The sequence below is a fragment of the Aethalodelphis obliquidens genome, unplaced genomic scaffold, assembly GCF_003676395.1.
Source record: "Aethalodelphis obliquidens isolate GAN/ISIS:26980383/991018 unplaced genomic scaffold, ASM367639v1 scaffold64, whole genome shotgun sequence".
NCBI lineage: Eukaryota > Metazoa > Chordata > Mammalia > Artiodactyla > Delphinidae > Aethalodelphis > Aethalodelphis obliquidens.
In genome coordinates this window covers 783629-1071906 of record NW_020838008.1, presented here as the reverse complement: position 1 = coordinate 1071906, position 288278 = coordinate 783629, and the positions used below count along the sequence as shown (strand labels likewise).

Here is a 288278-nt window from a genome sequence, read left to right as displayed (position 1 = left end):
CGAGGAAATGCTCACAAGGTGCCCCCCTTCAGCAGGAAAGCAGCTCTGAAATGACCATGTTAGCCTGCGGGAAGGTGCGATTTGACTTACAGCTTTCCAGGAACACAGTGATTGCCCAGGGGGCTGTTCAGAGGTCTGTGTGGGCAGGGACTTGGGCCCAGGCACCCACAGGCATTGAGCCCAGGAAGGCTTGGTGGAACACAGGGGCCCAAGGCGAGATGGGGCCTTCCCAGTTCCCGGGCCTCTCCCAGTATCAATGGAGGTTCCTCTCACGCCCAGGCTGGTCCCCTGCAGTACCAGCTGAGCCAGATTGGACTGAGCAGGTAGACACAGTCTCTTCTGCTCTCGGTATAGCCGAAGGTCCAGCGTGAGTCAAGCCCAGGTGTCCTGGCTCCTAGCCCGGCCTGAGGATGCCCTAATGCATCTCTGCATGGGAGAGACAAGGATGGAGCGTACAGCGAGGAGGACCACCCCAGCAGTGTTGTTCCCCATGGTGCAGAATTAGCAGCAGTGACTGCAGAAGGGGTGGTTTAATATGACGGTGGTTGACATTGTAATTGGATGGAATTGCAGGAAGGAAATGAGGACATGTTGCTGAGTGAATTTAGAAGAGTCAGCAGAGGTTGGGGGAGAGACCCTCCCGAGACAGAGTACAACTTGTTCAGCTCTGGTGATGGTCTAGGTGCCTCCATTGCCCTGTCCCACACCAAGGAGGGTATCCAGAGAGCTGGTCTTGTCTTCTGGGCTTCCCATCTCGTCTGGCTGGGGGCACTAGATCGGCCCTCATCTCCCCCGCCCCACCGTCCGTAACAGGGCCAGAGGCCTTCCTCTGCCTACAGCTCTGAGCTCTCCTCTTGATGTCCCTCAGCCCAAAGACTGGGCATCTTTGGTCATGTTTCCATGGCAGGAGAGACAAGGATGGAGGGCAGGAAGGCTTGACTGATTACAGAGTGAGTGGAGTTGGAAGAAGGGCTGCCTATGTCTGCCTAGGCTGACCCAGAGAGCCTGCCCCGTCTTGGGGACAATGCGCTATGTTTCAGTTCCAAACAAGGATTCCCACCAGCTACGTGGATGTCAGAGGAGCTGAGATGGAGGCGGTGGACTGGACAGAGATGAGTTCCCAGCAGTCAGGCCAGCTCAGATGCCCAAGCCTAACGCCTGGAAGCAGGCTCCATACCCCTTTACAGCATTTTTAAATGAAAATTTCTAACATGCACCAAAGTAGTGTATGAACCTCCACATAACCTTCACCCAATAAAGTCATCAACCTTTTGGCACTCTGGTGTCACAGATGTTTTGGGGTTTTTTTTCTTTTATGAAGTATTTTGAAACAAATTCCAGCTATTATGGCATTTCACTCCTGCATTCTTCAGTATTCATCTCTAAAATCTATGAACATTTACTTACATAATGACTATCCCATGCCTAACAAAATGAACAATTCCATGGACTTACCAAGTACTCACATTGTTTCCAAATATCTTAATTTGTTGGTTTGTTCCAGTCAGGATCCAAACACATTGCACTGGGTTAAATGTTTTCTTAAACATGACCCGTTCCCCTTTCTGTTCTGTTCACATTCTGTTCCTGTCACTGTCACTATTGAGTACATATGGTTCCATAGGAAGTCACAGTTCTGGGTTTGTGTTTGCTTCCTTGTGGTATCATTTAACTTTTCCTCCATCCCCTGTATTTCTTAGAATATATAGGAAGTTAGCTCTAATCATGTAATTTTATTTAGGATCAATTTGGGGGGTAGGAATCCTTTGTGGACAGTCCTGTGTGCTTCCTACTGTACTTCATCCAGAGACACATAATGTCTAGTTGCCCCAAGCTTAGTGATGCTGACCCGTCAGTGGGTTCAGAGGGTGGCAGCCTGATCCCACCACTGTCCAGTTCCCCATCAGCCATTCACCTTCTGGTTTCATCCTTTGATTTCTGCCTAAATCAATATCAAAAATCCTTCTACAGTAAAACATTTTAAAGGAGAAGCTCTGAGCAGCAATTTCTTAACCCACAAGTAAACAAGAGTCAGGGCTTCCCTGGTGGCGCAGTGGTTAAGAATCCACCTGCCAATGCAGGGGACACGGGTTCGAGCCCTTGTCTGGGAAGATCCCACATGCCGCGGAGCAAGTAAGCCCGTGCGCCACAACTACTGAGCCTGCGCTCTAGAGCACATGAGCCACAAGTACTGAGCCCGTATGCCACAACTACTGAAGCCTGCACACCTACAGCCCGTGCTCCACAACAAGAGAAGCCACCGCAACGAGAAGCCCGCGCATTGCAACGAAGAGTAGCCCCCGCTCGCCACAACTGTAGAAAGCCCGCGTGCAGCAACGAAGACCCAACATCGCCAAAAATAAATAAAATAAATAAATTTATTTTAAAAAAAAGAGTCTAATAATGGTGGCATCTCAGGTACTGAGTTAATCAGAGCAAAGAGGGAGTCCAGATCAGGGATGCTTCATGAGAAGAAGAAAGAGTGCGGTGGTAGCAGAAAGGAGCAGTGAAAACCTCAGGGACCTCCTGGCTGGGAGCCTGAGTGTGGGGCTGTTTTGGGGTTTGGCTGTTCAGGGGTGGTTCCCCCCATCCAGGTAGTGAGCTGTGGTTCCTAACTCAGACTTTATAGACAGCAGACCTGAGCTTGAATCCAGTTTGGCTTCTTAATTGGTGCTGGGTGCCTTTGAGCAAGATATTCAATTGGGTGTCTTCATCTGTATGATGGAAATACTAATCCTCACCTCGCAGTGTTTTGGGAGAATGAGTTGGTGGGGAGTAAACACTCTGTGGTGGAGAGGACGCCTCTTTTTCTTTTTTCTTATTCGTTATCCATTTGATACATATTAGTGTATATATGTCAGTCCAATCTCCCAAGAAGATGCCTCTTCGAGGAAAGAAACCCTGCACCCCGTCCCTTCTGCCCTGATTGACTCTTGCCTGACTCCAGGACCAAAGCTAGAAGGGCTGCGGGGCCTGGGGATGGGGTAGGAAAGGATACCATGCTCATTCCACAGGCAGACAGCAAAACCAAAGCCCACGGACTTCCGCCCAGATCTCAAGATGCTCCAGCCAGCTGGGTGCATCTGGTCTCCAGCGCTTCCCATTACAGCTCAGCCGCTCAGCTCTTGGACTTGACTTCCCGGTTGCCGCCCCCCAACCCAGGGTCTGGGGGTGGGGCTTGCCCCAGGCACCGGACAATCGCCAGCTCAGTCAACAGGCAGTCAGGTCCAGGGGTGACAGGGCCTTGAGCAGGCAGCCTCCTGGGGATGCCCCAGCCTGCACAGGATGTTGTGCAGAGCAGGTGCACAATAAATGTATGTTAAGAGAACTGAGCTCCGCCTGCCCCGAGTGGGAGAGAAATAGGCTGTCAGGGAGGGCAACTAGGCCTATGGGTGGGGTGGGGTGAGGGGAAGTCTTGGGCATCCCCAGGAATTCATGGCTCGGAGACCCTGAGCCCTGGGGCGAACAGCCGGGAAGGGAGTACAGCCGGGAGGTCCTCACTCCGGCTCTAGTTCCAGGCTGTTCCTTTCCTGCTCTACCGGCAGCCCTGGCCCCCAGTTAGCCTCTCAACTGCTTTCCACAGCAGCTGAGGCAACTTAGCCCAGGCTTCAGGGGGGCGGTTGAAGGAGAGGGGATGTTGAACCCCATCCCCCTCCCAATCACACCCTTTTTGCAAGACTCATGAGACAGCGCTAGCGACCGCTGATGGCGGCCTAAGCTGACGCCTTCGGCCAGAGTCCATAGGAGGCACCCCCCAGGAGCCCCCTCCTGCCCCGCCCCACGAGGGACTGGCTGGGCCAGCCTTAGTCCCAGGGTCCTGCTCTTAGGAGGGACGCACGGCTCCATCCAGCTCAACCCAAACACCTTCGCTGTGGCCTCCAAGTTTTCTGTTCCACGTCACATGTGCTGCTTCCTTTCTTGTTTTGTTGACTTTTTGCTGTCTGTTTGCTCTGGCTAAGCCAACAGCCCCAGGATGAGAAGTCTGAACTCAGGGCATTTGAGCCTGAAAGACAGCAAGCTGGGAGTGGGGCGGGAGGGAATGAGAGAGGGAGAGCTGTGTGCTGGTTCCCAACCTCGGTCTGGGGGAATCTGCTGTTCAACCCCTACAGGCAAGCCGGGTTGGGAGGGGCCAGGATGGGTGGACAGACTTTCCCAGGCTCACTGCAGGCAGGTCTTGGCTTGTAACGTCAAGTTGTTTTGAAGTTCAGCCCCAGAACTCTAAACACCTCATTTCTCCAGGAGGTTTGAACACCCCTTGTAGAGAAGAGGGCAGGTTCTCTGGAAGTTGTTCCCTGCTTTCAACCCCTCGCCCTTCAACCAAACATTCCCCTTGTGAAGCCCCCAGAACCAAGCCTTCCTGACTTTTCAACACCTCCATGAGACTCTGTTACCCAACAGCCTGTAAGGTGGCACCACAGGGATTGCTGCCCCTCCACATTTTACAAAGGGAAACTGGAGCCTCAGAGAGGGTAAAGGGACCTCTCCAAAGTCAATAAAAGAGCTTGGGGTAGAACTCAGGCTTCCTGGCTCCCAGCCCAAGCTCTTTGCCCCACTTCAAGCATCTCTCAGATCATGGAGCACGATGGGAAGGCGGCACCAAGCCCCGGGTGCTGCGTCAGGGGCCAGCACACCCAGACGCGGCTACACACGCACACTGCATGCCAGCACACATACCAGGGGCATAGACAACCTGGGGATGCCATGCTCTCCCCATATCCCAGCAGACCAGACACCACTCGGACCCTTATGTCCTTCCCACCCACAGAGGGAGTGAGAGGAAGCTCTGGCTGGATGCCCACACTCACTGCTCCTGGCCTGCCTGTGGTCTGTGGAGCATGCCTGCCCTCTCAGGGTTAGGATGGGGGAGCCATCCTGGCCTGTAGCCAGGGGCTTAAGGGATAAGCTCAGGGAAGCTGCTGCCATCAGCACGGGCTTAGAGTGCCTGGCATTGTCAGCTGGTCCAGCCAAGCCTTCCTTGGGGAGAATGAGCATCATCAGGGAGATTCCTCACCTGTCTCCCACCCAGGCTTCCTTCTCTGACGGCTCACCACGCTCCAAAGCCGCATCCCTCTTTCAGGGAGACACCTGAACCCGTGCACATGTGCCCTCAGAAGAGCTATGTGTTCACCACCCCCCCAGTCTCCGTGGGACACCCTCCACACCTGTGGCCCACATCTTTGGACATCCCACATGGCCTGTAGGCACAGTGAGACATGAGCACACATCTCAGACTCAGGCATGTAACACAGCGTGTACCCCCATATGGAAGAATACACAGTTCCATTCTACATACACCTGCTGCCCCAACCTGGACCATGGTCACGTGAAGGTGAGGGGTGAGTCACCTGCCAACCCGTGGGACCTGCTGAGCCAGCAGGATGGGAAGCCCTAAGCTGAAGGCTGTGGCCTTGAGGGACCAACACCCCATGTGGGGCCCGCCCTGCCACCAGCCCACAGTACCCCAGTAACACTCCACTTCCACCCTTATTATCTCCTGCCCACACCCTCAGCCAGAACTCATGCTAGAAAGGCACCTCTAGTCCTTTCAAATATGTATATATATATATATATATATCTGCAGCTGAGCTAGCTGTCTGTCACTGTGTTGCCTCAAGGGCTCCCACCAAACTTCTGCTGTTAAATAGAGATGCCCAAGGAGAAAAACCATGAATCCAGCAGGACCCATCCTCTTTCCTCTCCCCATCCAAACCCAAGCCTCCTATCTATGCCTCCTCCATGGAAGCCCTTCCTATTGATGATAATTCATCTATTTCTCCTCTTAACTTGCATACACTTGAGTCAAGAGCCCCACTCTGGGCCCAGACAGGCTCTGTCCCACCTGTATATGCCTGTTCAGGAGGCTGTCCCTGAGACGGGGAGCTCGCTGAGGGCAGAGGGAGAACCAGGTGGCCAGAGTAGCCCAGGTGAGTGTACTGTCCACCAGATGAAGGAAGCTGGTAAAGTTCCTCATACAGCATTATCAGCAAGTCGAGTCTTGCTGAAGAATGTCCTCAAGCTCCTACCATCTGCCAAGCATATCTGTAAACATTGATCCACTTTGTACATGCATTAATATTAAGAAACATCACTCCAAGTCTCGTTATCTTTCACGTCTGAAAATATGTCGTGGTTAAGAGTGTTGCCTCTGAAGCCAGACTCCTGGGTTCAAATCCCAACTCTGCCGCTTACTAGTTATTTAATCTCTCTGGGCCTCAGTTTCCTCATCAGTAAAAGGGAGGCAATAACACATATGAAGTGCTTGGGAGAGGGCCTGGCCTAGGGAAAGTGCTGAGTTTGCTGCGACTGTTCTCCCTCCCTCCACTGATCTAGTGCCTCATAAGGTGTCCCTAGCAATCCAGTCTTCGCACAACTTGCCAACATGATCTAAACACAGATCCAGTGGGGTCTCTCCTGTACTCAAAATCCTTTTGTGGCTCCTCATAGCCCTCAGGATGGTATCTGGCTCCTGAGCCCTGCTCCCAAGGCCCTTCACACCTGTTCCAGTGCTCCAGCCTCACCACCTCCCCTCTCACTCTGCCCTGAATACCTGGACTCCCCTGGACCCTCTCTGCCTGAACCCTCTGTTCCACGGTGTGCTGGTGAATGCTTAACACCTGGCTTTCTAGAAATAATGTGTACTTCTATATATGTACACAAATTTATCGTAAGTTTTATTGGTACAAAGCTGTGAAATAGCACACAATTTACAAATACTACTAAAATATACAGGGTTCTTTATTGTAAATCCTACAGCATCAATTGCTCTGTAGAATTCTCTCTTCGATTTTTGCCAACCCTTAACATCTGTAGCCAATCTGTGGGTGCAGTTCATCCAAGATCTGACAAAATCAGATCGTGAACAAATGCTTGATTACTATTCAATTCTGCAAAAAGTCATTCACATCATTGACTAACGAGCATAGTCCTGACCTTAATGTTGGCTGATATTTTCATTTACATTAAAGAGTAAGACAAAAGTAAAAGAACAAAGACACGTATTTGAAACATCAGTCATTCACCAAAGATACGTGACCTTTTTTGCTGAATTGGATGCCGGTCTTCAAATATTGGAAGAATGTTTCCTCAAGGTTTTGTGCTATTCACAACGTAATGGCCGTAGACATGACAAACTTTTATGTTTCATCTGTGTTAATGTTTTCTCCATCGCTTTCTTAAGTCTAGACCAGAGGTCAATAAACATTTTTGTTAAGGGTCAAATGGTAAGTATTTTAGGTTTCGTAGGGCATACAATCCCTGTTCAACTACTCAGCTCTGCCGTGGCCGCATGAAAGCAGCCACAGACAGTACGTAAACAAATGCACGAGACTGTGTTCCAATACAACTTCATTTGCGATAGCTGAATTTTGAATTCCCTCCTGTCACAAAATATCTTAACTATTAAATAATATAAAAACCATTATTAGCTCACAGGCTGGATTTGACCTGCAAGCTGTAGTTTGTTAACCCCTGGTCCATGCAATCAACAAAACCATAAATTAAGCCCTGATGTGTAGTGTTAGTTTATTTCAATGATGCAGGGAATGCCCTGGCGGTCCAGTGGTTAGGACTCTGTACTCTCACTACCGAGGGCCCAGGTTCAGTCCCTGGTCGGGGAACTAAGATCCCGCAAGCTGCGTGGTGCGGCCAGGAAAAAAAAAAAAATTTTTTTTTCAATGATGCAAATACTACCACCATGACTGTTTATAAACTACCAACGTAGAGCTAAGCAGCCATACACCGTTAGGTAGTTCCTCCACCCAAAGATTCAGTAGATATAAATAACTTCAAGAGCATAAAATGTAATAACAATTAGGAAGGAATGTTTCATTAATTATTACCTTTGTTTTAAAAATAATGTCTGTGATTATACATTTATACAATTTAATTTTTCATAATGTCTGTGTTTAACAAGTGGTTTGCCAAATTCCTGAAAATGTAACAATTGGCCCTTGTAAGCTTATTGGAGTGGCTTCAGAACCTCTGCCTCTGTCTCTGAACCAGGCTGTCCCCCATGGCCTCCCTGGCAAACTCCCACTGACCCTTCCAGGCTCAGGGTCTACGTTACCTTGGCCCTGACCTCCCCTGGGCTTCTCTGAGCTCCCACAGCCATGTGGCCCTCTCACGTAGCCAGTAAAGGCAAAGCTACCTCACTTATTTTCCTGCCTGTTTTCCCCTGAGGGGGGACTGAGCACAAGGACCAACAATCTTGTTCACCTCTGAATCCCTAGAGCTTAGAAAATACCTGGCAAATAACAGGTGCTGGACAAATATTTATGGAATGAAGCAAGGAAGGGCCGAAGAGTCTTGAGGAAGGACCCTGCAGCAAAGAAACAGGATTAGGGAAGTGGGCTGATGAGAGAGGCTTAATCCAGGAGTTCAGAATGTCTGGGAAGGCAGGGTCAGAATGTTGCCTAGTTGCTGTGGGCACCTTTGGGTGGGGATATCTGGTCAGGCGACTTATATCCTAAAGCATCACTCTGCCCCCAACAGGTCCAGGCTCTCCACTCTCCACCTCACTCAGCCCAAATTTCAACAGAGTTTTCTCTTAGCTCCCCAACACTTCAGAAGGAATTTATAAGGGAGACTCCCTGGTCTTTGGTGACCAGATCAGGAAACACTTTGTCTTTGGTAGACGAGGGCCAAGGAGATTCTCCCCATTTCACAGAGAAGCAACCACAGTCCAGGGCTGGCAGGTGCCTGAACCAAGGCTTAGATATCCCAGGGCTTCCTCTTCAACTGTGAATCTCCTAAACCCTGGCTCAGAGCTACAGGCTACTTTGTTCCCTGGGTCATCCTATCTCCCTTGCCTTCGAACAAAACAGCTCTCTCCCACTGGGGCTGGGTGGAATGACTTTTCTCCACCCTCCTGGGAAGCAGTCCAAGAAGAGGCACCTCATCCTCCCTGATCCACCATCATCTGCCCCCGCTGCAGTCTCACCTAAATCCTTCCTTCTTTCATGACACCGCCTTTCCTTCCCAGAAAGGAACCTTGGCTCCCACCTTAGAAGTGACCTCACCAAGGGGTAGCTCTCCACCCCCGGCCCTTCCCCAACCCCACGGCAGAGCCAGGACCTAGCCCAACCCAGCCTTATCTCTGCATTTCCTGAGGGCCGTAACCAGGCCAGGTCAGCTGACCTGCTGGAACCACCTCTCCCATCCTTGACCTTTGCCTGGGATCCACCCTCGCCTACCCCCTCTCCACGACACATACACACACACCCCATCCTGGGGCCCAGGCTCCACTGTCCACCTGTCCAGACTCGCCTTCTGTCCTGCTGGTTGACACACCCAACCTAGCTAGTGCCCTGTGGTATAGACTGTCTCACTCAGGTCAGTGAGAGGAGAGGTCACCAAAAGCCCCAGTGTTATGAGTGGGCAAAATGAGGCCCCCAGAGGGCCTTGAGAGTGTGGACCCTGAGAGCCGGCCCAAGGCCTCAGGGTGGGTTAGTGGTAGGGACAAGATTAGATCCAGGGCTGGGTCCTATGCATAGTCTCCCATCCCTGCACAGGATGGTCTCCTTGCCATGGACAGCCACTAGCCAGGAGACTCAGAGGGTTCCCCGGAGGAAGCTGGGGGTACCCGAGGAGTCAGGGGCCAGCGTCAATTCTAGCAGAGGACAACCTTGCCCTGCAGAATTTTGAGAAGTTGGATACCTTTGATATTACTCCCAGCTCAGTGCTGAGGGGAAGAAAACAGACCAGCTCACCCAGTAATCAGTGTTCCTTACCAGTGGCATACTACACGGGGGTGGGGTGGGAGCAGTCCTCCCTGGGGACAAGCAACAGGGGGTGTGTGACCTGCAGAGAACTGAAAAACAACCGAACTGACTAAAAGTCAGTCTGCTTATTATCAGCAGCAGCAGCAATTCTAAACTATGTCAATAATAAAATACTTCTTTCAGAAAGAGTGGATCACTCACGTTACCCCTCACTTAGTACACCACTGTTCCTAACTACACATTCACTCCCAAATTCTTGCCTATCAAATTCACATTATTTCTTAGATCATAAGACGATTTCATCCCCTTTGGAGAATTTATGGATCCTTCAAGGGCATCTTTTTTCTGAATGTCTACTTCTGAGCATCTTAAGAAGTATTAATCAGTTCCTACAAGGGTACTTGATTCATTAATTACTCATTCATTCATTCATTCACTCATTCAACAGTCTTGGAAGACCTACCAAGTGCTGGTTGCCGGACGTGCCATGAAGAACAAGTCATAGGCCCAGCACTGGAGAGCTTACAAGGCCTGTAGGGAAGCTGGTGAGCAAATAAGAAGTCACAATGCAGAGATCAGAGATAAAAAGCACAAGGGCCTGTAGGAGTTGAGAGGAGGGGCACCTAACCAAGCTGGGCAGAGGGGGACACCAGGGAAGCTTTCCTGGAGGAAGGGACATTCACTTTATAATTTTTCTTTTGTCTTGCGGTAGGCGGGCCTCTCACTGTTGTGGCCTCTCCCGTTGCGGAGCACAGACTCCGGACGCACAGGCTCAGCGGCCATGGCTCAAGGGCCCAGCCACTCCGCGGCACGTGGGATCTTCCCGGACCGGGGCATGAACCCGTGTCCCCTGCATCGGCAGGCAGACTCTCAACCACTGCACCACCAGGAAGCCTGAATGGTGGCTTTTGAATGGCTCTGTACAATCCTGCAATTAGAACTATTCTGTGATTAAAATTTAAAAAGAAAGATTAGAGTGAGGATTTGTTGCTTTACTGGCTGAGATGGCTGTCCCAGGCACTCTAGCCGCTATGCCAAGATATCCACTCCTTCCACAGCCTCCCATTCCTATACCCAATTCCTAACACTGGGGCTCAGGAAGTGGTCAGACTGACTCACCATCCTTATAGGCATCAATTAGAAAATCCTACGGGGGAACTTCCCTGGTGATGCAGTGGTTAAGAATCCGCCTGCTAATGCGGGGGACATGGGTTCGAGCCCTGGTCCGGGAAGATCCCACATGCCGCGGAGCAACTAAGCCCTTGCTCCACAACTACTGATCCTGTGCTCTAGAGCCCTTGGGCCACAACTACTGAGCCCGTGCGCCACAACTGCTGAGGCCCACGTGCCACAACTACTGAGGCCCATGATCCACAATAAGAGAAGCCACCACAATGAGAAGCCCGTGCACCACAACAAAGAGTAACCCCCGCTTGCCACAACTAGAGAAAGCCCGTGGGCAGCAATGAAGACCCAACACAGGCAAAAATAAATAAATAAAATTAAATTTAAGAAAAGAAAGAATAGGGACTTCCCCGGTGGTGCAGTGGTTAAGAATCCGCCTGCCAACGCAGGGGACACGGGTTTGATCCCTGGTCGGGGAAGATACCACATGCTGCGGAGCAACTGAGCCCGTGCGCCACAACTACTGAAGCCTGCATGCCTAGAGCCCGTGCTCCGCAACAAGAGAAGCCACCACAATGAGAAGCCCGCACACCGCAACAAAGACCCAACACAGCCAATAAATTAATTAATTAATTAAAAAACAAAACAAAACAAAACAAAAAAAACAGAAAGAAAGAATATCCTGTGAGGACTTCCCTGGCGGTCCAGTGGTTAAGGCTCTGTGCTTCCAGTGCAGGGGGCCTGGGTTTGATCTTTGGTCAGGGAACTAGATCCTGCATGCCACAACTAAAGATCTCGTGTGCCACAACTAAAACTTGACACAGCCAAATAAATAAATAATAAATAAATAAATATTTGAAAAAAAAAAGAAAAAGAAAGAGAAAATCTTGTGTTTGTTCCTGAGGCACATGGACCTGGTCTGGTATTGTCCATCTAAACCTGACAGGGCACCCAGTTAGGGCCAGGAGCCACTCCCGGGGCAGGGCAATTTCCCTTACGCAGTTATCCTGTAGGAAGTCTAAATGCAAATGGCCAGCTGGCTGGGTTTCTCCACCTCAGACTTGTTTAATGAGAAAGATCACAACCTTCCTTATAGGGAGGATCCTCACTTCTATTTTTGCTACCTACCACCCTTCATGGGCAGACATGCACATTCTTCTCAATATAATGTTTACAGGAGATGAAAGGAGAATGGTCATTGATAAGGCCAGGGAAGAAGCGTACTAGCTCCACCTAACAGACCCAAATGGTACACCTGAAGCGCTTGACAGTACCCACAGCTGAACCAGACTGGGACCCCACTGAGGGAGGAATGCCCTCATTAGAGCACTGCTGTAAGTGCATCTTGGCAGAGCTTCCCTTCAAAAAGTAGTACCAGGGCTTCCCTGGTGGCACAGTGGTTGAGAGTCCGCCTGCTGATGCAGGGGACACGGGTTCGTGCCCCGGTCCGGGAAGATCCCACATGCCGGTCTGGGAAGATCCCACATGCCGCGGAGCGGCTGGGCCGTGAGCCATGGCCGCTGAGCTTGCGTGTCCGGAGCCTGTGCTCCGCAACAGGAGAGGCCACAACAGTGAGAGGCCTGCGTACCGCCGCAAAAAAAAAAAAAAAAAAAGTAGTACCAAAGCAAAAGAATTTGAACAAAATTCAAGAAATTCAGCAATAACTGGAAATTTTAGGTCTCGCCTGGGTGGAAGAACTGCCAGATGTCATAGGTATAGGCAGAGAAGATTCAGGGCTTCCTGGTAAGGCCTCTACCTAGTACTCTTTCAATACTCTGGGAATAAGTGCATGGCCCCAGGGTCCAGACAACATGGTGAAATGAAGCACCCCTGGCCAGAGCAGAGAGCAAAGGTAAAGAGCTTGGCGATTCCAGATACAGAAACCCAGAGGAGGCCAGAGGCTGGAAAGGCAGGAGCAAAGGCTCAGAGGTGGGCCCATGCTGAGAATGTCTACCCCAGAGGGGAAAGCCCATTTCGAGACCTAGTTGAGGGGCTGGAGACAGGAAGATGTTGATGACTGTGATGGGGGTGGCGGAGATGGGCGGTGCTGGTGAACTAACTGGGGAAAGGTGGTGATGGTGCAGAGGACTTAGAGGTGATAGAGACTGGAACAGGTGGTAAGGGCTGTAGTGGCTAGGATGACGAGGATGACAGGCACAGGTGGTAACAGTGAAAGTGACAGGGAGACGGGAATGGAACTAGCCAGTGGCGGGGTTGGGTAAAGGCCTTTAATAAAGAAGACAGTGTGGGTTCAGATAGCAACAGCCTTGGGCATGGGGCTGGGACAGGGATGGTGGCAATCTGGAGGCGGTAACACGGTGATGGAAACTGGGTCGAGTGACAGCATGGTTAAGAAAGTGGCAGTGGTTGTGATGCAGGGATGCTGATGAGGGTGGAAATGAGTGACAGGATGGGAGATGAGTGATGACAATAAAGGTGACCCGGGGTTGACACGAAATGTGGGAGGTGAAGATGTCTGTGCTGTAGAGACACCCACCCTGCCCCCTCCCCTGGGCCTGTTTCAACATCAGAACTGTTTTCTAGGCTGCAGGTCCCATGACTCAGGACCATCCATCAGCTGCCCCAAGATAAGATCTCTGGGTGCAGCCACAGCCAGAGGGGCTGGCTGGGTGCCTTTCTTGGCTACGTCCAGGCTCATCAAGAAACCTTAGTGTTCCAGAACCTGTGCTCCGCAATGGGAGAGGCCACAACAGTGAGAGGTCCACGTACCACACACACAAAAAAAGAAACCTTAGTGTTGCCTCTGCCTCCTCTGTCCTGGGCACACATCCACCCCAATCTGAGGTCCACGAAGAACCCCTAAACTCCCTCTCCTTGGAGACTACAGCTTCCACAGCTGTCCTAGCCGGGGATTTGTCTATTCCACCAGCTTCTTCCACAGCTGATTCTTCTAATGCTTTGTCATAACCATTCCCTGGAAGGAGAGAGAAAAAACGTGGGCTTCGAGGGGAGATCTGAATAATCCCATCCATTTATTCGGCAAATCTTTACTGAACCCCTTGCATCATATGAGGCGCTAGCTTTTACAATCAGACCTGTGTTTCCCTGTCTCCATGAAGCTCAGTCTCGGGGACAGACAGGTAAATGGCAGTCACCATGGAGAGAGAGTTCTATTCCCTTGTAAAGGAGGAGGGCAGACTGCTTTTTAAAACCTGAGGAGAGTGGGTCCCATTAAAGAAAATCTCAGGGCCTGTGTTAGTGACCCTTTGCTCAGCTGAATACTTTACCAAAAACGTTTAGAGTATAGTGAGCAATCCAGGGGGAGAAAGTGAGGAGGGAAAGTAAGAAGAGAAAAAAAACCTGTGATGTGGCCAGAGGCTAGGATGCTAAGTAGGATAAAGGGCCAGTGAGAAATCACCACCAGCCTGATTTCCAAGAACAGGAGTGCCTGATACTCAACTTGAATGTGTTAGGTTTGTGCAAAGTAAACTCCCTCCATCTCCCCAAGCCTTCAGCAGTTTGTTACTAACGTAAGACCTGCTATAAAAAGGGAATTTCTTTCTTTTTCTTTCTCTCCTCCCTTCCCTCCCTCCTTCCTTCCCTCCTTCCTCCTTCCTTCCCTCCCTCCTCTCTCCCTCCCTCCTTTCCTTCTTTCCTTCCTTCCTTCCATCATCTGAATCTAAGACTGTTAGGAACCCCAGAAGAGAATCATAGAACTTCTGTGCTGGAACTTGCTTTGGGTCTCAGAGCAGCCTGGTGCTCTTGACACCCAGGCCTCTCATCATACTCCACTTACTTCCCTGATCATCTGATCTCCTTCCAAGGCAGGGTCTGGCCCCCAGCTGGCTCCTCCCTGCCCGTTAGCTTGGTGATGGATGGGCTCACGGGGCCACTAAACAGGAGACTTAGGAAGCTTCAGTTTCCCAGATACTCCATGACCGGTATCCTACCCGACATGGCCACACCCACTTTCCAGTCTCATCTAGTACTCTAAGCTCCAGCCGCAACTGAATTCCCTCCAGCTTTTCCAGGGAACCTGATCTCCTGCCACCAGGCTTTTTCACAAACTGTTACTGCTACCTGGAGTACCTCATCTGGCTGATTCCTTCTCCTTCTTCAGGTCTCAATGAAGAGGTACAGGGCTGGCTTTATGGACAGGTGACCTGGGCCTTAAAAGGGCCCTACACTTGATTTAATACTGTTGCTGTCTTGAAATTCTAAATAATTTTTGAATAAAGGGCATTTTCATTTTACACTAGGCCCCACAAATTATGTATCCAGTCCTGTAGAAATGTTTTGTTCTGGTAAAATGTCCCAATTCCCAATTTCACCTGTTTGATTGTATTTGTAGTCTCCTCCACTAATTCATCTTTAAGTTCCATGAAGACAGGAACTATCTGGTAGGCTCTGGTTTCCCTTTTCCTAACAGTCCTCATTTCCATTTGGTAATCCATTTTGTTTGGGTGCAGCTGACATCTCTCTTGGGGCCAGAGATGGAACATGTGACTTAAGCTAATCCAATTAATTGGGCCATGCTTGTGACACAGGGCTGGGCATGAAGCCAAACTGGTCCAATCAGAGTGTGCCTCTGGGTATTTTCCGGAACTGTGGTGACAATGATGCTCCCTCTTCCCTGCTGGACATTAACAAGAAGCATGTAGCCTGGAGTCAGGTGTCTTGGAACCATAAGAGAATCCAGGTTTAGGATGAGGCTGACGCCTCATGGAAGGAGGAGAGGAAAAACAGAATGGAAATGAGTGCTGGATCAAGCCTCACCTGAAGTTTTCCTCTGATTTTTCAGTTTTCTGAGCCAATGAATTACCACTGCTGCCCAAATCAGATCGAGTCAGATTTTTGTGCACCCGGATGCACCCTATATGATCTTGTATATATCTTGCTCATTATAGTAATCCTGGTATCTACCACAACCTGGCATGAAAAAGATCCTCAATAAATATTTGATGAAATAATAAGGAAACAAATGAATTAAACCCAAGCCCTCTGGCAGAAAGACCAGAGGTACAAATTTATATATGAGACTTTTCCAGGAGTTTTTCTGCAGAGTTTCTGCTGGTCTTCTTGATCCTGTATACCTTAAGGGACCCCAACAGGTCCCCATCTTTCCTGGATAGGGCCCAAATCCCTGGGACAGGCCAGAGCTTAGTCACTTTCTGTTCATCCCCAAGCAGCTAGGCCTGCTGTGGCTTCTGTCTCCACTCAAGTGTCACTGGGCTTAGAAGCTTCCCCTGAGACTGGGACCTAGGTCTGGACTGGCACTGCCTGACCTAGTAGCTTCATGTAAGTCACCTGTATTTATTTATTTATTTATTCATTTACTTATTGGCTTAAACAATAAACATTTATTTCTCACAGTTCTGAAGGCTGGGGAATACAAGATTTTTAAAAAATTCTTTTCCATATGGTTTATCATAAGATACTGAATATGGTTCCCTGTGCTATACAGTAGGATCTTGTTGTTTATCCATCCTATAAATAATAGTTTGCATCTGTTAATCCCAAACTCCCACTCCATCCCTTCCCCACCTCCCTCCCCCTTGGAAACCAGAAGTCTGTTCTCTATGTCTGAAGTCACCTGCATCTGAGACTCAGCCTCCTGCTCTGGGGGATGGCAGTGAGGATGGAGAGCCGTTGACTTCAGAGGGTGAGATGGCCCTGACTCTTTGGTTGCCTAGGAGTCTAAACTTCTGTGACACAGACAGGCAGCTCTACCAACTGGAAATGGGGAGTTTTAGTCAATCCTGCTGTTCTCTTATTCAGCAAGTATTTGTCAACAGTTACTATGTGTCCTGCCCAGGCACTGGGACTCTCATCCACATTCTCTAAACCTCCTGCTTCCTGAACCCTTGCCCTGAAAATCTGGGTTGTGACCTCAACACCTAAAGGCTTCCCAAGCCCACATCCTGACCCCTGTGATGCCCACCTCTTTACCTCCTGTCTCTGCACTCACCCACACACACACATCAGACTCATTGCACAGATGTGTGGCTTCTGGCGACCTGCAAGGAGGAGTGCCTTCGAGCTGGGTAAGTGTGTATTCAACTGTGAGTGGGTGTGTTGACGTGTACTTAAGCGTGCATGGCTGTAAAAGTATGTGTGTGTGAGGCCATGGAGTGGAGGTGCGCGTCAGAGTTTGAACGTGGAAGTACTGGGTGTACAGGAATGTATCTAAGTGTGTTTGAGCACCAGAGTGTGGGTGAGTGTGAGTCACTGTCAGAGTATGAGTGTGCATGTATGAATATAGGTGGGTTGAATGTGAAGTGAGTGTGCCTGGGTGTGTTGGTGAGTGAGTGAGTGAGCGTGTAAATGCACTTGTGTGAATAGGCACACACACACCCAGCCCCCAGAATTCCCTCGTGGTCCAGTGGTTAGAACTCCGAGCTTTCACTGCTGAAGGTGCCGGTTCAATCCTTGGTTGGGGAACTAAGAAAAAATGCACAACCCCTCCAGTCCTTCACCAGTTACAGCAGACACACCCTCACATGTATGTGGGCATACTCGCTCCTCTTAGGGCCAAAGGTGGCTCAAGCTATAAACCTTCAGTCCAATAAAGGGGAGACTTTGTCCACAGGCCGGGATCAGTTTCCCTTCTCCACCCCTGACTTGGAACTGGGGAGCTGACTTCCCTGGGTAGCTAAAGGCTACCTCTCCTAGGAAGGAGCTCCCTCAGACCAGAGCCTGCAGCCTGCCTCCCCGCTTAAGCCAGTCCCCTCCCTACTCCCCCCATCTCATCTGTTTCCGGCCAGGCCCTGGCAGTGACCCTGAGCAGAGAGGCAAAGGATGAGGGTGGGAGGCAGGACATTCCAGGTACTTCCTTGGCTATGGGGTGGGGGTGGGGTGTCTCCATGGAGATGAGCGGTGGACCATGTCCAGGTGGTTATCAGAATTCCCAGAGTCCTCCCTTCCCTCACCCAGTCAGGCCTCCTTGGCTCTGAGCACAGTGAGGAAGCCTGGCAAAAGTCCATCATTCCTCAAAGGGGCTTCCAGAGAAGAGACAGGGGCTAGAGGTTCCTGGGAGTGGGCCAAGAAGACTTCCTAGAGCAAGGATCAGAGAAGCTGGTTGAGATGACTGCATCTGGTTTAAGCCTTTATCCCCAAAGAGCTCTGGAGACAGAGAAGAGTAACACCCACCCCTTCTCCACACCACATCACATCTGACTTGAAGGTATGACCAAGGCAATCCAGGGAGGTGTCAGATTATTAGTCAGTTTTCAGCCTCTTCATAACCTCACCCCACTGGCAACCTCAGCTGTCCATAAGACCCCCCCCCATTAGTGACCCCCAGACCTCCTCTCCTTGGGTCATATGCAGGATTGGGTAGGGGCACACAGACCCTCTTTCTCCTCCCAAAGCTACTGGAACTCCCAGTGCATTGGTGAGAGCTGGAAAAGACCCCCGGTGTCATGGTAATTGTCCTGGGAGCTGAAGCAGGATGGCAGTGAACCCTGAGGAAGGATTTCCTGAGTAGCAAAGAAACAAGGTTTGGAAACACAGACTGGGATTTTTGCTTCTGTCTTCAGCCACCCTGGGATCAACCCTCTCCCTCTAAACCCCTAATGCATCACTGCAACCATTCTCCACCTCTACCAGATCCCCAGAGCCCCACAAAATGGTGGGGTGCCTACCTCTCCATCACTCAGGAACCTGAGTTTTCTGGAGAAGAACCAGGATGGGAAAGGGGCTCTGGTTTCATCTCCCCTGACTCCAGTCTTCCTAGGGAAAGTTGGTTCCACTTGAGTTGGAGGGATTGGGGCTAAACAACCAGGCTGAAGCCCTTTATTTTTTTAATTGAAGTACAGTTGATGTACATTATATAAGTTACAGGTGTACAGTATAGTAATTCACAATTTTTAAAGGTTATACTCCATTTATAGTTACTATAAAATATTGGCTATAGGGCTTCCCTGGTGGCGCAGTGGTTGAGAGTCTGCCTGCCAATACACGGACGCGGGTTCGTGCCCCAGTCCGGGAGGATCCCACATGCCGCGGAGCGGCTGGGCCCGTGAGCCATGGCCGCTGAGCCTGCGCATCCGGAGCCTGTGCTCCGCAGCGGGAGAGGCCACAACAGTGAGAGGCCCGCGTACCGCAAAATAATAATAATAATATTGGCTATATTCCCTGTGCTCTTTTTGTGTGTTTTTTTTTTTTTTTTCTGGCCACACCATGCAGCAGGTGGGATCTTAGTTCCCCGACCAGGGATCAAACCTGTGCCCCCTGCATTGGGAGCGTGAAGTCTTAACTACTGGACCACCAGGGAAGTCCCTCCTTGGTTTGTACAGTATATCCTTGTAGCTTATTTTATATATAGTAGTTTGTACCTCTTAATCCCCTACCCCTATATTACCCCTCCCCCACCTTCCATATCCCATCTGATAACCACCAGTTTGTTCTCTGTATCTATGAGTCAGTTTCTTTTTTGTTATATTCACTAGTTTGTTATATTTTTTAGATTCCACATATAAATGATATCATACAGGCTTCTGCCATCTTTCCAGCCCTCAGTCAGACAGGCGTGGAGACGCTTCTAGAAGTAACATCACGATGGCTGCCCAATGAGAACCCCAAGTTCAGTTCAAACTTGTATTGGTTGGTGATGGTGGTACTGGAAAAACTACATTTGTGAAACGTCATCTGGTGAATTTGAGAAGTATGTAGCTACCTTGGGTGTTGAGGTCCATCGCCTTGTGTTCCATACCAACAGAGGACCTATTAAGTTCAATGTATGGGATACAGCTGGTCAGGAGAAATTTGGTGGACTGAGAGATGGCTATTATATCCAAGCTCAGTGTGCCATTTGATGTAACATTGAGAGTTACTTACAAGAACGTGCCTAACTGGCATAGAGATCTTGTACAAGTGTGTGAGAACATCCCCATCGTGTTGTGTGGCAACAAAGTGGGTATTAAGGACAGAAAGGTTAAGGCACAGTCAATTGTCTTCCACCGAAAGAAGAATCTTCAGTACTATGACACTTCTGTACAAAAGTAACTACAACTTTCTAGCAAGCCCTTCCTCTGGCTTGCTAGAAAACTGATGGGAGACCCTAACTTGGAGTTCATCTCCATGCCTGCTCTCGCCCCGCCAGAGGTGGTCATGGATTCAGCGTTGGCAGCGCAGTACAGGCAGGATCTAGAGGTTCCTCAGACAACTGCCCTCCCAGATGAAGAGAAAGTGAAGCTGGACCCCAACGTCAGAAGTCTAGTTTTATAGGCAACTGTCCTGTGATGTCAGTGGTGCAGCGTGTTTGCCACTTTACTATATAGCTAAGCAGAACATGTGCTTAATCTTTGGGATGCTGAAGGAGATGAATGGGCTTCGGAGTGAATGTGGCAGTTAAAAAAAAATGCCTTCAGTTTTTGGACCTGCTTATTTAGGTGTTTTGGAACACAGTTGTTTCCTCCTTGAGTTTCAAATATAAGACTGCTACAGTCACACACACACACACACACACACACACACAAAGTGATATCATACAGTATTTTTCTCTGTCTGACTTATTTCACTTAGCATAATACCCTCCAAGTCTATCCATTTTGTTGCAAAGGACAAATTTTCATTCTTTTTTATGGCTGAATAGTATTCCATTGTATATATATTTATATATATATATACATGTATGTAGTATACATATAGTATAAGTAGTATTCCATTATATGTATATAATGGAATATTATTCAGCAGATGAATGAATTAAGATTAACAGATGAATGGATAATATATATACCACATCTTAATCCATTCATCTGTTGATGGACATTTAGGTTGTTTCCGTATCATTTTCCATATCAATTGTAAACAATGCTACTATGAACATTGGAGTGCATGTATCTTTTAGAATGAGTGTTTTTGGTTTTTTCAGATATATATCCAGGAGTGGTATTTCTGGGTCATATAATAGTTCTATTTTTAGTTTTTTGAGAAACCTCCATACTGTTTCCACAGTGGCTGCACCAATTTATATTCCCACCAACAGTGTATGAGGGTTCCCTTTCTTTTTGGAAAAAACATATTTATTTATTTATTTAGGCTGTGCTGGGCCTCAGTTGCAGCATGCGGGATATTTAGTTGCAGCGTGCGAACTCTTAGTTGCAGCATGCACGTGGGATCTAGTTCCCTGACCAGGGATTGAACCTGGCCCGCCCCCTGCATTGGGAGCTCGGAGTCTTAGCCACTGGACCACCAGTCCCAAGGGTTCCCTTTTCTCCACATCCTCACCAATGTTTGTTACTTGTGTTATTTTTGATGATAGCCATTCTGACAGGTATGAGGTGATAGCTCATTGTGGTTTTGATTTGCATTTCCCTGATGATTAGTGATGTTGAGCATCTTTTCACGTGCTGCTTGGCCATCTGCATGTTCTCTTTGGAGAAATGTCTATCCAAGTCTTCTGACCATTTTTTAATCGGGTTGTTTATTTTTTGATGTTGAGTTTTATGAGCTGTTTATATATGTTGGGTATTAACTCCTTATCAGTCATATCATTTGCAAATATTTTCTCCCATTCAGTAGGTGTCTTTTCGTTTTGTCAGTGGTTTCCTTTGCTGTGCAAAAGCTCTTAAGTTTAATTAGATCCCATTTGCTCATTTTTGTTTTATTTCCTTTGCTTTAGGAGACTGATCCAAAAAAAAATATTGCTACTATTTATGTCAAAGAGTGTTCTGCCTGTATTCCTCTAGTTTTACTGTCTCTGGACTTTTTTTTTTTTTTGGCTGTGTTGGGTCTTCGTTGCTTCGTTGCTTTGTTGCTGGGCTTTCTCTAGTTGTGGCGAGCGGGGGCTACTCTTCATTGCGGTGCTCAGGCTTCTCATTGCAGTGGCTTCTCTTATTGCGGAGCATGGGCTCTAGGTGCATGGGCTTCAGTAGTTGTGGCATGTGGGCTCAGTAGTTGTGGCTCGCGGACTTAGCTGCTCTGCGGCATGTGGGATCTTCCCGGATCAGGGCTTGAACCCGTGTCCCCTGCATTGGCAGGTGGATTGTTAGCCACTGTGCCACCAGGGAAGCCCATGGTCTCTGGTCTTACATTTAGGTCTTTAATCCATTTTTAGTTTATTTTTGTATATAGTGTTAGAGAGTGTTCTAATTTCATTAGTTTACATGTAGTTGTCCAGTTTTCCCAGCACCACTTATTGAAGAGACTATCTTTTCTCCATTGTATATTCTTGCCTCCTTTGTCATAGATTAATTGACAAAAAGTGCATGAGTTTATTTCTGGGCTCTCTATTCTGTTCCATCGATCTATGTGTCTCTTTCTGTGCCAGTACCATAGTGTTCTGATTACTGTAGTATAGTCTGAAAGTCAGGTGGGACGTGATTCCTCCAGCTCTGTTCTTCTTTCTCAAGATTGTTTTGCCTACTTAGGGTCCATACAAAATTTAAGATTATTTGTTCTAGTTCTGTGAAAAATATCCTTGCTATTTTGATAAGGATTGCATTGAATCTGTAGATGGCCTCAGGTAGTATAGCCATTTTAACAATATTAATTCTTCCAGTCCAAGAACACAGTATATCTTTCTATCTGTTTGTGCTGTCTCCAATTTCTTTCAACCGTGTCTTATAGTTTTCCAAGTACAGGTCTTTTCCCTCCTTAGGTATGCTTTTTCCTAGGTATCTTATTCTTTTTGATGCGATGGTAAATAGGATTGTTCCCTTAGTTTCTCTTTCTGTTAGTTCATTGTTAGTCTATAGAAATGCAACAGATTTCTGTATATTAATTTTGTATCCTGCAGCTTTATCAAATTCATTGATGAATGAATTGATGAATTTGGTAAAGTTGCAGGTGAAGGAGGCTCCCCACCTGACTTTCTCCTTCCTTTGCACTGCCAGCATTCCCAGGTGCACAACTCAGTGTCCCCACCTCAGGACAGGCTCCCTCCTCCCAATGAGGAGGCCAGTACCTGCACAGACCCTCCTGTGGGGGACCAAGGGCATCTCTGGCCTCTGGGGTCTCTGTTCAGGGTGGAGTAGTCCCTCCTCTCCCCTTCCCACCCCACCCAATTCTACCCCACCCATGCTTCCCCAAGCCTGGGGTGGCCACACCCAGGCTTTTAGACAAACAAAATCAAGGGGAAAGAGTTAGCAAGAAGGAGGGAGCTCATTACTAGGAATTAAGGAGGAGATATGCCCTGAGGTAAGATGAGCGGGACTGGTCACTCAGACTCTCTTAGGTACATGACATGTTCACTTAGAAGTACACATAGAAAGACCCAGACACAAAGAGTCAGGCAGGGACAGAGACACAGAAAGAGACAGAGGCATGGTCAGCCAGGGGCACAGACCCAGAGCCATACCAGACAGACTGAGAGAAAGATAGGTACACCCAGCAGCACTGAGAGATGCAAAGCTGCGTGTGCGCACACACGAGCAGGCACACAAGGAAACGGAAACCCAGCTCAGGTTTCAGGGAGGTGGATTTCAATGCCAGCAAGTCAGAGCTTTAAGGAACAATGAGCTCCTCCAAAGATGGCTGTGGAGAGGACTAGCTCAGGAAGAAGGGACAGAGATGAGACGTGGGATCTTGTTCTCTCTCAAGTCCACCCTGGCAAACGGATTAAATTACTTTTCTGAAAGAGATGAAGAGGTTTATTTCTAGAACTTGCTATCAGACAGAACTGCTGGTAGGAGGCATATCTTAGAAGGGAGTGGGGAGGTGGGAAGCTTCGCTCCTGCCCCCAGGGGTCATGCTGCTACTTGGCTTCTGTCACTGGGCGGCCAGGCCTTCCTCTTCCTCACTCGGTCTGACCTTCCATCCAGCGTGTTCCCTAGGCTGCATGCTCCTCTGCTCTCTACACCCGTGGTGGCCCCCTCTTGTGTCTCCCTTCTATTCCTCCCAAAACCCTCCTCAAGTTAGGGCACGGCAAGCCATCACCCTGTTCTCCCTCCCCCCTCTCAGGAACTTCAGATTCGTGGAAGGAATCTGAGGCGGAAGAGGATATTAAATTCAATGACCTTTAAAAAACAGCCTTCAGATCTCTCCACCAACCACCATCCCCCCTCCCCTGTTCTGCAGGAAAAAATCATTTTTTTGACATTTATTGACTATTATCTTCCATTACCTCCTCCTCTCAATGTCTCCCAATTCACAGATGAGGAAACTGAGGTTCAGGGAAAGAAAATGACCACCCCAGTATCACACAGCTAGAGAGAGGCCAAGCTGGGCTTGGAATCCAGGTCTGACTACTTGTTCACCACTGGTCCAGAAGCCCTCCCACCACCCCCTGGTCAGGGTCAACTGCAGGAGTTGAGAGTAAGAGAAGACAAAGGGTATGGGGCATGCTGGGGAGGATAGCAGAGTGAGGGTACCCAAAGCGGGACAGGTGTGGCTGCAGTGAAACTCTGAAGCACACATTCTCCTCCCTTGGTTTGCCCTTTCTCCCCCCAGGGCCTGAGAAGGGGACACTCCCTCTGGCTCAGGTCCCTTCAACATTCCAGACACGCCTCCTGGGAGCTGGGGACGAGTGGGTGGAGACCTGAGATGGAACTGCCTTCCCCCAGCCCCACCTGCCCAGAGTCCAGGCTGTGCGACCCACCCACTCTGGGCCATGGTCTCCTTATCTGTGAAGTGGCTGGGGAGCAAGAGTTGGCTTATCCTCTAAAAACCACAGTTCTCCTCCAGACCCAGGCATCCCAACGTGGTTAACTCTGCAGGAGAGCTTGGGTTGGGGCCGCCTTCCCTTTTTATTCCCAGTGAAAGTTGAGGAGGATTCGGTAAGGAAGGAGCAGGAGGTGGGAAAGGGCATGTGATCTCCCAGCAGAGCTTCCCAGGCTTCAGTCAGGGCACCAGAGTTAGTCCAATCCCAGATCCCAGCCTTACAGGACACAGGGGTGCCTCAGACTGAAGAACTGAAGCACAGGAGGCACGAATGAATGCAGCTGTGGTCTCTGGGTTCAGACAACTGACTGTAGAGATGGTGAAAGAATGGGTAAGGCAGGGATGACTTCCTGGAGGAGGTGATGGAGAAGATCAGGAGGATTTTAGTGAGTGGGCAGTGAGGTCAGAAGGCACAGGAGCACACAAAGTAGTCTGGGGTGGATGGAGCATCGTGAGGGAAGGTGTAGGGACCAGGGCCAGGTCCTGGAGGGCCTGACTGCAGGATGGAGGGATTTGAATGGTCGCTGGGTAGCGGTAGAAAGAGGCCCACTTTCAGCGGGGGTTTTCAGAAAGATCCCTCTGGTTGCTGTGTGGACTGACTGGGGCAAACTGGAGTCAGAGAGGCTGCTCAGGGGGCTGTGGCCAAGGTCTAGTTGAAGGTGATAGAGCCCAAACAGCTGCGAGGTGTAGAAGGCAATAACAGGTTCCCGGTCTGATTGGTCTCTTCCAACAACAGGGAGCTCACTATTTCTTGGGTAGCAGTCCTCTCCTTTGGGCAGCTCTGCCTGGGAGAAAGTTCTTCCCTAAGCCAGGCTTCAGCCTGCCTTCCTGGGGTAGTAGGTGGGTGCAGGGGTTGGGAAGATGTGATTCATTGTACTGGGGGATCCCAGGAAGACGGAAACTTGGGGGAGAGTGTGGGACTCTTGTGTTCAAGCTGAGCTGAAGGAGCTCTCTGACCTGTCTGTGTGACTGACCCCTGCCCCTAGGGCAGGTTTGAGTATTACCCTGAGGGTGCCCTGGCTATCTGTGGCCAAACTCACCGAAGCTCTTTAGCTGGTGCCATGAAAACAGCAGAGCGAGCAGAGAGATATTTACACAATTGGCATATATTTTATTATTTTTTTATAAAAGGCAAAAGAGTACATGAGTTGAGGATTAAAGGAGTGAAGGAAAAAAAAAAAGGAATGAAGAGCCTATTAGAGTCTCCCAACCCCATCCCTAAAACTGTAATATTTTTACATACACACACACACACACACACACACACACACAGACACACACACAAATATATATATATACTTTTTTTTTCTTTTTTTAAAGAGCAAACGTGAAACTTATGACCTGGACTTCACCCCACCCACCTCATGCCTCCATCGTGACAGAAACACATCACTCCACTCTTACTTATGTATGAATAGCTAGAGCTCCTCATCTGGGCTGTGGTCCCCTCCTCCTAGCCCTACTCATATTCCCACCCTACCTCCCCCAAAGCCTATAGAAGCCCCCTGTGTAGAAAAAACAGCAGACACACACATACTAAGAAACACATGTACCTGGACCCTCCTCCACACGGAGCCCCTGAAACATGCAGATCCCTGGTGCTTTCCTCACTCATAGACAGACACAACACCCTCCCTCCCTCCGGGCCTCCCCTACACGCCCACAGATAGAATCCTTTCCACTTGGTCCTTTGCCCTGAACATCTGGAAAACCACACACACGCACACGCACACATCTGCTGCCCATTCTCTCTCTTTGAGAGACAAAGGACTAGATTGGCCCTACTCCCTGTGCCACCAGCTTACAGGCAGTGGCCAGCGGTCCTATTGGATCCTATTTCCTTCAGGATGGAAAATCCTGAAGGGGGCTTTCTAGAGGGGCGGTGGTAGACAAGGAGCTTCTTAGCCTGGGAGGGGTGTCGTGAAGAGGGTTTCTAGGAAGCAGCCCCTGCACAGTCAAAGGATGCTCATGAGAGGGGTTGAGGGGGAGGCCCCTGCCCATTCACATCTGCCCCTTGTGCTTCACGTGGGACAGCTTCACATTCTCCTCATCGGTGGAGGGTGGAGGTGGTTCCAGGTGCCAGCCGATCATGAGCTGATACACGAGGACACCCGCGATGGAACCCAGGAGTGGGGAGATGATGGGCACCCACCACCAGTGGCGGCCGGTCCTGGGGGCAGACAGATGTGGTCAGGGACGCGTGGGGCAGGGCAGAGGGGAGACGGGCTGGCGCACGCTGGCGGGGACTGCACTCACGTGAAGACTTCCGGGCCCCAGCCGGCAATGGCTGTGAAAAGGCGAGGGCCGAAGTCCCGGGCGGGGTTGACGGCGTAGCCAGAGTTGAAGCCCATGGACGTGCCGATGACCAGGACCACCAGGCCCACAGTGAAGGCCTCCAGGCCAGGCGGGACAGGGTTATTGTAGGGGTCCACAATGGCCAGCACACACACGATGAGGGAGGCTGTGCCAATTAACTGGGGAGTGGGGAGAACAGGGTGAGAAGAGCCCCCGTCCACCTTCCGGCCCCTCCTTCCACCTTCCAGCCTCCCTCCACTCTCAGACTCTTGGCATCTCCCGTGCTCTGCTCTCCAGAGCAGTGGTACTAAGACTTTTGCTGGTTAACTTTGCAGATTCCTAGGAATCTGCTCTAGACGAGGAGTCCTCTCCCCCAGCCAGCCCATGAGCAACCCAAGGCAGCCTGGTCCTCCTCCCCGAGTTCCCCTCACTCACCCCCAGCCCGTACCTGGTCGAAGAAGCCATTGACCATGTCCAAATGTCCAGAGGGGTAGGTGGCAAAGATGCCGGCTGTGCCATTGGGGCCCGAAACTATAAGCTCGTTGTTGGCGAAGCCCCAGATTGCATCTGGTCACAGATTAGATATCAAGTGGGTGAGGGCAGAGGCCTGAGCCCCATCTCCCCTCTCAGGCTAGGCCCACCCTCCCAGGGGTCACAGGTGAGTGTGATCGCTGCTTTATTACCCTGGAGTCGGGGGTGGGAAGGTGGAGGGGTGGAGGGCCTGACTCCATTGTTGCCCGACTCATTTCTTTCCCCTCATGACCCCCACCTGGGGCCTGTGCGTGAATGAGTCATAAGCCCGGGGCCTGGGCAGGCCCCAGCCATCTGTCATCGAAAGGCCTGGTGCCAGCAGGTCCCAAGCAGAGGGAGGGGGTAGTGGAGGAAGGCAGGGTAGGAAGCCTCACCATAATACAGCCCAAAAACGATCCCGGCACCCAGGAAGGCTCCCAGAGTCTGAGCCATGGCGTAGATGGGCAGCTTGATCCAGGGCTCACGCGCCAGCAAGCACATAGCAAAGGTCACGGCAGGGTTCATGTGGGCCCCTGGGCAGAGGGGAGATGGAACCTATTAACCCCTGCCTGCCACAGTGGGGAGGCCAGGATTCCCCCGCCCCATACTCCCCCTCTCTGGCCTGGTGACCAGGGATGCAGAGAAGGGTTTCTTGTACAGAATGGTGTGTTGGACTATGTAACAGACCAACTCGACTAATCTCTGATTCCAAGGTCAGAGTCAAAATTTCCAAGTATCAAGTTCCTTCACCACTCTTCTTTTCCAAGGACCCAAAGCTAAGCCCTGGCTATGCCCTGTTCTGAGATGACTTCCACTCCCACCCTATTCTCCAGCGGGACACCTTGTGGGAATGCTGTGGAGGGGTGATGGCTGAGGGTGGGGTAAGGCCTTACCAGAGACCTGGCCAGCGATAAGGATGCCTAGGGTGACGGCGAAGCCAAAGGCCAGGTTGATGGTGAGGAAACCACCGTGGGTGCCCCGGCTGAGCACGACCTGGGCCACAGAGCCACAGCCAAACAGCTGTGTCAGGAAACAGAACAAAGCAGGGAGGGTGAGGACCAGTGAGTCTCACTCCAGAGGGCAGGGATGAAGCCAACAACCTCCCCCTGCCTTCATGGGGAGGACGGGAGGGCGAGAAGCCCTTTCCTGGAATCGAACCCCTCCTCGTCCTGCTGCAGTTATAACCCGTAGAAGAAGCAGACATGGCCTCTTAGCCCCAATGTCCCAATGTCTTACCCAATGTTCCAACTCTACTAATAACAGGGTCCTATGGAAGGGACTGGAAGCAAAGTTTGCAACCTCGAGCCCAGAAGATGGCTGAACCATCTCCACTGATTTTTCTTGACTCTCAGTAGGAGTGGGTGGAAGGGGACACTCTCACCTGAGCAGTTCCTCCTCCAGCCCTTCAGGCCTGGCCCATAGGGGTGGGAAGGCTCTCACTCATCCCCTACCTGCAATTGCCTCCCTCCCTGCCCCAAAGAAGAGCTGAGGGGGAGAGGGCACAACGAAAGGGAGGAAGGCAGAAGTCCTCCTGAATCTGGGGTGTCAGAGCTCCTGCCTCTCCCTGCTCTCCCTCTCAGGATCTTCAGCCTCCTTGACCTGTTCCTGACCCAGAGCCTCCTCTCTCCACTTGCCCTGACCTCCCTGCCCTCAGAGGTCCAGGTTCCCCACTCAGATTTGGAGGTCCCAAAGACAGCGATCTGTCTAGTCTCACTAGCCATAGTCCAGGACCCCCAGAGCAGTGGAAGTGGGGAGACTAGTTCTAAGCTTTCTGCTGGAAATAGGGGGGGTGGTGCGTATTCAAGAGGACTAAAATCCCTGATGTCCTGCAAGTACAGAATGTGCTATTTGTCCGTTCCCCTTGTTCAAATGTAAAAATGTTTCTGTACTAGCTCCTCTGCAAAGAGCCATTGCCCTGAGCCCCCAAAGTGTCCCCCGAAGCTGCTCCAGCCCTGCCCCAGGTCTCCTCTCCCACCTCTCCATAACTAAAGTCTTTATGCCTATCCAGCAGAAATTTTCCGAAACCTGTGCTAAGGGCCCTCGTCACTTCTAAAGGGTCAGTGTCCTGCTGTACTGGGTGGTTAAGCATTTTGATTATCATCCTTCACGAAGACCAAGAGATAGTGGGGAAGCCAGCAGCCGTGATGCAGGGCAAAGGTGTGCGGGCAAGTGAGAGCAAAGGTCAGAGAGTGTAAGTATGCATGTGTGTTGGAACAGGCATGTGAGGGTCTGGGGCACCCTGCCCAGCTTGGCTGGCCCTGGCCTCAGCTCCTTGCCTGCCTGAGGCCCAAACCTGGCTCCATCCCAGGGGGCCTTGGAGGGAGAAGCTGTCAGAGCCAGTTCCACCACCTTGAGACTCTTCTTCCTCTTCCTCCGGGCTCACTCTCCCTCTCCTCACCTTACTAGGAGCCTCAGAGAAAGGGGCTTCCCTCGCCCGAAAGCCAGCCTTGCTTCTGCCACTGCAGGCTCTCGGTCCCCAACCCACAGAGGTATGCAGGTAAGCCTTCACCGACCACTTGGGCGTCTCCCGGGCCTAGCCTCTCCTCTCCAGGCACTGACACAAAATGCCCCTCAGCCACCTGAGCCTGAACGCCTTCACAGACATAACACCCTCCTTCTGTGGTCAGGGAGAAGCCAGATGATCCTGGGGCTCAGCGGGAGGCCTGACTGCTCCTTTGGGGGAAGGCAAACTGAGACTAGGGAGGAGATAGGAAGACCCCTCTGTGAAGGGAAGACAACTTGCTCTGTCCTGGCTGCTCTCAAACAGGGGGCTGGACTAAAAATCAGACAGGGACGGGGGGACACACGGCTCGGGGGCAGGAGGAAAACAAGCGTCTGCCCCTATTCCCTTCTTGGCACTTGGCACTGGGAGAGAAGAGAGGCAGATGACTGGGAGGTCTACTAGTCTGCGGAGGGGGTATGGATAAAGTGCCCCACCTGGCTTCCCCCCTTCTTGTTCCTGGAAGCCAGAGGTGAGTCCAGCTTTCCTCTCCCTATAGAATCTGCTCCACCACCACCACCCATTTAGGGTGGGCCATCCAGCCCTACTTGCCCCTAGTTAATCTTGCTAGTTCACAGGGGGCCGCCTGGTCTATGTCACCTAGGGTTGGAAGTGGGACACGGAGTACCCCATCCCCTGCAACAGAGCAAATGAACCCAGACGTAACCCAGAGGGAAACAGGTGTAACCACAAGAGTGGCCGAAAATCTGAGAGTAACTGGGACAGGAAATGGAGCCCATAACTGGTGTGTCTGTCAGACCCAAAAGTGCAGAGTCACCCAGGAACAACCCAGACCCAAACTGGCATAACCAGGGCATAACTGGGACTGGGGAGTAACCCAGGCAGGGAAGCGTCCCCCTCAGAGAACCTGTACAGTAACTCAGGCCCCGGGAAGTAAGTCAGAGTGCTTCTGCATGGAAGCTGACAGCATCTGTCTGGGAGTTGCTCAGCACTAGGGGAGGAAGTTTAGTGACACCGCGTCCTTTGTGCCTGGGGCACAGCTGCCTTCCACAGACTCCTCTCTTCAGGATCCTCCCTCCTTCCCACTTGCTGTTTGCTGTGTAGCCCCCACCCTCTGCCCCCACCTGTGGCAAACTGTCCTTATGGCAGGGCAACTTTTGGACTTTCTTCTGAGGCTTAATTATTCATTAGGGGCCAGGCATCCAAGACCCAGATAACCCAAGAGGGACCCATTTGCCACTGCCTCCACTGCCTCCCAGGGCTGGGACTCTAGGAACCTGGGGAGCTGTGGAAGCCAGAAAGGGCTGGAGGTCCCAGACTGCAGAGGTGACTGCTGTCCCCAGCCTGTGGGCTGGGTCACTGGTGAGAGGGTAAAGGATCAGAGCTGTCACTGGGGCATAACAGCTGTCATTCTGGCAAGAGTCGAAACTGTCAGTGACTGAGGGGGTTAACGCTATGGGCGAAGAGTGCTCCGGAAGGGGTCAAGTTGGGGGCGAGGGATCAGAGCTGGGAGAGGGGTCAAGGCTGTCTTAAAAAACACAGACCCTCCGGTGAACAGAGGGACTGGGGAGTGTGGGGCTGGAGAGAGGCTTCTCCCGCCACTCACCACGAGGATGAGGGTCCCCAGGCACTCAGCCAGCGCCTGGCGAAGCAGCTGGTAGCGGATGTGGAGCATCTCCCCGCAGCGGGACACCAGCTCCTTCTGTCGACCCATGGCTGGGGCAGGCGGCGGTGCTGTCGGGCGGGCGGGCGGGCGGGCGGCGGACGCAGCAGCAGTGGCCGTCAGCGCCGAGTGGCGCCTTTTATAGAAGCCAGAGGCAGCGCCCCGCCCGCCGGCACCGCCGCCTGCCGAGCCGGGTGCCGGTCTCAGGAGTGGGCGGCCACCCCGCACTGCTCGCCTAGGGAGGCTGGAGGGGACGCTGGGTTGGGGGGACGCTGATAAGGAAGGTAGGGGTGTGTGGTGTGAGGAGGCTTTAGGGCTGGTGTTGGCCCGGGGAGGAGGTGTGTGGGGGCTGAGACCAGACTGCGGGATTGTGGAGTCTGAGAGCCGATGGTGGGGTGTAGGCACGTGCAGGACGGGGGCTCACGGGGGGAAAAGGAGCCGCCAAAAACACCTCCTTGGGCCACTCTCAGTGAGCCTCGCTGCCATCCTCACCACGGTAGAGGGGAGAGGAGACATGTAAGAAAGGAAAGGAACTCTGCTTAATTCACTGTGGTGTCCTACGTGGGAGGGAAACCCAAAAGGGAGGGGATATATGTATAAGTATGGCTGATTCATTTTGCTGTGCAGTAGAAGCTAATACAGCATTGTAAAGCAGCTGTACTCCAGTAAAAATCAGCTAATACAAAAAGAATTTTTTTTTTTTTTTTTAAAGAGAGAAAGGAAAGGAACTAGCCCCAGCTCTACACGATGGCTGGACCTGGCGTGTCCTCAGTCAGGGGCCTGGAGGGAGGAGGCTGTGGGCCCCAAGGGAGAAGAGACCCTCTCAGAGTCCAGACCCAGGTGGACTCAGGAACACAGGTGCTGAGTTCCAGCCAGAGTACACCGGCCTTTGCTTCTTGCACAGTTAGTACATGTCACATGTTGCATGTCTTGACCTGCTCCGTTCTCAGCTGTGTCCACACGTGACATCTGTCCTATGTGCCTGATCACACTTTCTGGGCATTTTTTTTTTTTTTTTTTTTTTTTTTTGGCGGTTCGTGGGCCTCTCACTGCTGTGGCCTCTCCCGCCGCGGAGCACAGGCTCCGGACGCACAGGCCCAGCGGCCATGGCTCACGGGCCCAGCTGCTCCGCGGCATGTGGGATCCTCCCAGACCGGGGCACGAACCTGCGTCCCCTGCATCAGCAGGTGGACTCTCAACCACTGCGCCACCAGGGAAGCCCGCCTTTCTGGGCATTTTTCATGGCTTTGCTCATGCCTGTTGAACATGGCTGGGTTAACAGAGCTGTCACACGTGTACCTGCGTGCATCTTGCACATGGCTCCAGAGGCTGAGCTGCAGTTGTCCTGACATGCCATAGGCCACATGCTTGCTGGCAAGGTGAGTTCCAGCTGGTTTGTTTTTTGGTTTTTAATATTTATTTATTTGGCTGCACACTCAGATCTAGTTCCCTGACCAGGGATCAAACCCCGGTCCCCCTGCATTGGGAGGGCAGAGTCTTAACCCCTGGACCACCGGGGAAGTCCCGAGTTCCAGCTGCTTTTAACCCTCGCCTCTCCCACTCTGGCTGATCCCTGGCCAGGGGCAAGTCTGTCCCTTTAAGAGATTAAGCTGGCTGAACTGAGGGTGTGTCAGTCCCATCTCAGGGGAGGCATGGGGCAACCCTCTTCCCTATGCTGCATCTGATAATTGGGAAACGGAGGTCTGGTAGCCTGGGCCTTACTCCCACAGGACTGGGAGCAAATATGCCCTCACCCCAGTCTCTAAAGGCAGCTTTACCAGGGAAGAGCACATTTTCCAAAGGGACTTAATCCAGGTGGGCTAAGGGCCCAGGGGACTTGTCCCTTGAGGAATGTCTGTCAAAAATGAGGGCTCCAGGGCTTCCCTGGTGGCACAGTGGTTGAGAGTCCGCCTGCCGATGCAGGGGACACGGGTTCGTGCCCCGGTCTGGGAAGATCCCACATGCCGCGGAGCAGCTGGGCCTGTGAGCCATGGCCGCTGGGCCTGCGCGTCCGGAGCCTGTGCTCCGCAACCGGAGAGGCCACAACAGTGAGAGGCCCGCGTACCGCAAAAAAAAAAAAAAAAAATGAGGGCTCCAGAGGCGACTCATGCCCAAATAGATAGGGTTTGGCAACACACATAGATAGATTCACAGGTGCACATGCAGGTGTGCAGCACACACACTACCCCCAAGGCTGGCAGCCATACTTGCCTATAGACCCTGAGCTTTGTTCACATGCTCCCAGGATCCCATTGCCCATGAGAGTCTAGCCATGGGCTCACATACATATGTAATCCCCACACAAGAGGTCCCCCATGACCCTTGGCCCAGGAAGAAGCACCGTACCCCCTGAACCCCACGGGCTGGGAGGGCCTAGAGTGAATCAGGGAGCCATTACTGAATGCCTGTCGGAGGCCCCACTGCCCATCTGTGACTCAGGACAAAACCCTAGACGCCTGGTGCTGGAGCCCAGACTGTGGGAAGGGGGGGAAGCTCCCCACAAGGCTTCACTCTCTTCTCCCCACTCCCTGGTATGCTTCTCAGCCCCTCACAGCCCCAGGTGGGGCTGCACAGGGCAGGAAGTGGCAAAGTGGTTCCTCAACACTGAAAGAAAGTAGGGAGCCCCAGCCCACAGAACCCCATCCTCACTCCTGCTGGTCCTGGGCCTGCCAGCAGCCGAGCCTGGCCTGGAAACCAGAGAAAAACAGGGGCAGCTCCACCATCAGCAGGCAGAGCACACACCTCCCCCCGGCCCCATATACACATGTGTTTGCACTCAGTTCACATAGGTGTTCACATGGGCTGCACCCTGAGGGAGCAGGTCACACACATAACTGTGGATCTGTGTATCTTGCGAGTAGCATCTATTTACACATGTGCACTTACATGTACTCACACATGTGCACATGCGTGTACATGCTCACCTATAATCCTGGGGCTGCAGCTCACCATAGAGCATCTTTGCAACCTCCCACTTCCCAAGTGGATGCAGCGCCATGCCGAAGCACATGGCTTGGCAAGTGGAACGAGAGCTAGTTCCCGATGCCCCCTCACTCCAAATCAAGGTCCAACCTTCAAGACCATGACCCCATATACTCCCACCAAACTGGTTCTTTTCTGTAACTAGGGTGTACACACATGTTCATACATGTACACACCATGCATATTGGGATGCTTTAGGGTTGGAGCTGAGGAGGTATGGGTAGGGCTTCATGCTTCTTAGTGGGCCTGAGAGGACCCTGCCTGGAGGAGGGGGAAGGATGCAATGCTTTCCAAGGGTCCCTTATTCCTGTCAGCCCGTCTCGGGTCATCTGGGAATAAGAGGGGTCAGGGCCTGAGGATGCTTGTCCAGAAGCACTGGGCTGGCTGGCCAGAGTCTGGGGGGCTGAAGCAAGACCTCATTGCACAACTGGATGCAGGTGTTGGGGTGAGGAGGCTCATTCTCATTGTAGTCAGTGTGAATGGCGCCCCCAGGAGCAAAAGATAGAAGGAAGCTCAGCTTCACAGGAAGAGCCTGAGCTTGGTGAGGCAGACCCTGACCCTGAGTCACGCGGCTTACCCAGAGCCATCTGGGCTCCCTCCTGTGCTTAGGGAAGGAAAGCCTGAGTACGGGCTGGAAGCCAGCCTGCCTGCCTGGGAGCTCCAGGACGAGGCACATGTCGAGGCCCTATCTCCTCCCAACACATCTTGAGCAAGATCTGTGTCTCACCTGTGCAGGAGGGCTGAGGGCAGGAGGGCTGTGCCCAGGAAGGCGACTGACAGCCGATCCACCCCATGGGATGCCGTGACTCCTTGAGGTCAGAAGCTGGGGGAGTGGGTTCCCAGGCAAGGGAAGGGCTGAAGACTCAAGTGCCAGCCTGTTGGACCAGAGGGACTGGCTGGGGCCCTGTAAGGGGTAGGGGTGACACACCCTTCATTTCCTGTCCCCCAAACTCTTTTTGCCTGTATGAGAGCAGCTTGAACCAGCATAGGAGGAGACATGGGCCTTGCTGTCAGCAAGTGGAGTGGAGAAGAGTGTAGACATAGAAAACAAGTCATACTACAGACCCCCGGCCTCCCTGAACCCCTAACTTCTTCCCGAGCATTGGAGTGGGATGGGGGAGGGGCTGACCGAAACAGACATACATACATTTTTCAAGTTTAGAAAGTACTTCCTGGGGCTTCCCTGGTGGCACAGTGGTTAAGAATCTGCCTGCCAATGCAGGGCACACGGGTTCGAGCCCTGGTCCGGGAAGATCCCACATGCCGCGGAGCAGCTAAGCCTGTGCGCCACAACTACTGAGCCTGCACTCTAGAGTTTGCAAGCCACAGCTACTGAGCCCGTGCTCCACAACTACCGAAGCCTGCGTGCCTAGAGCCTGTGCTCCGTAGCAAGAGAAGCCACCACGATGAGAAGGAGCCTGCGCACCACAACAAAGAGTAGCCCCCGCTCGCTGCAAGTGGAAAAAGCCCATGCACAGCAACAAAGACCCAAGGCAGCCAAAAAAAAAATAATAAATTTATACAAAAAAATAAGTAAATAAAATAAAAATAAATAAATTTATTTTTTTAAAAAGTACTTCCTCCCATTTGTGAAACAACCCCCAGAAGTGGGTGTATACTTTACCCTTTCACAAATGATAAAACTAACAGTTGGAGAGAAGTCACTTGCCGTTAAGTGCTTTTTTTTTTAATAAATTTATTTATTTTAGTTATTTATTATTTTTGGCTGCATTGGGTCTTTGCTGCTGTGTGCGGGCCTTCTCTAGTTGCGGCGAGCGGGGCTACTCTTCCCTACAGTACGTGGGCTTCTCACTGCAGTGGCTTCTCTTTTTGTGGAGCACGGGCTCTAGGCGCACAGATTTCCGTAGCTGTGGCGCACAGGCTTCAGTAGTTATGGTGCACGGGCTTAGTTGCTCCGTGGCATGTGGGATGTTCCCAGACCAGGGCTCGAACCCATGTCCCCTGCATTGGCAGGTGGATTCTTAACCACTGCGCCACCAGGGAAGCCCCCCCATTAAGTGTTGAGCTGGATTCAAACGCCATGCGGATATGGAGGAGACGTGAAGAGGGCAGGGAGGCCAGGGAGCCACAGGTCCCTCCATGCTTCAGCACCCTGTCTAGAGGGTGCCCCACTCTTAGGCCACTGCTGGATGCTATTCCTATTTCTGGGCCTTGAGAGTCGGGGGCTGGCTCTGGACAGGAACTGGGAGTGGAGGGCAGAGATGAATCACCCTCTTATGAGCGTCCCCAGACTTGGGAGTGGGCAAGCAGTTCCTCCTGCTGCACCAACAGTCACCCACTGTCTCCAGGCAGACGAGATGGAGGAGAGCCTGTGAACACAAACCACACCCCGGGGCACCTCCGGCCAGATGTCCAGATGGAACTTGAGAAAATCTGCCTTTTGACCCATATCCTGGGGACTCTGTGTTCACCTTCTGGTGTCACCCTGAGCTGCCCTCGGCACCCTTTGAGGACAGCAGAGGGTCACAGAGAGGAGGCAGAGGAATGGGACGGGAGGCCTAGGCCCTGTGCTGAGGAAGAGCCCAGAGCCACAGGGGCTGGGCTGATGGGGGCAGAGCCCTCCTGTAGACCCAGAAGCTCAGCTCCAAGCCTCACTTGGCCACTGACCAGTCAGGTGGCCGAGCCAGCTCCCTTTCCCGGCCCCTCAGTTTCAGTTTCCTCATCAGTCACCTGCAGGTTTCAGGTGGAGTTCCCCCCAACACACACACACCCAGGGCCACTGTAAGAATCAGACAAGATTATGGATGTTTCAGGCTTTGAAAACTGTATTACAGTCAACGTAGAAGGAAAGGTTCATTCCAGAAGCTGCCTCGTTAGAGTCACGTTTCCTCCTGTATGAATGTCGTGCGTATCCATGTGCATTCTTGGCTCTGTGTATGCGTGTACCCATGGAGGTCTGTGTGTACATGTGGGTGACCCTGGGGTTCTGTGTGCCTATCTGTGTGTATCCCTGTCTGGGCTTGGCTGTGGGTCTGGGTTCAGTGTTTATAAAAGTCAGAGATAGGAGGTGGGGAATCTGTTGAGGAGTCTGGAGACAAAGTGACCTGGTACAACATGATGAGAGGGTTTGGATTTGGGATTTAGGAGGCAGAATGGGCAGGGCAGGTCGGCAAGAAGCTGAGGTTGAAGGTAGGCAGAATTGCGTAGACAGGAACCTGAATCTGGGTGGGGCCCAGGACAACTGCTCTCTGAGAGGCCTGCGGTCTGAAGGTGGCCGTAGGAGGACAGGTGGTGGAAGGCTCTGCATCTGGTGTTCCAGAAAGGTGATGGGTATGTATGAGCCCCAGTATACTCTCCCCTCATCCAAGCCCAGTCTGGGTGCTAATTACAGGGCAGCCACCCACTGCTGGCCCCAAGGGAGAGAAGTCTCAGGGGAAAGATCAAGAGGAGAGGACAGCCCGCAGCAGGAGATTCTGCAGTCAGACTTCAGGAATGACTTCCTGAGCGTCTCTAGACCTTGGGGCAGTGGAGAGGGAGACTGGGGAAAGGCCAGGATATCATATCTATCTTTTTCATCCAAACCATTTGGTCATCAGGTGGAACAGGAGATGGGTCTCAATGCCCGTCAATGACCCCTCAGTCAGGGTCCAACCTTGGCCTTGGCAGTCTCTAGGAGACCGCAGCTCTGTTCTGTGGAGGTTTCTAGTCTGGGAGAACAGAGGAGAGCTCCCAGACAGGGAAACAGAGACATAGGTTTGCGGTAGACCAGAATGCTCATGCTCCCACCCGCTACCCCTATCCTTGACCTTGCTCCCCTGGGTCTAATAACAGCTTCATTCTGCTGCCTTGTGCAGAAGGGAAGGGGCAAGACTGGCAGTCAGCCCAGGACAGGGGAGGGGCCCGGCTTTTCACTCCTCGCCGCCTCACTGGAGAGATCCAGAGCTCCGGCCTCTCTACTCTTTTATTCCTCATCACCCAACCCCTTAGCCCCAGGAAAGCCCAGGCTCAGAAGCAAGGCCTGCAGCCAGGATACATAGATTCTCTGTAACTCCCTGTGTGACCCTAGACAAGTTCCAACACCTCTCTGGGCCTGTTGCAAACCAGAAAACTTATCCTCTCCATCCCTCTTCCAGAAACTGAAGTGGGAGAGGGAAGTGAGTCTCCCTCTGGGTTTGGAACACTCTTGTCCCCCTTAGTTCCCCAGGGCAGCCCAAGATGCCACCTTCTCTCTGCAGCAGAGAGATGGGCAGGCTGGCCTTTCCTGAGGAAGGTGGGGGTGACTCACGTGCCCCAGACTTCTCCTCCCCTTTATCTTTATCGCTCACCTAGATTAATCTGTGACTCGCAAAACGAGTACCAGATGTTGAGGGGGTTAGGTGCATATTTATTGGGGTGGAAGTGGTGGGCCTCAGACTAGCCCAATCTGACTTACTAGGTCAGGGATGCAGCAGCCCTCAGGATTTCACTGAATGTAACCTGCTGCAGGGACCCCTGGGCTTTGGGGTCTTGCTTTTTTTCTCCAAAGTAAGGAGCTGGGCAGAGGAAAACAGGGTCTTCAGCTAAAAGGATTCTGGTTTAGAGGAGGTTGTCAGATAGCACAGCCCGAAGAGAGGACCCTTTGAGAATTCACTGAATGTGACTACATAGAGAGGCTTGGGAGGTCTGACAGAACTGGGGAAACTGAAGCCCCAAGAAGGGGAAGCCTTTATTTACAGCCATTTAGATTTACAGGAAGGAATCCAGAGTTCCTGCCTCCTGAGAGCTTTTCCTCCTGACTTGCTCTTTAAAAACAGAGCAGATTTTGCCTTTTACAGCAACCCAGAGCTGGAGGCAAAAACCTGCACAAGCACACTAGTATATACAGATGTGCACACACCCGAGTCCAACACACACAGAGCAGACAGATCACACCATACGTCACACACAGCCTCCCGCCCCATCCATGTCTACCTGCAAACGCAGAGGCCCACAGGGGCAGACGCACGTGTGGCGGCGCTGTAACACACATCCTCCTGCACACCCTCGCTCCAGCAGGAGTTCCTCCTAGGCTCCTGTCCTCTTCCCCTGAGGTTCTAGCTCCTCATGTCCCCTCTCCCCCAAGGTCATGTTAGACCACACCAGCCTCCTCACCTACTTCCCAGAGAAAATCCAAGGAAAACAGGTTGGAGCAAGCATTGAAATTGGAGCCTGGACTTCGTGCTCCCCTCACCCCGCACCCCAAGCTGGAGCAGGGAGTGCAGAAAGCATGGTGGATGTACCTCCTTGGGCTTCTGAGTCATCTGCCCTCTTCCCTTGCCACACTTGGCACCTGACAAAGCCATTATCATGGCTTCTTTCTTTTTTCTTTTTTTTTTTTTTTGGCCACACTGCATGGCTTGAGGGATCTTAGCTCCCTGACCAGGGATCAAACCCATGCTCCTTGCAGTGGAAGCACAGAGTCCTAAGCACTGGACTGCCAAGGAAGTCCCTATCATGCCCATTTTAAAGATGGGGAGGTTGAGCCCAGCAAGGGAAAGTGACTGCCCAGGACCACATGGGGAGGTAGCAGGGCCAAGGCTCATTTCCCCTGATTGGGACTGGTATCTGCACTTCCTGGAGCCACGAGCTTACCTGGAGGCAGATCCCACGCGTTGCCTGCACTGGAGTTGTGAAGGAAGCTACGAGCCTGAAGCTGACCCTGGGATGAAACGGGATGGTTTGAAACCAGCCTGTACCCCCTGCCCCTCCCCAGAGTCCACGGAGGGACTGCCACATGTGAGGGACTAAGAAAAAGGAAAGCTGAGAAGCCAGGGACGACCACAGGGCTGGGACTGCATCTCTTGTATCTCACTGAAAATACAGCCTGGCACACTGAGATCTGGAGTACATGAATGAATGGCACAGGGAGAGAGATGGACACAGACCTCAGTTCACACAGCCAATCAGTGTATTCCCTATACTAATTTCAACCCCAGGCCAAGCTGTCCCATGACAGTGACAGGCAGGGACTGGCATAGGTTCACAAAGACTAACAGAATTGGGACAAAATTGGAAACCAGAGTTCCCATGTGTGGCTAAGCATCTTGAGGATAAAGCCAGATAGCCAGACCTCCAAGTCCCTCTACAAACAAGCCCCCACCTGCAGCTGAACTTGACCTCATTCAGAAAATGATAATGAGGAAAAGCAGGTACTTCATAGGGCTGGTATATAATCAATTTCCTTATGTAAGATATGGAAAATAACAAAGGGTATCTTATTAGGCAGGCACTCAATAAACCTTTTTTTTTTTTTTGGCTGCATTGCATGGCTTGAGTGATTTTAGTTCCTCAACCAGGGATTGAACCTGGGCCCTCAGCTGTGAGAGTGTGGAATCCTAACCATTGGACTGCCAAGCAATTCCCAACATCAACTTTTTAATTCTCAGGCCTTTCACCATCAAAACCCTACCCATTCTAGGCAGAGATCACAAATCATGATTCTCTTTTCCTTGAAGTCTTCTGGTGGCCTGCCCTGTCCTCCATCTGCCTGGGCCAGGTGCCCCTTCTGCACACACCTGTATCCTACTTGGGCAGAGCACTGTACTAGGTGCCATGAAATCTGTTCAAATATGTTTCCTGCCCTCAAAGAGCTGACATGTAGGAGACAAGGTCAAAACCATGCAGAAAAGGCAGACAAGCCAATAACATAGGGAAATTAGATGATTTAATTTTAAATCACAGTTTAAAACAAGGGAGTTCACGCCACTGTACGTGACTGCAAAGAGAAATGAACAGGCAGTAATTGCTCTAATGTTTCAGAGGAGAGAAAGCGCACCTTAGGCTGAGGGCGAGGAAGCGCTTAAGGAGGAGTCACTGTTTGAGCTGAGTCTGGAAAAAGCCAGGATTAGGGAGAGGCTGCTGCAAAGGGGGTGTGGACCAGACTGAAAGGAATCAGCACCCGCTCCCCCAGGGCACTGGGAGCTCCTGGAGAGCAGGTCTTGGGTCCCATTCACCTCTGCACCACCACTGCAGGAGCACAGAGCCTGAGGGGGTCAGACACCAGAGGCCAGGGCAGCAATCAGTGCTTTCTGCATCTCTCCTGGATGGGGGACCACCAGTCCCCCTCACCCCTTCACCCACCCAGCCCCCTCCTGTCCTCTGTGCTTTTCCATGTCCCCACCCCGGGATGCAGTGGAACCAACCCAGGAGGGCATTGTGCCCCTTCAATGCGGTATATTCATCCCACGTAGCCCCCTCTCCACTGCTCAGTGCTGGTGCTCTGTGACTCTCAGGCAGTGCCACACCTTCTCTGAGCCCCATTTAAAAGGCCTGACGATGCACCGAAGGGCATACTGAGGTTGAGGCACACATCCTGGCAGAGGGGTGGGGACAGAGCCTCAGCCCTGGGCACACAGCCTCTTCTCCGGGCTTCTGGGAGCAGCCTGGGAAGGAAAAAATAAAAAAGGCCCAGGCCAGGCTGACAAGTAGATGGATCTCCTGGGTTCATTCAGGGGGCTCCACAGTACACCATGGCCCCTGCCCCAATGCTGGGGCATCAGACAGGAAACTGGGACAGGGCTTTGTTGGGGATGATTCAGCATGCTCGGGCCAGCAAGCCCTCCTTGGACGGTCCACATGCAGCAAGGGTGGTCACAGCATTGACATCTTGCTCCAGAGGTCTGCAGTCCTGTTGTCCATCTACAGCTTGCTCCTGGGCTGGAGGTCACACGGTCCACCTCTCACTTCGGGCCTCCACAGCCTGGACTAGGCCTTCGCCCAGGATGGCAAAGTCCTCCAGGATGGCTTCTACATTGGGCACCATCACCAACTCCCCACCTTGAGACACCACCATGCGCCCCTTTGTGTTGGAGGCCTGAGAGAATCAGAGAAATGTAGATGGAGGTGTCACGAGAGGCACACGCAGAGACACCAAAACACGTTTCACACCCGCCACCAGGTCACTCGTGGAACCACACACAGACACACATGCCCATGTGGAACACATGTACACACTCAGGAACAGACAACTGTCCCCAGCCAGCTCACCTTTAACGGCTGGGGCTGGAAGCTGCTGGGCTTCCAGAGGACACCAATCACCTTTCCGCCATGCTGGTCATAGAAGAAAAGGGCCAGGTCCCCAAAGGCCTCCTAGGAAAAGGCAGGACAGAGACAAGATTACAGGTAGACACCTGAGAGCCACCCCCACGGCCCCAGCTCCACCTGGATGTCCCCTCCCCAGGGTCAGTCAGCCCTTGAGGACCTACCCTGAGCTGCGCCAGGTAGAGCTGAGGAGGATCGTAGCCCAGCACGGGCATCAAGGAGGAAGGCCCCGGCTCACTAAGCAGGCCCCGGCAGAAGGAGGCAGCTGGCGAGTCCACAGCCTGGCGGTGCCGGGGGATGTGGCGGGGAGACAGGTGGATCAGCACGTCGTACATGTCCAACGGTGGCCGGAACACTGTCTGAGGAGGGGTAGTGCCCACTTGGGAGCTGGGAACTGGACCACAAACCCCTCCACATGCCCACTCTGGCTCCCCCCTCCCCTTTTGTCTGACCCGCCCACTATGGGCCCAAATGCTCATTTGAAGGCAGGAACAACAAGACCCAGTTGGTGGCAGCTTGGGTCCCCAGGAGGAGAGCAGGGTAGAAGTGTGAAGCCAGGGCCCCGATTCTCCTGCAGGCTCCCCCACTGCCAGGCGCCGTGGGCAGCTGCAACGCCTTCTCTGGATTCAGTCTCACCAGACAGGGGCCCCTAGAGCTCCAGACTTCCATGGTTCAAAGGCAGAGTCCCCAGAGCCCCTGGAGTCAGTCTGGGCCCGGGGCTTACCCTGATGTCCCCAGGACCCTGGGGATCCATTAGCTGCTTCTCTAGGACAGGCAAGGCCTTGGCTGCCAGGACCATGAGCTGGTGTAGGATCTGGGGGACACACATACATCAGAAAGGTCACACCTGACCACAGGTCTCTCATAGCTCAGGCTGGGCCTGCTTTTTCCTTGGGGGAGAAAACCACACATTTGGGAGCAGGAATGAAATTAAACCTGGGGCGAGGGTCCATCCTGTGTCCATACAGAGCTTTTGCGATCCTGGGGGGTAATGATGACCATGACGGGAAGTTTTGTCCGGGTTGCCAGGAAGACACTGCGGATCTCCACCTGCTCCTCCGCTGCGGAGGAGAGGGGGTCTTGGGTCAGCCTACTCCTCCCCCCAGACACCCTCTACTGCCCTGGGTCCTCCTACTGTACACTTAGCAGCTGCCCATCACAGGGACGTTCCAACATCCCCCAAATGGCAAAAGCGATGAAAGGGACACCGCATCTGCCTCAACTGGGCAGGGTGTTAAACTCCCAGCCTGGGACCAGAAGCAGAATTTTCCACTGCCTGGCACCCTAGTCTGCTTTCTGGGCCTGCACAAGCTGAGGCCTGCCCCTGGCCCCTTCCTACCCTGGGCTCCCACACACCTGGGGAATTAGAAAGCTGATACCTTCCTCTCTGCTGGGACCAGAAGCTCCTCATATTACAACCAGAAATCATCACTCACCACCGCCCCCTGCCACCGACCCCGGACCCAAGAGGTCTGGGCATGTATTCTAGCCTGAACCGTTCCCTGCTCCCCACCGTAAGACTTCTCACCTGGTGTTCAGAGCCCCTCTTCCTCTCTCCTCTTCCCTTCACAGCCCCCCAGGTAGCCTGCTTACCATCCCCAGTCCGCTGTGTTTCTGATCATCACGTGGGCAAACCATATCTCTACAGTCTTGGAGCTCCCTAAAGGCTTGATTTGGTCCTCTTCCTCCTTAATAATTCCCTACCCCCAGGCAGTCAGGGTCAGGAGTGGATATCCGGGATAGGGGAGGCAGACAGAAAACCTAACAGACTGACAGGGAAAACCCTTGCCTGCCCTATTCTACAATCCACAAAGGGTAGTTCTTGCACTAGTCCGACCCTGATCCTACCACTTACCAGTGAGCTCATTATTGAGGTTGACAATTAGGGGGTTGTTCTTCCAATCAAAGGTTGATATCAGGAAAAGGAACCGAAGGAAGCCCACCTGGGGGGAGCTGAGAAGAAGGGGTAAGCAAAGCATCTGAGCCAGTCACACATGCCCAGGCCCCCCGTGGCCCAGAGAGCCTAGGCCCCCCTGGTGGATTGCAGGGGTTAGAACCCCTTCTGTCCCTTGGTTCAGCCACCTCTCCCATGTGGACTGAAGCACAGGGGATGAAAGCTGGCCCCAGTGGAACTTCCTGGCTAGGGGAAAGGTGGAGGGAATCACCTGGGAGGGGTGAAGGGCTCAGGGTGCAGGAAAAGGGCAGCAGCCACCAGGTCCAGGCTCTCATCCGTGAGCTCCTCACCTAGGAGCTGGGCGCGCACCCACCGCTTGGCCAGCCGAGCCACACCCGAGAAGGCTGGGTGCTGCTGCTGGAGTCTGCGGGGAGAGGAGGGTAGTGACCATGACAGTGAGGCCCTCAGGGCCCAAGAACAGTGTTTCAGCCCTGCTGCTGCTACTTACTCAACTTTACCCAACACTGGCTTCTGTGCTAATGCATTACACGTATCATCTCACATCTTCCTAATTAGTTCCCCAAGAGGTTGGTCCTAGCATGATTCCCATTTTACAGGTGAGAAAGATAAGGTTGAGGGGAGGGGGAATCCTGCCCGAGGGACACAGCCAGTGAAGTGGCAGGGCCAGGGTTCTGGCACTTGCCTGACTCCAGAACTCATCTCTCCAACCGGCCTTCCAGCGAGACAGATGGCCAGGAGAGCAGAATGGGGCCAGGAAAGGGTCTACGGACATAAGAGCCTGTGGGGGTGGTCATACCCATGCAAGGTGCTGGTGAGCAGGGGCAACTGCCTAGTGTCCCTCTCAAGGCGGAGAGAGGCGGGAGTGTCCCTCAAGGAGATGATCCCCTCGGGGCTCCGCGTCTCCCTCAGGATCTGGGGCTCCCGCTGATAGGCCACACGAATCCGGAACACAAACCCATCCTGTTGGAAGAGGGGATGGCATGGGAGGCGGGCCACCCTGACACCCCTGTCCCCTCCCTCCCTGGGTATCCCTGCCCTGCACCAGCCGAACCTTGAGGACATCGGTGTGCGTGGCTGTGGCGCGGCACTGCAGCCCATGCTGCTGCGTCAGCAGCTCTGCCAGGCGCAGCTGGAAGGCAGCCCGGACCCTCCGTATGGCCTCAGCATCCTGCGGCCACTGCCCACTGCCCTCCAGGTGACATACCACTGTGGAGAAGAATGAGAGGCCTCAGCCTGCGGCCTGGGGTGAGAACAGTCCCTCTCACCCCCTCGCAAGAGCTCCCTCACCAGTCATGGGCTCCACGTAGGCTGGACAGGGCTTGTCAAGCCGGGGCAACAGTGAGGCCCGCTCTTGCAGCTGTTCATAGAAGGAGTAGGCTGGCCGGACTGCGGTTGGTGGGAACACCTATGGAAGAAGGGGGGCTGAGGAAGAGGCCTGGGACTGGGAGGGAGTGCCCAGAGTCAAGAAGCTGGAAGGGAGAATACCGGGTGAGTGGAGCAGAGGTGGGTGTCACGAAGCAGAAAGAGCTCCCTGCCCCTTGCGCCTCACCTCAGTGTAGCGCAGCACTGGGTGAGCTCCCTGCACGGCAGACACGGTCAGCGGCAGACCTTCCAGTCCCCACAGCAAGCGACTGAGGTCATCGTAGCAACGCACCGCAGCTGCCAGGGCCTCCTCACCTGTGCTGGAGGTCTGAGAGGGAAAAGAAAGACAGGAGGGCACGACCTTTCAGAAGAGCCCCACCACCTGGGATACAGCCATGGCTCAGGCTGCTGCTGCAGAGCCAGGGAGTCCCCTGCTGGACGCTCTGGGAAGTGCAGCCTGGCTAAGATGGGGCTCTCCACCCCCATCCCCACCCCCAAATCCAGCCACACAGGCTGCTTACTCTACAGTCCCTAGCCTTAACCCAAGCCCTGAAGCAGGGCCCTTACCTCTTTCAGGCTTTGAATCAGTGCATCCAGGAGGCCCCCCGTATAGTGGACACAGGTATCTGGGATGTCAGCATGGCTGGAAAAGGGGCACAGGCACAGTGTGGGCACTGGGGGCCATGCCGAGAGCTACTGGATGTGGGCTGCTCACCCCAAAAGCTTGGGCCAGACCCTCCTAAAAGGCTCCCCAGCCCATGGCTGCCTCCTGGCATTCAGATGCTAACACTCACAGCGTTAAGAGATGAGTGACCACCTGGTGGGGAATAAGGCGCTTCTGGGCCATAGAGGCTGCCTCCCAGACCACAGCCTCCCGAATGGCTCCATCCTGGAAACGCCGAAGCTCGGAGCGAGATCCCCAGAACTGGCGGAAGTCAGCAGCCTGGGAAGAGGAAAGGGGTAGTGGTAGAGATCAATAAAGAAGGGCTCTGTCAGAAATCTCCCAACAGGGGACTTCCCCGCTGGTCCAGCGATAAAGAATCCGCTGTACAAGGCAGGGGATGTGGGTTCAGTCCCTGGTCGGGGAAATAAGATGCCACATGCCGCGGGGCAACTAAGCCCGCGTGCCACAACTACAGAGCTCGCGTACCTCAACGAGAGAGCCTGCGTGCCGCAAACTACAGAGCCCATGCACCCTGGAGCCTGAACGCCACAACTAGGGAGAAAAATCCCACACGCCACAACTAGAGAGAAGCCCGTGAACCAAAATGAAAGATCCTGCATGCCTCAACAAAGATCCCGCGTGCCGCAACTAAGAACCAATGCGGCCAAAAATAAACTAACTAAATAGATAATAAATAAATCTTGCAAAAAAAAAAAAAAGAAAGAAGTCTCCTGACAGGCCTCAATCCAGGTGGCATGAGGACAGTCCACTCCACTCCTTCCAATGCAAGACAGGACCAAATCACCCCTCAGACTCCAGGGCTCCTCACCTCAGGCTGGTCAGCCTCTGGACCCAGCTCAAGAACACTGGTCAGCCCCTCAGGCCGGAGGAGCAATCCCAGGGTCAGGACCCCGGAGTCTCTGTGTTTCGGTGGATCCTGGCTGATGTCCCACTGTAGGATGTAGAAAGGCTGAGCTCAATCCAAGCATCCCACAGCTTGGTCTGGAAACCCACTTTCTAGTGAGAGGGATGGTGTGTCTTTTGTATCTCTTGGGACCCTGGGTCCACCCGCCTCGGTCCCACAAACTCCCCAACCAACACCATCTCACCTCTGAGACTGGGGGCCGAGAGTGGGCCAGCAGGTGCAGCCGGGACCCCAGGCCCTGCTCCAGAAGGGTGGTTAGTGGGCCCAAAGCAGCTGAGACATAGTCCCCACCATGATCCTGCAGCTCTGGCCACAGCTTTAGTCGGTGACACGCTGCCTGCAGGCGACTCAGTGGACGGAGACTGGGGGGGCAGAGAGGGACAATGAGGGGGAATCAGGTACTGCTGGTCCCAAGTATCACCACCCCCACCCCCAGGATGATCTATCTGAGCACTTGCCTGAGGACCTTTGCCCCATCACTAGCCCCAGGGATACAGGACTCACTGGCATATCCTGGCACCCCGAAACTTACTGCAGTATGTGGTCAAAAGCCCGGACCATAGGTTTGGGAGTCATCAACAGCAGCTGGAACCCATCGTCAGCTTTGCTGTCCAGCAACACCATAGACAGCCGTGCCTCGTGCTGCACCTGGGGCCACAGAGTAAGGAGGGAACTCCCGCGTGAGACCACCAGCACTGCACCCCTCCCCTTACGGAACACAGGGCCCAGACCCAGAGACGTGCCTGACCAAAGGTCTCTGGAGAGGAGTTTCTGGGGTTCTGGTGCTGGCAGAAGGGACAGGGTCTGGGCTGGGACATCTGGGGAAGCCAGGAGTGGGCGACACCTGTACCTGGTGGCAAGTGGAGGCAGTGACATCAGCACAGAGGTTGAGACGGCCTGAGGAGTCCAGGAAGACAACAGGGAAGGCCTGGTGGAAGTCAGCCAGGGCCGGCTGGGAGGGGGAGAGAGAAGCCAGTCAGGGCTGGGCCTTGACTTCAGGATGCCTTGCCCAGACTCAGCACTGCCCTACTCACCAGGGAGGGATCTGAGCTGAAGCACAAACTGATCCCGTTGACCGTCAGATCTGTACTGGCTGAAATGAGCCAGAGAAGGTGGGTGTGTCAGAAGGTATCCCCCTCCCTAGGGACCCAGCCCTCGTGACACCCACCCTCCGGACAGGTGGCTGCAACTGCCTGCCTCTGGGATTCGGTTTGCTCCTCTGTCTGAGGACCAGAGACCGAATGATCCCTGAGGGTATGAGTGGGGCCCTTGGCCTTTCCGAGTCCAGCCGCCTCACCCAGAAACTGCAAGGTGCTTCTCAGGACCTGGTAGCCGCTCATGGTGGTATGGATCTTGTGTGTAGACACCAGGAAGGCAACCAGCATGGAGACAAGGAACCCACTGAATCCTCCCAGGCCCTGAGGGGGACACGGAGGGAAAGGCCGGAGCTCAGAGCCAACCCACCACTCAGTGAGGCAGGGAAGCTGGGCCAGTCCCCACTCACCTTGTCCAGTTCCCGCTGCCGCAGCCAGACCTTCAGAAGTGCCACACCATCCTTCAGCCCCGAGGCTGAGCCCAGCACGGTTGATAGCAGCTGCGCATGGGACTCAAGGGCTGTGTCCTGCAGGACCCATGTGTTATAGTGGGGGGTGGGGGGCTCTGGGCTACCTGTGGGAGGAAAGGGGAAGTCGTGAGAGGAGAAGTCCCCGCAAGACCCTTCTCTCCAACTCCACCTTGATACTCACCATCCCCTGAAGGACTCTGCCCTTGGTACCAGGCAGTCCGCACATTGTTCTTGGACGGCAGCAGGCGGCACGGGCGGAAGAAGTCAGGTGGAGGGCATGGATGCAGACGGACAGTGACCAGACGCTCATCCTTCCCTGGGGGTAGATGGGAGATGCTGAGACCCTGCAGCCCCCTGGAGCCAGAGGAGCCCCTGTACCACCCACACCACCCCCACTCCCCATTTGAGGGCCTTACACCTTTCCCGTCCAACTTGAGGCCCAAGCTTCTCACCGTGGACTTGAGGCCCTAGTTCCTCCCCCACTGGATTTGTCACCCCATGCGGTGCCCTCCACCCGGTATATGCCTCCCACCATGCGGCCGCAGCAGCAGCGAGGGTTTCAGGTGGCAGCCATTGGTGTAGGAAAAGCGAACACTGCCAAAGAGTGGGTCTTGGGACAGGTGGTGAGCCAAGTGGGCCAGGTAGAGGGCACGCTTGCGGAAGTAGCGCTGGTTCAGCCCATCCTTGTCCTGTAGGATCTCCTGGAGGGGGTCAGGAGAAGAGAGAGATGGCCAGTCACTTAAGTCCTTGTTGTTGGAGAACTTGGGGGCCGAGGTGAAGCCAAGGTCAAAGTTTGGCAACCCCATCTGCTGGCCAGGATGCTTAAGCCACGGCTAGCAATACCACAACTCAGATGAGGAAGACAAAGTTCCAAATGGCAAATCTAAGCTCCCTCAGGACAACTGCAGTGGTCTGTTCTTTGGATTTAGAATTCAGATTTCAATGCCCCGGCAAGCGAGAGGTGGGAAAAAGAGAGGGATCGAGGGATTTGTAGGTGGTGAAATGGCAGACCTCTCCATTCCCCAGACTCTGAACCTCACCCTGGGCATGGTCAATGCCACATCCACATTGATGTCTGGCCGGATGCAGGTGCCCAGAAGGTAACTGCCCACAACAGTGACCTGGGCTGGGGGCAGGAAGCGGAAACAGCCCTTCACAGTATAGGGCACTTGGTGGAGGGGGACTCGAACCCCATCACGGAGCCATGCCTGGTTGGTCAGCTGTGGGGACAGAGACAGTGAAACGTATTAATTTGACTGCCTTCCTAACATGTCCCCTTGATGTCTAGTAGACATCTCAAATTCAACATGTCAAAATGTTTGAAACCAAACTTCTGATCTTCCTATAAACATGTCTTCCCCATTAAGACAACTCCATACTAGCTGCTCAAGCTAAAAACATTTAAATCATCTTGACTCATCTCTGTTAAGAACACCCATTTCACTTTCAAAAGGTATCCAGACACTGACCACTTCTCTACTCTACCCTAGTCTGAGCCATTTTTCAGTGGATCATTGTACAATAGGTTTCTAACTAGTCTCCTTGATTTCACCTTTGTCCCCCTCCATTCTACTTTTTTTTTTTTTTGCGGTACGCGGGCCTCTCACTGTTGTGGCCTCTCCCGTTGCAGAGCACAGGCTCTGGACGCGCAGGCTCAGCGGCCGTGGCTCACGGCCCAGCCGCTCTGCGGCATGTGGGATCTTCCCAGACCGGCATGTGGGATCTTCCCGGACCGGGGCACGAACCCGTGTCCCCTGCATCGGCAGGCGGACTCTCAATCACTGCGCTACCAGGGAAGCCCCCTCCATTCTACTTTTAACGCAAAAACCTGGGTGAACTTTTTAATACTGAAGTTAGATCACAAACAAAATGCCTGCAGTTATTCCCCATCTTATCCAGAGCAACAGCCAAAGTCCTTGTTTTGGTGCACAAGGCCCTACATGATATGCCCCGCTCCTCCATAACCTTTCTGAACTTACCTCCTTCTATCTTCCCCTCATTCTTTCCAAGGAATGTACCAGACCTATTCTTTTTTTAAAATTTTTTAGTTTAACTTTATTTTTTTATACAGCAGTTTCTTTTTAGTTATCCATCTTATGTATATTAGTGTATATATGTCAATCCCAATCTCCCAACTCATCATACCAGACCTATTCTTGCCTTTGAACCTTTGTGTTGGCTATTTTCCCTTCCTGGAATCCCTTCCCTTCCCTTCCCTTCCTTAGATATCTATATCCCTGACTCACTTCCTTCACACAAATGTCACTTCAATAAGGCCTACCTCAACCACGCTACTTAAAGTTGCCAAACACTCTCACCCTCTGATATTCCCATAATCCCCTTACCTTGTTCTTCTTCCTTTTTCCATAGTACTTACCACCATCTAACACTGCCATACAGTTTACTTGTCGTGTTCATTATCTATCGTCCATAAGTCTAATACTAGAACATAGGCTGCTTTGTTCACTGATGTACCCTAAGAACACAACTACTGCAAGGCACGTAAGTGTTTGCTAAATGAATGAACACATAATTGACTGCACTCCTAGCTGAGACTCCTGGCGGTGAGAATGAGCTCCCTAGCACCCCATCCCCTTCAGAGAATAACAAGGCCCCTAAGGACCTCTTCTGGGCTTTCCAGTTCCCTCCACTACCTGCCTTACCTCTGTCTCAGGGGTTGAGGGCACCCTCATGATCCGCTGGTTGACCTTCTGTAGGAAAGCATCAATCCGCTCTTTCTTCTTCTCTGAGAGCCTCACTTCCTTCAGTAGCTCCTCTACCTGTAAGAAGCGGCAGGGGTGAGTAGTACTTCAGCCTCAGTGTCTCAGGTCCACCTCTCTAACCCAATTCCCAACCACCCAATGGTACCTGTAAACGAAGCAAGCTGGAATGGAACAGACTCTCAGTCTCCCGAAGGTGATTCAGCTCCTCATTGGTAGGCTCCTTGTACAGTTCTGCCCGGCTGAGCTTCACGGGCTGCAGGAGGCCCTCCACTGGAGAACCAGAACGCTTCTTTGAGGATTCCTTCTTCCCCTCCTTGCCTATGCCTTCCAGAGCTGACGCCATCACCTGTGGCCAATGAGAGGGAGAACCCAGGGTGACATCACAGATATCTAGCGTCCACTGCCTGACGTGCCACCATGACAGGATGTGGGTAAAGGCTTTACCTGCTCCTGGGCTCTCTTGAATAGGAGTCAGACTGTGTAAAACTCAGAATAACTTTTACTTAAAAGAACATTACTGAGCTCTATGCTGAAATCTCCCTGAGTTGAGGGTTCCCCATCTACCTGATAGCACAAGTTGCTAGGGGTGGTAGCTGACTGGGCCATGCACCAAGCAATGCCTCAGGTCCTTGTAAGTACCAGGAGCTTCCTCTTCTGCTGGGTTAATCCTGGGACTTTGCAAATGCCATCTCCACTCTTGCTCTATCCAAATCCTGCCAGGTTACACACACACACACACACCCCCTGCCCCAGCAAGCCCTGACTATAAACTATATAAGTACACATTAAGTGCTCAATGATGGAAGAGCCTACTGACTCTGAAGGACACACTCAGTGAAATCATCCAATCCTCACAATAATCCTAGCAGAAAACGGACACCCGAACGAAGCCCAGTGAGCTAGAGGTTCCAGTTGGTATGCCTAAACTGTGAGCAGGCTTCGAACCCTGGGCTGCAGGATCCCAAACCTTCTCCCCTACAGCCCTGGGCCCCGCCCCCCTCCACGATCCCACACCCTGGAGAGCCTTACTGTAGCGCTCCAGGAGCGCCACCACGTGGAGAGCACAAAACTAGACACAAGAGGAAAGAAGATCCCGTCCAACCTCCAGGAGGACTTCGTCAAGAAAAAGACCCAAGCCGCAGAAGGGGGTGGGGTTTTTTTCAGTTTCAAGGTGTAGAGCTAGCAAACAGAGAGAAGCTCAATTGTCTTTACTATTTCCATCCGGATAATGCCAAGTTCCATCTCCTTTAGCAAGCTCTGATTGTCTCGGTACCCTGGGCTGGAAGCATCAGGGGAAATGGTGCTCTTCCAGAAGGGACCGTTCTCGTGCCCTCGCTAGAGAACTGTTAGGTTCTGCCATCTCCGACACGTTGCGCATTCCTTCCTCCCAGATGGCTCACCCACCTCCGGCTCCCCGGCAGTTCCGCGATGCTGCGCTCCCTTATGTGCGGGGCCCATCCCTCCCGTACTGCTCCCGCACTCCGGGTTTAAAGTCCACTTGCTCTGCACAACTTCTTCCCACGTTGACAGAAATGCCCAAACCGCGTCAGATATGCAGCCCAGAGCGGCAGCTTTGCTGCGGAGAGCGGAAGCTAGCCTCGTGGCACAGGACTCCACCCAGTTCAAGAGCCATAGGGTGAGTGCCCGACGAGTCGCTTGTCATTGGTTTCTGTCACTCTCCGGGGCCGCCCATTATGGGGGAGGGGCCAAATAGGGTTTTCCGATTTACGGCCTCCTTGCGACGCCAGGCCTGAAGCATGCTCGTAACTTGGCGGTCGCTTCCTTTTCCTCACTTCCTCCGTTTGGGTCGAAAGGGGAAGGGCGGGGCTAGATTGGGCCCTCTGGGGAGGGTTTGCTTACTTAACGCCAGTGAGTCCTTTTCTTTTCTCATCTTATCAATTAACCAATCTCGTCAGTTCCACTTCCAAAGTATATCTTGAGTTTATTCACTGTACTCTGTATTTACTGCCGAGTTTGGTGCGCATCACATCATCTTGTGCCTAGAATAATGTAACAGCTTTTTTCCAGTTTATTACATTTTCCAAGTCTACTGAAGCGTTGCTATAATATTATGATGAACGCCCATATACCCTTCACCTACCCACCATAACTTAGTGTTGATGTTTTACCAAATTTGTTTCCTCTTTATGGTTTTTTTTAGACGCCTGAGATTTATTTGTTTAATATTTATTTATTTATTTGGCTGCATCGGGTCTTAGTTGTGGCAGGCGGGATCTTCCTTGCGGCATGTGGGATCTTTGTGGCGCGCAGGCTATCTAGTTGTGGCGTGCAGGCTCTAGAGCACACGGGCTCAGTAGCTGCGTGGCACGTGGGCTTAGTTGCCCCATGGCATGTGGGATCTTAGTTCCCTGACCAGGGGTCGAACCCACGTCCCCTGCATTGGAAGGCAGATTCTTAACTACTGGACCACTGGGGAAGTCCCTGTGTATTTATGTTTTATTATTTATCATAACCATTTGAGAATCAATGGTTCTTAAAAACCATGCCTAAGTACTTTGGCCTGTGTCTACCAAGAATAAGGACTATCTCTTATGTAGTCATAATTCAATTATAAAATTCAGTAAATTTAACCTTGATTCAATGCCATTATATAAAGTCCATAGTCAAATTTTGCAATTATCCCAATAACCTTACATAGCAGCGTTTTATTTCGCAGTGCAAGATCAGGCATCTATTTAGTCATCATGTTTCTTTTCTCTCTCTTAATCTGGAACATTTTCTTAGCTCTCCCTTTTTTGTTTTTTGTGAGGTTTTTTTGTTGTTGTGGGGTTTTTTTTTGTTTTTGTTTTTGTTGTTGTTTTTGTGGTACACAAGCCTCTCACTGTTGTGGCCTCTCCCGTTGCGGAGCACAGGCTCTGGACGCACAGGCTCATGGCTCATGGACCCAGCCGCTCCGCAGCATGTGGGATCTTCCCGGACCGGGGCACGAACCTGCAGCCCCTGCATTGGCAGGCAGACTCTCAACCACTGCGCCACCAGGGAAGCCCTGTTGTTTTTTTGACAACAGTTTTGAGGAATATAGGACAGTTTCATTTAATAACTTTTTCTTTTAATCTTTTTTATTGAAGTACAATACACATATAGAAAAATTCACATATCTCAAGGATACAGCTTGGATATTCACAAACCAAACATACACATGTAATCAGCTTCCAGAAAAAAAAAAAAAAAAGCAGAACATTTCCTGCACCTTGCCAATTTCCCTTCATTCTGCCGTCTAGTCACTGCCCCCCAACAGTAACCACTATCCCAACTTCTAATAGCATAGGATATTTTATGCAATGGCTTTTAAAGGAATTTTCACAAAAGTGGTCTTGTCCTTCTTCAATCCATTCCACACGGTTACCAGAATGAGTATTCTGCAACTAAAATCCTATCATGCCACTCTCCTTTTAAAAACTCATCAGTGGGGCTTTAAATGTCACAAATGGTAGGATTTCCTTCTTTATACCTGAAGAGTATTTTGATATTTAAGGAAGGTTTCCTGGAGGAGATGGGGCTGGTGCTAAGTCTTAAAGCATGATTTGACTTTGAATTGATTGAGAGGAGAAAGCACCACTGTGGCAGTCGGAGGAAGACCAAAGGGGCCAGAGATTGGTCAACCATTCATTCCACACTGGATGATACTTAAGAAATGTCAGCCCTGTGCTGTGTCAAGGATAAAGATAAATAAGACATGATGATCACAAGCCAGAAATCTGGAATAATGCTCTTGCCTTCACATTTCACAGGCTAGTCCCTGCTCTTACATTTAAAAGTAACCTCAGCGAGGTTTCTTCTGACCCTGCCTCCATTTATTTATTTAATTTTTTAATTTTTAATTTTTAATTTTTTTGCGGTACACAGGCCTCTCACTGTTGTGGCCTCTCCCGTTGCGGAGCACAGGCTCCAGACGCGCAGGCTCTGTGGCCACGGCTCACGGGCCCAGCCGCTCTGCGGCATGTGGGATCTTCCTGGACCAGGGCACGAACCCATGTCCCCTGCTTCAGCAGGCGGACTCTCAACCACTGCGCCACCAGGGAAGCCCCTGCCTCCTTTTAACATTGCATCCACCCCAACAGTTTCCATCTTAGCCCCCCCAATCACCTTCATTAGTACTCACCAAAACTTGCAATGTTATTTGTCTACTAATTTCTTGTTTTTGTCTGTTTCTGTCTCAATCACTAGAATGTCAGCTCCATGAGGGCAGGACCCAGTCATTTGTGTCTCATTCACTACTGTATCCTTGGCATTTAGCACAGGGCCTGTCACATAGCAGGCCCTCAATAAATATTTGTTGAATGAATGAATGGCTCTTTCTCTTTTTTTTGCGGTATGCGGGCCTCTCCCTGTTGTGGCCTCTCCCATTGCGGAGCACAGGTTCCGGACGCGCAGACTCAGTGGCCATGGCTCACGGGCCCAGCCGCTCTGCGGCATGTGGGATCTTCCCGGACCGGGTGTCCCCTGCATCGGCAGGTGGACTCTCAACCACTGCGCCACCAGGGAAGCCCAAATGGCTCTTTCTTAAGAGCAACTCACAGGCTGGGAGAAAAATGTAAACAAATAGTTGCAGTAGAGCACGGGGGTGATATGATATGTACAGATTGCTGTGGGCACATTAGACTAGGAACATTACAGCATGGTGGTTAAAAGCAGTCACACTAACATTACAGCATGGTGGTTAAAAGCAGTCACACAAAAGTGGGATGGCCAAGGTTCAACTTCAGGTTCTGCCATTCACTCACTGGGTGACCTTGAGTAACTTTCTTAACCTCCCTAAGATTTAGATATTCTAGTAATGACCATGTCGAGGATTTTTGTGAGAATTAAATGAGGTTTACTGCATGTGCAGAGCCTGTCACATACTGATGCATAACAAATGTTAGCTGTTGTTATCAAAGGAAGACTGGGGCTCCTTAAGAGCACTATTCAAAACTTACATGTATTAACATATGCAGAATGAAAAACAAAAACAAAAACGGTGGACTCTTTTAAAAAAGTCATTCTAGGGAGTTCCCTGGAGCCCTACTGGTTAGGATTCTGGGCTTTTACTGCATGGCCCGGGTTCAATCCCGGTTGGGGAACTGAGATCCTGCAAGCCAAGCAGCATGGCCAAAAAAAAAAAGTCATTCTATAAGGTCAGAATTAACCTTTATAAAGCAAATAACCCTCTCTCTCAGTTATTTCACCAAGATTTCCACATCTTTTCTTTTTGGAAGAAAGGTAATAGATTCTTTATAGGAGCCCTGGTTGGAGAATACTAGGTGATGCCGTACAGATTAGGGGGTGAAGGTCCTGTTTTCTTTGCCACTAGAGGGCACCAGTCAGTCAAGTCAATCTCTACCTGTCGTGAAACTATAAGAAAGCTCTAGGAAGCTATCTCTGCCATTCATTCTTTGTGTTGTAAGTACCCACTATGCACCAAACATTATAGTAGCTTGTATATGGTTATGAGAAAGATCTGTTGTCCTTCTGGAATTTATAACCTTGAGCATGTGTCTGAGAGACCCTATTAGACACGGGGGGAGGGGTGGAGGGTGGGGTTCAATTTGTGATTTGTTGTTGTTACTGATTATCTTCCTGCCCTTGGCCGTGAGCCCATGAGAACAATTACTTAGTGTTTATTTTGTGTCAGACAGTGTGCTGGTTGCTGAGGATCCAGGGATGAATAAGACACAGTTGTAACCTACAAATAAACGTCTTACCCGCTGAGATAAAAAGCCATGAGACAAGTTCCATGGAATTTGAGTTCCTCTGATGTGAGTATGGAGTCTTAAGTACGCAACTCATTAACACACTAGGCTGTGAGCTTCCTAGATAGGTATATGTTTATTAGTCACCCATCTTAGGGTCATGGCATTGTGAATATTTAGTATGAGTTTGTGAGTTGATCTGAGTCCAGAGACAGGCTTCTGGTCTGGGTGCCAGGTGTATGTTCCAGTGACTTAGGCTAGGGATCTGCCATCTTCTGGGTCAGGGTGGGGCTATGATGAGTCTATGTGGGTGAAATGCTTTGAAGATGAACTTTCTGCCTATTTGTCTACTCACAGCCTTGCTATTAAAAGTGTCAACATCATCTCCCACGTTTCCAGGTCAGCAATCTCCCTAAATTGAATGGTGGAAGAGGGGAAGTCAGAACCAGTCAAACACCATCCTTTGGGGAGGAGGGGCTGAATTGACTAAAATACGCTCTAATTCCAGTGGAGTTTAGTCTCAAAACTGAGGGAATAGAGTTGGGAGGCTAAGGAATGATTCTTTAAAATACTGAGGCCTCATCTCTGAGAAAAAATAACAACAACAACAAAATGAAGGGGCTCTTTCATTGTGGATTGTGCAGAGTGACTTCCTTCTAAAGAGTACAGTATACAAAGGAGGTAAAAGGAGTAACTTTACAGTGGAGAAGAGTGGCTGACATATTCTGTCAGCCAGGTGACTGAGGTCAATATCAACACTACGTCGTGTTGATATTATGTGCTCTTGATATGATGTGATGAAAATATCATTTTACTCCTGTGATCTCCCCTTCAAAACCCCAAAACTCCAGTTTAATCATGAGAAAAACATCACAAATTCTAACTGAGGGACATTCTACAGTATCCTTGACTAGTACTCTTCAAAACTTTTAAGGTCATCAAAAACAAGGAAAGTCTGAGAAACTGTCACAGTCAAGAGGAGTCTAATAAAACATGAAAACTAAATATGGTATCTAGGATAGGATCCTGGAATAGAAAAGCGACTTTAGGTAAGAACTAAGGAAATGTGAGTAAAGACTTTAGTCATTAATAATATATCAGGGCTTCCCTGGTGGCACAGTGGTTAAGAATCCACCTGCCAATGCAGGGGAGACGGGTTTGAGCCCTGGTCTGGGAAGATCCCACATGCCACGGACCAGCTAAGCCCGTGTGCCACAACTACTGAGCGTGAGCTCTAGAGCCCGCAAGCCACAACTACTGAGCCCGTGTGCCACAACTACTGAAACCCGTGCACCTAGAGCCCATGCTCTGCAACAAGAGAAGCCACCGCAACGAGAAGCCCGTGCACTGCAATGAAGAGTAGCCCCCCGCTCGCCGCAACTAGGGAGAAGCCCTCGTGCAGCAACGAAGACCCAATGCAGCCAAAAATAAATAAATTTATTTAAAAAATGATATATCAATATTGGTTCATTAATTGTAATAAATGTACTACACTAATGTAAGATGTTAATAATAGGGAAAATTGGGTACCAGGTATATGGGAACTATCTGTACTATCTTCTCCATTTTTCTATAAATCTAAAACTGTTTAAAAAAAAAGTCTATTTAAAAAATGGAGGGGGTGGTATCCAGAAAATAACTTTGCCATAAATTTTTTTTTTTTTCTTGCGGTACGCGGGCCTCTCACTGTTGTGGCCTCTCCCGTTGCGGAGCACAGGCTCTGGACGCGCAGGCTCAGCGGCCATGGCTCACGGGCCCAGCCGCTCCGCGGCATGTGGGATCTTCCCGGACCGGGGCACGAACCCGTGTCCCCTGCATCGGCAGGCGGACTCTCAACCACTGCGCCACCAGGGAAGCCCTGCCTTAAATTTTTTTAAAAATAAAATTTCCTATTTATGGATCATTTACCATATGCCAGTGATAAACTCTGTACATGGATGATCTCATTTAAATATTTACAATTGTTTATTTATTAGGCACAATTAACCCTCTTTTACAGAAGCTGATGAAAAAGTAAGAGGTCTTATAAAGTAAATGGTGGAGCAGGGGTTGGTACCAAGGATCTTTCTGATCCCCAAATTCTAAGTGTACGGAACTCTCACAGTATCCTGGCTTTTCTAGGAAACGTTCATGGAGTTATCATAGGACATGCCTTCCAAAGAGAAAGGGGTATTCTAAATCATGGGGATTGAAGACCTCTACATCTCACTTCTGCCAGGATTATCTTAAAAGTCCCCCAGGTCTAAGTTGGACTTTCAAGCCGGAAAAGATCTGTAGGGGGTCAAAGTTCAACCAAATATGCCATTTGACAAATGGGTAAACTGGGGGATAGCTAGAGCATTTGCCCCAAATCACACAGAAAAGGGCCAAGAACCCAGGTTCAGTCTGTATTATTATTTCTCTCCTTATTTCCTACAACTTCCTCTTTGTAGTTAAGAAGGGAAGTATTAACTGACCTATCTGCCTTCCCCATTTCTCGGATGGGAAACTGCCCCCCAGCCCCCTAAGTTGGTGACACACTGCTCTCCAAGGACACAATGGCATGAGGACTGGACCTGCAGAAGAGATGTCAGGAAGCTTGTTTGCACCGACAAAACCCACATTGTCAGCACATCCTTGTCAAGCACCTACTGAGTGCGGGGACGACGGACTGTGTGTCATGGCGCGGGGGGCGGGGGGTTAGGCCTGCAGAGGATCTGGGGCTCGTAGGATGACTGCGGGAGGCCAGTGGATACAAGTAGTGGGGAGGAGGGCGATGACAGCTCTAGGACAGAGGTCCCTTCCGGGGCGCGCGTTTGGAACCGCGGCGTCAAGCCGCACAGCCGTCATTTTGGGGCCAAGGGCATCCCCTGCGGCCACCCTCGACCCCCACTGCCACCCTCGACCCCCCCACTGTCGCTTGGCCCTTTAAGGGCGGGGGACACTCGCCAGGCGTCACAAAGCTCCGCCACTGCGCGGGGCGGTGGAGAGGAGGCAGGGAAGTGGGAGGAGTGGGAGGAGTGGGAGGGGGAGAGGGAGGAGGGGGAGGGAGGAGGGAGGAGGAGGAGGAGGAGGAGGAGGAGGAGGAGGAGGGAGAGGAGGGCGGGGGAGGGAGGGGCGCGCGCACGCGCGTCGCGTCGGGCCGCCCGCCGCCGAGAGCCGCCCTCCCTCCCGACGTGCGCCCCTCCTCCCACTCTCCCTCCCTCCTTCTTCTCGGCTCCGTCGCTCCCGCGGCGCGAGGCGCTCTTGCTCTTCTCCTCCTCCTCCGCCGTCGCCCCTCCCCCCGCGCAGCCGCCGCCGCCGCCGCGAGCCCCCCGCGTCCCGGGCCCCCCCCCCCCCGCCCTTCGGCCCCGCGCGCCCTTCGGCCCCGGCGGCCCCGGAGGAAACGAGAGGGCGAGCGAGCGCGGCGCTCCCGGGCCGGCTCGGCCCCGTCCGCTCACCATCGCCGGCCCTCCGCCGCCTTCCTCCGCTTCCACCTCCTCTCCCCCCCCCCGCCAAGTTGAGGCCCCCTCCGGGGGGGGGAGGCCCGGGACCCGGAGCGAATTTCTCTAACTCTCTCCACCTTGCCCCCACCCGGCCCGAGTGTGAGGAGAAGGGCCCGGCCCGGCCCGCGTCGTGTGTGAGGAGGAACCGGGCCGGCCCACGGGCCGTCTGGGGCCTGGTCCGGGCCGCCGGGCGTGTGAAGACAGGGGCCCGGTGCGGGCCGCCCGAGGGCGAGCGGAGCGGAGGGGAGGGGCCTGGTCCGGCCCGGCCGGTGCGTGAGGACTGGGGCCCCGGCCCGGCGCCGCCGTCGCCGCGATGGCCCAGCAGCAGATGACCAGTTCGCAGAAGGCCCTGATGCTCGAGCTGAAATCCCTTCAGGAGGAGCCGGTGGAGGGCTTCCGGATCACCCTGGTGGATGAATCCGACCTCTACAACTGGGAGGTTGCCATCTTCGGACCCCCTAACACCCTCTACGAAGGCGGCTACTTCAAGGTACCTCCGACCCCATCTCAGACCAGGCTTCCCCAGGTGGAGGCTGCCGCTTTCGGTTGTTTTCCCGGCCGAGAGTGGGAGCGCGGGTGAGCGGAGGGGGCTGCTCACCTCGGCAGCTCCCTCCCCCCATCGGTGGAGGCAGGAAGGCCTCGCTCGCTCACCAAGTCCCTTTTCTTTGTCATGGGGGCGGGGGCGGGAGGCCAGACTGCACCGGGAAATAGGAAAGCCTCTTTGGCTAGGGTAGTGGCTACCGGAGGAGGAGGGCGGTCTTTGTTTTGTTTCACCAGCCGAGGGTGTACGGAAAGAGAGGTGGTCTGGCTTTCCCCTCTCGTCTTCCCATCTCTGCGCCGGCTGGAACTACCCCAGAGGGCAGAGTGACCTGCACTTATGGGATTGGACCTTTTTTGGGGTGGGGTGGGGGAGGGGTACCGGCCTGTCATTCCGGAGGCTGCCTAGTGGCCTGACATTTGGGGGGTTTGATGGGCTTCTTGCATACTGGTGGTTCCAGCTTCGCATTCCAGCGGGCGTTAATGGAGAATAGGAACCCTAGGGGTGCTAAACAAGGGTGCCTGCATTTTCTTGCCATTAGCCACTTGAGAGAACTGTAATTTAGCCCTCTTTCTGTCCTCGTTTTGTATTTACTTCAGTGGTGTTTCAAAATGCCCTTTGTCCTCACCCTGCCACCAACTTTACTGCCCCCGCTCCCCTCACCCCCCGCCTCCCATGTAGAAATATCCACAGAGGGCGGTACATGTTATGTAGAGAGAGTTTCCCACTTTAGGGACACAAAATTGAAACCTTTCGCTCAGATGGTTAACTCTAGCAAATGGGGGGGGGTGGTCTTACGGATGAAAAGTATCATCTGAGGTGGGATGGTTTCGCAGAGTAGGACCGCTCCTTAACGACCATAGACATTGTTTCTGTTGTTTTCCAGGATGTTAGAACAGTGGTTATTATCATTCCTGAATCCAGTAGTTTCTTTATTCCAAGACAGATAACTTGGAGATACTGAGGGGTTTTTCTTTTTGTTTTTGTTTTTATTTTACCATTTTTTAAGGGGCAAATCACAGGTTGAAGGTCGAATGCTTTAAATGGTGGGGGAACAGAGAGAGGAAAAGAGTGCTTAGGAATTCATTTAATTTAATTTTTTGTTTCCAAAATTAAGTAAAATAGGGCTGTGAGTCAGTCTTGGTTTGTTTTGAAGGGAGGGGCTATCTTGGCAAAAGTTTTAAATGAGTATCTTAGTCATGTAGTTACGTGTATTTTTAAGGAGTACCCAATTACTTTAGTTTCTACTCCTCTAAAGGTAGAAGCCTCAGTTTCAGGCTTGAAATTGGGTCTATTTTGTAGAAAATGTCAGGAATTGATAGGGGAATGTTTAATATTCATGTCTCTGATAGTCACTAAATACCTAGTTAAAAACATGTATTCAGTGTTTAGAATATCGTGTATACCAACTGTATGCTTCATGTTTTGTGGTCACCATACGCTGTACTCAGATGCAGATACTTGCAAAATCTACTGGCTAACTTTAGTGAAATGAAGTTTAATTTCCAAAAAGTATCATTGTTTGGGACAATCAGTAGTCAAGATAAATGGATACTAGCTAGAATGATCTTATTCCTATGCAGTTTGTTAAAACAACAACAAACTGTACATGGAAGGAAATAATGGGTTAAAAATTGTAATATTTTTGCTTAAGTAATTGGGAAGGGAGTGTGGTGATCCCTCTCAGTTTGGAATAGGTAGTTTGGAAGGAGGATTCCCTGTAGTATACACTGATTTAAACTAACTGCTTTTTAATTTGTCTTATTTAAAAAGAATGGTTTGATCTCCAATTTTGTTGCGTTAGATATCTTAATCTTTTTTTTACCTTTAATTGTGACATGTAAAAAAATATATGAAAATTCTTAAACAGGTTTAATGTTTTAGTCTTGTGTAAGAATTTTGGTCAGTTTTGTTTCTTCTGCTTTTGGCAAAGGACTTTGGCTTTTTATACCAAAGTTCTTCGTTGGAAAAAGGCAAATTTATGGTCATGAGCAGTTGACACTGGTGATAAGTTTAAAACCATTGTTTTTTATTTCACTGCTTTTGTGAAACAAGGCTTTTAGTGTGTTTCACTACAGCTGCAGTTAAAAGTTGGCACAGACTTTTCTGTACTACTGTTCTCCCTTATCAAATGGGGGTCCTTGAACATTTAATATAATTTATCAATATTTTCAAGTTAAACTCTTTTTTCTATTTTGCATTACAGTTTCCGAAGGCAGTGGGCTGCCAGTCATTCTTTAAATTTTTCATAACGTAACTCCTTTACTTTTTACATATTAATAGGCTTCTAACTGATCTTTTTCATCATGAAATAGTTGGTTCCAGTCTGTTTTAACTGTGGCATCTGTTGTAGTAGAGATTTGTGAGACCTGTATTTCACAAATTTGTTTTTTCATCCTATTTTTCTTTTTTAAATATCTTGAATCTGTATGATTCTTAGCTTGGGTGGGCAGGGGGAATCTAGATATATGATGGGCAAAGGTAGTTTCTTGTGTCTGATTTTCTGCATGTTATAAACTCTTCTTTGGCTTCACTATCTTTTTGTCTAATTTCTTGATCTCATTATTCACCCAGTGAATTTCTTCGCTGCTTCGAATTTTTCCTCTGGGGTCAGCCATTATAGAACATAAAGTAGGAGATGACTTAGAACACCCAGAACACGTCTGAACTTAATTTTGCTAATGTGGAGCAAGTTGGAATTTTATTATGTTACTGGAAGAATAACTTGTCGATCAAGTGAGCAGTTAGTGATGACTTTTAACACGTTCACCTCCGTTCCTTTAAAAAGAACTGTCTTTTCAAGTAAGTCCTGATAATGATCATAACTTAGTGTGGCTGCTTTAGTATAGAACCTCCTTGGAACGCCTGCATTATTTATCTAAATGCACAATAGCAGTGAGTCTAGATACCAGAAAATGAGAGTGACTCTTTCATGACAGGAATAACGTTGAAGTTTAAGTGATGCAGAATGTTTAAAGTATTGCAGTTTTTGTAGTTTTGGTTTTATTCAGTAATGTAAGGGAATGAAATATAGGCGTGTTTCTTTTTTGGATAACTCCCAACTAATAAAATTTAGGAAGTATTTGTGATATACTCAAAGTTTTCCTTAATAGGATCTTCTTCATCAGACTTACCGCTTTGTTTTGTATTAAAGAAACTCTTCAATAGTTGTTTTTTAAAATAAAGGACATGCATTATTTTCATTTGTTCTAGAGTAAATGAATGTATTCTTTGCATGCCACCCCCCCCAAAAAAAAAAAAAAAACACACCAAACTACCAAACTTAACCTCTGTGCCTGGCAATGGTCTTCAGATTATATATAGCATTCTATTTTATGACTTTAAAATTCTTAACATACAGTTGAAACAATTTTTCTAAGCAACTGTTAGTCTTTTTGGTGTAGGGATCCTTTTGAGAACTTGATAAATTTTCTTCAAAAGACAATGAGGACACAGAAAGTAGTTTGTATGCATTTTCAGATGGTTAACTGACCTGTTAAGAATCCCTCTTTTGGGACTTCCCTGGTGGTCCAGTGGTTAAGACTCCGCCTTCCAATGCAGGGGACAAGGGTCTGGGAACTAAGACCCGACACAGCCAAATAAATAAATAAATATTTTTTAAAAAAAACAACAAAAAAGAATCTCTGTTTTAAGGGATTGGATTGGCAACTTTAAAAACAAAATTAAACAAACACCTTTGACATTATAAAAGTATTGCTATTTTTTTAGAAAACAATTTTATGATGAATCAGTCAGTTAAAATTTTCTTAGTTTTAAGTTTTTCCTCAGTTGCTTTAAGAACACCTCTTGGGCTTTTAGCTGTTACCTTTTCTGGAAGCTGAACTTGTCTTGAGTGCTGGGTGAACTAAAGCAACATTGTAAATGGAAACGTGGTTAATGTCCAATGGTTTGGGGCACTAAATGCAATTTTAGTCCCCTATCCCCAGCCCCCACCTCTGGCAAATATAACACCTCAGTATTTCATAGAGTATGCTTTTACTGTATTAAGTTGATTCCAAGATGCATATTTTTCTAGTTTCACTTCTCAAATTTGGAATGAGTCCATGAAGTCTTAGAATTGCCATCGGCCAGCTGACACTAGTGACCTAGGTGTAAGAGACCCTTCCATTGAAATCTTCTGATAAAATTTTTTTAAATGCCAGCATCAGTGTCTTAAATTTGATAAAATAAGGATTATTTCTTTTTGAACCAAGGATTTGTGTTCTCAGTACTTTTTGCTGCTTATTGATTCCCCTTTTTCAGAGGTTTGTGTTCGTAAACAATATTTATCGAACACACATCAAAGGCAAGCACTGTAGGAAGTGTTACTACCTTTTAGTTAGTAAGGAAAAGAATTCGGACATTGATAACCTTAGAGCTTTTATGAATGATCTTCATAAAAATCTTTGTGCGGACTTTGAAATACAGAAATGTGAGGTGTAGATGTTACTGACAGAATTGTAATGGTAATTAAAATCAGAGTTTTAAGGCCAGTTAGCACATTGGTCAACATAACCACAGTTTGTCATGATGAAATGTTCTGTTCCATCTTTGCAACTTAGTATTAGTGGTCCTAGTCTAAGGTTCCAGAAGAATCTGTTGGAGACAGGTGAAATAAAGGAGATCACCTAAGAAATTGGCCTACTTCTGCTAATCTAGTTATGGGAAAATAACAGGAAGAGTTACAAATTCAGGGTTTACGACTATAGAACTCCATCTTGCTGAAAGGTCCTATTTAAAAGTTTTAATTCTTTTATGTTCCTGAAATTCTTTTGGACTGTTTCGTGTACAGCTACATAGATATCCAAATAAGACTGAGCTGAGCCTCTTTGAAAGTGTTTTGTCAACACAGAATTAATTCATTTCAGCTTTATTCAGAGAGAAATTGTTATTCAGAGTTGTATGCTTAATGTTTCTTTAAACTAATTGATTCTGAAGTGAATGGAATGATAGATACTAAATTGAAGAGATAATTTTAGTTTGGATTGCCAAGGTTTGATTTTACATAAATATTCTTCCATATGAGAATTGGAATATTCAGATTTGGGAATATGTATTTAAGATAGAAAATGAATATCCACTTTAAGCACCTTTACTTGATTTGTTTTAATAACAAATATAAAAATGTTTTTGTTACAATCCAATAAATTAAATTTCTGTTGTAAACCTATTGGTAAGGTAAGTAGAATGAGCACTTAGAACATGCTAAAACTCTGAAGGTCATATCTAATTGCAGATACACGCTACTATCCTTATTACAGTAATATAGATATTAGTAGCTAACATTTATTGAGTGCTTACTGTGTGCCACATACGTTAAATAGAATATCTCATATAATTCTCCTGTGAGGTGTGGCTGCTATTATATATATATATGGAAACAATCATAGAGTTTGTTTAACTTGCTCGGGTTCCTCAGCTAGAAAGTTGTAATACCAAGCTGGACTACCAGACTGCTTGACTCTAAAGCCTGTGTTATTCTCTTGGTGAGATCTTTTATCTCTCAGGATGTTGTTTGAAGGTATAAAAGTGGAGCTTTAAGAAAATAAAATTTATGGATGAGACTTCCCTGGTGGTCCAGTGGTTAAGACTCTGTGCTTCCACTGCAGGGGACACAGGTTCGATCCCTAGTCAGGTGACTAAGATCCCATATGCTGCATGGTGCGGTTCAAAAAAAAAAAGGAAAAGAAACTTTATGGAGCATTTGAAAAGGAACTATTTTTATTTTAAATTTTATAAGTTTAAAGGTCACAAGGTAATTGTCCCTTCAAATTATGGGGAGAGATTGTTATGACTTCAGCTTATAACTGTTAAATTCACTGGAAAAATTGGATTTGTTGTTGTTCTTGGACTACTTGGATTAGAGAGTAACAAATCATATTGCAGAAGGATTTTTTTTTATTGGCAAATTGATTCCTTTAATAGCAACTTTCTCATTTTTAAGGGGAGAGTGGGAAGGTGCTAGAGTTGAGAAATATGTCTAAAAAAACTAATCTTGAGGTTAGAAATGATGATAAAACACCTCTGAAGTGATGGTGGGAGATCATAGCGGGAGTTAAATTTCTTAATACAATATTGGTTTATGCTTTTTTTTTAATAGATCTTTATTGGAGTATATAATTGTTTCACAATACCGTGTTAGTTCCTGTTGCACAACAAAGCGAATCAGCCATATGCATACACATGTTACCATATCCCCTCCCTCTTGAGCCTCCCTCCCATCCTCCCTATCCCACCCCTCTAGGTCATTGCAGAGCACCAAGCCGATCTCCCTGTGCTATGCTGCTGCTTCCCACCAGCCAACTATTTTACATTCCGTAGTATATATATGTCGATGCTACTCTCCCTTTGCCCCAGCTTCGCCCTCCCACCCCATGTCCTCAAGTCCATTCTCTGTGTCTACCTCTTTATTCCTGCCCTGAAACTAGGTTCATCAGTACCATTTTTTTTTTCTTTTTAGATTCCATATATATGCGTTAGCATACGGTATTTGTTTTTCTCTTTCTGACTTACTTCACTCTGTATGACAGACTCTAGGTCCATCCACCTCACTACAGATAACTCAATTTCGTTTCTTTTTATGGCTGAGTAATATTCTATTGTATATATGTGCCACATCTTTATCCATTCATCTGTCAATGGACATTTATGCTTTTAAAATAATAGTCTTAATGCTTTTCCAAGTATATTTAAGCACCATAGGAAACTTAATCAGTGTAAGATTAAAACTTACTTTGTTGTTCTTTCAGTTGAGTCTGTTAACTGGTATTCCTTTTTTTTTTTTTTTTAAAGGGAACGCTGTTTATTTATTTATTTATTTTGGCTGTGTTGGGTCTTCGTTTCTGTGCGAGGGCTTTTCTCTAGTTGCGGCGAGCAGGGGCCACTCTTCATCGCGGTGTGCGGGCCTCTCACTATGGCGGCCTCCCTTGTTGCGGAGCACAAGCTCCAGACGCGCAGACTCAGTAGTTGTGGCTTACGGGCCTAGTTGCTCCGTGGCATGTGGGATCTTCCGAGACCAAGGCTCAAACCCGTGTCCCCTGCATTGGCAGGCAGATTCTCAACCACTGCGCCACCAGGGAAGCCCTGGTGTTCCTTATCTCTGTTGACAGCATCTTTATTTACTTTTGGAACTATTGATACATGTAATAATTTGGATGAGCATTACACTGAGTGAAAAAAAGTCAATCTCAAAAGGTTACATATTGTATGGTCCCATTTATATAACATTCTTTTTTTTTCTTTTTTAATAAATTTATTTTATTTATTTATTTTTGGCTGCGTTGGGTCCTCGCCGCTGTGTGCAGGCCTTCTCCAGTAGCGGCGAGCAGGGGCTACTCCTCACTGTGGTGCGCGGGCCTCTCATTGCGGTGGCCTCTCCCATTGCCGAGCATGGGCCCCAGGCGTGTGCGCTTCAGTAGTTGTGGCACATGGGCTTCAATAGTTGTGGCTTGTGAGCTCTAGGACGCAGGCTCAGCAGCTGTGGTGCACAGGCTCGGTTGCTCCGCGGCATGTGGGATCCTCCTGGACCAGGGCTTGAATCTGTGTCCCCTACGCCGGTAGGCGGATTCCCAACCACTGTACCACCAGGGAAGCCCTATATAACATTCTTGAAATGTCAGAAGTATAAACAAAAACAAGTCAGTGGTTGCTAGGGGGTTAGAGATGTTGGGGTGGGGGGAAGGAGGTGGATGTGATTATGAAGGAGGAGCATAGGGGAGATCTTTGTGGATGGAGTAGTTCTGTAACTTAATTGTGTTGGTAGTTACACAGATCTACACAGACCATAAAATGACACAGAACTACACTCACATATTGTACCAGTGTCAAATTCCTAGTTCTAATATGAGACTATAATTATGTAAGATGCAACCATTGGGGGAAGTTTAGTGAAAGGTACAGATCTCTCATTACTATCTTTGCAAATATATGTTGTGAATCTATAACTATTCTAAAATAAGATGTTAAAAAATTTAATCATCAGAGGAAGCCATATATTCATGCGTTAATTACAGCATCTTAAGATCATTGCCATAGTTTCAGTCTGTTGTGTATTTGGATTTTCAAATTTCACAGTTATCTGCTTTTCTGTATTTGCTGCATGGGCAGCTGATGCTTAATTTGAGGGATAAATCCCTTGAAATAATTTGGATTATGTGGCTCATTTAGTAGCATACATAGAAATTCAGATTGTAAACATTGAATGTTTGCTACCTCATTGAAAATAACCATGGTCCCATTTATAAGATAATATTAAGAATTGGCAAAGTCACAAAACCTTGGACAATATGTAGTAATTCTTTATAGAAACAGAGTGATTTAAAGCTTAGAAAACAGATTTTTAAGTTTACTTGAAACCATACCTGATATATATAAGGCAAAATAAAAAAGTGTCATTATTCAAAGGAATATTCTTATGATTTGAAACTTTACTTTTGAAATTGTTGGTAGAGGCACAGGTAAAATTAGTCTAATACTTCATGTTCACATTTCATTTTTGACTAAAATATACTATTACTCAGATTATTTCCCTCATTTACCAAGTTGAATCTGGATCACCTTTGGATGTTTTAAAAAAAAGTCCACACTGAAGAAGTAAAGATTTGCCACTAATAAGAACATTAAGAAGCGTGTAATAGGTTCTGAGGCAGTTCTCAAAAAAAGAAGTCTTGAATTGTTTTGAGTAGTGGCAGTCTGGCATTGTTGGAGTGGGTGTATAGCCAGCCTTCTGAGGTGTTTGCTCTGAAGGGGGCAAAGCTCATTTGAGTTCTGGTAGTTGGGTTTAAAACAAACAAACAAAAAAACCTTATTACTTAAGAAGGCTCGTCTTGGTCTTGTCACATAACTGCTGTTTCTCCCATTGGCTAAATAGGGGTAGGAGTAATATATTTAAGTGATTAAGGGCTAACCCCTGTGGGAAAACTTCAGCCCTAAAGGTAAAAAAAGAAAAAAACCACAACAACAACAAGGTCCTACTGGATAACATAGGGAACTATAGCCAATATCCTGTGATAAACCATAATGGAAAAGAATATGAAAAAGAATATATATGTGTATAACTGCGTCCTTTGCTGTACAGCAGAAATTAACACAACATTATGAATCTACTGTACTTCAATAAAACTTAAAAAGAAAAAAATTATAGTAACTGTGTCCTCAGGGTTTCTACTCTGAGTTCTTTGGACTTTGTTAATCATATTTCAACATTTACTCTAAATAAGAATGAGGGAAAAATTACTAGACAAAAAAAGAGAAGTCTTACTGAAGATATGGAAATTCTGTAGAATTTAGATTAAGATCTAAGGAATCTAATATTGAAAGGGTTTTAAGGGGAGAGCACTTACTGAGTTTTGAATTGATGAGTTGCCCCTTTTCTTATATAACCATTTTTTTCTGAAGTTATTATTTTTTTTAATTGGTAAATTGTAGAATAAGTTATCTTTTGAGGGAGGTCACATCCTTTGAGAATGATAGTTGTGCCCCCGAATTCTGCATGCAGTTTCAAGAAATTACTGATACCTGAATTTCTTCCTTAGATCTTAGGTGATTCAGTCCCTCGTCTAGAACATAGTGGTAAGACTAGTGGCTCAATATTTGGATTGCTTAGTTCTTCTAGTTGTGCTTTCCCTTTCTGGAAGAAATTGGATTTTATTTGGGTTTTTCCATCAGTGACATTTTTCTATAGTTGCCAGGTTGCCTCAATTAAATCTAATGTTCTTGGTGACTGAAGGTTTAGCTAAAAATTAAGATTGAGTTCTTGGTTATATAGTAATATAGCAAATTAGGATCTCTGTAAAGGGCTTCTCTTATAGTTTAAGTATTATAAAACATTTAGGAGAGGTTAAGAATTTTGGAGCAGTGATAATGAGAGGCATTAGCAAAACCTGCTAGATATAGCAACCTTGACTTCTGTAGTCCCATGAAGATCAAGATTGCTTAACCTCATTTTGGAAAATCTAATGAATAAAACAAAACAATTAAACCCAGTTTTGTTTTAGCCTTACTTTTTAGAATATCAGAAGACATTAGATCTTTTAAAAGCAGACTAGAAGTGCATTTCAGAAGTGCAGAATTTCTTATAAAGTGGAGGATTTTGAAATAAATTATGAATATTTTAATGGTTCTTGATACATTAAAGGAATCAGAATAATTAGAAAAGTATATTTTTATCACTGTACTTATGCTTTGATAATACTCTGCATGCATGCAGTTTGTTAAAGAATAATTTTGGTGACTTTTAGCCAAATATATATATATATATTTTTTTCTCCCCTCTCCAATATATATAAAGTCTCCTAAATATAAGATTAACTACATCTTGATCATTCTGTTTACATATACACCTTGAATGAAATAATTCTTAACAAGGTAGAGTAGGGAGGGAACTTTTAAAATAGGTTACATTTCTGTGGCTTGTGAACTGTAACAAACAAGCTCTCCTGGGTTATTGTTCCAGCTACCAGATATGTCCCAAAGACTTACATGTCTGCATCTCTAATTAGACCTCTCTTGAGTTTTTGCCTGCCTAGTACACATTTACACCAGTGTGTCCTACTTACACTAAACACTAAACTGAACTCTACCTTTCCCATAAGCCTCTTCTATATTAATTCTCCTGGATATTGGACATTGTCTACCTAGCTAGTCACACAAGCCTAGAAGCTGGAAATCAGTTCAGATGATTTCTGCTTCCTCTTTCCACATATCCAGTTATTTTTAGTATCTCATGTCTCTGGTATTTAGCCCCTAATCTGTATTCCTACTCTCACCATGTAAATTCCCATTCAGTTGTCACTCACTTGGACTTCGACAGCAGTGTTTTGTGCCCCTTCAGTCTATAATGCCACCAGAGTAACCTATCTAAAGCTCTAATCTGTCCTGTCCCCACCAAAAAAACAAAAACAAAAACAACTTATCAGTCCATCTTCCACAAAATTAAATAAAAATTCCTTTGTGTGACATATAAGGCCCTTCATGATCTGGTTGTTGCTTACTTTTCCAACTGTATTTTCTGTTCTTGCCCCATAGGTGGTCTTTGACAGTGCCATTGCCTAAGCCGTTACCTGTCTGGAATGCCTTTTTCATTTTTCAATGTTTTTCGCATCCTCTTTAGTCCGTGAACTCCAGCTTGTATCTTAAGACCCAGTTCACTGTGAATGACCTCTTGGATTCTCTCCTGTTAATCCCCACTCTCCCTAATTAGATTGTTTTAAAATAAACCCCAGATATCATATCCTTTCATCCCTAAATATTGGAGTCCGTAAAAGATAAAGAATCTTTCTAAAAACATAATTGTATTATCCTTACACTTATTAAATAAACAATTCCTTAATATTATCTAATATCCAGTCAGTGTTCAGATTTTCCCAATTGTCTCACAGACATAATTTTAAGTTAGTTTGAGTCAAAATCCACAGTAAGGTCCACGATTGCATTTGGTGATGTGCCTCTTAAGACTGTAATAGATTTCCCTTCTTCCTTTTAAAAAAAATAGCAGCTTTATTGAGATATAATATACATACAATTCACCCATTTAAATGTACAATTCAGTGACTTTTAGTATATTCACAGAGTTGTACAACCATCACCACAATTTTAGAATATTTTCATCACTCCAAAAAGAAACCCCATACCCTTTAGCAGTCACTCCCCATTTCTCCCCATGCTCTAGGCAACCTGTCTGCTTCCTGGGACTATAGGTTTGCCTACTCTGTAAACATATAGATTTGTATTTCATATAAATGTAATCATATAATATGTGGCCTTTCATTTAGCATATTGTTTACAAGATTCATATATGTTGTGGCATGTATCAATACTTCATTCCTTTTCATTGTTAAATAATGTTCCATTGTATGGACATTTTATTTATCCATTCATCAGTTCATGAACATTTGGGTTGTTTTCCACTGTTTGGCCGTTATAAATAATGCTGATACAAACATTTGTGTACAAGTGTTTTCATTTCTCTTGAGTATTTACCTAGGAATAGAATTACTGGGTCATATGATAACTCTATGTGTAACTATTTGAGGAACTGCCAGACTGTTTTCCAATTTTACATTCCCACTGGTAGTATGGTGGTTCTAATTTCTCTACATCTTCAGCAACACTTGTTCTCTCTCTCTTTAAAAAAGAAAAATTGTTTGTTGGCAACTGAATATATTTAATTACTGAACTGCTGTCTTCAGTTTTAAGACATTAAAACTAGACTGATGATAATTATATTTTATTCCAAACTGAAGATATTATTATAGTACCAAAAGTAAAGTTACAATGTTTCTAGCCCTGGAGGTCACCAGACATTTGTTATAAAGTAATTATGGTAAGTTTTGGCCCCAAATCTGGTTAGCTACCTATTTTTTCCACATTATTTCTTCTCTGCTTTAACTCAGACATCTTTGTGCAGGACTTAGTCTTATCTCAGCTTCAACATGGAGCCACTTAAATTTAGTTTAGTAGATTTGGTGGGATTTGGTGGGGAAAAATACTAAGTTCATGATGGATTAATCTTATCATGTAGCTATTATATAGGAATATATTTTTTCCTAAGAAAGATGTAATGAGGAACATTTATTAAGGGTGTTCATTTATTATTTTTCTTAAAATTAGTCTAGGAAAACAATTCAAGCAGTATGAAAGTCTTTCTCTCCCCCAAAAATCACTTAACTGTTTGAATGTAATCCTCCAGAAATATTCTATGTATCTACAAACATATCTATGCATTTTAAAACTATGAATGTGGTTATACTATAAGTATTTTTCTGCGTCTTGCTTTTTTTTTTTTAAATTTATTTATTTACTTATTTTTGGCCGCATTGGGTCTGTGTTGCTGTGCGCGGGCTTTTCTCTAGTTGCTTCGAGCGGAGGCTGCTCTTCGTTGTGATGCGCGGGCTTCTCATTGCAGTGGCTTCTCGTTGTGGAGCACTGGCTCTAGGCGCACAGGCTTCAGTAGTTGTGGCACGCAGGCTCAGTAGTTGTGGCTCGCAGGCTGTAGAGCACAGGCTCAGTAGTTGTGGCGCATAGGCTTAGTTGCTCCGCGACATGTGGAGTCTTCCTGGATCAGGGTTGGAACCTATGTTCCCTGCATTAGCAGGCAGATTCTTAACCACTGCACCACCAGGGAAGTCCATGCATCTTGCTACTTAAAAAACAGTTTATTTTGGAGATCTTTCCATTATTAATATTTATGGGTTATCTCATCATTTGTAACTGTTGCACAATATTCAAGTCGTTAAGGAAGTACTTTATTTATTCCCCTATTCATGAAAAATTGTTTTCAGCTCTTTACTCTGACAAGCAAGGCTGAACAGGAAATTTTTACATACCTCTATACTTTTGTGAGTGGATTTGTTGGATTAAAGGGTATGTGTATTTAATTTTACTAGATAGTCAAATTACCCTTCAAAAATGTTAATATATATTCTGTGATGAAACATGAGTATTGTCAAAGTATAAAATTTGCAGTCCTGATAAATCAGCCTTTATGATGGTTGTTTCTTTTCTTTTTTATTTATTTGTTTATTTTTGGCTGTGTTGGGTCTTCGTTGCTGCGTGAGGGCTTTCTTTAGTTGCGGTGAGCAGGGGCTACTCTTCGTTGCGGTGCGTGGACTTTTCGTTGTGGTGGCTTCTCTTGTTGTGGAGCACAGCCTCTAGGCATGCAGGCTTCAGTAGTTATGACTTGCGGGCTCTAGAGCACAGGCTCAGTAGTTGTGGCGCACGGGCTTAGTTGCTCCATGGCATGTGGGATCTTCCTGAACCAGGGATTGAACCCGTGTTTCAGCATTGGCAGGCAGATTCTTAATGACTGCACCACCAGGGAAGTCTGGTTGTTTGTTTGTTTATTTCTTATTTATTTATGGCTGCGTTGGGTCTTAGTTGCTGTATGCGGGCTTTCTTTAGTTGCGTTGAGCAGGGGCTACTCTTGGTTGTGGTTTGTGGGCTTTTCATTGTGGTGTCTTCTCTTGTTGCGGAGCACGGGCTCTAGGCACATGGGCTCAAGTAGTTGTGGCACAGGGGCTCTAGAGCGCAGGCTCGGCAGTTGTGGCTCACGGGCTTAGTTGCTCCCCAGCATGTGGGATCTTCCTGGACCAGGGCTCGAACCCGTGTCCCCTGCATTGGCAGGCGGATTCTTAACCACTCTGCCACCAGGGAAGCCCCAGTTGTTTCTTTTAATTGTGAATGAAATTTAGCTTACTTTCATGTCATTGGCCATTTGTAACATTTATGCAAGTTAACTATCCTTGTTCTTTGCCCATTTTTCTTTAGGTTTTTTTTTTTTAATAGAATAAAGGCTGCTTGCATAAAGGAAGTTAGTCATTGGTCAGATGTATTGCATGTTGCAAATATCTTTTCTTTGTGTGTCATTTATTAATGATGTAATTTAAAATATTGTGCCTAGAATTCTGTCCAATGTTAAACATGAAGACAAGTGTAGAGAAAATTGTGTTGTAACTGTTGTAACAGCTGAGAAGAAGAATTTGTAGGGTTTAGAATAAGTTCTCTTAACATTGTCATGTGGGTTACTCATATCTTTTTTTTTTTTCTCATATCTTAATGAACAAGCTTGATACTAATAATGTACAAGCTGATACGGAGGTACCTGCATTTTTCTGTGTACGTGGCAGTAACACTTTTTTTTTTTTTTTAAACTCAAAATACGGGCTTCTCTGGTGGCGCAGTGGTTAAGAATCCACCTGCCAATGCAGGAGACACGGGTTCGAGCCCTGGTCCGGGAAGATCCCACATGCTGCGGAGCAACTAAGCCCGTGCGCCACAACTGCCGAGCCTGTGCTCTATAGCCCGCGAGCCACAACTACTGAGCCCGCGTGAGCCTAGAGCCTGTGCTCTGCAACAAGAGAAGCCACTGCAATGAGAAGCCCGTGCACTGCAAGGAAGAGTAGCCCCCGCTTGCTGCCACCAGAGAAAGCCCGCCCATAGCAACAAAGACCCAACGCAGCCAAAAATAAATTGAACATAAATAAATTTTTAAAAAACACCTCAAAATATTTATACCCAGTTATAAGTGAACACATGTTTATGGTAGAAAGTTTTTAAAGTTCTTGAAACTACGAAGAAAAAAGTCACTTGTGGGCTTCCCTGTTGGTGCAGTGGTTAAGAATCTGCCTGCCAATGCAGGGGACATGGGTTTGAGCCCTGGTCCGGGAAGATCCCACATGCTGCGGAGCAACTAAGCCCGTGCGCCACAACTACTGAGCCTGCATTTTAAAGCCCATGAGCCACAACTACTGAAGCCCGCGTTCCTAGAGCCTGTGCTCCGCAGCAAGAGAAGCCACTGCAATGAGAAGCCCGCGCATCGCAATGAAGAGTACACACAACTGCAGAAAGCTCACATGCAGCAACGAAGACCCAACAGAGCCAAAAATAAATAAATGAAATAAATTAATTTTAAAAAATCTTTTAAAAAGTCACTTGTAATGATGCTATCCAGAAATAATACTTTAAAGTATATTTCTTCTGAAATACACTGTATTTCATCTAAAAAGTTGGATACCGTGTATCCATTTTAAAAAAACTTAACATATTTTGAACATTTTCCCAACTAGTCATTATTTAACCTTTCCCCTTTTGTTGGATCTGGAGATTTATTTTGCTTTCTAAAGAATACTATGTTGAACACATTTTTATATCTATATTTGTGTTTTTCACATAAGTTTCTGGTACTGGATATATTGGGTCAAAAGTTATGAGTGCCTACATATTATATTTAGAGAACATATTTTGAACTGGTTTTGACAAGATAAAATGCAACAGTAAAAATGACAGTTTTCTTGAGGTCAAGGAAACCACTAAAGAGAGATGACTATTATGGCTTTAGTTTCAAATCATTATGTATCGAAAAGTTAAAGGAACTAGAATAATCAAAACAATTTTGAAAAAGAACGAAGTTGGAAGACTCACAATGTCCAATTTTAAGATGTACTGTAAAGCTACACTAATCAAGACAGTGTGGTGTATTGGCCAAAGGCATGGAATAGGGGGCCCAGAAATAGACTTATTCAGATATAGTCAACCGATTTTTTGACAAAGGTGCAAACATACTTCAATGGAGAAAGGACAGTCTTTTCAAATATACGATGTTGGAAAACTGGGGATCCACATGTAAAGTGAGCCTCAACCTATGTAACATATATCTTATACACAAATTAACTCGAATCATAAACCTAAATGTAAAACATAAAGCAGTAAAACCTTTAGAAGAAAGCATTGGGAAAAGTCTTCTTGACCTAGGGTTTGGCAAAGAGCTCTTAGATACAGTACCAAAAGCATGATCTGTGAAAGAAAAAATTGGTGAAGTGAACTTCATCAGAATTTAAAACTTTTTCCTGGGCTTCCCTGGTGGCGCAGTGGTTGAGAGTCCACCTGCCGATGCAGGGGACACGGGTTCGTGCCCTGGTCCGGGAAGATCCCACATGCCGCGGAATGGCTGGGCCCGTGAGCCATGGCCGCTGAGCCTGTGCGTCCGGAGCCTGTGCTCTGCAACGGGAGAGGCCACAACAGTGAGAGGCCCGCGTACCGCAAAAAAAACCCAAAAACAAAACACTTTTTCCTGTGAAGGACACAGTTAAAGAGAATGAAAAGATATGCCATGAATTGGGAGAATATATTTGCAAAGCACATATCTTAGAAAGGACTTATATCCAGAATTTATGAAGAGCTTTCAAAACTCAACATAGGGGGAAAAACCCCTAAAAAATCAACAACCCAGTTTCAAAAATGGGTGAAAGATTTGAACAGATATTTCAATAAAGATGTTTGGATGGCTTATAAGCACATGTAAAGATGCTCATCTTTAGTCATTAGGGAAATGCAAATTAAAACCACAATGAAGTGCCATTTACGTATCTTTTAGCATGGCTAAAATAAAATAATAAAATATTGCACTGACAGTACTGAGTATTGGTGAGGATGAGGATTAGCTGAAACTAATACTTCTGGTGAGAATGCAGACTCTGGAAAAGTCTGTCAGTTTATTACAAAGTATACAATTACCATCTGTCTCAACAAGCCCATTTCTAGGAATTTGTCTTAGGGCAATATAAACTTACTGTTTACACAAAAATGTGTATGTGAATGTTTGTAGCAGCACTATTCATAATTGCCCCAAACTGGAAACAACCCAAATGTCCTTCAGTGGGTGAATGGATAAGTAAACTGCTATATCTATATTATGGAATGCTATTCAGCAATAAAAAGGAATCAAGTATTGACATACTAGTAATATGGATAAGTATCAAAGCATTATGGCAGTCACATAAGATTACATTCTGAATGGGTCTAACATGATATTCTCGAAAAGACAAAACCGTAGGCACAGAGAACAACAGATCAGTGGTTGCCAGGGTTTGGGGGTGGAGGAAGGGTTTGACTACAAAGGGATAGCGTGAGGGAATTCTTTGTGGATATTGGAATTGTTTTGTATTCTATTTATGGTGGTGCTTACAAGAATCTATGTACATGCTAAAACTTATAAAAGTGTATGCCGAGGAAGTGAATACTGCTAGATGTAAATTTAAAAAGTAAAAAACTTACAGATTTAATTATCTTATAATTTTATTTGTCGATTATACCTCAGTAAGGCTGAAAAAATAAGACACAGTAAAAATTTTAAAGAATAAAAGAAAATGTCCTTGTTTTAGAAAAAGATGCAGAAATGACTTTTTATAAATAACAGAGTACCACAGACTGAGTGGCTTATAAACAACAGAAATTTATTTCTCACAGTTCTGAAGGCTTGAAGTCTGAGATCAGGTTGCCATCATGGTCAGGTTCTAGTGAGGGCTCTCTTCCAGGTTGTAGACTTATTGTATCCTTACGTGGTAAGAAAGAGGGCAAGAGAGCTCTCTGGGTTCCCTTGTTTTAAGGGTGCTGATTCCATTAACGAGCATTCTACCCTTAAGACCTAATTGCAGCCCAAAGGTCCTTCTTCTAATATCACATTTGGGGTTAGGATTTCAGCATGAGTTTTGGGGGACATAAATTTGGTCCATTGCAAACAACATCCAGCTTTGGCATAAAATATTACAATTTAGTTGTATCTTTAGGATAAATTCCTAGGAATAGATTTTATGGTTCAAATATGTTTACATCTAAAGACATTTGTTACAAATTTAATATGATTTTCATAAAAATTAGATTGAAGCAAGTTCCTGAAGGATATTTAGATTTTCATTTTCTTTCCTGAGTGATATCCAATGCCTGAGTAGTATTGGTATTGAATACTAACAACTTTTAAGTTTAATAACCAGTTACGTAGAAGCTAGAGGAGGAGAAAAAGTAAAGGAAGACAGATATCAATCCATTTCAACATAAGTAAGGATTCCCAAAATTTAGTGCTTTCCATTAGAATTAAAGTATTTTGGGAAGTAGTGAATTTTTTGTCCCTGGGGATAGTCAAATGCATGTTGGATGACACCTAGGGATAGTGTTCTAAGAGGATATTAATCATCTGCATGAGTGATTAAACTGCTTTAGAATCATGTTGGAAACTTTTAGAAATAAAAGATTCCTGGCTCTATTCTCACACACTATTTTATAGATTCACCCTTTTTTTGTTTGTTTGTTTGGTTGCGCCTTGTGGCATGTGGGATCTTAGTTCCCCGACCAGGAATCGAACCCATGCCCCATGTAGTAGAACCACTGGGTCTTAACCACTGGACCTCCAGGGAAGTCTCTAGAATCAGAATCTTTTGAGACTCTGGTGGGCATCTCCAGGTGGTTCTGATGTAAAGCAAGGTTCCTATTGCTGAGATTCAGTATGATTCTATGTTTTGCTTTATTTTTTGGGTAGAGTGCATTTATGTTCCAAAGGTAACGTATCTATAAGTTCTTTATTAGCCAAAAAAGGATACTTTAAAATTCATTGTTATGTAGCTTCTCTCTACCACCAAATACTTATCTTCCCCTCCTACAGGTGAAACACACACCCGTGAAATTATAAACAAATTTTTTTAAGCTTTTGAATTGTTGTTAATAGCTTGCCTAATTTTATTCAAAGGATTTTTGTGCATGATTTTTAAAAATTGAAGTATAGTTAATTCACAGTGTTGTGTATGTATGATTTTTTTTTTTTTTTTTTTTTTTTTGCGGTACGCGGGCCTCTCACTGTTGTGGCCTCTCCTGTTGCGGAGCACAGGCTCCGGACGCGCAGGCTAAGGGTTCACATACCACAACTGAGGAGCTGGCAAGCCGCAACTAAAGGAGCCCTGGAGCTGCAACTGAGGAGCCCACGTGCTGCAACTAAGACCTGGTGCAACCAAATAAATAAATAATTTAAAAAAAAAGAATATTGTTCTTTTTGCCCTCCTGGGTTAATCAAGTAGAAGGCAGTGAGTAAAAGTTGAATTGTTTTCTGTTGTAAAAAGGCTTGTGGTTAGATTTTTTTTTTAAAGTGCTGTTTAGTTTTAACTAAGTTATTGGGCTTTTATGGGCTATGATTTGAGTCTATAAGCAGATTTAGAGATTATAGCCTCAAGGTTGTCACTTAAAACTATTGATGATATTTATTTCTCAGTGGAGTTGGAGAGTAGGCGTTAAGTATTTTAGTGATCCTTTGAATTTTACTGTGCTAAATCTTGTTCTCAATGTTAAAGAACAGAGAGGCAGTATAGTATAGTGGTTAAAAATATTAACTCTAGAGTTGGACAGCTAGGTTCCAGTTCAGGGTCTATAGCGGTGATGTTGGGCAGATTATTTAACCTCTGTATGTCTTAATTTCTTTTGTAAAATGGGGGAAAGTATGGCATCTACTCTGTTAGGGATACTGTGAGAATTAAATACAGTATGTTAGTACATGTAGAAGTACTTAGAATGTGCCTGCTATAGAAAAAGCACTCGATTAGTGTTAGTTGCTACTAGTGTTAGCTATACTGTTTTTTTTTTTTTGCGGTACGCGGGCCTCTCACTGTTGTGGCCTCTCCTGCTGCGGAGCACAGGCTCTGGACGCGCAGGCTCAGCGGTCACGGCTCACGGGCCCAGCCGCTCCGTGGCACGTGGGATCCTCCTGGACCGGGGCACGAACCCGTGTCTCCTGCATCGGCAGGCGGACTCTCAACCACTGCGCCACCAGGGAAGCCCAGCTATACTGTTTTGAATGGTACTTTTCACTTTATAAGTTAATACATGTGCAAGTTAAAAATAGTATAAAGTGATATTAGGTGATGAGTTTTATATGCATACTACATTAACACCCCTCCCCATATCCCTGGTCTTACCTCCTAGCGGTTTTTTAATTTAAAAAATAATTTATTTAAAAAGTTGTGGTGAAGTGTACATAACATAAAAATTCCCATTTTTGACCTTTTAAAAGTGTGTATTCAGTACTTAATGCCATTGATTTTTAAATTTTATTTATTTATTTGGCCATGCTGCGCAGCCTGCAGGATCTTAGTTCCCCGATCCAGTCTTTTGGCAGTGAAAATGTGGAGTCCTAAGTGCTGGACTGCCAGGGAATTCCCTGATTTTTGTATTTTAAAAGCTATCTAGTTTTTTTGCTATGGGAGAAAAACACATAATATATCATCTACTTCCCCTCTGTTGTATAGCCTCCCAATTTTGTAATAGTTTCTTAAAACTTTAAAATTTCTTGTTTTGAGTTAAAGCATTTTTAAAAAGTAGAAGTTATGAATGCCCCTAATTTAAAGAATCAAATGAGTTCGACAAAGTTATTACATAAAATAACTGTCCTCCAAACACCCCTCTTCCCCATTTCTACCACTCTACATGAAACAACTTCTAATTCTTTCAGCTTATTATTTTGGCATTTACCTACTTGTAAATAGTCTGCTTCTGTTGCTACTTTTTTTTTTTTTTGGCCACACCCTGCATGGCTTGAGGGATCTTATTCCCCCCAGCAGGGATCAAACCCCGGCCCTCAGCAGTGAAAGTGTGGAGTCTTAACCGCTGGACCTAAAGGGAAGTCCCACTACTTTTCGATTTCTAAATTTTATTCATCATATATGATAGCTCCCCACGGCAGATAAGGATTTCATTCTTTTCCCTCAACCTCCTCCTCTCTCCCTGCAGCATACATGTACATACATTCACATATACATGCACGTAGATTTCTCCAGTCTCCCAGTAAAGTTATATCATAATTATAGATCTTCACTGCTTACAATCTTAAGATGTAATTAAATATTTTTCATTTCCCACATATTTTGTTTTCCATGTAATTATCCTTTTTTCTTAGTTTTCTATATATTTACCACTAATTCTAAGAATTTTTACTAACAGCTTTGTTGCAGTATAATTCACATTATCATATAATTCACCAATTTAAAGTATATAATTCAGTGGTTTTAATATATTTAGAGTTGTGCAGCCATTATTATAATCATTTTTAGAAGATATTTTCATCACCCCCCAAGACAACCTTTTGTCCATTAGCAGTCACACCCCATTTCCCCTCATCCTCTTCAAACTTAGGCAACCACCAGTCTACTTTCTATCTGTATAGATGTGCCTATTCTGAACATTTCATATAAATGGAATTATACAATACATAATATGTGATCTTTTGTGACTGACTTCTTTTACTTAGCGTAATGGTTTCAAGATTCATCCATGTTTTAGCACGTATCAGTGCTTCATTCCTTTTTATTGCTGAATAATACTCCATTGTATGGACATACCACATTTTGTTTATCCATTCATCTGTTGATGGACATTTGGGTTATTTATACTTTTTTGCTGTTATGAATAATGCTTCTGTGACTATTTATGTACAAGTTTTGTGTGAACATACATTCATTTCTCTTGGATGTATACCTAGGAGTCAGATTGCTAGATCATGTGGTAACTGTGTTTATTAGCCTTTTGGGGAATTGCCAGACTGTCTTTCAAAGTGGCTGCATCATCTTACCTTCCCACTTGGTCTCCTGGAGTATTCTGAACTTCATTCTGTATGGTTGCTTTTTCTGTATCTAGTTCACAGCTGTTATCTGAGTTCACACCCTTCACCATAGTCCTGGGTATTTCATGAAAGCTCCTTCTACCTGTGTTGGAGTGGCTGTTTCCTATATCTTCTCTGTCCTCTTTGATTGATTCTTTTGTTTTGGTTTATCACATCCTTGAGTAGATTTTTGAGGAAGTATGCATAGCAGGTAAATTTTTTGAATTCTTCATCTAACTTTATACTTGAATTGCTTGGCAGGGTATAGAATTCTAGGTTGGGAATCACGCTTTAGAATTTTGAGGCTATTGCTTTTTGTCTTCTTGGTTCTAGAAGTGCTGTTTGAAATTCAAAGCCATTCTAAGTCCTGTCCGTTGTATGTGAACTGTTTTCTTCTGGAAGTTTGCAGGATCTTCTTTGTGTTCCCAAGTGTTCTGAAATTTCACATTACTATAGGTACTTTCAGTCTGGAAACTCATGTTCTTCAACATTGGGAAATTTTCTTGAATTATTTAAATGATATTTTCTCCTATTCATTTTTGCTGTTTTCTTTTGGAAGCACCGATTATCAGGATATTGGATTGCCTAGATTAATCCTCTAATTTAAAAAGTCTTTTTCTCTGATCTGATTTTCAGTTTCTTTGTGTTTTTACTACTTTTTATCTCACCTTTATCTTCTGTCCTTTCAATGGAGCTTTTTGTTTGTGTTTTGTCTGGCGTTTTTTTTGGAGTATAATTTACATACAATAAAATGTGCCAGTTTCAAGTGTGTGATTTGATTAGTTTTGAGAAATGCATACACCCCATTTAGCCACCACCACAGTAAAATTATGGAATATTTCCATTATTCCAGAAAGTTCCCTCCCTTTCTAGTCATTTCTCCCACACCATTCTAGACAACCACTGTGGTTTTCTATCACCATAGCTCTTAGTTTTTCCTGTTCCAGGAAATCATACAGTATGTATTCTTGGGTTTAGCTTCTTTTGCTCAACACAGTGTTTTTGAGATTCACATATGTTACATGTATGGTAGTTTGTTCCTTTTGATGAGTAGTATTCCACTGTATCAGTATACCTTAATTTGTTTATCCATTTCTCTATTGATAGATACTTGAATTGCTTCCGATTTTTGGCTATTCTGAATAAAGCAATTATTATGAACATTCATGTTAAGGTCTTCTAGTGGGCATTTACTTATTTCTCTTGGGTAAATACCTAGGAGTGGAATTTGTTGTATGTTTATTTCTGCTGTTTAATTTCTAAGAGCTCTCTTTTGATATACGATTTTAAAAACTAACATTCTAAAATAAATTAAAAAAACAACATTCTGTTTTTGAGTCATGGTTGAAGTGTCTCCTCTTAATTCTCTGAACACACTATATATAAATACATACGTATAATGTAATGTATAATATGTATATTTTAAACGTTTACTTTCCCTTGTAGGCTGTTTCCTCTAGATTCATATTTGTTTTTGATAGGTGTGTTTCATGTTAAATACTTTCCCCAGATGTCTTATAATCTTTGGTTATCTGCTTAATGGTTTTTAGTTGAGGTATAACATATGTACAGGAAAGGGTATATATCTTAAGTGTGCAGCTTAATGAACTTTTACTGTATACTCTCTCATATATTCACTGCCTAGAACAAGAGAGAGAACATTTTTAGTTCCCCAGAAGGCACCATTGTACCACTTCCAAGTCAGTACCTTCATTCATTCTATAACCATTAATTATTCTGATGACTTATATCACCACGATTTAGTCTTGCCTATTTTTCAACTTCATATAAGTGAAATTGTTCCATTTTTTTTTTCTTCTCTACTTGTTTGTTATACATTCTTTAATTGGTTTCAGTGGTTACCCTGGATCAGAGTTTTTCAACCTTAGCACTCTTGACATTTGGGGCCAGATAGTTTTTTGTTTGGGGGTGGAAGGGGCTGTCCTGTGTGTTGTAGGATCTTTAACAGTATCCCTGGTCACTACCCACTAGATATCAGTAGCAACCCCCATTTCCCAGTTTTGACAACCAAAAATGTCTTCAGACATTACTGAATGTCCCCTCGGGGGCAGAATACCCCCTGGTTAAGAACCATTGCCCTACATATTTCAGTATGCATTGTTAATTTATTACAGTTTAAGTTAATGCTTTTCAAAGACTGCAAGAACCGTACAACAGTTTAACTCCATCCCATCCCCCTTGCCCTTTGTGCTATCGATGTTGTATATTTCAGTTCCACCTGTCTTATAAACCTCTAAGGCAATAGCATTGTAGTTTTATATAGTTATCATTTTTAATCTTTGTATTGTAAAATAAGCAGAAAATCTCACACACAAACTTTTTTTTTTTTTTTTTTTTTTTTAATAAATAAGGCAAACATCCTTGTAACCACGCCACCTAGGTCAAGAAGTAGAACTTTTCAGCCATCGCGGAATCCCTCTACGTGTCCCATTTCAGTTATAAACCTGTGCCTCCCCCCTCCCATAACTACTGTTCTGACTTTTATAGTAATTCATTTCCTTATTCTTCTTGTTTTATCACCAAGTGTGCATTCTTAGACACTGTAGTTTAGTGTTATTGAGTTTTTTAAGTTTGGTATCTTTTTAAATATCTTTTAATCTACAGTTTACCTCTCGGTCCCTTTCTTTTACTTACAGTTTTTCTGTTGAAGAATGCTTGCCAAAATGTGAATTTTACTGATTGCACACTCATGTTGCAGTTCAGCATGTTCCTTCATCCTCTGTATTTGTTGCAAATTGGTAGTTGGATTCAGAGTCTTGGTCAGACTCTGGTTCAGTCTCTGATATTATTATAGGCAGTGTTGTGTTCTTTCATCAGGAGGCACATTACGGGCTTTCTCTCTTTTTATGATGACAGCAGTTGGGCTCAATGCCCAGATCTGTTAAATTATTTGTAGTTGCAGAATAGTGACCGTTCTGCTATTTCTTTTTCATTTATTAGTTGGAATACTTTTATTAAGAGGTGCTTCTGCTTGTCTACTACAGTTGACCCTTGAATGACGTGGATTTGAACATAAAGACAAGGATTTGAACTGTGTGGGTTCACTTATATGTGGACTTTTTTCAATAAATATGTACTACAGTACTACACAATCTGCTGTTGGTTGAGTCCGTGGATGCAGAATCACATATATGGAGGACTAACTGTATAGTTATGTGCAGATTTTCAGCTGCATGGAGGGTCGGCACCCCTAACCCGTGTATTGTTCAAGGGTCAAGTGTATTTATATATTTATTTATAAAAATTTAATTAATTAATTAATTTGGCTGCATTGGGTCTTTGTTGCAGTGCACGGGCTTTCTCTAGTTGTGACGAGCGGGGCCTACTCTTTGTTGCAGTGCGTGCGCTTCTCATTGTGGTGGCTTCTCTTGTTGTGGAGCACAGGCTCTAGGCGCGCAGGCTTCATTAGTTGTGGCTTGTGGGCTCTAGAGCACAGGCTCAGTAGTTGTGGCCCACGGGCCTAGTTGCTCCTCGGTGTGTGGGATTTTCCCGGAGCAGGGCTCGAACCTGTGTCCCCTGCACTGGCAGGCAGATTCTTAACCATTGCGCCACCAGGGAAGTCCCTCAACTGTATATAGTTATTCAGGAGTACAAGTTGTATAGGAAAGGTAGGATAGATGCTTGATTCTTTGCTTTTATCACTTTTCAAGATAGCAGGTTAGTTCCTTATTATCCCCTAAGAGAAACAGCTTTTTTTTCCCGCCATGCTGCGCAGCTTGTGGGATCTTAGTTACCTGACCAGGGATTGAACCCAGGCCCTTGGCAGTGAAAGGGTGGAGTCCTAACCACTGGACCACCAGGGAATTCCCAAGAAACAGCTATTTTTAAAAATACCATTGTGAATTCAGGGATTCAAACATATTTGCTGGTTTTTAATCAATGGCAGTTATTATTTACGCTCAAATTGTCCTGTCTTTGACAAGTTGGAGCCTCCTCAAGTTGGCTGCTAGATAACTTGATCCACTCCAGGTAGTCTTTGTAGCATCCTTGTTATCTGGTATGACCAAGTGTTCCAGGCTTATCTTTTACATTTCCTGCTCCAGAGTTGTAACCAGCTGTTTTCTCCAATCTGGGCATTGAGGGTGCTCATTGCTGTGAGTTATTGTGTCTAGGACAGTTAAGGGTGATATATGTACATCTGTATATATCTGTATATCTATCTGTACATATACGCACACACATAAAGATTTTAAAAATTTACTCTCTAATATATTACATCTATACTTCCTTTTTTCTATACCAAAAATGCTGGTTCTCAAGGATACAGGGGATAATGAATTAGAATATCCTCATTATTAATTACTCATTTGTTTTATTCCACATTATACAATAGTCTCACAATAGCAATACTAGTATTACCATTTCCAATATGATTACTGAGAGCAGTTGCATAAAATGTCTTGCATATGTTATCCTCATTCCCTTCTCACTTTGTATCTGTACTATACTATATCATCAGATTATATTGCCATTACATATTATATAGTAGTCACCCCTTATCCGTGGGGGGATACGTTCCAAGACCCTCAGTGGATGCTTGAAAATGCGGATAGTACTGAACCCTATATATACTATGTTTTTTCTGTATGCACATACATATGATAAAGTTTAATTTATAAATTAGGCACAGTAAGAGAACATCTGAATTGCCACTACTCTTGTGCTTTGGGGCCATTATTTAGTAAAATAAGGATTACTTGAATACAACCACTGCGGTACTGCGACAGTTGATCCCCATAACCCAGACAGCTACTAAGTGAGTAACAGATGGGTAGCATGTACAGCATGGATACACTGGACAAAGGGATGATTCACATCCAGGGCAGGATGGAGAGGATGGTGCAAGATTTCATTGCTGTTCATTGAGTTGCTGTTCACTCAGAACAGCAACTCAATTTAAAAGTTATGAATTGCTTATTTCTGGAATTTTCCATATAATGTTTTTGGACCCCTTGCCTGCAGGAAGCTGAAAGTGTGGAAAGCAAATCCGTGGATAAGGGGGCAATACTGTACTCTTTTTTCTTTTTTAAAAAATAAATTTATTTATGGCTGCATTGGGTCTTTGTTGCTGTGTTCAGGCTTTCTCTAGTTGTGGTGAACGGGGACTACTCTTTGTTGCAGTGCGCAGGCTTCTCCTTGCGGTGGCTTCTGTTGCAGAGCACGGGCTCTAGGTGCATGAGCTTCAGTAGTTGTGGCTCGCAGGCTCTGGAGCGCAGCCTCAGTAGTTGTGGCACACGGGCTTAGTTGCTCCCTGGCGTAGATTTCTCCTCTTGATATTTGTCTTTTAGCACATCATTACAATGCAGATTAATCACTTCCAATTGAAGTTTAGGTGGAAGCTCTTCAACTGCACAAGTAGATTTAAGAATATGTAAATTTCTCTCATACTTTTGCTCAAGGTTTGGAAAACACTGCTGAAACTATCCTTTGAGCTCAGAAAATATATCTGTTGCAAATTTGTATGGGAATGGAGATCTCACTCCTTGTTTTAAATTTTGACTGAATAGGAAGTGAATAAAGCAGTTTAACATTACCTGTGATTCCAACAGGCTTTAGTTGTCATCAGAATATTTTAAGTTTTACTACAATATAAATTTTACATATAAGCAGTATTTTGCCTTATAATTTTATTTAAAATTCATTAAGGAACATTATCAAGTTTGTAGCAAAAGCTGATTTCCGAAGCCATTTGGTGTTTTGTAATAATGGTTCAGGCTAGTTTTTTCCTTTAGAAAAAATTTGAGCTCATTCCTGAGCTCAAAAAATCACAATAAAACATTAATCAACTGCCAAGCCATTGATCTAGTGTGTGGTGGCAAGCCAGGATATTTGGCTTCTGTTTTGGAACGGAAGATGGCTAAATCCACGAAAGCAAATGAAATATATCTTTTGGCAATAAGACATGGTCAATAAGACATGATAGATTCAGATGTTTTCCACAAAGTACCTGCTGATGAATAACCATAGGTTTGCAATACCATATACATTTTACATTCCCACAGGTTTTGTTAATTTGTCCAACTAAGCCTTTTTCTGTTACACACATATTTTTGCCACCATCACTTGTAACATTCTTTAGCAGATTCCACTTCAGGTTGTACTGACTTCGTGTTTTCTCAAGTTTGAAAATACTGTTTCCTTTTGTAGTTTCACAGATACTCTTAGAGGTTAATTCCTTAGTCACTTCAAATTCTGTACTGACTGCTCAAATAAACAACTGAATAGTAATCAGTAACATCTGTTGACTCCTCTAAAGCCAAGGAAACCCACTGGAAACCATTTGTCTTTTTTTTTTTTTAAATAAATTTATTTATTTTTGGCTGCGTTGGGTCTTTGTTGCTGTGCGCGGGCTTGCTCTGGTTGCGGCGAGCAGGGGCTACTCTTCGTTGCAGTGAGCGGGCTTCTCACTGCGGTGGCTTCTCTTTGTTGCCAAGCATGGGCTCTAGGCATGTGGGCTTCAGTAGTTGTGGCTCGCGGGCTCTAGAGTGCAGGCTCAGTAGTTGTGGTGCGAGGGCTTAGTTGCTCCGTGGCATGTGGGATCCTCCCAGACCAGGGCTCAAACCCGTGTCCCCTGCATTGGCATGCGGATTCTTAATCACTGCACCACCAGGGAAGCAAGCCCCCATTTGTCTTATTTTTTAACTGACTATTTTTTTTTAATTAAAAAAGGTTTTTTTGGCCATGCCGAGAGGCATGTGGGATCTTAGTTCCCCGACCAGGGATCAAACCCATGCCCCCTGCATTGGAAGTGCAGAGTCTTAATCACTGGACCTCCAGGCTAGTCCCCTTAATTGACTATTGATCTTGCTACCATTATCCTCAACTTGCTTGAACAACTGTTCTCGCTGAAAAGCTGACAATCTCAAACAAGTTTATTTTCTCTGGACGCATTTCTTTGACTACTGTAATCAAACACGATTTAATTAACTTGCCAACAGTAAATGGCTTTCCTTGCTAGGCTGACAAATGACCACTCATGCACTGAGTTTATTTGCAGTTTCATTTTTTGTTTTATGAAAAAATTCTACAATATGATATTCAATTTAAAATTTTCTAATTTTTCTGACTATTGCTTTCCTGTGAGTTGGGGATTGTTGTGATGAGTGCAGTCTAGTAATGTCTAGGTATATTGTATTCTTTAGCATAGTTATAGTGTTATTGCATAATAAAGACCAGGCTTTGCCATTTAATTTGGTGACAAAACACACTCCACTGTGCCTTAATGTGTGGCATTTGAAGTGCACTTTTCTTGTTTTTACGTGATGGGTTATGCACTCGTAAATAAAATTAAAATGTCATGGTGCAGCAGCATGTGTGACACCCAAAATGCTGTTGGATATAACTATATCACTGCAGTTTTTAGTGTGCCATGATGCAGGAGTTTGAAGCCATAAGCACTGCATATGGGCACCGCATATGGGCTCTATTGCAACTACTCATTTTGCCATTGCAGTGTCAAAGCAGCCACAGACAAGTCATAAATAAATGACCATGACTGTGTTCCAATAAAACTTTATTTTATAGATAGTGAAATTTGAATTTTATATATATATTTTCATGTGGCACAAATGTTCTTTTGTATTTATGTTCCCTTTCCAGTGTTTTTCATTACTTCCTGCAGTGGTATTTTTATCTAAGATACTTTCCTTCAGTCTACAGACCTTTTAATAAATTTTGTGTGCAAATCTGCTAGCAGCAACCTCTCTCAGATTTTGCCTGAAAGCATCTTTATTTTTTGTTTTGTTTTTTAATATTTATTTATTTTGGCTGCACCGGGTCTTAGTTGCAGCATGCAAGACTCGTAGTTGTGGCACGTGGACTTCTTAGTTGTGGCATGCATGGGGGATTTAGTTCCAAGACCAGGGATCAAACCTGGGCCTCCTGCATTGGGAGCACAGATTCTTATCCACTGGACCACCAAGGGAGTCCCAAGCATCTTTATTTTTTTGAAACCTTTTTTGACTGGGTGTAGATTTCTAAGTTGGCTTTTTCTTTTAAAATCATCTCCTTTCAGCACGTCTACGTTGTCATTTCAGTGTTTTCTGACTTCCTTAATTTCTCTTTTCTAGCTTTATTAAGCTATAATTGACATGCAACCTTGTGTAAGTTTAAGGTGTACAATAGGATAATTTTGATATTTGTATTGCAAAAAGATAACCACAACAAAGTTAGTTAACACATCCTTCATCTCACATAATTACCATGTTGTGGTGGTGGTGGTAACATTTAAGATTTACTCTCTTCCCAGCTTTCAAGTATACAATACATTCTTGTTAACTGTAAATCACCATGCTGTACATTAGATCCCTAGAACTTATTCCTTTTATAACTGGAAGTTCATACCCTTTGACCAACATCTCCTCATGTCTCCCATCCCACCTCCCCTCACTGCCAGCCCCTGGCAACCACCAGTCTACTCTCTGTTTCTATGACTTTGGCTCTTTTAGATTACACACATAAGTGAGATCATACAGCATTTGTATTTCTCTAACTTATTTCGCTTAGCATAATGGTCTCAGTGTTCATCCATGTTGTCCCAAATGGTAGGATTCCCCCTTTTAATGGCTGAATAATATTCCACTGTGTGTGTGTGTGTGTGTGTGTGTGTGTGTGTGTGTACGCACACACACACTTATTTTCTTTTGACAAGTCAGCCATTGATACTGTTATTGCTACTTTAAGGTAATATCTTTTTCTTCTGGTTACTTTTAAGATTTTCTTTGTCTTTGTTTTCAACAGTTTATGGCTTGCCTGGACTTTTTATTTTTTAAATCCTGTTCTGATTCACTGAGCTTCTTAAATCTGTGTGTAGATATATTTCATCAGTTTTGGAAGAAGTTCTTGGCTATTATCTCTTCAGATATTCCTTCTTCCCTGTTCCTTCCTTCCTTCCCTCCCTCCCTCTCTTCCCCTCCCACCTCTATTTACATATGTATTGGACCTTTTATAACTAGGTTCCACCTACCTACTACACTCTGTTCTGTCCTGTCCTCCCCCTTTTTTATTTTTATTTCTATTTTATTTATTTATTTTTTTTGCAGTACGCGGGCCTCTCACTGTTGTGGCCTCTGCCGCTGTGGAGCACAGGCTCCGGACGCGCAGGCTCAGCGGCCATGGCTCACGGGCCCAGCCACTCCGCGGCATGTGGGTTCCTCCCGGACCGGGGCACGAACCCGCGTCCCCTGCATCGGCAGGCAGACTCTCAACCGCTGTGCCACCAGAGGAGCCTTCTCCCCCTTTTTTTTTTTAAAAAAAAACTTTATTTTCTTTTTTTGGCTGGGTCGGGTCTTAGTTGCGGCACTCAGGATCTTCAGTGCAGTGCGTGGGCTTCTCTTTAGTTGGGGTGTGCGGGTTTCCTCTCTCTACTTGTGGCGTGTGGGCTCTGTAGTTTTGTGGCCCACAAGCTCCGTAGTTGTGGCACGCGGGGCTTAGTCGCCCTGCGGCATGTGGAATCTTAGTTCCTGACCAGGGATAGAACGTGCGTCCCTTGCATTATAAGGCAGATTCTTTACCACTGGACCACCAGGGAAGTCCTGAATTTTATTTTTTAAATTAAATCTTTTCCTCTATTTTCCTTTAACATACTGAATCATTGTTATTTATTGGTTTATTTATTTTAAAGATTTTTTTTTTTTTTTTTTTTTTGGCAGTACACGGGCCTCTCACCATTGTGGCCTCTCCCGTTGCAGAGCACAGGCTCCGGATGCACAGGCTCAGCGGCCATGGCTCACGGGCCCAGCTGCTCCGCGGCATGTGGGATCCTCCTGGACGGGGTCACGAACCCACGTCTCCTGCATTGGCAGGCGGACTCTCAACCACTGTGCCACCAGGGAAGCCCCGAATTTTTGTTTTTTTGATGTGGACCATTTTTAAAGTCTTTATTGAGGGATATCCCTGGTGGTGCAGTGGTTAAGAATCTGCCTGCCAGTGCAGGGGACATGGGTTCGATCCCTGGTCCGGGAAGATCCCACATTGCTGCAGAGCAAGTAAGCCCGAGAGCAGACCCAATGCAACCAAAAATAAATAAATTTATTAAAAAAATAAATTCTTTATTGAATTTGTTGCAATATTGCTTCTGTTTTATGTTTTGATTTTTTTGGCCCCGAGGCATGTGGGATCTAAGCTCCCTGATCAGGGATTGAACCTGCACCCCCTGCATTGGAAAGGGGGAGTGTTAACCATTGAGCGTCAGGGAAGTCCCTCATTTTTATTTAAAAGTCCTGTTTGCTAACTCTAATACCTGGGTCATCTTTGAATTTGTTTCTATACTTTTTTCTTCTCTTGATTATCAGTCGTTATTCTGCCTTTCTGCAGAGCAGTTTGTTTGTTTGTTTGTTTGTTTTGCGGTACGCGGGCCTCTCACTGTTGTGGCCTCTCCTGTTGCGGAGCACAGGCTCCGGGCGCGCAGGCTTAGCGGGCATGGCTCACGGGCCTAGCCGATCCGCGGCATGTGGGATCTTCCCGGACCGGGTCACGAACCCGTGTCCCCTGCATCGGCAGGCGGACTCTCAACCACTGCGCCACCAGGGAAGCCCAGAACAGTTTTTTTTTTTTCTTTTTTTTTTTTTCAGTCGTATGCCAGGGCTTCCCTGGTGGCGCAGTGGGTAAGAATCCGCCTGCCAGTGCAGGGGACACAGGTACGAGCCCTGGTCCAGGAAGATCCCACATGCTGTGGAGCAACTAAGCCCGCGTGCCACAACTACAGAGCCTGCGCTCTAGAGCCTGCAAGCCACAACTGCTGAGCCCACGTGCCACAAATACTGAAGCCCGGGTGCCTAGAGCCCATGCTCCGCAACAAGAGAAACAACTGCACTGAGAAGCCCGCGCGCTGCAACAAAGAGTAGCCCCCACTCGTTGCAACTAGAGAAAGCGGGCGCGCAGCAATGAAGACCCAGCGTAGCCATAAATAAACAAATAAATAGATAGATAGATTGATTGATTGTATGCCAGATGTTGCATATAAAAGAATAGAGAGGCTAAGATATTTTTCTCCAAAGATGCTTTCCCCTTGCTTCAGTTAGGTAAATAGGTTGTGGGGTTGTTCTCTTCAAACCAGTTCAAGGATTAATTTAGGTTGGAGCTTGGGTTACAGTTTTAGTAAGACTCAGTCTATCTCTGTCCTTGTGCTTCTGGTGTGCCACTATGGGCTTTTGATTGAGAGAGGTAAATCTTGGTTTCCTCAGCTTTGAATGACTGTAGGAGATTGAATTTTGGCCTTCGGAGGTTCTGAGTTTATTTTTTTACCCTCCAACACATTGCAGCTGTAAAATCTGAAAGGAGATTATGTTTTTCTGTCAGTGCCCTAACGCCATCAAAATCCTTTAGGCAGGACTTCCTGGTGATCCAGTGGTGAAGACTCCACGCTTCCACTGCAGGGGCTATGGGTTCGAACCCTGGTTAGGGAACTAAAATCCCATATGCTGTGCGGCATGGCAAATAGATAGATAGATAGATAGATAGACAGACAGACCATCCCTCCCTCCCTCCCTCCCTTGGGGAAAATTGATCATGTGTTTTTATGCGCTTCCTGTCCTTCATTTCAGCTCTGTGTGACCACCAAAAATTGAGCTGATTTCTTTCTTTTAGTAGTGTCCTTCTGCCTGTGCCCAGTCTGGTTTTTTAGCCTACCTCCAAAATTGGCAAATGCCCCCCAGAAAAAGAAAATGAAGAAAATGGCCAACAACTTCTGGCTCACCAAAAAAGGGCTCTCCCCTTCTGAAATTTTAGTTCCTACAGTTATTACTTTTGTAGGTTTACGAAATCTTTTTAAAAATACCATTTTTGCAAAACTACTCCCCCAGATTATTGCAGTGGGAGCATTGGAAGCAGAACTGTCTTTTTTAGTGTCTGAGTGAGTGACTGAAAGCTGACAGAGTTCTCAGTGCATGGATTGGGGGGACTGGCAACTTTTAACTTCTTTATAGAGTGATCTGGCTGGCCTTTTCCTAATGGAACCTCCCAATGTCACTATTGTTGGGCCTTTCTCTTGGGTCTGTGAGTTTTCCCAGTGAAGGCTCTTCCATTTTTCTGTTTCTGGAGGGTAAGGGACTAACTGCCATCATCCTGTGAGTCACCTGGGGAAGAGGACTAGGGTTGTCAATGTTTAGCATATTAACTTTTCCTTCATCCCCCCCTATTTGCAGCATGGGGCTCTTGCACCAGTCTGAGCCTGATGTTGCCCAGCTCAAAGACCTTCCCCAGAGAATAAGGTGTCCATCTTCTGGCATGAGTACCCAGCTACATAAAGTAAGGGAGGGGATCTGAAAAATCTATATGCTTCATAAATAAACTTTCAGGCAGTCTTCCTCCTCTTAGCCTCTTCATACTCCCACTTCTAGAGTGATTTGATACTTCTAATTCTCAAGATTTTGGGGGATTGTTTGTGTAAATTATGTTGGTTTTCTACTTTTCCCACCACCAGTTTAAGATTTGGCTTTCTCTGGTCATTTGGAATAATTTCTTTCTTTTCCATCTGTTTTCTACTGTCCAAAATTTAATTGCTGTTGTCTCTTTGCCAATTGTGTTTGTCCTTGTGTGTGCTTTTTTTTTTTTAAATCCCTATATTTTAACTTTTAGTGGATTTTGAGAGTGGGCAAAAATAGAACTGTTGTCTGTTCAGTCTATAGCACTAAAAAAAGGTAATATGGTTTCAAATTCATAAGGTATAAAAGGAGACATACAGCAAAAAGTTAGTCTGAATAATCTATTTTTTCTCTATTGATTTGAAATGCTACCTTTTTCATAATCCAAATTCCCCTGTTTACTTGAGTCTATTTCTGTTATTTGTTAACATTAATCTCTACCTAGTTCTACTTATTTTGGCTTAGAATATATTTTTAATAATCTCTACCTAGTTCTACTTATTTTGGCTTAGAATATATTTTTAATGTCTGTTAGGGTTATTGCCCTCTCATTACTTTTGTTTTTCCCTGAGAAATTTCTTGGCTGTTCTTCCTTATTTTTTTTTGTATGAATCTTTGAATCAAATTAGCTAGCCGCCCCCCCCACCCCAATCCTTTGAGTGTATATGTTTTTTGTCGTTGCATTTTTTGTCGTTTACATTTATAAATTAGTTTGAAGAGAGTTGACATCTTGACATATTAAAATCTTTCTCTGACCTTCCATTTATTCAAAGCTTCTTTTTCGTTTCTTTCAGACTTTAGACATTTTAAATAAAGACTATTTTCTTAGAGCAGTTTTAGGTTTCCAGCAAAATTGAGAGGAAGGTACAGAGGTTTCCCATATATCCCCTGCCCTCATGCATGTATAGCTTTCCTCATTGTCAGCATCCCCCAGCAGGGAGGTACATTTGTTACAATTGATGAACCTACATTGACACATCACAGTCAGCTATAGGTTGTAGTTTACATTAAGGTTCACTCTTGGTCCTATACATTCACAAATGCAGGACAACATGTATCCATCATTATAGTATAATACAGAGTATTTTCACTGTCCTAAAAATCCTCTGTGCTCTGCCTGTTCACCCTGCCACTCCCCAACCACTGGCAACTACTGATCTTTTTTCTGTCGTCATAGTTTTATCTTTTTCAGAATGTCCTATATTTGGAATCATATAGTATGTTGCCTTTTCAGATTGGCTTTTACTTAGAAATATGCATTGAGGATGTCCATGTCTTTTAGTAGCTTGATAGCTCGTTTCTTTTTTATCACTGAATAATATTCCATTGTCTGGATGCATCACGATTTGCTTATGTATTTACCTATTGAAGGACATCTTGGTTGCTTCCAGGTTTTGGCAATTATGAATAAGGCTGCTGTAAACATTCATGTACAGGTTTTTATGTAGACATAAGTTTTCAACTGATTCGGGTTTTAAATACCAAGGAGCACAATTGCTGGATTGTATGATAAGAGTATGTTTAATTTTGTAAGAGACTGCCAACTGTCTTTCAAAGTGGCTGTATCACTTTGTATTCCCACCAGCAATAAATGAGAGTTCTGTTAGTTCCTAATCCTCACCAGCATTTGGTGTTTGTCAGTGTTTTGGATTTTTATATGTATATATATAAATTAAATTAATTAATCAATTTATTTATTTATGGCTGCATTGGGTCTTTGTTGCTGCGTGCGGGCTTTCTCTAGTTGCGGTGAGCAGGAGCTACTCTTCGTTGCAGTGTGCGGGCTTCTTGTTGCAGTGGCTTCTCTTGTTGTGGAGCATGGGCTCTAACCACGCGGGCTTCAATATTTGTGGTGCGTGGGCTTCAGTAGTTGTGGCACACGGGCCCTAGAGCACAGACGCGGTAGTTGTGGCACACGGGCTTAGTTGCTCCGTGGCATGGGGGAGATCTTCCTGGACCAGGGCTCGAACCTGTGTCCCCTGCATTGGCAGGCGGATTCTTAACCACTGTGCCACTGGGGAAGCCCAGTGTTTTGAATTTTAACCAGTCTAATAGGTATGTAGTGGAATCTCATTGTTTTAACTTGCAATTCCTATGATGTGTAATGTTGAGAATATTTTCATATGCTTATTTGCCATCTGTATATCTTCCTTAGTGAGATATCTGTTCAAATATTTTGCCCATTTTTAAGTCAGGTTGTTCATTTTCCTACTGTTGAGCTTTAAGAGGTCTTTGTATATTTTGGATAAGTCTTTTATCAGATGTGTCTTATGCAAATATTTTCTCCTAGTGTGTGGCTTGTCTTTTCATTCTCTTGGCAGTGTCTTCCACAGAGCGTGTTTTTAATTTTAATGAAGTTCAACTGATCAATTCTTTTGTGCCTTTGGCATTATATCTGAAAAGTTATTACCAAATCCAAGGTCATTTAAATTTTTTTCCTATGTTACGTTCTAGCAGTTTTATGGTTTATGTTTTACTTTAGGTCTGTGATCCATTTTGAGTTAATTTTTGTGAGGGGTGTAAGGTCTGTGTCTAGATACCTATTTTTACACAAATCGCACACTTAATTTGCAGCACCCTTCTTTTTTTCCCTTAATATATACTTTCCGTATTAAAGAGTATCTTCATCCTTTTTCTTTAGTTATTAATTTTGCACATTTAAGTTTATTGCTAAGTAATTAATCTTTATTGTTGTTATTTCAAACAGGATATTTGCTTCTACTTTCTAAATAGATTTTTGTATGTGGGAGTACTGTTGAATTTATTGGTGTTAAATTTGTACCAGCACCCAAATGGATTCTGTTAACCGTTTGAAATAATTTTCCAGTTGATTCTTTTTAGATTTCTAAATAAATCATATAACTGAAAATCATGATAGTTTTCTTATTTTTGCACTTTTCTTTTTCCTGTTAATTACATTGACTGGTATATGCAGAATAATGTTAAAAACTATAATGATAAAGAATATCCTTATCTTCTTTCTGACTTGACTGAGAGTGCTTGGGGCACCTATCAAAGATTATATTGGGTTTTGGGTTAGACATATATGCTTTACTATGTTATTGAAGTATCTGGCTTTTTAAAAAATAGTCAAGAATGGATGTTGAATTCTGTTGCATGAGTTTTCAGTATCTTTGGAGATGATCATCTGGTTTTTCACTCCCAATTCTATTAATCATTGAACCATTTGATAAATAAATAAACCTGGTGGTGTATGGTTATTATTTAGAACCAGTTAAGGAAGGTGGAGAAGGTCAAGACTTGCCCACTTGTTTGAAATAAGACTGCCTGGAACTGGACCAGCCTCACACATGTAGAAAAACGGTCCAGTCTAATGGGCTGGGCAATTTTCAGGCCAGGATGAGTCTAATCTGAGATGAGAATATTGTCTTAACAGAGATTTACAGAGTTAATAATAGGCACTGTTTATTTTTATTTGTTTTTTTGATGTGGACTATTTTTAAAGTCTTTATTGAATTTGTTACAATATTGCTTCTGTTTTATGTTTTTGGTTTTTTTGGCCACAAGGCACTTGGGATCTTAGCTCCTCAACCAGCGATCAAACCTGCACCCCCTGCATTGGAAGGCAAAGTCTTAACCACTGGACTGCCAGGGAAGTCCCAGGCACTGTTTGAGTGATTAACATGTGCCTTGCCCTGTGCTAAGGGGAATTAAATATATATATATATATATATATATATATATATATATATATAGATAGAGAGAGAGAGAGAGACAGACAGACAGACAGAGACAGAGACAGAAATATCCAGACTCCATTAGTTACTAGATGTGTGACCTTGTGCAAATTTCTAAAATTCTTTTTATTTATCTTCCTCTTTGTAATAAGGGTTTGATGATAATACCTACCTCATAGGTGGTTTTAAGAATTAAATGAGTTAAGGGAATTCCCTGGTAGTCCAGTGGTTAGGACTCCTTGCTTTCACTGCCAAAGGCCCGGGTTCAATCCCTGGTCAGGGAACAAAGATTCTGCAAGCCACATGGCACAGCCAAAAAAAATTAAATGAGTTAATATATGTAAAAAATGTAGAGCAGTGCCTGGCACATGTTGAATTCTGTGGCTCAGTAGTTGTGGCTCGCGGGCTCTAGAGCACAGGCTCAGTAGTTGTGGCACATGGGCTTAGGTGCTCCGCGGCATGTGGGATCCTCCCAGACCAGGGATCGAGTCCCCTGCACTGGCAGGCGGATTCCCAACCACTGCGCCACCAGGGAAGTCCTGGTTGACGGTTTTAAATAGTAAGTCAGAATTGTCCCTGGGAGTTAGAGATGTACTGATTCTGTGGATGTTGAATGTGGCGATAGGTACGATTATGGGAGAAACTGGGAAGAGTAAATCACCTGTATTTACTCTTCTTCTTATGATACTAGACCAGATGTTCCCCTGATAACAGCTGGACTCATGAGCTGCTGAACTCATGGTTTAGATGCCCTTTGCAATAACCTGCATCCTGATGGCTGATAACTGACCTGCCTATCTGGATTCCTGACTACCGGTTTACTCTTTTTCCTCCAAATCCTGCTAATTTAGATTCCTTACTGCCTTCCCATTACTGATTTGACACTTGCTTCTTTCTTTTAATTAAATTTATTTTTCATTTATAAAAATAATTCATATATATATAGTTTTAAAAGTCAAATATACTATAAAGTTTATAAGGAACAGTAGTTCCTTACCACTCCCCACTACTCAGAAAGCAACCTCTTCAGACAGGGAGGTTTGTCCCGAAGTTGTCTGGTAAGAGGACCAGATACCTCTTGTAGCTGTTTTAGAAATGGAGAGAAAGTGAGTCTTCGGTTACTCCTATGGTTATGTCTAGCATAAAGCCACACCTGAAGTGAGCCTTACCCCCAGACTCAGTCACATATATTTTTAAACCAGTTTTTTGTTATTGTTCCTAGGATTGAATTAATAATCATACTTATCAATTCATGGCTCTTTATCATTATTTTGCCTATACCAGACCTTTTCTTTTGTTGGTTGGTATGTATATATGTATTCATTTCTTTTTATTCCCATTCCATTTCTCGCCTTCTATCCCTTGGGCAACCATTCAAATTTATGAATATCCTTTGGTAGGTACTCCTTTTAAAATGATTTATCTATTTATTTATTTTTGGCTGATTGGGACTTCGTTGCTGCACATGGACTTTCTCTAGTTGTGGTGAGCGGGGGCTACTCTTATTTATTTATTTATTTATTTATGGCTGTGTTGGGTCTTCATTTCTGTGTGAGGGCTTTCTCTAGTTGCGGCAAGTGGGGGCCACTCTTCATTGCGGTGCGCGGGCCTCTCACCATCGCGGCCTCTCTTGTTGCGGAGCACAGGCTCCAGACGCACAGGCTCAGTAGTTGTGGCTCATGGGCCTAGTTGCTCCGCGGCATGTGGGATCTTCCGAGACCAGGGCTCGAACCCGTGTCCCCTGCATTGGCAGGCAGATTCTCAACCACTGCACCACCAGGGAAGCTCGTGGGCTACTCTTTGTTGTGGTGCGTGGGCTTCTCATTGCAGTGGCTTCTCCTGTTGCGGAGCACCGGCTCTAGGGCGGGCGGGCTTCAGTATTTGTGGCTCACGGGCTCTAGAGCGCAGGCTCAGTAGTTGTGGCGCATGGGCTTAGTTGCTCCGAGGCATGTGGGATCTTCCAGGACCAGGGCTCCAACTCATGTCCCCTGCATTGGCCAGGAGGATCCTTAACCACTGTGCCGCCAGGGAAGTTTCAAGATTAATTTTTAACAGAGAAAAAGGCAAGTGGGTAGGTCATTTATGTAGAAACTGTTTTCCAGGACTGCAAAAAAATTTTCAAGTAGTACTTATTTAAGGCCTACCCTTAGGACTTGTTCTGGCTGTGTAAAAGAATTCTCTCTTCCAAAGCAAGTCTTAGTGTCTTTAACTTTTCTATTTTAATTCTATTATGTATTATCACCATTCTTGAATTATTTTCAAATTTTTGCTGATTATCCACCCACAACATTTTCTTTTTGGATCTTAGGTGCAGAGGGTTAAATTAATCATAATCCTCAGTTTGTAGCACATTGTTGTGTTGTCATTGGTCTGTGCAAATTATACCTCTCATCATTTCCTTCCTTTTATGCCCAAACTCCACTTTCATTTCTCTCCTCCTGCCACAGGCAACCATTCTACTTTACTTGTTCTTGTTCCTATACAATGTGTTTTGTTCATGTACATGTACTTTATGTTATTTAGGTATTGTTTTTCTTATTTCTTTCTATTAAGTTTTTTCCTCCTAAGCAGTATATTTTAAAGATCCATCCATGTTGCTATGTATACACCTAATTGCTCCTGACTGTTACTTAATATTGTAGTATGAGTCCATCACAATTTAGCTGTTGATTTTCAATGATGACCACCCAGGTTGACTCCATCTTTACTTTGTGATTGTCTCTGCTATATATAGTGAACATCCAGGTATGGATCTTATTATGTACCTTTATAAGAATTTCTTTGGAATATAGAGCCAGGAGCAGAATTGCTGGATTATAGGGGATACATACTTAATTTGACTGAAGAGTGTAGAATTGTTCTCTAGTATAGGGAATAGAATAGGGAAGAAATGAATCTGTACTCTTAACTAACAGTGCATGATATTTCTTTTATCTTTGCCAGCACTTAACAATATGCAACTTTCTTACTTTGGCCAATCTGTAAATGTACGTACTGTCCTTCTTTGTCTGTTAAAGACATTTTTTGGTCTTGAATTGCATTTTATCAGATTGCTTCTCCAGCTTCTTTTAGCTTATTTTTTCTTAGTACATTTTTCTATCCTTTTATTTTTTCCAAATTTTTTTAATCTTATAGATAACAAATTGTTGGGTTTTGGAACAGATGGATTGAGAACTAAAATAAGCATGGTATAGTATATTTAAGGAAATAAAGAATTGAAATGGTATTTGTTGTCTGGTTCTATCTGTCTCTTATTATAGTTGTATGTATCTTCAGTTGATTATTTTGGTTCATTAGCTGCTTTTTCCTGAGGTTTTCAGCTCCTGTGTTTGGTTTTCAGCTACTATTTTGGGGAAATAATTAAAGTCCAGGTTGAAATCTGTGTACATTTGTAGGGGAAGAATGAGCCCCAGGCACCATAAAATCAGTGTCGGTCATTCCTGTGCTGCACCATACAACAACACTGGCCAGGGTTTTACTTTGAAACTCATGGGAAAAAGTAGTGGAAGGAGGCCTTAGATTATAATCTATCTTCCCTGGGGATCTGGAGGAGGAAAGGAAGAAAGTCTTGGAAGAGTGAATGCCGAGGGTAAACTAATCACCTTGCACCCGTTTTCCTCAGTGCCTTACAGTAGCAAGGCTTTTTTTTTTTTAACATCTTTATTGGAGTATAATTGCTTTACAATGGTGTGTTAGTTTCTGCTGTATAACAAAGTGAATCAGCTATATGTATACATATATCCCTATATCCTCTCCCTCTTGTGTCTCCCTCCCACCCTCCCTCTCCCACCCCTCTAGGTGGTCACAAAGCACCGAGCTCATCCCCCTGTAGTAGCAAGGCTTTTGCACTGTCCTGACTTTATACTGCAAAGTGTGATTAGACTGTTGATTTATTTGGAGAAAGGGACAGGCAGTCATTATCCCAAAGCATAAACAGGGGAGAACTAAGGACAAAATGTAAAAACTTCTCACCACCCTGTTCTTTCACCACCCTCCCCGCGGGCAGTCTTTATTTTGTTTTACTTTTATCAAAGTAATATGTGTATATAGTTGTGGGTTTTTTGGGGGTTTTGGGGGGTTGTTTTTTTTGGTAACTTTGTACCCTTTGAACATCAACTTCCTCATTTCCCCTCCCCGCCATTCCCTGGCAACCACCATTCTGTTCTCTGCTTCTGTGAGTTTGACTATACCTCATATAAGTGGAATCATGCAATATTTGTCCTTCTGTAACTGACTGACTTCACTTAGCACAGTGCCATCCATGTTATTGCAAATGGTGGGGTTTCCTTCTTTTTTAAGGATGAATTATATCCTGTTGTACGTATATACCACATTTCCTTTTGTCTGTTAGTCTGTTGATGGACATTTGAATTCTTGGGATATTTTGGCTATTGTGAATAATGTGTACATAGTTATTAAAAAATACTTCTAGATTTATGATGTTAAATAGAAGTACCCTGTTTTACCTATTCCCTCCTGTCTTTCCTCTTTTCAGTCTTCTTTTCTGGTAACAGTTTTTACCTCCAGATTTCTAAATGGTATGCTGATATGTAAATGATTTTTCAATTTTTAACATTTTCTTTTGAATTGCTGTAATGGAACCTAACAATTTAGTCATCTTATACAAGTAATCTAGAGATAATTTAAAGTATATGGGAGGATGTGTGTAGGTTAATGCAAATACTGTGCTATTTTATATAAGGGACTTGGAGCATCCTCAGATTTTGGTATCCATGGGGGTCCTGAAACCATGGATACCGAGGGTCGACTATATATGTAAGTATTATGTTGACTCCGTCCCCAGCTGTACAGTGTGATTATATTTCCTTTCTTGGAAAATCTTTTATTTTTCCTGGAGTTAATAGTTGTCTTGTTTTCCCGTTTTCCTTGGTTTCCTTTGTCACTCTCATTTATGATTCTAAATTCTCTAATAGAATTGTAAAACCCCTTTGAATACTGTTTTCCATATGGTCAAATAGATTATTCTTGATTTTGTTTTAGGTCTTTTATCATTTATTATACTTACCTTACTTTGGAGGCTTCTCTTGAAACTCCAGTCCTTTAGTTCTGGGAAATTTTATTAAATTCTTTAATTCTCTTTCTGACATTTTCTTTTCTCTCTTTCTGGAACTCCTATTACTTAGATGATGAGTTAGATTGATTCTCTAATTTTCATGTTCTCTTGTATTTTCTACATTTTTGTCTTTTTGTTCTACTCAATAATTTTCTCAACTTTTATATTCACAATCTTTTGAAATGTGTTTTAAAATTTTTGGTCATTTTGGGCTTCCCTGGTGGCACAGTGGTTGAGAGTCCACCTGCCGATGCAGGGGACACAGGTTCGTGCCCCGATCAGGGAGGATCCCACATGCTGCGGAGCAGCTGGGCCCGTGAGCCATGGCCACTGAGCCGGCGCGTCTGGAGCCTGTGCTCCGCAACGGGAGAGGCGACGACAGTGAGAGGCTCATGTACTGAGAAAAAAAAAAAAATTTTTGGTCATTTAAAAAACTTTATTACTGAAAATGTAAACATAAACAAAAGTGGGGAGAGAATCTTAAAATGAACTATGATCTACCTATCACCCAGTTTAGTGATTAACATTTTGCCAATGTTTCATCTCTCTAGTTTCTGAGAGCAGGTTTAGACATCATGCCATTTTACCCATAAATAATTCAATATGCTTCTCTTACTATGGTTATCTTATTATTAACTGGAAGGCTTTCTTTTTCCACGTTTACCCTTTTCATAACTTAATGTTACTGTTTTGTGAAACAGAAATTACCAGAAGATATTAATTATAGTGTTGGTTTTCATTCTTTTCATTTGTCTCTGTCTGTGTGCTTTTTACTTTTTTTTTCTTCTAATTTTGCCTCTCATTCTGGAGGTTTTCCTAAAATTTCTAGTTTTCTTTAGCCCTTGATTTATATTTAAGAGTGAATCACTAAGAAGCTGCAAGTGGGAAACTGTGTGAGTGCACATGTTGATTAGTGGGTCTCAACGAGTTTAGATTAGGGCATCAATCTTTTTATGGGAAACCCACGAGTATCAGTATCTATAGGCCTTTTCTCCTGAGTGAGTAGTTTCTCTGGATAGGAATCCTCTAATGTTCCACCTGAGAGAGAAAAGACTGGTGTCTGGATTGGTACATGAATGGGACAAGCCTGTGGTTTTAGCATTTAGTTACAGAATTTTATTTAATCTCCTTGTTTTTCAATAAATCTTACTTCTGCTCTCAGCTAGTGGTTCTCTTGTTTAACCTTCCCAGAGTACAAACCTTCTGCCATATAGGGGTAGTCACCTGACTGAAGAGCCAGAGGAAGAGATTTATGTGTTTAACTGCTTATAACTTTATACACCTTTTATCCTTTTATTTTCAGCCCCGTCTCACACCTTGACTTACTTTAAAAAATATTTATTTATGGCTGTGTTGGGTCTTCGTTTCTATGCGAGGGCTTTCTCTAGTTGTGGCAAGCGGGGGCCACTCTTCATCAAGGTGCGCGGGCCTCTCACTATCATGGCCTGTCTTGTTGCGGAGCAGAAGCTCCAGACGCGCAGGCTCAGTAATTGTGGCTTACGGGCCCAGTTGCTCCGCGGCATGTGGGATCTTCCCAGACCAGGGCTCAGAACCCGTGTCGCCTGCATTGGCAGGCAGATTCTCAACCACTGCGCCACCAGGGAAGCCCACACCTTGACTTTCAAACTGTTTCGATCCTAAGCCTTTTCAGGTTTATCTATACACAAGAGCTTGTTTCAACCCCTCATTCTCTCCCATTCTCTCCCCCCATCCTGTTAGGTTTCAGCCTTCTACCAGTCTGCTAAATTCATCTTTTTTCATATTGCAATATTCTCCCAATATCTGGTCCACTGTCCTCTTCTATTTTCTTTATCCTTTTGATTTTATATATATCTTTATTCTTCTTATGGTCTTTTTGTTAGGGTTTCAGAAGAGAGTAGAAGTGAATACTTAAGTTTCTTCTTTTGTGTTCAAACCACAATTAGTATTGACTTTTAAATAATTTTAGGTTAGAAAGTGTTATTTCCTGTACTTGAAAGTCATATTAGGTATTATTTAATTTATAAGCCAGTATTTAGTCTTGTGTATGTGCGTGTGTGAGGGAAATAACTCAGCTAGCTGATTAGACTGGTGAGATTGTTAACCTTTTATGATTTAACTATGCAAAAAATTGACTAATTGTTGAAAGGCATGCAAGCTGTTTTGCTTATAGTAGTATACAGTGACTTAAGAATTTTTTGTCTTTCAGAGTTCCTTAATAAGGGCTAAATCCTTAGAGGGGTAGCTTTTTCCATATTTTTACATATAAGTTAGGAAGTCTTGGGTCATATTCTGTTTTATACTATTCTGAGGCTAAGACACTAACTTTTTTAGGCATTAATACTGCTCATTTAGAATTTTTTTTTTTTTTGGAACTCATGGAATAATCGCATATAATAAAAGCTAACCTATTTATTCATTGCAGATAAAATACTTATGCACTTTCACATATCTACCTGTAGTACGTTACTGAGTGATGTAAATAACAGTTTTGATGTAGTATCCTGATGTATCTTCAGAATCCTCTCAGGAAGGCTAAGTTAGATTTAGAAAGATGGCTTTCCATTATTGTGAGGTAGTGCTCTTTATTCTCTTATAAAATGTCTTCTTACTGTTATATTCTAATCAGAGATTAAAGAAAATATGAAGACAGTTACCAGAGGAACAGGTGAAGGCAATAATTATACTTTGTTAAGCTTAGGTTTTTGGAAATTGATGATCTATAATAATACGGTATAAATGTTAAATTTCTAATTATAGTTATTACTAAACTGTTGTATTCCACTCCAGGACTATGCCATGTAATAGTCTATTTTCTTTACGTTTCAGTTTATAGAAGAGTTCATTTTAATGCCTTTTAAAAATACACTATGAGTTATGGTTCCTGTATTTGGGAGCAGAAATGCAAATACTTTGAAAACCATTTAGCCTTTATAAATTCTTACTTTGAAAATGTTCATTATCTCATCAGTTTATGTAATTGCTACTATAGTGTCGCTTTGTGTATTTTATCTCTTGGTAGATTAATACCTGCCCTAAGCTGACACACTTCGATCCTCATGAAAACAGCTGAACTAGGAAGGACAATTTATATTTAAATTTGTTTAGGCTCATTGCCCAAGTTTAGTTTAGAATTCCTGCCCTACCTTGACAGTTTTAGACCCTTGAGAATATCCCTGTTTTAACACGGAAGGTCATCATAAAATCTTAAGACTGGGATGGTCTTGTAGATACTGTTTTTCTTTTTATGTCTTTATTTTGGAAAACTTATTAGAACTAGGATTTTTCCCCCTATGTTTTTTTGTGACATAGAAGACCTTATTTAAGCTTTTTTTTGTTTTACAGAATGATTTTTGTATTCAATAAAACAAATTTGATTATTTAAAAATAAATTTAATGTTTAGCATATAATCCTTGTGGGTGTTCAAGCTATTTTATTTTAATATAATTGCATTTTAGGAATGCACATTTTCCAAGTAATTTTGCCAAAGGAAATTCTTTTAATTGGGAATAACACTTTCACGACATGCCAAATATTGATACATAAGCCTCTTTTTCTCCTGACATCTTAGCCTTTGGTATAAGTTTGTATTTTATTGCCTCTGATTCCTAATGGCTTTTCCCTAACATTTTTCTATCATTAGTTAGGTCTCAAACAGCAAGTACCATTTTGAGAGAGTGAGGATGCAACGTCTTGTTATGTTGGCATGGCATAATATTCCATAGCACTCTTTGGCTAAGTAAAAACATTGCTGCCAATACCTTTTCTAAATGAGTTCTTGTATGTCACATGTGTTCATTGTTGAATTCATACGTATTTGATATCAGAATTTTCACAGATCCGTGGTTGTATAACATCAGATACCCATTTTTTACTTGTTTGTCATGTCTGACACCTACTTTTTTTCTTTCTGGGGGTGGTGTGGTAAAAGAGAATATGAGTTAACTCAGTGTTAAGTTTTAACAAGCTATTCTTCAGTAATTAGATAATGCAAGATAAGATCTAGCTTCCTCTGCAATTTTAGTGAGGATCTATTTTCTGTACTTGAGAAATTTTTGATTTTGAAAAAAGGTGACAAGTAATTATATTAAGCTTTATTATTATTTGACAGAGTAAAATATGGTTTAGTGAAGAAAGGGGTTTTAAATCTTTTCATTCTGTTGTTTCTTCTCCAGATGATTGTCACTGGAGGTATCGTTTGTTGATCTGCTTTCATCTTTGGTAATAAAATGTTATTGCTTGTCATTTGATATGAGAAACAGAGCCAAGAGTTAGCGATTTGTTCCTTTTTCTCTTTTGCCATTGCCACTATCAAAATCTAGACTTTCCCCCCTTCATATCTGGTGAGTTAATTTAAACCCCTTCAGCTGTCATGCATACCCTTATCAAATACCTCCTTGCTCATTATGCCAGTCTCCTGCTGGAGAAACTGTAGTGTCTTTCCCTGGTGTTTAGTTAGGTAGGAATGCAGAAGATAGTATATATAGGCAGAATACTATTAGATTCCTTTTCTTCTTTTGATAAACTTGATGCTTCGCGTATTTCTCTCTGCTTGGCTGAATTATATGCTGTATACTCTGATTTCCCACTGGTATATACAAAAAAATTCACAAATATTTATATTTGTAAAAGTTGCCGACTCATTTTGCATATATAGGAGTGGTTTTCTATCTAAATTTCTCAGAGTCCTGGAGAGTCCATGAAAAGGCTGCTAAGTAGTAGAATGTATTTCTCTGTTTTGGGCTTGTTTGCATCCTTTACCTGTTTTACTATAGACAGGTTTGTCTTTATGCTTTGATTTAGAAGCATTCTTTATGTAAATATATTAACCTTTTGTCAGAAGTTATATACATCTTTCCTAGTTTGTGGTTTTGCCTTTAACCATATTTATGGTGTATTTTGCTGTGTCATTGTTTAATTTTCATGTTATAAAATTCATCAATCATTTCCTTTAGGGTTTTTTTTTTTTTTGCGGTACGCGGGCCTCTCACTGTTGTGGCCTCTCCCGTTGCAGAGCACAGGCTCCGGACGCGCAGGCTTAGCGGCCATGGCTCACGGGCCTAGCTGCTCCATGTGGGATCTTCCTGGACCGGGGCACGAACTCGTGTCCCCTGCATCGGCAGGCAGACTCTCAACCACTGTGCCACCAGGGAAGCCCCTCCTTTAGGGTTTTTAACCTTTGCTGTCATGCCTAAAGAAAGTGCATGATGGAATTAATAAAGTTTTTCATGAAAAACGTAGAGAGAAAATAATTCATCTTTTTTTTTTTTGGCTGTGCTTTATGGCTTGCGGGATTTATGTTCCCCTGACCAGGGATCGAACTCGGGCTCCGGCAGTGAGAGTGCTGAGTTCTAACCACTGAACCACCAGGGAATTCCCTATAATTGATCTTTATTTTTTATCTTACTGTACCATTTTACAATTGCTTATGCATAATCATTTTTAACTTGTCTTAGGTACACTCTCCCAGTATAGCATCAAAACTGGTTAGTAATTTTATCTGCCATTGTTCCACATATGTGAACATATGAGGTGCTAAAGATGCCTTGTTAATAAAGGCAGAAGAGGCTGAGAGGAAAAATTCCTTAGCACTAGAATGCCTTTTCTTGTGACTGAAAGCATACTAGCTTTTTTTTAAAAAAAAAATAAAATATGTATTTATTTATTTAGGCTGCGCCTGGTCTTAGTTGGGGCATGTGGGCTTCTTAGTTGTGGCATGCAGACTTATTAGTTGTGGCATGTGGACTCTTTACTTGCAGCATGCATGCAGTATCTAGTTCCCCGACCAGGGAGCGAACCCAGGCCCTCTGCATTGAGAGCATGGAGACTACCCACTGGACCACCAGGGAAGTGTCCCACTTTTTAGCTTTGAGCTCATATGTTCAGAAGATCAGGAATCCAGGATGTCTTACCCTGGCTGCCAACGGTCTCATCATTCTTAGGTTATCCATAACAAATCATTCATGGATTACCTGTAACACAGTTATGTAGTAGTAGGAACTCTGTGAGAGGCCAAAATGCTACATAATTGTTAATAGCAATTAACTATATTTTTCAAAAGTTGTTGTCAAATTAATATATGTAAATGGTTTGAAGAGTCTGATAATCCTATGAGATTTATAATCACTTGCACTGTCCTCTTCCTACCCCTGAACACTTCTCCCCAAAGACAACTACTTTGAAACTTTTCAACCTTGTGTTCTGGTATTTGCCCCCATATTTCTAAATGTTTCCATTGCTGTTTCTAGATTTATTTTTTATTTTGTTATTAACTATTGAATTTTTACTATGGAAGATAAGGATTTTGTGCATTATGATAACACCCTAGCCCACAAACTCATTGGCCCTCCCATCCTTCCAGTTTAGTCATAATTTTGGTTTAGATTTATTTTCAGTGTTATAATATGAAATAGTCCCAGTTGAATCATGTCATATACCATAATTACTTTTTCTTTTACATATGGTGTTTTGTTTTCTGGTGGAGTTGATTGACCTCCCCACCTCCTATTTACTTAGTTTTCTAATGTATTTATCAGTAAATACATTAGTATTTAGTAAATGAACTCTGCCAGAAGTGTAAGTCTCTCCTCAAAATGTTCAAATATAAAAGGTTATTGTATTTTAACTCTAATGAAAATATTACATTTTAATTTTATCAAATTATATGAAGGCAGAAAAGTATATATGTCATAAGTATGTAGCTTAATGAATTTTCATAAACTGGGTCATCCATGTAGCCAGTACCCAGATCAAGAAAAAAAATATTACCAGGGCTTCCCTGGTGGCGCAGTGGTTGAGAGTCCGCCTGCCGATGCAGGGGACATGGGTTCCTGCCCCGGTCCGGGAAGATCCCACATGCCGCGGAGCAGCTGGGCCCGTGAGCCATGGCCGCTGATCCTGCGCGTCCGGAGCCTGTGCTCCGCAATGGGAGAGGCCACAGCAATGAGAGGCCCACGTACCGCAAAAAAAAAAAAAAAAAATATATATATATATATATATATATATATATTACCAGCACTCCAAGAGCCCTTTTTCGTGCTTCCTTACAGAACTGTCCTCCCACTACCTGGGATAATCCTAATTTCTAAAAGCATAAATTAGTCTTGCCTGTTCTTGAATTTTATTATGAATAGATTTATACAGTATCAGTCTATTTTGTGTCTGGCTTCTTTCTCTCAAAGTTACATTTCTGTGATTTAACCAAATCATTATTGTGTAGTTGTAGATCACTCCTTCTCATTGCTATATAGTATTCTATTACATGACTATTTCACTTTACCCATTCTCCTGTTGATGGCCACTTGGGTAGTTTCAGATTTTTGTCTATATGAATATTCCTACTATGAACCTTCCAGTGCATGTATTTTGGTAAAAATATATATCTTTCTGTTGGGTATATATATTTAGGAATGGAATTTCTGAGTCATAGGGTATACATATGAACAGCTGTAGTAGATACCAACAGTTTTCTAAAGTGGTTTATATTCCCACAAGGACTGTGTGAGAGTTATTGTTTTTCTGCATCATTGCCTTGCCAGTCTGTTTCATTTTAAGTATTGTGTTTTACATTTGCACTTCTCTAATGACTAATGGAGTTGAATATCTATCTTTATTTTTTATTTTACTCTTGGCATTTCGATATTCTCTTTTATGGTGTGCCTGTTTAAGTCTTTTGCCCATTTTTATTCTTTTGTCTTTTTCTTATTAATTTGCAGGAGTTCTTCATATACTCTGGGTACAGATCATTTGTTGGATATATGTATTGTGAATTATCTTCTTCTACTTGTGCTTGTTCCCTGTCTTAATGATGTCTTTTTGTTTTTTTTTTTTTTTTGTTTGTTTGTTTGTGGTATGCGGGCCTCTCACTGTTGTGGCCTCTCCCATTGCGGAGCACAGGCTCTGAACATGCGCAGGCTCAGAGGCCATGGCTCATGTGGGATCTTCCCGGACTGGGGCACGAACCCGTGTCCCCTGCATTGGCAGGCGGACTCTCAACCACTGCGCCACCAGGGAAGCCCAATGATGTCTTTTGATGAACCAGAAGTTCTTAGTTTTAATGGAGTCAGATTTATCAATGTTTTCTTTTGTGGTTAGTGCCTTTTGTGTCTTATTTAAGAACATTTGTCTTCTGCAGTGTCATGAAGATATTCTCTGTGTGTGTGTGTGTGTGTGTGATAAAATATATCGAAGTGTACAGTTCAGTGGAATTGTAAGTACATTCATGTTGTTGTGTAACCATCACCACCATCCTTCTCCAGAACTTCTGACATCTTTTCAAACTGAACCATTAAATAATAACTCTTTACCCCCTGCCCCTCTTCCAGCTCTATGTCCTTTTATGACTGGCTTAACTTAGCATAATACCTTCCAGGGTTCTCCATGTTCGTAGCATGTGTCAGAATTTCCTTCCTTTTAGAGGCTAAATATTCCATTCTGTGTATATATCACATTTTGTTTATCCATTTTTCCATTGGTGGATTCCTGGGTTGCTTTCACCATTTGCTGTTATGAATAAGCTGCTATGACTACAGGTGTGCAAATATCTGTTTGAGACTCTGCTTTTGATTCTTTTGGGTGTATACCTAGAAGTGGAATTGCTGAATCATATGGTAATTCTATTTTTAATTTTTTAAGGAACCACCCTATTGTTTTCCATAGTGGCTGCACCATTTTACATTTCTACCAGCACTGCATGAAAAGTGTTTCCAGTTTCTCCACATCCTCACCAACATTTATTTTGTTTTGATTTGTTAATAGTCATCCTAATGGCTGTAAAGTGGTATCTCATTGTGGTTTTGTGGTTTAGTCATTATGTTTCCTTAATGACTGTTGCTGTTGAGCATCTTTTCGTGTGCTTATTGGCCATTTGTAAATTTTCTTTGGAGAAATGTCTACTTGTCTTTTGTCTGATTTTTAATCCTGTTGTTGTTGAGTTGTATGTAGTTCACTATATATATTTTGGATATTAATCCCTCATCAGATATATGATTTGCAGATATTTTCTCCTGTGGGTTGCCTTTTCACTCTGTTGATAGTGTCATTTGATGAAACATTTATTTATTTATTTATTTTTATTTGGCTGCGTTGGGTCTTAGTTGTGGCATGTGGGATCTTTGTTATGGCATGTGGGATCTTTCATGGCGCACAGGCTTTTCTCTAGTTGTGACGCGCAGGCTCAGTAGTTGCGGTGTGCGGGCTTAGTTGCCCTGTGGCATGTGGGATCTTATTTCCCCAACCAGGGATAGAACCCATGTCCCCTGTATTGGAAGGTGGGTTCTTAACCACTGGACCACCAGGAAAGTCCCTCGATAGTGTCATTTGATACATAAACATTTTTAATTTTGATATAGGCCAATTTACATTTTTTTCTTTTGTTGCTGTGCTTTTGATGTCATGTCCTAGAAATCATTGCCAAACTGAGTGTCATGAAGCTCTTCCCATTTTCTTCTAAGAGTTTTATAAATTTACGTGTTATATTTAGGTCTATGGTCCATTTTGAGTTAATATTCATATATGGTGTAAGGTAAGGGTCCAATTTCATTCTTTTCCATATAGATACCCAGTTTTTCTATCATTTGTTGAAAAGATTGTACCTTCCCCATTGAATGGTCTTGGCACCCTTGTAAAAAATTATTCGATCATATAAGTGAGAGTTTATTTTTGGGCTTTCTATTGTGTTCCATCAATGTATATGTCTTTATGCAAGTATCGCATTGTCTTGATTACTGTAGCTTTATATTAAGTTTTGATATCAGGAAGTATGAGACCTCCAAACTTTGTTCTTCTTTTGCAACATTGTTTTAGCTGTTTGGAGTCCCTTGAGGTTCCATATGAATTTTAGGATGACTTTTTCTATTTCTGCAAAAATCATAATTGGGATTTTGATAAGGATTGTATCGAATCTGTAGATCGCTTTCGGTAGTATTGACAGCTTAACAGTATTAAGTCTTCCAACCCCATGAACATGGGTTGTCTTTCCATTTGTTTGTGTCATCTTTAATTTCTTTCAACAGTGTTTTGTAGTTGTCAGTGTATAAGTCTTTCACCTTTGGTTAACGTAATGCCTAAGTATTTTATTCTCTTTTTTTATATAAATACTTTATTACAAAAATACATGTGAGAGGGGCTTCCCTGGTGGCGCAGTGGTTGAGAGTCTGCCTGCCGATGCAGGGGACACGGGTTCGTGCCCCGGTCTGGGAGGATCCCACATGCCGCGGAGTGGCTGGGCCCGTGAGCCATGGCCGCTGAGCCCGCGCGTCCAGAGCCTGTGCTCCGCAACGGGAGAGGCTACAACAGTGAGAGGCCCGCGTACCGCAAAAAACAAACAAACAGACAAACAAAAAACAACATGTGAGAATAGAGCATCGTACAGCATACATTTTATTTCTTCCTTTTATTTATTTATTTTTTTGGCTGTGCTGTGGGGCATGCGAGATCTTAATTCCCCAAACGGGGATTGAACCCGTGCCCCCTTACAGTGGAAGCGCAGAGCCCTAACTAGTGGATCGCCAGGGAATTCCCTATACCTAAATATTTTATTCTTGCTGATATTATTGTAAACAGAATTATTTGCTTAATTTCCTCTTTGAATTCATTGCTATTGTATACTTTTTTTGTGTGTGTGTGGTACGTGGGCCTCTCACTGTTGTGGCCTCTCCCATCGCGGAGCACAGGCTCCGGACGCGCAGGCTCAGCGGCCATGGCTTACGGGCCCAGCCGCTCCGTGGCATGTGGGATCCTCCCGGACCGGGGCACGAACTCATGTCCCCTGCATCGGCAGGCGGACTCTCAACCACTGCGCCACCAGGGAAGCCCTGTAATACTTTTTTTTTTGCATGTGATTTTTACATCTTGCAATATTGCTAAATTTGTTTATTAGTTGTAACGGTTTTTGTTTTGTGTGGAATCTTCAGGGTTTTCTATTTATAAGATCATGTCTGCAAACATAATTTTTTCTAATTTGGAAATTTGGGTGCCTTTTATTTCTTTTTTCTTGTCTAATTGCTCTGGTTAGGAATTCCAGCGTGAAGATATTCTTTTATGTTTTCATTTAGAAACCTTTATAGTTCTAGTTTTGCAGTTAGATCTGTGATCTATCTGTAAATGATGTGAGACAAGGGTCAAGGTTAATTTTTCTTTGTGGATATCCAGTTGCTGTAGTACCATTTATTGAAAACACTATCCTGTCACCCACTGAACTGTAGTGTTGTTTTCATTGTAAACTAGGTGACTCTATATATATCTGTTTTTGGATCCTCTTTTCTGTACCATTTGTCTGTTTGTCTAGCCTTGTACCAATAACAGTCAGTAACTATAGCGTATGGTACGTCTTGTAACCTAGTAGTGTATCTTGGGAACAAAAAGGCTTTACTTTCTAAGCTGAAAGAAACATTTTTATATTATTCTGTTAAAAAAATAGAGGACTATGAGTATTTATTAATACTGAGAGTTACTTCTCCTTAATTGTCAGAAGTTTAAGAGTCCAGGGGACTTCCCTGGTGGTCCAGTGGTTAGGACTCCGTGCTTCCACTGCAAGGGACACCAATTTGAACCCTGGTCAGGGAACTAGGATCCCACATGCCCCATGGTGCAGCCAAAAAAAGAGTCCAGTAGGAGCATCAGGGATTTCCTGTTATTTATATTTCATCTTAACTTTAGAATAATTATATTAAGTATTATAGTAATTCTAAATTAACTTTTTATATTGAGATTTGTAATCCATAAAGACATAATTTCTTGACTTTAAAGCCTGTGGCACATATTATAGCATCACTAGGTATAGCTATTCAGTATATTAATTACATATTGTTAATGAACTATTTGAGTTTGTACTGGTGGTTGGCAGACTTTTGAAACTTGCAGCAAGTTAATAAGAAAACATGTTTTGATTGCTTTTGCTGTCATGTTGGAAACATATCCAATAGCAGATGTGAGCTGATGACATAGCAGAAAAACTCAGCAGTGGGAGTATCCTCATTTCACACTATCTTCAGGCACTAATCCAAATGCAACAGCAACTCTACATTTGTTGTCAGCTGACCTATTACCAAATATAGTTGTGTTTAGGACTGGGAAGCTTTTTCTTAACTTACTCATATTAATAGTCAGGTAGCAGGAATAATTAGAATATATTTCTCTATTCATATTTGTTTTCTGTTATGTTATAGCTGAAATTCCATATGAAAATACTTAGTGGGATAACAAAATTACTTTAATGTTGCACACTGGGTTAGCAAAATTTTGTCCTAAGCTGATGTATACTTCATTTCCATATATTAATGTTATCTAAATTAGTTTTTGGTGTTATGCATTTTAGTGTTTCTTTTTCTTTGCCCAGAAGTTTTTGGTTTTTGTAATGTGTCACATCTGGGGAGAAGATTCTTCAAAGAAGAAAAGTATTCTTTAAAGAAACAGGGAAAAGTTATAATGAGAGCACATTAAGTTAAAAAGAAGATGAGAGGAGCTAAGGAGTATAAGAAAGAATGGACAGAAAAGCTAGAGCATGAGGAGACAGTGGAATTGGTGAAGCCCAGTAAATACATGGTTAGACAAAATGATAAACATTGCGGAGATGCTTCTTGGTAGTCAGCAATATGGACTGGAAGATAATCTCTTCCTAAGTTAAAAGTCATCTGCAATTTGTGGCTGTACATGCATCTCACCTTTTAATTTTACAACTGAGTGATGAAATGAAATGATGCATATGAAGCATTTAACCCAGTGCCTGCCATTTAGTACATACTTTGTTTTATTTATTTATTTATTTATTTATGGCTGCATTGTGTCTTTGTTGCTGTGCGTGGGCTTCCTCTAGTTGTGGAGAGCGGGGGCTACTCTTTGTTGCGGTACGCGGGCTTCTCATTGCTGCGGCTTCTCTTTGTTGCCCAACACGGCCTCTAGGCGCGAGGGCTTCAGTAGTTGTGGCTTGCGGGCTCAGTAGTTGTGGCTCACGGTTTCAGTAGTTGTGGCTCGCAGGCTCTAGAGTGCAGGCTCAGTAGCGGCACACAGGCTTAGTTGCTCCACGGCAGGTGGGATTTTCCCGGACCAGGGCTCAAACCCATGTCCCCTGCATTGGCAGGTGGATTCTTAGCCACTGTGCCACCAGGGAAGTCCCAGTATCATTGGTTTTCAACAGTGATATGTTGAATGATTGAATAAATGAGAACATTAACATAAATGCTCAGTGTGTGAATAACTAAACATAGATGTCTGGTGAGTTCAGTGATTTCATTAAGGGTACACTTAGGAGTAACCTGAGCATTTTAGAGAAAGCATATGTGGTAATGGTACAGAAAATATTTTGGAGATACTTCTTAGGCGTTTGCAGGTTAGTCAAGAAAGATATAAGGAGCTGCCTTAAAAAAGAGTCAGAGTCTAAATTACTTGTTAAACAATTTGTATGTTTTAAGGTGTGACTTTTCAGATTTATTTCCCATATTTCTTGGTACAGTCATATATGAAATTTAAAACTGTACTTCATGAATAAATTTGTAAAAGGTGTAAAAGACCACTCTTCAGTACTTAAACCAAAAATCACAAAGCTGAGTTTATTGCTTACTTAAGAGAGTTTTGCTGGTCAAATCACAGTCTCTACACATAGAGCAGACTGCTGATCTTATTATAGGGTTTTTGAGAAGTGTGAAGTTTAAGGATTGGTGGATTTTTCACAGTCTTTGTGGGGTTGGCATCAGCTGTGGAAGCATGGGTACTTGGCTGAGACCATTACTGATTGGTTGGTATTCAGAAGTGTGTTCATTGGCAGGAGTGTGTTCCCAGTTGGCTGGCTTTCAGAAACAAGGGACCGTTACTGATAGGTTGGCTGGCCAAAACATACTCACCAAAAAAGTTGTTTAAATGGGTTTAAAGTTGGTTCTTGTTCCATGCCTACAGAACTGTCAGGTATTGTTTAAGCAATTTAAAACTGATTCTGATTATATATAGAATGGATAAAAACAAGGTCCTACTGTATGTATAGCACAGGGAACTATATTCAGTGTCCTGTGATAAACCATAATGGAAAAGAATATAAAAAAAGAATGTATGTGTATATACATATATGTAACTGAATCACTTTGTTGTACAGCAGAAATTAACAAAACATTATAAATCAACTATACTTCATTTTAAAAAACTCATTCTGGTGGCTCTTTGTTACTGTGGCAACAGAACAATCTATCTTTTGCTACTAGCATATGAACTCCTTTTTACTCTTGGAGATCAAGGATTGTCCAGTTCTTCACCACTGTTGTTGATTCTTCTTGAAGATGAGGTTTGATCTTTTTCTCCTTGAAAGTAAAATCTGATTTTCTTTTCAAGTGTCTATAAGCATCTTTACCCCTTTATCCAAAGGAAGAGTCATTTCCCCCAACATTTGAATCTTTCTCTTACTTATTTGAAATGTTGCCTTTATTGTTTTCTGAATAACTTATTCTATATCATTGATCTGTGTGTAGTCTCCTCCTTTAATAGTATCTCTGTAGGATGTTTTTCTATCTGCTAGTGTGAACCCCTCCCTGTTACTGGTTTTTATCAAAAACAGTATTATTTTCAAGTATTTTCTCTTTCACATGAACTTTATTATCACCTTGCCAAGTTCCATCATGTTCACGTGGTTAATAGTGGCATCTGGGCTTCCCTGGTGGCGCAGTGGTTGAGAGTCCACCTGCCGATGCAGGGGACACGGGTTTGTGCCCCGGTCCGGGAGGATCCCACATGCCGCGGAGCGGCTGGGCCCGTGAGCCATGGCCGCTGAGCCTGCGTGTCCGGAGCCTGTGCTCCGCAACGGGAGAGGCCACAACAGTGAGATGCCCGCGTACCGCAAAAAAAATAAAAATAAAAAAAAAAATAATGGCATCTATTGCTATCATAATGGTATGATTATGCTAGTTATGCAAAGCACTGTAATGCTTTAAAAAAATAATTGTAGGGCTTTCCTGGTGGCGCAGTGGTTGAGAGTCCGCCTGCCGATGCAGGGGACGCGGGTTCGTGCCCCGGTCTGGGAGGATCCCGCATGCCGCGGAGCGGCTGTGCCCGTGGGCCACGGCCACTGGGCCTGCGCGTCCGGAGCCTGTGCTCCGCAACGGGAGAGGCCACAGCAGTGAGAGGCCCGCGTACCACAAAAAAAAAAAAAAAAAGAATAATTGTATATTAGTCATCTCATTTCTTAAGCTTTTTGTATGTTTGAAATTTTCCATAATATGAAATTAGAAATAGGAGTACAGTAAACTCTTTGTGTACCCATCACTCAGCATCCATGATTAACTCATAGCAAATATGTTTAATCTATACCTTATCTACTCCTCTTCACATTATTTTGTAACTGATTTCAGACAACATATCATTTCACTTGTGAATATTTCAGAATGTATTTCTAAAATATAAGGGCCTCCTTTAAAAAAGTAACCACAATGCTATTATTACAGCTGAAAAAGTTAATTCCTTAATATCCAGTCAGTGTTCACATTTCCCTTGTTTCTTGTTATAAACTTATAAATAAGTTTATAGTTTGTTCAAATCACATCCTAAGATTTACGGATTGGAAATGGATAAGAGCAAGTTTTATACTTAATTAAACTTAAAAAATTTTCACCGATATGATTATGGGTGAACATAAATATGATATAATATGTTTAAATTATTAATAAGATTCTGAAAAAAAGTAATAGTGGTAAAACTGAATAATCTCAGGGAAGCACTGTAGCAGAATATTCCCCTTGATTTTAACTTCAGCTAAATTCTTTAGGATTGTAAATTCCATTGAAGGAGTTCTTATAACAATTTTAAGTAGCCTTACAGGGGTACACCACCCAATGTTACCTTTTTCAGTTGTAACATAAGCATAATTCAGGCATGATACATCTTTTTTTTTTTCCCCCAGCTGCGCCACGTGGCTTAACTCCCCGACCAGGGATTGAACCTGGGCCACGGCAGTGAAAGCGCTGAGTCCTAACCATTGGACCGCCAGGGAACTCCCAGGCATGATACTTTTAAAAATCAAAAATAGTTTTTGACTTTATTCTGGAGATGCTACTTTTAAAAATTTTGTGGCAATAAGTAGGGTTCAAGGTACAGAGATACAGATAAAAGCTCAAAATATTATTAGATGCTTACAGAAAATATAGAAACCCAATTAACAATAGTAAGTAATTAATGTTTATTAATTATATTTAAGTAAAAAGTAATTAAGATTTGTAAAGCTCTTAGAAAACTGGTTCCGTAAGATTCAAGTTCTTAGGTTGGGAAGAATCTCTCTAGTTGTCTTTTCTAAAGCTGGTAGTGTTATAATCAAAAGGCAGGTAAGTAAAAGCAATAAAACAAAGCGAAAATGAGCAGTCTATAAAAGACGCTTTTTATTAAAGAAGGTTTTCTGACATAACCTCTGCCAGTTTAATTTGCAGTTTTTAAACAAAACTCTTACATATCTTTTATTATATGTTAAACACTGTTCTAATGCATTTTACACAAGCATTGACTCATTTAATTCTCATACCAAGCTGTTTAATAAGTACTATAAGCCTTATTTTACTGATGAGGAAACTGGAGACACAAATAACTTCAAAAAACAGCTAATGAATGGCAGAGCCAGGATTCAAACCCAGGCAGTCTAGCTTCTTGAGTGGATGTTCTTTTTTTTCTTTTTTTTTTTTTTTGCGGTATGCGGGCCTCTCGCTGTTGTGGCCTCTCCCGTTGCGGAGCACAGGCTCCGGAGGCGCCGGCTCAGCGGCCACGGCTCACGGGCCCAGCTGCTCCGCGGCATGTGGGATCCTCCCAGACCGGGGCACGAACCCGTGTCCCCTGCATCGGCAGGCGGACTCTCAACCACTGCGCCACCAGGGAAGCCCGAGTGGATGTTCTTTTACTACTCTTTCATATTGGTGCATGTTCTTTATAAATTTTCGTGCAACCATTCCTAGTTACTCTGTAAAGATTTCTTTTAATATAGTTAGTAGTCTAGGAGGACGTTTTTTGGGGACCTAAAGATTTGACTAACAATACTAAATTTTATTGATTATTTTTAGAAAGGATAATCTAATTTCCCATAGAAATATGTTAAAGGAGGTTACATTTTCAACGATCAGAGTTCCAATTTTGTATGGAAATTTTTACAATCCTGTTTTATTCAGATATGCATTATATAACTATGTCATCATTACTGAAGCTTTCTAAAGTATATGCATATTCTGGAGATGAGGCTGATTAAATGAAAAAGATAGGAAACCACTCCTAACTTCTGTCTTTTATCCCATTCAATCCATCTTTTACAGTGCTGTCATAGAGTCATTTATTCTAAAATAGACGTCTTGCCTTTGATTTTCATTTCTTTTTTTTTTAAATTAATTTATTTATTTATGGTTGTGTAGGGTCTTCATTGCTGTGCGCGGGTTTTCTGCAGTCGTGGCAAGCAGGGACTACTCTTTCGGTTCACGTGCTTCTCATTGCAGTGGCTTCTCTTGTTGCGGAGCATGGACTCTAGGCGCACGGGCTCAGTAGTTGTGACCTACGGGCTTAGTTGCTCTGCGGCATGTGGGATCTTCCTGGACCAGGGCTTGAACCTGTGTCCCCTGAATTGGCAGGCGGATTCTTAACCACTGCGCCACCAGGGAAGTCCCTGATTTTCTGACTTTATGTAGTTTCCCACTAAAACACCTAAACAAGGCTTCAGTCTACCTTCATCCAGTCTTCTATCTCCTGTAGTTACCACCAGGCATCCCACTAGCCATACCTGACCACTCCACATTCTTTGCACCTGGTGCCTTGCTATTTCCTTTGCTTTTATCCACCCAGGGACCTACTCAGACAACACCTAACCATGGTACCAATACTTTGTAGGCTTTCAAAGTGTACAATTCAGTGGTTTTTTATTCACCAGGTCATACAGCCATCACCACCATCTAACTCCAGTTTATTTCATCACCTCCAAAAGAAACCTCATATCTATTAGCAGTCATGCTCAGTTCTCCCCTACCACCCCTAATGTCCTTTTATTATTCCTGTATACAATTCAGAATACTGATTGCATTTAGTTGTGATGTCTCCTTAGTTTCCTTCAATATTTGATGGTTTCCCCATCTTTCTTTGTTTTTCATGACCTTCATAGTTTTGAAAAGAAGTGGTTGGGTATTGTGTAGAATGTCCCTCCATTTGGGTTTGTCTGATGTTTGTCTCATGATCAGACTGGGTTATGGGTTTTGGGGTAAGAGCACCACAGAGATGAGCTGCGTTTCTCAGCACATCTTATGAGGGAGGTCATGATTTCAGCGACTTAACACCACTGATGTTAACCTTGATCACTTGGTTAAGGTGTTGTCTGCCAGCTTTCTCTATTATAAAGTTAGTATGTCTTCCTTTCCATATTCTTAGGAAGTGAGTCATTCAGCCCTGCCCACACTTGTGGGGAGGGGAATTAAACTCCACCTCCTTAATGGGATATATCTACATATATTATCTGGAGGAAGATAATATATGCTGTGAGGAAGATTTGTCCCTTCCCCAGTATTTTTTCATTCAATAATTTATACCAAAATGCACTCATTTATATTTATTTTATACCTTGGGTTATCATCCAGTACTATGAATTGCTTTACTTTTGGCCAGCAGGGGCTCTTTCAGGTTGGCTCCTATGGCTTTTTGTTGTTGTTTGCTTTTTTTTGTTTGTTTTTGACATGCCTCCATATTTTTTCTTTAGCATTTCCTTACTTTCAGGCACTATAAGATGCTCCATGCTCATCTTGTATTTTCCTTGCCCCACATGTAGAATCAAGTATTTCTCCAAAGAGCCTTGTTTCTTTTTATTAGAAAATGGTATTTTGAAACCAAGATCTGAGGAACTGAGTATTCTTGTTGCTATTGGGGTGTGACTGCTTTTGGACTCCAGTTTTTTGTTTGCTTTAATTTTTATTTATTTTTAAAGATTTATTTATTATTTATTTTTGGCTGCATCGGGTCTTAGTTGCAGCATGTGGGCTCTTCGTTGCAGTGCACAGGCTGCTCTCTAGTTGTGGCATGCAGATTTTCTCTTCTCTAGTTGTGGCGCTTGGGCTTCTCTAGTTGTGGTGTGTGGGTTCTCTCTTCTCTAGTTGTGCGCAGGCTCCAGGGCACGTGGGCTCTGTAGTTTGCGGCGCACAGGCTCTCTAGTTGAGGCGCATGAGCTCAGTAGTTGTGGTTCACAGGCTTAGTTGCCCTGGGGCATATGGGATCTTAGTTCCCTGACCAGGGATGGAACCCGCGTCCCCTGCGTTGTAAGCATTGTAAAGCGGATTGTTTACCACTGGACCACCAGGGAAGTCCAGTACTTCATTCCTTTTAACTGCCACATAATATTCTAGTGTATGGATATATACCACCTTTTGTTCATTTCCTCAGGTGATGGACATTTGGGGTGATTCTACATTTTGTCTGTTATGCTGCTGTGAACATTTCTGTACAAGTTCTCATGTGGATGTAATGTTTTCATTTCTCTTGGACATATACCTGGTAGTGGACTTGCGTGGTACATGGTTAACTATGTTTATTCTTTCAAGGAAATGCTAGACTGTTTTTCAAAGTGGCTATACCATTTTGATCCCTTCCAGCCATGTATAAAGCATTCTAATTTCATGACATCCTGGCCAAACATTTTGTTTGTTTGTTTAATTAATTAATTAATTTACTTTTGGCTCCGTTGGGTCTTCGTTGCTGCGCTCAGGCTGTCTCTAGTTGAGGCAAGCGGGGGCTACTCTTTGTTGCAGTGTGCGGGCTTCTCACTGCTGTGGCTTCTCTTCTTGCAGAGCAAGGGCTCTAGGTGTGTGGGCTTCAGTAGTTGTGGCTTGTGGGCTCTAGAGCGCAGGCTCAGTAGTTGTGGCACACGGGCTTAGTTGCTCCGTGGCATGTGGGATCTTCCCGGAGCAGGGCTCGAACCCGTGTCCCCTGCATTGGCAGGCAGATTCTTAACCACTGCGCCAGCAGGGAAGCCCTGGGCTCATTTTTAAATTGAGTTATTTCTCTTTATTACTGAGTTATAAGCATTCTTTACGTATTCTGGGTACATGTCCCTTATCAGATAAATGATTTGCAAGTATTTTCTCCCATCCTGTGGGTTGTCTTTTCATTTTCGTTATGGTGTCTTTTATTCTTTCAGGTATTCCTATTACATGTATCTTACACTTCTTGTAGTTGTCCCACACTCCTTGGATATTCTGTTCTGTTTTTCCCCCCCAGTCTTTGTTCTCTTTGCTTTTCTGCTTTCGAGGATTCTATTGATAATATCCTCTAGTGCAGAGGTTTTTTCCCTCAGCTGTGTCAGTCTTACTCAGCCCATCAAAGGCATTCTTCAGTGTTTTTATCTCTAGCATTTGTCTTTGGTTCTTTCTTAAGATTTCCATCTCTCTGCTTACATTGCCTATCTCTTTTTGCATGCTGTTTACTTTGTCCACTATTAATTATCCTTCAATATTTGATGTCCACTATTAATTATTAATCATCGTTGTTTTAAATTCCCAGTCTAATAATTCCAACATCTTTCCCATGTCTGGTTGTGATAATTGCTCTCTCTTCATTTGTGATTTTTCCTTTAGGTATGCCTTATCATTTTTTCATGTTAGTTAGCTGTGATGTACTGGGTAAAAGGAACTGCTATAAATGCCTTAGTAATATGGTGGTGAAGTGTGAGGGGAAGGGGAAGAGTTCTGTTCTCCTATGATTAGTTTTCAGTCTTTTTAATGAGGCTTTGACTCTGGACTGTGAACTTTTCAAGAGTTTCTGTTTTTCCTCACCCCCTATGTGGGATATTAGGGCTGGAGTATTTTCCGTAAGATGTTATGGAGAAACCCTAACGAACTTTCGGCTAGCCCAATATTTCTCTTTCCCTAGGTCAGTTAGGCTCTGACAATATCCTAGCAAGTTAGGCTGTAACTGGTTTCTCCTGAAGGCAGGCCTTGTTAAATACAGAGTCCTTTGGTGTATTTCAAAGGATTTGACTCCATTCTTTTGCATGTGAATATCCAGTTGTCTCAGCACAATTTGTTGAAAAGGCCTTTCCCCCCATTGAATTGGCCTTATATTAGTACCAAACTGTCTTGATCACTATAGATTTGTAGTGTTTTGAAACTGGAAAGTGTGAGTTGTCTAACTTTGTTTTTATTTTTCAAGATTGTTTTGGCTATTCTGGGTCCCATGAGTACCAGCTTTTCCATTTCTGTAAAGAAGGCAATAGGGGTTTCCATACAGTGATGCTGAATCTGTAGATAAGCTTGAGGAGGATTACCATCTTAACAGTATTGAGTCTTGCAATCTATGAACATATAATATCATGGATATTTAACATTTATTTAAGTCTTTAATTTCTTTTAAAAATGTTTTGTACTTCTCAGAGTGTAAGTTTTGTATTTCTTTCATTATACTTATTCCTAAGTATTTTATTCTTTTTGATGCTATTATACAGGTTTTTGTTTTGTTTTGTTTTGTTTTTTGCGGTACGCGGGCCTCTCACTGTTGTGGCCTCTCCCGTTGCGGAGCACAGGCTCCGGACGTGCAGGCTCAGCGGCCATGGCTCACGGGCCCAGCCGCTCCGCGGCATGTGGGATCTTCCCGGACCGGGGCACAAACCCGTGTCCCCTGCATCGGCAGGCGGACTCTCAACCACTGCGCCACCAGGGAAGCCCCTTGATGCTATTATAAATGGAATTTTCTTAATTTCATTTTCAGTTTGTTCAGTGCTGCAGTGTAGAAATATAATTGATGCTGGTATATTGATCTTTTATCTTTCAATTCTGCTGAATTTGTTATTCTAATATATTTAGTGGGTTCCTTTTGAAAATCTATATACAGGATTATCTAATTTGCAAATAGAAATAACTTTGCTTCTTACCTTCCAACCAAGATGCGTTTTATTTCATTTCCTTGCCAGCTGGCCTGACTATCATCTCCAGTATAGTGTTGAATAGAAGTGGTGAGAGTGGACATCCCTGTCTTATTTCTGAAATTACTTCACCACTAAGTATAATGTTAGTTATAGTTTTGTTTACTACATTCCCTTTTTCAAGTTGAGGAGTTTACCTTGTATTCCTAGTTTGTTGGATGTTTTCAGTCATGAAGGGGTATTGAATTTTTGAGTTATTTCTTAGTGGTTACCCTCGGGATTACAATCAACATCATATAACTGTATCTAAGTTCAGTTAATAACCATCTTAATTTCAGTGGTGTACAGAATCTTTGCTCTTATGTAACTCTGATCCCTCCCCTTTACTTTGTTTTTTATTGGTAAACAAATTCCTTCTTTGTGTATTTTTTGCCTTTCAATAGATTTATAATTATTATACTATGTAATTATCTTTTAAATTAGGAGGAAAAAAGTTATAAACAAAAAGTACATTTATTGTTTCTTTCATATTTATCCTATACTTATCCTATGTTTTGATTTGTGCTCTTCCTTCATGTTGTTTCATGTACTGGCTAGTGTCCTTTCATTTCAGCCTGAAGGACTCCTTTAGTGTTTCTTTTTGTTTTTTTTTTAATTTATTTATTTTTGGCTGGGTTGGGTCTTTGTTGTTGCACATGGGCTTTCTCTAGTTGCGGTGACCAGGGGCTACTCTTCATTGAGGTGCATGGGCTTCTCATCGCGGTGGCTTCTCGTTGCAGAGCACGGGCTCTAGGTGTGTGGGCTTCAGTAGTTGTGGCATGCAGGTTCAGTGGTTGTGGCTTGCTGGCTCTAGAGCACAGGCTCAGTAGCTGTGGCGCATGGGCTTAGTTGCTCTGCAGCATGTGAGACCTTCCTGGACCAGGGCTCGAACCTGTGTCCCCTGCATCGGCAGGCGGATTCCCAAACATTTCCCGCGCCACCGGGGAAGTCCTGAAGACAGAATTTTTGAGGTTACTGGCTCTGCCATTTTCACTGCTGTCCTTAGCTTATTTATTCTTACCTTGTTCTTTCATTCCCTTCTTCACTCCCTTTTACTAGTACTGTTAGATGAGAATTTGTCTGGATTTTTTCATATGTGAAATGTGGGACACTGCCAAGGACATTCACTGTAGCAGTATTTACAATAGCAATAGAGTGAAAAACAACCCAGCTGTTCCAAAATAAGGAAGTAGTTTTTTTTCTTTTAATGGTTCATCTATATATCTGTATGATGGAACATTATGCACATACTAACAATCATATATACAAAGGAAAATGTTTATGATATGATACAGATTGAAAAAACAGTATAAAATAAAATATATTCAAGTTTTCGAAAATAAGTTTTGAAAACTTGAAATACATTCAAGTTTTTGAAAATAAGTTTTGTAAAGAGATAAGCATATATTAGCATCAAAAACTCTTGGAGGAGCCATATCAAAATGGTAGCATTTGTTACTTCTGGTTGGTAAACGGTGTTAAGTAAAACAAATTATCTTTGTTCTGTATTATGTACCATAAGGTTGTATTAATTATTTTTTGTTATTAAAATAAAATATACCCATTAATGTGACACACATATTAAACTGTTTTTCATTCGTGTGTTCAATTATATAACTGTTGAACTTTGGCAATTTAACATTAATTTTTATAAATATTTAAAGAGATAGTTAGAACACATGCTAATAATAACCCTGGCATTGGGGCTAACAAAATATATATGAGCTATTTTAATCTCCATAGTCTACTGTGTAGAAAGGAGTTTTGTTGCGCTGGAGTATATCAGGGTGAATTGTTAGTTAGATGAATAACCTGTAATCTTACTAGCATTTCATTCTTTTTCTTTTCAGGCGCATATTAAATTTCCTATTGACTACCCATATTCACCACCTACCTTCAGATTCTTGACCAAAATGTGGCACCCCAACATTTATGAGGTAAGAGAAGTCTATCATGAATTTCTCTGAAGTTTTATTTAAGATAATATCCTTTAAAATAGCCTCCATAGCTCAGTATGCTGTGGTAGTTATGCTGTAGCCACAGAGAAGTATTCATGGTTTCCCATTTTTGGTTAGCAGTCTGTAGTTGAATTGCTCAAAAATTGGGGTTTTTTAATACCAGTGTATATTATGGTTAATTTAAGGTTGAGGCTTTAAACCTTTGCTGCTCATCGCTAAGATTATAATTCATATTTGTTAACATTTGCATTTTTTTAATTTAGTAGATAAAGTCATACAAATTTATTTGTGTACCTATCCTCTAGCTTCACAGCAAGGGTTTGTTTGTTGCTTTGATCAGAGATTCAGCTTTGGGACAGGAAGGGGTGGGAATTTATCCTACTATATTTGTACTGGTGTCCTTTAAGGAGTTGCTGCATACCAGTTGAGAGCCTCTTTTGGAATAAATCCAAGGTTAGGTTCTTCTACTAGACAAGTCCACATGCCTGGGAAAATAATTTGTAGCTTTTTTTATGAAATGTACTTAGCTTTGTGCTAATTTATAAGGATGCTGGAACAATGCATTATGTTTCTCAGGATATATGTCAAGGCCCACTAAAATATCCTTTGAGTCTACTCCTTTACCATTCTGTAATCTTTTTCATTGCAGTAGTGCTGTGAAGTTGTAGCTGAGGCCCAGGCATTAAAATTGTTTTTTAAAATTTGCAGCCTTAGTCATAGTTCTTTTTTTGGTCAGGTGGTTATTGGCAAGCACCTTTCCTCCAGAAACAGAGCTACAGAGCCTTTAAAATGCTTATAGGCAAGGGATGGAGAACTTACTCTATAGTCCTGAATTTGGATCTCAGTCTATAAATGAGCACACTGGGGTAGCTTTATTATTTTTCACAACGTGCTTTTTCTGTCAGTCATTTTCTTCATTTTTCTTTCCTTCTTAAAACAGGATAAACTAGTGCTCAAAAGGTGATGCATAGTAACATTTCCAGAAATAGGTTCCCAGAATATTGTTTTCTTTAGTATCTTTAGTATTTGACATAATCATAGTACAAATAAACAACAATGAATATGTTGTACTATTCTGTATAACAAAGTTATCCTGTTGTAGGGAGAGACTATAGAAATAATTCACTGTTCATAAGTTCAAACTGGGTTTAATACACATAGAAATATTTTTCTGTCCCTGTCCATTTAATAATCAAAAATTCTTGCCTTCAGAACTATGTGGTATAAAAGCAACTATACTCCAATAAAAATTAATTTAAAAAATTTAAAAGGAATGTGAATTCAAGAAGAAAAACCCAACTATGTGGTATGTATAGATTTTTTAGATAGCAAAAGAGAAGTGAGAAGGCTCAAGCTTTTTTTGTCTTGCTACTGAGAACTAATTCACCTTAGAGCCATATATTCGCCTGTTTCCATCTCAGTTATCTAATTCTCAAACCCTTCTCAACAAAGAAGCAAAAAGGAAAAACAAAAAACAGAATAAAGGATTCAAAGCTCTTTCAGAAGAAGGTGTAGGTAGATACACTCCACTTTCCACTGCTTTTTCACCACTTAGGCTGTTTAGTTCTGTCTCTTAAGATTTAGCATTGGATCATTGTTTTTTAAAATAGGTTTCATATTCATAATAAAAATTTCAGCAGTAAAATAAAACATGCATATCTTATAAATATGCAGTTGTTTTCCATGCCATAAAAGTTCTGTTTTTAAAGAAGTGTTAAGTCCTAGTTAGAAATTAAATTTGATGTAATCAAATGAGTCACAAGAGACTCTTCTTACAAATTAATAATACGTTAATTTACTTTGCTACATTCTGGAAACAGTATCAGAATTGAACTTTTTGAGGGCCCAAGTCAGTATTTGTGATTTTAGCCATTAGGGCTCATGGTTCTTAGCCAAAGGGATATTCCAGGAAGTTGCTCTCTCCTCATCCATCTTATGTTGTCACCTAGAAACACAATGGACCTCAATGTCAGATTGCTCTGGTCACCAAATTGTTTACTGCAGAGTTATTTGTAATAGAACTGGAGATGAAATGGGGGAACAATGGCAACAATGTCAACAGCAACAAGACAAAAATACAAAAGGAAATGTGTACTCAAATGCCAAAATATGTGAATTGATGAGGTTTTGTATATAATAACTTCATGAGTATTAAAAATATCATAAGGACTATTTTTGGTAGAAAATAGTTTATTTTATCAAGTTTTTAGTTTTGGTTACAGTTTTATTAAATATATTCACAGACACATTACTGCAGCCCCAAAAGTTATAAATACTGCTGTGTTATATGAATGAACTTAATTAATTTAACATTTCTAATATCATTGCCACATTTGTGAAGTTTATAAATACCAAGGGGAAGCTCGGAGAACAAAAGAAATTTAATATGAGCTTGTCATCAATGATCATACTGCACAGTCTACTCCTTTTTGCTTCATAATATGTTGAGTGATCTCAACAATAGTTTCCTGGTTATGTTTGTTACTGTGTGCTCAGAAGTAGATAACCAATGAAGCCCATTTGCTTCACAAACCATGTATTAAAATGAGGTTTTTGTACACTCTTCACTGTGAACTTCAGAGCTATGGCAACTCAGAATCTCACTGCTCTTAGTATGTATTTATTTAAATAATTTTTTATGTAATAGACTAATATTTAGAATAGTTTTAGTTTTGCCACAAAATTAAATGGAAATTATACAGAAGTATTTAGCATTTGATGATCCTTTTAGTACTAGTGAATTGTAGGACACAGTATGGCTCTTTCTTTTAAAAAATAATAAAGATGTTGGATGTTTTTTGAAGGAGTATACAGATCATTTTTCCTGTATAGTGTTTACAGGTGAATGTCACAGGTGTAGTCATGAAATAAATGTTACAGTAAGATGGTGTATTTTAGGATACTTGATAGCCAGTAGGAAAATATTTTACTGTTTTACGTAAGGTTCTAGCTCTGAAGAGTTATTCTTGATTCTAGGCTCAGATGATTCTCAAGACATTATACTAATCTCTGTAGCCACTGACACTGCAAGGATATACCAGTTTGGCTACTATTCCACTATCATTAGGGCATGGTATTTTTAAATGTTATTGTTCTAATAATGATTAAAAATAGATCCTACTGTTTTAATATAACTCCGGCTGCCATAAATACCATAGATGCGGTGGCTTACAACAACAGAAATTAACTTTCTCACAGTTTAGGAAACATAGTTTCTACTGAAGACTCCTCCTGGCTTATCTCTGTGTCTTCATGTGGCTTGAGAGGAGAGAGAGCACAAGCTTGCTCTCTGGTGTCTCTTACAAGGTTTTTTTTTTTTAAATTTATTTATTTATTAATTATTGGCTGCGTTGGGTCTTCGTTGCTGTGTGCGGGCTTTCTCTAGTTGTGGAGAGCAGGGTCTACTCTTCATTGCGGTGCACGGGCTTCTTATTGTGGTGGCTTCTCTTTGTTGCAGAGCATGGGCTCTAGGTGCACGGGCTTCAGTAGTTGTGGCACACAGGCTCAGTAGTTGTGGCACACAGGCTCAGTAGTTGTGGCACATGGGCTTAGTTGCTCCGCGGCACATGGGATCTTCCTGGACCAGGGCTTGAGCCCATATCCCCTGCATTGGCAGGCGGATTCTTAACCACTGTGCCACCAGGGAAGTCCCTCTTAAAAGGTTTTTGCCAAGTCTGCAGAGCAATTGCTTTTGGAATAGTAAAATTTAGGCTCTGTAAGTGGAAAGTGGGTCTAATTACATATAGTTTATGATCTTTGTATTTATTTATATGGATTATAGCCCATTAGGAGCAAAGTGGATGAGACCCACAATCAGCGCTTCAAAAACTGAAAAGAACTCAGTGTATCAAGAGGTCCTTTACAATAAAGCTGTCATTATAAATTATATTTTGAAATTACACAGAAAAGATCAGGTAAAAGCAAAGATACTGTGTCAGTTGAGAGTATTCAGAGAAACAGAACCAATAGGATATATAGAGATATATGTAAGAGGAGGTTTATCATAGGGATCGGCTCACGTGGTTATGAAGACTGAGAAATCCCACAGTCTGCCTTCTGCAAGCTATAGAGCCAGGAAGTCTGGAATTATAATTCATTTTGAGGCCGTAGGACTGGGAGCTGTTGGTGTGAGTCCCGGAGTCCCAGGACCCAAGAACTAGGAGTTCAGATGTAGTAGCCCAAGAAGAGAGACAATTTGTCCTTCCTCTGCCTGTTTGTTCTGTTCAGGCCATCAAAGAATTCGATAATGCCTATCACATCATCATGATGAGGGCAAGTCTTTTTTACTCAATCTACTGATTCAAATACTAATCTTTTCCAGAAACACCCTCACAGATACACTCAGAAATAATATTCTACCAGCTATCTGAGCATCCCATAGCCCAGTCAAGTTGACACACAAAATTAACCATCACAGATAGCTCTCTTTTTCTACCATTCCCCCTTTGTCATCTACATTATGGTCCTTCTATACTCTGTGTACATCATTATGTTCTCAGGGGGTGTAATTTGACTGGCACTACACTTGAATCCTTGAAATAGCAAGTTGTTTATAGTAAGGGTTTATGCCCTTCTTATTTCATTACATATAGTAAAATTATATTTAGATAGAAAAACAATGGTAGCCTAGCTGGTTCTGCTTCATCTCCTCTGATCATTTAACACACATTTTTCTCTCTAATTAAATTATTATTCTTTTCTCTGTTCAGTGGAATTATCTCAGAGCTTCTGTGGTATTTCCGTAATTTCTTTGAGAATTTATTTTAATGGTTTTTCCACCGAAGAATCAAATAATGAACCCCGCAAAATACATTAGGATTGATTACAAAGTTGGAATATTACATTCTCTGATGATCTTTCAAGACTAGGACAAACTGCTTTATTAGTTCATTATTCTTGAACTCATTTCATATAAATTTTAAATACAAAGTTTCTAAATTATAAAAAATTTAGAATACGTTTTGTTAAAATGCTTTGATTTCAATATCTATGTTATACTAAAATATTAAGTTTAAACCCACTAATTTTTTAAATTTTGAAATAATTTTGGGCTTGAAGAGTTTCAAAACTAGTACAGAAAGTTCTCATATATGTACCTTTTACTCATATTCTTCTAATGTTAATATCTTTTACAACCATGATACATTTATCAAAACCAAGAAATTAACTTTGGTACAATACTATTAAGTAAACTAGACTTCATTTGGAATAAAGTATGGCATGGGGAACCTAAAACATGTATTACTTGTCCTTAGCTAGGTGAGACAAACTCTGTTTCTGTATTGTGTTATTAAACCATCAGAAACAACATGCTTGAACTCTGATCTTGATTCACATAAAGGTGCTGAGTGCTGTGTAATAAGATTTTGTTATATTATCAGAATTTATTGTGTTCATTTTTTAAAATATGCATTTGATGAACATTTTAAATTTACATAATTTTTACTCAGTTGTCTTTAAGAAGGGACCTGAATAAAACAAAAGATTCTTCAAATGAATGAATGCTTGCTTAATCAGCTAATCAGAAATGTGTTATGCAATATATTTTATTTGCTTTAGCTACTAGGATAAATTGACAGAAATAACTTCTCTTTGGTACCTGGTAAAATATCTTTGTTTTCTTTCAGTGGTTTTTATCATTAAAATAACTCATCATTAATTGACTTGTAAAATATTCTTTATTTCTAAAATATTAGAGAAAAGTTTAGTGGTAGAATGTTCCTATAAAACTTCTCAAGTCTACAATGTGAGTTTCATCTTGGTTTATACCAGATGAGTAAGGTAGAAAGTTAACAGAAACCAGAAGACTTTGATTTGGTGTTGAAAGTTTTCCTAGTAAATGTAATTTAGTATTACACATTATTAAAGGTTTGAACTCTATCTTGTGCTTGTTTAGATTTTGCTTCTTTTTCCTCGTATTTTTTTCTTTTAAAAAATGTAAATTAGGATGCCAGTTTGCTCTATGAAGATATATATACCTTAAGGATTTAACTATAGATACATTAACCACCATTTAGAACATGATGATATTTGGGCCACCAAATTTGTCCTTTTTAGAGCTGAGCTCTGGTTTGTAAATAATTTGTGACAAGCAGGATTTTATGTATTTTTATGTAATTATATTCATGGATTTGCAGATATTATGCATTCTCTCTAACTTTAAGGTATAGGGAATAGGTTTCTCTAGGCAGTGATGTCCCCAAATTTGGCAGCTTATCAGAATCTTGTGGAGCAGTTGTTAAAAATAAAGAATACTGGAGATTTTGGTTTGATTGGATTAGGTAGGGCCTAGGCTATATAGCCTTCATTTTACATCTTAGAACTGCCTTTCTGGAGGCTGAGAACTTCTCCCATTAAAAAAAAAAGGGTGAGGGGGCTTCCCTGGTGGCGCAGTGGTTACGAATCTGCCTGCCAATCCAGGGGACATGGTCCCTGGTCCAGAAGGTCCCACATGCCGCGGAGCAACTAAGCCCGTGCGCCACAACTACTGAGCCTGTGCTCTAGAGCCTGTGAGCCACAACTGCTGAGCCCGCATGCTACAACTACTGAAGCCCGCGTGCCTAGAGCCCGGCTTTGCAATGAGAAGCCCACACACTGCAATGAAGACCTGACGCGGCCAAAAATAAATAAATTTATTTAAAAACCCAATAATTTATTGAGATAAAATTTCACATACATAAAATTAACCATTTAAAGTGAACACAATTCGGTGACATTTAGTACATTCCCAGCGTCGTACATCTAACACCTCTATTTGTAAGGCATTTCCATCACTCCAATGTAAAACATCTTACCCATGAAGTGATTCTTCTCCATTCCCATTTCTCCCTAGTCTCTGACAACCACCAGTCAGGTTTATGTCTCTATTTATCCATTCTGGGTATTTCATATAAATGGAATCATACAATATGTGACCTTTTTTGTGTGGCTTTCACTTAGCATAATGTTTTGGAGGTTCATCCATGTTGTAGCATGTATTAGTACTTCATTCCTCTTCATGGCTGAATAATATTGCATTGGTTGGATATATCACAGTTTATCCATTTCTCTATTGATGGGCATTTGGTCTGTGTCCACCTTTTTTTTTTTTTTTTAATATCTTTATTGGAGTATAATTGCTTTAAAATGGTGTGTTAGTTTCTGCTTTATAACAAAGCGAATCAGCTATACATATATCCCCATATCTCTTCCCTCTTGCGTCTCCCTCCCATCCTCTTTATGCCACCCCTCTAGGTGGTCACAAAGCACCGAGCTGATCTCCCTGTACTATGCAGCTGCTTCCCACTAGCTAGCTATTTTACATTTGGTAGTGTATATATGTCCATGCCACTCTCTCACTTCATCCCAGCTTACCTGTCCCCCTCCCTGTGTCCTCAAGTCCATTCTCTACGTCTGCGTCTTTATACCTGTCCTGCCCCTAGGTTCTTCAGAACCATTTTTTTTGTGTCCACCTTTTGTATATATAAATAGTGCTGCTATAACCATGTGTATACATGTACTTGTTTAAGTACTTTTTTCACTTCTTTTGGTTGTATACCTAGGAATGGAATTGCAGGGGTCAAATTGTGATCCTGTGTTTTGCTCTTTGAGGAACTGCCAAACTGTTCTATAGCAGATGAACCCCCTCACCAACCACCAGCAATTTATGAGGGTTCCAGTTTCTCTACATCCATCCTTATTTTGCATTTAAAAATTTTAATTATAGCTATCCTAAGGGGATATGATGTGATAACTCACTGTCATTTTGATTTGTATTTCCCTAATGACTAATGATATTGAGCATTCTTTCATGTGCTTATTGTCCGTTTATGTATCTTCTTTTGAGAAATGTCTGTTCAAGTCCTTTGTTCATTTTTTAATTGGCTAGTTTGTCTTTTTGTCATTGAGTCATAGAAGTTCCTTATATATTATGGACATTAAATTCTTATTAGATGTATGACTTGCAGATACTTCTGTATTTATAGGTTGTTTTTTTCACTTTCTTTGGTAATGTCCTTTGCACAAAATATTTTCATTTTAATGAGGTCTAGTTTATCTGTTTTTGTTTGCTTGTTTGTTGCTCATGCTTTTTGTGTCATACCTAAAATATCCATTGCCAAATCCAAGGTCATGAAAATTTTACACACACACACACACCCTTTTTAAGAGTTGATGATTTTAGCTCTTAGATCTTTGTTCCATCTTGAGTTAATTTTGTATATGGTATGAGGTAGGAGTTCAGTTTCCTTCTTTTGTTTTTGGAAATCCAGTCCCAGCATCATTTGCTGAAGAGACTGTTCTTTCCCCATTGAATGGACTTAACCATCTTGTCAAAAATCAATTGGCAATGTATGGGTCCGTTTATGGACTCTCAGTTCTATTGCCCTGGTCTATCATTATGCCAGTCCTAAACTGTCTTCTTGTCTGTAGCTTTATAGTAAGTTTTGAAATCAGGAAGTGTGAGTCCTTCGACTTTATTATTCTTCTCCAAGATTGTTTTGGCTATTGTGGGTCCCTTAAATTTCCGTATAAGTTTTAGGAACAGTGTGTCAGTTTCTACAGAAAGGGAAGCTAGGATTTTGATTGGGATTGCATTGAGTCAGTAGCTCAAACTGGGGAATATTGCCAACGTCAAGTCTTCCTACCCATGAATGCAGGCTGTTTTTCTATTTATTTAGGTCTTTAATTTCTTTGAGCAATGTTTTGTAGCTTTCTGTAGCTTTTTGTAGTCTTCTTTAATTTCTTTGAGCAATGTTTTGTGGCTTTCTGTGTACAGGACTTTCACCTCCCTGGTTAGATTTATTCCTAGATATTTTATTCTTTTAGAGGGCATTGTAAATGGAATTGTTTGCTTAATTTGGTTTTTTTTTTGGTGGTGGTTGTTGTTAATATTTATTTATTTGTGCTGGGTCTTAGTTGCAGCAGGTGGGCTCCTTAGTTGTGGCATAGGAACTCTTAGTTGTGGCACGCATGTGGGATCTAGTTCCCTCACCAGGGATTGAATCCCCCAGCCCCCTGCATTGGGAGCGCAGAGTCTTAACCACTGTACCACCAGGGAAGTCCTGCTTAATTTTTTTTTTAGGTTATTCATCACTGGTGTATAAAAATGAATTTTTTTTTGCCACGCTACACAGCTTGCAGGATCTTAGTTCCCTGACCAGGGATCAAACCCGGGCCCTTGGCAGTGAAAGTGCAGAGTCCTAACCACTGGACCGCCAGGGAATCCCAAAATAAAACTGATTTTTGAGTGTTGATCTTGTATCCTACAACTTTGCTGAATTGATTAGGTCTAGTAGCTTTCTTGTGAATTCTTTGGAATTTTCTTTGACATTTGCAATGGAAATAGATTTACTTCCTTTTCAATCTGTACACTTTAAAATTTTTCTTTTTCTTCTCTAATTGCTCTGGCTATAACTTCCAGGACAGTGTTAAATAGCAGTGGTGAAAGTGGGTGCCCTTGTCTTATTTCTGATCGTAGGAGGAGAGTTTTCACCATTAATTAAGTATGCTGTTTATTAGCTGTGGGTTTTTTGTTTTTGTTTTTTTAAATAAATTCCCTTTACAATTTTAAGATAGCTAGAAGGTAACTATAGTTTTCTGAGTGTTTTTATTATGAGAAAGTGTTGGGTCTTGTCAAGTGCTTTGTCTGCATCAGTTGAGATGCCCATCTTTTAATATGTCATTTCTAAGTACAGATCTATTTTTGTCATTTCACTACTAAGAAATTTTACTTACACACATATTAAACTCTGAACAAAGTAACATACTCCTCTCGACTAATTTTTGTGCTCTATTTTTCATTCAAGCTGTGTTCTTCACTCCTGTGGTAGGTAGAATAATGGTCCCTCAGATATGTCTACATTCTAATCCCTGGAACCTGTGTTATGTTAGATTACATGTTAAGAGGAATTAAGGTTGCTTATCAGATGACCTTAAACTAAGATTATTCTGGATTATCTAGGTGGGCCCAGTGTAATCACAAGGGTCCTTTAAAGTGGAAGAGGTAGGGTAGGCAGAAAATGAGAGTGAGGAGATGTGACTTTGGAAGAAAGGCTCAAAAATGCAACATTGCTTGCTTTGAGGATTAGAGGAAGGGGGCCAAGAACAAAGGAGTGTGGGTGGCCTTTAGAAGACAGAAAGGGCAAGGAAAGGGATTCTTCCTTAGAGCCTCCAGGAAGGAATGCATTGCTGCCCACACACTGACTTTAGCTCTGTGGAGAGCAGTGTCAGACTTAGACCTACAAAACTGTAAAATAATAAATTTGTGTTGTTTTAAGCCACTAAGTTTGTGGTATTGGTGTAATAATACAAAATAAATGTAACTGCCTGAACATATTTTATTTATGATGCTGGTTTCTTCAGGCAATCTCATGTCTGGATTTCCCTTAGGTTATTAAAATTGTAATCATTATTGAAAGCCCATCTCAAAGCTTCCTCAACGATTAAGCTTTTTGTTTTTCTTCCACACCATCTCCCAGGTGTCCTCTCCAAATACACCTAGTTTCTCTCTCCTTGTTTCTGTAGTGCTTTTTTACTTTCCTCATGTTATCTAACAATACAGAGTTTTGGAATATAGTATTCGGTATTGGCTTTATTAAAATTTTATTATCCTTTAAAAAACGTTCTGTTATCTTGGTGTGTGTAAATTTGGGTTTATATGTAAGTTTTTTTCACTTTATATGGTTACACCTCTAATTTTTTAAACATTTGAATCTTTTGTTTCATTTTAGACTGAGAGATAGGCAACTGTATCGTTCTCAGTCTTGTCTTTTCTGTTAACAATCTGTATTGCATATGGTAGACAATCCATATATGTTTGACTTTAAATGTACTTGTAATTTAGGTCCTATAATTTACATTTATGAACCAGAATATTATAGTGGTGAATTCTTTCTATCCATATACTGAGGGAGTTATATATATAATTAAGTTGTTGTGAGGCATGTGTCAGTTTATATAAACCATATTTATTGAAACCAGTGATTAATATTAAAGGTGATTATAGCTTCTCTCCAGGCATATTTTAAGCAAGGTCAGATTTTTTTTTTGTTTCTTTTAATGTTAGATGTGTAAAAATAGAGAGATTTAGTTGCTTCTCAAGACTCTTGAATCATTGATTTATCATGTTTGTCTGTTTCTATTTTTAAATGATTTGTTTTAGAAGGATGGTGTTACAGATAATAGTGTTTCTTTTTTTAACTAAGAAATGTATTTTGGAGATTGGTCAAAATGAATATTTATAATACAAAAAAATGTTTAATTCTTCTTTATCATTGATTCCAAACAAGAAGAAAAAGCAGGATTGTTTACTCCCCTAATGGTAAGAAAACAAGTCTTCTAGGAGTAAAAGAAATTTCAGCGGAATTGATATTTTTTCAATAACATACTTTTGAGTATTTACTGAATGTGATATTTGTGTCTCGTAGAATGGAGATGTATGCATTTCAATTCTTCATCCACCTGTAGATGACCCACAGAGTGGAGAACTGCCGTCTGAAAGGTGGAATCCTACTCAAAATGTCAGGTAAGGAATTACATAAGGAATAATCTGGTTTTTAGGTGGCTCTGAAGATTGGATATTATCTTTTAACAAGTACAAACGAATCCTTTCTATATTTGGTTGTTTTGTCTTCTACTGGAGCTTTAAGTAGCATGTATGCCTCATTTTGAAGAGTTGTAATTCTGGAGTAATAATGCATATGTTGTTACTCATTTCTCTGTGTTCACTTTGGAAGAATTTTTCTACTCTGAATTCTTCCTCTTACATTAAGTTCCATCCTGCAGCTTTGGATTTCATGAGTTCCATGTTTGGATTGGTTGCTTCCTCATTCTAGGATTCTTATTACTTTTTGCTGAAAAGTCTTAGTCTTTACACTTTGTTTATCCATTCACCAGTTGATGGACATTTGGGTTGTTTCTGCTTCTTTGCTATTATGAATAATGCTGCTGTGAACATTGTGTGACATTGAACATTGTGTGCAAGTTTTTATGTGTACATATGTTTTCATTTCCTTGGACATATACCTGGAAATGGAATTGGGGGTGCATAACTCAGTGTTTAACTTCTTGAGGAACTGCCGTATTTTCCAACATGGCTGCACTAAATTTTACAGCATTCCCACCAGCAGTGTGTGAATTCTAATTTCTCCACATCTTTGTTAACACTTGTTATTTTCCATGTCTTTTATTATAGCCATCCCAGACGGTGGACATGGTATTCTCATTGTAGTTTTGTCATCAGTGTGTTTCTTTTAAAATAACTGTCAAAATTTTAGAATGGTTTTAGATTTTTAGAAAAATTATGAGGAAAGTACAGATAATTCCCATATTCCCCACACCTGCAGATTTCTTTGTTATTAACATCTAACATTCATTTGGTTCATTTGTTACAGTTAGTGAACCTGTATTAGTACATTATTATTGACTAAAGTCCATACTCTTTCACGTTTCCTTAATTTTTACCTAATGTCATTTTTCAGCTCTGAGATCCCCATGCATGATAGATAGCACATTATATTTAATAGACAGTTCTCCTTAGACAACTGCAGCAGTTTCTTGGACTTTCCTTGGTTTTGATGACCTTAACAATTTTGAGGAATACTGATCAGGTATTTTGTAGAATGCCCACCAAATGGGATTTTTTTTTTGATGTTTTTCTGCTTATTATACTGGAGTTATGAGTGTTGGGGAGGAAGACATGGAGGTAAAGTACATTTTCATCACGTCATAGCAGGGGTACATACTGTCAGCCTGACTTACCACTCTTGATGTTAACATTCATCACCTGGCTGAGACTCTTGTTTTTAGGGTTTCTCCTCTGTAAAGTTCCTCCTGTCCCCCTTTCTGTTCTGTATAAGGGAAGTCCTAGGTGCAGCCCACACTAAGGAGGGGGGAGTTATACTCCCACAAGGCTGAGATACCTGTATAAGTTACTTCAATTCCTCTGCACAGGAGATTAATCTGCTCTCCCCCATTTACTCATTCATTCATTTTGTTAATCATTTTTAATGATCTGGAAGCTAGTAACTCAATTAGAATCTCCATTTTTGTCAAAAGCAAAGAACTTGAAGCTTCCTGATGCACACAAGGATTTCTTACCTGTCTCTTATCAAGTTATGTGTTTGCTTCCCACCTTCTGGGAAGAGTAGACCAAAAAGTCTATTCAAGACATATCAAATACTATTGATTATGCTGGTTACTCGTTTCTTTAGGTACTTTGTTCCATCCAGTATACTTAGAAAGGATTGGGAAAATAGATACATTTTAGATTTCAACACATCTTGCCAGTATATTTTTTTAATGAGAAAAAACTGACTTCCCTTTTTAATTTAAATAAATGTGTTGATACACCTCACCTTGACAAACATCATGCCTCTGAATAATTCTCAGATAGATCAGGCCTTTAGACTTGCCATAAGTTTATTATGTCTATAAAATAAGGAATCATTGCATATTCCATATACTTTCTGCTTTACTTTAGTGGGGCTCTCCCTCGGCGATGATGCATACGGGCCTCTCACTGTTGTGGCCTCGCCCGTTGTGGAGCACAGGCTCCGGACTCGCAGGCTCAGTGGCCATGGCTCACGGGCCCAGCCGCTCCGCGGCATGTGGGATCTTCCCGGACCGGGCCACGAACCCGTCTCTCAACCACTGCGCCACCAGGGAAGCCCTGATGCATTTCTTAACAATAATCAGAGATGGAATTAATTTGTTTTAGTGAAAATATAATTCCAGCAGCCCCAATCTATACATATCTGAATTTATTATACTCCACTATATAGCAAAATACTTTTTTTTTAACATCACTCTATGCTTTTAACAAAATTATTTATGAGAAGGGAAAAGCAGTCGGCTCTATTTGTAAATTTCTCTTTGTTTTGTACATCTTATGTTTCATCACTAGGCAATGCACCATAGAAATATTTGGGATGTGTGGGAGGTATGCATTTCTTGTAAAGGGCAGTTGTGAAAAGGGAAGCTGGAAGGGAGAACTGATAGGATATTTCGTATGTCTCCAGGGGCATGTATATATTTTAAGACCATTGTTTTACATGGGATCTTTTATGATCATTAGTAAAATTAGTATATTTCTACTTCATCCCCTCATATCCGTATATCACACAATTGTTAGCTGATTATTTAGACCTTTAACTTATACGTACTTATTACTTGATTTTTCAGCATCAGATGGTATACTGACACTTAGATATAAAAGAAAAGGAAACCTTCTACCTCCCCCTTCTAACTTTTAAATATTATTGTTTATTGTCAGGGTTATAAAATTTATAATCTGTACTCTGTAGCTTAATCCCAGTTTTAAAAATTCTTATTCCTGTTGTTAAATGAATTCATTGTTTGTTCATTATTTTACTTCCTTTGGTCTATTAACTGGCTGAAATTGTCCATCAGTAATTTCTCAAGGGATTGCTCCTAGGAGCTGTATTACATTCCGAGTTGTTACGTGTTCAAAGTACTATGTGCTTGTGTATATGGGAGTATACGTGTGTGTTTGCCATTATACTTCAAATGACAGATTTTAACTAGATATAAGATTTCAGGATCATGCTTTCTTTCCTTGAGGATATTATGGGATTACTCTGTTGCCTTAGAGACGTTTGGCTACCCTATTTCTCATCTCTTTCACACTATATAATTGTTTAAGAGGCTGGCATGCTTTCGAAAGAAACACATTATTTTATCAGTAAAATTAAACTGACAATGTAGAGAAAAGGTTTTAAATATCTTGGAAGATTTGTTGAAAAATTGGACCAAAAATGCAGAGTTGTCTTTTTTTTTTTTTTTTTGCGGTACGCGGGCCTCTCACTGTTGTGGCCTCTCCCGTTGCAGAGCACAGGCTCCGGATGCGCAGGCTCGGCGGCCATGGCTCACGGGCCCAGCCGCTCCGCGGCATGTGGGATCTTCCCGGACCGGGGCACAAACCCGTGTCCCCTGCATCGGCAGGCGGACTCTCAACCACTGCGCCACCAGGGAAGCCCCAGGGTTGTCCTTTAAGTATGATTTTGGTGCTTGTTTTTCAGGACTAGTAGTAACCCTAGAATAGAAGAAGTAGTAGCTCTAAGGTGTTAGTGATTCTTGCTTTTGGAGGTTGAATGTTGAATCAAATGCTTCACATACCGCCACCACACCCACCCTTTGAGAAAACAAGCCTCCTTTTTTTTTTTTTTGGTGCGGCTTAAACAACAGAAATTTATTTTTTCACAGTTCTGGACTCTATAAGGTACCGGCAAGGTTGGTTTCTTCTGAGGCTTCTCTCCTCATCTTGTCTTCTCTGTCTTCACATGGTCTTCCCTCTGTTCATGTCTGTGTCCTAATTGCCTCTTCTTATAAGGACATTAGTTATACTGGATTAAGACCTGTTCTAAGGACCTCATTTTAACTTAATTACCTCTTGAAAGACTCTGTCTCCAAATATAGTCTGAGGTACTGGGGGTTAAAACTTCAGTATAGAATTTGAAGCCTCCCTGTTCTTTAGATGCAAAGCCCCAAACAAGATTTTTCTCATTGCATTCTCGTGCTGCTTGGATGGACAATCTATTACCATTACCCACAGGAATTCAAAATTTTTGCCTTTACTTCTATGTAAATACACACAGACTGTATTTGCCTTGTCTCAGCCTAAAATATTATAAACATTTTTTCTTTTTAAGAAAGGTCTGTTTGGGGAATTCCCTGGTGGTCCAGTGGTTAGGATTTAGTGCTTTCACTGCTGTGGCCCAGGTTCAATCCCTGGTCAGAGAACTAAGATCCCACAAACCATGTGGCATGGCCAAAAAAAAAAAGAAAGGCCTGTTTCTCATTTAATCCATTCCTTTCAGGGCAGGGAACTCCTTTCATATTAATCTGCCCTTTAAAACCACCTTAGCCACTTTGGGCACCAGCATCATTTTTTTTTTCTCTCTGGGCCCTCAGGTCACCTGAGCCCCAATTTAGAAGCACCTGGACTTCACATGAGGGATTGCCTTCCCTGCATTTATGCTTTTTTTATTTAGAGGCTTCACAACCAGAACTTAGTTATCTTCAGATTGCCCCTTTGATCTTCATCCATGGCTCTAAAGGGTATTTGCATTGGAAATCGTTACCTTCTTGGACCTTTTTGTTTCTTTCTTACTTAGTTCCATATAATCATTGGATGGTTCTTCAATGTGTTTCTTGGGGTGGGAGAGTGAATGGAGAGTTTTGGTGTTTGTGGATTTCTAGGGGGGGACATAGAGTGTTTTGCATGCCTTGTGGAACATCATCTGGAACACCTGGTGATGTCCAGAACTCTGAAAAGTCAGGAAGGTACTACCTAATGTGGGACACTTTTCCCTTTCCCATTTGTTTCTGTGTTATTTGTTTTGAGACAAGGGAGCTCCTTAAGGTAGTAAACTGTACATATTTCTCACAGGTTATTTACGGCACTGAAATATCAAGAGGCAAGATATGAGATGCGGGGGATTTTCCTTTATATCCCTTTGCTACTAAATTATCCAGAGTAAGCACTGTCTAACTAAGGGTTCTAAGCTCCATATCCAGTTTATGGCTGTAGCCAAGACAGCAGTGGAGGTGGCAGAAGGTTCAGTTCAGCCTGTTGTAGGGTCTTGACTGCTGAATGGCACTGTTATCTGAAAGTGGTTCCATGTTCACACGTGTTTGGACTCCTCCGTGACCACCTGCACTAGTCTTTCATTTAACACCTCAGTGAACATATTCAGAAAATAAAGTTGTACAGGCTTTTGTAACCTGAAGAAGAGTAAGGAATTCCTGTTACCTTTGAGAGCCGAAGTCGATTTATATAACAAGATCTAGTGAGTAGTGAGAGTTGGCTAAAGGGGAAACCAAGAAAAATGTACTATGCTACAACTGTAGGGATCCAGAGTGGCAGCCAGCTAGCTTCCACTAAAAGCTCAGTAGTTCTCCTCCTCTTAGAGGAAGCCAGCATACTTTCTGGAAGAAGAGATCCACAGTCCTATCCTCAGATGTCCAGGATTAAGTTTAGGGGGTGAGAGTTCCTTATGGAATTGGGAAGTTTTGAGGAGTAGGCATTAGTCAGCAAAGAAAGAAGTTGGGAGGATAGGGCCCCCCGATGCTGCTACATGTATGTGATTAGGAGTCCACAACACCATGCCTCTTCTTGGTGAAAGAAAGAAAATGTGCCTTAATCCATGTTCTGTCCAGAACCAAGTGGGAGCTTCCAGGGGGTGGGTGAGGTGGGTGGGTAGGGGGTCTCTCAGACCTTGCAGTAGAATTCACAAGTGCTTTCTCTGAGGCACCAGCCCCAGAACTACCTGCCATACCTGCTGCAGGCTCTTGGATAGGAAAGTGGTCTTTGGTAGGGATTTGCTTTCCTTTGAAGGATAGATAACAGTGTTTTCTTTGCCGCTGTGAAGATGTATCATGGGACCAGATTTATGGGTCCACTCCAGAGGCCACACCTTCATGTAGAAGCGTCTCTCAGGAGTAGGGTAGGGTGTTGTTTTCCTATCTAGTATTCTCTATAACCCACTGAAAGGGCAGGGAGCTAGAGACTGCTGCAGTGATTGGGTGGCAAAGTAGACAAGGTCATAGGAAATGGCTATGGCTGTGCTGTTCCTAGGGCTCCTGTAAACCCCATTCTGGGCCAGGACTATTTTATTTATTTGCTCCCTTGATGTTTGCATATTGGGTCCCACTGCACTCAGATTGCTAGTTTCATTCTGTGAAAATGATATGTATTTTGTGTATTTAAAATTTTTCCTTTTTAAACTAAAATGTGATTTGGTCATTTTGTATATTTTAATCTGAGACCCTTATTCCTACCATGTGTTCTCAGGGGTATGTCAGTCAACGGTAGCTCCAGGGACTGCACAGCAGGAACTGTTGTATTTGTTAGTTGCTTTATTATTTTTTTAAAAATATTTATTTATTTGGCTGCTCTGGGTCTTGGTTGTGGCACATGGGATCTTCGTTGTGGCATGCAGGATCTTTGGTTGTGGCATGCGAACTCTTAGTTACAGCATGTGGGATCTAGTTCCCTGACCAGGGAGCGAACCCAGGCCCCCTGCATTGGGAGCTGGTAGTCTTAGCCACTGGACCACCAGGAAGTCCCTGTTAGGTGCTTTAGCAGCATAAAGAAAAACTGTTTGTAGTGTGTGGACTCATTAAGCTACCACGTTTTATCTTCCCGGTCATAACAGACTTCTTTACCATGATGTCCTCTTTAAATTTCTCTCCCATCTTGAAAGCATATAATGAGGATTGAGTTTTAATTGGGTGATCTTCTGGTGTTACTGGTCCATCTTTTGAAATAGTGTAAATGAGAGCTTAAAAGAGCCCTTCTAGGTCAACTAGAAGGGTCAGGCAGTGAGCTTTGCTTCTCTGTACGTCACTTTTTAACAAATTAAGGCCTGTAAAATCTAAGAATCTCAATCATTCAAACTCTCTTTCAGTATTTCTATGTATGTTTTAAGAGTCAAGTAAGTTGAAGTTTTAAAGAATGAACCCTTTCTACCTCACACATTGCCTGGGAGGGTCTGTGTATGCACTGGACGAAAAATGCCCATCTTTAATCCTACAGAATTCCAAACTTTTGCTGCTTGGCTTCTGGGGAGACCCATAAGCCATGTCTTCTTTGTTGAGCTAAGGCCAGTTTCTGCCCTCCCTGCTAAAATTGTACTTGCGGTGACATAGTAGCTAACAGAGAAAGGGCAGACCCATCTCACTGATTACTGTCTGTATGTTGAAAAGGGACAAATACAGTATTACCCATTGGGTCATAGATGTTTAATTATGATCTCTTATCTCCCTTAAATACTTCTTTTTTCTTGTGAAAAAAATACAATAAATGAGAAAGGATTTTAAAATACTTACTGAAACTAACAACTGAAACTAACCAAATAATAGCAACAACAACAAAAAAAGGTAATTGTTGGAATAGCTTCAGGATTCAATTGTGTTTTGTATGTTCTACATACATTTCATTTTTCCACTCTATAAAAATAGGATTAATAATACTACCTTGCAGAGTTGTTTACCATGCTACAGATGTAACACCTGTGTTAAATTATTTTGGTACAAGTGCCAGACAGTTTAAACTATGTATGATATTGCTTCCCATCCTTTTCCAGTCACGTTACATAGAAAATATGAAATGATAGTATTCGTAGATCACAATGTAGTAAGCTGAAGATGCTCCTTTGGCCAGAAGTTATTGTTCCAGAGGCTCAAGTTGTCCCAGGTCCTACCTACCAATCTGCCTGAGGGAATCACATACAGTTTACCTGTAACCCACTCACAACATACTGGTTGGGAAATTTTGAATAGTATATTGCATATGAATTGCATCAGGAATCTTCATTAGTGTTGGAGTCCTTTGCCAGCACTTGGTGGTATGTCTACTGCTGTGGGTAGGTAGGTTTTTATGAAGGTGTGGCATGGTTGTTGTTTGAAGGTGTACTAGAGGAAGGAGATTAACCCCATCTGAATCAGTGGAATGGATTCCCTGTACAAAAAATGGCTCTACTCTCCAGACAAAGGGAGGAAGTGAAAACGTGCTGGGTTAATAACTATTATCACAGTCAACTACAGTTAGTGCCTGAGGCTTCTGAAAGCATCATGTATTTCAGTTTAGGGAGTGAGTACATGGTATTAGAAGTGAGTTTCTTATGACAGAACTAGATGATTCACCATTTAAAAAAATTGTACTTCCCAATATGGCATTTTAATAATAAACGCAAGATATAAGAAAATCAACCTGGTGAAACCACTCCTGGGAAAAATTTCCTAATTCAGTTAATATAATTCATCTAGACCTGTGTTGTCCAGTATGATAGCCACTGACTACATGTGGCTATTTAAACTTAATTAAAATTAGTACTAAAAACCTCATTTCTTCAGTTGCATAATCTACTTTTCAAAGTGCTCAGTGGCCACATGTGGCTAGTGGTTACCATATTGGATAACACACAGATTATACATTTCCATCATCACAGAAAGTTGTAAAGAAATGCTGATCTGGACCATTAAACTGTACCACAGTTTGTCCTTATCCTGCTTATCTTTCTATCAGGTTTTGTATAAGTTTTCTTCTGAAGCAATCCTTACGGAATTTTTCTTTCGCTTCTAGGATATTGTCAGTCCATTTTGCATTTTTGGCAATGATGAGTTTCTTTAAATTTTCTTAGTGTAATTACTGAAGAAGTCCAGAAGGATGGAAGTGGGGGTACAGGGAGTTATTCTTACCCTAATAGAAAGGTGGGAAGTGTATATGTGGTAAATGAATTTGAACTAGATGGGAAAGTTTTCTTTGAAAGTGCCTTTGTCGTAACCTTGTATAATCACATAACAGAAACTCTCTACCCTTTTTAGGAAAAGGTTTCATCAAATCAAACATCTAATTGCCTGGTTCCCTCCCTTTATTTTTTGCTTGGGGCCAGGAGCAAAAGGCTATTTTGCAACAACAAAATCTATAACCTCGCACCAATGAGAAAAGGTAGAGAAATTTAATTTTTCCTCCCATGTTTCTCCTTACCTACATGCACATAGCTTTTAGGGGAGAAAAAAGCCTGGGAACTATTTCAAACATTTTTGGAGCTTATTGAGCTTATTTTATTTCACAGAAACTTTATTCCCTGTGATTAAGGTGTCTAGTTTTTATCTGTGGATGAAAATTTCCCACAAGATTTCTGAGCCCTGCGAGATCAGGGATGGCAACTCACTCTCTCACTATTGTACATCCAACATCTCACTAGATGCCTCTGGCACAATAGTAAGGGTTTAGTAAATATTTTTTGAATCAAGATTTCTGTTATTCAGAGACTAGTTCTTCCATGTCAAGGCTATTGCTTTTTCTCCATTCACCTGCTTAACTCTTATCTTGCTTCCTTTAGAAGTATGGAAAAGAAATACATTTGTATGTGATATTGGTTTTCAGATCTTCTAAGCAGCCATGGTATGAATTAGATATATGGAGTAGCATCATTTTTACCCTTTTCCACAAAAAGATTGCCTTCAAGCTAAATGTTTTTTGCTCCTGCTTTTTCCTATTGCACTTAACTTGTTAATTTTTTAAATGTTATTTGAAAAGCTTCCAGACCTCCAATTTTTGTAGATTGGAACATGTTGCCAGTTAAGACAGTGCCTTCTACAGAGTTCATATTTTGCCCTGCAACCTAACTTTTATGCTAAACTCAGATTCCCTCTGCTTTGTCTCCCAGGTAGCAGCTTGTTCCTAGCCTAGCCAGATGAGTACTGAAAACAAAATTTTGATACTCTATTTCCATTTCCCTAAAGTCTCAAATATAGTCTTAAATTTAAAACAAAATACTATTGAATACTGTGAATATGAATATTCATAGCTGACCCTTTTTTGTTTCTAGGACTATCCTGTTAAGTGTAATCTCATTGCTTAATGAGCCCAACACCTTCTCCCCAGCCAATGTGGATGCCTCGGTTATGTTCAGGAAATGGAGGGACAGTAAAGGAAAAGACAAAGAATATGCTGAAATCATTAGGTAAGGTGTTTTGTTTTGTCTTCTGTTTGATTACTTCAAGTCTTCATACAGAACCAAAGTATATCCTAGAACCAAGGGTTTAAATTGAACTTAAATATCCACTCCACTTCTGTCAGTTAGATTTATTGTTTGGGAAGAGGTTTCTGCCTGAGCCTAATGAGTTTGGCTTTTGAGACAGCAGATCTGATTTCCCAGGACACAGAACTTCCAGGTTCTAAACTAGTCACGTTTGCAAACTCTTCCTCCTGATCATTTTAGGGACACTGTTCTGGGTTTTGAACATGTCCTTTAAATGTATCAAACACCCAGTGTATTACAGACATTCCAGGTATTTTTGTTTTCAAATTTTTTATTAATGAAACCTTATATGGCCTTTCTGACCATAGCAGCAAGTATCTTCTAGGAATCCCCATTATCAGCAACTCTAGTATATGGTCTAACAGAGCCCTAGAATAAGAATCAGGAGACTGAATAAGAATAAGGAGTAGATTCTTATTCTACTTCTAACAGAGTAGCTCTGCCACTGTCATGTGACCTTTTATCAGTTAACTTTTGGGGGTTTTTAATATTTCCATCTGTAAAAAAAAAAAAGGTATTAGGCTCAACCATTCATCTCTCAAATTATATCCTACATAGGATATAAGATTTTCCTAACAGTACTTAGTGATTGGTAGAGCCCCAAGGACAGTTGCAGCACATTCTGTGACTTTTCAAAGTCCCTCTCTATAAATCTAGTTGGCATTATACCATGTGATATGAAAAAAAAATGCATGCCATCTGACAGCTGAATAAGTTTTCTGCCCACCGTAATCAGCTTCTTAGACCCTCTCCCTAATCCAGAGTCATTTAATGAAATTACAAGGATAGAATCTGGGCATCTGTATTTTGTTTTTACCAAGCCACTTAGGTGACTGGTATATACCAAAGATTGAAGATAACTAGTGTAAATAGTAAAGACCTGTAGAAGTTTAGAGTGAGAGTGGACTGAGGATTGGAAAATGGGAATGCTTCATAAAATAGTCAGGACTGGAGCCTGATGTTCAAGGAAAGGGAGGGTGTAAGGCATAGTCTTTCTCCTTAGAGAGCTCATACTTTTGTTTGTAAACAAAGAAATGAACATGTAATATGATATGTGCAACTGTAGAAGCATAAACAAAATACAGTGGAAGGAACATATAATATGGTTCCTAGGAGAGATAATGCTTCATAACCAAGAATTTTTCAGGGAGAGAGAAACATGCTTGCTAAAACACGGGTGTATAATAACAGCATGACACATCAAGAGAATTGTAAATTCTGATTTGAGAAGTAATGGGAAATTAAGAAATGCATCAGGTCTTAAAAGACACTGAAGTCATAGGGTGGGTTTGGTCCTTAATCTTAGAGGTGTTGGAGTGTCACTTAAAGATTTTGTGTGAAAGGATAATCCTATTTGAGTTCCAAAAGAACACAACTGACCAGGATACCGGCTGAGGTTTGAGGAGGCTGAGATGAAGACTAAACTGACGTAGTAACAATCAAGAATGAGAAAACAGATTTGAAAACATTTAAGACTTTGGAGTAGTAAGAGTTATAATTTTAGGAACTGAATACTCCATGGAGGTGGACAATGACAAATGCAGACTTCCGGAGTTAGGATTCCTATGGAACGTCAGGACGGAGACATCCAGTTGCTCATATAAGGGTATAGAGCTCAGAAGAAAAGTTTAGGCTGGACCCTGATGATTTGAGAGCTGTCAGCATGAAGGGTTAGAACCATGGGAATGGACAAGATGGTTCAAGGAGAAAGCTGTGAGAAGAGAGATTCAAGCCTGAAAGCCTCAGCAGCATCAGGATGTAAGGCAACAGGATCCACCAAGAGAGGTCTAATTAAAAGGGAGAATAGTGGTTGTGTTTTTGTGGGGCTTTTTAAAGTACTTTATTTATTTGGCTGCGCCGGGTCTTAGTTGCGGCATGTGGGGTTTTTCTTTTTTAATTTTTTTAAGCTGCGGCATGCGGGATCTTTAGTTGCGGCATGCGAACTCTTAGTTGTGGCATGCGGGATCTAGTTCCCTGACCAGGGATCGAACCCGGGCCCCCTGCATTGGGAGCACAGAGTCTTAGCCACTGGACCACCAGGGAAGTCCTGAGAATAGTGGTTTGATGTTTTTAAGTTCAGTTTTTCTAGTCCCTTGAGGGGTCGAATTTTCATACTTGTTGAAGGAAACATTAACCTTCATGCGTTCATATAGTCAGTATTTGTTGCACAGCTGTATGTGCCCAGGCGGTGTTCTAAGCACTGGGGAAATAGAATTAACTAAGATAGACAAGGTCTCTGCTCACATTCAGGGGCGCAAGGAGAACAACGGAAAAATGAACAAATGAGGAAGATGAGTAGGATAAGATGAAGGAATTACAAGATGGCTGCTTTAAGTTGGATTGTCCGAATAGGCCTCCTCTAAGGTGACATATAAGTTCATATCTGAGTGACAAGAAGCAGTCAACCGTATGTAGGGCAGAAGAGCAACTGGTCCTCATAGAAAAATCAACTAGGTATGTTTGCAGGTACTAAAAAACCCCCCGAGTGGCCTGAATGTTTTGGAATTGGAGAAAGTAATGGGTGGCGAGAATGAAGCGATAGGCAGGTGGATCATGCAAGACTTTGGAATCCAACATAAGATATTTGGATTTTTCTCTAAGTAGGAGGACTACTGAGTTGATGGGACTGCATTCTGAGTTTAGTGCGGGAAGACAAGGCGGAAAACCTGAGGTGATTTCTGGCCAACCAGCATGTGAGGTGCATGGCTTTAAATGCCCTTCAGAAGGGTCTTTTTTTTTTTTTTTTGCGGTACGCGGGCCTCTCACTGTTGTGGCCTCTCCCGTTGCGGAGCACAGGCTCCGGACGCGCAGGCCCAGCGGCCATGGCTCGCGGGCCCAGCCGCTCCGCGGCACGTGGGATCTTCCCGGACCGGGGCACGAACCCGCGTCCCCTGCATCGGCAGGCGGACTCTCAACCACTGCGCCACCAGGGAAGCCCTCAGAAGGGTCATTTTTAAGTGTCCTTCAGAATGGTACCTGATGGGCTAGAACCTTTGGTGTAGTAGAGGGTATCTTATCAAAGATGCTTTCAGGTAGGTAGGTACTAAAGTTCAGAAACCAGTAAGGAATTTTGGATTGTTTAGGCCAATTATAAATCCATCTTCCAGAGACTTATATAAACTATCCTCCCTTCAGGAAACAGGTGTCAGCCACTAAAGCCGAAGCAGAAAAGGATGGAGTGAAGGTCCCCACGACCCTGGCGGAATACTGCATCAAAACTAAAGTGCCTTCCAATGACAACAGCTCAGATTTGCTTTATGACGACTTGTACGACGACGACATTGATGATGAAGATGAGGAGGAGGAAGATGCCGACTGTTATGACGATGATGATTCTGGGAATGAGGAGTCGTGACGTGCTCCTTCGAGGCCCCTGTACTGCCCTGCCGTCTCAGGCCAAAGGGAGGGGAGCAAGTGGGGACCTAGCAGTGGCCCCTCAGCAAAAACCTATCATGGGGGTGGGGAAAACAGACGGCTCCTGGTGACTCCCCTTATGGATCTCAGTTTGCTCCTTTTTATGGACCTCTTAACGGAGAGAAACTAATCCTCCACAGAATGTCTGAATTCTTGCATTCTTTACCCTTCCATCACTGTATTGATTCTTTTTTTTTTTTCTTTAAACTCAAACTCCCACCTCACTTCGTCTCTGCAAAGTGTTCACAGCAAAACACGTTTGGTCTGTTTTTAGATTCTTGAAGAATTAGTCTTTCATCAAGATGTTTAATGTGTTTAAAGCTGGGAACCCATCGGGAGTTCACAAGTGCTGCATATGCTGGGTAGCAAAAGAAAAAAAAAACCGTAAAAGCCCCACAAAACATTTCTTAACAAAGCAAATTTGCCAAGTTTTAGCTGCTCATTTACCTTAGTGTGTGTGCATTCGTTCAGCCCCGTGGTGGTGAATTTTCTTTCCCTTCTTAAGGCTGGGGTACAGCAGGCGTCAGGGACTTTGTTCTGAACCTGTTGAAACGTGTTCCTAAGGGCACAGGGCCCTTCAGCCTAACACAGAGGCCTCAGCTACTCTGAGAGATCAGATTTTGTTTTTCGAAATCGATTGGGATCTAAAGCCTGAAATAAATATTCATACTTTACATAGAACTGATTGCTATTTATTTTGAAGGCAGAGTTATTTTTTTCCCCCAGGGAGTGGGGAGAGAGTGGGGATTAGTGTGTGTGTGTGTGTGTGTGTGTGTGTGTGTGGAGTCTTAGTGACGGGAACGAAGAGTTAAAATCACTATGCTGGTTTTGGTTGATGCTGCTGGGGGAAAAAGTCAAACTACTGGGGACCACTGTTGGGAGAGAAAACATCTGTTTTATATATTTAACATGGCCTTTCCCTGAAAGATACACTCTCACCATGAGGATTTTTTTTTTAAGTAGCGAGTTTTAATTACTTAGTATTAATACTAGGTGCATGTGTTAAGATTTTGGTTTTCATTGAGCTGCTTATACTGATAGTGGTAACTGTGGATATATGTGAGACATGCGTGACCGGTTCCCGCTTTTCTCACTGGATGTGACCTGGACTTTTCTCTCCTTTCAATGTGCTCGGGCTATGGAGTGCAAGCGGAAGTTGTGCATGGAGCTTTCCCCTGAGCTTCTTTGACTCTTCTGGCAGAGCCAAGGGAGTTGGCTGCAAGCAGTGTCTGGGCAACGCTAGATCTTCCTGCCACGCAATTGCTGCAGCCTTGATTTCCCCGGTGTCGTTCGTGTGTTACTTCAATCAATACCGAGTTCCATCAGCCTTCACCAACCAGGGACTTCTTCAGTACTTGGCGATGATTTTTGTTTCTTATGGGGGCGGGTCAGTTCACAGGAGGGCAGTGTTCTTTCAGTGGGGAAAATACCGCTATGAACCTACTTCAGATCCCTGCGCGCTAGCGTTCAACTCCTTTTCTTCAGATCGTATAGCTCAGAAAGAACGAAAGGGTTGATGAGGGACAGAGGTAGGATGGACCCTAGGACACAGTCTGTGATACTTAGGTCCTTAGTTCCTCCTTCCTTTCTGATCTCAGGGTTTTCATTCGCTCTTCAAACTCTCCAAACATTTGCCAACTAATTCCCAGCAGCCTTCTCTGGAATCTAGTCTTAAAAAAGTGGGAATGTTGAACGTGCTAAGGTTCACATGGGACACTGTTGAGCCTGGTCCCAGAATCTGTCCAAACTCCATGGCCTACTTGCACCCCTGAGTCAAGCGACTCCAGTCAGATTCAGAGAACAGAGCAGCTCTCCTGTGACAAAACACCGAGTGCAAACTCTCATAGAAGGACGTTGAAACTAGTTTTTTGCCCCACACATACTCATAATGCTCTGATCACCCCCTATCAATCACTCCACACTCCCAAAACACACACGCGTGCGCCGCGTGCTTGGTCTTACGCTCTCTCGGAGCCCTAAAACTAAGCCTTTTCTCCTTCCTGCCAAAGCGTCTCTCCCCCAGGGCAGGCCAGACTCCTTGGCACTGTGGGAGGTGCTGTGCTGCTCAGCCCTGTCACACAGGCCCTGCTGGCCTCTGTTTTACGTTGACTCAGAGAGCCAGGTGGAGGTTGTACCTCTCAGCCTTTGGGGTGTTACTCTTCAGAGCTGGGTTTGCCTCTGATGAGAGTAGTCGTCAGTTCCAGAAAAGACTGGGCTGTGCTGATTTGCTAGGAGGTGGGACATTCTGATAGCTCAGACTGACTTGTAAAACCCAGGTGCTGGTTCCAGAGCTCTGTCCTGCGAACACATACTATGGCAAAAGAAAACTGAAGCACGTAACTTCTTTCGGGAGTGGAGATCTCAGGCTTAGGCCACAACCTTGTGAGTACAGTTGTGCTGATTATTTGGTGTAACATGAATTCAGGATCCATCCTGCATTTTTAGGTTCCTTTCGATTCTAGTGGAGGCCTCTGGACGCTCTTCAGGTCTGTGTATTTTGAGGCTGGGTGGAGAACGTACATTATGATTCTGTTGTTGCTTCTCGCAGTCTTCCCCTTTCATTTCACATCATTCCAGAGTTCTTTTTTCTATTAGCCAAGCTTTTTTGTAGTCCCTTCTTTCCTCTTCCCTGGTAATTATTTGCTTCTTTATTTGCTGGTTTCCTTATGTTTGGAAAATACATAGTAAGCGATTGAAGGGGAAAATGTGTAGTTCTCCACTGAAAATTAACTCTCTACCCTCCCATCCTGATTTTTAAAAAGGTTTACATTTACAAAGATTCAGATGCAATTTTCAACTATTCTGAAACCAGCAGGACACACCTGACTTTAATAGTTTTCTTAGCTGAAATTGTAGATGTTTTTCTTTAACTTATGAGAAAAGATTATCTGATGCATTTTGTGTTCAATTTCCCCTTTAGTGGTTTATTTTTTGTCTTTTTCTGCCCATCTGTCTACTAATAAAATGTGAAATAAAATATACCTGTATTGCTACTTCCCCATGGGATGACCCTCTTCTTTTTTTGTGTATTAAAATTAAAAGGTGGTCTTAATACTTGCTCTGTTCCCTTGCAGATTATGCACAGGAGTCAGCTGAAAAACTAAAACAAAAACCAAATCTTGCTCACCTGCCTTTTGACAGTCTGCTCAACTCACCTCCTTGCAGAATAAATATCCCCAAATCCTTACCAGCTTTTAAGAAAGGTTATTAAAGACAAAGCCATTTGTTAACCTTAATTCTGAAATAGGGCGCAAGCTGCCAGTACAAGTAGGTCGGTGAAGTGATGGAGGAGTGCTCCACTGCCCTCCTTACGCAAGTTTTTTGTTTTCATTGTCACTTGTCAACTTCCCGCTGCTAAAAGAAGGGATCAGAAAGCAATAGATCACATAATTTAGTAAGTTTCAGTTGTGGACACTTTTTTTTTTTTAAGCCAGCAGTGCTTGACCTATCTGATGAATGACCATTGATTTTGGAGGTCAAAAACAGACAAGGTAAAGACTGTACCCCCTGGGCTGGTTCTGGCACGCTGACTTGAAACGGGATGCTATAATGCCTCAGGCAACACCTCAAGGCCTTGAGCCAGCTGCCAGGCTGGAATACAGCTGCGCCTCAGACAAGCATGGAGATCTGCCTCCTGGCGGAGACATGGATAGTTTTACGGCCCCAGTTCCTTCTGGACTGGTGGCCTGGAATCAGGAGGGAGGAGCTTAAGAGAAGTCAGAATCCTGGCCCCAGGTGAATGGTTCCTTGGGACTTTCTGGAGCAGATATTTAGCCCAGGACCCACTTACCTACTTCACACCACCCTGGCTCACTAGTCATCTGTCCCGCCACAGTCCTCGACGGTCAATCAAGATTGCATTTGGTTGATGAAGAGCAAAGGGCAGAGAGGTTTAGCTGTGCAAACTTAGGCCTGGAACTGTATTCTCAGAGTTCTTACCTTTGTTCCTTTGGAAAAGAAATTACCCTACCGTAATATCCTGTTGACAAGACCCTTTTAGAGACCGCCTTGTCCCCTAAGTCTGTTACAGAGTTGCAAGAAAAACAAAGGTAACCGTTGATAAGCACTGCCTGTCAGGAGGGTTAGCTACCTTGTCAGCTGCGTCCTTTACCTTTTCCCTCCCTGAATGCTGATTGTTTTGGGACAAGAGAAGGGCCCAGCAAAGCAAGGAATACCCACTGAAGCCCTAACACCCTGTTATCAGAAGCCTGTGACAACGGGAGCTCTACTTCAGCCCTGTGAAGTCCAGGGTCCCTGGAACCATAATGAAGATGGTCTCTGCCCTGAGCTCTCCCTGAGTCACACCACACAGAGAAAGTATGCTCTCAGAACTTTATTAGGTGGAGTTTGGGCAAAAGAGAAAACCTCTGAAACAGTCGCCCACCTGGTTCAGGACGACTGGAATAGAGGAGCCTTTGCTTGGAGACATGTTGTCACTGAGATGAAGGCATATCTTTGATTTTTTTTTTTTTTAAAGGGGAGCTGACTGGCTGAGTATCTCTGAGCGCAAATTCAGATTATTTTAAAAATGGTCAGCCAGAGGAAGGCAAGTCTCTGGGGACAAGACCAGATCAGAAGCCGAAGCCCCAGCTCTCTGTGGAGACAAACAGGTGCCACCTCTAAGGGGGGGGGGGGGGGGGGCAGGGCTATCTCTCTGCCATTCCCAGATCAAGGTTTGGAGGGAGGGGAACATGACAGATGACAAAAGGACCAGTTTCTCAAAAAGCAAGGGATAAAGTAATTACACAGGGACGAAAACTCAAAGAATGGTTTACAAGGGAGGGAGAAGGGAGGGAGATGAGCCGTGATTCTTCATTGGTACCTGACCCCAGTCCCCAAACTGCCTCCAGCCAGCCCTTCCAGACGCTGCCCACCAGGGGGCTCTGTAGAAGGCCTGAAGGCAGAAGGGGGGAAGGGGGCTGCTGCTGCTACAGCAGGAAGGGGCTTGAGTGGGGAGAGGAGCAGCTGCTCCCCCCTCCCCCAAGCCTTCTACCACATTTACAAATACATACATAAATACATTACATACAACAGGGAGTCTGGGAGGCAGGCTCCCCACAGAGGCTCGGCTGACACGTCTCAGAAACTCTGGGGAGGGTGCTGGTCTCTGTGTGCTCTCCTGCCCGGGGTAGGCCCCGCCCTGGCCAGGCCCCGCCCTGGCCCCCCAGCTCTTCAGGGTTCAGTTTGTCCAGTATGGAGAGTTGCCGTAGGCAGGTTTGGAGGCTTGTGACTTGGGCTGCAGGGAGCTGGGCTGGCTGCGCTGACCCGCGCCGCTCTGAGGAGGAGGAGAGAAGGCTGTCAAGGCTGCAGCGGAGCCCCCAGCCCAGGGCAGGATGGCTGCCTGCTCCACCGGGCTCACCTGAGCGTCCTGCGGGAGGTGGTGGTGCAGCAGCTGTGAGTGAGGCTGCTGGTGGGCGGGCAGGACGTGCACGAGCGGTGAGGGCGCGTAACCGGGGCCCAGGGGCCCAGGGGAGCCCAAGGCCGAGGGCAGGCTGAACGGTGGTGGGGTCCCTGCGTGAAATCCCTGCCTGTCGAAAGTCTGCAGGGCAGAGAGACGACAGTGAGGCTCGCTTGGCAGCACTCTGCCAGCCCTCCCGCCAGTGCCGGCCCTCCCTCACCTGAGTCTTGCTGTAGACGGACCCAGTCACGTCAGGGAGGCCGGGGCCGCTCGAAGACGCCGACACTCCTAGAAGGAAAAGCGGCTGTTCCCACATCAGCTGGCCCCAGCGCCAGCCTCCCCCCGCTCCAGGGGCCCTCTGGGGCAGCCTCGCCTGAGAAGGAGACGACTGCTCTGGGCCGCAATCCTGGAAAGGCCTACCTTTGCCAGGCCCAGAACCTGCAGACTTGCTCTGTGCCTGCGATGATCCACCATAGCCACCCTTGGTGTAGTCTCCCGCCGCCGCCCCCTGGCTCACGTCATCGTAACCTAGCACGGCAGGGGACAAGAGGCACGTGTGAGCTAGGTGAGCCTGTCCTTCCCGTGCCTCTCCGTGGCGGAAGCACCCCTCACCTGCGCTGTAGCTGTGCTGGCCATAGCCACTGGCCTGCTGGAAAGGGGTGGTGGGGCTGCTGAGGCTCACACCGTGCTGCTTGGCTGAGGCCGGGGGGACCTGGTGGCAGGCAAGCAGGAGAGGCATTAGTAGGGGGACAGAGCTGGGGGAGCAGGTCACCCCGGCTTAGCCTCAGGCAGTTCGTGGCACAACCACTAGGGAGGTGTCTTCAGTAGCGCAACACGCTAGATCTCAAAACAGATGGGAAAGGAACCTCGCCCCCAAGCCGGACTCATTCCTCAAGGCCAGGTGACACTCTGAGTGGGGACCTGTCCCTCCCTCCCTGCTTCCGTTCCCTGGAGCTGGAGTAACACCCCCCTGAATACTCACAAACACGGTGGGCCCATACTGGAAGGCACTGGGTACGCCTGTATAGTAGGGGAGGCCAGTGTAGCTGTAGCCAGGTGGCAGGGCAGGGTTCAGAAAGGGCTGCTGGGCTGTGTGGTGGGCCTGGGACTGGCTCTGCTGGGGCTGAGCCAGGGTGGTGGCAGGTGCAGGGGACGCAGAGTCTCCTCGGCCAAACTTTGTGACATCACCTGGGAGAAACGGGGCACTGAATCCAGTCACTGCCCCCTATCCAGCCAGGAAAAAGCCAGACTGGTCCCCGTGAACAGGAACAGGCCTGGCTGCCAGCACAACAACAGGAAGCCGGTAGGTCTCTGCAGCCCTTCTGCGTCTGTTTCCAGACTCCCGGGATGAGCCACAGGCTAGTCCGATGAGCACTCCGCCCCCGTGCCTAACCCCCTGAACAAGACTAACCTGAATAGGGATTATTAGCAAGGCTCCCATCTCGACTGGCGAGGGCTGCGGGTGCAGCGAAAGGAATCCCATAGTAATCCTAGGAGAGACCAGAGAGGTTCAGTCAGCACAAGAGCCTCACCCCACTCCCAGGACAGCAGAACCTGCAGGCAGTACGGATGCTCCAGGCAATGCCACATTCCCCAGGCCGACCAGACCGCAGGGACGTCACAGGCACACCACCAGAGGGCAGCACTCACAGAGAATTCAAAACAAATGGTGCCGGTCAGAGCTGTGCAGTGTGGCAGGCACACAGCATGTAGACGCACTCAGCCTTCCCCGGGCAGAGCCAGTGGAGGCCCAGTCACACACATCCATTCTACATCACAGATGGATGCTGGTGAATGTCATGGGCCAAACCAACTCTCCTGGCTTCTCCAGTGAGAGGGATTCTGAAGGGCAGCTAGGAAAGTTAACAGGACAAGGAGAAACCTGAGGAGGAGGAGGGGCCAAAAGGGTTTAACAGGGGTCAGGTCCTGAGCTAGGAGAGACCGCCCACTCTGCCCTGGCAACGCTGACATTGCACAGGAGTCAGGACAAGCGTGGATGCTGAGGCAAAACACAGTGGAGCTCTGTGAAGAAGGGGAGGCCTGCCCTGACCCTCGCCCACCGCCCAGGGCTCTGCCAGCCCTGGACATACTACACCCCGGTCCTCTGAGCCGAGGGAAAGCCCTCCTGCCTTCCTCGTGGGCAGCAGTGTCTAGGAAAGGCACCTACAGCCTCCTTTGGCCCCATCTCCCAGACACCTCCAGGAAACCCACGGCACCCTCAGACCAGAACCACAACAGAAGGCAGGGCTAGAAAAGCACAGTTAGTAGAACACAAGCGGGGACAGGCCTGGAGGAAGCCCAGGAGGGGGAGCTCTTTGACACAAGAAAATCCAAAGGTGGAAATGAGGCACAAAAGTATCAGAATCTAAGAAATAACCAAAGGGGAAAATGAAAGAAATGCATCTCAAAAGGCAGGCTCAGAGGTGATTGCTTCTAAGGCACAAAAAGATTGAAGCAATATGCAGCAGCCCAGGATGATTCCCAGGGCTAGAATCCCACTGAGTCATTCCTAGGGGCCCAACCAGGCACCACCTTCAGACTCATTCAGGACCACCTCCTGCATTCCATCTCTGATGCCCTGGGGCTCCTGGCTGCAAGGTTTCCTGAGTGTCAGGGGGACTAGGGCCGCTTCTGGTTTCCCTGCAAAGCCCTAGGGCTTAAGGCATCCCCAGAAACCCTAAGTTCTGTTTTCCACTCTAGAAATCTGTCATCATGTCCTCAATATCCTTTCTGGGCCCTCCAGGGACATGGGCAGCAGCTGGAAAGTCCCGCAGGCCCCTTGAGCAGTAGTGTGATTGGCTGCTGGTTTGCACACTGGGGAAGAGCTGCCCAGCTACCAACCTATGGAAACATTCCAAGCAGATGAAAGGGTCTTCTGAGAGACACGAGCATCAGCCACTGGGGCCTGGGAGGTAGAGGTGGTGCCTGCAGCTCCCTGAGCTCTCTGTGGCCAGCCCAAGAGGGGCTAACACCAGTGGAGAGGAGTCTGAGGAAGGACACCTCACCTTCACTTGGGGAAAAGGAAAGACCATACCCAGGAGAGTTGACATCGGGGTCCAAATAGCTATTTACTCCCAGACAATGTGACAGGTGCCCTGGTCTGCTGCAAATGATCAGGAGTCTGGGAAACGCCAGACCAAGAAGGGGGTACAGGAGCCTGCAGGCTGTCCGGGCAGGGAGCGTGCCTCGTCCTGTACCTCTTCTGCACTGCAGTCCTGCTCACGTGGCCATCCCAGAGAAGGCCCAGTGCTTCATCCTGGTAGCAAGGGCCAGAATAAAGAGGCAATGCTGCCCTCAGAGTGAGACTGCAGCAACCAGAGAGATCCTGGGGCCAGCGTTCTTATACACGGGATGGCAGGCTAAACCCAGAAGGGCCCTTGAAGACTGCTGGCTCCAGCCACTCACTCAGAATAACAAAGCTGCCATCACGAGCATCACCAATGGCCACTTCAGAAGCCAAAAACACTAGATGGTACTTCGGACAGCACTTTTTTAATAAAAAGTCTAGGGGCACGTAAGCAGCGCCACGTCCTGTTTGTTTGTTTGTTTTGGTGGGGGGAGGGGTGGAACTTGAGGGAAGAGAAGGACCCACGTTTGGTAGGGACACTGCCTACTGGGGCCCCAGGTCCCAATGATCTTCAAGATCCCCAGGCACGAGCGCAGGACGCTCGAGTGCCCAGGCTGTAGGTGCAGCAGGCACAACCACCAGATGGAAGCAGCTTTCTCAGCTGTGGTGCTGAGGGAAGTCCTCAGGCCGAGTGTCCTGAAGGCCAGAGAGGGTAGCAGTCACGGCCGCGCGGGTGAGATGCGCGAGACTCAAGAGTCTGAATCCCCCCGGCCACCAGCCCAAATCCCACTCACCATCGGCAGCCGTGACTGCAGCATCTGGAGCTCGTCATAGCCATAAACCTGTGTGAGGACCAACAAGGCTGTTAGATGCCCTGCCTTGACGGAGTCTAGCTGGAGAAACGCCCGGGATCCGAGCGGCAGAGGTGGGCTCAGGGAAGGAGCAGCAGCAACCCAAGGCCCCCAGGTCCTGCCGGGGGCCGGCCCAGAGCCCCACGTGCGCTCACCGGGTAGGCAGGAAGCAGTCCTCCGGGGCCCACGAGGTACTGGCTGTGCAGCAGGGGAGGCGCCCCCTGGGGCAGGCTGGGGGGCGCTTTGCCTGTGAAGGCAAACTCAAATGGAGTGAAGGGGCCACCACAAGGGCGAGATTCCTCACGTACTGTGGGCACGGCGGGTGTCGAGCCCACTGTCACGGTGCCGTCCCAGACGAGGCCACGGGCAAGAGGGGAGGGCAGCAGCCGAGAGAAACGGAAGCCATGCTAGGGGGCGGGGGAGACAGAGCACGTGCCACCACATCCAGGCTGTGTTACCAGAGGGGTCCGCGCCCTGCGGCACAAAACACCGCCACCCTCTCCTGAAGGCCGCACTGCGCCGAGAGGGCCCGAGCAGCAGGAACCGCCTGCCCCTCAGAACAAAGCAGGCCGGGCAGCGCCAGGAGAGGCACAGCTGGGCCAAAGGCGGGCGAGCAGTCGCTACCAAACCACAGTCTGCCCGGGTCTGGCTGCCAGGCAGTCACAGCAAGAGCAGAAGAGCCCACGAGAGCTGCTCCGTCATCTCAGCTCCAGGGATGAGCAAGGACAGAAAAGAATGGGGAGCTACGAGCACAAAGGCTGCCAGGGATCTGCCCAGGGGAGCGTGCCCCCAGACACTGATTTCAGAATCACCCAGAACCTGGCCCCCACATTAGCTCTGGAAGATCCGGCCTCAAGAGGTGAGTGGAACAAAGAAGACAAGCAAGTGGCGGCACAGCCGGAGGGAGACTGTGAGCTTCCGATGCTCGTGGACCCCCCCAGGCCTGCCCGCCTCGGCCTCCTCCCGGGAAGCAGAACAGCACCTTCGAGGGGCGGGGGAGCTGGAAAGGCCCCGGGGGGCACACACCTGAGGTCACCAAGGGCGTGGCCCTGGCACTGCTGCTGGGGGCACTCACAGCGGTACCGCCCAGGCAGAGGCTGTTGACCGTGTTCATGCTGCTTGGCAGGCTGAGCCCTGAGGACGCGGCACTCGAGGCACAGGTTGCTGCCGTTGAGAAGGTGGCTGAGGACTGGAGGGAAGGGGCGCTCTCCACGCCGGCATGCTGGCAAGACAAAAGCCAGGACACATGGATCTGGGGGCAAAGCACAAGAGTGCACAAGAACCGGCCTGGCCTGTGTGCCCGCAGTCTCAGATGGACCAGTGTGCTCACCGTGGCCTCTCACACTGCAGCCACAGTAGGCCATTGGGACACAACTCATCAGCTGAGCTTTCAAGACCATTAAAATGGAGATTTACGACCAAAAAACCCTCCTAAAAAATCATTAAAGTTGCTCAGGCTTTGGTAAGTGAAACAAAGCACAGACACAGATGAGCACAGAGCATCTCAATATGAGGTGAAAAGCCACCTCACAGAAAAGCAAGGAGCCTCAGGAGAGTCGAGCCTGCGGCCACAAGCAGCCCAACCCAAGTCAGAGCCTTCCTGGCTCCTCTGACCTGAAGTCACAGGTGGCCAAGAGAGGCCTTTGCTCCAGGATCTGGTGACACTTTGTGGGTCACCAGGGACTACCAAGCAGGGCCCAGCCCGGCCCTAGGCCTGCCCGACAAGAGCCACCGAGGAAAGAAGGGCAAAGCCTAGCAGAAAGCTGTGAAGAGCCTGAGTGCCAAGGGTCCTGCCCAGCTGCTAGTAAACGAGGCATCAGGAAGGGCTTCAGGGCCTGAGGGGTGGGTGGAAGAGATACACCTGGCTGGGCAAAGCAAGGGTCAAAGAGGGAGGAAAAGGCTCTGTAAGACTGAGACCAGCCTCCAAATCAGAACTTGTGCACAACAAAGAAGCCGGGAAACTCCTGGAGGGGAAGCTGAAGAAGCGAAGGACCAGGAGAAAGGGGGCCCCCGTGTGCTCTGCTTTCCACGGCACAGACGGCGCCGTGCGGGTCCCAGCCCCGCGGGCCGCCCTGCCCACCCGAGCACTAGTATCCAGAATTGGCTCAGCAAGTGAAGACTGCTGAAATTATGGTCTTCTGGGGCTCCTCGGGACTCCTGCCCCTTCCGCCTAGATCGACAGACAGAACCAGGAAGACGAGAGCCCAGGGTAGGGCCAGGGCTGCCCAGCACCCATTCCACGGCCCCCTGCGTGGAGCCAAGGGCACCCGCCACAGGATCAGGAATGGCTCTGACCACCGCACTGTGATGGTGGCACTGGCCACACAACCTTTCAACCACAGGATTAAAAAAAGAAAAAAAAAAAAAAAAAAGAACATTCCCAGACTGGGGAGTATGAGGAATCCACGGGAACTCCAGAGTCATCCAGCAAGCCTCTCCTACTTCAGTGGACCCTGGCGGCGTTCCCGTATCTGCCCCCTCACCTCTCAAACCTGTGAGGGAGACAAGCTGCTGGCTCGCTCGGACCATCCGACGGGGCTGCCACTCAGCCCCTCAGATGGGCCCAGAAAAGCAAAGCTGCACCAAACCTTCCACAGAACACGAAGGGCAGGAGAATACACTAGATTTCCTTTACAGACAAGGTAGGAAAGACCTGGCTGTGACAGACTATGATATATCCGACTATTCAAAAATCAATTCATAAAATGACAAACCTAGGAAAAATATTTGCACTTCCCATCACAAAGGGCTACCTACTAAGTCTCCCAACTACAGAAATAAAGACCACAGACCTGACAGGAAAATGAAAAATGTAAACAGCTCACCCAAAAAGAAATTAATGGCTTTCGAATATATAAAATAGATGTTCAAGCTCTTTCGATTAAACACTATACTGACAGGTCATTTTTCTATTAACACATTGGAAAAATACAAATATTTGGTAACATCATTTCAGGAGGACATGGGGAAAGAGGACATTTCATTCTTTGCCAGTGAGATCTAAGTGGGTTAAAATCACTATGCAGAGCAATTTGTATAAAATGACAAATGCCTAGCAATTCCACCTCCAGGGTTTACACTCTAGACACAGCTGCACACGTGAAACACGTGCAGAAGGTTATCCACCATTGTTTGTACAGGCACATCTCATGTTCTTGTGCTTCCCAGATACTGCGTTTCTTACAAAGTGAGGGTCTGAGGCAACCCTGGGTCAAGAAAGTCTATCAGCACCATTTTTCCAACAGCATTGGCTCACTTCCTCTCTCTGCGTCACATTTTGTTAATTCTCACAATATTTCAAGTCTTTTCATTATTATATTTGCTATAATGATCAGTGACCTCTGATGTTACAAATGCAAAAAGATTACAACTTGCTCAAGGCTCAAGTGATGGCTAGCATTTTTAGCTAATAATGTATTTTTAAATTAAGATATGTTGTTTTTGTAGACATGTTATTGCACACCTTAACAGACTACAGTATAGTGTAAACAAAACTTATATGCACTAAGAAATCAAAAGATATATGACTCACTTTCCCACAATATTCCCACGGTGGTGGTCTATAACTGAACCCACAGTATTTCCAAGGTATCAAGACTGAAAATGGCCCTAAAGTTCCATCAGAGGAGGCCTGATTAAATAATGTAATGCAGCAGGGCTGTGAAAAAAGAACAAAGAACTCTGATTCAACACAGAAACCTCCTGAAGATACACTGTTAAGTGAGGGGAAAAGATAAAGGACACTATGTAGAGAATACTCCCATTTATATTACAGGAAAAGAAAAAGGGCAGAAGGAAAACTGCTATGTATGCATTTTATGGGTTTATAAACTACGAACTAGAGGATCAAGAAAATAGTAGGAAAAGGGGTACAACCAAGCAGAAAAGAGACAAAAACTTTTCAGTATATATCTTTTTATGTCTTTCGTTATTGAATCTGTGACGATGTTAGCAATTGTACTAGGTGATTCTGGCTGTGGCCATTGGGACTGTAAGATTTGGGGTTTCCTGCTAAGACACAGAGTGCAGCTAATCCATGAGAGCAAGAGCTCTGGGCTCCAACACACAGTGCCCGGAACAGGAGGCCAGCTCTGCAGGGCTCACAAAGGGGACATCTCAGGGCTCCCACTGGCCAAACAGGAGGCACTGGCTGGTGGGCAACTTACTCCAAGGGCAGAGATATTCACACCAATCTCTGCTATGAAGACAGTGATCTATGTGTTTTAAGACAAAGAATTATGTGTAAACTGATTTCACTTGGAAAGCTAGAGTATGAAAGCCACGATGTTACCCAGGTCCTGATAAAGGATAGGACCTGAATCTTCCATTGCTTCATTCTACAGCGAAAGATTCGACTTCTTCTTCAGAGGAAACCAATTTCCCCCAGTTTCCCGACTCTCCCGTTCATCTGCACCCAAAACTTCCTTCCCTACTTGAGGAACCATCTACTTCCACCTTGTGGAAGCCTGCTGTCTCCCAGCAGAGGGACACTGTGCTCTCTCCAGGCACCTTTCCTTCCACGTTCCAGCCTCCCCGGCTGCTAGCACAACACCCGCCTGCTGCCCTGCCTCCTTGCATGGCCCGGCTGCCAGCCCTCAGCCCGCTCGGTCTAGACCGAGTCCTACCCAAGACCACGCTCCCAGCTCCACAGCTCAGAAGCCGCACCTCAGCAACCACCATCTAGGTCACTCTTCAGCGCACCAGGACACTCGCCCGCTTGTGCTTCCACTCTTGCCTCTCCATACCCACACTTCCTTCTTCAACAGCAACCTTCCCAAAGCCTCTGCCTCTGAGCTGGGGAAGATGGCCTGAGACGGCAAGAGTGAAGTCTCCACGACCACCAGCAACCTGGAATGCAGTTACACTGACTGGGCTGTCAGTCTCAGAGACACGCGAGCTCTCCCTTTCCTTTCAAGCACTCTCCCTACAGTGGGCTTCACAAAGTAACAGAGCATTCCCCAGGAACACTGCTCTTGATTAAACTTGACTTTTAGTAGAGGCCATGCGGAAGTTAGCAACGAGTCTACTTTCCTCTACAAAACTTGCAAAGACCTCAACATAAGAAGCCCCAGCAAATAAAACCAACCCTGCCAGGTAGAAAGGTCTCCTATCATGAACAGGGAGCTCAGTGAGTTCTTGGGAACAAATTCACCACCTGACAGCCCTGCCAATCATCTATCAGGTATGGAGAACCAATTCTTCCACAGAGACATGGACTTAGGAAGCAAGATGTCCTCCATGTTGCCTAGGAAATCATCTGTTCAAACCATGTACCTAGATGGAGACATTACAGCCAAGCTATTAGAGTATTTCAGATATTTAAAATCCACAAACTAAAGCCCCACCTGCACATGACTAAGCTCCAAGCTGGCTAAGCAGGGTGCTGGGCGAGGGAGCAAGGAAAACACTTACCGTGTGTGACGTGCTGGTGGAGAGCACCGTGTGCGCAGAGGAGAGGCTGCTCTGGTGGCCGGAGAGAGAGCTGGAAGACAAGGCAGAGCCCCGCGTGTGCACCCCCCGGCACTCCACTCGAGGGACCCACGCGTCTAGGAGGGCTGCACATGAGCTTGCCCATCCCTTCACATCCTTCCTTCCATGTGGCCTTGGAACCCAGTCCAGGTGCTCTGTGGTCAGAAATGATCTAAAGGGTCACTCACCATGAGGATCTGGGACATCCTGCCCTAGGAAAGCTACAGAGCCAGCTCAGACAACTCTAACCATTTGCTCTGCAGACTGTAAATGCTAAGAACAGGATTGCACTAAGAACACAGCCAGCCCCAGAGACCCCATTATATTTGTGTGTGAGGGAAGAAAGTTCCTATGTTCAACCCCACATGCCAGAGACAGAGCTTGAATTCCCATCAAATGCAGAACTCAAACCAAACGCTTTTGTTCCTGGCTACAGGAGGAAAGAGGAGAAGGCTACTCAGAAGACAGGGTAAGGACCAGACAAATCCCATTCTCCTGCACCCTGTTCTGATAACTTGATCTCTGACACCACGACAAGTGCGAGGCAGTGACCTGCTCAGAAAACCGCCAGCACTCTCACCCCACATCACAGCAACGGGGCCCAGAATGCGGAGGAGAGACAAGGTTCGGGGCACCCTCCTGAGGGCTGAAGAAGAGTAGCAGTGACCCCTTGGACCCACCTGATTCCCAGGGGACCCAGGGCTCTGTGACAGCAGGGGCATTACAGGACAGCAAGGCTTTCACACTCGGTGCCTGTGAGACCCTACCCAGCCACCTACGCTGCGGCCCTACTGCAAAAGGCCAGGACGTCATGCAGGGAGCAACAGTGGGTTCTGCTCATGGGAACAGCCATGTAGAAGGGCTCCAGGACTTCGCCCCCGTGTGCCTCGGACTCTGGGCCCGTATTTTCCACATACCTGCTAAGCTGAGAGAGGGGGCTGCTGGACAGGTCACCAGGCTGGGACAAGGAGGGCAGAGCGGCAGTGTGCTGGGGTACAGAGGGCAGAAGTGGAGTGCAGGAGGTGGTGCTGGGCAGGGAGCCCACGGATGGGAGGGCGGAGGGAGGGTCTGTTGTCTTTGGAGCTGGAACAGATGAAGGAGCTGTAAGAAACAGATCTGTTTAGCGCCAGAACCAACCGTTAAGTGTCAGAAATATGCTCAATGTTTTGTGACACGTCAGGCTCAGTTGAGACATATACAAAGTTACACCCCTGGGGAAAATGCACAAGCATGCCACAGGTAGGCCCTTCTCTGTCTGCTGCGACTATGGAGAGGACTGTCAGAACACAGGTCCCAGGCAAGGAGAGAAATGACATCTTTACCAGCATACACAGCCCCTCTGGGGTGAACATACTCCTCCCAACTAAAGGAACCCGACCCTGAGCCACACCCAGAAAGGGAAAGAGGCTCTAAGTTTGACAAATACAGTTACAACATGAGCACAGCAAGGGACAGTGAAAATCTGGTAGGCGAACCACCCAGGGGTTAGGTCTGCTTCTATCAAATCAGGCTGACTTTGTGAAAGGTCACAGACAGTTTAGGGCAGGAAGGGGTTGATAGCCCAGGGTACATATACTGTGGAGAGCTACACAGGCCTAAAATCTGCAGAAGACACCCCTGCTGTCCACACCTACTTTCAAAAGCGCAGTGAGCACTTCCTTCGCATGTGCTTGAACAGAAAAGACCTCAGAGCACACAAACGCACGCGTTAGGCTTTCAGAAGAGCATGAATGCGATCAATCCTAGCTGCAGAAAAGACTCAGTTTTAGTGCCATCCACACATACAACTCAGATATGTGCTTGGGAATAAAGCATCATTGTCTTTTCCAGTTAGGAGGTGGCAGCACCTTTCCTTGGGAGGCCCTGGGAGTCCAGGGGACACACACTAGTCTCTAAATGGAGGATAGCTCGAAAACCAGAACAGACAGCAACAGGTCAACACAGCACAGTCAGTTCTTAAGAGTGGTCTTCACAACCCTGAGGCTTGTTTTTTACTCACAGTCCTTCCCAAATGACACCTGTTCTTACAGAAACTAGATAAACACACCATAGATGTCCCTGGCCCCAAACTCACCTCCCTGAGTGTCGGATCACGTTAATGACAGGTTCACAGAAAGCCTCTCAAAGAACGTGTGTTTGTATGAATTTGAGTGTGTATGTGTGTGTGTGTGTGTGAGACAGAGAGAGACAGAGAGAGAGAGAGAGAGAGAGAGAGAGAGAGAGACAGAGAGAGAGAGACGGTTGGAGAAGAGAGCACAGGACATAAAAACCTATCTAAAACGTGCACTATGTTTTACGGACATTTCACATCTCATTATCTCACTTAAAATCTCCAGTACACCTCTATGTGCTCTCGACCCCATGCCTGGACAAAAGAAACTTCCCACTACGGCTTGTGGAATTCATACTTCCTGTGACACCAGTGTTCTCAGAGCTACCCACGTTATCACGTGTGTCATTTCAATTCCAACTGAGGCCCACTCCTGGTCTGGCAAAATCCCATGGCCACTCTCCAAAAATTCCTAAATAAAGAGGGTCTTTTTGACTTCCATACCGATAGTGGATACCCATTTGCTTTACTGAATGATGAATGAAAATCAGTTTCATTTTAGACTATGATCATAACCATAGATAAATTAGCTAAGAACAAAGGAAACAACTAACGGGGATTCACCTACACTATCTCCAGTGATCACTGAGCTGTGCTGGATGTGGAGGGCCCCCTCCTTTTCTCCCAAGTGTTTATAGTGAGCAACATTTTATCTCTCTTCCTCACAATGTCTTTCCTGAACTAGCATGCCAATTTCTGCTTGAAATGTCTTTCACATTATTGAAGTGAGAGCCCTCCGAGCATCCTGGAACCTGGGCCTCTGAGCCAAGCATCTTTTAAATCCAGCCTACACTCTACACTTGGGGGTGCAGTCTGACAAGGGCAGAATAATACAATACCTCCTTCTTGCTGTGGATATAACATTTCTAATAATACCATCAGCTCCAACCTGGTCACGGGGAATCTCTATCTAAACTCTAAACGCAAAGAAATGATGCCAACGATGGATCAGACACAGCTCTCAGAAAAAATGTAGAAGGACTATTTTTGCAGAATTAGCCATTGGCCAATTGTTTTCCCATCGCATTAGCTACGCTCTTTTTCTGTCTGTGGTTTCCACCAGCCACGACAAGAATAGTTAGCTCACATACTTACTGTCTACTGTCTGCTGACTTCGACTACCACCATGTCCATTCTGTAAGAAAGAGAAAAGAAAGTAAACCCGCAGAATCAAATGACAACCTAGATGACTTTCTACGGGATTTAGCCACAAACATATGAAGCATTATGAATTAAGCAAAGAACTATGGCCTATTTTGTTTTGTTTCTTAATAAAAGGAGAGGCAATACAACAAATTCTTAATAAATCTCAACAAGCTGACATTTTTTTTAAAACAAACTGGGTATTTAAGGAAGTAACAAGGATAAAACATAAGACCAAAAGCACAGGAAGCAATGAAACAGTCCTAAAAATTATTAAGCCATAGGAAGGACTTAGGAATTCTCATTATATTGAAATCTCCACAAGCCTTCCTGTCTCAAGCACATTCTGTCTCCTGAGTACCCCCCATACAAGAAAGAAAATGTTTCCAAATTATAACAAAGATAACTTTCATACAAGGAATTATCATATTTTATATTATTAACAAAATGGTTCTCAGAGAAAGACGTTACTTTGAAACATGTTTTTTTCTGAACTGGGTGGGGAAAGAGTGAGTTAGGACTGTTTGGTAGTCAGTCCCAAAAAGAACAGAATCTGAAAACAACTGGTTTGAGTTAACCATAAAGCACTTCACTGGAACCTTCTCACAGAAGGAGGCATCCTCACAAGGAAAACTTTACTTCCACAGACTGGGTGGGGAGACCCGGCAAAGAGTGATTGACACTGGAACCTACTGGGCTCAGACACTGGTCCTGGATGGAAGAAGGAAGCTGAGGAAATAACCTTCTCACAAATGTCAAAACTACTTAAAAAAAAAAGACAAACCTTATAGCTTTTGACTCTGCCTTAACCAAAATCCAGTACAATTTCTGCTCATAAAATCTTAATTTACAACACATTTTAGTCTAAAACAATGGGATTATTTACAAGAAATGTAGACAATAAAACAGAACTGCTAGGAAAAAACAAAACGAGTTAAAAGACTGAAGTCAGAGAAAGGGAAACACCAATATACAAAGACAGGTGGAGAGCAATCAAAGTTCTACTCTTTTGCCTCCCTCTCAACAGGGGTTCACTATTCAGTAAATACATACACATGACATCAAGCATGTGCAGCCAAGACAGCACAAACCCTGACATACAAAGTCTTCTCAAAACTACACCAGAGGGCTTCCCTGGTGGTGCAGTGGTTGAGAGTCCGCCTGCCGATGCAGGGGACACGGGTTCGTGCCCCGGTCCGGGAAGATCCCACATGCCGTGGAGCGGCTGGGCCCGTGAGCCATGGCCGCTGAGCCTGCGCGTCCGGAGCCTGTGCTCCGCAACGGGAGAGGCCACAACAGTGAGAGGCCCACATACCGCAAAAACAAACAAACAAAAAACAAACCAAAAAAACTACACCAGACAAAAAAAAATAGAAAAGGGGAACGAAACAGCTGCCATCATAACTTAGGAACACTTCATCCCACCTAGAAAATCATTTTTTTTAATTTATTTGGCTGTGCCTGTTCCCTGACCAGGGATTGAACCCGGAGCCCCTACATTGGCATCGTGGAGTCTTAGCCACTGGATCACCAGGGAAGTCCCTAGAAAATCATTTTTAAATACAAACAACGAAACAACAAGGTCCTACTGTATAGCACAAGGAACTATATTTAATATCTTGTAATAATCTATAATGGAAAAGAATCTAAAAAAGAATATATGTGTATAACTGAATCCCTTTGCTGTATACCTGAAACTAACACAACATTGTAAATTAACTATACTTCTATTAAAAAATATTATAAACAAAACCAAAACACTCCACAAACAATGGACAAATTGACACAACAAAGGAGCCATATTATTTGGGATGGGGGAAATTCTAGGCAGAAGCATGGTGGGAACAAAAATAAAGTATCAGATGATCGGGAGAGATCAGAAATCTGGTTCAATGAGCTGAGCAAGAAACGAGGTGAACAGTGATACAGACAAGCAGAACAAGAGGTAAAGTTAGAGCTGGAACTGAGATGTCATGGAGATGACAGATTTAAGCACACAGTCTGATTTATGTTTTAGAAACTATAGACCAGCACGTTCCAAGGCAACGGAATATATTTTTTTAATTATTTATTTATTTTTGGCTGCATTGGGTCTTTGTTGCTGTGCGCTGACTGTCTCTAGTTGTGGTGAGCGGGGGCTACTCTTTGCTGCGGTGCGTGGGCTCCTCATAGCAGTGGCTTCTATTGTTGCGGAGCACGGGCTCTTGGCGCACGTGGGCTTCAGAAGCTGTGGCACGCAGGCTCAGTAGTTTTGGCTCATGGGCTCTAGAGTGCAGGCTCAGTAGTTGTGGCGCACGGGCTTTGCTGCTCCGCAGCACGTGGGATCTTCCCGGACCAGGGCTTGAACCTGTGTCCCCTGCATTGGCAGGTGGATTCTTAACCACTGCGCCACCAGGGAAGCCCGGGAACAGAATATTCTGCAATAATGGAAATACTGTCTGTGTGTGCTTGGTCTTATATTGTAGTGACTAACCATATCTAGACAGTCAGCATTAAAATGTGGTATGTCTGAGAAACTAAACTTTTAATTGTGTATTTAATTTAAATAAACTACTACATGTGGCTAGTGGTTGCCATGTTGGAAATCACAAAAATAAACTTCTTAAAGAAGATATATGAAGAATACACGGCTTTTTAAAAACATGTAAACCAAGAAAGGCAAATACAGGTGGAAAATGAGAGCAACAAAATTTTGTACAGTAGAAAGCAGATTCCAGAGAGTAACTCTGACTTAGCTGACCAGGTAAAGCCAAATCATAAGCAACCAGTAGGGAAAACCAGAAAACCACTCAACTGACATCAAAGAACCACACCAAGCAACTCAGTACTTATATATATCACATAACTTTGGAAGTAGGTATGGAGGTAGGGCTAAACATAGGAGAAATGTTTTAAACTCTGTACAGCAGGGTGAATGCCCCCTTCCACCGTCTCCCACAGGCTCTAAACTTCATCAAGAGGGTAACACATGGCAAGGAGTACTATTAAAAACACACAGATTAAGTCAATGCAGACAAAACAAATTATTCCAACGGCAGCCTTCTGTCTGCACTAGGCTCTTAAGACACTAACAGACAGGTATAGGCCCTACAGGGAAGAGACTAGAAGAACAGTCCCTGGAGAATCTAAACAAACTCAACAGAAAAGGCCCACAGGGGCTGATGAAGGAACTCCCCACCCCTAGAGAAATGGCCGCCCACACTGTCCCTCACGAAAGCCCACATCCAACAACCTACTGCCACAGGCAGTTAACCTTTCAGTGTCAAGTGGGCAGCCTGGAATCACCAGACATTTGAGGAAAACATCTAACATGAAAGATGGAAAAGGAAGGGAGGAAAAGTCTCTTAAGTTGATACGTATAAATATTTCCTCAGAATCTTAGAAGGAAACCTAAGAAAAGACAACATACCCAAATTTCTGCTATGCCAATTCAATTGTTTTCATTATTTTCATGTTCTCATCCACTCTTTAAAGTAGCTCTCTCTATAATGCTTGAATGTCTTTGCCTTACAGGAAAGTGAAATATTACAGACTATAGTCCCAGCCTACGCCATCCAAGCCGCTCTGAACAACTCAGGGTATATCCTTACACTATCCTTATACCAAGTGTCTGGGTCCATTCACACAATCCTTGTGCAAGGGTGCTTGAAACACAGGTTTCAAATGAGATGGCCACTAATGGCAAATCCAACGAACTATACGGATTCTACTTAAAAGGTTAGCCATTTCTAAAAGGAAATCTTAGCCAAAAAGCATGATTTCCCAACTACACACTGAACTCCAAATAGGATTTCCTATGAGGAGAAACCGGAAACACCACTAACCATGATGGTTCCTGGAGCTGACTCCGATGGACTCACAGAGCTTTGGTACGCGCTCCTGTCATGCACAGAACTCTGGTCGTAGGAGGAAGATGTTGTTACGGGACTAGTGGAGCTCAGCGATGAGCTGGTCAGACTGGAGGAGGTAATGACTGAAGTTGTGTGGGTGGAGTTCTGCACTGCACTGGTCACTGCTAGGGAGGTATTCAAAGAGTCACTACAAAGAATAAAAGACATGAGACATAAATTTGTGTCACTTTACAGGTTTTCATGGAGTGGTTTCATCTCTTTATTGTCATATTCTAAATTAAATAAACATATCTGTAACTACAAATTTACACTACTGCATTATTTATTTAGTTGTTAATTTTTCTCGTGCAGGATCCAATCCAGGATCATCTGCATTACTTTTTATTTTTTTGTAACATCTTTATTTTAATTGCTTTACAATGGTGTTAGTTTCTGCTGTATAACAAAGTAAATCAGTTATACATATACACATATATCCCCACATCTCCTCCCGCTTGTGTTTCTCTCCCACCCTCCCTATCCCACCCCTCTAGGTGGTCACAAAGCACCGAGCTGATCGTCCTGTGCTATGCGGCTGCTTCCCACTAGCTATCTGTTTTACATTTGGTAGTATATATAAGTCCATGCCACTCTCTCACTTCGCCCCAGCTTCTTACCTGTCCCCCTCCCCGGGTCCTCAAGTCCATTCTCTACATCTGTGTCTTTATTCCTGTCCTGCCCCTAGGTTCTGAAGAACGTGTGTAGATTTTTTGATGATGGCCATTCTGATCGGTGTGAAGTGATACCTCATTGTGGTTTTGATTTGCATTTCTCTAATGATTAGTGATGTTCAGCATCCTTTCATGTGTTTGTTGGCAATCTGTGTATCTTCTTTGGAGAAATGTCTATTTAGGTCTTACACCCATTTTTGCATTGGGTTGTTGGCTCTTTTGACATTGAGCTGCATGAGCTGCTTGTATATTTTGGAGATTAATCCTTTGTCAGTTGCTTCGTTTGCGAATATTTTCTCCCATTCTGAGGGCTGTCTTTTCGTCTTGTTTATGGTTTCCCTTGTTGTGCAAAAGCTTTCAAGTTTCATTAGGTCCCATGTGTTTATTTTTGTTTTTATTTCCATTTCTCTAGGAGGTGGGTCAAATAGGATCTTGCTGTGATTTATGTCAGAGTGTTCTGCCTATGTTTTCCTCTGAGTTTTATAGTGTCTGGTCCTACATTTAGGTCTCTAATCCATTTTGAGTTTATTTTTGTATATGGTGTTAGGAAGTGTTCTAATTTCATTCCTTTTACATGTAGCTGTCCAGTTTTCCCAGCACCACTTACTGAAGAGGCTGTCTTTTCTCCATTGTATATTCTTGCTTCCTTTGTCATAAACTAGGTGACCATATGTGCGTGGGTTTATCTCTGGGCTTTCTACCCTGTTCCACTGATCCATTTCTGTTTTTGTGCCAGTACCATACTGTCTTGATTATTGTACATTTGTAGTATAGTCTAAAGTCAGGGAGCCTGATTCCTCCAGCTCTGTTTTTCCTTCTCAAGATTGCTTTGGGAGGCTTCCCTGTGGCACAGTGGTTGGGAATCCGCCTGTCAATGCAGGGGACACAGGTTAGAGCCCTGGTCTGGGAAGATCCCACATGCTGCAGAGCAACTAAGCCCGTGCACCAGAACTACTGAGCCTGCACTCTAGAGCCCACGAGCCACAACTACTGAGCCCACATGTCACAACTACTGAAGCCCGTACACCTGGAGCCTGTGCTCTGTGACAGGAGAGGCCGCCACAACGAGAAGCCTGTGCACTGCAATGAAGAGTGGCCCCCATTCATTGCAACTAGAGAAAGCCCGCATGCAGGAACAAAGACCCAATGCAGCCAAAAACAAATAAATTTATTTAAAAAAAAAAAAAAAAGATTGCTTTGGCTATTCGGGGTCTTTTGCATTTCCATAAACATTGTAAAATTTTTTGTTTCTATTTCTATGAAAAACACCATTGGTAGCTTGATAGGGATTGCACTGAATCTGTAGATTGCTTTGGGTAGTAGAGTCATTTTCACAATGTTGATTCTTCTAATCCAACAACATGGCATATCTCTCCATCTGTCTGTATCGTCTTTAATTTCTTTCATCATTGTCTTATAGTTTTCTGCATACAGGTCTTTTGTCTCCTCAGGAAGTTTATTCCTAGGTATTTTATTCTTTTTGTTGCAAAGGTAAATGGGGTTGTTTCCTTAATTTGTCTTTCAGATTTTTTGTCGTTAGTGTATAGGAACGCAAGAGATTTCTGTGCATTAATTTTGTATCCTGCTACTTTACCAAATTCATTGATTAGCTCTAGTAGTTTTCTGGTGGTATCTTTAGGATTCTCACGTGTAGTATCATGTCATCTGCAAACAGTGGCAGTTTTACTTCTTCTTTTCTGATTTGGAATCCTTTTATTTCTTTTTCTTCTTCTCTGACTGCTGTGACTAAAACTTCCAAAACTATGTTGAATAACAGCAGTGAGAGTGGGCAACCTTGTCTTGTTCCTGATCAGGGAGGATATGGTTTCAGTTTTTCACCACTGAGAACGATGTTGGCTGTGGATTTGTAATATATGGCCTTTATTATATTGAGGTAGGTTCCCTCTATGCCCATTTTCTGGACAGTTTTTATCATAAATGGATGTTGAATTTTGTTGAAAGCTTTCTCTGCATCTATTGAGATGATCATATGGTTTTTCTCCTTCAGTTTGTTAATATGGTGTACCACGTTGACTGATTTGTGTATATTGAAGAATCCCTGCATTCCTGGAATAAACCCCACTAGATCATGGTGTATGATGCTTTTAATATGCTGTTGGATTCTGTTTGCTAGTATTTTGTTGAGGATTTTTGCGTCAATGTTCATCACTGATATTGGCCTATAGTTTTCTTTCTTTGTGACATCTTTGTCTGGTTTTGGTATCAGGGTGATGGTGGCCTCGCAGAATGAGTTTGGGAGTGTTCCTCCCCCTGCTATATTTTGGAAGAGTTCGAGAAGGATAGGTGTTAGCTCTTCTCTAAATGTTTGATAGAATTCACCTGTGAAGCCATCTGGTCCTGGGCTTTTGTTGGAAGATTTTTAATCACAGTTACTACTGCATTATTTAAATGATGCAACTGAAGATTCAAAAGAACCACCCCTCCCCCCCTCCCAAATTAGACCCACCTAATTTAACTGACAGGCAGGGTGACATCTTTAAGGATCCTTAAGAATCTTTACGGAATCCAGATATTGTGAGTCCTTCCTTAGAAAAGGGAACTCAAGCAATTATCAGATTTTGGCTCTAGAAAGTAAAAAATTTAATAAAATAGAATCTAAAATCTGGGATTCTCTATTTATAAAATATTCCACTGAAAGAAAATAAGTGTTGACGAAGATGTATAGAAACTGCATCCCTCATAAACTACTGGTAGGAATCTAAATGCTGCAGCCTCTGTGGGAAACGTCTGACAGTTCCTCAAGCGGTTAAATATGAGAGTTACCATATGATCCAGCAATTCCTAGGTATATATACAAAAGAAATTAAAGCACACAAAATTTTTAACTGAATTTTCACACAGCATGATTTATAATAGCCAAAAAGTGGATGCAACCAAATGTCCATAAACTAATGAATGAATAAACAAAATGTGATGTATCTGCAAAATGAAATATTATTTGGAAACAAAATGCATGCACACTATAACATGGATGACCCTTGAAAACACGATGCTAAGTGAAAGAAGTCAGATACAAAAGGCCACTTACTGCATTTTTTTCTAGTTATGTGCAGTGTCCAAAACAGGCAAATTCAGAGACAGATTACTGCTTTCCAGGGGATGGGGGAGGGGGGAAATTGGGAGTGACTGCTAACAGGCACAGGATTTCTTTTTAGGGTGATGGAAGAAATGTTCTGTAATTAGATACTGGTGATGACAGCACAAACCCATCACTACAGGGTGTCTTTTCTCCACCAGGTGATTTCTTAGGCTCTATTTTGTTTTACTTTGCAAAGGACTTAACTCAGTCAAAACCGGAGAGAGAAGTAGGAAGTTGTATACCTTAAAGATTTCGAATACAAGCTAATGGGTATCTGGCTACTATTTTCACTGCTTGCAGCTGATCCAAATTCAGAGAGAGACGGTTCTGATCCAAATTCCAAGGCGCCAAACTGGACATTTAATCCTGTGACATCTGCTGAACCAGGCATTTCCACTGCAGAAGCTGGGATCTGAAAAAGCAAAACCATGATGTCAGCAACAGAGGTCAGAGATTCCAAGTCCCAAGGCCTACAAAGCTAACAAGCACTGGGTTCCCAGGGCATTGTGGGCAGGCCTGAGGAACAAGGAGTGAAAGGCTGAAAGGAAGGAAAAAGGAAGATGATTTTTTTTAAAGAGAGAGAAAGGAACAGAGCAAAGAAAAATTAAAAAGTTAACAGGACAAAAAAAAAAAAAGTTAACAGGACAATGGTCAGTGCCACCAACTGCTTCTTTGAGCAAAGAGAGGGGGGAGGATTGTGGTGAAGGATGACTGAAGAAGAGGGGCCTCCAATGAAAGCATTACCTGGTCAACGGACCACTCATCCTCTGTCTACAGAACACAGCTAAATACGTAAGAACAGCAGGTCCTGAGTTAAATACACAAGACCATCAGATTTCCTGAGCCAGACCTGTAATTTGAATGCACAGTCCCTGTCTCTTAGCACAAACCCATTCCCTCTATATTAGCCCAGATGCTCAGAAATGACTGAGTCCTCATAAAGCAGTAAACTATGTACTTGAAAATACCACAGGAACTAAGTGTTAAAATACGTCCATCTTTGGGAATGTGACTTCACGATGGAAGACCCACCTTAGAAGCTGGAGGTATTCGCCGTTTAGGGAGTTTGATGTGTTTAGGCTGTGGCTGGTGAGCAGACACGGCGATGTTTTCGACAGTCATGCTGGGAAGCTGCAGAAGTTTGTTCACAGTGGAGGTACTGCTGTCTCTGGGTGCTGACTCTCGGAGTTTCACCTGGGAAGGAAAGGACTCCAACCCAGGAGGAGGAACAGTGACTGCCTGAGTCTGCTGCTGCTGTCGTTGGCTCAGTTGGCTAAGAACAGGGGATGGCTCAGGCTGAGATTTGAAGTCTAAGAAGGTGGGGGGGTGGGGGGCAACAATCAATCATTTAGGCACATGAGCTCACAGCTCCCTCTTCCACCAGCACTGATGCTGAAGGGTTGCTGTCATCACTAGTTTCTCCCAACCGTCTTCTAGCTGAATCCCAAACGTGGTGTGTGCGTGTGTCTATAATGTTTAACAACTGGTATATGATAGATTGAAAAGAACACCTGAATGGGTTTGTAGCTAATGTCTTATGCAGAGAGGAGATTCAGTTTATGCTAAAGCATATGGGGTGGGGAATAGGTGTTTTATATTAACTTCTGAAAACTATTTTATTGATTTTTTTCAGTAAGTAACATATGTGATATTACAAAATCTAAAAGGTACAAAAATACACATGAATGTGATGTGAATACAAATCACCCTTCCACCCCATCCCCAAATTTGATCCACAGAAGCAGACACAGTACCCAGTTTCTTGAATATCTTCAGATATACTGTTTCAGTATATATACATAGAGACACACACACACACACATATATCTTGCTTCCTCGCAAACCATTTAGTTTTCAGAGACTGTTCCACATTAACATATAAAGAGCTACTTCATTTTTATGATTACAAAGTAATCCATCATACATAGGTATTGATTTTTAAAACCAGTACTGTATTAATAAACTTTTAGGTTTTCCAATCTCTTGCTATGAAAAACAATGCTGCAATGAATATATTTCTACGTAAGACATTTTGGTCAAGTGCAAGTATATCTGTAGGATCAATTGCTAAAATACAGTTGCTGGTTCAAAGAGTGACTATATTTTAAATTTTGACAAACACTTCAAAATTCCTATCCATAGACAGAACACAAACTTTTTAACATACTGTAATACCACACTTTTATCCTTCTTAGTTTGATTGGTGGAAAAATGGCAGAAAAGACACAAATTAAAATGATATAAGTTTCAGGGCTTCCCTGGTGGCTCATTGGTTAAGAATCCGCCTGCCAATGCAGGGGACATGGGTTCGAGCCCTGGTCCGGGAAGAACCCACATGCCGCGGAGCAACTAAGCCCGTGCACCACAACTACTGAGCCCGTGCGCCTAGAGCCTGTGCTCCGCAACAAGAGAAGCCACCGCAATGAGAAGGCAGCGCACCACAACAAAGAGCAGCCCCCGCTTGCCACAACTAGAGAAAGTCCACGCGCAGCAATGAAGGCCCAACGCAGCCAAAAATAAATAAATTTTTTTTAAAAAATGATATGTTTGGCTAAAAATCATTGCATACACGTAAGTTTTCTTTGCCTATGAACTCTGTCCATACCCTCTCTTGACCATTTTTTTACTTCGTTGTTGGTCTCCTTGATTTTTAGTTAGTTTTTATATTAAGGAAGTTAGCCCTCTGCCTATGATACAAATTTTTTTTTCATAGGTTGTCTCCCTTTTTATTTGGTTATGGTGTTTCCTATCATATCTAGAAAGGTCTACCTCACACAGAGTATATCAAAATCTTCCCATGTTTTTCTCTATTATTGTTCTAGATTCATTATTTATGTTTGGGTATTTCACTCATTTGGCACTTTGCTGAAGAGTGGGAGTTAGGGATCCAACTTCATTTTCCAGCCAGTTACCAAACAGAAATAAACCGTCTTTCCATCATTGAGTTGAAAAGCTACCTCTGTCATATAGGATAGAGGTTGGCAATCCTTTTCTGCAAAGGACAAGACAGTAAATATTTTAGGCTCTGAAGGCCTTCTGTTAGCAAATTCTCAACTCTGCCTTTGTAGATTGAAAGTAGTTATAGGAAAAACAGAAATGAATGGCTGTGGCTGTGTTCCTATAAAAGTGTACTTATACAAACGGTGGCAAATCCAGTTGAAGGTTTGCCATCCCATGACTTAGTATATTTCCATCATAGATGAATCTACTTTTGGCTTGATATTAGAGGCATGTACAAAGAAGACAGGCTTTTAAAGAATATGGGAATAGCACGCTCAAACCTAAAAACTCACACCACTCATCTGTAAAGTGTGCAGAAAAAAGTTAACATACATAGGAGGCCTATAGCTGCCATCAGAAATGCCAGCTTGCAGATGGGCTCTCAGCTTCTGTCTGGGAACAGGGAAATTTGGTATGTTCTAGACAAAGGATGCCTACACTCTAACTGATAAAAGGGATTCTCTGCTCCTCGATTATTTGTACAATGTGGTTTATGTTGAATACTTGCTTTCCTTCTGGGATTCTACAATTTTGGTTTGTACTAGGTGGAGGGTGCCCATGTAACCAAGTCCCCCAGTAAAAACCTTGGGCACTGAATCTTTAGTGAATTCCTTGGTAGACACGACTTCAAACCTAGAGTAGTCTCAGGTACTTCCGTAACAGTAAACCATTTCATTCAGCAGAGAAATGTGCTTCCATGTCTCTCAATACACCCTAAACATAAACCAGACAGCTGACCCTATGGTTAAAGTAACCCCCTGCTATTGTGGCATGTGTGTGTTGGTGAGAAATGGTGGTTTAATGTCAAAAAATCTATGGGAGTACAGCTCAGAAAACATCCAACTTACACATGATGCCTTTAAATTATAAACCACAGACATTAAGGCTGGACCAAATCATGGTGGATACATGCATGTGTTAGAATCAGAAAGCAACCAGAGGATGTGATTTAAAGTGGTGTCCACATTCCACCTTCTTATTCTAATAAAGCTCAAAAAATCTGTCTACGCATTTATTCAAAGTGTTGTTTCCTTATATTTGCATGAATATTTCCATGTTTTTGCACATCTCTTCAAGGTATGTACTTACTACTACTACTAATATTAACAAATAAATGCAGGTATTTATACAATGCCAAGCTGACTGATTTAACTCAGCAACTCTGCAGAAGTTCTACTAAAAAAGAAATATGTCTGGTCAAATCCACATTAGTGTGCAAAAGTCAACCTGCTCTGCTAATGTTCGGCATGTCCTCACTAGGGGCAAACCACCACACTTACCAAAATACACTTACCAAAATGACTAAGGACTGAGGACTGGGATGCTGAGGGCTTGAGGTCCCAAGAAGAAGCGGTTGTGGGAGGACCTGTATTATTCTGCTGTGAACTTGGGGTGGTGGTAAACTGGCCCAAACTTGGAGCTTCCAACTGGTCCAAAATCTGGGAGCTGGTGATGTTTGCCATTTTGGAAGGTGCGAGCTCTCCAAATCCTGAACCAAGGACGGATGACTTTAAAGGGAAAGAAAAGCAAAAGTCCTCAGCGATACAGAATTTCTACAACAGGCTCTAAAACACACCATGTATTTTCACAAGGATTTAAAAAATTATAACCTAAAACATTCTGAATTAGTAAGAATCATCTGAGTAAATACTACATGAAAACATTACAAGATCTGACTACATAAATCCAACAGTCCTTCCTGATTCTGATACAAGAGGTTAGAGGGGGGCTTCCCTGGTGGTGCAGTGGTTAAGAATCCACCTGCCAATGCAGGGGACATGCGTTCGATCCCTGGTCCGGGAAGATCCCACACGCCGTGGAGCAACTAAGCCTGTGAGCCACAACTACTGAGCCCACGTGCCACAACTACTGAAGCCCGCGTACCTAGAGCCCATGCTCCACAACAAGAAAAGCCCGTGCATCGCAACGAAGAGTAGCCCCCGCTCGCGGCAACTAGAGAAAGCCCGTGCGCAGCAACGAAGACCCAACGCAGCCATAAATAAATAAATAAATAATTTTAAAAAAGAGGTTAGAGGGAAGGGGAATATTTGCCCTAGACTTTAATAAATTGATTTTTATTTAAAAAGTGATGTCACAAGTTCACAAACACAATACTACTCTTTTTAAAGTAAAGAGAAATACCATGAATAAAATGACAGAGACAAGCCTGAAAAACAAAATACAGTCTTTAACTTTTTAATGTTTTTAATAGGTTTAGTCACAGAGAGATCAGCCATCGGGTCACCCGGCAAGATCAGACGCAGGTCACGGTACTTACTTAAAAAGTTTGTATTCTAAAATCAGATATGAATTACACAGGTGGTATTTGTGTATTGAGCAGATTCCCTAGACACTACTGTGTTTATTTCAAGGTGTTTAGATGACTAACTACACCAAATACGCTCCCAATGCGAATGAAAGCCTATGACTAGACAACATACAGTTGAAGATCAACTGCATTTTTACTTATCACGATCATTCAGTTTCTGGAAAGGTTAAGTCCTTTGTCAAAAATAACTTTGCAGGGACTTCCCTGGCATTCCAGTGGTTAAGATTCTATGCTTCCACTACAGGGGGGCACAGGTTCGATCCCTGGTTGGGGAACTAAGATCCCACATGCCGTGTAGTGTGGTCAATAAATAAATAAGTAAACAAGCAAACATTAAAAAAAATTTTAAAAAACCCTTTCCATAACCATCTTAAAGGTTAAAAATAGAAATGATTTGCATTTCATCAAGAGGTCAGATCTAGAGAGCAGAATTATTTCTGCTATCAATTCCCAAAGGCATGGACTATCTATCCCAGTTGTTCTAAAGATATCCAAATTCTCCAAAACTAGGCTGTCGGCAATTATTGCACATCAAACACAGAATCTGCTTCTATTAGAAAGTTGTGCTAACATTACTTATTGCTACTCCTGATCCTGTGCTCATGCTGCCCGCTACACTACTCTTATGTTGCTATAAATCCGCCAAAACCCAGCTCAAGCCTACTTGCTCAATAAAGGCTTCTTGGATGATGCTTCTATTCTTTCTCTGTTTTCTGACCTAATCTCTATCCTGTTTCAGCATTTAATCTTAACACACTTTCTGTGTGTTTCACAACACGATGACATCACTGCATCAATGACTAGCACCTTGCTTTAGGTAACACTTAGCACAGGACTTTAATTCCACCTATGCATTTCAATCAATGGGGGCAGTTTACAAATGTGTCTATTGGTACACTTGTGCACATGCACTCACATATACATAAGCACACACAAGTGCCCAAGCCCAAAGATTCTGACTGGTCTTGTGTAGAATCTGGTATAATTTTATTATTATTATCATTATTAATGTTGCTATTAACTAAAGTTTTCCAATGATTATAAAAGTATAGTAGGGTTGGAACTTCCCTGGTAGTCCAGTGGTATAAGAATCCGCCTTCCAATGCAGGGGACACTTAATTCCTGGTTGCGGAACTAAGATCCCACATGCTGTGGGGCAACTAAGCCTGCGTGCTCTAGAGCCCACACGCCACAACTAGAGAAAAGCCCGTGCACTGCAATGAAAGATGCTGCATGCTGCAGTGAAGATCCCGTGTGCCGCAGCTAAGACCCAATGTAGCCAAATAAATATTTTTTTTAAAAAAAAAGTACAGTAGGGTTGAGAACCACTGCTCTAATATGCTAAACAAACAATTCTTACTCCAGTTTCTCAAGATGTTGTCCACAACAAAAAGCAACATACCTGGGGGATGCTGTAAAAAGCAGAAACAAAAACAAAAACTCAACTCACGTCTTATCTACGCTCTCAGTGGCCTATGATTCCAGCAAGTCAGCAAGGACATCACATCAGTATACCAGTGGCAGATGGAGGAAAGAAATTGGATGGTTCAATCAAACTCAGGGGTATTACTGGGCCCTCTCAAAACAGAGACAGCACCCTGCCTTGGGCCTGTCCGACTTCAAGCACTGATACCCTCTCAAACACTATCAACAATGGCACTAAAAATGTCAAGTTCCCAAGCCAGTTATACTTGACATGACATGACTATGTAGAGTAGAAGACAGCAATGAAAAGTTTACATATTCAATTCTCCATTTTTTTAGGGAACAGCAAAGGATTTTGAGTCAAGTGGGAGACGGTGATTATCATATATCGTATTCATAAGAAATTCCATTTCAACTGTAGATTTCAGGTAAGACACAGCAAAGAATGAACCGAAGTAATTGTCACTAGGGAAAGCTGTGGATCTGTGTTTATAGTCCTTCCAACCTCCCCTCTGCCAACTCAGAACTACCCACACTTGGACAGGGACTTGAGTTCACCATTCTGCAGCTACATTCTTTCACGTTCTATGCTCTTTTATTCCCATCACCTATCTTCATATGCTTCACTAAAGGTTCCTGAACTTCTTTCTGATGGGAGTTTAATTCTTATGGGAGCCAGAGTCATATATGCAGCAACAGATGACACTGTTCCATTGAAAACACATTTAAATTTTTAAGGGTCTCTACTACATAATTTTTTGGAATAACAAATAAAAATGAAAAAAATATAAGAACCTAGGCAGACCTAGAAAAAACTATTCTTGCATATTAGCAAGCCAATACTCACAAACATTAGCATTTAAGTAAACTGGAAAACAAATGAAAATTTAACATCTTAAGTACAGAGACAGACTTTGAAACAAAATCCAAGAAAAAAAAATCATTAGTAAGAAGGATGCCTAACTAAATGATTATAACTAAACTAATTCATAATTCAGTGAATCATAAAGAAGTATTTTTATCTTCATCCAGAAAACTCAGTAGTTGAATTCCACATGGCATCATCAGATATGTGCTTGGAAATTATCACATCATTGTTTTCTGGACTGAGATCTAGTGTAGAAACTTTTATATGTAAAAACCATAAGGCATGTGTCATTCTAGAATACATTTGCTCATGGGTACATTCCTTAAAATCCCATACTGAAATAAAAGTGAGTTACCAGACTCTGAGGTGGATAGGGATTGACAGCAGTGGAGCTGCCAGTCCCTTGTGCCATCTGACTGTTGTGCTGAGAATTTGTGAAGACAAGGGCTTGGCCAAAGCCCTGCTGTTGGGAAGTTTCAAAGGAGTTGACTTCTGAGGCTTGACTGTTGTGAGGAACAGGCTTCTGGAGCAAGGCTACCAGATCAACACTAAGCAGACAAAAAGCAAATGAAGAATGAGTCACAGGCAAATCTCACCAAAAAAATGAATTTGAGAAGGGAGTCAATATTAAGTAATAAGTTCATGCTAAAAATAATTCCAGTGACGAAAACCCTTGGAAACTGGAGTTTAAGGGAGCCAAAAGCAGGGAATCAATCATCCGCCACACACTCCTCCTCCTCCCCAAAAAGGCATACCAAGCCAGAGAGTGAAACAGGGCTTTGCAGAGAAGAGAAACGAAAAGGTGCATTAAGATGTTTCCACAGAAATGGCACAATGACAACTGATTTGAAAACCTGGAGCAACTGAGTACACTTAAACAGTTCTCTCAAGTTTGGCTTGTTTCCTTTAGAACATTTGGCTCCCTTTATCACTTGAAACCAGTCTCTCTTAAACTTCCCTAAAGGAGAGTGAATCCATATTTTTGAGGAATGAGGACCAAAGCCGTACTAGACCACTGAAGCAGTCTGACATTTATCATAAATATTCCTATAAGTTCTGCATTCTATCCAATAATATATTTACATTTATATAAATCTCATATAATTTCTCTCTTAAATATTTAGGAAAAAATGCACAATGTATTAACAAATACTCTGTTAACTAGGATTCTTATAATGTCCCCAGAAAGACAGAGATCCAAATTTGAGAATCATGGTCTTAAAACCTGAAAGCATGAGGAAGAAGCGATCTTCCAAGTAATATACTACTTGACATGGGAATGAGCCACTAATTTCTCCACAGGATGACCTAACATGATAATTTGCTCCATTAAATCTTTTTAAAGGCCAGTTCCCAGGCAGTTCTCCTAACGGAAACTCTCACCATGCCAGTGAGGCGGATTCTGGAAGGTCAAATAATTCAAAACTCACTTGTGATATATAGCAAAGTTCCTAGGCCGAAGTTTCTCTCCTTATCCACTACCAACTCTCATGTTCCCATAACCGGATTGAAGTTATGGGATCTAGTATTTTGGACCCCAAGTTACTGTTCTAACTTATGACAGCCTAATTCTAGGGATACAAATCCATGGTGGTTATATTACATATGACCCATCTTAAAAGTTCCACTACTAAAAAAACCAGAACCAAGTTCGATTCCAAAAGATTGATAAGACATATGCGTGAAAAACAGTCCAGCACTGTCTTCTGAAAAATAACCATTGAAAAGGTCCATTTCTTATTTTTTAAATGAAAATGATCCTATCAAATTCATTGAGTACTAAATACAATGCAGAAGTTATATCCGTTTAAGGAGAAATTCTGAGCAATTCACAAAATATATTGCAAGACATAACCTTTGATCGTTTTTATTTCCCTATAATGAAGTCTTATAACCATCACATTTAGCAAGAGATTGAGCATGTTGGGCTCAAAACTGTCTTCAATGCTCAGATGTCATATATATCAAGGCTCTCATCCTTCTAGATCACTGCATTTTGAAACCATAATCAAAGGTTTTTAGGATGCAAATAAATGCTTTTCAATAATTCAATTCTGCACACATTCTAACAATGTTTCTATTACCCCAAAAGCTCCTTCCTTTTCTGTAATCCATGAAATCAGTAGATTAAAACTAGTAGAACCCATATAAAATGAGCTGAGAAGATCTAAATAAATGGTATTATATGAAGAAACCAAAGGATAGTTCTATTAAGTTTATTTGTCAAAAACAGTATGCTTACAAAAGTAAAAAAAGAACCATTAAATAGATTTAACATTATCTCTGTCACAAATTCTAACACAAACATAATCGCTATTTTAATTCATCACTGATCACAACAAATTAGGAAATGATGGAGGCTCTGTCAGCTCACCAAGTAAGTTAGGGATAAAATAAAAGTCTCACACAAAAAAGAGAAAAAAACAGAAAGAGAGTCAAGAAAAGGGTTAAAAAACAGAAAGAGATCTGAGGAAGAAAACAACTCTCCTGAGACAAGAAATTTCAATTATGCTTTGACTAAAAAACAAAAGGTGGGGGAAAGCGTTTACCTTTGCCCAGGTGTGACAAGATGCTCTGCTGGAGCAGATGAGGAAGTGAAGACCTTTGTTTCAGAAAGCTGTTATGAAAGGATTAAAAGTATTTTAATCTTATTTTAATCAAAATGTATCAAATTCCTGACAATTTTTAGTCACTGGTACTCTTATTCTAGTTCACCCAAAAGGTGGTCAAAGGAAAAGAAATATACAAGTGATTATGGCACATAATTTTCTTATGGTGAAGATAAATTTAGACTGATAATCCCACAAAAGAATTCCACATCAGTGAAACAAGAAAGTGAAGTAGTAAAGCCAGACCCTTGTGCCATAGTTCAAGTCCCAGTTTCACTATTCTACTTCACATTATATAAAATGAGAACACCAATAAAAACCACCACTAATGTTACTATAAACTCCAAAAAGGAGTAGGAAAGTTTGAAAGGCAAAATAATTGACGTTCTTTCCCCAAACACAGATGGTTTTAGTATTTTGTTTATTAGTAATAGGTTTACTAGTCATAGATTTCCTTACTGTTTTTATCAAAATAATTTTATTGAGGTATAACACATACAATAAACTGCGAATATTCAAACCGAATAACTGAATGAGTTGTGTCATATGTATACTCCGTGAGACCATCTCCAAATCGAGACAATGAACGTATCTATTACCCTAAAAGTTTGCTCCTGTCCCTGTGTAATCAATTCCTCGAGCACTCACTTTCGTCCCCAGGAAACCACCGGTATGTTTTCTGTCACTACAGATTAGGCTGTATTTTCCAGAATTTTAAGTGGAATTTTTTTAAACATACAGTCTTTTTTGTCTGACTTTTTTGACTCAACATAATTGCGTTGAGATTCATGCATATTGTTTTAAGGCACACAGGATAAAATTTCTTGAAACCTCAATTGACATTATTGAAAGGCAGACTCTTTTTATGTTTTCAAAGTGGGGCATGGGCTTTTAAAGGCCGATTTTGTTGATCTAATGACATAATGTGAAAAATTAATGAAAATGCTATTCGAAGACTGCTGTAATTCTTAACAATGCTAAATGTCTCAGAACTCTGAAACCCAGCATAAAATCAGACTTCCTAAGACACTGATATTAAGGCAGGGGCAGAGCAGACAGTAGATGTTCATTCTCCATAAAAACAAAAGTGCTGAATTGATTATACTGTTTCAACAAGAAAGGCTTATGCTATGCTGCACCCTAATCCAAGGTAGTATCTTAAGAATTCTAAGGAATCCATTTTTGCCTTAAAGAATCTTACAAATTAAATTAAGACAAAGACAGAAGCAATTAAGGAGTAATTCTATTAAAAGTAACAATAGAGTAGATTTAAAGCCTTGAAAATATTAAGTTCAAGGAAAATGAGAACTACATTTATCACTGAAATCCTATCTAACCCGGTAGAGTACAGAAAATTGCAGTTTTCTTCTCCTAAGCTCTAGAAGGAATTTAGGATTTGCATTTTAAATTACTCACCTTTCAATCACCATTACTTTGTATATGTCAGAAAACTCTGAAGTAATTTTGATATTTCCCGAGAAAAGAAGATGCCCAAATTCCCTACTGTAATTCTTTTCAGTAATTATATTGTGATTCAATATGGTCTATACAGCAGAATATTACTGCCTATATGTGTGTACATTTGAACTGCTTGTTAGCAGATTTACATCCTAAGACCTCATCTGAAGCACAGAAAAATCCCATCAGTTAGGCATGACAGTTATTATGATATTCATTTTGGGGATGAAAAATAGGAGGCTCAGAAAGGAAAGATGCCTCATCTGAGGTCAACAGGTCAACCCAGCTAGAATCTGAATACGGGTCATCTGCCCTCTGACAGCCTGTTGACTTTCTAACCTGCCTACTGACCCAGACAACAGGCAAGGAGATATAAAGCTTTTAGCTCTGGAAGCCTTTTTTTCTCCCAACAAACTCTTAGCAAAAATTCTAGTAACACAAAACATTTAAAAGTAGGACAGCTCTGTTTGAAATAAGGTATGGTGTCCACAGGCTGCTCACTCTCACTTCCTATCATCACTGGTACCATCCCTCCACTGATTCTAATAGCCACCCATCTAACTCAGTCTCCTCAGATTACAGGTAACAGAGAGCCTGCTGACATCATACCCCAAGGACTTATGGTTAGTATGTAGCAGAAGAAAATAAAAAACCCTAAATTTCCCAAATTCCAATCAAATGAGCATCTTTCTTTTTCATGCCCTACCCAGCTCATTCCCTAACAAGTCAGATAAAATAGTGCTAAAAAGAAAGAAAGCACAAGTGCACTTTTGTTTCTTTTTAAAAACTGTTTGTGAGTACAAAATGGGGAGAGGGGGAATAATCTCAAAAAGAAAAATAAAATCTCAAAGTCTGGATCACTTTATGCAACTTTGAAGGTCAATACTTGTAAACCCTTTATTCTCTCCCTTCCAATGTCAGCTGTAACTAACATGTACATACTTTTGTTCTGGGCCTTAGGAGTGAAACAGAAAAATAGTTAAGATATCTTATGCTGAACACAGAACCTAGAGACCAACACTACCCAGAAGCTAGTACAGTATATTCAAAAATGTCTGTGGAATAAATGAATACAAAAAGAGCCAGTCTAGTTGAAAAGGGAATTGGTTGGGCCTAGAACCAGAATGATTTATTCAGGTTAATTTCAACTATAAACCCCAAACATAGACTGCCTCCTTTAATAAAAAGGTTATAAAGAGTAAGTATCGTTCACAGGCCAGGATAATAGCATCAGCTAGTTATCAGGCCAAATAAAACAAAGATAGAGAAAAAAATGATGTCACTCCTACTTAACACCTGGTTTTTTTTTTTTTTTTTGGGCCGCACCACATGGCATGTGGGATCTTAGTTCCCTGACCAGGGATTGAACCTGTGCCCCCTGCACTGGAGGCACAGAGTCTTAACCACTGGACTGCCAGGGAAGCCCCAACACCTGGTCATCTTTAAACGGTTGCTTTAAAACCAAGTTTCGCAAAAACCTGAAAACACCAACTTTCTTCTGAGAAGCATCTGCTAAAAAAAACATGGTAATCACAGAAGTCTGTGATTGTAAGTGTAAACACTTACATCTTCAGTCCAGTCTTCCGTTGTCCACTCGTCCACAGAATTCTTCCAGGCCCCTGTTGACAATCACAGTTTACACCACAAAGTCAAATAATGTCTGATTCCAAGTGGTTCTCTACTGTGTACGGCACAAGATATATCACATATACCATCAGCAATATACTTTACAATCCAAGAAATATGAGGCTCTTAATCTATCTCAAGAAAATCAGTCATGTTTTCAAATGCAAGTTGGCTAAGTACTATCCACAAAAACTCAAAAGCAATGTCTCAGATTGCTTTTGGATGATATCCAAGCAATTCTGCCTTAAGAAAGAAAGTATGGCACAGCACAAACAAATATGTTTAACAAGGAGTTCCTTATGATATATATTATTTAAAAGAGAACACAATTCAGTATAAGGCAGCTCTGCTTTGGGCCCTCATTTCAGGTGGATTATCAAATTTAGAGAAGTATGCTTTTCTTTTCTTGGCTGTATTGGGTCTTCGTTGTTGTGCGCAGGCTTTGTTGCGGTGAGCAGGGGCTACTCTTCTCATTGCAGTGGCCTCTCTTGTTGTGGAGCATGCGGGCTCTGTAGTTGCAGCATATGGGCCCTAGAGCGCCTGGGCTCAGTAGTTGTGGCTCATGGGCTCTAGAGCACAGGCTCAGAGCAGATTCTTAACCACCGTGCCATCAGGAAAGACCCGAGAAGTATGCTTTTTATATTAGTTCCACTGTATGGTTTCCTAATAGGTCTCCAGCAAAGCTAAACATTAGTCCTATTCATATAAAGTCTGTGGCTATTAACTCCTGATAAGCAGGTACAGAATATGTGCTCAAACAATTCTTACAGAACAATCATTTATATATAAAACAATTAAATGCTTTAAAGAAAAGCATGAGTTCAGATATGCTGACACTAGTGCTTAGCGATTCTGTATAAGTATATTCCCATTATTTTATTTTATTTTTTTGTATTTTTTTGCGGTAGGCGGGCCTCTCACTGCACAGGCTCCGGACGCACTGGCTCAGCGGCCATGGCTCACAGGCCCAGCTGCTCCGCGGCATGTGTGATCTTCCCAGACCAGGGCATGAACCCGCGTCCCCTGCATCGGCAGGCAGACTCTCAACCACTGCGCCACCAGGGAAGCCCTCCCATTATTTTAAAGCATACGTGCAAACACATACCCAGATAAAATGCTTTTAAAAGGAAGCACACCAAGATACTAACTATAACCAAAATCATGAAGTGGGACTGTGAATGTTTTCAGTTCCTTCAATGGGAAGAAATAAGTTGAGCATCTGACTTACAATGAGGTTTGTGTGTGGGAAAAGGAAGGGCATACCCCTGAAGGAAAAAGGCAAATGAACAGATCTAACTTCCTTGGAATCATGTCAATAACCTAATAACTAAACTGATGGTGTCACCTAAGAAAAGAGTCCTTTTCTATGGAATGCTTTCAATAGGATGTCCCTAATTTGAGATTGATCATGGCAAACAAAAGTAGAATCTATGGATTTATGGAGCATGGCTCCTTGTAAAATACCACCCCAGATATGCTACTCTGTGATTATAAAACAGAGATGTTTCAAACCTGAAAACATTCTCTATTGTGTGAGAAACCTACACACACCACTTAGAGACATCACCTATGCTGTGGATCACAGGGCATATGCACTGCAGGGAAGAACTCCCTGCTCTTCTGTCCCTCTCAATTGCATGTATCCTTGAAATAACAGTAAAGCTTGATAGATAAAGGTTTCAATATTTTTTAAAATAAATTTATTTATTTACTTTTGGCTGCATTGGGTCTTCATTACTGTGCGTGGGCTTTCTCTAGTTGTGGCGAGCGGTGGCTACTCTTCATTGCAGTGCATGGGCTTCTCATTGCGGGGGCTTCTCTTGCTGCGGAGCACGGGCTCTAGGTGCGCGGGCTTCAGTAGTTGTGGCACGCAGGCTCAGTAGTTGTGGCTCGCAGACTCTAGAGTGCAGGCTCAGTAGTTGTGGCGCACAGGCTTAGTTGCTCCGCGGCATGTGGGATCTTCCCGGACCAGGGCTCGAACCCGTGTCCCCTGCATTGGCAGGCGGATTCTTAACCACTGTTCCAGCAGGGAAGTCCCAGGTTTCAATATCTGAACTGACAATCTGATCCTTTGTTTTGGCTAATTTATCATATCTTTAAATGGTTTCCATAATTTCTCCAGAAATGTCACAAAACAACTATCAATTTATGTGCCCCCAAAACATCTCTTTGAATTAAAATATTTTCATAAACGAAAGCAGAAAAACTAATAGTTTTAAGTGAAGAAACACAAGGTGCAATTAGTCCCAGTCAGAAATCAGTACTGGAACCTGGATCTCCAGACCCCTGCACAGGCCTCTTAGCACACTGTACACAAAGCTAAATGAATCCAACACAAGCCATCCACCTATAATTCAATATCATCTTCCTTTCTTAAGTACTAACTAGTGCCTTTCTTAAGTACTTATACATAATTTCCAACCTTTTACTATATTTCCTTCCAGACTTTTGTCTAAGTACATGCGTAGTTTTAAAAGTTTACAAGTGGACTAATTTCAAAGATGGCCGGTACATAGTGGTCTTGGTGCCACCTCCATCCAACTTACCCTGTGTTCATGCTGTCAAATTCATCATAGGAGACAGTACTCTAAAGACTACAAATTCTATAAAAAGCTGAGCCTCATTCTAAGCAGATTTAGGAACACTCTAGTCAAAAAATAGAAAAAGCCTCAAGTCATTCATAAAACTTTCACCTTCAAAGCAACTAAGATTATAACAGGAAACAATTTATGATGAATTTTCCTTAGGAACCTTTCATCATCAATCATCAACCAACTAATCCTGGGTTAAAAGCCTACATGTAAAGAAAGCATGATGCTAGGTACCAAAGTCATATCTCACTGAAAAGACAAGTAAAAATTTAGGGAGTGATCAGGGTAGTATATTACTGAATGATATATAAATTACATGAATCTGATTAATACACTGGAAATTTACAGGATGAAAAAGTTATGGAAAGCTAGAATGCTAAGAGAAACTTTATGGGGAAGATGAATCACAGCAAAAACCTTGAAGGCTGGAAAATATCTGAACAGATATTTAAGAAGGGATATTCGGGACTTCCCTGGTGGTTCAGTGGTTAGACTCTGTGCTCCCAATGCAGGAGGCCCAGGTTCGATTCCTGGTCAGAGAACTAGATCCCTCATGCCTCAGCTAAGAGTCCGAATGCCGCAACTAAGACCTGGTGCAGCCAAATAAATAAATGAATGAATTTTTTTTTTTTTTTTTTTGCAGTACGCGGGCCTCTCACTGTTGTGGCCCCTCCCGCCGCGGAGCACAGGCCCCGGACGCGCAGGCCCAGCGGCCATGGCTCAAGGGCCCAGCCGCTCTGCGGCATGTGGGATCTTCCCGGACTGGGGCACTAACCCGCGTCCCCCGCATCGGCAGGCGGACTCCCAACCACTGCGCCACCAGGGAAGCCCTAAATATTTTTTAAAAAAAACACAAAAAAAAGAAGGGATATTCCAGGGGAGAGAAACAATGATGAGGCATTACAAAAAATTATAAAATATTAAAATTAACCTAAAGTTCATTACATCCTTTTTTTTCCCCAAAAAATGTGTAAGTTGTGGCAAAATACTTATAAAATTTACTACGGTAATCATTTTTTAAGTGTACAATTCAGTGATACTAATTTAAAACACACATTCTTATACATGATATGTAAAGAGACTGGCCTACCACTTAGAGAGGAGTATTATGAAAATAATTAAAATGCAAACTTAAACATGTAGAAGAGGATGAGAAGCTGAGTACATTTACTTATTTTATTTCTACTTATTTCTGGCTGCATTGGGTCTTCATTACTGCGCACAGCCTTTCTCTAGTTGCAGAAAGCCAGGGCTACTCTTCGTTGCAGTGTGCAGGCTTCTCATTGTGGTGGCTTCTCTTGTTGCAGCTCTAGGGAGCATGGGCTCAGTAGCCGTGGCGCACGGGCTCAGTTGCCCTGCGACGTGTGGGATCTTCCTGGACCAGGGCTCGAACGTGTGTCCCCTGCACCGACAGGTGGATTCTTAACCACTGCGCCAACAGGAAAGCCCCGAGTACATTTAAAAGCAGGCAGAAGACAACGTATGAAATTGTAAGCAGAAGTCCAACATGGTATGGTGTTATGTCAAGCAACAGAGGGGAAGCCCTGTGTCAGTAGCCAAGGTCAAGCTGTTGCAGTGACCCACCCTAGATACACGGACTCGAAAAACTACATGACATTAGATACAGAAGAATACAGAGTCAGGTCCTAAAATCTTATTTTGGAATATTAAAATTTTACAGGAAGACCTTGCTCCCCGTTGTAGACCTACAGACCTTCACATCAAACATATGAGAAAAATTCAATGACATTAATTTATTTCTAGCTTAAAACAATAAATTTGAGATGTATGCTTTATGTTCAGTTTAACTTGATGTTAGCCCTCTATCAAAAGGACATATAAGGCAGCCTTACAGAAAAAAGGACAGCAGTGATGCAAAAATCTGTGTCACCTTGAAGGCCAATGTGAAAAACACTTCTATTATCAAAAGCTGATAATTACTTTATCAAGCAGTTGTAGAAATATAGTTTACAAACATTCATCTGATGAATTTTTATTAGCTAGCCTTGATAAAAATGGAAGATATTTTAAGCATTTTATCAGATTCTTAACTAAGAAATTAAAAAAAAAATTCATACCTTTGAGTCCCAAAGAATTTTTGTTTGGCAGATTCTGAGCTACATTTTGAGCATTTGATGCCAGTTCTGTGGATCAATGTAAAATGGAAGGTTTTAACATATCACAACAATTAAGGTATTCATCAGAAGAGAAATTGGTCAGCAAATTAAACGAAGGAGGGAAAGCATCAAACTAAGTATATGCTGTGTGTCCAAGAAAAAAGAAACTTACTGCAATCCATGCTATGACAGACTGCTATGGTCCAACTATGAACCTTAACAGCCAAACAGATCTTGAACATTCAATTTACATCAATTATGCTTGTTCTCATTCCCATGTTCACCAAGTTCCCTTCCCACTTGTCAAAGAAAACATTCCAATCTGTTTAAAAGGTATGTTTTTAGTAAATTTATAAATTAGCATTTTGACTACCCTTCAGTCTTTCTATTTTGGGTAATGTTTGATTCTGACTCTAGGGAATGGATTTGATTATTATCCTGTCAAGTCAGGTTTCTGAGCCTATGAGGCTGTGGGCTAGACTCAGAACTCTGGGTTATCAACAAGACAATACCATTCTGTGAGGCTTCTAGAGAAATAGCCAGCACTCCATCAGATGACATCTTTTAACTGTATTTTGCATCGAACACATTCTGCTACTCTAAATGAAAATAAGAGGAATGAGAGGGAAGAGATAAAGACAAAAGGAGAAGGAAGAAGAGATGGAGGAATATGAAAAAAGAAAAATAGCAGTTAATGGACTAATTCAACATTCTGTTTCAAACATCTGATTTAAAAATCAGTGGCGGTTATAAATAAAGCCACTATAAACATCACATGCAGGCCTTTGTGTGGGTGTTTTCATTCCTCTTCAGTAAAAACTTAGGGTTGGGATTGTAAGACTGTATAGTATATGTACACTTTCACACCAGGAACGTAGGAGTTCGAGTTACTCTGTCACCTTCACTAACACTTGGAACTGTCAGGTTTTTTTAAAGCTATTTTAATGGATGAAAGGTGGTAGCCTACTGTGGTTTTAATTTGTATTTCCCCAATGACCAATGATGATTAGCACATTTTTGTGTGCTTATTGCCATCCATATATCTTCCTTTGTGAAGCATCTGTTCAAATCATTTGCTCATTTTTCATTAACTTTTTATTTTGAAATAATTATACATTCACAAGAAGTTATCCTTCACCCAGTCTCCCCCTATGATTACATCTCACATAATTCCAGTAAAATATTATAGCAAAAAAACTGACACAGATACAGAATGCACATACCGTTCTATGTCAAGTTTGTATTGTGGTAAAATAATGTTTATGTGGTAAATAAAATTTACCATGCTAACCTTTTTTTTTTTGGTGGTACGCGGGCCTCTCACCGTTGTGGCCTCTGCTGTTGCGGAGCAAAGGCTCTGGACGCACAGGCTCAGTGGCCATGGCTCATGGGCCTAGCCGCCCTGCGGCATGTGGGATCTTCCCAGACCAGGGCATGAACCCGTGTCCCCTGCATCGGCAGGCGGACTCTCAACCACTGCGCCACCAGGGAAGCCCGATGCTAACCTTTTTAAGTGTACAGTTCACTGGCATTGAGTAATTCACAATGTGATATAACCAGTATCACCATCCATTTCCACAACTTTTCATTTTTTGTTCATTTTTAATTGCTCATTTTACTAGGTTGTTTGTTTTCTTCTCAACGAGTTGTGATAATTCTTTACCCATTCTGTATACAAGTCCCTTTTCAAATAGAGGTTTTAAATAAATATTTCCTCTTAAACTATGCCTTGCTCCTTCATTCTCTTTATTCTCTTCTGAAGAACCATGTTTTTCTTTTAGACTCATGTTTATTATGCCCTACATAAGAAATTTTTGCTTAATCCAAGGTGGCTAAGATTTGCCCTGTATTTTCTTTAGAAGCTGTGCTTTCAGGTTTCACATGTAGAGCTATTATCCAATTGTGGTTATTTTTTATATACAGTATAATGTATACCACTGAATTGCCTTGGAACCTTTGTCCAAAACCAATTGTATCTGTGGGTTTATTTCTAGATTTGCTATTATATAATTGATCTGTCTCTGTGCTTTTGCCAATTCCACAGTCTTGACTACTGTACCTTTAGGGTAACTTCTTGAAATCAAGGAGTGTGAATCTTTGAACACTGTTAGTTTTCAAAACTGTTTGGGCTATGTTCAGACCTATACTTTTCCATAAAAATTTTAGAATCAAGTTACTGACACACAAAAAATTTGTTAGGATTTTGAATGAACTTGTACTGAACCTGTATATCAATTTGGGGAGAAACAACATGTCAATAATATTGAATCTTCCAATGCATAAACACTGAGTATCTTGCTCCCTTTTTGGATCATCTTTGATATTTATCATCGTGTTGCATAATTTTCAACATATAAATCTTGCACATATTTTGTCAGATTTATACCTAAGTGCTTCGTGTTTTTGTACTACTATAAATGGTATATCCTTCTGTTTATTAATGCTTCTTCAAACACTCCATTTTACTGTAAGATTTTATAATTTATATTTTCATTTAGAAGTCTTATCTTGCACATCATTAGACTTCTTCATAAGCATCTGATATTTTTTGAGGCCACTAATTTTTTTTCCATTTTCTCTTTGTTGATGGTTTATAGAAATATCACCTGTCAACTATCTGCACTGTTTAAAGCTTCCTAATTAATTTCATTAATTTATCTATAGATTCTTTTATATCATTGCCAGAAATGACAGGTTTTTTCCTCCCTTTACCCTTCTTTTCTTTTTCAATCTTTGTTTCAGTGTTTATGACCTCTGGTACAGGGGTGAATAGAAATAATGAGAGTAATACTCCTGTTTCTCTTCAGTTCAACTAAATTTTTTGCCTTTATTTAAAAAAAAAAAAAAGGTAAGAGGGTAAGAGTAGTGAGAGTAAGCCCCTTGATCTTGTTACAAAAGAAAAATATTCTACACATCACTATTAATTTTGAGGTCTGCGGTGACTTTTGTAGAAATCGGGAATGAATGTTGGGTTTTGTCAAATGCTTTTCCTTATTAAAATGATATGGAGTTTCTCCTTTATTCTGTTAAAGGGGTGAATAATCCTTTTTTTATTGAGATATAACTCATATAACATAAAATCCACACTTCTAAGGCAAAGAACTGATTGGTTTTCAGTATATTCACAAGGTGTACAACAATCACAACTACCTATTCCAGAATATTTTCATTGCTCCAAAAAAATCTGGCACCCGTTCCTAGCCACTCCCCATTTCTCCTAAACATTCCCAGCCCCCAACAGCCACCAGTCTACTTCTGTTTCTATGTATCTGACTAATCTGGATAATTTTTCTTACACATTCAGCCACTGAAGGACATTTGGCTTTTATGTGAACCTGTATCTTCCATTCTCTTGGGTATATATCTAGGAGTCATCTGATTTTTTAAATGTTAAACTTGAATATTAAGTATAAACTTAACATGGCCATGATACATTAGCCTTTTTCTAGTCTACTGAATTGATTTCCAATATTGTGACTTAAAAGTTTTACAGCTGTTTTGAAGAATGAGATTAATCTGTAATTGCAAATGTTAGCAAAAAATTTATTGACAAAGTATCTTCTGATGATTTTTAATAGCTATAATATTAATTATAATAGATTATAAAGATAATTAATATCAATATTCCTTTTCTCATTCCTACAACGAATTGTATGTTTCTTCTGTTTCCCTTGATAAGTCTCACAATAAACTTATCAATTCTATTGATACTAGTCTTTTCAAATTACTGTTTTTATAACTTTCGTTGGTCCTCTTGATAGTATATTTGATTTCTAGTTCGCTGTGCTTCTGTGGTGGTGGCAACTGTCTTTTTTAGCTAATTATTGAGCTATACTTTTATATTTTGGGTTATAATTCATGAAGTGTCAAATTATGTTTTTATAAATATAATCACAACAGTTAATATATATTATCAGGAAAAAATCTTCAAACGAGCTTTACTAAATAAATAAGCCAATTAACAAGTATTTATCTGTGAATTTCAGTAAAGAAATAATCTTAAAACTGCAGGACACAGAAAAATCTGCAAAAGCAACTGTTGCCCTAAACCCATCTATCATCATCTACCTCTTTATCTGGCCAAATTTGTGTTCACCATTATGAATGGTAAATACTTTGTTTCAAGTCTTGCACTAAGAAATTCTATATATCCCTGACACTGAGATTTGAGTGTGGGTTTGTACTGCCTTACACAGATTTATTACAGCCTCTTCTTCAGAGTGCAAAAGGGGTAAACCACATACTTTATCGTCAATGAGATTTATAAGTGAGAAACTTTGGAGGTAAGAATCAGCTAAGAGTAGTCTCAGAGGTAGGACAGCTGCCTGTTTTTCATTCTTCTCCACCAGCACACTTTGATGTCATCTTTGTACGTTACGAGCTCAAACAATTAAAGTACATCTCTGGTGAGAACAGACACTTACCAGTTCCCTCATCTGCACCATTCTGAGCAGCTTCCCAACCTACTGGTTTTGTCCCACACCCATCTATAGATGGAGAATCTGAATAGTCCGCAGGGTTAAATGCCCTTGGGTTTGAAATAAAGAATAAAGGCAAATCACAAAATTAACTGTACATCATCTTCCCCGAAACAAGCCCTGTCCCTTCTAAGAACCACTATAAGAAACTTCACCCTCCTTCTCCTATTTAATTACAGCCAACTCTTCTTGCCATCGGAATGCAGATCTTCTGAAAAGCAGAGGTTGCCTAGAACCTTCCATACACTCTTGTATGATGCTCCTACTTCCCTAAGTTGTTGTCCTCTGCATCCTAAAGCAAGTGTGGAGACCTATAATAGTTCTAGGCAGGGTAATGGCTCTAATGAAAAACTCACCCACCCCCTCCCAACTAAGCCTAGACTTAAATAGGCAATAGGTCTTTTCTTCCGAAGTCAGAATCCAATTTTGGATTTGAACCTTTTACAGTAGAAGTATATGATTCTTTTTGTTTAGATGGATGTAAATAAAAAGAAAACGTTTTGTTCAGTGCCTCTTTTTAAATTAAAATCCTCAATACCCACGATTCAGATGTCTAACTAGAGCCAAATTAAATAGCACTGCTAAAATTTTCACAACAGAATTAAAAAAATTTTTTTTCAGCATTATTGGGGTGTCACTGACAAAAAGAACCACAAGAGTATTTTTTAAAGTAGACAGCAAAATCCACAAAATCGTTTAAAGCTACTGGGTTGGGCACATACGTTCATATGTTCCGGCCAGTTTGCTCCCTGTGTTTTCATCCTTCCTTTGTCCACAGGGAGCTCAGGCAGAAAACAGAGATGGCAGGAGTTACCACCTGAAGGCAGTGACCCCCAACAGTGCTGCCCTGGAGATATGGAGAAACAAAGGACTTTTCCTTTCTTGACTGTCATCTACTTATGGCCTCTATAAGAAGCTTAAAAACTTTTTATAAAGATCGGGGGGAGCTAATGTTTTGGATAACAGCAAAAAGTGAGAGAACCAGAAATAATGAATAAATAACTGATTATACCATCTATTTAATAACAATATACTCATCCTTCACAATTCAAGATAAAAATGATTGCTTTTCATAAAAAACAAAACAAAAACATTTCATTTACTTACCATTCAAAGATAATTGCTGGATTTACCAACATAACTCTCTTAAGCAATGGTTTTCAACTGGGGTGGCTGTGCACCTCCCTCCCAGGGAACATTTGGCGATGTCTGGAGACATTTTTGACTGTCACAACTTGAGGAGGGGTGCTACTGGCATCTAGTAGGGAGAGGCCAGGGATGTTGCTAAACATCCTACAATGTAAAGGGAACCCCACCACCTCAACAAACTATTATCCAATCCAAAATGTCAATAAAGCCAAGGCTAGAAAACTGCTCTAAGGCCTACTGCAATACAATTTTATTTGTGTTATTTTGCTTTTTCAGTATTGTCTCTTTAAACTACAGAAGGTAATTAATTACTTCAAAAATAGGATGGCTAAGACTTACCCCATGCCTTGTGTTGAGAATCTTCCTGCCCCTCTCCCTCTGCCACGTCCAAACGCTTTTAAAGAAAATATAGTGTAAAAATAATACTTATGTCCTACACAACTATAATTCTACCAACTTCATCCCTTACACACCTACCCAAACATTACTGTCATTGTTCCTAACAGCACCAACATTCCCAACCAGTACACCCAATCTGCTGGTCCCTAATGACACAAATATCTACAGTTATTGATCTCAAAGGATAGAAAAGAATTTAATTCTGCTTGTACAACACTTGTCATATTTAGCAGCTTAACACGGGCAGGTTTTATATATATATATATGTATATATATATATATATATAAAATTTATTTTTGGCTGCATTGGGTCTACATTGCTGGCCGCGGGCTTTCTCTAGTTGCGGCGAGCAGGGGCTACTCTTCATTGCGGTGCGTGGGCTTCTCATCGCAGTGGCTTCTCTTGTTGCGGAGCATGGGCTCTAGGTGTGGGCTTCAGTAGTTGCAGTACGTGGGCTCAGTAGTTGTGGCTCGCAGGCTCTAGAGCACAGGCTCAGTAGTTGTGGCGCATGGGCTTAGCTGCTCTGTGACATGTGGGATCTTCCCGGACCAGGGATCAAACCCACGTCCCCTGCATTGGCAGGTGGATTCTTAACCACTGCACCACTAGGGAAGCCCCTGATGGTGTTATTACATACCATTTTTAATACTAAGATTCTGACTGATGACCAAAAGGGCAGCAAACAAGAGAGCGAGCAAGCAAGAAGAAATAGTTCTATTCAGTGACTCTCCAGTTTTTCTTAATCGAATCCTAAATTGTGGATTAAAGACCTAAACACAAGAGCTAAAACTATATAGCCCTTAGAAGAAAATATAGAGCAAAAGCTTCATGACACTGAATTTGGTAATGATTTCTTGGATATGACACCAAAGACTCAGGCAAGAAAAGGAAAAAATTAAGACTTTAAACTGGTGTATCAAAAGGCATGAACAGACTAAAAAGAAAACCCAAAGAATATTTACACATTCTACATTTGTTAAGGGAGTAACACTGAGAATACATAACGAAATTCTACAACTCTCTAACAAAACAAATAACCAGATTAAAAAATGGGCAAGGGACTTGAATAGACATCTCTCCAAATATAATATAAAAATGGTCAATGAGCAGATGAAAATATTCTCAACATCACTAATCATTAGGGCAATGTGGCACCCATTACAATGGCTACGAGTGAGAAACAGAGAAAGAGAGAGAGAGAGAAGAGAAAATAAGTGTTGGCAAAGATGTACAGAAACTGAAGCCTTTGTACACTGTTTCATGGGAATGTACAATAGTGTAGCCACTGTGGAAAACAGTTATGGCAATTCCCCCCAAAATTAAAAATAGAACTGTATGATCCTTATAGCACAGAGAACTCTGCTCAATATTCTGTAATAACCTAAATGGGAAAGAATTTGAAAAGAATAGATACATGTATAGGTATAACTGAAGCACTTTGCTGTACACCTGAAACTAACACAACATTATAAATCAACTGTAGTCCAATATAAAATTTAAAAAAATTTTTTAAGAAAAAAAAAAAGAATTATATGATCCTGCAATTCCACTTGTGGGTATACATATCCAAGAGAATTTGAAAATAAGGTCTTGAAGAGATACTTGTACACCCATGTTCACGTTCATAGCAGCCTTACTCATAATAGCCAAAAGGCAGAATCAACCTAAGTGTCCACTGATGAATGAATGTGGTATATACATACAATGTAATATTATTCAGCCTTAAAAAGGAAGGAAGGGGTTTCCCTGGTGGCACAGTGGTTAAGAATCTGCCTGCCAATGCAGGGGACACGGGTTCGAGCCCTGGTCCGGGAAGATCCCACGTGCTGCAGAGCAACTAAGCCCATGCGCCACAACTACTGAGCCTGCGAGCCACAGCTACTGAGTCCGCATGCCACAACTACTGAAGCCCGTGCGCCTAGAGCCCGTGCTTCGCAATAAGAGAAGCCACCACAATGAGAAGCCCACACACCACAACAAAGAGTAGTCCCCGCTCGCCACAACCAGAGAAAAGCCTGCACGCAGCAACGAAGACCCAATGCAGCCAAAAATAAAATAAATAAATTATAAAAAAAAAAACGGAAGGAAATTCTGACAAATGCTACAATGTGGATGAACCTTGAGGACATTTTGCTAAGTGAAACAAGCCAGTCACAAAAGGACAAATATTTCATGATTCCACTTATATGAGGTATGTAAGAGTACTCAAATGCAGAAAAAGGTGGTTGCCAAGGGATATGTTAGCCATGCTAATTTAACTAAATGTATATTTAATCATGTACAGTTAACTTATCCAGTAGTTCAAGTTAAACTATTAAAAGATACGGTCTTAACAAAAATCTACCCTATCCCCAGAGACAGGGGAAGAGAGGGAAATGTCCTAAAAAGTGGAAGAATTCTAATAATGCATATTAGTGGCTACTATCTATTTTAACACTGTTGAAAGGCAAATGTAAGACTTCAGGTAAGTCTAAAAGAAGGTTGGAAACTTGGGTTTAAAAAAAAACAAACTTAACTCTAAGAAGAAAGCTTTCAATGACCAAGTTTTGGCAAGACTCCTTACAGTTAAGAGAGGTGGTAGGGTGGGGGGAGGAGAGTCATCATGTAAGAAAACGAATTCACAGGACATAAAACACTTAACTGTAAAAAAAAAAAAAAAAAAAAGCAAACAAACTTTAGTATGTCCATACAATGGAATATTATTTGGCTATAAAAAGAAATGAAGTACTTATACACGCTACAACATTGTGCTGATATGTGGTAGAACATCAATGAATCTTTAAAACATTAAGCTAGGTCAAAGAAGCCAGTCACAAAAGAGCACATATTGATAGATTCCATTTACATATCATATGTCCAGAACAGGAGAATCCATAAACACAGGAAATAGATTACCGGTTGTTTACTGCTGGGATGGCGGGGGGAGGGGGAGGTGATGAAGGAATTGGAAATTGATACTTAAAGGGTATGGGATATTCTTTTTGAGGTGATGAAAATGTTCTGAAATTGATTATGGTGATGGCTGCATAATTCTAAAAATGTACTAAAAACCACTGAATTATGCAATGTAAATGGGTGAATTGTACAGTATGTAAATTACATCTCAAGAAATTTTAGAGGGCGATAATAAACACTGTTACCAGTGAAGAAAACAGAGAAACAACACAACTGCTCTTGATTAAGTGCATTCATGTGCACCCATTCAGTGGCAAACTGTGTGACAAAAGGAATATTTAACAGTGGTTAAGTATTAAGAAAATAGGGGCAATTTTTAAAAAAGGATTCTGCTAAAAAATCATTAAACAATTATCTAATACTTGAGCCAGAAAGCAAGATGTACATGAAAGAGAAGAAAGGAATTTATAAAAGAAAAACATATCCTCAGGCCAAAAATTCAAGAAATCCTCCAAGTCCCCTGGAAAAAGTCAGTATCAACTAAATATCTCCATGTCTCCAGAGAGCAGTAGCCACACCCAAGTATGAAACACAAACAAGCCAATTATCTTAAGTAGATTTAAAAAAATCAAATCCATCTTCATGTACATTTTAGCAAGCTAACAAAATTGTTCTTTCCTATTCACCTGGCTAGTTACACTACCAGTAACATTGTTATCTGTGTATATACATTTTCCTATACTGTTATCTGGTACAAATAGCTGTTTTCACCTAACAGCTCGGAAGAGAGACCTGGGTTCTTATAATTGAGAAAAACAACATTAAAGTAAATTATCGTAAAGAATAAACCAATGTTATGATAAATGCTAAACTTTACTCATAGAGGTCTATCTAGTGACTCTGCACTACATCTATGTTGAATAATTGCTCAAGTTTTTAATTGTTTAATATTTATGTCTAACACTGAGAGCCAGAGTAGAAAAGTTGCCCATTTCCCTTGAAAAAAGCCAAAACACAGAGAACAGCTAACCACCTCTAGTGGAGAAGGCAAATCTAAAGAACAGATATCCCCTCTGGGGCTGAACATGTGCAACCTAAAGAAAAATAAGAAGATAGAAAGCAATCCCTTTCCTTCACCCCCAGGAGACTGTAAGCAGGGCTTTGATAACAGCAAATGCACCAGAAACTGTGGGCTCTTGAATTTATCACTGCACACTCTGGGTCATGATCTTTAAGATACTGAGTAGTTCTAAAGTTTTTTGTACAGACAAAAGTTCCCAGATTTTCAGGGCTAGTTCAGTGATCAAGATGGTTGCTGTGTTGACCACAAGCTGCCCACCTGCCCAGAGACCTGTTCAGCCCACAGAGAGAACAGGGCACTCTGGGGCTTGTGGCTCAGAGACTTAGGACTCAGGCAAGTTGTGCCTCTTTGTCCCTGGGTCAGGGTTTATCCACAGAGATAGGAATACGTCTTCCCCAATCGCAAAGTAGCGTAAATGAGTCAAATGACAACAGCAAATGCCGCAGGAACTCAGTGAGAAAGAGATCTTATTTCGAGTCTTATCCTCATATCTCATATATTAGCTTTTCCTTAGCAAATAAGTCTGATTATAAATGTGTCACAATAATTATTTCAGGAAACAATTAATGGATTCTAATACCAGCGAATAAAAGTCTGATGGGAAAACGGTTATTTACACAGTCTCAGAGCACTCCCCCCCCCCAAAATATGTATTAATTACAAAGAATGAGGGAGTAACTTTACAAAGGAGAAACTTAGCAGAAACCACTTTCCTTAACTAATCAAAGTTAACGTCACTAGCAATGGGATAAATCTGCATCACGTACCCTCTAACATGAGGTACAGCTATATCATTCTGTGGCATTCCGGCCAAAAACTGGTAACATGAATCTAATCATGAGGAAACTTCTCAGTTTGCTAATCAAGGACATTCTACAAAAGAGATACTTCCAAAGTGTCAAGGGCATGAAAGACAAAGAAAGACTATTCCAGATTGATAAACTGTTCTAGATTGAAGGACACTACACAGACATGGGAACTAAATACTGTGTGTGATCCCAGACTGGATCCTGGACCAGAATATTTGCTTTTTGTTATAAAGAACATTAGCAGGATAACTGGAAATTTTTGAATAAGGCCTATACATTGTATTGATGGTAATTTCGTGATTTTATCATTTTAAGGTAGCTCTTTAAGGCAATATATTTTTTCATAACAGTTACACACTAAAATATTAAGGGGTAAAATGGCATTATGTTTGAAATGAACACACAAGGGTTTCAGAAAAAAACAGTAATATGTACATACAGAGAGGAAATATAGCAAATGTAGCAAAATATTAAAGCTTGGGGACTCTGGGTAAACACTATGTAAAATTCTGCTGTACTTTTTTATTTCAAAGTAAAATGTTAAAACCGCACCCTAAGCACTTATATGTATATTTTATATTCCAGTGAATACATTTTATTCTGTGAAAAATCTAAGTTGTTCTTCATGTTTGCACTAGCTAAGCTGATCCTTCTACACAGAATGTTCCTATCCAGATTTTCACATGGCTTTCTTCCTCCTCACTTTAAATACCATCTCCTCAGAGACCTCCCTAGGTCCATCTAAAGGAAACCCTATTGGCAGTTGATCACGTCACCAATCATTTTCTTAAGTCAAACAGTGCTTTTACTTGATTGTCTCTCCTCCTTCCCCACTAAGGATGTGAGGAACCATGTCTTATGCACAGCAGTATCTTCAACAATATAACAGGTACCTAAGTATCAGTTGTTACGTTAAAGACTGATATGTAACCCCAATGTCATAAACATGGATTTTTTTTCATGGACCCATATTTAGAGGCATAATAATAATATTACTATTCAATTACAGGAAATAACCTAGTTGTTCAGCAACTTATTTTAGAGCACTGCATTTTGTAAAATACTTTTTGTACCATGACCCGAGAAGGCATTATAGAAAATTCAAGAATTAAAACTAGAATGTCAGCACCTAGTAGGTGCTCAACAATTAACCTTTCAGTTATATTATATAGGCCATATTCATAAATTAGTTTCCCTGGTGGCGCAGTGGTTAAGAATGCACCTGCCAATGCAGAGGACACGGGTTTGAGCCCTGGTCCAGGAAGATCCCACATGCCATGGAGCAACTAAGCCCATGTGCCCCAACTACTGAGCTTGTGCTCTAGAGCCTGTGAGCCACAACTACTGCACCTGTGTGCCACAACTATTGAAGCCTGCGCGCCTAGAGCCCGTGCTCCGCAACAAGAGAAGTCACCACAATGAGAAGCCCGTGCACCACAACGAAGAGTAGCCCCCATTTGCCGCAACTAGAGAAAGCCCACGTGCAGCAATGAAGACCCAACGCAGCCAAAAATAAAAATTAAAAAAAAAAAAGTTAGCTGAGTGGCTTGATTATATTGTAACTTCTTGATTATATTGTAACCCAACGCAGCCAAAAATAAAAATTAAAAAAAAAAAGTTAGCTGAGTGGCTTGATTATATTGTAACTTCAAAAGCCAAGTAGTTTCATCCTGGAACACAGAATTATATTATTTTTTTACTAACTAACATGGCACATGATGAAGAACTTTATCAAGAATACTCCCAATCTGAGTTTGAGATTGGCATGTACACACTACTATATTTAAAATAGATAACCAACAAGGATCTACTGTATAGCACAGGGAACTTTGCTTAATATGCAGTAATAACCTAAACAGGAAAACAATTTGAAAAAGGATAGATACATGGGCTTCCCTGGTGGCGCAGTAGTTGAGAGTCCGCCTGCCGATGCAGGGGACACGGGTTCGTGCCCCGGTCCGGGAAGATCCCACATGCCGCGGAGCGGCTGGGCCTGTGAGCCATGGCCGCTGAGCCTGCGCGTCCGGAGCCTGTGCTCCGCAACGGGAGGGGCCACAGCGGTGAGAGGCCCGCGTACCGCAAAAAAAAAAAAAAGAAGTACAACTAGAGAGAAGCCTGCACGCCACAACAAAAGATCCTACATGCCTGAACGAAGATCCCGTGTGCTGCAACTAAGACCCAATGCAGCCAAATAAATAAATACATAAATAAACATTAGAAACAAACAAACAAAAAAGCATCATATGGTAAAACACTTTACTATGGGTAAAGTCCAACATAGGAGAATTAATAACTTTTTGGTCAGAGTTTCAAGTTTTAAATTATTCATAGAAAGGGCCTTTCTCAGCTCATTTGAAAACAACCAATAGGTTTCCTCAAAATTACATAATCCAAACACTTCATTCATTGGCATCAGTAAATGAATCAAAAGATTTCAGATCAACCATTCTTTCAGAGTACACTGCCATGGCTTAATGTACTGAGTATATGAACAGCCTGCCTCCTTCTCCCGATCACAAGCATCTCCGTCCGCCTTATTCTGTCTTACCTCTACCACGAGCTCTCTTGCCACGGTCTGAAGGCTTGTCCCCTTGATTGCAATCAATTCCATTCTCTTCACCTCTAACTAAGGAAGAAAAAGAGCACCCCTTATACATAATCAAACTAACAGCTATTACAGCTATTAAAGACAAGGACAAAAAGACTCCCTCCACCCCTCAACAAAAAAAGGTTTTTTAAAAAAAGGTTAAAATTTAACCAAAGGGTTTGGAAAACAAGAAAAACCAAACCAGCGTGGCTCAAAAAACTGAATGACAGCACAACCTGCTTAATTCATAGGTGAAAATTCAAAAAGAAATTAAAATGATGTACCACCTTTATTTTCTGTTTTGACGTGCCCTCCTGTAAACTAAGTTTACTTCCAAAAAAAAAAAAATACCTTTGTTATGTAACCATACACAACAAAATCTGCTCATTGGTTAAGTTCAAAGCCTGGAAAGGCACAGATTAGCAAACTGCAATACCAAGGAAACACTGAATTCTTGGGGAAATCACTGTTAGAGAGAGGTTTTTTCAGGTTACTGTCCAGAAGATGCAACACAGTCTTTTCTTCTCCTTATTTCTATATTGGCATTAATGACTCTGTATAATACAGAAATTTTATGAACAATATTGGCACAGCTTGCTCCCCTCATCTCTTTTATGGCTTAAGTATGTGAGTTGTCAGTGAGGCCTTCCTTGGTCACTGTCTTTAAATTTGTCAAACCCGTACCTATAATTCCCATCTCTCTGCCTTTGTTTTTCCCCAGAGCATAATTTTCTACATAATGCCATTAAAATATTACAATATCAATATGAAATGTTACTTCTCTTTTTTATTGTTACATCTCACTCTACCTCCCTTAAAAGATGTTTTAGAAGGGCAAAGATTTCTGTTTTCTTCATTGCTGTATGACTTGAAGACTATCCACTACACTGTAGATACTCAATAAACATCTGTGGTATAAATAAACTAGCAAAAGTCTATGAAGGAACATGTTAAATATTTATCATCATTTAGCCACTTTGGTACGTCTGCATAGGAGGTAGTGTTGTTTTGGGTGAATGATGCCAAAACCTGAGTCAAATGGAGAGAACTGAGAAAAACCTTTCCTATTCAACAACTTTCCTCTTAATCTAAACCTTGCATATATCATGAGTATCCATAAGTGGGGAAGAATAAACAGCTTTAGCTACCAGCCAACAAAAAAACCTTCTTTAAAATTAGACGATGCACTTGATTCATAACAGAAGGCAGTCTTAAGACACAACACAAATACCTACAGCCCAGGTCAGTGCTAATATGAAATTGTATCAGTTAGGGTGCTAATAAACTACTCAGTTGTAGCTCACTACTAACTGTTAACTATACTAACAAATATGGCACTGAGAAAGTGGATTTATAGGCATTCATTGGGTCATTCTATCAGCTTTTCAACATGCATGAAAATTTTCATAAAACCAAAGGTGAGGAGAAAGGTCTGTACTTACAGTCTCTCCCACGATTGCCACCTCTTACTTTCCGGTTGTTGCTTCCACGTCCACGGCTCACTTCTCTCTCACTTCTCTTCTCTCTATTCTCTTTGTTTTCTGAACTTTCTTTTCCAAAATTCTTCTTCTTCCCTCCTACAGTCTCCCATGAAGTCTATCGAAAATAAGAGCATTTATTCAGAGTTACCACTCAAAGTGTGGACAATCATCAAGAGTGTGTGCATTTATCTTTCAGACCTAATTACGCATGCCTTACAGCTTGCATGCCTACCATTTTAATTCTTCTCCATAAACGTACTGTACTCTCTGATGATAACAACAGCAAATCTCGTTAGGTTCCTGTTGCTACAGAGAGCACAAAAGATTACAGCAACTAGTTGAACTGACAACATACTATATGTTGTCCCACCACAGAGCCTTTTCCTATGCTGATAAGCATAAAGTAAATGTTATTTCCCCAAGCTCCCACTCTATGCCATCCCCACCTACCTCAGTAGTAGCCATGGCTACTGCAGACAACAACAAGGTAAGAAGGCAAACAGGATGAAAGAAAAGATGGACCATGGAGTAATCCTAAACAAACCAGGGTTTCAAAGGACTTCCCCTCTGCCTCTCCATTTTCCCTATAGCCTTCTCATCTCCAAACAGGCAAATGCCTTTTGTGTCTGTATTCAGGCCCTAATTTGCTAGTTTCTCACCTTTTAAGAAAACAACATGCCAGATCTAGCCCCAACTGTGTGACTTCTAGGTTCAAGAGGTAACCAAAGGGCTTCCCTGGTGGCACAGTGGTTAAGAATCTGCCTGCCAATGCAGGAGACACATGTTCCAGCCCTTATCCTGGAAGATCCCACATGCCGCGGAGCAACTAAGCCCGTGTGCCACAACTACTGAGACTGTACTCTAGAGTCAGTAAGCCACAACTACTGAGCCTGCGTGCCACAACTACTGAAGTCCATGCTCCTAGAGCCCATGCTCTGCGACGAGAAGCCACCGCAATGAGAAGCCCGTGCACCGCAACGAACAGTAGACCCTGCTCGCTGCTACTAGAGAAGAGTCCGCGTACAGCAACAAAGACCCAATGCAGCCAAAAATAAATAAAATTTTTTTTTTTTAAAAAAAAGAGGTAACCAAAGAGATCTTTATGTAACTTTCAGCCTAGAACCACCTCCTTTAGGTTCAGTCCCAAATGAGGAGAGGAAGTTGAAAGTCTTTATTGAGATAGAACTGGCTGATCATGTAAAACTTAAAAGATTCACCCAGCCACCAAAGAAAAGGAGTGATGAATCTGTGGGAGCTAAAGGAAAGGCAACAGGAAAACAGTATTCAAGCCTATCTCTACCATATAAAAGAAAATATGCCCTCCAATTAATGATTTGGAAATATTTCATTTATTCACAGTGATTTTTTTTTTTTTTAATAAGAAAGCAGTTAAGCCCTTCAGTTCATTTTAAAAATAAGGGAGAACTATTCTACACTGCATCCATTAGCAATGAGGTGAACACCCCTCATAGTTTATAAAACCCAGCAAATACATGCCCAAGTGTCAGCAAACAAAAACTCTTCAAAATTTTATTTCCTCACTTAACATGATATATTTTCCCAACAAACTCACATATTTGGTAGTTCATCATGTTGGACCAGTGTAATCTTGCATAGAATTTTACACACAAATACTGCTATACTCAAATAACGAAATATTTTCCCAATTATCATTAATTTTTATAATTACAAATTTTATTCTGCTTGTTTCCTATTAAATAAAAATATACTCATTTCAGTTTTGAGCTTGTCACAGTAGTTCATTTTAATACAGCCTGTGCCTAAAAAAGCCTACCCCTAAAAACGAGAACTCGATTAAACCTAAACAATGATAAGGAAGGCACTTTTTGATGTGTTCATCTTTATACCCCACTTAGGTGAATCATTATTTGTTTTAATCTGCTCTGAACTGGTTTCCTCAATGAAAAAATACAAATGAAATACTGTGTAATTTCCATGTAGAAATCAAAAGATTAGGGCTGACACCTGCCTCTGGTGTGGCTTTAGCTGCATCCTTCCTAAAATAAAAGGGAGGAGCTTTAGTGTGCATGTGCATTCCTCAAACTTGATTAAACTTAAAAATTTTTTTTTCTTATTTTATATATCTGTCAGATTGTCATGAAAATGTGTCTGTAGAATATTCACACATAAGCAAATAGAGATACCAGCAAATCCTGGTTTTCTGTTAGTCTAGAGATATAAGGAGTGGTAAAAGGTGACAATTGAGATGAAGAAACATGAGCTGTGGAGCCAAGAGAAGTTTTTCAGGTGGTGAAAATGTCCACAGGCCCAGATAATTTTGGCAACTGTGTAAGGCTGGAGTAGATGACCAAGTTCTCTTTCAAGTCTTCAGATTCTACAACTTCATGAAGAAAACATACATAACAAAAACAGTCATTTCAGGTTAGTGTTCTTTCTGGACTTAAAACATATATGGAATGGCACCCATAATCCCCCTCTACCACCACCACCGAATAAGGTGAAGTTGAAAATGTAATATGGAACTGGAGAGAAATCTTAGCATTGCAAATCAATTAATAATACTTACCGTGTCTGAATTCCCTTCCAGCAATATATTGATAGCTTTGTTGACATCTCCATTACAGTCATGCAAAGCCACTATGCATTCATCCTGATTTTTTCCTGTCACTTCCATAAGCTGTTGGAATTATAAGACAATGATTAGGGAAACAGAAGAATGGCACTTGATATTAATCCTAAGAATCTACTATATAAAGACAGAAATTATGCAATCCTTCCACATGAAGATGGCCTTTTCAAGACTCTGAGATTACAATCCAAGATCAGGTTTACCTGTTTTGGGGGGGCTACTCCATGTCTTTCGACCAATACTGGTAAAGTCAAGCTATTAATCAACCCTCCTCCAAGCTGACAAAGTATCAATTCTTAATCGGCAGCACATACATACATACCAACATTCTCAGAATACTCAGGATGAGCTATGTGACTACTCAAACTAGTTCAGTGGCCTGGGACTCCCATATTTCTGAGCTACTCAAATATTAAGTGGAACTATACGTTTCCCAAAGACCAAGCCTGAGTATGTGGCCACAATTAGCCGAACATCCAGTCCAACTGTTTGCACTGTCCAACAGTCCACTTGACTCCATCAATGTTCCATACATGGGCTATCACTGCTTGGATTAGAACACTGTACATATAAAATAATTTTTAACACCCTAAAGTCTCACAATTAGAATTTGGCAAAGCAATCTACAGATTCAATGAAATCCCTATCAAATTACCAATGGCATTTTTTACAGAACTAGAACAAAAAAATCTTAAAATTTGTATGGAGACACAAAAGACCCTGAAGAGCCGAAGCAACCTTGAGAAAGAAAAAAACAGAGATAGAGGAATCAGGCTCCCTGACTTCAGACTATACTACAAAGCTACAGTAATCAAGACAGTATGGTAATGGCACAAAAACAGAAATATAGATCAATGGAACAGGATAGAAAGCCCAGAGATAAACCCATGCACATATGGTCATCTTATCTTTGACAAAGGAGGCAAGCATATACAATGGAGAAAAGGTAGCCTCTTCAATAAGTGCTGCTGGGAAAACCAGACAGCTACATGTAAAAGAATGAAATTAGAACACTTCCTAACATCATACACAAAAATAAACTCAAAATGGATTAAAGACCTAAAAAGACTGGACACTATAAAACTCTTAGAGGAAAACACAGGCAGAACACTCTTTGGCATAAATCACAGCAAGATCTTTTTTGACCCACCTCCTAGAGAAATGGAAATAAAAACAAAAATAAACAAATGGGACCTAATGAAACTTAAAAGATTTTGCACAGCAAAGGAAACCATAAACAAGACGAAAAGACAACCCTCAGAATGGGAGAAAATATTTGCAAATGAATCAACGGACAAAGGATTAATCTCCAAAATATATAAACAGCTCATGCAGTTCAATATTGAAAAAACAAACAACCCAATCCAAAAATGGGCAGAAGACCTAAATAGACATTTCTCCAAGAAGACATACAGATGGCCAAGAGGCACATGAAAAGCTGCTCAACATCACTAATTATTAGAGAAATCCAAGTCAAAACTACAATGAGGTATCACCTCAAACCAGTTAGAATGGGCATCTTGAGAAAATCTACAAACAACAAATGCTGGAGATGGTGTGGAGAAAAGTGAACCCTCTTGCACTGTTGGTGGAAATGTAAATTGATACAGCCACTATGGAGAACAGTATGGAGGTTCCTTAAAGAACTAAAAATAGAATTACCATATGACCCAGCAATCCCACTACTGTCCACATACCCAGAGAAAACCATAATTCAAAAAGACATATGCACCCCAATGTTCACTGCATCACTATTTACAAGAGCCAGCTCATGGAAGCAACCTAAATGCTCATCGACAGACAAATGGATAAAAAAGATGTGGTACATATATACAATGGAATATTACTCAGCCATAAAGAAGAACGAAACTGGGTCATTTGCAGAGACATGGATGGACCTAGAGACTGTCATACAGAGTGAAGTAAGTCAGAAAGAGAAAAACAAATATCGTATATTAACGCATATATGTGGAATCTAGAAAAATGGTACAGATGAACTGGTTTGCAAGGCAGAAATAGTGACACAGATGCAGAGAACAAACGTATGGACACCAAAGGGGGAAAGCGGGGCTAACAGTGGTGGGATGAACTGGGAGATTGGGATTGACATATATACACTAATATGTATAAAACAGGTAATTAATAAGAACCTGCTGTATAAATAAATAAATAAGAAAAAAATTAGAATTTGGCAGCTATCACAAAACTCACTCCTGGACATACTATTTTCTCAAGTAGCCTCAACAGGGTGCTATGTTTGAAATCAAAGAAATCTCCTTGGTGCATTCCCTTTAACAAGGGATAATTAAGCTACTTAATATTTTCAACACAAGGAACAATCACAGATTAGGCACAATATAGGTTTCTCAGTTATCAGTGAACAAATGTATGATTTAAATATCTGCTGTGTTTTAAGTATCTTTGACTATTTTAGTATGTATCAGCTGCAGTTCAAAACAGTTTGACCCCCAACATCTGAAGCGATTTCTCTGTGGTCACAAAACAATTAGCCTTTCGGGAAGCCAGGTCTCCTGGTCTCATAAATACAGCTCTTTACACCACATCATTCCATCTGATTTCCTCCCTGTGTTACCCAGCAAGGTTCTATACATTCTACAGCTTTCCCATGCTTCAGTCTTTGGATGTCTACTAATAAGGTCAGATTTTTATCAACAATCTATAGTAGGTCAATACCCGTCACAGGCAGTTGTTAAGATGCACAGCAGGGACTTCCCTGGTGGCGCAGTGGTTAAAAATCCACCTGCCAATGCAGGGGACACAGGTTCGAGCCCTGGTCCTGGAAGATCCCACATGCCATGGAACAACTAAGCCCACAAGCCACAACTACTGAGCCTGCATGCCACAACTACTGAAGCTCACGCACCTAGATCCTGTGCTCCGCAACAAGAGAAGCCACCGCAATGAGAAGACCAGGCATCACAACAAAGGATAGCCCCCACTCGCTGCAACTAGAGAAAGCCCATGCACAACAACCAAGACCCAATGCAGCCAAATAAATTAATAAATAATATTTATTAAAAAAAAAAAAGATTTATAGTAACCTTCAAAACTCCCCCAGTGATTGGATTATTAAGAGAGAGAACCATCGTTAAAACTTAAAGCTCTGGGGCTTCCCTGGTGGTGCAGTGGTTGAGAGTCCACCTGCCGATGCAGGGGACGCGGGTTTGTGCCCCGGTCTAGGAAGATCCCACGTGCCGCGGAGCAGCTGGGCCCGTGAGCCATGGCCGCTGAGTCTGCGCGTCCGGAGCCTGTGCTCCGCAACGGGAGAGGCCACAACAGTGAGAGGCCCGCGTACCACAAAAAAAAAAAAAAAAAAAAAAAACTTAAAGCTCTGAACTCCTCTACCAGGGCTCTTTTTTGTGTATCTGCTATGCTACTCAGATAAAAGGCGATATAATATGTAGAAGTATGTCTCAATTCATAAATCTCATTCCAGCGAATAAGTTCTATGATTTTTAATAAATAATTTTTGTGGCTTTCCAAAAATATCACCATTAAGTCTAATGACAGCAACTATAAGTAAGAAGAAAGAGTTTACATACTAAAGGGCTAAAATAAAGAGTTCACCAAGGGACTTTCACTCCAAGGAATTACTGGTAGACCTCTACCAAGGCAAAGGTTATTGCTTCGTTTCTAGAATCTTGAAGGGAAAAGAAGTCTTATCAGGAAAGAAGAATGTGCAATTAAAATAATATTATATCAGTGAAGTTCTAAGTGAAGACATCACCCTAAAATTTAATTTTATAACTTTTCCAATCTACGTTTGGGACCACCACAATATGTGAAAAGGCAAATCAGCTCTTCTGTAACACTGAACAAAATTTTCTGAGAACCTGCCATATACTAAATATACTTTCTATGCAGAGGTATATACAATGCCACTGTACTTTCACAAATGCTCATTGTTCACATGTAACACTAGTAACTCAGAAAGGTTCTACTGCCAAAACTCCTTCACTCTAGCCACCAATACAGGTATTTTGATTTTGAATCACAAGTTCAAAATCCAATTATTTACAACTAAGCAAGAAGCATAATTTAAAATAAGAATCTCTAGTGAAATTATCTTTTTAAGCACAGTAAGAATAGATTACAAAAATGACAGTATCCTTTGCCAGAAACATACCTGTTTAACTTTAGCTTCAAACTCTGAATCATTTTTATCAAAGATCACTTGAGCAAGACGCATCTGTTCAGCTGTTGCCTGGAAAAGCACATACAACTGTTCAAGATTGGAGCACCAAAAATACAAGTTAGATGCCAAAATCTGGTATAAACAGATAAAAACTCTCTATCACTGTGGTAACAGAAATACTGATTGACTAAAAAAAAGGACTCTGAATTTAGACCTCTTAAATGTCTACAGTGTATTCCCAAAAGGTAAATAAGCATCAAATTAAATAGCATAAAGGTCCCAGTCCTTTGACCAAAAGACCTGAAGTCCTGTTCATCTTCATTAGCCTTGTGACTCATTTGAATTTTCTTTTTTGAATTTTCTTTCCCCTGGGCAGATGAAGTTACAGCGTAACAGAAAGTGGAAGAACAGGAAGCAGTGGAAACAACCGCCAGGATACAGGCTTAGACACAACCTTGCTGTCAAAAAGCAAAAAACCTCTGCTATCAACTCAAAAAAGGTCAGTTCGGAAGGGAAAAGGCTGTATTTATCTAAATAAAAATTATTTTTTAAGTTACATTTTTATTTTTAACCACAATTTTAAAATGGTTTTAACAGAATTTTAAGGAAGCAACTTTCAAACGCTTAGTCAACTATGTAGAAAACTCTTTTCCAGTTGCTTTTTTCACTCAAAATCCTTCTTAAAAAAAAATTCAAATTACCGAATTTTTGAGGTTTCCTTTTGTAGTATTTCTGGCAATTAAAAATTAGAAAGGTTTTTTTTATTTATTTATTTATGGCTGCGTTGGGTCTTTGCTGCTGTGCGTGGGCTTTTCTCTAGTTGTGGTGAGCAGGGACTACTCTTGTTGCGGTGTGCGGGCTTCTTATTGCCGTGGCTTCTCTTGTTGCGGAGCACAGGCTCTAGGCGTGCGGGCTTTGGTAGTTGTGGCTCGCGGGCTCTAGAGCACAGGCTCAGTAGTTGTGGTGCACAGGCTTAGTTGCTCCGTGGCATGTGGGATCTTCCCAGACCAGGGCTCGAACCCGTGTCCCCTGCATTGGCATGCAGATTCTTAACCACTGCACCACCAGGGAAGCCCAGAAAGATATTTTTTGAATGAGGAAACTTTGGGGAATTCCCTGGCAGTTCAGTGGTTACAACTCCGTGTTTTCACTGCCAAGGGTGTGGGTTCTGTCCCTGGTCAGGGAACTAAGATCCCACAAGCCATGTGGCACAGCCAAAGAAATAATAAAAAATAAGAAATTTGAAAAAGGTAACTCTTGTGCATCAGTTAATAGTAACATACCAACCATTGCTAGCTAAAATCTTTACTAACTCCCAACATAAATATTTTTAAAGTTAAATCATTTAAATTACTGAATGAGCTTGGGGGGGAGGGGAGACCCACCAAGTGCTAATAATAAACAACTTTTTAAAAATATATTTATGTATGTATGTATGTATGTATGTATGTATGTACGGCTGCATTGGGTCTTCATTGCTGTGTGCAGGCTTTCTCTAGTTGCGCAGAGCAGGGGCTATTCTTCTTTGCAGTGTGCGTGCTTCTCATTGCGGTGGCTTCTCTTGTTGCGGAGCACGAGCTCTAGGCGTGTGGGCTTCAGTAGTTGTGGCACGCAAGCTCAGTAGTCGTGGCTTACGGGCTCTAGAGCGCAGGCTCAGTAGTTGTGGCGCACGGGTTTAGTTGCTCTGCAGCATGTGGGATCTTCCCGGACCAGGGCTCGAACCCGTGTCCCCTGCATTGGCAGGCTGATTCTTAACCACTGTGCCACCAAGGAAGTCCCAACAAACAACTTTTCACCTTTGCTTTTAATATAGATTCATAATAATCTCAATGGGGGTGGAGGGGGAGAGGTTGTTAGTGTTTTTTACAATGTAAAAACGCTTCTCACAAGAGCTTTCCAGTCCATGTTGTTGGTTGATTATACAAGCTCCCACTACCTTTGGTCTGTTCCCTCCAATCCAATGGCCAATCCTTTCATCCCAACCTATGCCTGGTGTGACCTCAGTTGTAGTGTTACATTACACCCAGAAAGATGTTTGTACAGTTTCTACACACACGGCAAATTTTACCTCAATCCTAACCAGTATATATAAGGGCCTTTTTTACACACACCCTCAAGTGAGAAGTCCCAATGCAGCAGCCAAAAGGACCAAGGTATGAAATAACTGAATGAAGTAAAAAGGAAAACCAAAGGGGAAGGTGAGTTCTGGAAGACGGCACTTCCACGTTATACATCTGAGCTTTGGGTAGTGGCAACCTTTTATGAAAGTAAGCCACTGGGATAAAAAAACTATATATATATATATATATATATATATATATATATATATATATATATATATAAAACTGAATCACTCTGCTGTACAGCAGTAATTAACACAACATTGTAAATCAACTATACTTCAATAAAAATAAAAAATAATTTAAAAATTAAAAAATAATAAACTAAAAAGAAAAAAAGTAAACCAATGTGGCCCTTAGTGCCAAAACCCTGCATGATTAATTTTTGCCCATTTTTCCTGATAGCAATCACTTCTACTCTGAATTTCAAATCTAGAAATTGTACCTCAACACATATTCATTGAGCCCTGCTGCAACCCAAGCAATATGAATGTTCATCACTTACCATTAAATTTCCTTAAATTACAAAATTTTCACAAAGCCCACAAGAAAATAACAGTGACCCATAAGGTAACTATCTAATACCAAAAACTATTTATTTGGTACTTACATATTTTTCTCTTATATCAAAAACAAAATACTAATCACACTACTTTGTAGGAATACATAATCAATTGTAAATACCTATATCATAATGCTTATTAGCTGCATACAAGTCTACAGGATAGGTCTTGCATTTTACTTACTCTGAATTCTTCATTACTACCCAAACACTACAGGGAGCCATTGTTACACCTAATACATCCAGGATAGCTTTCTTAGAATAAATACAAAGATGTGAAACTACTAGGTCAAAGAAGTATATAGAAAAATGTTAAAAGTAGTTTCATACCATCTGCTCAAAAATGCTCTTCACAAAGGCTGCAAAACTTTATACTCAATTAACAGTGTAAAAGAGCCTGCTTCCTCAAACTCCAGTCTAAAAAAATGCAAATTTAACCAATTAAAAATGATCTCTATTTGGTTTGATTTTTACTTCTTAGATCATTAGAGTAATCTTTTAAAAATACACTTACTGGGACTTCCCTGGTGGCGCAGTGATTAAGAATCCGCCTGCCAATGCAGGGAACATGGGTTCAAGTCCTGGTCCGGGAAGATCCCACATGCCGCGGAGCAACTAAGCCCGTGCGCCACAACTACCAAGCCTGCACTCTAGAGCCCGCAAGCCACAACTATTGAGCCCACATGCCACAGCTACTGAGGCTGGTGCGCCTAGAGCCCATGCTCCCCAACAAGAGAAGCCACCGCGATGAGAAACCCGCGCACCACAACGAAGAGTAGCCCCTGCTTGCTGCAACTAGAGAAAGCCCGTGCACAGCAACAAAGAACCAACACAGCCAAAAATAAATACATAAATAAATTTTTAAAAAATAAAAATACACTTACTAATATGGCAATGATAAAAAGACTATAAGAGGGAGTAGTAGAGCCGAAAACATCTTCATTTTGCAACCATCACAGTAAAGCCTATTTCAAACAAGAATCATCAACGAATGCTGATTCTAAAGGGGAAAGCTTGATGAGGAAGAGGTTATTTACACATGGTCTCAAAGTGTCTCCACAAAGATTATTTTTTAGTTGCTGGCAGAAATCTAGTAAACAACAAATTAGGGGAAATGGGAAAATCTGGACTCAGTGATCAAAATTAACATCCTCAGGGAGGGGCAGAGAGACATCACGTGACTCTACATATGGTACTCAGAAATACTCAATGTCGGTTAAACAGCATTCCTGAGATCTATAACCTGAATCTCATCAGAAGGAAACATCAAAACACAAATTCAAATTGAACATTTTTTACAGTAATTGGCCTTCTTCAAAATTGCTATTATTTCAGAAGACCAAGAAAGGTTAAGAACAGTTCCAGATTAATGAAGACTAAAAAAGCATGTCAAGCAAAGGGGATGTGATGATGCTATACTGGAAGAAGGAAACGTGCTATAAAGGACATTACTGGAGTAACTGACATTACTGGAATAAATGAAAGTTCCACATTGACAAAACCGGAATATTAACTGTAGAGAAAGAACACTGTAACAATGATACATTTAAGAAATTTGATAGTGGAATTATGTTTGTATAAAGAAACATCTTTGTTCTAACTTTATAGCAAACCTAAAATCCTGTGGACAACAACAACACAGGATAAAACTAGGTGACAAGGTATCCCTTACAAACCTCAAAATACAAAGAGGAAAAGAAAAAACAACAGATACAAGATCTGCATGGTAATAATTGTGGCAGAGGCCAGCACTGGGGTGTTTGACTGGCCTAAGAACAGGGAAACCCCAAGTAGCCAAGAGGCACTTACTGGAAAGTAAGGTGGGCCAATTTGAGCACAGCACCTGGCACTATAGGGTTTTGACAACTCCAAGAGCAAACTATGTGTGAGGATTGCAGAAAGGTTTAAATAGGCTGGGGTAGTTACCATCATAAACTACTGAAACTAACCAGCTAAGGTTCCCATCAAGAGAAAATACTGGGAGTAAAATCAAAACTGGGCCACATATATAGAAAAATCTAAAAAAGTCCACACTGAGGGAGGAGAACAAAGACAGGAAATCTCAGAAAGCAAGCCAACATAATTATTCAGAAAAAGAGGAAACACTATGAAATTAGAAAAGCCACTTTGAACCATGGTGCCATGTTAAAGTCCAAGAAGACTCATTTCACATAAAAATGAGCAATAGAAAATTAAAGGTCAAATCCCATACAAAGTTACTATAAGAGAAAAAGAATATAAGCAGATTAATACCCACCAAAACCAATGACAGTACACCAAAAAAGGTGCCTAGGAAAAAAGCAAAACTGCTATCTTCTGTTTCAAAATGCACTAAAAGACTGAGCATGAAGAAAACAATAAAGACGTAAAAGAATAACATTTTATATCTAAGTTTTTCTAATTCAGAAATGAAAATGAAGACTAAACTAGAAGGAACACAAAAATAAACTTAACAGTTAATGCTACAAGAGAAATAAAAGGTGAAAGAGGAAAAATACTTTAAGTAAAAAATTTAAAAAAGGAAAAAGAAAAGATAAAAGAATGGTAGAAAGAAAGTATCAAATGTTGAATGTAGGCAAAAGACAACTCAACCTGAATCTGTGGAGAATACAAGTCTCTGAAGAAGACAAGGACAGAAAGGAAACAGTACAAATGTTTAAAGCTAAAATTCAAGAGAAATGTCTGGAAAGCAAATAGAATAATGTTCAAATTTGTGAAAGAAAACACACCATACTTAAGAACATCAACCCATAACAACCCATACTGAGAAATTTTCTAGTAAAATATCTGGACTCTAAAAAATATCCATCGTGCATGTAGGCAGAAATGACAAAAGACTTACAAGGGAAAGAAATCAGTGTGTCATTAAACTTGTCAAAAGCAGTGCTTTATGCAAAAAGAAAATTAAGTAACATTTTAAGATACTCAAATACAGAAAATATGAGCCTAGCATTTATAGAGAGCAAAACTGACTTTATGCTCAAATAGAAAGGGCATAAATTGTTACCAGCACGGAAGAAAACAGGAAAAAGGCTTATTCTCATGAGCCTTTCCTGAGGAATCAATAACAGCATTGGCTTCAAACAACCAAAATGACTAGAGATACTGACCTAAGTATTAATGGTGACTGTTAAGCATATACTTATTGTAGAAGTAAAACTAAATGATGTCTCAAATGGAGAAAGTACAGTATACAATGGGCACATGAACAGGGTATGTAGATACAGTATAATATTTAAAGGGGGGTAGAGGGGGAATCTTACAAGTTTCAGATGGAGCTTATCGGCTGATTCAGGTGCAATGGGTACCAAAGGCTGTACCCTGGAGCAGTGGGTGCACCAATCTGTCCTTCAGGCTGGCATTAGCAGCCACATCATTTTTTCACTTGATGACCACCTCTATCAAGTAAAATATGCTTTCAAGGCTATTAATGGAGGCGGTCTTGTATTAAGGCTCTCACAGTGAAAAACCAAGTAGTAACCATCATAAAAGAAAGCAGATAACAAGTTACTAAATTCCAGCAGAGTGACTAACTTATTCTAGATAACCAAAAACGCTGTGTCATGAAATAATGGAATGACAGCTGACAATGGTTCCCAGGTACAGAGTCACATTATGAGACAGCAAACAGCAAAAAAAAAGGATGGCTATGAGATCCCTGTTTGTGTCGAAGAATTGTAGACACTTACTTCCCAGGTCCATACACAGAGTGCCTCTTGGTTGTTGAATAATTTTCACCAATACTAATAAAGATCAAGGCCCTCAGATGTGCAAGTGTGATCATCCTGCAAGTTACTATCAGTTTAAAAGCTACTACAAAAGAAGCTGAAGCAAATAAACGAAGCAGTTTCCTTGAAATTTCAAGTCGGCAGAAATTATTCAGTTAGACATTTGTTCTATCAACTGACTTCAAGATAAAGTTTAAAATTCTAAATTCAGAACATTTTTACAGAATCAGAGACTGATACACACATTGTTGCTCCAGCAAAGGATGTAAACATTTATATCAGGACTCCCCTGGTGGCGCAGTGGTTAAGAATCCGCCTGCCGGGCTTCCCTGGTGGTGCAGTGGTTGAGAGTCCGCCTGCCGATGCAGGGGACACTGGTTCGTGCCCCGGTCCGGGAAGATCCCGCATGCGGCGGAGCGGCTGGGCCCGTGAGCCATGGCCGCTGAGCCTGCACGTCGGGAGGCTGTTGCTCCGCAACGGGAGAGGTCACAACAGTGAGAGGCCCGCGTACCGCAAAAAAACAAAAAAAAAAGAATCCGCCTGCCAATGCAGGGGACATGGGTTCGAGCCCTGGTCCGGGAAGATCCCACATGCCGCGGAGTAACTAAGCCCATGCGCCACAACTACTGAGCCTGTGCTCTAGAGCCTGCGAGCCACAACTACTGAGCCCACGTGCCTAGAGCCCATGCTCCGCAACAAGAGAAGCCACCGCAATGAGAAGCCCGCACACCGCAACAGAGTAGCCCCCACTTGCCCCAACTAGAGAAAGCCCGCACGCAGCAATGAAGACCCAACGCAGCCAAAAAACTTAAATTAAAAAAATATGTATATATATAATTATACCATCCCCTGGTTCTGAAGAAACTAGTATTCTCAGTGTAGAAGTGATCAAAATGTAATATAAAAGAAGTGAAAATCCTGTAGTCCTGAATTTGAACTATCAGCATTACTAACTCATAAGGCATTTTACTTTTAACTGTCCACTGGAGAGACCTATAAACAATGACAAGCCCAGTAACAATAAACATCAGTTACCAGATTGAGGTCTCTAAGTGCCATTTCCTACTAAAAGATGCCAGGATTCCTTAGAGCAATGTCTGATCTAGGTACACAGCAGGAATTATACAAAATAAGTCTGGAATAACTCATCATACCAGTTTATGAAGAAACCATCAAAGATTACTAGAAAGTCAAAAAGCCCTCAGGAGCCAATTTGAAGAGACCTGGCCAAAGATAGGATAATTTCAACTTCAAAAAGGGTAATAACTAGAAATAACTGAAATCCTTCAAATGTTTAAATTCATAGGTTCACAATAATATTTTTAATACTAATTATTCACCTTTGGAGGATGACAGGTAACCAAGTAATTACTTTAAAAACCTGTAAATAGGGGCTTCCCTGGTGGCACAGTTGAGAGTTCGCCTGCCAATGCAGGGGACACAGGTTCGTGTCCCGGTCCGGGAAGATCCCACATGCTGCGGAGCAGCTGGGCCCGTGAGCCATGGCCACTGAGCCTGCGCGTCCGGAGCCTATGCTCTGCAACAGGAGAGGCCACAGCAGTGAGAGGCCGTGTACGAAAAACAAAACAAAACAAACCTATAAATATACTCTTCAAATGTGCAATGGTCAGGAAAAACAAGGAAAGACTGAAAAACTGTTGCAGATCAGAAGAGACTAAGGAGACATGAAAACAAATCCTGGAACAGAAAAGAGAACTTGGGACTTCCTTGGTGGTCTAGTGGTTAAGAATCTGCCTTCCAATGCACAGGACGCAGGTTCGATCTCTGGTCAGGGAACTAAGATCCCACATGCCATGGGGCAACTAAGCCTGTGCACTGCAACAAAAAGATCCCACATGCCACAAGGAAGATCCCGCGTGCCACAACTAAGACCTGACTCAGCCAAATAAATAAATAAATATTTAAAACAAGAAAGAAAAGAGACCTTAGTGGAAAAACTAGGGAAACCCAAATAAAGACTGTATTAATTTAATAATATTGTGCCAATGTTATTATCTTACTCTTGACAAATAATTATATAAGACAGAAGTTAGTAAACTATAGCCTAAGATCTGATTTTTGTATGGTGTGCCAGCTAAGAAAGGTTTTAAAATTTTTTAAATGTTGTAGGGACTTCCCTGGTGGTCCAGTGGTAAAGAATCTGCCTTCCAATGCAGGGGACACGGGTTCGATCCCTGGTTGGGGAACTAAGATCCCATATGCCATAGGACAACTAAGCCCATGCGCCACAACTACTGAGCTCAGGCGTCTCAACTAGAGAGCCTGGGTGCCGCAAACTACAGAGCCCATGCACTCTGGTGCCTACACACCTCAACTAGAGAAAACCCGCAAGCCACAACTAGAGAGAAGCCCGCACGCCACATTGAAGAACCCGCATGCTGCAACAAAAATCCCTCATGCCCCGCAAGCTACAACTAAGACCCAACACAACCAAACATAAATAAATTTTTAAAAAAAAATGTTGTAATACAACAAAAACAAAGAAGGAACATGCAACAGAGATTGTGTGTGGCCTGCAGAGCATGAAATACTTGCCATCTGACCCTTTTTGGGAAAAGTTTTCCAACATTTGATATAAAATGTTAGCATTAAGGGAAGATTGGTACATGTTGTAGAGACCTCTGTATCATTTTCCAACTTTTCAGCAAATCTTCCAAAACACTCATTCCAAAACAGTTTTTTAAAGAAAGAAAGAATAGAAACTACAGTAGAAATAAACGAAATAAACAAGAGAAAAACAACAAAATTGACAAACCTTTTAGCTAGAACAAGCAAGAAAAGAGAGAGAAGCCTCAAGTTATTAAAATTAGGAATGAAATAGGGAACATCACTACAAACTTTAGAGGAATAAAAAGGATTATAAGAAAATAACCATGAACAAGTGTATGCCATCAAGCTGGATAACCTAGACAAAAATCAACAATTTTGTCTAAAAAGGCAAATTCCTAAAAAGACACAAACTACTGAAACTGACTCAAGAAGAACTGAAAATCTGTTAACAAGTGATTGAACTCGTCATCAAAGAAGTTCCCAGAAAGAAAAACCCAGGCCCAGATGGCTTCACTGGTAAATTCTACCGAACAATGAAAGAACATCAATCACCAATTTTTCACAAACTTTCCCGAAAAAATAGAGAAGGGAACATTTTCTATATCATTCTATGTGGCCAGTATTACCCTGATACCAAAAGCAAAGACAACTAGAGAAAAATATCCCCCCACAAAATCCTAGCAAACCTTACCATACCAGCAACTTACCAATATGTACAATGACCAAGTTAAGTTTACCCTAAGAACGCAAGGTTGTTTAACATTTTAACGTAATACACCATATTAATAGAATAACAGACAATACCCACATGATTATTTCAGTAGACATAGAAAAAGAATTTGATAAGATCCAATACCCTTTTAGGATAAACAAACAAAAAAACCCCAACAAATCAGAAATAGAAGGGAACTTCCTCAACCTAATAAAGTCAACTTAAAAAACCTACAATTTAACATTCTACTTAATGGTGAAAGACAACTGAAAGCTTTCCTCCTAAGATCAAGAACAAAATAAGGATGTCTGTTCCAGCCATTTGTACTGAAGAGTCTAATCAATGCAATTAGACAGGGAAAGTCCTTAGGCAATTAAGCAAGGCAAGTAGAATATATGCATGAACTAAATTCTTACAGCTTTAAAATATTAGTACACACAGACACACACTCTCTCAGAAAAATGCCAAAACTTGAGAAAAACACATTAAAAGTATTACACAGGATAGGGCCAACAGCAATTTGGTAAATAACCATCATGAAACTATTCATCCATGAAGCATTATCTTTCTATAAAATCAAAAAGTTTCTGTTATAAAAATTATTAAATCATAAAGTAGAGCTTCTGTTTTATCGCTAGAAAGATCTTAAGAGGTAGTAATACAGTTCAACTCCATACTATACCCCTAAGTAATTTACTCACGCTTTATGCTAGGTGTTACTGGCACAAACCTCCTAACTACCAGAGGTGTGTAGTATCCAGTATATCAATCATGCTGCCTCCCAACAAGGGAAGAAGCTATTTGAACAGTCTAAGAATGCAGTCATGACAGTCTAGGCTAGTGTGGCCACAAGAAGGAAGGAATGTAAAAGGAGATGTTTCTTCTGTCACTTTACATTTGAAGACTGAGAAAAGTGACTACAACATGCACAAGAACTGGGAGAACCCAGTCTGCATTAGTCATAGGAAATCTTCAAGAATCAAATGAAAAGAGGCACAGAGAAAGATGGAAATGAGAGTTCCAGGCAAGGTGGAAAGCAGTCAACGGTACATTAAGAAAATCACCAGAACTCTAAAGCAGGTGTCTGTACCAAGAAAATAAAATGAGGGACTTCCCCAGTGGTCCAGTAGGTAAGACTCTGCGCTCCCCATGTAGGGGGCCTGAGTTTGATCCCTGGTCAGGGAACTAGATCCTACATGCTGCAACTAAGAGTTCGCATGCCGCAACTAGAGCCGGCATGCCGTAACTAAAGATCACGCATGCTACAGTTCAGACCCAGCACACCCAAAATAAACAAATAATTAATAAATAAATAAATATAAAATAAAAATTATGTTTTTTTGAAAAATACAATGAGCAGAACTTTCTGGGATGAGGGTGATGTTCTGTATCTTGATAGGAGACTGGGTTACACAAGTATATGCATCCTACAAAAAATGATCTGATACACTTAAAATGTCTGTATGTAAATTTCACATATAAAAAAAGAGAAACCTAGATAAATATTAAACTCTAGTTAATGATATATAAGCTAAAGTGTTCAAGGGTAAAGTATCTCTTCACTTTGAAACGCATCAAAAAAAAAATAAGATAGCATGATGGATAGCTAGTCAGATGTGGTAAAACAAATACAGCAAAAAAGGTAATTGTGAGTTTATGGGTGTTTGCTGTACAACTCTTTCAGCTTCTCGTTATATTTGAACATTTTCATAATAAAATGTTAGGGGGGAAAAATTTCAGCAGATCAAAAAAAGAGGTCTGGAAAAAGGTCAAAAAGAAAGGGCAAGGGACTTCCCTGGTGGCGCAGTGCTTAAGAATCCGCCTGCCAATGCAGAGGACACGGGTTCGAGCCCTGGTCCAGGAAGATCCCACATGCCGTGGAGCAGCTAAGCCCATGCACCACAACTACTGAGCCTGCGCTCTAGAGCCCATGAGCCACAACTACTGAGCCCATGTGCCACAACTACTGAAGCCCACGCACGTAGAGCCTGTGCTCCGCAACAAGAGAAGCCACAGCAATAAGAAGCCCGCGCACAGCAACGAAGAGTAGCCCCCTCTCGCTGCAACTAGAGAAAGACCGCGTGCAGCAACGAAGACCCAACAAAGAAGGAAGGAAGGAAGGAAGGGAGGGAGGGAGGGAGGGAGGGAGGGAGAAGCAAAGGAAAAGAAGGGGAAAACACAGATGTTAAACAGCAGCTAAAATAAAAAATATAAACGAAGACAGAGAAAGACAAGTATTATATGATATCACTTATATATGGAATCTAAAAAATAATACCGGACTTCCCTGGTGGTCCAGCTGTTAAGACTCCACACTTCCACTGCAGGAGGTGTGGGTTCAATCCCTGATCAGGAAAGTTCCGCATGCCACGCAGTGCAGCAATCAATCAATAAATCAATCAACCAGTAAAATAAAAAATAATAGCAATGAATCGATATACAAAACAGAAATGGACTCACAGACATAGAAAACAAACTTATAGTTACCAAAGGGGAAAGAAAGCAGAGGAGGGATAAATTAGAGGAGTACGGGATTAACAGATACAAACTACTTTACAGAAAATAGTTAAGCAACAAGGATTTACTGCAAGAAAAAGGGAACTGTATTTGATATAATAACCTATAATGGACAATAATCTGAAAAAATATATATATATATATAAAACTGAATCACTCTGCTGTACACCTGAAACTAACAATGTGTAAATCAACTATACTTCAATTAAAACACACACACACACACACACGCACACACATATATAATAAATGGGAAAAAATGCAAGAAAGTGAACTGCAAACCAGTTGTAGAAATTCACTCACTCACTGTATGATGTTTATTAGCAGAATGTGCCTGGTTCAAGACTTCTCACACAGAAAATATGGCATATAGAAATTTCACAGAGTATAAGATACACCAAAGCCAGGGACTCTGGCTGTAATATCTTTCTGAAAAGGGATGTAGGATCAATTAAAAGTAATAGGGCAAAGGAGAAGATAACTACAATAATAGCTCTAAAGGCAGGAATATTTAAACTTAAAAACTGCCAGAGAATTGTTTGTGCTTCCTAAATGTATACAAATTACAGAAACAAAGAAAGCTCCCCAATTCTATTATCTTATAAAATATTAATAAGAAAACACTCAAGTTGACAGACTTCCAGTAAAGATTATAAGCAGAATAGTTATTACCAACAGCATTTTGCTGTAGACAACAGTCTAGGGCTTCTACATATTTATTTTCATTTTATTTTTTTAACATCTTTATTGGAGTATAATTGCTTTACAACAGTGTGTTAGTTTCTGCTTTATAACAAAGTGAATCAGCTATACATAAACATACATCCCCATATCTCCTCCCCCTTGTGTCTCCCTCCCACCCCCCCATCCCACCCCTCTAGGTGGTCACAAAGCACAGAGCTGATCTCCCTGTGCTATGCGGCTGCTTCTGTTGTGCCCACACATTTCTAACCCTGAAGTCACTATTCATTACCATATGTAAGGTAAATACCAATTACTAATTTATTCAGACTTAGCTTTTTCAGCTTAAATACTGTGATTCTTTGCACTTCTCTTCAGTGATATCATGTTTTATTCCTAAGAGATTACAGACCACCTAGACATAACTTCTGAAAGCACAGCTGATGCACTTGACAGTGGTTTAACAAGTACAGTATTGCAATATTAGCATAGCACAGTGATGAAGTATAAAACATTTTAAATCAGAATTTTAAATATTTTTTTCCTTTGCTGACTGACCTAGTCCAGAGAAAATCTTTAAATATTCGAAAACCAAAGCACCAAACAAATTAGAGTATGATAGGCAAGTTGTCAGGCTGAGCTCCAGAATGTGTCAAGAGATCTGTACAGTTTGTGAAATCAGAGGAAAAAGCAGAATAAAGGGGTAAGTTAACAAGGTTATACACCCTCCCCTACAACAAACATCAGTGACATTTACCATACAACTGTCAAGTGGAAAAAAACTCTTGCCAAGAAAAATAGCATTACTAACTCTCTTTCTCTGGATCTCTCTTTCATTCACTTGGCTCATAAGAAGCTAAAGCTACTTTCACAATGAAGAATGTGTTCATAGCTTTTCTAGTGGAGCCAAATGTTTTGTGCTGGATCTGTCACCCAGTAAATTTGGAAAATATAATGAAGTAGGATTTTTTGTTTTTAATCACCCTTATGCCCACCATCCAAAGATAAGCATTATTAATATAGCCTACTAGTCTTTTTTCTTAAATGTTTTAACAGTTGTGCTATAATATTGGGTCCTTTCAATAACCGGGCCTTTTCCATCAAAATTTCAAATATTATAATCACTTCATAACTTATGTGGAATATACAATAAAAGCTGCCACTTCCCGAACACAACTTATGCAATTTCTAATTCCTTCCAACCATCCTGCAAAGTAAATATTGTGAGAATAATAACGGGAAACCTCGCTAAAATGGAATCAGGAGGCCAGAAGGGGAAGCTCTCATGCAGTACCACTAGAGGTCAATTACAGGAAAAACTATCATTGTAGGCCCCAATGGGAAAAGATGTACACTGCATCCCTACAAGAAATCAACTACTCCAGCAACTCAGCTAATGAGAAACCCTTATTACCCTGAACCTCACTTTTCTCTAATGGACTTGCTCCAAACAACCCCTCCCAACTTCCTCTTCCTCTATAAAATAAGGTTCCTCTGTTTCTGGGACTCGCCTATGGTTGTTTTTGTTTTGTTTTTTTAATTTCTTTGGCTGTGTCGGGTCTTACTTGTGGCACGCTGGATCTTCATTGAGGCATGTGGGATCTTTCACTGCGGCGCGTGGGCTCTTCGTTGCGGTGTGCGGGCTTCTCTCTAGTTATGGCATGTGGGTTTTCTCTTCTCTGGTTGTGGCGCAGGCTCCAGAGCACGTGGGCTCTGTAGTTTGCGGCATGCGGGCTCAGTAGTTGTGGCGCGCGGCCTCAGTTGCCCCGCGGCATGTGGGATCTTAGTTCCCCGATCAGGGATCGAACCCGCATCCCCTGCATAGGAAGGCAGATTTTCTACCACTGGACCACCAGGGAAGTCCCTTGCCTATGGTTTTTGCCGTGGCTTGCTTGTTCTGAATTGCAATTCTCTGCTATTCCCAAATAAGCCCATTTTTGCTCATAAAATAACTTTTATTTTTAAGTTCAATATTACCATACTTCATTTTACATTTTTAAAAACCGGAGTTTTTTATCTCCCCACATGATACTATATAATCAAATGACAAAACTGATTACGAGTTTATAAGACAAACCTATGTCCTATACGTCATAATATGATGCATTAAGGACAGATCATCAGGACTTCCCTGGTGGCGCAGTGGTTAAGAATCCGCCTGCCAATGCAGGGGACATGGGTTCGAGCCCTGGTCTGGGAAGATCCCACATGCCACGGAGCAACTAAGCCCGTGCACCAAAACTACTGAGCCAGCACGCCCTACAGCCCGTGCTCCACAACAAGAGAAGCCACCACAATGACAAGCCCACGCACCACAACGAAGAGTAGCCCCCGCTTGCTGCAACTAGAGAAAAGTTCGCACACAGCAACAAAGACCCAACGCAGCCAAAATTAAATTAATTTAAAAAAAAGATCATCGTTTCTGTGGTATTTCTACCAAAAATGCATAACCCCCCTCTCATCATGAGAAAATATCACACAAACTGAAATTGGGAGACATTGTACAAAATAAATGGCCTATATTCTTCAAATACATCAATGTCATGAAACAGAGACCACATTAAAAGAGACTAAAAAAGGGACTTCCCTGGTGGCGCAGTGCTTAAGAATCCACCTGCCAATGCAGGGGACACAGGTTCGAGCCCTGGTCCAGGAAGATCCCACATGCAGCAGAGCAACTAAGTCCATGAGCCACAACTACTGAGTCTGCGATCTAGAGCCCGCGTGCCACAACTACTGAAGCCCGTGCGCCTAGAGCCCGTGCTCTGCAACAAGAGAAGCCACCGCAACAAAGCGTAGCCCCTGCTTGCTGCAACTAAAGAAAGCCCACGAAGTGTGGCCCCCACTCCCTGCAACTACAGTAAGCCCGCCCACAGCAACAAAGACCCAACACAGCCAAATAAATAAAATAAATATATAAATAAATTTATTTTAAAAAAAAGAGACTAAAAAGAATTGACACCTGAATACAATGTATGATCAAGGACTTAATTAGCTAAAAACAACACTATTGGGACAATCCGGAAAATATGAATACAATGTACAGGTTATATTAGATGAGTTAACATCCTGATTTTTGATAACTGTACTGTGATTACATAAAATAAGATCCTCGTTTTTTAAAAATATACACACTAAAGTATTTAGGGGTAAAGATGCACCATATCTGCAACTTATTCTCCAAAGGTTCAGGGGAAAAGCTGTGTGTAGTTTCTCCTTTGTAGAAGGAGAGAGAAAAGGATAAATTAGTAAACATGGTAAATATGTAAAATCTGGGGGGATATGGAAGAAGGATATTCGAGAATTATGTATACTACTCTTGAAACTTTTCTCTAACTCTCCAAGCATTTTTTTTTTTAAACTAAGGTTCAAAGAGACTTAAGTAATACATCTAATTGGTAAAGTGGTAAACTTAGGTCCCAAACCCAGGTTTATTCAGATTCAAAAGAGCTCAGCGGTTTTTCTCTTACATCCTGCTACCTCCATAGGGTATCACAGTACACCTCTACCATTGCACATTTAGAATTGGGCGATAAGCATCTTGTGGAATGAAGCACACACACCCCACCCCCAATTTCAGGTTGCTTCCTTAGGAAGTACTTCCCAGAATGGGGTTAATGGATAAATGAACATGGACAATTTTACTAATACTCCTTTGAGAAATTCTCACAAAACTTTTTTTTTTTTACAAGGAAAATCAGAAATCTAAGGGTCTAGGAATCCTTCTCAAAGCTCAGTGGGCAGCTTTTTTCTTCTAATTATATAAAATGAGCCATCCCCAAAGGGCCAATGGAAAAATGATTAGGGACAACACTTGGCAGGAAGGGAGCCCTCCTTCCTCCATTCCGGAGACTTTGATTCTCTGGAAATCATTCCAAGGATTTTATTTGGGTGGAAGATGGAGATAGTTTACATTCCCAACAATTCACTTTTAATATTTAATTTTTACTGATTTGATAAATAACAAAATAAAATGTTTTAATTTATATTTGACTGTAGCAGGATTGTACCTATGATTACTCATAACTTGTATTTAGGCTATTCATGAAACAAACATTTTCTTAAGCATTCATCTATACAGAGAAGGCCTACTCCATACAGAAAGTCCAAATTTTTCCCACAATAGCCAGTCTTTCTCGGTCAGTTGTGAATAAATACCTACCAGCGTAAGTGTATTTAGGAGCAAACACTAAATAAAAGATGTTTGTTGATAGCAGCAAAATACAAGGCTAACCTTATACTGGAAGATATGATGCAACCACTGAGTTGACTCCATCTCCTATGTCCCTTAACATTAACAGGGAACTTGTTAAAAAAAAGTACCTGTAGGGCTTCCCTGGTGGCGCAGTGGTTGAGAGTCTGCCTGCCGATGCAGAGGACATGGGTTTGTGCCCCGGTCCAGGAAGATCCCACATGCCGCGGAGCGGCTGGGCCCGTGAGCCACGGCCGCTGGGCCTGCGCGGCCGGAGCCTGTGCTCCGCAACGGGATAGGCCACAACAGTGAGAGGCCCATGTACCGCAAAAAAAAAAAGTACCTGTAATTAGCTATCAAAGTACAGTCAAATCATCAATCTGAAATTATGATAGACTGCATAAGGTTTATTTACTTACTTCCATACTGTCTCTGAAAAAATGTTTGCCAATCTAATCAACAACATGTATAAAATGCTCAATTCTGTACCATGTACTGTGCTTAGCTAGCATTTTACTTGGATTATCTCACTTCATTTAAAATAATACAAATTGAGAAGGAGGGACTATTTAACGTTAAATATTTTATACAAATGGATCTTGTTCATTAAAAGCCTTTCTAAGGGACTTCCCTGGTGGCGCAGTGGTTGCGAACCCGCTGCCAATGCAGGGGACACGGGTTCGAGCCCTGGTCCGGGAAGATCCCATATGCCGCGGAGCAACTAAGCCCGTGCGCCACAACTACTGAGTCCGTGTGCTACAACTACCGAAACCCGTGTGCCTATAGCCTGTGCTCCACAACAAGAGAAGCCACCACAATGAGAAGCCCGCACACCACAAAGAAGAGTAGCCCCCACTCACCACAACTACAGAAAGCCCACGCACAGCAACAAAGACCCAACACAGCCAAAAATTAATTAATTAATTAATTAAAAAAAAAAAAAAAAGCCTTTCTAAGATTAAAGCACTCTTCCTAGGGGGCTTCCCTGGTGGCGCAGTGGTTGAGAGTCTGCCTGTCGATGCAGGGGACACGGGATCGTGCCTCGGTCCAGGAAGATCCCACATGCCGCAGAGTGGCTGGGCCCTTGAGCCATGGTCGCTGAGCCTGCGCGTCCGGAGCCTCTGCTCCGCAACGGGAGAGGCCACAACAGTGAGAGGCCTGCGTACCACAAAAAAAAAAAAAAAAAGAAAAAAAGCACTCTTCCTAGGTAACGATGCATGAAAGAAAAGGAAGGTTTTGTTTGTTTGTTTTTTTGGCCACACCATGCAGCATGTGGGATTTTAGTTCCCGGAACAGGTATAGAACCCGCACGCCCTGCAGTGGAAGTGCAGAGTCTTAACCACTAGACCACCAAGGAAGTCCCAGAAAAGACAGCTTTTTAAAACTGTATAATTCAGGGACTTCCCAGGTGGTGCAGTAGTTAAGAATCCGCCTGCCAATTCAGGGGACATGGGTTCGAGCCCTGGTCAGGGAAGATCCCACATGCTGCAGAGCAACTAAGCCCGTGTGCCACAACTACTAAGCCTGTGCTCTAGAGCCTGCGAGCCACAATTACTGAGCCTGCAAGCTGCAACTACTAAAGCCCGCGTGCCTAGAGCCCTTGCTCTGCAACAGGAGAAGCCACTGCAATGAGAAGCCCGTGCACCGCAACAAAGAGTAGCCCCCCCTCGCCACAACTAGAGAAAGCCCGCGCGCAGCAACAAAGACCAAACACAGCCAAAAATAAATAAATATTTTTAAAAACTTGCATGATTCAGATATTTCTCTACTTCAGAGTATTACTTCTCCATATACTTGGGATTTTCGCATTACATTCCAGGGACACACCTAGATTACTAATAAAGAAAAGAAGGGACTTCTCTGGTGGTCCAGTGGTTAAGACTCCACGCTCCCAATGCAGGGGGGCCTGGGTTCGACCTCTGGTCCGGAACTAGATCCTGCATGCCGCAACTAAGAGCCAGCTAGCCACAACTAAGACCAGGCGCAGCCAAATAAATAATTTTTTTAAATAATAATAATAATAAGGAAAAGGAGATGGCTTAGGTGCTAACAGGTAGGAGGAAAAAGTTCAGGATTAAATAGTTAAGAAACAACGTCCCACACTACCTGAATCAGTATCTACTCTTTCCTATTATATACTACCTACCTTTTAAAAACAAGTTTCAAAATCCCAGGTTTCCTAAAAAAGAAAACATTAAAGTACATGTGCCCCCTTAATTTCTGTAATTTTAAACAAAGCAAACCAGAGTTCCACAAAAACTTACCTGTACCACTTGTTTCTGTAGTTGTGTTGCCTGTGTCGCTGAAATCTGTGGCTTTTCCCGAGCACCTCTGGACCGGTCACTGCTCACCGAAGTCATCATATACAGTATATACAAAATAATGTATGCACAAAATAGAAAATCTGAAAGAAAGCAGACACAGTAAGCAAAACTCCCAGATTATAGAAAATGACACGGATAAAATTCAGGGATAAGGAAGAAATGTGAGATAAAACATAAAGGTTCTCTAGAATGCAAGTTCTCAAGAAACAAACCATTAGGATTTTAGATTTTCCTGGTAGCTCTTAAGCCAATTTACTAAAGCAGTCTAAACGCCTATGGTTTATGATTATACCAATTTTAAACAAAAATATCAAATATCACCAATTTTAACCAGCAATTATTTTACCACTATATAACCAGCCCTCTGCATCCACAGATTCAACCAACCACGCAAAATATTAGAAAAAATTTTTTTTCAGAAAGTTTCAAAAACCAAAACTTTGAGTCTGCCACACTATCGCAACTATTTACATAGCATTTACATTATATTAGGTATTATAAGTAATCTAGAGATGATTTCCCATTTTTTAAATTTATTTATTTATTTTTGGCTGCATTGGGTCTTCGTTGCTTTCCCTAGTTGTGGTGCACGGGCTTCTCACCGCAGTGGCTTCTCCTGTTGTGGAGCACAGGCTCTAGGTGCGCAGGCTTCAGTAGTTGTGGCACACAGGCTCAGTAGTTGTGGCTCGTGGGCTCTAGAGCGCAGGCTCAGTAGTTGTGGCGCATGAGCTTAGCTGCTCCGCAGTATGTGGAATCTTCCCGGAAGAGGGATCAAACCTGTGACCCCTGCACTGGCAGGCGGATTCTTAACTACTGCCACCGGGGAAGTCCTAGAGATGATCTAAAGTATACAGGAGGATGTGTATAGGTTATATTCAAGAAATATCATGCCATTTCTTTTTTTTTTGGCCACGCCATGTGGCATGCGGAATCTTCGTTCCCCAACCAGAGATAGAACCCGTGTCCCATGCAATGGAAGCACAGAGTCTTAACCACTGGACAACCAGGGATGTCCCTATTATGCCATTTCTATAAGGGACATGAGCATCCACAAATTTTGGTATCTGAGGGAGGTCCTAGAACCAATCCTGTGCAGATACCAAGGGACAAGTGTATGTTGTTACTACTACATCAGCGGTCCCCAACCTTTTTGGCACCAGGGACCGTTTTCCTGGAAGACAATTTTTCCACTGATGGTGGCTGGTGGGCGGGTGTGTTGATGGGATGGTTTTGGGATGATTCAAGCGCATTACATTTATTGGGCACTTTATTTCTACTATTATTACACTGTAATATATAATGAAATAACTACACAACTCACCATAATGCAGGATCAGTGGGAGCCCTGAGCTTGTTTTCACTTGCCACTCACACATAGGGTTTTGAGAGGAGTCTGCAGGCAATTGATTTATTATGGTCTCTGCAGTCAAACCTCTGCTGATGATAATCTGTATTTGCAGCTGTTCCCCAGTGCTAGCATCACCGCCTCAGCTCAACCTCAGATCATCAGGCATTAGATTCTCATAAGGAGCACGCAACCTAGATCCCTCGCATGCACACTGCACAGTAGGGTTTGAGCTCCTTTGAGAATCTAATGCTGCCGCTGATCTGATAGGAGGCAGAGCTCAAGCGGTAATGCAAGTGATGGGGAACGGCTATAAATACAGATGAAGCTTCGCTCACTTACTCGCTGCTCACCTCTTGCTGTGCAACCCAGTTCCTAACAGGCCACGGACCAGTACCAGTCTGTGGCCTGGGGGTTGGGGAACCCCGTACTATATGTAGTTTTATCTGCCTCTTCCCATTTGCAGTTAGTATTTGAACCCAAAGGTGACGTTATGTCCAGCCTGGATTTTACCGGCAATAATGTAATTCAAAATGTGATGTCTAGGGGACTTCTCTGGTGGCCCAGTGGTTAAGAATCCACCTTCCAATGCAGGGGACGTGGGTTCAATCTCTGGTCAGGGAACTGAGATCCCACAGGCTGTGGGGCAACTAAGCCTGCGTGCCGCAACGAAAGATTCCATGTGCCTCAAATAAGACCCAATGCAGCCAAAAACAAATAAATTTTTTTTTTTTAAAGAATGTGATGTCTAGGAGCAAGTTATACCTTAAGGCAAAAACCACTTATAAACAATAAACCTTCCAAACAGGCAAAAATGACTGTAATTTTCCTTTATTTACTCAACACTTATTGAAGAGCTACTAAGTGCCAAGCATACGACTAAATATAATATGCCATCAAAACACGATTATAACAACAAAACACACTTCACACCCAGTAGGATAGCTATTATGATAAAAAATTAAAAATAGAAAATACGTTTTGGAGAAGATGCAGAGAAATTGGAATCCTTGAATACCACTAGTAGGAATGTAAAATGGTGCAGCCACTACAGAAAACCAGTATGGCAGGTCCTCAAGAAAAAAAAAAAAATCAAAAGTAGAATTACTGTCGATTCAGTAATTCCACTTCTGGATATACACCCAAAAAAAATTAAAAGTAGGGTCTCAAAGAGATAGTTGTACACCCATGTTCATAGCAGTATTAATCACAGTAGCTAAAAAACAGAAGCAACCCAAGTTTCTATCTATAGATAAAAGCATAAGCATATATGGTGTATACACATACAATGGAATGTTATTTAGCCTTAAAAAGGGAGGAATTTCTGATGCATGCAACAAACATGGATGAACCTTGAGGACATTATACTAAATAAAATAAGCCAGGCACAAAAGGACAAATACCCTATGACTCTACTTATATGAGTTACTTGGAATAGTCAATTTCACAGGCAAAGTTGAGTAGTGGTTACCAGAGGCTGGGAGCATGCGGAAATGGAGAGTTACTGTTTACTGGGTATGGAGTTTCCATTGAGGAAGAAACATAAAAACTTCTGAAGATGGATGGTCACAAAACCAAGTGAATGCACGTAATGCCACAAAAAAGTACACTTTAAAAATGGTTAGGGACTTCCCTGGTGGTTAAGAATCCACCTGCCAATGCAGGGGACAAGGGTTCAAGCCCTGGTCCGGGAAGATCCCACATGCCGCGGAGCAACTAAGCCCATGTGCCACAACTACTGAGACTGCGCTCTAGAGCCCACAAGCCACAACTACTGAGCCCATGCGCCCTAGAGCCCGTGCTCTGCAACAAGAGAAGCCGCCGCAACGAGAAGCCCGTGCACCATAATGAAGAGTAGCCCCCCACTTCGCTGCAACTAGAGGAAGCCCGCATGCAGCAACAAAGACCCAATGCAGCCAAAAATAAAAACGGTTAAAGTGATAATTTTTGTTATGTATGTTTTACCCCAATTTAAAAAACAGTGCAGCAATGCCTTAAGAGTTTAACTTCCAACCTAGAATTCTATACTCAGCAAAAATTCCAATCAACGTGAACACAGAAACAAGTTGAGTTCACACATACAATACCTCATAAACTCAGGAACCTCCTGGAATAAACAAAACCTCTAAAACAGCAAACCAAGAAGGGGCCGTTTGCAACTGACACCACAAATTACCTACCAAAATCCATTTACAACATATTTTTCCCTTGCAGTTCTCTTGCAAAGAGGGTGAAAAGCTAAATACTTTCTCAGCCTCCCTTGTAGCTTGGGATAGCCATAGGCCACTTTTCTTGAAAATAATCTGAATAGTCATAGCGCCTTTATTTACAGTCTCCCAAAACTGTAAATACACCAACTGTCCCCTTCAAAGAGTGAGTAAATGTAGCATAACCATACAGTTGAATATTACTCACGAATGAAAAGGAATCAACTATTGAACAACACGAATCTCAAATGCATTACGCTAAACGAAAGAAGCCAGACTTAAAAGGTTGCATACTGTATGATGCAATTTTTATGACATTCTGGAAAAGACAAAACTAGAAAAATAAAGCAGATCAGAGATTGCCAAGAACTGGGGGATGACAAGGGGGTCTAACACAGGAGACAGAAGGCTCCCCCAAATGACAGTCAAAAAATATCAAGATGACATCTTGACTGCTGACAGCTGACAGGAGGCCTATAGAGCAACCAAATCTAATCAGAGCAGGAAAATAGTGGGGATACCAAAGAGATGCCTCCAAGAAAATGTTCTTGACCATCTAAAGAAGTTAATTTGCACATATGAAAAAGTATAGGGACTTCCCTGGTGGCACAGTGGTTAAGAATCCACCTGCCAATGCAGGGGACACAGGTTTGAGCCCTAGTCCGGGAAGATCCCACATGCTGCGGAGCAACTAAGCCCGTGCGCCACAACTACTGAGCCTGTGCTCTAGAGCCTGAGAGCCACAACTACTGAAGCCCATGCGCCTAGGGCCCATGCTCCGCAATGAAGAGGAGACCCCGCTTGCCGCAACTAGAAAAAGCCCACGCTCAGCAATGAAGACACAATGCAAACAAAATTTAAATAAATTATTTTTTAAAAAAAGAAGAAAAAGCATAGAGTTTAATCAGTGGTGGGTATATAGAAACCTAAGCAACTGTGGGAAAAAAAACCAAAACAATTATTTTTCCCCATAAAAGGCAACACGGCTCAACTGTAATGCCTATATGATCACTGCAACTTTTTATTTAAATTTACTATGTGCTGAGCACCAAGGTGAATGTTTTACATAAATTTCTCCCTGTAATCCTCAACACTCCATAGAATTTGGCATAATCCGCATTTTAAGGATGGGAAATAAAACTTGAAAAGGTTCTACACAGGCCAATGAGATGTAATATAGTTAAGTCCCAATCGCTTATTTCCTAGGGTACAGAGCCTACAAACCAAACCAGGTACTAAATTACAAAATAACTGTTGCCATCATAATCCTAAACTAGCAAAACAGTAGCAAGAGGCCAGGATGGAGGAGACAAAACTCTTAATTATGAAAACAAGCCACACAACATCCAGCTGTAGACACTGCAGTCTCCAAAACACAAGACTTATGGCTAGAGACACCATAATTTGTAGCCTATCTTTAGCACGCCTTACCATCTCCCTAACTTTTCCTGACAGTCATATACACTCAGAAAAATAGCAATGTTGAACAACATGAACATTTAAAATAACATCAAAGTAAACCCTTTTATATTATCAAGAATTTTAAATCACTGCTTGAATCGAAGGTCCATTGGAACTTCACAACTAGGAGGTCACTGGTGATCACTGCCAATACATTTTTGAAACAGTGGTGTGGAAAAAGCCAAGGTGAGTGAGGGAGAGTGGCAGTAAACTAATCATACTTGCAAGAGGTGGTAGCTAGAAAGAGATACAGAGCATCAAAGCAGAATTTTGTCAGGATGAGGTACAGTGAGCAATTCTAATACACTGTAAGCCCCATGAGGACAGTGATTACATCTGTCCTGTCGCTTTTGTTCTTCCAGGGCCTAACACAGGGTGTGCGCTTAATTAGTTAATATATATTTACTGAACAAAAGAGGCCTATCTATAAGCTGAAGAGGATATAATTGAGAGGCATTAAATTGAGATAGCAATAAAGAAAAATGATTCACTTGGACAGGAAGAGAGTGCCCTCTCCTCAGGCCAACAGAATGAAGGGCAGGTATGGCAGCAGCTAAATTTTTAGGAGATTAGGAGACAGACAATGGAGTCGGTTGTATTTGTCTTTACTTTTTTAGTAAAAGAGAAAAAACACCTGCAGAAAATGCATACTAGACGAGTGGGGGTGGAGGAATGTAAGAAAATGGCAAAGGTTTTAACTGCTACTAAGCTGAATATGAGAGGAAGCTAAAAGAAGTAAAAAGAACAGAAAGTGATATGGAGGATCCCAACTGAAAGCAGAAATCTTGACCTTCTAGTGGCACTAATCCACATGTTACCATGAAATCAACTAGACTGTCAAAAATTCAGGATCACAACTTAAATGAATAATCAAGGTAGAAGTAGATTAAGATGAACAGATCCTTTGCTGAAATATCCCACAAAATAAAAAGAACTTGAATTTCAAACTAGAAAGAGTCCACTTACTCAAGTCACGGATGATGTCGCCAGGTGAAGAGCTGCTCATATCTACCTCTAACACTGGGGCCTTTCTCATAAGCTTTAAGCTTCAATACATATTTGAAAACATCCCTTCCTAAAGAATGTTCTCTCTCCAGTTTATTACAACCCTGGATGCCAGATTCGCAACCCCATTAAAGGTAAAAATAACACTTTAAAGTAATGTTTTGCATTAAACATGTGTTTCATTCTAATATAATATGGTGACTCAATCTTTTGGACCATTAAGTACTTAGACAATTTGAAGAAAACTATGGACCACCCCCCCCCCTCAGAAAAAGGCATATCCACAGAAATTTCTGCCTGAAATTTCAGGAGAATTATATCTCATCTCTCCCCCGCCTTCCCCCAAAACCCATCCATGAACAGCCCACTCCACCACCTCAATGCCCATGGATGGATACCCAGGCCAAAAACCCTGCTCTAAGAATTTAGTAGAGCTCTAAACTGTACTTAAAGCTTAAGAGTATCCCTGGATCAAGCAAAATTTAAAACTATAACTGCTAATTTGGTCATTAAACAACATCATATAATTCACACTTTTTTAATGGTCTCTATTCTCCCTTAAAAACAAAAGGCACCTGCTTTGTTCCCAAAGGAACAATTAGGGGAAAACTCTGACCCTCAATAAACTTACACTTAGTATTTAATCAACATACTACCTATGTCCTTTCTGAAGAAACTGTTATCAAGATCTGCTGAGATGGTACAAACCCAATCAACTAATTGTAACGTTAAAAGAGTCTGCTGTTTTAGGTGAATATAATTAGCAGGAAAACGTATACATCCTCCCCTCTGAACCACACTTAAGAGCATGAATTGGAAACAGACTAACCATCTATGCCCTACAAATATCTGCTTGAATCAACTGGCCTAAATGTGGCACATAAAAAATTATGTACTTCAATGGAATATTACTCAGCCACGAAAAAATGAAATATTGCCATTTGTAGCAACATGGATGCACCTTAGAGATTATCATACTGAGTGAAGTAAGCCAAATATATGATATAACCTATATGCAGAATCTAAAAAATAATACAAATGAACTTACTTACAAAACAGACACAGAAAACAAACTTATGGTTACCAAAGGATTGGGGGAAGATATCAATAAATTAGGAATATGGAATTAACAGATACACACCACTATACATAAAATAGTTAAGCAACAAGGATTTACTGTATAGCACAGGGAACTATATTAAATATCTTGTAATAACCTGTAATGGAAAATAATCAGAAAAAAATATATGTATAACTCAATCACTTTGCTGTACACCTGAAACTAACAATATTTTAAACCAACTATACTTCAATTTAAAAAAATAAAAATACTCCCTGGGGAAGTACAAAATAATAATAACAACGTATTTCACATCAATAAATTTTAAATGTTGAGCCTACTAGATTGAAAATTAAATTTGGGATTTAACACTGTCTGCCACTTAAAAGATGATTCAATGGATGAGATGTCCAAGACAAAGGTATACTACAATGCCCTAACTGATCCAACCTATCCCCTTTAGACTGTATCATATCCAACTAGGGAAGCCTAGAAACCCGTTATCAGCCTTCTCAAGGCCCTCTTTTTAAAAAGCCAGATTTCTCTCTCTGCTGCCAAGGCCTAAAATGGGGAAAGCATTATGTAAAAAACCAGCACTTTTCAAAGCAGAATCAAACCTACTAAGTTTTTGGTTTGGCTCTGTTACTGCTCCAAGAGCTACTACAAAGCATTTGAAATTGCCAGAACCCTGCCTCCAGAAACAGAGGCTTCAAAAAAGAAGGGCAGGAGAGGAATTGGAAAACAGAAAAACAAAACCAATTCCAGTGGCTAAATATAAAATGTTATATCAAGTTAAATAAAAAGCTGAAAATGGAGCGTGGCAATATATATGGCAAAATGAAAACTTTAATTGTAGAACCGCCATAATATTTCATGCTTAAGGGAACATGTTAAAAGTTTTAAGAATCCATTTTAATAACAAATCATTTTTACAAAAGGGTAGCAGTAAAACAAGAATATCCACTCGGAAACGATTTCCTTAATATTCTTTTGGTCATATTTCATAAGAAGTCTCCATTGCCCCTCAAAGTGGCCTATTTATTGACTTATTTATTTATAATAAGCAAGCAAGCACACACACCTGTATCTATGCTCATTTCTACCCAGATTATAACCATCAGGGCCCCAAATTCTTATTTCCCTTAGCCTTGCACTCCACCGCCATCCCCAGAGTATCTTTGCATCCACAGCTGCTGACAAAGGTTAGAGGTTCTGGGTCTACCATGAGGTAATTGCCAACAAAAAAATACAAAATACAAATGATAACACCCTGGATTGAAACCAGAAATAATGGAGTCACCTATAAGGGGTTAGCGAGACAGTTTTGAAAGGACCCTGCTTTTCAAGTGTACGATTCAGAGGAATGAGGAACATTAGTTAAAAAATAAAAGGTCAGTGCTCGTTTCAGCAGCACATATACTAAAACTGGAACGATACAGAGAAGATTAGCATGGCCCCTGCACAAGGATGACAAGCAAATTCGTGAAGCATTCCACTTTTTTTAACACAACGTTGTAAAGCAACCATACTCCAATAAAAATTAATTAAAAAGGGCTTCGTGGCGCAGTGGTTGAGAGTCCGCCTGCCGATGCAGGGGACACGGGTTTGTGCCCCGGTCCGGGAAGATCCCACATGCCGCGGAGCGGCTGGGCCCGTGAGCCATGGCCGCTGAGCCTGCGCGTCCGGAGCCTGTGCTCCGCAACGGGAGAGGCCACAACAGTGAGAGGCCCACATACCGCAAAAAAAAAAAAAAAAAAAAAAAAATTAATTAAAAAAATAAAAGGCCAAAAAATAAATAAGTAAATAAAAGACAATATTACCATACCACATTGTCACTCACCACTCTGAGAGGAATGATGGGTAGAAGGGGCTGAGTCAGCCGCAGAAAAATGACAAAATATCTACCTCCAGCATGGAATAACCTACTTGGCAGGTGATGGGCTATCAGAAAGGCCTGACTGGGTAATTCCCTGGCAGTCCAATGGATAGGATTCTGTGCTTTCACTGCCACAGGCCCGGGTTCAATCCCTGGTCGGGGAACTAAAATCCCATAATCCACACAGAGAGGCCAAAAAACAAACAAAGAAAGAAGGCTTGACTGGAACACTGTAGATATAGGGGGAAAGCCTCTTAAGAAAAAGAGAAGTTCCATGCAGACTCAATTCTACACTATAATATTAAGGAAAGCAAAAAAGACTAAAGATAGGAGGTAAATCCACAATTGTGAATGAGGAGACTAGAGGACCACAATCCTGGAAATCAACAAGACTTCTGCTGTAAAGAACATGTACTAATCATAGTTTTTTTTAAAAAAAAAAAAAGTGGCTCCTGAAATCAATCCTGGATAAATCTGAGAAACTGAGCAGAAAAAGACAAGAAATATAAGTTCAAAGCTTGTACTGGGGGGCTTCCCTCGTGGCGCAATCGTTAAGAATCCGCCTGCCAATGCAGGAGACATGAGTTCGAGCCCTGGTCCAGGAAGATCCCACATGCCACGGAGCAACTAAGCCCGTGTGCCACAACTACTGAGCCTGCGCTCTAGAGCCCGCGAGCCACGACTACTGAGCCTGCGTGCCACAACTACTGAAGCTGTGAGCCTAGAGGACATGCTCCACAACAAGAGAAGCCACCGCAATGAGAAGCCCGTGCACCACAACCAAGAGCAGCCCCCGCTCGCCGCAACTAGAGAAAGCCCGCATGCAGCAACGAAGACCCAATGCAGCCAAAAAACAAAGCTTGTACTGGACTAAAGCTGTGGTCAAGAAATATTTATGAGGAATTCCCTGGCGGTCCAGTGGTTAGGACTCTGCACTTCCACTGCTAGGGGCCCAGGTTCGATCCCTGGTCAGGGAACGAAGATCCTGGAGGCCACGCAGTGTGGCCAAAAAAAAAAAAAGTATTACAAAAAGAACTGAGGTCAAGCAGCATTACAAACATCCTAATTTGTAGAACAGAGGCATTCCTAGCAAAGCTAAGTACACTTTTTAATATTTAGAGCTGCAAATTTATTATAATAGTAGCAACTGCCATCGTATTATCGACACTCCAGGAACCACTTTACCTCCAAATTATCACATTATCTGTGCAAGGTGGGTATTACGATATCTGTTTTATAGGTGAATATATAACCTATCACATAGACCTAGGCCAAGTAATAAGGGAGTTGGGATGTACAGGTCTGTCTTGATGCCAAAGTTTGGACTCTTTCCACTACTTCACACATTCTAGCTCCTTAATAAGTTCTCTTCAGAAAACTGTGGACCCAAGGCATTCAAAAATTAATGCACCCCTATGGCTGTACAACAATATGAATGTACTTAATGTCACTGAACTGTACACCTTAAAATGGTTAAAAAGGTAAATTTTATGTTACACATATTTTATCACAATTTAAAGAATCAATTCACCCAACAATTTTGCCCACAATTACTATCACATAATTAAAGAACAAGTCATTCTAATTATATTAAAGAGGCAAGACATGAAAATGAAAATATGAGGATGAAATTAGCCTTGATACTAGAACCTGATAAGGACAGTAGAAGAAACAATAATTATAAGTCAATCTCACTGACAGATGTAGCCATAAAAATTCTAAATTGAATCCAGCATTGTATAAAAAAGAAAATACACCATAACCATGTCTAGGATGTCCCAGGAATAAAGTTGGTTTAAGAAATGAAAAATCCACACAGACTTAGAAACCAAACTTATGGTTACCAAAGGGGAAAGGTTGGAGGGAGGGATAAACTGGGAGTCTGGGATTGATGTATACACACTATTACCTTTAAAATATATATATTTTATTATATATATTATATATATACCAAAAAGGACCTACTGTATAGCATAGGGAACTCTGCTCCATATTCTGTAACAACCTAAATGGGAAAAGAATTTGAAAAAGAACAGATACATGTATATGTGTAACTGAATCACTTTGCTGAACACCTGAAACTAACACAACATTGTTAATCAACTATACTCCAATATAAATTTTTTTTTAATTTTTAAATAAAAATAAAATTCTGAAGAAATGAAAAATCATTTAATAAAATCACTTTCACAGAATAAAATTTAAAAATTTATGATCGGGCTTCCCTGGTGGCGCAGTAGTTGAGAGTCCACCTGCCGATGCAGGGGACACAGGTTCGTGCCTCGGTCCGGGAAGATCCCACATGCCGCGGAGCGGCTAGGCCCGTGAGCCATGGCTGCTGAGCCTACGCGTCCGGAGCCTGTGCTCCGCAACAGGAGAGGCCACGACAGTGAGAGGCCCGCGTACCGGAAAAAAAAAAAAAAAAATTATGATCATATAAGCATTTCAATAAAGACATTAGTGAAATTCAACATTCACTCAAAATAAAAATTCTTAGAAAACAAGAATACTCTTTGACTTGATAAAAGGTTATCTATATAAACCTGCAGCAAAAACCACACTGAATTAAAAGCATTCCTTTAAGATAACAAAAATAAACAACAAAATACAGGCATCACTGCCGTGATCACTTCCATTTAAACACTGATTTGGAGGTCCTTGCCAGCTCACTGTGGCAATTAAAAGACACACTCAAAAGATTAGAAAATAATATTTTAAAAGATCCCACTTCCCTAATAATTGTACAAACAAGTGTAAACACCTGAAACTAACACAACATTGTAAATCAACTATACTTCAACAAAAGAAGTGTAAAGAATCTTCAGCTATATTATTATAATTGGTTAAGTTTAGCAAAACTTCTAGATACAAAAATAAATGTACAAAAATTAATTACACCTATATACCAGCTAACAAAAAAAATTCTATGTCTATGGCTGCTTTTGCACTACAGTGGCAGTACTGAATAGTTATAACACAGGCAAAGCAGAAAATATTTCCTATCTGGCCCTTGAAAAACGTGCTCCAATACCTATTCACTCAATAAAAGTTATCATTCTTCCTCAACTGGATTCGACAAATTCCCAATGAAAGTCTAACAAGGGTTTGTCTCAAACCTGACAAGGTGATTCTAAAATTACACAGGGGAGCAAATAGTCAACAGCTAAGACGCTCCTTCAAACAAAAACAACAAGGCCCAAGGCTGATCGTCCAGGTAGCAAGGATTATAATGCCACAGTAATTACAACACTACAAGACTGGTACAGGGAGAGACAACCCGTGCAATGGATCAGAAGAGAAAGCCCAGAAATATGATTTCCAAAAAGATGGCAATGCATGTGGTCAGGAAAGAACAACTTTCAAAGAGGTTGAAAGAACTGGTTGACTATAGTTTAAAAAATGTTTTTTACTAGGCCATAAGTAAAAAAAGTTGTTTAACAGGTATTTTAAGAATATACAAAAGTCAAAATTATTGATTTCAGAAGAAAATAAGGTTAATTTTTTCACCCTGTATAAAGGAATTTTTATCTCATAATAGTAATTATTCTCTTAAGAGAAGCCCGCGCACCGCAACCAAGAGCAGTCCCCGCTCTACTCACTACTCTAGAGCCCCCTTCACTACTAAATAGGTGTCAATCTAAGAACTGCTAAAATTGCAAAGATTAATACCTTTTTTTTTTTTTGGCCACACAAGCGGCATGCGGGATCTTAGTTCCCCAACCAGGGATTGAACCCAGGCCCCCTGCAGTGGAAGAGCAGAGTCCTAACCACTGGACCTCCAGGGAAGTCCCAAAGATTAATAACTTTAAAATTAAAAACTTCTGTTCATAAAAAAGCAGCTGGCCCTGTGAAAATACAAGCCATAAACTGGGAAATTTTTTATCAACATACATGTGACAAGAACTAGTATTTGGATTTTATCAATATTAAGAAATACTGGGGACTTCCCTGGTGGTCCAGTAGTTAACATTTCGCCTTCCAATGCAAGGGGGTGCGGATTCAATCCCTGGTCAGGAAGCTAAGCTCCCACGTGCCTCATGGCCAAAAAACCAAAACATAAAACAGAAGGAATATTGTAACAAATTTAATAAAGACTTTAAAAATGGTCCACATTGTGCTTCCCTGGTAGTGCAGTGGTTGAGAGTCCACCTGCCGATGCAGGGGACACGGGTTCGTGCCCTGGTCCGGGAAGATCCCACATGCCGTGGAGCGGCTGGGTCCATGAGCCATGGCCGTTGAGCCTGCGCGTCTGGAGCCTGTGCTCCGCAACAGGAGAGGCCACAACAGTGAGAGGCCCACATACCACCAAAAAAAAAAAAAAGGTCCACATCAAAGAAATCTTAAAAAAAAAACTCTGATGGATAAACAAGGTCCTGTTGTATAGCACAGGGAACTACATTCAATATCCTGTAATAAACCATAATGGGAAGAATATGAAAAATATATATGTAAAACTGAATCACTTTGCTGTATACCAGAAACTAACATTGTAAATCAACTATACTTCAATTAAAACACAAAGAAAGAAAGAAATACTATGGGGAATTCCCTGGCAGTCCAGTGGTTAAGACTCTGCTTTCACTGCTGAGGGCCTGGGTTCAATACCCGGTCATCAGGGAACTAAGATCCCATAAGCCGCTCAGTGCAGCTAAAAAAAAAAAGAAAAAAAACAAAGAGAAATACCATGAAACACAAAGCAACAGAAAATTATCCAATAGGAAAACCAGCAAGAGTCTGTCAGAGCTTCATAGTAGATAACCAAAATAGCCCTTAAGTTTCCATCAAAGTCCATTTAAAATATCCCAAAACAGCCTACAGATTTCTAGGATTATATTTCCTAATACTTTTTATATATTAACTTTCCTTTGAATTCTACAGTACATACATGCAATTCATATTTTAGCTTATCAATTCTGTTTCTTCTATATCTAACTTGTCTTCCTAACCTTAAATCATAAACGAGTTAAGACCAGAAATTCATTTTATTTTGTTTTTTCCCTTCACTACTAAATAGGTGTCAATATAAGAGACATTTGATAAATATGTTGAAATGACATGTGATAGAAGCTGGTAACTTATAAAAATTAAGAATGACGTAAGGAAGACCAAATCATAACAGAGCCAATGATTCCAAAAAAGAACAATACATGAATTGAATTCTGTTTTCTAAAACAATCAGTTACAGACACCTCAAAGCAAGCACTCCCATGATGTGAAACAATGTTCCCCTATTTATAAATCTTACACATCTCAGGTTAATGAAATGACATTATACAAGTATTTCTAGTTATCTTTTGGACCTGTGTATCTTAAATTTAGAGAAGAGACGAACTATAATTCAGGATACCATTTCAGGCATCACAAGGAAAATTATGTCCCTGAAACCTATTTTAGCTAGAAAAGGTTTCACAAGCTTTTCATTGAATCAGCTATTCTAATATTATTTACTAATTTTCTTAATAGGTCCTCTGTCAACTGGAATGCTAAAGGCCACAGGCATATTACTGCACTGCCTTATACATACACTGTAAATAGCAAATAACCAATTAACCAGAATATCTCACATGCCTAATATGCCGGTTTAAAACTTTTTACTCTATTTGAATCCGTCTCTCACTGTCAGTATGAATACACACTTCGCATACTTTTTTGAGTTAAAGATTTTGAGATTTTATTGGTTTGGGTTTACTGTTTTGGTTGTATTATATAAACAAGGTTAATTGTTTTGTCACGATTATTTTAAGAGCTTTCTTTGAGTTTAGTGTTCTCAGATATGAATACAAACATATGAAACTGTCAAGCATCATACAAATGTGAAACTATTATTTCTGAAATAAAGGGATTACTTGATTCTTTCTAAAATCACTTTGAGCACTAATACTCTATAATTCTATGCTAAATATCTAAAAGTTAAGCATCCAACCAAAACCTGCCTGGCTGAGTGGCATTCCCAGGGTAAAACCTTTTTTTAAAAAAAGTCATTTTTAGTTTACCCACAGATTTCAAAACAGTTCTTTTTTTAATTGAATTATGTGATCCTTTTCTCACTCATCTTTAACTGTTTAATCCTCAGTGCCCCCATTTATGAAAATAAACTAGGTACATTAAATATAACAAAATGAGAATTTCTTCTTACAGCAGTGCCATCTGGTGATGAAAATCTGCAAGTACAGAAATAAGCTAAATTGAATGGATGCTTAGATCGAGTTTTTTGATTTACACAAGACTTTTAGTCTTAATAGTCTTGCTATTAAAACCAAACACTTTGATGTAATGTATCTGAATCTCACTTGTCAATCAGAAAAACCATAAACTCCTTATGTTTCAAACTATAAAAAATTTACTAATTCACTGCCTCAATATAAACATTAAGACTTTATATCTCTAGGGAATTCCTTGGTGGCACAGTGGTTAAGAATCCGCCTGCCAATGCAGGGGACACGGGTTCAAGCTCTGGTCCAGGAAGATCCCACATGCCACAGAGCAGCTAAGCTCGTGCGCCACAACTACTGACGCTGAGCTCTAGAGCCCGCAAGCCACAACTACTGAGCCTGAGTGCTGCAACTACTGAAGCCCGCACGCCTAGAGCACATGCTCTAAAGATAAACGTGCAAGTTTATAAAGTAAGCAGAGGGGGAAAAAAGTGTTACTAAAATCCTCTGGGAAAAAACAGAGCTCAGAAAACAAAGTCAACAGGATGTATGATTCAACAAATTTTCTTATGCTTTACATAAAGCCTCTGGAGACAATGAATTCATAAAACAAGGTAAAAAGCATAAGTTACCAAAATCATTATCGACATCCTTAAAAATTACCACCAGTGAATTGTGAAAATGAGTAAGTCACGGAAATTAGACTATAAAAATCAACACCTTGGGACTTCCCTGGTGGCGCAGTGGTTAAGAATCTGCCTGCCAATGCAGGGGACACAGGTTCGACCCTGGTCCGGAAAGATCCCACAGGCCGCGGAGCAACTAAGCCCGTGGGCCACAACTACTGAGCCTGCGCTCTAGAGCCCACAAGCCACAACTACTGAGCCCGTGTGCCACAACTACTGAAAGCCAAGCACCTAGAGCCCGTGCTCCACAAGAGAATCCACGGCAATGAGAAGCCTGCACACTGCAAAAAAGAGAAGCTCCCGCTCGCTGCAACTAGAGAAAAGCCCGTGCGCAGCAACGAGGACCCAATGCAGCCAAAAATATAATTAATTAATTAATTTTTAAAAAACTCAACACCTTTAGCATACTGCCATATGGGGAAATTCTCTGTTCCCTTTTCTGGGAAAAAAAGCTCTGTGTAGTAAATGAGAGTGCTTCTCGAATAAGCAACCGAGTTGCCAGGCCACAGGAATTCAGTTTACTCTTGTGTTCCATCCTATCACTCTCCACCCCCAAGAACTACTATCCTGGAACAGGTTCCAAGAGAATTCTTAGAATAGAAACAGACAAGAGCAAGAGATTCTAAAAATAATCCAGTAGAAACTCAAACATACATATCTCAAGTTCTTGAGTGGCAGGAAGCACCAGGTTATTCAATCTATACAACCAAATTTTAACACCGATTTTAACCTCACCTCATTCAAAGTAAATTAAAGATGTGATAGATTTTAACAGGGGTAAGAAATGCTACTACATTTTTAACCTCTTTAAAAACAAAATCAGCAAAATACCATATAAAGCTTCCTAGATTATCTAAAGTGCAAGAATGGTCTAAAATTACTTGTAATAGAAGGAAAGTAAACCAGCAGAATAAACCAATTTGATTAAACTACAAAGACTGTCTCTGTAAAGGGACACTTTTAGAAAATGTTTTATTAACTGTTATTTTTTTCAAGCACTTTTTGTAGATAAGATACGTCAGTGAAAGAGCTGCATTTTCAAGTGTTCCAGAATTTCAGAATGAACTGGACATGGTTAACAGCCACCTGCACTTCTATTAAAGTTTACATAAGCAAATACCACAAACTCATAAGAGAACCCTACCTAACGTTAGACATTAAAAAGGCATAAAAAAAAAATATTGTTGGGAGACTTCCCTGGCAGTCCAGTGGTTAAGACTGCGCTTCCAATCTGGGGGTGCGGGTTCTATCTCTGGCTGGGGAACTAGGATCCCACATGCCACGCAGAGCGGCCAAAAAAAAAAGAATTGTTGGGTAAAAATTTATCTACAAACCACGTAAACCCTAACAGAAAAACAAAGATACATTTGGTCATCCTGAGATGTTACAGAACACTTGTTGATAACATGCTGAGAACTGTGAAGACTTTGGTGAAAGCACCAAGGGCTTTATTTAAGATAGTAAGTATCACAAAGTGTCAGCATTGGAAGGTACCTCTGAAACCAGGAGGTTCACAGAGTATTTCATCCACTGCATCAAGAAAAAATTATATTCCAGAAACAGCAAAATAAATGTCTTTTTTTTCCAAACAGAATATAATTAACCCAAACAACATGAATTACTTAATCAGCTAAGAGCTCAACTACTAAGAACAGAAACTAGTCTGCATCAAGAATGCTCACAGAGGGGACTTCCCTGGCAGTCCAGTGGTTTAGACTCCGGGCTTCCACTGCATGGGGCACGGGTTCGATCCCTGGTCAGGGAACCAAGATCTCACATGCTGCATGGCGCAGCTCAAAAAAAAAAAAAAAAAAAAAAAAAAGGATGCTCACAGAGATGCTGTTCACTCGGTCCTTAGGCCAATGGGACCAGGTCTGTCTTAGTTAGACTGGCAAGGATGGGTAGGGGGTCCTTCATCTGTATCAAAGACTCAGTCACTCATTCTCAATAGCCTGAAACCATTAGGTAATGACAATAATATAGCAACAAATGCATACTGTTTACCAAGTGCCAGACACCACTGAAGTGCTTTACGCATACAGAATTAAGTCATTACCTTACCGACAACACTCTGAAATACATCCTAATACTACTCCTATTTTACAGACAGGAAATTAAGACATACAAAGATTCACAGCTAGTTAAGTGGTAAGGTCAAGATTCAAACCCAGGCCATCTGGCTCCACAGTCTGTGTTCTCACCCGCTATGCTATGCTGCAAGCATATATATCAATTACAAATATACAACAGACTCCAACTCAGCTTCCTCTTCTTTAAGACGGCATAACTACTGTTGGCGTCACCGTCATAACTCATACCTGATGCAAAAGATCTGGTTCTGGGTCAGAATCTCACCTAGCTTCCCAGCCTTTCAGATACCCACAGGTGCTCCCTTGGTTGTCTATTGTAATGTTTTTTGGGTTTTGGGGTTTTTTTAATACATTTATTTATTTATTGCTTGGCTGTGTTGGGTCTTCGTTGCTGTGCGCGGGCTTTCTCTAGTTGTGGCGAGCAGGGGCTACTCTTCGTTGCGGTTCACAGGCTTCTCATTGCAGTGGCTTCTCATTGCAGTGGCTTCTCTTGTTGCGGGGCACGGGCTCTAGGCGCGTGGGCTTCAGTAGTTGTGGCACGCAGGCTCAGTAGCTGTGGCTTGCGGGCTCTAGAGCGCAGGCTCGGTAGTTGTGGCCCACGGGCTTAGTTGCTCCACGGCATGTGGGATCTTCCCAGCCCAGGGCTCGAACCCGTGTCCCCTGCATTAGCAGGCGGATTCCTAACCACTGCACCACCAGGGAAGCCCTGTTCTTGCTTTTTCTATTAAGAAAATACCCATTATTCTCAACCTTTTTCTGCAGAGGAAATTCATTTTTTCATTCCTGCAGAGAACACTGATTTGTATTAAGAACCTCAACAAATTTGGGAAGCCCAAAGCAGCCAACAAGAGGAAGTCTACATCCCCAACTCAGGAGAGAGTGAGGCAGCTACAGTGCCAAGGAGTGCCAAGGAACTCTAGTATGAGACCCAATTACACGCAACTAAACTTATTGTGCCCTGCGTGCCAGGAGCTGACCAAGCTGATACTTTTATTCTCCACAGCTGCTGAGGGCAAGGTCAGGCCTCTAGCAGTTGGTGGACAAGGTTAACTCCCCTACGCCCAGGCTTGGCTGACAATGTTATCTGCTATTCTGTACATATAATCTGCCCACAGAAAAGATGAGTGCTGATGAACCCTTGAACATTATAGGACATCAAAAATTATTTGGTATAGTCATATTTCTCTTTTAGGTTACCTAAGGTCAGGGGAGAAAAAGGATTTAACTGCCTATGGCTGCTTCCTTACATCTGTCCCACTCCTACACTGCTATTTCTTGGCTCTAAACCCTATCTTTAACCAAGACCCTAGTTCAGTAGCTATCTTATGATTCTTTGCCCTCCTATCCCTTAGAAGCCCCTCGTTGTTCATGACCAGTCTTAATCCCTTCTTCTAACAGCCCTTTCTCTCAAAAAAGGTGGGGAAGGGGGTTTCAGACTTCCAGTGGTTATGACTCCACGCTTCCAATGCAGGGGGAGTGAGTTTGATCCTTGGTCGGGGAACTAGGATCCCACATGCCTTGCAGCATGGCCAAAAAAAATCTTAAAAAAAAAAAGAAAAATTTTTTTAAAAAGGGAGGGGGCTTGGAGGGGGTACCTATACTATACAGCATTTCAGAAGACCTACAAGTTGTAATACTGTACTTTTTATTTAGATTGCAATCAAACAAGCACTCTCCAAATAATACCAAGATGTTACATTCATTAGAGGGTTACTACACCATAGACAAAGACTAGTAAAGGGTCTCGTTTTTTTTAATTTAAAAAAAAAAAAACTTACACTGGAACTAGATTAAAATAGAATTTCTATAAATCATCCACTTACCAGAATATATTAATGGCTTTCTTATAAATCCAGTAATAATTCTTGCTAAACACACACCCACTTTTTTTTCTTGCTCTACGTATATCAGATTCTGTTTACCTTCCTGTGTGTTATTCTCTGGTCTTGCTCCCCCAGAATTAGTACCCACCCACATATACAGTGACACATCCAGAGTTTGCTTTCTGCTTTCAGCCTCCATTTCTGAAACCTTCTAAGTTCCTCACAGGCTCTGGCAACAAGGAATTACTATATACCCATTATCTTTAATAACCTCTAATAAAATATAACCTGCAAAAATACTGAATCACTGTGCTGAAATTAACACAATATTGTAAAGCTACTATACTTCAATTAAAAAAAAAAAGAAAAGTAATTACTAGATAACTATGCTATTATCTCCTGCCATGTTCTGATCCTGTGGTTGCACAGTGGGCCTAAGGAACCAATAGAATGGTGAAACAAGTAAAGGAGGAGCCCAGAAAAACTGCTACTCCATGAAAACACCAGAATGTCAACCCAGGTTTGTCAGCTTACTTATTAGCTAAAAGTGCCTTTCTATCCATGTCCGGTTCTTAACAGTGATGGTATCTCCAGAAGCATCGGGAATTTCCCATCATCAAATAAACAAAGTTTAAGACTCTAGAATAGTGGATCACCATCCATCACCACCCCTCATTGCATAGTACAATCACTTGAGCAACTTCTAAAAAATGAAACCAGGTCCTATTAAAATCAGGCTGCTCAGAATAGGTAAAACCCAAACATCAATATTCTTTTTTAAAAGTTCTCCAAGCAGTTTCTAAAAAGTTAAACAAAGACTTACCATATGACCAAGCAATTCCAATCCTAGGTACATACCCAAGAGAACTGAAAACATATATTCACCCAGAAATGTGCACATGGAATGTTCATAAGCAGTATTAGTCATAACAGCCAGAAAGTAGAAACAACCCAATGATGAATGGATAAACAAAATGTGACATAACCACACAATGAAGTATTATCCATATTATTCAAGTACTGAAAGGAATAAAATTTCTGATAAAAACTACAACATGGATGAAACTTGAAAATGTTATGCTAAGTGAAAGAAGCCAGTCACAAAAGATCACATATGTATACTGTATTATTCCATTTATATGTAATTTCCAGAAGAGGCAAATCCATAGAGCCAGAAAGTAGATTAGTAGATGGGATCAGGAGAGAATGGATAGATGCTAATGGGAATGGGGGGCTTCTTTTTGGGGTGATGAAAATGTTCTAGAAATAGTGATGTTTGCACAACCTTGTGAATATACTAAAAACCACTGAATTGCATACTTTAAAAGGATGAATTTTATGGTATATAAATTATATATCTATTTTTAAAAGACAAAGCTCTCCACTTAAAAGCTTTTGCACAGCAAAGGAAACCATAAGACGAAAAGACAACCCTCAGAATGGGAGAAAATATTTGCAAACGAATCAACAAAGGATTAATCTCCAGAATATACAAGAGCAGCTCATACAGCTCAATATCAAAAAAACAAACAACCCAATCAAAAAATGGGCAGAAGACCTAAATAGACATTTCTCCAAAGAAGACACACAGATGGCCAAGAAACACATGAAAAGATGCTCAACATCACTAATTATTAGAGAAATGCAAATCAAAACTACAATGAGGTATCACCTCACAACGGTCAGAATGGCCATCATCAAAAAATCTACAAACAAATGCTGGAGAGGGTGTGGAGAAAAGGGAACCCTCATACACTGTTGGTGGGAATGTAAATTGATACGACCACTATGGAGAACAGTATGGAGGGTCCTTAAAAAACTAAAAACAGAACATATGACCCAACAATCCCGCTACTGGGCATATACCCAGAGAAAAAAAACACACGCACCCCAGATGTTCAGAGCAGCACTATTTACAACAGCCAGGACATGGAAGCAACCTAAATGTCCATCAACAGAGGAATGGATAAAGAAGATGTGGTACATATATACAATGGAATATTACTCAGCCATAGAAAGGAACGAAACTGGGTCATTTGTAGAGACCTGGATGGACCTAGAGAGTGTCATACAGAGAGTGTCATACAGAGTAAAGTAAGTCAGAAAGAGAAAAGCAAATATCGTATAATAACGCATGTATGTGGAATCTAGAAAAATGGTACAGATGAACCTGTTTGCAAAGCAGAAACAGAGACACAGACAAAGAGAACAAATGTATGGGGAACAAATGTATGGATACCAAGGGGGAAAGGGGTGGGGAGGGAGGAATTGGGAGACTGGGATTGACACATATACATTACAGATACTATGTATAAAATAGACATCTAATGGGAACATACTGTATAGCACAGGGAACTCTACCTAATGTCCTGTGGTAACCTAAATGGGAGGGAAGTCCAAAAGGGAGGGGATATCTGTATGTGTATGGCTGATTCATTCTGTTGTGCAGTGGAGGCTAACACAACATTGTCAAGCAACCATACTCCAATAAAAATTAATTAAAAAACAAAAACAAAAAAACCCCCACAAGCTCTCCGTATTTCTAATGTGCAGCCAGGATGTCAAGCCACCACTCTGCAAGAGCGGCTCTCAAAGTGTGGTGTCTGGACCAGCAGCATCAGCATCACCGGAGAACTTGTCACAAATGCAAATTCCAAGGTCATCCCAGACCTAGTGAATCAGAAATGTTTAAACAAGGCTTGATGAACAATAAAATTTGAGAATTGCTGCCCTCAAAGAAACTTAGATGAAAACTTTGATCCAACTGGTTCAAATGGAAAGGTGAGAAAGCGGCAAAAAGCATAATTTTGCTTTATTATTTTACTGTATGACTGTGTAACACATACAAAGTTCCAAAAAACACTGAAAAGTGGGAAAAAATAAAACCACCACCTACAGTTCCACCACCCCAAAATAACTACTGTTAATAGTTTAGTGAATAGCCTTCCAGTGTTTTCACTTGTTTTGCATCATTGTAATCCACAAGAAATGACTATATTGTACTTTTATCACAGAACATTAACATATAAACTATTATGGAAAAGCAAGGTAGCATAATAATTAGCACCTCAATTACACTATTCAGCTGAGAAGTTGGGTATATTATGGGAATATGAAAGAAAATTCTTTAGGGGCCAAAATGTTTTTGGCTCCAAGCTTTTTTGATATAATTGCTTTCTAAAATGCAATACTTCTCTTCCTTGGCAAATACAGTACAATAAACATGATTTAACTGTTTCTGATTCTACATCAGTTATTTTAGCCACATGATGGGTAATGGGAGGAATTAGTATGAACTATTCTAACTCCAGGACATACCTAGGAACTTACTTTCCTAAATAAATTCATTGTATCATCATCCTTCTTGTCCTTGGCCTCTTTCTCAAAAGTGGCAGCATTGACATATCTGCATGGCTTCTGGGCAGCATAGTATGGCCACATTCCAAAAATAATTTCTGAACCCAACGACAATACAATCTTTCAGGCTGTTTCCTTGTCATTTGTTTTAAAATCATCTGCATTGTTTTTAATCACTGATTCGCTGTCTTTGCGGGGTGGGGGTGGGGGCAAGACGACTTTCCACCCAAGCCTTACACAGAGTAAACCCTCAATGTTTCTTGATTTTCCCCAGGTTGTTCTATGGTAGCTTGAATGATTAAGAGACAACCACTGATTCACTGATGTTAGCATGCATTATTATCAAGCACCAAAAAAAAAAAAAAACAGAAAAGAAAAGAAAAAAGAGAGACTTCCCTGGTGGTCCAGTGGGTAAAACTCCATGCTCCCAATGCAGGGGGCCCGGGTTCAATCCCTGGTCGGGGAACTAGATCCTGCATGCATGCCACAACTAAGAGTAATAAATCGCCAACTGAATGTTCCCATCTCAAATTCTCCTATCCCTAACTTTAGTTTGACTTGGCTCTTCCACAACCATGTTCAGCTGCATTCATCCCCACCTATCCTCTCGCAAGAATCAAGTGAAGTCTCAGAGTCACTAGAACAGGATAGACGTAATGCCAATAGTCTTAGTCTGTGATGAAGACTGAGACATATTTTTGTAAATTTTTTGCCTTCACACCCTCACTCCCATTCTGCCACCATCCTCCCAGCTCCACATCCATCAGAGCAAGATTAACTTCTTGCTAGTTGCTCCGTCCCAAGGCCTTCATAGGGAAGGGGATAAGCAAGGAAGTCGCCTTCTCCCTTTGGGTTATTTATTTCCTCTTCCTGAGACCCAGTCAGAAAGGGGAAGGTGGGGCTTCCCTGGTGGCGCAGTGGTTGAGAATCCACCTGCCAATGCAGGGGACACGGGTCCAAGCCCTGGTCCAGGAAGATCCCACACGCTGCGGAGCAACTAAGCCTGTGCTCCCCAACTACTGAGCCTGCGCTCTAGAGCCCATGATCCACAACTACTGAAGCCTGCATGCCTAGAGACTGTGCTCCGCAATGAGAAGCCACAGCAATGAGAAGCCCGCGCACTGCAACCAAGAGTAGCCCCCGCTAGCCGCAACTAGAGAAAGCCCGTGTGCAGCAGTGAAGACCCAACACAGCCAAAAATAAATAAATAAAATAAATAAATTTATTTAAAAAAAAAAAAAAGAAAGAAAGGGGAAGGTGTCGAGCTATAGGCTAATCTACCTTACCAATCTTGAGGATACAAGTTCAATAAGCCAAGTCTTTCTTTTAGTCAAGTCATATTGACCAGAACCAGTTACAAAGATCAAGAATCAAAGATTTTCAGGATTTCCCTGGTGGTCCAGTGATTAAGAATCCGCCTTCCAATGCAGGGGACATGGGTTTGACCCCTGGTTGGGGAACTAAGATCCCACATGCTGCGGGGCAACTAAGCCTGCACCACAACTACTGAGCCCAGGCGTGCCTCAATTGCAGAGCCCACGCACTCTGGAACCCACACACCACAACTACAGCGCCCACGTGCCGCAATGAAAGACCCCGCGTGCTGCAACGAAGACCCGACACAGCCAAAAATAAAATTTAAAAAAAATTAAAGAATCAAAGATTTTTGATTCTTGATACTCTAAGCTAAAACATTATCTTAAACTGTAATATCAGTTTAACTCTTGCTTCTTATTTTCAAGCACAGAAAAGCCATAACAATACTCAACACAGGAAAATCTCCAAACTCCCCAAGATGTGAAAAGAACTTCAGGAAATAGCCCTATTCAACAACACTCAAAATGTTACCTAGTTCAACTCCTAATCACTTAAAAGTTTTAATCCATTATCTCACATTAATTTATTGTTTTGGTTTTGGGGCAAAGCGGCATCTCTGCTAACCCCTCTCACATAGTAATCGCTTTTACTGCCAAAAGTGATTAAATCCCAACTATACTTTCACAACAGACAAAACTTTACAAATCTTCAATTCTTTTTATTTTTTTAATTGAAGCTTAGTTGATTTACAATATTACATTACAAATCTTCAATTCTTACTGAAGACAGATAAAATATTTCAAGTACTCTCATTTTTCACATCTCTGCACAAATCATTTAAACATTTGGCACTCAATTGTTACAAATACACAAATATTTCACAATTGATGTAAAAGGTTCAGTATATCCATTATTAAGCTATTTGAAAACAGCTATATCATAAGCCAAAAATATAAACACTGATTTTTTAAGTACTTCACACCCACAGCTTTTCATTACAGTTCTTCAGCTTTCCTCATATATTCAAGATATAAAGTCTTGAATTGCTTGGCTATTTTTTTTTCTTTTACAGCGTATTTGTTTTATTCTAATGGCATCCTTATTATTGTTTCACTCATGCCAAAAGCAACTTTTTAAAAAATGTCAGTTACCTGAAGAATGTATCCATCAAAACATAGTCACACAATCCATTTAAATGTTACCACACCTGTCACTTATGCACCAGGCTCAGTTTTCATTCAAACCAAATACAAAATTCCTTAATAAGGAACTCTCCTACGACTACATTGAGAAAATATTCCATACCCTTTTCCTTCTCACAAGGATGTGCATCAAAACCTGTTCAACTATTCTATACATCCAGATTAATTTCAAAAACAATGGCTTAGAAAAATTACCTTCCATGTACTCTTGGAAACTGCATGTAATTGTAAGCAATGACTACATAAGCGATATTTCTCAAAAAGAATACACTCACTGCCTCCATTTCCTCACTAAACAACTCCTTAACTTTCAGTCTGCTTTCCACCACCCTACCACTGCAACAGAAGGAAAGATACTATTTCCCCAGGTCGCCACTGACCTCCATATAATTGTCGAATCTTTCTTGTTCTCATTCTTTCACCTGTCTCTGGCATACAACACATTGTATAACTTTTTCCCTTGGCTTTTAAGACACTACACCATCTTAGTTCTTTTGTTCTCAAATCCTAAGCGGCATCCCATCTTTCTCCCACCCCTGAAACAACAAAATTGTTCAATTCTTAAGCACATTCTCTCTTCTCACAGAAATTTTATGCCCTACTGGCATCAATAATTACCTCCAACTTCAAAGCAAAAGCTAAAGACTTTGTCTCTTCAGCCTCCAGGTAACTGCCTATTAGATAGCTACACCTATAATGGAATTCATCCAAAACTGCCTCATTTGAAGATTTCCAAAATTTTCCAAGTAACCAACAGCATTTTTCAAGTGTTCCAGAGCTCAAAACCTTTAAGCCATTCTTTTAGTGCACCATTTCTTCCTATACCCATATTCAAGTAATAAAGGATTTAAGGCCTTAAATCTATGCCTTCCTTTACATTCTCTTTGCCATCAACTTTCTACAGGTACCTGAATTAAGGGTCACTGTACTTAAAGCCTCAAAGGTTCTAAGAATTTCTAAGGTATCTGTATCAACCAGGATATCAATAATTGCCTCTTCTCTACTTCACTGAAATGTCACACCCTTATTTATCTGTCTGAACTATCTTAATTATGAAACTGATGTCAAAGTGGAATGTTTAATCTTTTAGAATACTGCTTACTGCTAACTGTTAAACTCCATCAACTTCTCTTCACAAACCACCAACCATCACAAATAAATACAAGGTCTTTATTCCTTTCTGATCCCTACACTTGTCATTCTCCCAAATTGCACCTGTTTTTTTGTTTTGTTTTGTTTTTTGCCTCCAACCTCCACAGACATGTTTTCTCAACAGCATATTGAACATGACACCCATTTTCTCATTTTCTGTCCTTCAATGTAAACAGCAATTACTCTTTATTTGACATCCATAATAAGTCCATGGTGTTTTAGGGTCACTTAACGATATACTAAACAGCCCTACTTAATAGCAGCTTGAGTTCTTAAGTGTAATTTTGTAGGCTTCCTGTCACTCTTCTTAGGGTGTGCTGGTGTGCTATCAATTGCCACTTCTCAGTGTTGTGTGCCTGACCTTCCTCATAGGATGCACCTAAATTGGCAGAGGGCTTAGAGGCCAGCTCACCACGCTGATTAGAACAGCGAGTAAAATCAGAATGAAAAACTAAAGCAAAGGGAGGTGTGCTGTTTTTGTTTCTTAAACCACAGAAATCAAGTCCAACCAAACCAGTGACTAAACCCTAACATATAAAACAGATAAAAATGAAATTAAGTCCAGTGGAACCAGGCACAGGAGTTCAACGGCCCCAGTTGCATATCCATCCCTCATTCCCCATCCAGTACAAAACCCCAGCCTTATGTACCACAAATGTGGACACTATTTGACTTACCAGCTAGCACTTGGCTATATTCACAATAGCAGTACTTCACATAAGTAAAGTAGTACAGTATTGTGATTAGGAGCACAGGCTTGGAAGTCGCAAAAATTACTAGATTAAGCAACCTTGACCACTTTACTCTTTCTCAAGTCTGTGAGGAGCACCAAAGAAGATAATGTACCTCAGATGCTTAGCCTAGATCCTAATCGCTACCATAAATGGTAGCAACTATCGGATTAATGTACACTGACCACTTTCTTTTCTGTTGATTCTATTTCAAAATACTGTCAATTTATTCAAACAATTCAAATAACTTTACTGTGGTATAATGAGTAGTTCACCCTTCTTAAGTGTACAATTCAATGATTTTTAGAATTTACGAAGCTGTACGACTATCACCACGGCCAACTCTCACTCCAACACCCATTTTCTCATTTTCTGTCCTTCAATGTAAACAGCAATTACTCTTTACTTGACATCCATAATAACTCCATGGTGTTTTAGGGTCACTTAACGATATACTAAACAGCCCTACTTAATAGCAGCTTGAGTTCTTAGTGTAATTTTATAGGCTTCCTGGTCATTTCTTTGTCCTACAGATGGCTAGACCGTCAGAGTATATAAATTGGTTCATGGTAAGCTAGTTACATCCCATTACAGCTAGGATCTTTTGATAAAGTGAGATAAGCATTAGAACAATTAAACAGCTCAAACTGCCTTTAAAAAAATGAAAGTTCTTCTGTGATAATAAAATAGTAAATGGTCTACTTTAGCTAACAAGGATTTTATTCCTGTTACCAACACCTGGCTTGTTCTGTAATATACAGGGGTATTTTTTCCACCATTACCTTAGCACACCCAGTCACAAGGAATTAAAAAGGTACTAAATAGGGACTTCCCTGGTGGCGCAGTGGTTAGGAATCTGCCTGCCAATGCAGGGAACGTGGGTTCGAGCCCTGGTCCGGGAAGATCCCACATGCCGCAGAACAACTAAGCCCATGTGCCACAACTACTGAGCCTGCGCTTTAGAGCCCGCAAGCCACAACTACTGAAGCCTACACACCTAGAGCCCCGTGCTCTACAAGAGAAGCCACCGCAATGAGAAGCCTGCGCACCACAACAAAGAGTAGCCCCAGCTCGCCACAACTAGAGAAAGCCCGCGTGCAGCAACGAAGACCCAACGCAGCCAAAAATAAATATATAAATTTATTTTTTTTAAAAAAAAGGTACTAAATAAGCTAAGAATTTTTTTAAGAAGCCATCTGATCTTCAGCAATTCAAAGAAGTATTTCACCAAGTAACTGATATTATACCAGGAAATTTCTCATCAAAATAAAATGAGATCTTGATTGGAGGGGAAAAATTGAGACATTCATTAAGTTACAATAAAAAACTGCCCCAAAGAAAATGCTTAATGTGACTAAATTACATTAAGAATAACTTTGTTTCTCTTTTACTAGTTGCCACAAATAAACTACTAAGTCAAGGCCAAACAAAAGATAACAATAATATGGTAATCCAAATAACAGCAAATTCCAATAAAACTTAATTTTGAACGTTCAAAATGTTTTAACATTCCAAGTGTTTTAACAAAAGAAACAATTATAACTTCAGGAATATGCCCATAATTGATCCTACAGGAATAACCCAGGAAAAGTAAGGCTCAGACTCCCAATACCTCAAGGAAGACTTGCCCAGTACCTGGAATCAACTGGCAGTGCTTTCCTCTGTCACTCCCAACAGCATCCTCATTCCTAACTGCACTGTCTTCCCACTAGAATTAAGCACCTAGAGAACAGGGACAGTGCATTATTCATCTGTATCCCTAGCACCTAACAGTTGCTAACAAGTAGCAACAATAAATCTTTGTTCAAGTAAACACCTGTATAGTAGCATATATCATTAACAACAACAAAAAACTGTCATTCAGGTCTAATTTGGATTAACCTACATTCTGAGCATTTCAGAGAAATAAAATATCATGAGAATATACTATCTAAAAAAGTTTTTATAAATGTAATAGCTTAGCTTCATTCCCACATCAAAAAGGAACTTTCATCAGTGTTTCAAAACTTGGGGTGGGCAAAGGAGTAATAGGACACTTTCAGTCTTCCAATGGCCCAAGAAAATTACACTTATCCTACAATAAACTGCAATTTACTTAACATTTGCAAGAATTATCTTAACTAAGTAACAGCAGTAGTTACCTCTTGCTTATCAGATCATCTGACTGGCAGTTACATCTGATAAATAATTGAGAAAATAATCAGCTAAGAAATGGATTATCAGGACTTCCCTGGTGGTCCAGTGGGTAAGACTCTGTGCTCCCAATACAGGGGGCCTGGGTTCAATCCCTGGTCAGGGAACTAGATCCCGCATGCATGCTGCAACGAAGATCCTGCAGCTAAGACCTGGTGCAGCCAAAATAAATAAGTACTAAAAATACTAGCCTAAGCTTTAAAAAAAAAAGAAAGAAAGAAATGGATTATCATTCAGTAGTGTACTTCAATGACAATACCTAAATAGGGTAAATCAGAAACCCTGATTGAATAGGGAGTTATAAAAGACATTTTCTGAACAACTGGGGAAATCTGAATGTGGATTTATATCAGATTTTTACTGACATTATACATTATATTTTAAATAATTATTCACTTTCCTAGGTGTAATAATGTTATTGTGGCTGTTTGTAAGAGAAGCTTTTTGTTGTAAAGAGACACTTGCTAAGGAAATATTTAGGCATAAATGTCAAGATGTTTGCATTTTACTTTCAAATCATTTAGCCACAGAAGATAATGTGTGGAGTATATACAGAAAAAAGTCAATGTAGGGCTTCCCTGGTGGCGCAGTGGTTGAGAGTCCGCCTGCCGACGCAGGGGACACAGGTTCGTGCCCTGGTCCGGGAAGATCCCACATGCCGCAGAGCAGCTGGGCCCGTGAGCCACAGCCGCTGAGCCCGCGCGTCCGGAGCCTGTGCTCCGCAACGAGAGAGACCACAACAGTGAGAGGCCCGCGTACAGCAAAAAAAAAAAAAAAGTCTATGTGGCAAAATATTAAGTAGTAACTCTACTTAAAAGGTACACATTATACTCTTTCAGATTTTATAGATTTGAAAAAACTTTTTAATTGGAGGAAAGCAAACAGAAAAAAGAATTAAAACTGCAAAAGGACAGAGAAACAATAAACACCAGGCAAGCATAAGACCGTATGGCAGGACTTCCCTGGTGGCGCAGTGGTTAAGAATCCACCTGCCAGTGCAGGGGACACAGGTTCAATCCCTGCTCCAGGAAGATCCCACATGCTGGGCAGCAACTAAGCCCCTATGCCACAACTACTGAGCCTGTGCTCTAGAGACCGTGAACCACAACTACGGAGCCCACATGCCACAATTACTGAAGTCCACACACCTAGAGCCTGTGCTCCGCAACAAGAGAAACCACCGCAATGAGAAGCCCGCACACTGCAATGAGGAGTAACCCCTAGCTCACTGCAACTAGAGAAAGCCTGCATGCAGCAACAAAGACCCAATGCAGCCAAAAATAAATAATTTTTTTTAAAAAAGGTATGGCAGAAATATATCCAAAACATCCATAATTACCATAAACATGAATGGTCTCCATGCTCCAGTTAAAAGAGCAGTTGGCAGCCTGTATTGAAAAGCAAAATCCAGCCGTGTGGTGTTCATAAAAGATCTACCTAAAACATCCCACTAGAATTGGCTAAAACTAAAAATTAAATCACTACCAAATGTTAGCAAGGATGTGGAGCTCTTACCCATTCAGTCTTGAGAATTAAGTTCTAATGTCTATAGTATCCATTGTATGTACAAATTAAATTCTTCTGTAGGTGTCTAGAATGATACTAGCTATGGAACATCCTCAAGAGAATTGAGAAAATAGTCACTCAACTTTCTGTGTTCTGTGGTTCAAATGTGGTGCCTAATTAAGAACGACTGTACAATACTATGGAAAATAGTTTGGGATTACCTAGTGAAGTTACACACACCCCACACACAACCCAAAAATTCCACTCTCAGTTATACATAGTCTCAGCAAATTAGTTTACTGTACTTGTTTTGAGGTGGGGTGCAAATGTTCACAAGGGGAACGAGTATAATTTGTAATTGCAAAAAACTGGAAATGAAACGAACATCCATCACAATAGAACAAGATGTGGCATATCCTTACAATGGAATACCACACTACTGAAAATGATGGAGAGTTGTAAGAATCAATGTGGATGAATCTAAAACATACAAAAGAAGTATCAGAAAATCATACAATCCCATTTAGATCAAGATTGAAAACGGGAAATACTAAACTATATATTGTTTATGGATACATACCAAGTAAACATTATTTTAAAAAATAATAAGGTCAAAATATAGGGTAATGATAACCCCTGGGGAAGAGAAAAAGTAACATCTAGGAGATGGGGATTGTAGGTAGCATTAATGTTCCATTTCTTGGTTGGTCATTTAACTAGTTTTTGAAAACTCCACACGTGTTTTTCTACCTCATATACCTCCTGGTGTGTATTCTATATTTTTCAATAAAAAATCAGTAAGTATGCAAAGTACAATCTCATTTTTTAAAAGGTATATACTTCACGTAGGGAAAAAAAGGATTTATACTAAAATGTTAAAACCATTTTAAGTCTTTTTTTTTCAAATTTTCTAAAACGTATTTTCTTATGTAAAATAGTGCCAGCCAGCCTGACTCAAAAACCAACTTTAAAATGGAAATTTGTAAATTAACTTGAAAAAAGAGAGGGAGAGGAACTGGTTTGGTATAGAAAACAACTTAAAGTGAGGCTTGTCAATCAATCCTAAAGCCAGTCACTTGTTTCCCAGACCCTATTTCAGTTAAACTTGTATTTTTTAAGCCCACTTATTCCCTTGCTTATGATCTGACAATGACAAACATTATATTATCAAATGAAAAATCCCACCCTTCAAAGAGCACACATTCCAGCTGCATAGACATGCACAATACAGGCAGCACTATACACCTTCCCCAAGCCCATGAGATTGCAAAGGTATTTCAGGTTTTCATCTGCTCGCTTGGGAAGCAGCATGTTATGGTGGCAAAGAAAGTCAGAAGGAATACAACCTCCTCACTTGAGACTTGAGTGTTTTTGTAGGGGGGTGAAGGAACAGAAGAAGGCAACAAAAAAAAAAAAGAGAGAGAGAGAGAAAGAGAAAACAAGGGAAAGAGAGAAATAAGAGGAAAACAGAAAGGAGGATGGGAATGGAAAGAATTAAAGAAGGCACAGAGAGAAAGACATTAATAAAGAGAAGCAACTCTGAGCTTCCAAAAGTCTTCATAGGTATATCTAGGACTGATTTGATGAGAAGATTAAGACAGGTAAAAATTTTTGAGTAAATATTAAAGCACTGAAGTATTTTGGGGGGAATTCCCTGGCAGTCCAGTGGTTAGGATTTCACACTTCCACTGCAGAAGGCACATGTTCGATCCCCGATCGGGGAACTAAGATCCCACAGGCTGTGACACGGCCAAATAAAGTATTACTGGCTTGTGTATGTACAACATAATTTTAAATGAGTAAGTTCCTATGTGACATCTTACTTAAAAAGTTAATTATAACACAAGAAACAAAGTTACAGCAACAGGTCTAAATCCAAATGAAATTCTCTAGTCTACAAATCCTTGAAAATATTCTCATAATGAAATTTCTGACCTAATCAAATATACGTTCTTTTATTTTTAGAGTTCCAAACGAAGAAAAACAAGCAATACATTCCTAACAATCTTTAAAAGTAGAGCATTGCCTAGTCTAAAATGAAACACCTATTCCTTAGTCCAAGCCCTGTTTCATAAATTAATTCCAAATAGTTAACTGGGTTCCAATTTAATTGAGCTCATAACTCCAGTATGAAAATGAGTTTTCTGAAAATTGAAACTCACTGTAGTACACATGCCATGTCAGCCAGAAATTCACGAACCTGTTCTTCAATACCTAGGCCAAGAATTTTCACAACTAAAATAATGGGACTTCCCTGGTGGTGCAGTGGTTAAGAATCCGCCTGCCAATGCAGGGGACACAGGTTCGAGCCCTGGTCCAGGAAGATCCCACATGCCGCGAAGCAACTAAGCCTGTGTGCCACAACTACTGAGCCTGCACTCTAGAGCCCGCGAGCCACAACTACTGAGCCCACTCGCCTAGAGCCCGTGCTCCACAACAAGAGAAGCCACCACAATAAGAAGCCTGCTCACCGCAACAAAGAGTAGCCCCTGCTCACCACAACTAGAGAAAGCCCGCTGCAGCAACGAAGACCCAACGCAGACAAAAATAAATAAATATTTTTTTAAAAAAACTAAAATAACTTTCTTTAAAAAGCACAGGAGGCACATCTTTGAAAGAAACACTGTCAAGAAAACAAACAAACAAACAAAAGGTAGGAGGGGGACTTCCCTGGCGGTCCAGTGGTTAAGACTCTGCGCTTCCACAGCAGGGGGTGCAGGTTTGATCCCTGGTGTGGGAACTAAGATCCCACATGCTGCGCGACATGGCCAAAAAATAAAATAAATTTTTAAAAAAAAGAATAGGAAATTTCAGCATACAAAGTTTGCATTATAATTGTCAAAACAAACCCAACTAATTTGGTCTTTGGACTTAAAAAAGAAAAAGGACTCCACCCCTAAACACTTATTTGATAGTTGGATCAAAAATATTTCAAAACCTACCACAGGCTTCCAAGTGATATTTCCTGTCTTTGCCTTACTTCAAGTTATATCTCCACTCTCCTTTTGGGGGAAAAAAAGAGAAAACAGCTGCTTCTAAGCTCTATCAGAGATCCACCATCTCACCAGTCAACACGACAGTGCCACACTATTTAGCTTTTAAAGGACACTCCATATACTCAAATTAACAACTAAGAGCTAACTGATAATTGCTGACTTACCGGTTGCCTCACAAGATAGATTTGTTTAAAAGCAAAGGAACTTCACAGTCTGTGAATTCATGCAGACCATTTCTTTTGAGCAGGCATTAATCCTTTATAATACACTTACCCCCCCCAAAAAAAGTGTCTTATAACAACAACAACAAAATCTTAACAGTTAAGTTGTCATTAAAAAAAAAAGGACTGAGGAATCAACACTTCAAAAGTAAAGGCTTCACTTCAGACCAGTTCAAACCTTCAAGACTGATTTATACTCTCTATGTGTAGTTTGTACTCAAGAGAGTAGAGAGAGCAACCAGTTCCCATCAAAACACAGATACTGAAATAAACCCATTCTCCTCCATGTTCTCCTACCATTTCTCACCAAACAATAAAAGTCACTCAGGCTAATACCAAGAGACACTCCTAGTGAGCACTGCACAGGCTGCACCAGTTAACGAGGAAAGGGAAGCAGAGGTGTTAACTGTTGTTTCAGCCTGGTTCTAAAGGCAGCTCCATGTGACTACTGCTGGTCCCTCCCACATTTAAAGAGAGAGGCCAGAGGAAACCAGAGCAGCAGGAAATAGGCAGGAGGGGCAACTACCACAACCCTTTCCCATGGCCTCATTCCCATGGCACCACTTCCAGTCATATTTCAATCACAACAAAAACCTGCCTTCTCTCAATCGTTTTAATTATCTAAGGTCAGAAACAACAAGGAAGCAGGTGGAGAAAATCAGAGCTGTGGGAAGCAAGAGGACAGGGGCGGGGGAAAAATCTCACCACACATGTGAACTAGCCTTAAGGAGGAAAAACCAGGAGGAACACATTGCAAGCGAGCAGAAACGTAGTGTGGGGAGAACTAATCACTTCTGCCTAATGATAAATGAAGGCTCCACAGCAATGGGAGGATAGCCCTAACCAAGGGGCTCTGCAGGTAGGTAAGAGACGCTGGTGCACTGGAAGACCCTACCATCTCCGGAGAGTGGAATTTATTCCCTTTCCTGAGACAGACAACACCCGAGTCACCCAATCCCCAGGATATAGGAGAGCTTAGGTATTATGTTCACCTTCCTTCCACTTTTGTTAGACAAACTGACACTAAAAATTACGAATGTACAATTCATGGTGAAAAGTGAGGAACACACTAACTACTGACATACCCCTTGGTTTAAAAAATTACTATCATAATCGAAGAGAAAATATAAAATAACTGGGTTCACCCGAAAAGTGAATTATATGCCCTTCAAATAAAAGATGATCTTTGGATATCTTATGGAGACCTCAGCTCTCAATTGTTAGGGCACAGAAGAGCAGAAGAAAGTAAGCCTATATACTGGTGGAGACACCTCGGATACAAGTAGAAACAATATCCAACAGAGGTGGAAGTAAACTACAGGGCTATGTCAAACAGGAAATAACAGGAATAATGATGGAATCAACTCCTAGAGAGAACAAGGATAAACGAAGACCAGAGTGGTGAGTTTAGTGATGGCACCTGAAATGCCTGGACAACTAATTAGATTGAAAATCCAGGGGAAAAGGTGGGAAAGCAGAGTGGGAAAGCGATTCCACGGCAAAGAAAACTGAGATGCAATGCACCAATTAAAAAATAACATTTGGAATAATGTTATAAAAGAGAGCGCTTTAATTACAAAGCCCCTCTCAAACCTACGCTAAAGAACAACTGTGACACAGCCAGACTACAGAAACTAGGACTGAGGAGGAAAACTGAGTCCCAAGTGTCCGACACCAAAGCCTTCCAGAATGAGGAGAAACAGAACTGAACTTTGCCTCCGGGTAGCCGGGAAAGGCTAGAGAGTGTAGAAGTTGGGCTCTGAGATGTGCAGTCCCAGGACTAGAGACAGGCGTGAAAGCGGAAAGGTGGTCAGCGACAGCGTGGCGCGGGAGCGCGAGCGGACAGGCAGGGAGGGACAACGGTGGGAGAGAAAACCACACCCTCCAGGGCAGAAACCCGACGTGGGGGAGGCGTAGGCGCCCCCTGGGGCTGGGTGGAGCCGGGCCGCCAAGGATCCGGGTAGGCAGGAAGGAGCACAGGACAACCCGCGGGGGAGAGGAAGGACAGCACCCAGGCCTGGGCAAACTGAGGACGCACGAAGCCGGCGAGGGAAGCTCGGCCAGACCTCACGGTGGGCGCTGGGGCAGTATGAAGGAGTCTGGAGGAAAGAAGAGCTGAACCCAGGACTACGAAGCGCAAGCTGCAGCGCTCAGCGACCTGGAACGGGAAAGGAGAGAGAGAGAGGGTGGCAATTACCGCAGCTGCTCTCGCTGAACTCGGGACCCACCGCCGCCGCCGCCGCCGTTCGTTACCTGCCAATGTGCCTCTTACAAAGCGGCGGCGGCGGCAGAGGCGGTCCGACCTGTCACGTGACCTCCACGTCACGCGCGAAGGAGGGGCCGCTGCACTTAGCTCGCTGCGGCGGCTCATCAGCCCGCCCACAGAGCGCGTCGCTTCCTTTAGCCGCCCCCGACGCCCACCAGGCGAGGCCAACAGCTCCGAGGTGGGGCGGGGAGGTACGCGGATGGAGCCAACAAGGGAGATTTAACGGAGTTTCTCATACTCGGAGTTATCAGGAACGTACTACCCACAGCATCCAGGATGCCCACAAGAGCAGCGTTGTCGCTCTGTGATGACCTCTCAAGGCACCGCAGGTCACTCCCCTGCGGCCGCTTTCCCCCCGTCACGTGATATAGTTCAACCACTCGAGACGACCCTAGCCTCCCAAACGTTGTGCGAGGGGGCCACGACTCCCAACCTGCTGCACAGCAAAGGCACCCACCACCACATCCTTTCCCTCCCGTGTTCGTAGATGGTGCGCCTGTGACTTCGGACCGACGGAAGGCCGAGACGGAAAGTGGACAGGGTTAGCATCTGAGACTAATAACCGTGGATACCGCCAGGTGGCTGAGCGTGGTTCCTACTGGGAGATGTAGTCCCGGCGGGGGCGTGGGGTTCCGCTACCACGTTGCCGGGCCCACGCTCCGCCCCGCCCTCCTGCGCGGGAAAATGCCAACGGCCCGCGAAGGTTGCCGCGGCACCCACCTGGCTTCAAGCAGCACCTCCACTGGGCGGGAGGAGCCTCGCAGCGTCGGCCCTGTTGAATGTGGGCTCGAATTCTGCACCCCCAAGCCCCTTATGCCTGAAAACACATTTATTGAAAGCCCACTCGTTGTCGGTCGTTTATACAACCACTGTTATTAAATCACAGAATCAACTCTTTGAAGAAGGGATTGTCCCGGTTTTAAGCGTAGGGAAATCATTCGGTTTGCTGGCTGAAGAGACCCAAACCAGGTTTTCTATCTCCAAACAATGAATAACCCGCCTTGCAAAATGACTTCACCTGTTTTAACTCCAGGAATTAGGCATAAAAAGAAGATAATGGTTTATAATTGTAGCATAGTATTTTAGAGTTTAAAGTATTTTCTCATTTACTGGCCTATTTGATCCTCAAAGGCAGTATCTGAGACTGGTTAGACACACGAACTTTGGAGTCCACCAGGCCTTAACCTCAATTCGAGCTTTTCTTTGTGATAACACCACTTCACCTGCTTGTGAAATTAAATGAGATTACGTGAACTACCACTTTGGCACAGAATAAACCTTCAGTAAGTATTAGTAATTATTTTCACACCCTGTACGCATCCTTTGGGCACAACATGTCTAAGTAAAGGTGAGAAGGGAGTTAGCATATAGTGAGTGATCTTTGTGTAGGGCACTATGCTAATTACTAACTTGCTAGTTTCAATAATAGACTAGTTACAGATTAAATTACTTGATGAAAAACACTTGAAACCTTAATGTCCTGCTCAGTTCAGGGGAAGCCTTTGTTATTCATCTGCATTGATCAAAGAATGCTCAGGCTGTGCCTTTAACAAACAACTTATTATCATGACCATTCATGTGTAGATGTATCTTATCTCTCTTTTGACAGTAAGCTAGGATTTTGTCTGGTCAATTCAGTCTTTCTCCTTTTTGTATTCCTGCCCTACCGAAAGGTGTGGGAGAGTCTAAGATGAAAATTACCCTTGAGAAGCAAAGACTTGATGAAAAGAGCATAAGAAAACACTTCCAAAAGGATGTATACAAACCTGATAACAGCTGTATCTGAGAAGTGGGAAAGAGGGTTGTGATTGAGGGTGCTAGTCAAATCTATAATGTTTTAATTTTCTACACGGAGTAGTACTGGTGTTTTAATTAAAGATTAACTTTTAAGAAAAGAGAGACCAGGGACTTCCCTGGTGGCACAGTGGTTAAGAATCCACCTGCCAATGCAGGGGACACAGGTTCAATCCCTGGTTCAGGAAGATCCCACGTGCCGCGGAGCAACTAAACCCGTGCACCACAACTACTGAGCCTGCACTCTAGAGCCCACGAGCCACAACTACCGAGCACAAGTGCCACAACTACTGAAACCCGCATGCCTAGAGCCCGTGCTCCGCAACAAAAGAAGTCACGCAATGAAAAGCACATTCACCGCAAGGAAGAGTAGGCCCCTCTCACCACAGCTAGAGAAAGCCTGCACGCAACAACGAAGACCCAACGCAGCCAAAAATAAATAAATTTATTTTAAAAAGAGAGAGACCAGAGACCATGTGTTAGCTTGTACATGCTATGTTACCTCTCCAGACCTCAATTTCCTCTCGTTAATATATTTTAAAACATCTGTCTGGCTTCCCTGGTGGGGCAGTGGTTAAGAATCTGCCTGCCAATGCAGGGGACACGGGTTCAATCCCTGGTCCGAGAAGATCCCACATGCCGCAGAGCAACTAAACCTGTGTGCCACAACTACTGATGCCACAACTACTGAAGCCCACGCGCCTAGAGCCCATGCTCTGCAACAAGAGAAGCCACCGCAAATGAGAAGCCCGTGTACCCCAACAAAGAGTAGCCTCTGCTCACCACATCTAGAGAAAGCCCACGCACAGCAACGAAAACCTAACACAGACCTAAATAAATATTTTTTTAATCTGTCTTTCTATTCCAGGCTTACTGCACTGGGTGCTTTCACTAAATTATCATTCATCAAGGAGGAAGTCCTACCTAAGGCCTAGGATCAGTGGGAAAAATAAGGGCGTCAAAGTCCTAAAACCTCACTGAATAAAGTTATTACCACCTGGATGCAATAGAACTATCCTCTCAAAATAATCTCTCCTAAGGGATATTACTACCACCCTGTTCTACCCAGCCTGACTGAGACATCGACTCTGAAACTAATTTCACATCCTGTAACTGCAAAGAACATCACCATCCCTTTCACTAGTTTTTGTTTAATTGCTCTTGGCTGGACTGAAGTGAGAGCATTTTAATGTGATGGAAAATACACTGGAGAAATTCTCAGAAGCCTGGGTTTTTTATTTTCAAGTCTGTACCTAAGGTAGGTGAGTGAAATCAGTCATTTTTAAATGAGGCCCATTTCAGAAAAAGTCAGTAATAGGTGGCTGACATTTAGGAAGGTAGAATCAAAGTGTATAAATTCCAAAGAATTGTCACAACCTAGATAAAGCTAATCACAATTCAAACCTAATCTACTCACTTACAGTAAAATAAATGGTCATAATCAAATACAGTATACCCTGCATGAAGAATGTGATAACTCGGAAAGAATGGTCTATATAGAATCTTTAAAAAAAAAAAAAACCTTAAGCAAAAATGTACACCATGCAGGGAAAAGGGTGACCTGACCGGCACATGGAATATTTTGGTCCCTTTGGCAGATCTCTGCATTTGGCAGATAGAAATGGGGGCTCCATGCCTATTAGTCATAAAGATACCCTGAAATTTCCATGTCACCAACAACCTTCTGATTAAAATTTGGCCTCTCATGAAGATTTTTCCACAAGAGATGTGAATGTGTTATTAACCAGAGGACCATATGCTGTTTGTTTGGCTGAAAATTAGTACAGTGACAATGACAATTTACAATATACCGTCAGTTTCTGAGGTATGTTTATGCCCAGAGCCAGCTAAGCTGTGTGGGAATGCTGACCTTTGAAAGTAGTAAACAAACAGTTAATGTGTGAATGAGTCTGTGTGAGACCTGTGTGGAATAGCCAAAAAGACTCCCTGGTAACACTGTTGTGCCTTGTTTCTTTAAACCCAGTTCCTGGGCTTCCCTGGTGGCGCAGTGGTTGAGAATCTGCCTGCCAATTAAGAGGACACGGGTTCCAGCCCTGGTCTGGGAAGGTCCCACATGCCGCGGAGCAACTAGGCCCGTGAGCCACACTACTGAGCCTGTGCGTCTGGAGTTTATGCTCTGCAACAAGAGAGGCCGCGACAGTGAGAGGCCTGCGCACCGCGATGAAGAGTGGCCCCGGCTCTCCGCTGCTAGAGAAAGCCCTCGCACAGAAACGAAGACCCAACACAGCCAAAAATAAATAAATAAATAAATAAAATTAAAAGTCCAGTTCCTTCCTAACTCTACTAATTAATAACTTGTCCTTTCTAAACTTGTTTCTTCATCTATATAAAGGAGCTAAATTCTGCTTACTTTATAATGCATTGTCAGGTTCATACAAGATACTGCCTATGAAAGTCCTCAGAAAATAATTGGACCATAAGAATTGTAAGAAACGGACTTCCCTGGTGGCACAGTGGTTAAGAATCCGCCTGCCAATGCAGGGAACACGGGTTCGAGCCCTGGTCCGGGAAGATCCCACATGCCGTGGAGCAACTAAGCCCGTGTGCCGCAACTACTGAGCCTGTGCTCTAGAGCCCATAAACCACGACTACTGAGCCTGCGTGCCACAACTACTGAAGCCTGCGCGCGTGGAGCCCGTGCTCTGCAACAAGAGAAGCCACCGTAATGAGAAACCCGTGCACCACAATTAAGAGTAGCCCCCGTTCACTGCAACTAGAGAAAGCCCACGCGCAGCAATGAAGACCCAATGCGGCCAAAACTAAATAAATAAAAAGAAAAAAACAGTAAGTAGTGAGATGGGACTTCCCTTGTGGTCCAGTGGGTAAGACTCCGAGCTCCAGTGCAGGGGACCTGGGTTCGATCCCTGGTTGGGGAACTAGATCCTGCATTCATGCCACAACTAAGAAGTCTGCATGCCACAACTAAAAAAAAAAAAAAGGATCCCCCATGCGGCAACGAAGATCCTGCCTGGGGCAACTGAGACCCGGCGCAGCCAAATAAATAAATAAATATTAAAAAAAAAAAAGTAAGTAGTGAGACAATTTATTACCAATCTGGGGGAAAGATTTAGAGCTACACTGCACTCTGTACCAAAATGGTTTAAAGATAAGGCGGTAAATATTTATTGTCTTCAGGCACAGTGCTATATATATGTCCATCCTATTTTTATCCCAATTACAAATATTCAAGGTAGATATTCAGATTTTACAGAACAGAGAGGAGAGGACACCTTAAATAGCAGACCCAGTATTCTAAACTATGACTTCAAAGCCTGCTCTTTCCACTAAACCAGGCCGCCACTCAGCTTGGTTTAGTCAAAAAAAACAGCCTGATTTAGTGAACAAGAACTGTCATATTTTTAAAATAGAAACCTTGGGACTTCCCTGGTGGTCCAGTGGTTGAGCATCCACCTTCCAATGCAGGGTACATGGGTTTGATCCCTGGTTAGGGAACTAAAATCCCACATGCCATGGGGCAACTAAGCCCACATGCCACAACTAGAGAGCCTGCACACTGCAACTAGAGAAGCCCACACACCGCAACGAAGACCCAGTGTATCCAAAATAAAATAAATAAATTTTAAAATTTTAATTTAAATAAATAAATAAAATAGAAACGCTTGAAGGAAACAAATAAATATTCAAGCCATGGAGAAGCAGAAAGGAAGCAATCAACAGATAAAACAACTCTTAAATAAAAAACTTCTTTATGTAACATTAGAAAAAAATAATAGATGGAGGAAACAAATTTTTGAATGTCTAATATTTTTACCATTAAAAAACCTCGTACATGGGCTTCCCTGGTGGCACAGTAGTTGAGAGTCCGCCTGCCGATGCAGGGGACACAGGTTTGTGCCCCGGTCCAGGAAGATCCCACATGCCGTGGAGCGGCTAGGCCCGTGAGCCATGGCCACTGAGCCTGCGCGTCCGGAGCCTGTGCTCTGCAACGGGAAAGGCCACAACAGTGAGAGGCCCGCGTACCGCAAACAAACAAACAAACAACCACGTACAGGGACTTCCCTGGTGGCGCAGTGGATAAGACTCTGCACTCCCAATGCAGGGGGGGGCCTGGGTTCAATCCCTGGTCAGGGAACTAGATCCCACATGCATGCTGCAACTAAGAGTTCACATGCCACAACTAAGGAGCCCACCTGCCGCAACTAAGGAGCCCTGGAGCCGTGACTAAGGCACCTGCCTGCCGCAACTAAGACCGAGTGCAACAAATAAATTAATAGGTAAATATATTTTTTTTAAAAAAGCTCATACAAATTGAGAACCTGAAATTTCTGTAGATAATAGGACAAAGCATACCAACAATTCCTAAAAGAGGGAATAGAGCCCATCAACAAACATATGGGAAGATGTTTGACTCACAATTCTTTAAGTTGAAAGTTATAACAATAATATGCATTTTGCCTACCAAATTAATAAAGAGTGAAAATAATGGTGTTACTTAATGCTAATCAGTGTTTCATAAAAGAGGCACTCTCTTATTTGCCTAATAGAAATATATGTTGGCATAAACCCTTTGGAAAGCAAAAAGTTATATTAAAACTCCTTCATCCAAAGCAATTCTGGTACTCTGCCCTAAGGAAATAATTTTAAATATGGAAAAATTGTTATGCGGAAAAAAACGTTTCTCACAGCTTTATTTATAACAGCAAAAAATTGGAAGCATCTTCCACGTCTGACTGTAGAGGAATGGTTAAGTAAATTATGGCATTCTTACTAGATCCCACACTATGCAGTCTTTATAAATAACATTTACAAAGAACATGCCAGGACATGGGGAAATGCTGGCTATATACTGCTAGGTATAAAAAGCCAGAACCAAATCTGCTGAGTGAATGTAACTATGTAAGAACACTGTGCATAGGAAAAGCTATAAAAATACATCAAAAGAATATTAATATGGACCATGTTTAGATAATGGGATTGTAGCTAATATTTTCTCATTTTCACTTCTGTATTTTCAAATTACCTTTAATACTCAAGTCTTTTATGATTTAAAAAATGTTTAAACAGGGACTTCCCTGGCAATCCAGTGTTTAAGACTCCACGCTTCTACTGCAAGGGGTGCGGGTTTGATCCCTGGTCAGGGAACTAAGAAAACTAAGGACTAAGATCCCTCATGCCCCGCAGCGCAGCCAAAAAAAAAAAAAAAAAAGTTTGAACAAAGCATTTAGAGCTGGGATATTGAAAGCTGTATGCTTTAAGAGAGGACTCCAAGATATATAAATATGAATATAATAACTTACAAGAGAAGACTGAATTTCTAGGGTGGCATTACAGGCTGAATTATGTCTCCTTCAAATTCATATGCTGAAGTCCTAACCACTAGTAGTATTACCGAATGTGACTGTATTTGGAGACAGTTTCTTTAAAGAGGTAATTAAGGTTAAATGAGGTCACTGGGGTGAGCAGTAATCCAATATGACTTAGGTCCTTATAAGAACATTAGTGAGAGAGGAAAGACCATGTGAAGATAAAGGGAGAAGATAGCCATCTGTAAGCCAAGGAGAGAAGTCTCAGGAAAAAAAACAAAAAACAATGCTGCCAACACCTTGATCTTGGACTTCTCCTGAACTGTGAGAGTTCTGTTGTTTAAATCACCCAGTCTACGGTACTGTCCTAGAGCAGGCCTAACAAACTAGTACACATGGGATGTTAGAGCACTACTAAGCAGGAAGAATATGGACTGGCAAAGAATTGCCTTCCTTCCCCTTGGAAGAGATTTGTTTTCATTCTGGTAATTGCATAGTTGGGGAAGTAGAAAGACCTAGGACCATTACTGTCTGATGAAGAACAGGACACCCTGTTTGAATAAAAAAAAAAAAAAAAAGAATAGGACACCCCACACACACCTTGTACCCAACCTTCATTGGTCCTCAAGGTCAGAGACCTCACTTAATGCATAAATGTCTCCTTCAAAGACAATTGTATATCCATCCTTTATAGATTAAGTACGTTTTACATGTATAGAGAAATTATATTTTTAAAACACACCACTCCTCTGTTCAAAAATCAACACGGTACTTTGAAAATAAGCATAAAATAACTCTGACTTTTTCTCAAAGCCCTCCACAGTCCAGTTCGTACTACCTGCTCCACTTTATTTATCTCTCCTACCCATTGGAGCCCCTCCACTCCTGCATCGCAAGACCTTCATGACTCCCTACCTTCACTATCCGCCCAATACCTACACTTCCACAACATAGATCTCACCTCCTCTCCAGGCCCACCTCTCCAGGGAATCCCAGCCCTCCTTAATCCAGTCTCACAGTATTATTAACTCTTCATATGTGTGGATCTTGCTACTCTAACAGACTATAAATTAGCAGAAAATCACAGCTGGTACTTGTTCTAAATTCCCTCATGGTCTAGCCCTCATGAGACTCAGAGGAGTGACTCTGTAAATACTTGTGGTTTAAAGAGAAAAGAAGGAAAACGAATATTTATTGAGCCCATGTGAAGTGCCCAGTGCAAGATGTTTTATAGAAATTACTTTACTTTTCCACAGCAACTCTGAAGTACCATCATCATCATCATCATCATCACTCCTCAGAAAGAGTTAATTCAAAACATACTGCTAACAAGTTGCAGAGTCAGGATTAAAACCCAGGTCTCCCTAACTCCAAACATAGTGCTTTATTTTCTCCAAAATCATTAGTGTTTTTGCCTGCCCCTCCCCATGGGACTGTAAGCTTCTAGAGACAAGGGGAGCATGTCTTTTCATGTCTGAATTTCTAGCTCATAGCAGGCATACTCAGTATTTTTTAAATGAAGAGTGATACTTTCAATGGTTATCTTTTAAAATTCTGTTTTTCACTTTTTTTTATATATTTTATTTATTTATTTATTGGCTGTGTTGGGTCTTCATTGCTGTGTGCGGGCTTTCTCTAGTTGCACCAAGCGGGGGCTACTCTTCGTTGCGGTGCAAGGGCTTCTCATTGTGGTGGCTTCTCTTATTGCAGAGCACGGGCTCCAGGCGCGCAGGCTTCAGTAGTTGTGGCTTGCAGGCTCTAGAGCACAGGCTCAGTAGTTGTGGCGCACAGGCTTAGTTGCTCCATGGCATGTGGGATCTTCCCGGACCAGGGCTCAAACCCGTGTCCCCTGCATTGGCAGGCGGAATCTTAACCATTGTGCCACAAGGGGAGCCCTTCACTTCTATGTTTTGCTTACAAGGGAGATGCAGAAACCAATACATACCCACCTGCATGTCCAAATTATAACTCAGCCAATTCTAGAGATGGAAAGAATACAAGGCAAGTTTGACCTTGGGTTTATTGTTTGCCCGCTATGTGCCTAGCTTTGCTCTGGGCTCTGTGAACAATTAAAAACAAAAAACCTGACACAGTGCTTCACTGTAGTAGGTGATAAATAAATGTCTACTGAGAAAAGGAAGAGAGGGACTTCCCTGGTGGTCCAGTGGTAAAGAATCCGCCTTCCAATACAGGGGACACGGGTTCAATCCCTGGTGCAGGAACTAAGATCCCACATGCAGTGGGGCAATGGAGCCCGTGCGCCACAACTACTGAGCTTGCGCACTTCAATGAGAGAGCCCACGTGCTGCAAACTACAGAGCCCATGCACTCTGGAGCCCACTCGCCACAACTAGAGAGAGAAAACCAGCACGCCACAACTAGAGAGAAGCCTGTGAGCCGCAACGAAAGATCCCGCATGCCTCAACTAAGACCTGACGCAGCCATTAAAAAAAAGAAGAAAGAAAAAGAAAAGGAAGAGAGACAGACTAGTGGAAGGTGGGTTGCCGAATATTCCAGGCAGGGGAAATTGTGTGAACAGCAGGCAGAGGGGGAAATAAACGCAAGGTAGGCTCAAAGAATAGTTTGGCTAAAGGGAGTGTTCTTTGGGGATCAGTGTAGTGGATGATAAAATTATAGAGGTCAGTAGCATCTGATTGTATAGTATCTTGATGCTAAGCTAAGGAATTTATTTCTTCCTATTACTAATCCCAGCTAAAATGCACTTTCCAGAGGAATTGGAATGTCAAATGGGTTTCTAGAAGCAGAAAAGCCTCCTTAGAGACGCTGAGGAATTAAGATCTAATGGTGGAATGACAGGTGGAGGGGTGGATATTTTAGATGAGGAGGCCACCCCCTCAGATCCTCTGCTGATATGGTGCCAGTTCTGCCAACTTGAGGGTGGGCAGCTGTGCTCGCTAAAGAAAGAATATTTTCACTCAGCACTCACTTGCCTGTCAATTTTCAGTTCCTGAGTAAACTTAAGCAAAACTTTCCTATTGGGCTTCCAAGAACATGCACATGGTAGTCGCCAGGAGAAATCTGCTCTGACAAGGATGAGGAAAATTCCCAGCCTGGCTGTGGAAGAAAGTGCACCTCCCATAGCACACTGGCAGGGGAAGGCGGGGGCTTAATAACCTGTTCAGCCCAGACCTTCCCTGACATTCCGCCAGCCAAACACTAATCTCCCAGCAGCCTGGGCCTTGTTCCGGGCCAAAGATAGCTCAGTATGGCCTTTTGCAGGGACAGAATGGCTACACCTGTTGGCTTCTTAAAGTAAGATCAAATGTCTTTGGGGTGAAGGACAAAACCACAGTGCTTCTCAACATTTCTGATACCGGGCTCTGCTCTAGGGGAAATTGTGACGTTAGGTCATGGATCTGGGAAATGACTTGTGAGCTCATCTCCTTCAGCTTCCTGGCAGGCAAGGAAACATTATCCTTATTGTGAAAAGGAGGATCTGAGGCCCAGAGAGATTAGCTGTTATGCTTTCCTCTCCCTAGGCTGCCCCTTTGATGAACAATTATTGTTGCCTACTAAATACATGCCTGAGACTAAATTGGACAATGGGAGACAATGAATCAGATTCTGTCCTCAAGGCTTTCATAATCTATTAGGGAAACAGATATGTCAATTCTTTTTTTCTCCAGCTTTGATGAGATATAACTGACATATAACATTGTATAAATTTAAGATATACAATGTGATGATTTGATACACATATATGTTGCTGAATGTTTACACAATAGGGTTAGTTAACAAGTCCTTCACTTTACATTATTACCATTTTGTGGGGGTTTTGTTTGTTTGTTTGTTTTGGTGGCACTGTGTGGCCTGCAGGAGGGATCTTTGTTCCCCGACCAGGGATCAAACCTGTGCCCTGCAGTGGAAGCACAGAGTCCTAACCACTGGCCTGCCAGGGAATTCCCTTTTTTGTGGTGTTGTTATGGTGAGAACATGAAAGCTCTACTCTCATAGCAGCTTTAAGTATACAAGACAGTATTGTTAACTGTAATCACCATACTGTACATTAGATCTTCAGAACTTATTGTCTTATAACTGAAAGTTTGTATCCTTGACCAACATCTCCTCCATGTAAATCCTTCCAGTGTAGGAAAATACTAGAGAATTAATTATGCCAGAGGGGATGGGGATGGGGTACCAGCTAAGACCTCAGAGAGGAGAAACTATGCAAGCAGGATGTGAAAAAATGGAGATGCCTCTGGGTTAGAAAGGAGTAGGGGGGCATTCCTGGTAGGGAAGGGACTCCAGCATGGTCAAACGTCTGAAGACAAGACAGTGCAGAGCAAGTTCAGGGGAAGGTAAATGGCCCCATGAGGCTGGATATAGGGGTATAGAATGCAGTAATAGTGATTAAGCTGGAAACATGAAGGACCTAGATAAAATTTAGAATTTTATCTTGAAGGCTGGAAGATATGGCAGGGATTTCAGCAGAAATGTGTTGTGTTTTTGTTTGTTTGTTTGTTTGTTTGTTTGTTTTGCGGTACGCGGGCCTCTCACCATTGTGGCCTCTCCCGTTGCGGAGCACAGGCTCCGGACGCACAGGCTCAGCGGCCATGGCTCACGGGCCCAGCCGCTCCGCGGCATGTGGGATCTTCCCGGACCGGGGCACGAACCCGTGTCCCCTGCATCGGCAGGCGGACTCTCAACCACTGCGCCACCAGGGAAGCCCAGAAATGTGTTTCTTAAAAATAATAAGTTATGGCGGCATTGTGGAGGATGACTGAACTGATAATGTTATGGACATTCCCACTCTTCATCCTCAGCCTGGAGATTTCAGGCCTCCCTGACCAATTTACCCCTTTATCTAACCTGCTCCCAGATTTCTTCAGAAAAGGCATGAGAGTCTGACAACAGCTCAAATAGTGCCCACCTCTTACTTCCCTCCCAAATTAATTTAATCAGGTTCTTTAGGTGGCAAGGAACTAAATAACACTAAAATTACTTTCCTTCATTTATGCCAGAAGAATTTATTGAGTACATATTATGTGCCAGGTATTATTTTCATGGAGCTTACAATCTAGTAAGGAAACCAGGGTGTGCTGGAGCTGGCTCCTGTGGGCTCATGAGAGTCAATTGCTAAATTTTCAGAAATTTTGCAAGTCCTCAAAAATTAAATTACATAAACTTAAAGTTAAATAAGTTATATAAAAATAAAGATAATAAATATTCCAATTCATTGCCTTCTAATAATTTTACTATTATCTATGCTAATGTATCTGTGTGGTGGAAAAACTACATAATGGTGTGCTACTATGCATTTCTTCCTAACTCATGTTCAGTGACATCATCGTTGGCAGCTTGAGATAGGCTATGGTGGGAGTATTTACCCACAGAAATCAGCAAATGCTACAAATCAGGGCTAGTTTCGGTCATTGTCTAGACTTAAGAAAGTGATGGAGAAAATATGAATAATGCATATTAAAAGTGTGTCTGTAGCTGTTACATTGTGGATACCACAAAAATTAAATAAATATTTTTCCACCATTCAAAAGCTATTATTCAGGGACTTCCCCAGTGGTCCAGTGGTTAAAAATCCGCCTTCCAATGCAGAGGAAGCGGGTTCGATCCCTGGCTGGGGAACTAAGATCCCACATGCCGCAGGGCAACTAAAACTGCACGCCCCAACTAGAGAGCCCGCACTCTGCAACTACTGAGCCCGCGCACTCTGGAGCCCACACTCCACAAGTAGAGAGAAGCCCTTGCACCACAACAAAGATCCCACGTGCCGGCAACTAAAACAAATAAATAAATAAAAAGCTATTGTTCAATTCAGCAAGTAAGTTGCTCACGTCTCTGATGAATGAGAGACGTTCCTACACTTTCCTCTTACTTACTGTGTGATAAGAAGTATACACGTTGGGAATTCCTGGGTGGTCCAGTGGTTAGGACTCTGTGCTTCCACTGCACGGGGCACGGGTTTGATTCCTAGTCAGGGAACTAAGATCTCACATGCCAGGTGTCGTGGCCAAAAAAAAAAAAAGTATACACATGTAACCCAGCAATTCTGCTCCTGGGTATATGTTAGAAAAAAACAAAAACACTAATTCAAAAATATACATGCACCCCAATGTTCATAGTAACACTATTTACAATTGCCAAGATATGGAAGCAATCTAAGTGTACATTAACAGATGAAAGGATAAAGAAGATGTGGTGTATATATACAATGGAATACTACTCAGCCATATAAAAGAATGAAATTTGGGGGCTTCCCTGGTGGCGCAGTGGTTGAGATTCCGCCTGCCGATGCAGGGGACACGGGTTCGTGCCCCGGTCTGGGAAGATCCCACATGCCGTGGAGCGGCTAGGCCCGTGAGCCATGGCCGCTGAGCCTGCGCGTCCGGAGCCTGTGCTCCGCAGAGGGAGAGGCCACAACAGTGAGAGGCCCGCGTACCACAAACAAAACAAAACAAAACAAACTATTATGTATAAAATAAGCTACAGGGGCTTCCCTGGTGGCGCAGTGGTTAAGAATCCGCCTGCCAGTGCAGGGGACACAGGTTCGAGCCCTGGTCTGGGAAGATTCCACATGCCGAGGAGCAACTAAGCTCGTGCACCATGACTACTGAGCCTGCACTCTAGAGTCCACAAGCCACAACTACCGAGTCCTCATGCCACAAGTACTGAAGTCCGTGCACTCTAGGGCCCATGCTCCTCAACAGGAGAAGCCACCACAATGAGAAGCCCACGCACTGCAACAAAGAGTAGCCCCTACTCGCTGCAACTAGA

The 288278-nt window shown here is 42.6% G+C and overlaps 4 protein-coding genes, 3 non-coding genes and 1 pseudogene across 26 annotated transcripts; 3 read left to right on the top strand and 5 right to left on the bottom strand.

The window, feature by feature from the left end:
• The first annotated feature begins 19490 nt into the window (after positions 1-19490).
• Positions 19491-20167, top strand: LOC113610653 (GTP-binding nuclear protein Ran-like; annotated as a pseudogene).
• A 5329-nt stretch (positions 20168-25496) lies between these two features.
• Positions 25497-31482, bottom strand: AQP3 (aquaporin 3 (Gill blood group)). Its single transcript, XM_027088971.1, has 6 exons — positions 31283-31482; positions 28109-28235; positions 27611-27748; positions 27154-27272; positions 26667-26884; positions 25497-26580 (listed from the first exon to the last, which is right to left on the bottom strand). The coding sequence occupies exons 1-6, from the start codon at positions 31388-31390 to the stop codon at positions 26412-26414; spliced, it is 879 nt and encodes a 292-aa protein (XP_026944772.1). The 5' UTR covers positions 31391-31482; the 3' UTR covers positions 25497-26411.
• A 9460-nt stretch (positions 31483-40942) lies between these two features.
• NOL6 (nucleolar protein 6) lies at positions 40943-53078 on the bottom strand. 4 transcript variants are annotated; one of them, XM_027089053.1, is made up of 26 exons: positions 52898-53078; positions 51639-51839; positions 51434-51550; positions 49811-49990; positions 49303-49471; positions 48952-49086; positions 48711-48874; positions 48504-48624; positions 48241-48299; positions 48057-48158; positions 47739-47854; positions 47391-47568; positions 47111-47233; positions 46412-46560; positions 46185-46260; positions 45805-45945; positions 45543-45660; positions 45307-45461; positions 45052-45215; positions 44506-44658; positions 44196-44293; positions 43277-43401; positions 43065-43154; positions 42505-42699; positions 42287-42388; positions 40943-42113 (listed from the first exon to the last, which is right to left on the bottom strand). In XM_027089053.1, exons 1-26 carry the CDS (start codon positions 52949-52951, stop codon positions 41964-41966), a joined length of 3435 nt encoding a protein of 1144 aa, XP_026944854.1. In that variant the 5' UTR covers positions 52952-53078; the 3' UTR covers positions 40943-41963. The 4 variants fall into 4 exon arrangements, with proteins under 4 accessions (XP_026944854.1, XP_026944855.1, XP_026944857.1 ...); XM_027089054.1 differs by lacking the exon at positions 52898-53078 and adding an exon at positions 52706-52891; XM_027089056.1 differs by lacking the exon at positions 52898-53078 and adding an exon at positions 52596-52699.
• A 7385-nt stretch (positions 53079-60463) lies between these two features.
• UBE2R2 (ubiquitin conjugating enzyme E2 R2) lies at positions 60464-156020 on the top strand. Its single transcript, XM_027089057.1, has 5 exons — positions 60464-61140; positions 127958-128044; positions 139471-139568; positions 149401-149535; positions 152749-156020. The coding sequence occupies exons 1-5, from the start codon at positions 60964-60966 to the stop codon at positions 152966-152968; spliced, it is 717 nt and encodes a 238-aa protein (XP_026944858.1). The 5' UTR covers positions 60464-60963; the 3' UTR covers positions 152969-156020.
• UBAP2 (ubiquitin associated protein 2) lies at positions 155888-274487 on the bottom strand. 17 transcript variants are annotated; one of them, XR_003429173.1, is made up of 32 exons: positions 274381-274449; positions 266903-266989; positions 237744-237883; positions 218388-218483; positions 214178-214288; positions 211591-211744; positions 210110-210187; positions 202716-202770; positions 201174-201277; positions 196711-196776; positions 191982-192034; positions 188898-188965; positions 186704-186896; positions 183021-183234; positions 179759-180036; positions 178969-179138; positions 174890-175103; positions 171018-171057; positions 168730-168913; positions 167756-167825; positions 165876-166001; positions 163370-163565; positions 162499-162590; positions 162287-162334; positions 159837-159915; positions 159408-159613; positions 159038-159137; positions 158846-158953; positions 158646-158713; positions 158387-158566; positions 156259-158302; positions 155888-156127 (listed from the first exon to the last, which is right to left on the bottom strand). XR_003429173.1 is itself a non-coding variant. In XM_027089036.1 (31 exons), exons 3-31 carry the CDS (start codon positions 237840-237842, stop codon positions 158207-158209), a joined length of 3528 nt encoding a protein of 1175 aa, XP_026944837.1. In that variant the 5' UTR covers positions 237843-237883; positions 266903-266989; positions 274381-274453; the 3' UTR covers positions 157346-158206. The 17 variants fall into 17 exon arrangements, 16 of the variants coding, with proteins under 16 accessions (XP_026944837.1, XP_026944838.1, XP_026944836.1 ...); XM_027089036.1 differs by lacking the exon at positions 155888-156127 and having other exon boundaries at positions 157346-158302; positions 218388-218465; positions 274381-274453; XM_027089037.1 differs by lacking the exon at positions 155888-156127 and having other exon boundaries at positions 157346-158302; positions 168730-168895; positions 274381-274450.
• LOC113610713 (small nucleolar RNA SNORD121A) lies at positions 169561-169642 on the bottom strand. The gene has a single exon (XR_003429185.1). It is a non-coding gene; the product is annotated as a small nucleolar RNA SNORD121A (small nucleolar RNA).
• Positions 186507-186587, bottom strand: LOC113610712 (small nucleolar RNA SNORD121A). The gene has a single exon (XR_003429184.1). It is a non-coding gene; the product is annotated as a small nucleolar RNA SNORD121A (small nucleolar RNA).
• Positions 246277-246383, top strand: LOC113610714 (U6 spliceosomal RNA). Its single transcript, XR_003429186.1, has one exon. It is a non-coding gene; the product is annotated as a U6 spliceosomal RNA (small nuclear RNA).
• Positions 274488-288278: the final 13791 nt, after the last annotated feature.

Excerpts from the sequence above, each read along its gene's own strand:
- AQP3 (XM_027088971.1), bottom strand. The coding sequence starts at position 31,390 with ATGGGTCGACAGAAGGAGCTGGTGTCCCGCTGCGGGGAGATGCTCCAC. Across the intron at positions 28,236-31,282 it reads TGGGGACCCTCATCCTCGTG|CTGTTTGGCTGTGGCTCTGT; the intron begins GTGAGTGGCGGG and ends TTCCTGACACAG. Across the intron at positions 26,885-27,153 it reads TCAATGGCTTCTTCGACCAG|TTAATTGGCACAGCCTCCCT; the intron begins GTACGGGCTGGG and ends CCCACTCCCCAG.
- NOL6 (XM_027089053.1), bottom strand. The coding sequence starts at position 52,951 with ATGGGCCCCGCACATAAGGGAGCGCAGCATCGCGGAACTGCCGGGGAG. Across the intron at positions 51,551-51,638 it reads CCAGCTTGCTTCGTTTACAG|GTAGAGGAGCTACTGAAGGA; the intron begins GTACCATTGGGT and ends CGCTTCTTACAG. Across the intron at positions 44,294-44,505 it reads GAGCCCTTCACCCCTCCCAG|CTCCCCCCAGGTGGGCTTCC; the intron begins GTGATTCCCTCC and ends CCTTCTTCTCAG.
- UBE2R2 (XM_027089057.1), top strand. The coding sequence starts at position 60,964 with ATGGCCCAGCAGCAGATGACCAGTTCGCAGAAGGCCCTGATGCTCGAG. Across the intron at positions 139,569-149,400 it reads AATCCTACTCAAAATGTCAG|GACTATCCTGTTAAGTGTAA; the intron begins GTAAGGAATTAC and ends TTTTGTTTCTAG. Across the intron at positions 149,536-152,748 it reads GAATATGCTGAAATCATTAG|GAAACAGGTGTCAGCCACTA; the intron begins GTAAGGTGTTTT and ends TCCTCCCTTCAG.
- UBAP2 (XM_027089035.1), bottom strand. The coding sequence starts at position 237,842 with ATGATGACTTCGGTGAGCAGTGACCGGTCCAGAGGTGCTCGGGAAAAG. Across the intron at positions 192,035-196,710 it reads AAATTCTTTGGGACTCAAAG|GGGCCTGGAAGAATTCTGTG; the intron begins GTATGAATTTTT and ends GATTGTCAACAG. Across the intron at positions 162,335-162,498 it reads GACTGCTTCCTGCCTACCCG|GTTTATGGCTATGACGAGCT; the intron begins GTGAGCGCACGT and ends GTCCTCACACAG.